Source organism: Meles meles, chromosome 1, assembly GCF_922984935.1.
Source record: "Meles meles chromosome 1, mMelMel3.1 paternal haplotype, whole genome shotgun sequence".
Taxonomy (NCBI): domain Eukaryota; kingdom Metazoa; phylum Chordata; class Mammalia; order Carnivora; family Mustelidae; genus Meles; species Meles meles.
Window position 1 is genome coordinate 189,634,322 of NC_060066.1, and position 243,147 is coordinate 189,877,468.

The 243,147-nt window shown below is 45.8% G+C and overlaps 6 protein-coding genes across 10 annotated transcripts; 4 read left to right on the plus strand and 2 right to left on the minus strand.

The window, feature by feature from the left end:
• The first annotated feature begins 13,256 nt into the window (after positions 1-13,256).
• Positions 13,257-18,722, plus strand: C1H1orf216 (chromosome 1 C1orf216 homolog). The gene is made up of 3 exons (XM_045990857.1): positions 13,257-13,444; positions 15,842-16,535; positions 17,117-18,722. The coding sequence occupies exon 2, from the start codon at positions 15,847-15,849 to the stop codon at positions 16,531-16,533; it is 687 nt and encodes a 228-aa protein (XP_045846813.1). The 5' UTR covers positions 13,257-13,444; positions 15,842-15,846; the 3' UTR covers positions 16,534-16,535; positions 17,117-18,722.
• A 59,672-nt stretch (positions 18,723-78,394) lies between these two features.
• Positions 78,395-112,903, plus strand: PSMB2 (proteasome 20S subunit beta 2). Its single transcript, XM_045978647.1, has 6 exons — positions 78,395-78,596; positions 85,843-85,965; positions 88,433-88,503; positions 108,708-108,870; positions 110,359-110,408; positions 112,671-112,903. The coding sequence occupies exons 1-6, from the start codon at positions 78,506-78,508 to the stop codon at positions 112,776-112,778; spliced, it is 606 nt and encodes a 201-aa protein (XP_045834603.1). The 5' UTR covers positions 78,395-78,505; the 3' UTR covers positions 112,779-112,903.
• LOC123925449 (28S ribosomal protein S7, mitochondrial-like) lies at positions 82,056-83,414 on the plus strand. Its single transcript, XM_045978637.1, has one exon. The coding sequence runs from the start codon at positions 82,236-82,238 to the stop codon at positions 82,890-82,892; it is 657 nt and encodes a 218-aa protein (XP_045834593.1). The 5' UTR covers positions 82,056-82,235; the 3' UTR covers positions 82,893-83,414.
• An 8,250-nt stretch (positions 112,904-121,153) lies between the features above and the next one.
• On the minus strand, positions 121,154-138,118 carry TFAP2E (transcription factor AP-2 epsilon). The gene is made up of 7 exons (XM_046027589.1): positions 138,050-138,118; positions 137,267-137,740; positions 136,655-136,706; positions 125,232-125,454; positions 123,776-123,894; positions 123,125-123,266; positions 121,154-121,436 (listed from the first exon to the last, which is right to left on the minus strand). The coding sequence occupies exons 1-7, from the start codon at positions 138,074-138,076 to the stop codon at positions 121,154-121,156; spliced, it is 1,320 nt and encodes a 439-aa protein (XP_045883545.1). The 5' UTR covers positions 138,077-138,118.
• Positions 138,119-144,497: 6,379 nt separating this feature from the next.
• Positions 144,498-153,181, minus strand: NCDN (neurochondrin). 3 transcript variants are annotated; one of them, XM_045997720.1, is made up of 7 exons: positions 153,098-153,181; positions 151,734-151,874; positions 149,691-150,659; positions 148,643-148,884; positions 147,839-148,063; positions 147,323-147,465; positions 144,498-146,030 (listed from the first exon to the last, which is right to left on the minus strand). In XM_045997720.1, exons 2-7 carry the CDS (start codon positions 151,854-151,856, stop codon positions 145,594-145,596), a joined length of 2,139 nt encoding a protein of 712 aa, XP_045853676.1. In that variant the 5' UTR covers positions 151,857-151,874; positions 153,098-153,181; the 3' UTR covers positions 144,498-145,593. The 3 variants fall into 3 exon arrangements, with proteins under 3 accessions (XP_045853676.1, XP_045853685.1, XP_045853668.1); XM_045997729.1 differs by having other exon boundaries at positions 151,734-151,904; positions 153,098-153,163; XM_045997712.1 differs by lacking the exon at positions 153,098-153,181 and adding an exon at positions 152,755-152,884.
• A 408-nt stretch (positions 153,182-153,589) lies between these two features.
• KIAA0319L (KIAA0319 like) lies at positions 153,590-242,738 on the plus strand. 3 transcript variants are annotated; one of them, XM_045997701.1, is made up of 21 exons: positions 153,590-153,678; positions 156,488-156,657; positions 184,287-184,816; positions 204,617-204,863; positions 207,168-207,269; positions 210,174-210,271; positions 213,491-213,578; positions 215,169-215,261; positions 217,216-217,348; positions 220,390-220,618; positions 222,162-222,285; positions 222,868-223,000; positions 224,744-224,892; positions 225,993-226,144; positions 226,638-226,776; positions 228,507-228,666; positions 232,822-232,964; positions 233,795-233,917; positions 234,471-234,561; positions 236,147-236,238; positions 241,497-242,738. In XM_045997701.1, the coding sequence occupies exons 2-21, from the start codon at positions 156,516-156,518 to the stop codon at positions 241,682-241,684; spliced, it is 3,156 nt and encodes a 1,051-aa protein (XP_045853657.1). In that variant the 5' UTR covers positions 153,590-153,678; positions 156,488-156,515; the 3' UTR covers positions 241,685-242,738. The 3 variants fall into 3 exon arrangements, with proteins under 3 accessions (XP_045853657.1, XP_045853647.1, XP_045853661.1); XM_045997691.1 differs by having other exon boundaries at positions 153,597-153,773; XM_045997705.1 differs by lacking the exon at positions 153,590-153,678 and adding an exon at positions 166,523-166,609 and having other exon boundaries at positions 156,521-156,657.
• The last annotated feature ends 409 nt before the right edge of the window (positions 242,739-243,147 follow it).

The following is a 243,147-nucleotide window of genomic DNA, read 5'->3' on the forward strand; positions in this document are numbered from 1 at the left end:
AGAGAGATCACAAGTAGGCAGAGAAGCAGGCAGAGAGAGAGAGGAAGCAGGCCTCTGGCTGAGCAGAGAGCCCAATGTGGGGCTTGATCCCAGGACCCTGGGATCATGACCTGAGCCGAAGGCAGAGGCTTAACCCAATGAGCCACCCAGGTGCCCCTGGCCCAGAGCTTTAAAAAAAAAACAAAAACATCTATATATGATCTTCCTTCTAAAAACCTGCTCTTCCTCAAGTGTTTCTCATTTCAATGAAAAGTATCTTATATACCCAGTCATTTAGGCTGGAAACCTGAAGGACATAATTTCTTTTTTTAAGTTATGAGGATCTTATTTCATTTTCTCATTCCTTCAAATCTGAGTCTAAAGGATTTTCTTTTTTTGTAATTGATATATATCGTTATATTAAGGTATACATTATAATGATTTGATATTTGCATATATTGTGAAATGATCACCTCGGTAAGTCTAGTTAATTAACATCTGTGACCTCACATGGTTACTTAGGCATCTTTTTCTCATGATGAGAACTTTTATGATCTACTGTCTTGGCGACTCTGTAGTATGCTATACCATATTATTAACTACAGTCACCATGCTGTAGAGTACATCTCCATGACTTAGTTAATTTATAAGGCCATTCTCTCTTTTTAAAATATTTTTCTTTTTTCTTTTTTTTTCAAAGTATTTCTTTTATATTTTAAGCCCAATGCGGGGCTTGAACTCACAGCCCTGAGATCAAGACCTGAGCTGAGATCATGAATAAGATGCTTAACCAGCTGAGCCACCAAGGTGCCCTAAAGATTTTATTTTATTTTTTTTTTAAGATTTTATTTATTTATTTGACAGAGAGAGAGATCACAAATAGGCAGAGAGGCAGGCAGAGAGAGAGGAGGAAGCAGGCTCCCCATGGAGCAGAGAGCCCGATGCGGGGCTCGATCCCAGGATCCTGAGATCATGACCCGAGCCGAAGGCAGCGGCTTAATCCACTGAGCCACCCAGGCGCCCCTAAAGATTTTATTTTTAAATAATCTCTACACCTAACAAGGGGCTTGAACTCACAACCCCAAGATCAAGAGTTGCCCACTATACCCACCGAGTCTCTAGGTGCTTCTGTAAGGGCATCAACCCCTCCTTCCTTACTTCCATAATCAAACACTCAAACCTGTCATTGTGACTTCTACATTGCATTCAGCTGTCTTGCCTTTCCATAGCCAGTGCCTTAATCCAAGTTTCCTTAATTTCCCGCCAGCGGTCTGTGGCAGCCTCCTGAGCTCTCCTTTCCTAAAATATTTTAGCTTGCCTTCCATCTAATCTATGTACAGCAGCCAGAAGGTGACCTTTGTATAAACATAACCTGGAGGATGCCACTCCCTCATATGAATCCTTTCAGTGTCTTGAGTGTCTGGGTGACTCAGTCGGTTAAGTGCCTGCCTTCAGCTCAGGTCATGATCTCAGGGTCCTGGGTGGGATCAAGTCCCAAGTAGGCTTGCTGCTCAGTAGGGAGCTGCTTCTCCCTCTCCCTTTGCTGCTCCCCGCCATTTGCTCTCTCTCTGTCAAATAAATAAAATCTTAAAAAAAAAAAAAAAAGATTCTCTCCTCCCTTTGCCCCTCCTCCCTCTAAAAAATAAAAAATAAAACCTTTCATTGTTTCCATTGCACTCAGAATGAAGTTCAAACTCCTCATGGCCTACAAGGCCCTCCATTATATAGCTCTGCCTCCCAACCTCCTGTCCACTCTCCTTCCACATTACATTTACCCTCAGAGCCTTCCAAAGTGTTCTTCCCTTTTCCTGGCATGCCTTTCTCTCCACCCTCCTTTTTTGTCTGGCTAGTGTATAATTCTCCAGATGTTAGCTTAAATTGAACTTCCTCCGAGAAGCCTTCCATTACCACCCCTTTCTTAATGTGCTTACCTCTGTTAGTTTCCTTTTCTTTTGCATCTTTTATCACAATTTAAAAAAAAAAACATTTTCTTTATTTACTTGAGAGAGAGAGAGAGAGAGCACAGAGGGAGAGGGAGAAGCAGACCCCCACTGAGCAGGAAGCCCAATGCAGGACTCGATCCCAGGACTCTGAGATCATGACCAGAGCTGAAGGCAGACGCTCAACTGACTGAGCCACCCAGGTGCTCTCTTTTGTCACGGTTTGGCACCTTAAGTGTTTGTGTAGGTCTGCCTACACAATTCTGTAAAAGCAGAGACCATATCTGTTTTGTTAAAAAAATATCAAGAAAGGGGCCCCTGGCTGGCTCAGTCCATAGAGTGTGTGATTCTTGATCTCAGGGTTGTGAGTTTGAGCCCAATGTTGGGTATAGAAATTGCTTAAAAAAATCTTTTAAAAAATGTAAAAAAAAAAAAAAGAAAGAAAGAAAGAAAAAGCATAGGTATCACCATACCCAGTACATAGAATCATTCAATCTTCCTGAGCGAAGACTGATTTAAAGCCTAGAAGAGCTAATGGGGAGAATTTTGGAGCTGAACTGCTTATAAAGTAGCTTCCTAGTGTGGGATAGAATATTGGCAGTGGCTGAAGCCTTAAATCCTTATTCTGCAACTTACAAGGGGCATGACCCTGAATAAGTCATTCTCTGAACTTCTTTCCTCATCTGGAAATGAGGCCTGTGTGAAATGACTGGGTTTAGCTCACAGGGTTGTGTTGGGATCAGAGGCACAAATTAATCTGAAAGGATAGACAGAAGAGGCCGCACTGATGGCTACTAGCATGCTGCTGAGGACAGGCTGGGGGTCAGGCTTCATAGGGTTCTGGCTGAGTGGGGAGGAGAAGCCAAGCCTAGCCACAGCCAGCAGCCCATGGCCTGTGAGCTGGCGGGGTGCTGGGACCTGTGGGAGGGGTTGGGATGAGCCCTGGCCGTGTACCCGGACTCTCACAGCAAGCTGAGGAGATCAGCACGACTTTGTGGATGGTTGGGGTCACCTCTGTACCTTTGGAGACCCCGTTACCAGACCTCTATCCCTAGTAGCTGTATCATCTGTCTGTACTATCCACGTGCTTCCCATCCCCTCTTTTTGTCCTCTCTTCTCTCACCTTAAAGGTTTTCATTTTCAGTGTATTGATTTAGTTCTTCCCTGTGGTGGGATACATAATGGGAAAAGGGGGTTTGAAGTAGCTCAGCCTCAGGGTGTTTGGAAGAAACTCTGGGGCTGAACACCTGGGTTCTTTCCCTTTATTTTAGAAAGCACCATGGTCTGGTATTCTTGATGGCTGGTGGGTGAGGCGTGTGGGGGTGAAGGGGAGGCCCCCAGCTCTCGACTTGGGGAATCACAGGGCCAAATTTAAGGGGTAGAAAATGCTAGGGAAGGGTTGGGAGTGAGTCATGGTGTACGTTTTTCAGCCCCTGTCTTTCTCTCAGAGGCTGATGGAAGGAAAAACCCGACTGCCCACCCCTCTCTTTGTTTGTCTTGTCTAATTTAACTTATGTTATTTATCAAAAAGACAGGTTATTTGGAAAGCCAGATGGACCCAGGCAAAAATCATCTGGGTTTTCCAAACGTGAAAAATTAGGTTCTGGGGGCCCAGGAGGAAAGGCGTGTGTGGTGTATGTGCATACATGTGAACGTACGTGTGTGTGTGTGGTTGGGAGGGGGGGGAGGAATATTGAGAGTACTTTCTGTCTCTCCGCAGTCAGACCCAGAAGTTGCTTAATATCCAAGCTTCCTCCCGACACACATACATGCCTCTTTTTCCTTCAAGTTCCTTATTATTAGAATCTAAATGAGAAAACTAAATCTTTTGTTTTTTTTAAGATTTTATTTATTTGACAGACAGAGATCACAAGCAGGCAGAGAGGCAAGCAGAGAGAGAGGCGGGGAAGCAGGCTCCCGCTGAGCAGATAGCCTGATGTGGGGCTCAATCCCAGAACCCTGGGATCATGACCTGAGCCGAAGGCAGGGGCTTTAACCCACTGAGCTACCCAGGCACCCCGAGAAAACTAAATCTTTATGTTGGTGGCAGGGAGAATTAACTGGCCAAAGATGAGAACGGGTCAGGGCTATAGTGGAACAGCAGTTGACAGGTTCCTCTATCTGTCCAGCCCTCACCTCCTACAGTCGGGTTATGAGAGCTACAGAGTACAGAGAGGTTTTTGGAGCAGAAACCTCCACCTAAGGGCACCTGGGTGGCTAAGTCGTTAAGCGTCTGGCTTCGGCTCAGGTCATGATGCCAGGGTTCTGGGATCGAGTCCTGCATGGGGCTCCCTGTTTGTTGGGAAGCCTACTTCTCCCTCTCCCATTGTGTCTCTCTCTGTCAAATAAGTAAGTAAAATCTTTTAAAAAAAATAAAAAGAAAAAAAAAGAAAGAAACCTCCACCTCTTGTCCCTTCAGGGCTCTCCCCAAATGATCATGCAGTTACGGAAGTTAGGTATCGGAGGTAGAACTCACCCTTTCATGGACTTTCTAATGACCAGATGACCAAAGAGCAGCAGGGATGAAGAGAGGTCTCCCTTTATCCAGAGAAGAAGCCAGTTCTGTAGCTACAACCAGGAATTTTTATTTATTTATTTTTTTTAATATATTTTTAAAATATTTTATTTATTTGACAGAGAGAAATCACAAGTAGGCAGAGAGGCAGGCAGAGAGAGAGGAGGAAGCAGGCCCCCCGCGGAGCAGAGAGCCGGATGTGGGGCTCTGGGATCATGACCTGAGCCAAAGGCAGAGGCTTTAACCCACTGAGCCACCCAGGCGCCCCTATTTATTTCTTTTTAAGATATCTATTTGTCAGAGAGAGAGAGAGAGAGCATTAGCAGGGGAACAGCAGGCAGAGGGAAAAGCAGACTCTGTTGAGCAGGGAGCCTGACACGGGACTCGATCCCAGGACCGTGGGATCATGACTTAAGCTGAAAGCGGACGCTTAACCGACTGAGCCACCCAGGTGCCCCACAATCAGGAATTTTTAAAGCTCAAGCTTCTGTAGAAAGGAATAAAAGCCAGAGGCCATGGAGGCACAACTCTTGGCAGTGATCTAGGAAATATTCTGGCTAAAAGCAGAGAGAAAAGCCACCTCTTTCCATACAGGCACGTGCACATACAGAACAGAGCCGACACCCCTTTGGGGCCGAAAGACCTTTGACAGCAGCAACAGCACTTGTCCCACTGTGTCATTTTTTAAAATGTCATTGCACGGTGAAAGCCACTTAGTAACTTCATCTCACGTGACTAATCTAAATTAATACCAGCCGCACAGTTGTGAGGATTAAGTAAGAAAAACATCGGTAAAGTGTCTCCCTCCAGACCTGGCACACAGTAAACCCCAAAGAGTGTTTGTTGAATGAATGGATCCACGAGTTCGAGCATTAAGACTCCCTTAACCATTTCCCAAGATCAGTTGCTTGAATAACAGATTTGGAGGCTGCCCCCATTGAGCCTGGAGCCCAAGGCGGGATGGAACCATGCCGCTCCTTTAACACACGTTTGATGACTATATGTGGGGTAAGGGGTAGACAGGAATGCGCTGTCCCATCCCACTTTGAGGAAGACCTTGTTGGCCCAGTTTTGGGGAGCACTTTCTGCAGACAGCTTTCAGTGGTCAGCCCCTTGAAGGACCGCCTTTCAGCAGAGAACCCCTTGCCTGAGGTCATGCCCCTTTCCAGCATGGCCTGCATCCAGTGACAGGAGTATGAAGAGCTGGCCATCTCTGCTCATTTGGGGACAAATTTGAAGGACCATCCAACCTTTAAAGTTCCCTGAGGTGTTGACTGAGGCCGTCGGGGGCCTGAATAGTGGTTGGGCTTCTGTCCCGTCTCTTCCACAGATGTTGATCCTAAGGGCACTTCTTCTTTTCCTTTTTAAAGATTTTATTTATTTATTTGACAGACAGAGATCACAAGTAGGCAGAGAAGCAGGCAGAGAGGGAGGAGGAACCAGGCTTCCTGCACAGCAGAGATACTGATGTGGGGCTCGATACCAGGACCCTGGGAACATGACCTGAGCCGAAGGCAGAGGCTTTAACCCACTGAGCCACCCAGGCGCCCCTCAAGGGCACTTCTTAATGAGTGTTCTATATGCTAAACTGCCTCAGCATCTGCTTCCTGGGGTTTGCTCGTCCTGGTGGCCAAGGCTTTAGAACAGAAAAGGAAACAGACTTTGCAGTTTCCAGCAAGTTTCCAGCGTTGGAGGTGTTGGGACTGTCTTTTTTGCCCACCAGAGGGCAGCAGCAGCATAGCAACCTGCCCTCCTGGGCTCAGAGAAGTGGGCTGGGGGACTTCTCCCTCTGACTTCCCACCACTAATGTTCAGTATTAGGCAGGATAACCTTCCTTCATGTGTCTACCCTCCTGTCTCAGGGAAGAAAACTTTTTTGGAACTTTCAAGGCCTTAATTTTTATCAGTCTCAAACCACCCCTTTCCTGTCCCAGCACCGAAAGCCAATCTGTTTTCCTACTGCAACTCCCTTCCCCCTCCTGAGCTGGGCAATTCCTTCCCCAGCATCTCCCATCTCTCTGCATTTAACACCCACATAGATTTGTTTTCTGTGTGACAGAGTAATTATGAGCTTGGGGCCAGGAGGCCCAGGGGCCAGTCTGAGGATGGTCACTTCAATCTGGTTCTCCCTGTTCTGCTAACATTATTGATTTTTAGTTTTATTTATTATTATGATTTTTTTTTTTTTAATCTGGCTCTGGTGACATGAGGTGTGGAGGCTAGGAAGCAAAAACAAATTTATTTTTGTCACAATTTAGCTTCTCGAAACCTCCTATCCAGCCAACATTTTAAAAAATATATATATTTTTAATTTTAAGTACAATCTGCCCCCAATGTGGGGTTCGAACTCGTGACCCCAAGATCAAGAGTTGCATGCTCTACTTTCAGTCAGGTGCCCCCTCAAAATATTTTTTATTTTTTAATTAAATAGATATTTTTTAAATCTACTGGTTTTAGCATCTCTACTTACCTATCATCCTTCTCTCCCTTAATTCCCAACATTCTCCCTAAGATTGTTCTGAGGAACCGGAGGCAGATGTGGCTGGAGGATGGGGGCTAGAAGTGTGGACAACAAATAGGATACCTTCTGTTAGCAAGACTTTACTGCATGCCCTTTATCTGCAGGCCATCTCCAGGCTGAACTCCCAAACGCTGCTTTTTTTGGCAGCCCTTCCCCTGGAGCAGTCCTGAGAAGGGTCAAGCTATGTGCCTTTTTTTTTTCCTGCCTCAGTTTCTCTGGCTGTGAAATGGGTTTGAGAAAAACCTGACCAGGAAGATTTTAGAGAGTGTGAGGTTGAGATTGGGTGGAGCGAGCTCAGAGAGTAAGCCCGTCTGACCTGCAGGCTACTCAAGGCATCCCTTACCTTGTCACGCACTCTACTCGGTGGCCGGGAAGAGGAAGGCTGCCTGGAGGCAACGCATTACAAGTGGGAGGCGGTGCTCTGAGCTGCTTCATTGCCTCCGGAATCAGCTGAGGTCAAGGGCGATTTGTGGGGCCACGTTCCCCCGCCCCCTCCCCCTGTTTTTTTCTGTGTGTGCCAGGAGAATGAATAAATCATTGTTCGGGGGTGGGATGCAGCTGCCGGGCTCCTCCCCTCGGCACATGCCCCGACTCCCTCTCCTCCATTGAGGGCTGCTGGAGCAGAGCGGTTTATACACCCAGCTCCCCAAATCCTATTGAGGCCTCCCCTTCTGCACGAGCCACCGGCCCCAAGCCCATTCAGCTAGGCCCTTTGTGCTGGGGGTTAAGTGGTTACATGTGGGGGGCACCCAGAAAGGACCTGTCAGACCCTGAAAGGCTGTGCTGATACGGTGCCCTCCTACTGATGAATGGGGTAGGTGGAGGAGAGGTGGGCGGCCAGAGGGTGCGGAGGGGGAGGGCGCATCGGGATTACGGAGCCCACGGAGGCAGCTGGTAGGAAGGGGGTGGGACAGGCAGGCACTGCCTTCTTCCAGTCCTCCTTCCCATCAGCTTCTCTAGCCGGCTCCCTCTGTTGTGGACTCCAGGATTTCCCACAGCCTGGGGACCTCGGATTTGCCTTTCTGGTCTCCTGGTGGGAGAGATGTTTGGAAGAGGCCATTTACCACTTGGGTACACTGAGGAGAAAGAGTCTGTGCTACCGTTCATTCCCCCTGCAGCTCCAAAACACCCCACAGTTTCTCCTTGCCCCTTTGCGGGGGGCAGGGTGGTGAATGGAGGGATGCGTCTCCTAGCGCATTTGTACCTGTGCGCCATCCGAGCTTTAAAAGCTTCCTGGGAGTCTCCTCAGGAGCCATTTAGGGCGGAGGGTTCCAGCAGAAGACGAGATCTTGGTCTGGCTATACTGCATAGATTTTGTTTGGGAGAAAAAAAAAAAAAAGATTCCAAGGCTTAGAAAAAAAAAAAAAAAAAAGCTTTAAAACTTCTGATTTGAGGGAGCCTGGGTGGCTCAGTGGGTTAAGCCTCTGCCTTCAGCTCAGGTCATGATCTCAGGCTCCTGGGATCCAGTCCTGCATTCGCCTCTCTGCTCAGCGGGGAGCCTGCTTCCCCCTTCTCTCTCTACCTACTTGTGATTTCTCTCTCTGTGTGTCACATAAATAAATAAAATCTTAAAACAACAACAACTTCTGATTTGAGGGGTGCCTGGGTGGCTCAGTGGGTTAAAGCCTCTGCCAGGGTCCTGGGATGGAGCCCTGCATCAGGCTCTCTGTTCAGCAGGAAGCCTGCTTCCCTTCCTCTCTCTGCCTGCCTCTCTGCCTACTTGTGATCTCTGTTGAATAAACAAAATCTTAAAAACAAACAAACAAACAAAAACCAACTTCTGATTTGATGGTGCTCCCCTCATTTTACAGCTGAGAAAACAGCCATATTGGGGGTGGGGAATGGACATGTCTTACCTAAAGTGATCGCACAGCCATTTCTTGAGAGAAGAGAGTGACGCTTTGTCTTTAAAGGGCAGCGGAGAAATGGATGAACAAAACAACTAGGTCACCAGCTCTGTAGGCCTTCTTTCCCAGGATGAACTAATTCTGGGGGATGATTTTCCTTCTCATTGGCCTTAAGGACTCTCTGGGACACCAGAGGTCCTCCAGGGCTGTGTCTAGTGCTGGGAGTCCAAGGAACCATGTTCACAATTACAATGTTACTTAACCATGTTCAAGGCACAGTACCATTATTTAAGCTGGAAAGTTTTAAATGCTTTGATTTGCCTAAGTTCCCAAAGCCATGTGCGGCAGCTGGCAGATGCCATGAGCCCGAGGAAAGAGAAGAAAGCGGGTATCGATAGAGTTGGCCCTCCAGGGGCACAACTGTGCTTTGTTCTGATGAGGAAGCTTTGGGGGCGTGCTCAGGTTTTCCCTGCTGCTGGAAGGATGAGGCTCAGACTCCTTGAAATGGTGGTCAAGGCCTTTCACAGCCAGGCCAACTTTACCCTCTAGCCTCATCTCCTACCTTCATGTCCACTCAAGTCCCGGTCACCTGGGCCACAGTCTGAGCATACACACTGCATATAATCTCCTTGGCCTTCCCCTGCTTTCTCTTGGGGAGCTTCTATTCATCCTTTAAAGCCTGGCTCAAATACCCTCTCTGGAACACCAGAGAGTTCCTTACCCTCTTTTGTACTCATTTGTCTTGTAGCTCTGTTGTAGGGCCTGCCACCTTGTACGGCCCACTTTTTTCTATTTCCCTTTCTAAACAGGGAGTCGCACGAGGCCCCCACCAGTCCCGATTCTGTCCTGAATCCCCAACACAGCCCATGACCCAAGGTGAGCCCTCTACTGGGTGTGAGGGAGTGAGGGAAGGGACAGGAAGGGGCAAAGTCTTTGAGGCTGAAACACCTTGATCCCACCCACCACCCCTTTCTTTCTGGGAGTACTGATGCTGAGAAGTTCTCCACCTGGAGAGGAATTCATGCCTGTCCTATTTCCTGGGATAGAAATGCCTCTCCTTTCCCTGTCTCCTCGCCTGACACTCTAGGCCCTTAGGACATGGGTCTGGCTACTCACTGCTAGCCTCTCTTGGGCCTGACATCTGTCTGTCAGGACATCTGTCTCCTGTCCTGAGCTGGCCTAGTCGGGCTGCTACTGGCCCTCTCTGGTGATTCCTATGTCCCTGCCGATTACATCCCTGAAATCTGTGTAGAGAGGTGGACGCTTTCCTGCTCTACCTAGAATGACTGGTTCTTTGGCATTCTAACTGGAATCTTCTGGTGAATGAACACAGACATCCGTATATCTGCTTTTCTGTGATCATGTGGGCATGGACGCCCCTGCCTTCCTGGGGTTTTTTGTTCTCAAGGCTCCAAGGTTTTTTGTTCTCAAGGCTTTTGAAAATTATGGCATGCCCAGGACCACTGTCTGAGCACTTGCTGCACTGATTAGCCAGGGCTGGAGGATCCCACATAACTTTGCCCTTGACTAAGAGAAGAGAGGCTACAATCTTGGAATTCCCGTGCCTTCCCCCAGATGATGCTATTTAGAAACAACTAGCTTAACAGGGCAATGGAGAGAGCGATTGATGTCACAGCTACCCCAGGTGGTGGGCTGCCTGGCAGCGCACCGTAGAGGCTCCAAGTCAACAGTCAGCATAGAATTGGGATCTGCAGCCAGAATACATAGTAAGAGGCAGAGGTAGGCATAGCACGTTACGTGATTGCACGTGACACTTTCTCCAAGACTTTGCTTCCTGTCTCTGCCATTCTAACCTCTACAGGTCAGGAGGTTTCAGCGTCTGGGGAGGAATGTCTCATTCCTCCTCAGAGAGAACACTATGATGATTCCACTGCATCTCAAAGGAGGTCACCATGTAAGCTGGGTTGATAATGGCTACCGTGGGGAAACAGAGTTGCTCCTCCTTAACAAGGGCTGAGAGGTATATGAGAGGGACCCTTGGGTCACCACCTTGTGCTCTTGTATTAATCAGGATTCTTTGATTGCGGGTGAAGGAAATTCCATTCAAGTTAGGCTTGGCAACATAGGGGCCTTATTGGAAGATAGAGAAAGGCCTCAGGAAGCAGGGACCGGAACGTCGCCAGGACTTCCGTCTTTTGTCTCTGCTTCCGTGCATGAGCATCATTTTCTCCTGCTATAAACTGACTCCCACTTGGCAGGGAATGTGATTGCTGCAGCCCTGTCCATCTATCTTCCCTGCTTTGTCTTCCTTTTATTTCAGAAAGTCCCAGAGAAGGATGCTAACTCCCCTGGAGTGGAGTTCTCATCTGGGGATGCATCAGGCTCCCATTTGGCCCACACGGTTAGATCTGGGAAAGATGGAGTCCATGGGAGCGGGGTGTAAGGGGAGGAGTGGCTCTGGGCCCACAGAACGACTAACTGTCTGACACAGCTGTAGGGCGCAGGAAGATCGGCAGAACTCGAGACCACACGGGCTCAGGGTGGCTTTAGGAGGATCTGGGTCACGTCATTTGATCACTTGGCTAAAGGCAAGAGGAACTTGCAGTGGGTAAGGGAAAAAGGGAGACTAGTTAGTACCTGATGTAGCAATGGGGCTGAGGTCTAAAAAAATAGCAAAAGATGGGAGAGGGAAGCAGAAAGAGATGAGGAAAAGACAAGAGTATTTTTAAATGTATTATGACCTGAAGATAAATTCATACCAGTTTTATTTTAAGATTTTATTTATTTATTTGACACAGAGAGAGACACGCAGCGAGAGCGGGAACAGAGGCAGTGGGAGTGGGAGAGGAAGAAGCAGACTCCCCACTGAGCAGGGAGCCCGATGAGGGGCTTGATCCCAGGGACCCTGGGATCATGACCTGAGCCGAAGGCACGGCCTAACAACTGAGCCACCCAGGCGCCCCAGTTTTATTTTGTTTTTTAATGGGGGAGGGGGGGAGAAGAACATGAAGAAGGTTGTAGCCAGTTGCTTGCTTTACTCGGGAAAGTGAGGGGTATGGAAGGGATCTCCTAGAATCTCATGTGTGTGCCCTGAAGGCTCAATTTGTCCCAGTCTCCTTTCTAGGGCTGCCTTAAGCTAGAAGTTAAATTTAAGAAGCCGGGGGCGCCTGGGTGGCTCAGTGGGTTAAAGCCTCTGCCTTTCGCTCAGGTCATGATCCCAGGGTCCTGGGATCGAGCCCTGCATCGGGCTCTCTGCTTGGCAGGGAGCCTGCTTCCTCCTCTCTCTCTCTCTCTCTGCCTGCCTCTCTGCCTACTTGTGATCTCTATCTGTCAAATAAATAAATAAAATCTTTAAAAAAAAAATTTAAGAAGCCGTAACTTCCCTAATACCAGCCAAGCTTTCTTATCATTAGAGTCAGCATCAGCTCCGACTCCCTTCTGATTGCAAATCGAGGCCCAACCCTTCACACTTCATCCTAGAAAGAAGGGAGTGAGGGGGTCAGGCTTTAGTAAGCAGGAACTGAGAAGAGCTCATGGCACAGACACCATGGAGAGGTTCTCTGCCCTACAGAGAAGGTGCCAGGGCCTTGGTGCAGGACAGGAGGCCCAATTCTATCCCAGAACAAATTTTCTTTCTTCTCTTAAACATAGCTTTCAGGGGCGCCTGGGTGGCTCAGTGGGTTAAAGCCTCTGCCTTCTGCTCAGGTCATGATCTCAGGGTCCTGGGATTGAGCCCCTCATCAGGCTCTCTGCTCTTTGGGGAGCCTGCTTCCCCCTTCTCTCTGCCTGCCTCTCTGCCTACTTGTGATCTGTCTCCAATAAATAAATCACATCTTTAAACAACAACAACAACAACAACAACAACAACAACAACAACAACAACAAATCCACATAGCTTTCATTAAGTGACTTTAATGAAATAAGCACAAAATGAATATATCATTTCAAATTGCGATAGATTCAATGAAGGAAAGGAACGAAGTGCTCTGGGATAACATAAAAGGGGAAACGAATCTGGTCTAGGAGGTCGGAGAAGGTTTATCCGAGAAGAGAGCTGAAACATGAGTAAGTCGAGAATGGGAACAGAGTTTTAGGTACAGGGAACAGTGTGTGCAGAAGTCGCGTGTTAGAAAGGGTCGTGAGGCCTAACTGCAGAGACGGAGGGCAGAGGATGAAGCTGGGTAGGTAGACAGGACCTTGTGGCTGCTGCCTTCTGGATTTACCCCGAAAAAGGGAAGCCATTTGAAAAGCTTCAAGCAGGAGGCAGGCGACATGATCAGATTTTCATTTTGAAAATGTCACTGTATTTGCAGTGACGCAAAGCGATCTGAGGGACCCAGTGGATGCAGTTAGAAGATAAACCTCGGTCGAGGCTGCAGGAGGCAGGGAGTCGGTTCGGGCGCTCGGGCTGCGGGAGCCGCCAGCTCGGCAGAACCCCCGAACCGGCCCACGTGGGCCCGGCCGCCCCGCCCCGCCCCGCCGCGCTGACGCCGCCCGACTCCGGAGTCCGGGCCTGGGGCTGGCCGCGCCGCGAGGGAACCCCGCACCCCACGCCCGGCCCGCGGGGGCCGCCCAGGCCAGGCGGAGGGACACCCCCTCACCCCACCCCGCCCCGAGGGACGAGATCCCGCCACCGGGTCCGCGGGAGCAGAGCCACCCGCTCGGGCGGGCGCGTCCAGGCCGTGAGTCGGGCGGGGAGGGGAGGGTGGCGGTCCAGGTCTGGGGGGCGGGGGAGGGTGTTGCAGCCTCCGCCCGGCTGACCCCTGTGGGGAGCTTAGGGAAGGATGGTCTCTATCCTCTGTCTCCTGGGGAGGTCCTGTCCCTCAGGGCTAGGCCGCCTCCCCGACCCTTACTGAGCCAAGCGCCGCCCCCTCCACCCCGTCCCGCGACCCCGGCCGACTTGCAGATTAGCTTGGGGGAGAAGCCTGATGCCGGGGTGTCTGGGTTCCCATTTCCCCATCTCAGAGAACCGCGTGAGCCTCAGTGCTCCAACCACCGCATCTCTGCTTGCCTTGTGGCCCCGCCCAGCTTAGGAAAAAGAGAAAACATTTGGGCCGGGTAGGATCTCCAAGACTGCTTAGAGGGATGGGAGCATGTAGGTCAGTAAGGGACCGTCCCCACAGCTCCGGGACTTTTGCCCACTACTGGATGTAGGGAGGGTCCCTGCCACCTACAAATACCTCTTCAGTGCCTGCTGTATTTCCACTCTCCCTTGCTCTCACCGATCCTCTATTTCTTTTTTAAATATTTTATTTATTTGACAGAGAGAAATCACAACTAGGCAGAGAGGCAGGCAGAGAGAGAGGAGGAAGCAAGCTGTCTGTGGAGCAGAGAGCCCGATGTTGGGCTTGATCCCAGGACCCTGGGATCATGACCTGAGCCGAAGGCAGAGGCTTTAACCCACTGAGCCACCCAGGCGCCCCGATCCTCTATTTTTCTAATCTTAGCAATATTCGGTCAGTAGAATCCTCTTGTCGATTCAAACCCTAATTTTGGTAGAAGTGGTTAGTGGGGAGGGAGGAATGCTGTGATAGGCCCTCCCTCTGGGGCCTCAGGATGGAGCAAGCTAGGGCCAGGACACAAGATAGTAGTTGCAGAGGAAAGGGGGCAAGGTCAGGAGAGAGGCTTGTCAGTGGGGTGTGGGCGCAGGGCGTGGAGGCGCTCCCTGGGGCAGAGGAGGGAACTGAAGCCTACTCTTCCAGCCCTGGGCAGCCAGCAGCAACCTCCTGCTACCACCGGCCGCCTCCTTCTGAGCACAGACAGCCCACTGCTGTCCCCCTCCCGCATTCACTCCCTCAGCATCTGTGTACTGTGACACCTGCTCAGTGCCAGGCTGAGTGCTGGCTCTGGGGATAGGACAGAGGAGATACAGAAGAACTCAGGATTAGTCACGTACAAGTCGCTAGCACAAGGCAGTCCAAAAACAAAACAAACCCCAGAACGACTACCTAGAAACACTTACTGACCATCAACTCCGTTCCAGGGACAAGGAACAAATACGGACAAAGCCGTGTGTACAGTGCAGTGGGGACCCAGGGAAGCCATGGTTAACTGTACTTATTAATGTTTGCTGGGGCAGGCAGAGGGAGGTTATCAGGAAGGCCTCAGCGAGGAGGAGAGTTGAGAGCTGGGAGGTGAGAGCTGGGTTTTGTTCAGAAAGAAATTTGCTGGGAGAACAGGGAAGCTTAGAGGTGAGGGGAAGGGGAGGGTGTGTGTGGGGGGAAGGGAATTGTGTGCAGTGAATGATGGCATATTCTGAGGTTTCTGAGCAGTTTGGGGGTGGTGAGAGGGCCAGAGTGGAAGAGGCCAGTCTGGAGGGGTGAGCAGGGGCCAGCTGAAGCACAACCTTGTGGGCCATGTGGAGGTTCAGCAGTTTAGAGAGGGCACCCGGGGCTGTGACAAGTCAAGTTTACCTTTTCAACTGGAGGCAGGGAGATCAGTGAGAAGACTGTGGCCATCGGTACTCCAGGTAAGAAATGGCCTGAACTGAGTGAAAGTGAAGGTTGATGGCTGTGCATACACGCACTTGGTTTCATGAGGAAGATTTGTCAGCATTTGGTGGCCGGTGAGATGGGGGAAGGAAGCTGAGCAAGGAGTCGGGGCTGCTTGCAGGTTTCTGGCTGGAGTGATTGAATGGAGAGTGGGCCATTTCGCTGAGCACACTGGGGAGGGAGAGCTGGTTTGGACGTGTAGAATTCGCGGAGCCTGTGGTCAGTTGCAGAGTTGGACGGCAGTCGGATCTGGGCTGGAGACACATCTGAGAGTCACCAACACCTGACAGTTCTTGAAGCTACAGCAGAGGATGAGGTCCTTTGGGGAGACAGGCGTAGAGTGACATAGACAGGCATAGAGAAGACAGGCTGTCTCAGAGGGTTCAGAAAACCCTACGCGGGAAGGACACTGAGTTAACAGAGAGGGAGGAGGAGAAACACAAAGGGAGGTGTTGCCAGAGGGAAAGGGACTGAGACCGCCTTGCCCCTGCCACTAGGTTGCCATGACTTGGGACACCCCCCCCCCCCCCGCACCGCCCCTGAAACCCCTGTCCTGCTCTAACTCATTCTTCTGCTTCCTGTTTACAGACCAAATGTTCACCATCCAGCCAGGGCTAGCTGAGGGGGGCCAGTTCCCAGGGGGCCCACCAGGAGTATGTCAACCAGAGTTCCAACCAGACAGCAACTCTAACTTCATGGAAGTTGCCAAAGACACCAATGAGAATTGGCATGGGATGCCTGGCCATGTGGAGCCCATACAGATGAGGAGCTCCTCTGAGTTGCCCTCTGACAACCAGGCCTTCCAGGCATCCGGACTCCCTAAGGGGGAGGTGCGCAGCCCCCCAGAAGGGGCAGAAATCCCCAGAGCTAAGCTTGAGAAGCTGGGCGGCGCCAGCATGGTCTGCTCCCCGCTGGAGGACAACGGCTATGCCAGCAGCTCTCCAAGCACCGATGGCTCCAGCAGCAGTCCTGAGCCAGCCTGTGGGACCCCCCGAGGCCCGGGCCCTGCAGATCCCCTTCTGCCCTCGGTGGCCCGGGCTGTGCAGCAGCTACAGGCCCAGGAGCGCTACAAAGAGCAGGAGAAGGAGAAGCACCATGCGCACCTGGTGATGTACCGCCGGCTGACCCTGCTGCAGTGGATACGGGGCCTGCAGCACCAGCTGGTAGACCAGCAGGCCCGCCTGCAGGAGAGCTTCGACACCATCCTGGACAACAGGAAGGAGCTGATCCGCTGTCTCCAACAGAGGGCAGCCCCCTCTGGGCCCCAGGAGCAGGGCTAAGGGTGTGTCTCCGCCGGGGTGCAGGGGTGTATGTCCAGATTTGCGCGCATGTGTGTGCTTGTGTTCAAGGAAGTACATGATTATTTGCTGGTATGAGTGCAGGTAAGCAAATGTGAGTGTGTGCGCCGACCTGCAGGCAGATGCGTCCGGGCACGGACCTGTGTGTACACGCTGCGCCGACCTGCAGGCAGATGCGTCCGGGCACGGACCTGTGTGTACACGCCAGCTAACTTGGGTGCAGGCCTTTGCGTGTGAACGTAGGGTGTGTGGAGCATGTAGAGGAGAGGGAGTAAGTTTGTGTATGTGTGCATGAACAGGTATCCGGCAATGTGCACATATGTGCGCGAGGGAGGATATATATACAGAAGGTGTGTGTGCATATCCGTGAGTTTGAGGTCGTGGGAGGTGTATATGAATGTGTCTTTGTGTGTGCAGGTGCAGGCATGGGAAGTGTGTATCAGGGGCATGTGTATTTGCAGGCAGACTCACAAGCAGTGTATGCAAATACCTACGCAGCTGTTTATGTGGGGGTATCCACACCCTGTGTTACCCGATGCCAACCCTAGCCTTCTTTCCTCTGCAGGGTCCCATTGCTCCGGAGAGAGGGCGAGCCTGCAGTATTTATCTGAGGGCTGTGGCTGATCCAGTCCCCTGAGATTTCCCAGGCCGGCTCTCCACCCTCTCCCCATCCCTCCTCCCAGACTTCACTCTGCTAAGGCCATTGTCCCTGATGGTGGATTTGCTCTGGGAAGTATGGTGGCCGCTCTGGCCTGCCGTGGTGGCTTTTTGGCCACAGTTTTGCCAGGGCACCTGGTAGAGAATTACTGTGAGGGAAGGGAGCTGGGGGTGGTGATCAACACTGTGGCAGGGGTGGGGGCAGGTGGGATCAGAGAAGAAGATAAAGGACTGTCTCACTTGAACTCCATGGGAGATGGGGATGGGGGAGAAGAGAGTGCAGGACCCTGTGAAGAAAGGGAGAAAGGGAATTCTAAAATATCACTTTGAAACAAACCACACTTCTCCACGGCAAAGGAGCGGTGGCAGACCATATTGATTTAAGCTTCTGATGAAAGTGAATGTGTGCTTATTCCCTTGCAAGGGATGGACAAGGTGTTCCAAGACTGCTGGGGGAAAAAAAAATCTCACTTTCTTCTCTGTGCCTCTACTTGCTGTGCCTCTCTGGCTTTAGTGACACTGGATGTTAAATTAGGTTGGTCTGTTTTCCTGAAATCGGGCTGTCTGGGCCCAGAGGAGCCATAGTCAGCTCTCCAGGGGAGCAGGGGCGATGTCAGCCTATAACCCTTTCTGTCACTGCATGGTCCTTTTGTTGGGGGTTGACAGGCTCCAGCAGAGGCTCCGTGACGTGGAGAGTGGGTGAATTCTGGGGAGAACCAAGGACTACAGGGGCCAGGCTCTCTGCTTTGCTTTTGGGAGCCATGAGGATACAAGGTCTTGGTGGGTGAGCAGTGGCATGACGCCAAGTCTCCCTATCTTCAAAATGGGGGTGCTCTTCCTTTCTCTAAAGCGTTCTATCCCTGACAGGTGGGTGGGTGAAGGGCATAGGAAGTAAGGTTGAAGCGATGGTCCTGGGGACTTTTGTGTCTAGCCCTTGCATGTTGAGTATGAACCAGGCCTCTGGGCCAAGCCCCGGAATAAACTGGGGCAGAGAAATGCATTTCTTGAGTTTGTATTTCTATTCTACCCATTGTCTGGTGGTCTCTTTTCCACAACGTGTGAGCTGCCCTTTTGAGCAGAGTTCTGGGCTGGGAGCTAGGGGACAGATGGGGAGAAAGTCACTGGGGAGGAGGAATTCAGCTTGCTGTGGCTCTTGGGGGTGACAAGAAGTTCTCCCTGGGGGCCTCTTGGTCTGAGAGCATAGACTTGGTCACAGCCCGAGAGCCTTGTATAGGATTGCCCTTGTCCTAAGGCACCTTTGGGCCTGAAGGTAGGGGGGTGGTAGGCATTGATGGTAAGGGATACATATGCTTCCTCCCTCCCTACCCCCACACTCCTACTCACTCCTGCCTTAGAGTCACCACTTCCCTGGAGGGTGCCCTGACTGCAAAAGACTGAGTTAAGGGGCACCTGGGTGGCTCAGTGGGTTAAGCCTCTGCCTTCAGCTCCAGTCATGATCTTAGAGTCCTGGGATCGAGCCCTGCATCGTGCTCTCTGCTTGGCAGGGAGCCTGCTTCCCCCTCCCTCTCTGCCTGCCTCTCTGCCTACTTGTGATCTCTGTCAAATAAATAAATAAAATCTTAAAAAAACAAAAGACTGAGTTAAGCTCCTCACATGGTTGTGGCAGATGTGGTTACAGTGCATGTCTATGACTTCAGATATTTACTGCCAGTATAGACGAGACCTTCTTTTTTACATGGGTTTGTATGATGATTTATTAATTCACTTCTCAAAAATTCACTTGTATAAAAAAAAAGGTATCTATTGCTGTATAACAAATTACCCTAAAACTTAGGGATTAAAATAATACACATTTGTTATCTCACGATTTCTGTAGGTCAGGAATCTCTCACAAGGCTGCAATGAAAATGTCGGTTCAGGGTCTGTGGTCTTATTTGTTGGGAGATTCAGTTCCTCAAGGGAGGTCATTTTCTGTTCCATGCCATGTGGTTCTTCCAACATGGCAACTCACTTCATCAAAGCATGCAAGCCAAGAAAGTGAGAGTCCTAGCAAGTCAGAGGTGATGGCTTTCTGTAACCTACTCATGGAAGGGCTAATACCTCAATGCTGCCGTATTCTACTGGTTAAAAACAAGTTACTCAAGGGGTGCCTGGGTGGCTTAGTTGGTTAAGTGTCCAACTTGTGATTTCAGCTCAGGTCATTATCTCATGGGTCATGGGACTGAGAGCCCCACATGGGGGTGGGGGGGGGTGGTCCATGCTCTGCAGGGAATCTGCTTGAGATTCTCTTCCTCTGCCCCTCTCCTCAGTCACACACCCACACGCATCTCTAAAAACCCTCTCTCTAAAAGAAATAAACGTAGAAAAAATTAAAATTAAAATTAAAAAAGCAAGTTACTCAAAGGGACGGTATTATATAAGACTATTATCAGGAGGTTGAGGCTGCCTACCATAGAAGGCATTTTCTGATTGATTAAGTAAAGGCATTTTTTGTATTGTTTTTTAATTACACAAACAAAAATTATGTTCTACTTTAATAAATTGAAACATTTCAGAGAAATCTAATGTCCCCTTGTACTTCTCTCCTCCAACAAGATTAATATATGTTAAACCTCACAAAGTGTACTTTTCACTGAAACAGTGATCCAAGGCATTTTTTGTTTGTTTGTTTTGTTAAAGATTTTATTGATTCATTTGAGAGAGAGTAAGAGAGAGGGAGAGGGGGAGAGAATCTGAAGTGGACCCTGTGCTGAGTGCAGAGCCCAACTTGGTGCTCCATCTCAGGACTCTGAAATGATGACCTGAGTCAAAACCAAGAGTCAGCCTCTCAACCAACTCAACCCCCCAGGAGCCCCAAGGTATTAATAATTCTTGTCACCTTGACATTTGCCATTTAAACAGAAACAATACTGCATCGGTTTTAATAAATTCCACTTATTAAGAGGTGTTGTTCTAGCCAAGAGCTATAGCTTAATGCACATAATTGAAAATTTATAAAAGGAAATCTCATTTAAAAAGCAGTAGGGAGAGCACCTGGGTGGCTCAGTCCATAAGCGTCTGCCTTTGGCTCAGGTCTTGATCCCGGGGTCCGGGGATTGACGCCCGCATTGGGCTCCCTGCTCGGTGGGAAGCCTGCTTCTTCTTCCCCCACTTCCCCTGCTTTTGTCCACTCTCTCACTGTGTCTCAGTGAAATAAATTAATAAAATCTTGAAAAAAGAAGAAAGAAAGAAATGCAGTAGGGAGGCCAGAAGGGGGAACTCTCACCCCCATCACTCCTAGTCAATTGCATAATCAATGGGACCGGACTACTTTGCATTCCCAACAGGAAGAAGCTGATTCTTTGCTGTCAGAGCAGGAGCAAGAAAGGTTTTCTCCTTGCAGGGCAACAGCCCAGCCAGTGAGAATCTGTCACAACTTAGCCGTGACCGCCACTACACTTCAAACTCTCGGGTTACTCTTACATGGACTTTTTGTTTATAGCAGCTCCTCCCAATTCTCCTCTTTTCTCTATAAAAGAGCATTCTTCTCCTTTGTTCTCTGGACTTGCTGTGGTTTGCTGAAACTTGTTTATTCTGAATTGCAATTCTTTGCTACCCTCAAATAAACCCATCTTTCCTGGTAAAATAACTGACAGTTTTATTTTTAAGGTTTTCAACTTTAACCATGGAGATGTCTAACAAGGAGACAACGTCAGTCTCTCAGAGCACAAGATAGTGAATTTTTAGAAGGGGCTTTTTCCTAAAGGTGTGAAAGCTCTTGTGAGCACAGCCAGTGGTTAAGATCACAGACTCTGAAGCCAGACCCCTGGATTTGGTTATTGGCACCATTGCTTTCTGTCTCTGTGACTTGGGCAAGTCAATTAACTTCTCTGTGCCTCAGTTTGCCTCATCTTAAAATGGAGACAATAGTAGTAATTACCTCATAGGGCTGTTGCAAGGATTAAATGAATATATAATATGCAAAATGCTTAGAACTCTACATGGCATTAGTAATACATAGTAAACTGCATTAATGAGAGTTATTTAAATAGTGCTTTTGTGATACACAATTACACTTTTCTTTAAAAAAAATTACAATTTTCCTTAAGGAACTTGAATCTAAAATTCGAAAGTCAGCTTTTTTTTTTTTTTAAAGATTTTATTTATTTGACAGAGAGAGCACAAATGAACAGAGCAGCAGGCAGAGGGAGAAGCAGGCCCTTTGCCAAGCAGGGAGCCTAATGCAGGACTCCATCCCAGGACTCAGGATCATGACCTGAGCCAAAGGCAGATGCCTAACCAACTGAGCTACCCAGGCACCCCTAAAAGGCATCTTTAAAAAAGAGCTTTTAAAAATAAAGATGTCTAGGGGCGCCTGGGTGGCTCAGTGGGTTAAAGCCTCTGCCTTCAGCTCAGGTCATGATCCCAGGGTCCTGGGATTGATCAGGCTCTCTGCTCAGCAGGGAGCCTGCTTCCTTGTCCCTCTCTCTCTGCCTGCCTCTCTGCCTGCTTGTGATCTCTGTCAAAAAAAAAAAAAAAGATGTCTAGTAGTCCTTTCCATAAAAGAGCTGTCTGAACCAAGGAAAAGATACAAGGAACCAGTGTGGTGAATTGTATGGACCCCTGCCAGTCACTGAGGGTCTAGGCGCAGGCCCAGCCCCTGGTGTGGTGGGGATCGAGAGAAGACTCCAGACTGCCTCGGTTTCTTCACCTGTGGCAATTGTACAGAGTGAATGAGGAAATGAACCTGGAGATGCTTTGTACGCATTAAAACCCGCAAGGCCCTGTGGAGCCTGCCTCTGTCCTTGAGCACGCCTGACCTGAGCAGGCAGAGGTGACTTGCATCTCAATCTCAGAAAGACTAATGCATAAACCACTCTGGGCCTAGGAGAGGGGAGCTGGGTTGATCCTTTGCGCAGGTCTCCGCTAGAGACTTCTTTACTCAGGAACTTGTTTTAAAGCTTTTGGGTGGGGATTAGTTAGTCCCTGGGACTGTGACAGGAGTAGGGAAGGTTCATGCTCTAGGGAAGGAATTAGCCAATTAGCCACTTCCCCTTCCAGCTGGAATGGGATCCCATGACCAGGAGCAAGGAAGTCTAACTTGATTTCTGGTACTACCTGAGGAGCCTTGCTTAGCAGGAGGAAGGAGGGATGAGATTCGCAGGATCAGAGCACACAGCAGAGGCCTGAGCAGGGCCCAGGGACAGGATGAGGCATGGAAGGGAATGGCGGGGAGGCAGTGCAGGGCTCATCCTCTGGGGAGAGAAGAACGGGCTAGTTCCACAAAAACTTTCTCTCCTAGGAGAGAAATAGGTCATTTCCATTAAGTGTCACAGAGCTGATGGGGTTAAAGCCTGAGATGCAGGCAGTGACCTGGGAACTGAGGAAGAGTGTAAAGAGTTTGGCTCATGAGGAGGCTTCAGAATGTGCTGGGTGAGCTCCCCAACCTGGTTCATCAGGGCTGTGTGTGGTGGCTATCTCTGAGGAGATTGAATGCCCCCTGGTGGCAGCCCTCGACATGTCTAACAGCCTCTGTTTCCTAAAAGCAGCTCCTAATCTCAGAACAGGTGACAGGAACAGAAAAGCGATGATATCTGTGAGCACCTGATCTAGAAAGGCTCCCTGGAGGAAGAAGTGCCTAGAGAATGAGTGAAAGTTGAAGCAACAGAGGATAGTGACTTCTAGTATAGACTGCACCTAGATGTCTTGGATCCTCCACTTACTAGCTGTGCCTCAGTTTTCTTCACTGTCAAATGGGGATAATTAGTACTTTCATAGAATTACGTGAGAGAGAAATGAGTTTACACATGTAAAGGGCTTACACCTGAGCCTGGCACAAAGAAGCGAACCTGAGCTGTTATTAACTGAAGGGGAGAAGATGGGAAGCCAGCACTGGTAGGAAATACAGCTGGGCCATTGTGCTGTCTATTAAAAGCGTTGCTAAGGGGACTTGAATCCCAGACCCATGAGTTTAATGAAATGGTGGTGGTTAGAAGAGGAGCATGAGATGGGGATGTTCTGGGGTCTGAGGCAGACCTCAAACCCACAGGGCCCCAGACATAAGGGTCCACACCAATGCATGAGTGCGTACACACATACACACACACACACACACATATTCACTCACACTCACAAACGCACACTCCTGGCTACATACCCTACATGCTTTCTCCCTCATTCCCTTTCAGAAATAAGACTGCACCGAGCCTGGGGAGGTGTCCACACTCCCGTCCACCCCCGAGACTCTCCCAGGGCCAGTACCGGACAGCCAGAAATGTGTCTGCTTTTCCTCTCCAGGCCTGGAGGCTTCTCTGGCTAAACCGCATCCAGGCCCCGCTCCTTTCCCCCAACAACCAACACCCCCACCCTCTCTCAGCCTCCCCCCCCCACCCCACCCCCGGGCTCAGAACAGGTCGATCCTATAATCGCTCCATTCTCATTTATCACCAGTAGATTTGAGAAAAGATTCATCTGGTTATGGGACTAGTGGGTGGAAAGGGGGAGGTGGCGCGCGAGAAACGGGGGTTCGTTCTACTAAGGTCAGGGCCCTTAGGGGATGGGTCCCCGGAGGCCTGTACCCACCCCCAGCTGGGAGGAGAGAGGGCTCGGGCCGTCGGGTGGGAGCAGTCCGAGAGCCTCGGGCGTTGCGGGGGGTGGGGGGGGACGTGACCTTTCCCCATAAAGGCGGGGGTGTCAAGGTGGAGATCCGTGCTCCGCCCTTGGGAAGAAGGAGAGGGCTAGAGGCCCGCGTTCAGCTGGTGTTCTGCTGGCCCGGGTGGGGCTCGTCCCCGAGAAAGGCGCAGACAAAAGGGAGGCCTCCCCGGAGCCCAGGCTCCGCACAAAGCGGGGCGGGCGGGGCCGATCCCGCCCCACGCGCCGGCGCGCCCGGGACTGCTGATCCGCACGACTGGGAGCGACGTTTCCTGCGCCTAATCCCAACAAGCATGAAAACGGCTCGGTCCGGCCCGCCAGCAGGCCCTTTGTCCCGGCCCCCTCGCGGGACAGCTGCAGCCGGGATCCCTCCTCCTCTTTGTGTCTCCTCCCCGCGCCCCACTCCGCCCTCCCCCACTCAGCTGCCTCGACGGCCGCGAGCCTCCCAGGGCTTTCGCCTCGGGCACTTGGGCGCACAAAGCTGGGCAGGGCCCCTAATCTGGGGGGGGGGAGGATTAACCCCAGGGTCTGCAGGGAGGGGCGGGGCTGTGGGGAAGGAGCAAAAAGGGGCTGCGGGGTGTGCCCCCGCTTGGAGTGCAAGGGTGTGCAAGTGAAAACACAGGTGTGGGACGGAACCTGTGGGTGGGAGGCTGGTACTGCCTGCTTCTTAGACTCCTCTAGACAGCCCCGAGCAGTCAGTATTCAGACAGCTCTCAGGGCAAGTAACTCCCTGGATGTGCCCCTGGGCTGTCCTGGGACCAGTTCTCTCCACACTCCTTCTGGGATCTCCTCCATTCCGTGACTTCAGTCCTCTCCTGTCCTTGTGACTCCCTCCCCAACCTCTGTCTGCAGCAGGGCCTCTGCCCCACCCACCTCCCATAGCTACCTACTGGACAGCGCCACCCAGATACCCCTGAGCACCCTAAATTTCCCAGTCCCAAACTGAGCCGACTTCTCCGCACCCACAAACTCGCTTGCTCCATTCAGTTGTCTGGGGCCCTCCTCCGTCACACTCACTGGAGGTCCCCAGGCACTTCTCCATCCCCCTCTGGCTCTGGCTCCTTCCCTTCCATTCAGGGCACTGACCCTGCTCCTCCAACTTCAGACCTTTCTGAGGCTCTCCAGGGACTGCACTCTCTTAGCCTGGCTTGCCAGGCCTTCTCTGATTCCTGCATGCCTGCTGGCCTGATCTTTCTCCAGGGTCTGGTGTTCTGCAAGTTACTGTCTAGTCCACAAACACCTTCCTCAAGAGGCTCCATGGAGATTGTTTCCCTCTCAGGCAAGGGAATGAAATCGCTGGCTTAGCCTCATTCCCCACAGAACCATCCCTCAGTGCATAGGTCCAAGGAACGAACAGGCAGTGACTGAGTCTGGGAAGCCGGGCTCTCCAAGGATGGTGCATGTGGGCCCAGCCTGACCCACCCTGTGCCTGCCACGGGCAGGACAGCCTGGCTCCTCCCAAGCTGATGAGGACCTGCCCTTCCTGGGGCTCTCTCAGGCCACTGCGGCCACAGAGACCACTTCAGGTGCTTGAATTCCCAGAGATGTTGGACACCCTCATCTCTGTCCCTGATCCCTCAGGATGAATCATATCCCTGGAAGGCCTGGAAACCAACAGTCTGCAAGCGTATCTGTGTCACCTTGCTCCTATCACTACTGTCACAAGACATTTCCTCCGAGGTGCTGCCAGGAACCTGCCTTCATGCCTCATCTTAGTCCCAGACAGGAAATTCCTGCATTGAACAAATATTTATTACTATGTTCCAGACTCTCTGCTAGGCACCGGGGACCCAGATGAATCAGAGACAGTTCCAGCCTGCAGGGATTTCACAGTCTCTCCAGGGAGCCAGACCCAGACACAAGTAATCAGAGTGCAGTGTGATAAGTGCTAATGGAAGTCTGTACACAGTGCTATGGAAGCACTTTCCAGATTAATAGGCAGGAAGTAAAAGATTTCCGAGACCAAAGGGTTTGGGTTTAACCATGCAAACTGGGGTTCTTCTTTTTTTAAGAAATATTTTGTTTATTTGAGAGAGAGAGAGAGTGAGCATGGGTATGAGCAGGAGAGGGGCAGAGGGAGAGGGAGAAGCAGAGGAGCCCCATGATGATGGGGTGCGATGATGCCATGCTCCAGGGCTCGATGGGATCATGATCTGAGCTGAAGGCAGACACTTAACTGACTGAACCACCCAGGTGCCCCTTTTTACTTTTACTGCAGGACTCCTCAGGACCTTTACTGTGCCAGTATGTGTGTGAGTTCCTGAGAGGAGAGCAGCATATGAAAAGGGCTTCTCAAACTTATTTGAGCATGGAACCCTTTTCTCATGGATCATCTTCTAGACTGAGTGTTCCGGAGATCATATTTGGGAAACACGTTGCTGTGGGAACCTAGAGAATGGAGAGATTGCTTCTGTGTCTACGGTGGAAAGAGGAATGAGGGAGGTAAGGGGCGATCAAGAAAGAGTGCATAGAGGAGGAGGGTGAGGAAAAGAGCATTGTAGGAAAAGGAAGCGGACTTGTCCTGGGGAGGCAGGAACCCAGGAACTCTGAGCAGGGCACTGCGCAAGAGACAGAGGCATCTTTCTGAGCCAGCAGCTGCAGTGTGGAAAGGGGCTTCATCTGTACACCTGTGGCGGATGTTCGCTCTCATCAGTTTGGCCTGGGACATCACATCACTTCCTGGGATGCTGGGCAGTATAAGGTCAGTAAAACACCCCGCTGGTCTGTGAGTCAGACTTCAGGTACACCCAGGACTGTCGCAGTTTGGGTACATATGGGGTAGTAGTGGGTGCGGACTGGGAACCCCAGAAGCCAGTCTTCTGTAAAGAGGGGTTCTACACCAAGGTCACTAGGTGACATCAAGGGAACCCACAAGATCCCCTTTGTGTCAGCTGAATCTGGTCCTGCAAGAGCCCAGCATATGCTCCATCTAGAACATGCAGGTGTACACAGATGAAAATGTGTGTCTAGACTCGTGTGAACGGACCCAGAGCATCTATTCTCTGGCTGCTCTGGCAGCTTTCCATGCCGTGTTCTCTCCATGTGGGGCTCGATCCCAGGACCCTGGGACTATGACCTGAGCTATAGGCAGACGCTTAATGACTGAGCTACCGAGGCGCCCCATGCTTTACGCACGTTAACTTACCTCATCCTCACAGTAACCACAGGAGAAAGATACTATTATCATCCACATTTTGTGAATGAAGAAATTGAGGCCCAGGGGTGTGAGCAGCTGGCCTAAATTCACATAGTTGGTAGGAGGCAGAGCCAGGATTCAAACCCAGATGGTGTGGCTGCAGGATCAGCGCTTTCACCCCCTCAAACTCCTCACTGCCCCACTTCCACCCCTACCTACCTCCGTACATTTCTTCATTTCTTCCTACTCATATTCCCACCCCACTCTCCATGCCCAGATGCCATTATCATCCTGTCCTGAGAGTATGACTCCCGCCCCACTTCCTCTGGGTCCGGTTTCATCCCATTCAGCACCAGCAGCCTCATTCGACCTTCCCATCTCTGTTCCCTTCCTCTTCCCCAGACCCCTTAGAAAATTGTAAACTTGGGGCGCCTGGGTAGCTCAGTGGGTTAAGCCTTTGCCTTCAGCTCAGGTCATGATCTCAGGGTTCTGGGATCGAGTTCCACATCGGGCTCTCTGCTAGGCAGGGAGCCTGCTTCTTCCATTCTCTCTCTCTCTCTCTCTGCCTGCCTCCCTGCCTACTTGTGATCTCTCTCTGTCAAATAAATAAAATCTTAAAAAAAAAAAAAAGAAAAGAAAACTATAAACTTTACAGCCTCTTCTCAAGCTCGTTAGCCCTGTGACCAAGAGAGGAATTCATTTAGTCTTTTGTAGCCTTAGTTCCCACATCTGTTAGAAAGAGGTAAGAAAGCAAGTATCATCTACTTTATTATTATTATTTTTAAAGATTTTATTTATTTATCTGAGAGAAAGAGAGAGCATGGGGTAGGCGGAGAGGGAGAAGCAGGCTCCTTGATGAGCAGGTAGCCTGATCTGGGGCTCGATCCCAGGACTCTGGGACCATGGCACCCCAAGTACCATCTACTTTACCGGATTATTGTATTTTAAAAAGTGCTCTTGTAATTGGTTTATAAATTGCAAGATTGTTACAGGCCAATGTGTTGTCCTTATTTGTTTTGATATTATTTTCCAACCTTCCTAGAAGCGAATGTCTTTATTTCAGCAGTTGACCATTTGTTTTCTAAACAGTGACATTTTTATGCCGTTCTGAAAATAATTGTATGAAGTTTACTGACGTGGTAATCTTTATTGTTTGTGATTAGTAATTTTTTTTTAAAGGGGCGCCTAGGGGCATCTAGGTGGCTGAGTGGGTTAAGCCTCTGCCCTTGGCTCAGGTCATGATCTCAGGGTTCTGGGATCAAGCCCCACATCGGGCTCTCTGCTCAGCGGGGAGCCTGCTTCCCCCTCTCTCTGCCTGCCTCTCTGCCTACTTGTGACCTCTTTCTCTCCGTCAAATACATAAATAAAATCTTTTTAAAAAATTAAATCCTTTAAAAAATTTAAAAAAAGATTTTATTTATTTGAGAGAGAGAGAGAGAGAGAGAGCATGAGAAGGGGGAGGGTCAGAGGGAGAAGCAGACTCCCTGCCGAACAGGGAGCCCGATGGGATGTGGGGCTCAATCCCAGCACCTTGAGATCATGACCTGAGCCAAAGGCAGTCGCTTAACCAACTGAGGCACCCAGGCGACCCTGTGATTAATAATTTTTTAAAAGAAAATAAAAGGTTGCTTTTATTCGCAAATTTGGGAATACTTTCCGTGGGAGGTTCTGCTTTTAGTATTCTTGAACATGGAATGGTTGTGAGTGAAAGTGCTGTGGAACAGGATGGGAAGGAGGTGAGATGGGGAATGGGGGATGGGGACGGAGCCGTGGATGGGAAGAAGGTAGAGATATAGAGCCTATGAGAGGTGTGGGCACCATGTTTCAGGCCTTCCTAGCTAGGTGCCGTTTCTCTGTTGTCCCATTTTACAGGTGAATACACGGAAGTTACTTTAGGTGGGTTCCATTTCTGGGAGGACCCAGAAATACTCTACATTCTCATATTCCCCCTCCAACCCTGGCCAGGAAGAAACAAGGTTATAGGCTCCTTGCCAGAGAAAGAGGCTCATCTGTACTCAGAAAGGGTCTGTAAGTTAGGGAACACCCCCACCAACCCACCTGGGGCTGAGTGAAACTGAGCAGGAAAGAGGGGGGAGCTTGCCATTGGAATGGAAGGGGGAGGGAGAAATGATATCTGGTGTCTGCCTCATGGTACAGTTTTATAGTGAATGCCCTAGATTTAAAATATTAATTATTAAGATTTTTTTTTACTTAATTTTTTTTTTGAGTAATCTGTACACCCAATGTGGAACTTGAGAACTAATGACCCCAAGATCCAGAGTCACTTGCTCTCCTGACTGTGCCAGCCAGGCCCCCCTAAGTTAATGTTCTAAAGGACGGTTTCCTCCTTCTTATGGGAAAATGGAGAGAAGGGAAGGTGTTACTTATTCTGCTTCCTGTGCTGAATGCCTAGAATCCTCATTCGGCCTCCCAGGACTCCCAAACCACCTTACCCCTGAATTCCTTCCTATCCCCAAACTGAGGCAGATAGGAACAGACTTTTCTATTGATTTCTCAGGTGCAGTCATCACCTTCATCTCCACAAAGAAACTTATTTTGTGTGAGATACTCAAACACTCCCCTAATTCCTTATAAGATCTTCTCGTTTGGGGCTCTGTGTGTGGGCGTGCACACACGCATATGCATTTTGGGGATAGCGAGTCAATGATTATGCATTCATCTAACAGATGAGGAGACTGAGGCAGGGAGAGAAGGCAGACTTTTCTGGCTCATTTGGAAATGACAAATGACCTTATCGAAACTTCTCATACCTTGCCTCTTCATAATATTTAAGATTTTCTCAAATCACTACCAGTTCTGTTATTTGGCTATAGAGAAGGTGCAATGAACCCCCATTTTTCAGTGGCGAGGCTACAGTCAAGGACAAGCAGTGTTAACTGACCTTGTGACCTAACAAGTCCCTCACTGGTGAGGAGGGAATGGTTAGGGTCGCCTTGGCCTTATAAACTGCCCAGAGAAGGATAACTACCTTCTGGAGTTCCTTACATCCTCTAATGTGTGATCAGAATTCCGTAGTTTATAGAACACTTTCCCTCTATTTTCCCATTGCTTTCTCACGACTATACTGAGGGGGAGGCATTGTTATGGCTTTTTTTTTTTTTTTTTTTAATAGAAGAGGAAGTAAGTGACTTATACAAGGGGAGCAAGGAACCGGCCCATTCAGCTAACTAACCACTCAAAGCACGCAGGTCCTGGTTGAATCCCACACAGACAACCTTGCAGGACTCACAGGAAAGGCTTGCGCATGCGTGCGGATAGAGAGTGCTTTGGCGTTTGGATAATTCTGCCTCTGAGGCCCAAGGAGGCTGTTCCTTTAATGAGGCTGGTTCCCAGGACTGGGTCGGGGTGGGGGTGGGGTGGGGGGAGGTGGTGCTGAGGGGTGGGATGGGGTGGTAGGAGGAGGGGAGGGAAAGGACCCCATTCCCGCCCCCTGCAGGCCTCACCTAATCGCCACACTCGGCATTATTACCCGCCTAACGCAGCGTGCTTTTAAATAAAATATGCAAAGATTTCCCTCTCAAATTATCTCCCCAGGCAAGCTAGCTCGACTCCAGCTTGTTAATGGAAAAAATGCAAATAGGGCCTCCCACCTCTCTCCTCCAGCCCCTAGGCTCTGGACAGCTAATGTGATTTCCTTCTTTTTGGGAATTTCTGTTTCCATTGAAACCAATTTTTAGGGGGAGTGAGGGAGGGGGGCTTTTCCCAGGTGCCATCTAAAGAGAGAGTCTTAGAAGGGAGGGAACAGCTCAGGTAGAAGTTGGGAGGAAATCACTTTGTTATGAAGCCAGGCCCTTTGTAAGCCTTATTTTCTTCATCTGAGGTCTCAATTAGTCCCTCCCAGGGCTGCTGTGAGGGAGAGTAGAGCAAAAGGCTGGGGACCCAGATAGGTGCACCTTTCCAGTTTAAACAAACCTGCTTTGCTTGGTGGATCCAGAGATGGAGAAAACAGACATGGTTTCCGCCCTCATGAAGCTCACAGTCTAGTATGAAAAAACAAACAGACAAAAAACCCCCAGATCATTTAAAAATTTAAAAGCAATTATAGGACACCTTAATCAAGCAATCAAAATCAGTATCATCCTAGTGAGACAAAGGGCCATCCATCTCCAGGTATGAAGCCCCGAGGACACACACTGCCATTGAGGCGGCAAGCCTGCCAATGATGCAGAACCAGGAGGGAAACCGTCAGACAAACCCCAATTTAAGGTCATGCTAGGAAGCAGGCAGGGGCTCTTTAAAAAATCATAGTCAGGAAAGAAGAATGAACTCTTCCAGATTAAAGGGGCGAAAAAGGCAAGGCAACTAAATGCAATGCATGATTCTGGATCAGATACTGGACTGGAAAAGAAAATTCTGTGAAGGACAGCATTGGGACATTTGGCAAAATGTGTTTATGGATTATATTATATATTTTTTATCATATCTATCTTAAATTTCTTGACTATGATCAGCATATTATCATTACATAGAAGAATCTCCTTGTTTGGTGGGAAATATGAGTGGAAATGTATAGGAATAAAAGATGATATTTGTAATTTAGTCTCAGATGGTTCAGAGAACAAATGTGGCAAGATGGTAACAAGTGGTGAATTGGGTGAGAAATTTAGGGTTGTTCATTGAATTACTCTTGCAATTTTTCTGTAGTCTGAAATTTTTCAAAATAAAAAGTTGAAAAAAGGAAATTATAATTGGCTTTTATTATTTAAAAAATTTTAAAATATTTTATTTATTTATCTGACAGAGAGAGAGAGAAAGAGAGCGACACTATAAGCAGGGGGAACAGCAGAGAAAGAGGGAAAAGCAGGCTCCCTGCTGAGCAGAGAGCCTGATGCGGGTTTGATCCCAGGATCCTGAGATCATGACCTGAGCCAAAGGCAGAGGCCCAACTTACTGAGCCACCCAGGGGCCCCTATAATTGACTTTTATTTATTTATTTATTTTTAAAGATTTTATTTATTTATTTGACAGGGAGAGAGAGAGATCACAGGTAGGCAGAGAGGCAGGCAGAGAGGGCGTGGGAAGCAGGCTTCCCACTGAGCAGAGAGCCTGATGGAGGGGGGGGCGTTGCTCGATGGGGAGCTGGATACAGGGCTGGATGCAGGGCTCTATCCCAGGACCCTGAGCCCTGAGATCATGACCCGAGCTGAAGGCAGAGGCTTAACCCACTGAGCCACCCAGGCGCCCCTATAATTAACTTTTAAAAGTATGATGATGATACTGTACCTAGGATTTTTTAAGTCCTTATCTTTTAGAGACACTTGCTAAATAAAATATTTTCAGATAAAATAAAATGCTCTGTATTACTTGCTTAAAAATAATACAGGAGGAGGGAAATAGTTGGGAGCTCAGGTGAAACCAGATTGACTGTGAATTGATAATTGAAGTTGTGGAGTGAGAATATCCTCTTTTGTTTTTATGTTTGAATTTTCTAGAATAAAAAAAGTATTGTTTTTAAGAAAAGCCATTACAACAAAGTTATGAGTGTCAGGAGAGAAGTACAGGACTAGCAGAGGGGACACAATCCAGTCAAGGGGTTTGGAGCAAACTTTCTAGAAGAGAGGAGTGCTTAAACAGACTTTGTAAGCAGGAGTGAGGCAGGAAAGAGCTCTCTGGGGGATTAGTCCAAAAGGTATGAGAGTGAGACCCAGTGTGGTGGAGTTTGTAGGACCTGCAGGTAAGGCAGAGAAGAGAGGCCATTGGAGAATGGAAAGAGTTGGAGCTAGAGAGAACCTTGCCTACTAGGTATGGGCTTGGGTATTTATCCTGAGGGCAGTAGAGAGCTTTGAGCAAGGAAGTGAAAAGATGTGATTTGCAATGAGAAAGACCACTCTAGAGCTTTGTGGGCTAATATAATAGAAAGGTGCAAGGCTGGAGACAGTTGGAAGCTCCTGCCCTGTGAGTTGGAGCTGAATCACTTCTGTCCCCCAAGGCTTCCTGACCTTCCCTTCCCAATTAAGAGATGAAGCTTGGGTACCAGCTTTCAAACATGAAACCAGCCGGTTCCCAAAGTTGGGACGGCTGTCTCCCATCACCAGTTCCTTTGGCCTCCATCATCACAGGGAAGCAGTATGGTTAATGGTTAAGAGTTCCGACTCTGGAACCAGGCTGCCTGGATTCAAATTCCACCTCTATCGTTTACTTGCTGATGACCTTGGGTGAATTTCTTTACTTCAACTGCCTCATGTATAAAATAGGAATGATAGTAATATTACTCAGTCATGGGAAAGTTGTAAGGATTAAATGCATCGATGTGGGTCAAGTGCTTAGAACAGTGTCTGTCTTGCAGTGAAGACTTAGTAAGTCCTCTGTACCAAGTACTATCCCAGGATGACGCCAATGGATGGTAAGGGAACACAGATCAAAAAGCAGTATCGGGGTGTCTGGGTGGCTCAGTGGGTTAAATCCTCTCCCTTCAGCTCGGGTCGTGATCCCAGGGTCCTGCTTGGCGGGGGCCAGGTCGGCGGGGAGCCCGCTTCCCTTTCTCTCTTTCTGCCTAACTCTCTGCCTACTTGTGACCTCTGTCAAATAAATAAAAATCTTAAAAAAAAAAAAAGTCAGTACCAAATCAGTATATTATTGGATTATTTACAATATTATATGCAGCTAGAAAGGACCAAGGTCCATCAGTCAGGGAATGGCTAAGGAAATTGTTATATCCAGTCATGGGAAAATTCCCATTTTATCGTATTAGGTAAAAATGCCATAAGCTGCAAAAAGAATGAATACTGTTACGCTGAAAAAATAAATAAATAAAAAAAAGAATTGCCATTAAAAAAAAAAAATGCCATAAGCAAAATTGCAAATGTCATGTGACTTCAGCCATATTTTAGAAAGAGTAGAGAGAAAAAAAATTCAAAGGAAACACTGAAATATTTACAGAGATTACCTCTAGATGGTGCTATTTGGGTGTGGTTGAATTTTTTAAAACTTTTCAAAATATCTCATAAAATGCATGAATTACTTTTATAATGGGAACATTGCAACTTTATTTTGTTAAAAAATTCCTTTCAGTTACAAATGAATAATGGGGAACATCATTAGCCATCAGGAAAATGCAAATCAAACCACAGTGAGATGTCACTTCACACCCACAAGGATGGCTATAACCAAAACAACAGATAATAACTAGTGTTGGTGAGGATGTGGAGAAATTGGAACGTTCGTGACCTGCTGGTGGGGATGTAATATGACGCAGCTGCTTGGAAAACAATCTGGCAGTTTCTCAAAAAGTTGAAATAGAGTTACCATAATTCCACAACCCACTAATTTCACTCCTAATACGTTTATGCCCAAGAGAATTGAAAACATACATTCACACAAAAAATGTATGTGAACGTTCAAAGCGACATTCTCCGTAACAGTCCAAAGTGGAAACAACCTGTTAAAAACAAAATCCAACTGAATAAATTTAAACATCTAATTGACTTTAATGATTCATGAAATGGGCAGCATCTCAGCAAATAGAAAGGAGCTCCAAGGAGCTGTACAAAATGGAACGTTTTATAGGCAGAAGGAGGTGGGGCAAGAAGTAATTCTAGCAGAGAGGGGACTGTTTCAGGCAAGGTTACCTTCCTTTGAGGAGATCCTGTAGATTACCTCACTAGTGCTGATGAGGTTCTTCTAGAACAACTGGTTAAAGGTTACATTCCTGGGAGAAGCTCAAACTGAGGTTACATTAGATATTAAGTCTTGGTTGCTGATGTGGGCTTAGCACCAGTGATTCCATTTAAAAAAACAAACAAACAGATTTTATTTATTTATTTATTTGAGAGCGAGCATATGTACACCCATAGTGGGGCAGGGGGGCGGGGAAGGAAAGGTGGAGGAAGAGGGAGAGAGAGAATCCAAAGCAGATTCTGCACTGAGCATAGAGCCTGATGCGGGACTGGATCCCAAGACCCTGAGATCATGACCTGAGTCGAAACCAAGAGTTCAATGCTTAACCGACTCAGCCACCCATGTGACCCAACAGTGATTCCATTTTGAGCTTGCAGTTCCTTTTTTTTTTTTTTTAATTTTTTGAGTTTTAATTTATTTCACAGAGAGAGAGAGATCACAAGTAGACAGAGAGACCAGCAGAGAGAGAGGGGGAAGCAGGCTCCCTGCTGAGCGGAGAGCCCGATGTGGGGCTCGATCCCAGGACCCCGACATCATGACCTGAGCTGAAGGCAGTCTTAACCCACTGAGCCACCCAGGTGCCCCTTGCAGTTCCTTTTTAACAAACCCAGAGTCCATCAGCTGATGAATGGGTAAATGAAATGTGGCCTATCCATACAATGGAATATTACCTAGCAATAAAAAGAACTAAAGCACCGATCCATTTTTTTCTTATAATTATATGCTGTTATATGTCATGTCATAAAGTCACCAACTACAAGTTTGAAAAGTAGGGTTGTGGGATTGGAGATAACTGGTGGTGACTCCGTAATCATTGCATAACGGGACTTTCAGACAACGATCTGATGGAAAGGAGTGGATCTTTGTTCCGATTTTAGTATATGTGCTGCCGATGCGAGCAGGGAGTGGATCTTGGCATTGCATTTTCATACCACTTTATATACTAAGAAAATAATGTCAACACCAAAGGATGAGGAGGAGATTATGGTGAAAGAAGAGGAGCTAACAATACCAGGAATGACTCTTCTAATAAAATGACTTTCAGTAGGCTGGTATATTTTCTTTCAGTGTTTCCCCAATCATATTTTCTACATCATCGCAACCGTAATGTGTGAGCATGATGAATCCCAATTTTGTTTACTCAACGTGACAGTAATCATTTTCCATGCTGTTACATCGACTGTTCGACCATTATTTTTAATAATTTTATAATGTTACATAGAAAAAAACCACAACATACTTAACTCATCCTCTAATGTTAGATAATTAAGATGCTTCCAATTTTTTCTCCTATAATGAGCAATGCTATACTTAACATCTTTGTTCATATTACCCCTCATATTTTGAGCTATTTGTTTGGGGTAGATTCTTAGAGTTAGAATTCCTGGATCAAGGGTCTTTATCGCTCTTGAGACATGAAAACATCTTTTCAAATTTAATAAATACAAAGTAAATAGTTATTAGATATAACAAAATATACTCTTTATTATTATATACATGACAATTAACAGTGTTATGAAAACTGTTATTTTCATTTTCTTTCTCTTTCCTTCCTTCCTGATTTCTAGTGAGGTTGAGTATCACTCTCTCTCTCTCTCTCTCTTTTTTATAAGATTTATTTATTTATTTGAGAGAGAAAGAGAGAGAGAGAGAGAGTGTGCACACATACGAGCATGCAAAAGTGGGAAGGGGCAGAGGGAAAGAATCTTAAGCAGACTCCCAGCTAAGTGTGGAGTGGAGGGATGGGAGTTCGATCCTACCACCCTGAGATCATGACCTGAACCAAAATCCAGAGATGGACGCCTTACTGACTAAGTCACCTGAGTGCCTCTCACTCTCTTTTTTAAACAGTATCCCAATAAATCTTCCGTGCAGCGCCTGTTCTGTGCTATGTGGCTCCTTCCACTGAATATGCTCAAAGGTAATTGAATTACAGTGCCATAACAAGGTTGTGAGTGCTTGAGCCAAGTCAGTGGTGGGAAAGGAGGGGATCAGGATGAATTTGAGACCCTTCAGGCCAATTCGAATACCCGAATCCAATACATCAGTTGGATGTAGGGTAAAGGAGAGGGGGGAATAATTCACTTAGACTTGACAACCCTAAGAATTGGGTCAGAACATGAGAAAACCTAGAAAAGGAGCAGGGTGGTTCAGTCTGGGGCATATCAAGTCTGAGATACCCAAGCACATCTGAGTGGTGTGGAATGCAGATGCTGTGGAATATCACTCAAATCCCTCTTTCAGGGCCAAAACCCTCATTCCTTCATCCCAGAAGTGTTGGTGGCTGAGGGCTCTCAGCTGAGACCCTCTCTGTATTCGCCCTCAGCTGTAGAGGCCCAAGGTCACACTGTCTTCCTAGGAAATCAATATCAATGACTGACCAAAGTGGAGATATAAAGGCCAGACCCCACGACAGGACAAATCCGAAGGCCATCCAGATTCCAGAGTTCTTTTTTTTTTTTTTTTTAAGATTTTTATTTATTTATTTGACAGATATCACAAGTAGGCAGAGAGGCAGGCAGAGAGAGAGAGAGAGAGAGAGAGAGAGAGAGAGGAGGAAGCAGGCTCCCTGCTGAGCAGAGAGCCCGACATGGGGCTCGATCCCAGGACCCTGGGATCATGATCTGAGCCGAAGGCAGAGGCTTTAACCCACTGAGCCACCCAGGCGCCCCAGATTCCAGAGTTCTTTATGAGATTGGTGGTGGCTTTTGTTTTGACCCTTCAGTTTCTTCAACTGCGCGTGTCTGCTTCCTCCCCACCCCCACTGACGCTGATCCCAAGAGCATTCCCCAATGAGCTTCCTGCCTATGGATCTCCATCTTGGAGACTGTTTTCAGGGAACCCACTCTAGACAGTTGGAAATACATATCTGGGCTGGGGAGGAAAGTTGATTTGAGAGAGAGAGATTTGGGAATGAGGATGGGAGAGTGGGGGAAGGTGATGGAAAATGAGGGGCCCGACAGGTCTTAGGAATAAAGGTCTGCATGGAGGGGCTGGGAAGGGGAAGAATCGGCAGAGAGGGGGCACGGAGGCATGACCATGTAAGACTGAGACTGGTGTTTTCAGGAGGGGCAGCCAGTCAGGGCCTCTCAGTGTCTGACAGAGTTCAGGCCACTATTTTTTAGTTGAGGGTCTGGGTAAATTAAAAAATGTCTAATACCAATATAGTGGGCTTAAAATGTAGTATAATTTAAATGCTTCCATTAATAAATTGATTATTTTTATTATACTATTTTTTCTATTACATTTATTTTTATATATTTATTTTATATTATATCATTTTCTATTACATTTATTTCTATATATCTATTTATTTTTATATTATATCATACTATATTATATTGTTATATTAAATATAATATGTTATATTATTTTATAATAATTTTATAAAATTATTATTTTAAAAAAGTTTTTTTTTTTTGAGGGAGAGAGAGAGCACGGTCAGGGAGGAGGGGCAGAGGGAGAGGGAGAAGCAGATTCCCCTCTGAGCAGGGAGCCCCACAGGGGCTTCATCTCAGGACCCTGAGATCATGACCTGAGCTGAAGGCAGATGCTTAGCTGACTGAACCATCCAGGTGCCCCTAAATTGATTATTTTAACAGCGATACAGAAACAGAACAAATCTATGTGCTATCTCATTGGAAATTTAAAATAAAATTTAAAATACAGAATTCAGGCTCCTCATGTATATGAAGCCTGGACCATGAGTCCTTTGTGGCCGCTGATTGTCCTGCCTTCCCCTGCAGTCAGCAGAAACTGAGCTGGTTGGAATTTGGAAAACAAAACCAGAAAATAACAAACATTGATGAGAACTTGGAGAAATGGTACTCTTTGTGCCCTCCCGGTTAGAGTCTAAAATGGGGTAGCTGAAAACAGTACAGCAATTCCTCCAAAAGTTAAGGTTAAAATACTATATGAGCTAGAAGTTTCACATCTGGGTAAATACCTAAAAGAATTGAAAGCAAGGACTGAAACATGTCCCTGGCAACATTATTCACAGTAGCCAAAGGTGGAAACAACTCAAGTCTCCATCAGTGGAGGAATGGGTAAGCAAAATGTGGTATAGACATACAATGGAATAGTCTTCAGCATTAAAAAGGAAGGAAATTCTGACACAGGCCATAGCGTGGATGAACCTTGAGGACAATAGCTAGGTGAAAAAAGCCAGTCAACAAATACTAAATGATTCCCCTTATGTAAAGTACCTAGGATAGTCAAATTCAGAGACAGAACACAGAACGCTGGCTGCTAGGAACTGGGTTGGGGGAGAAATGGGGAGTTAGTGTTTAATGAGTATAGAGTCACCAACTGCTGCCTGGGCTAATCAGAGTCAAGTGACTTCATGCAATCCATACTCAGCAGTGTCACAAGCAAGCGGCTACAACTTACAGCGGCCGTCAGAGCTTAGGAACAAAACCAACTCTGAAGGTGATACAGGGCTTTACAAGTCATGATTGAAAAATGGATTACTGGGGCACCTGGGGTGCTCAGTCCTTGAGCGTCTGCCTTCGGCTCCGGTCATGATCCCAGGGTCCCGGGATCCAGCCCCACATCAGGTTCCCTGCTCTGCTGGAAGCCTGCTTCTCCCTCTCCCGCTCCCCCTGCTTGTGTTCCCTCTCTCGCTGTGTCTCTCTCTGTCAAATAAAAACATAAAATCTTTAAAAAAAAAAAAAAAGAAAAAGAAAAATGAATTACTTGGGGCTGGTGACTAATAAAATAATTGTCTATACCCTCTGCCAGGAAAAAAAAAAGAATCTACAAGCAACAAGCACAGACTGCTTAAATCAGGACAGCTTAAATAACTCAAGTTCAGAATTTGGGAGGATTCGCAATTGGGGTGATTTGTGCGTTTTGGAAAAAAGACAAGAACCTGAACTCCTGTCAGTGCACTTGCCTGGAACTACAAAGACGGAGATAAGATCATTGTGGTCTACGTGTATGGTGTCCTAGACATGTAGAGTCTACAGCCTGTGCAGCCATTCTGAGCTCCTTGAGTGGCAGGCAGTGAGCTAAAGGAACAAGTAAACACCTCCCTGAATCCTCAGAAGAGGGGATGGGCTTCCGTGGTCACGTGGTCACCGCAAGATCAGTGCTGGGGTTATTGTTATGCACACAAAGGCACAGCCAGTTGCATCAGGGAATCTCCAATTTATGTGTGGGCAAGTGTATATGCCACTCCTCCAGCAGACGGGATCAGAAGGAAGAGCTCTCTCCCTACTGCCAGGAGCTGGTGGTCATGCCCTTGACTGTTGGAATGGTGTTTGTAGAACTCTCACAGATGTAACCACTCACTTCTCCAGATAGGTGTGAATTGTTATGGGCTATGGGGCTGGAATGGGGTCCTGAGGGCTGATCTTAGCAGCAGCCAGGCCTCTCCCTGGTCCAGTAATTCAGCCTGGCCCTGCTTCCATTGCCCCAATTCCAGGTTCAGGGAAGGAGGACCCAGTGCCTGAGTTAATGGCTCTGGGCTGAGTGAATGTCTTGCGTTCCTGTGACCCTAGTGTGCTGCGTTTGGGGGAGAGGGCACTCAATTTTCCCAGGCTACAGTTGGGCTTCATCTGAAGGGCTGAGTTGAGACTCCAGGGGCTTGGGGTTCTGGCCAAGTGCCTGCTCCAGTGTTGGGCACCCAGTCAGCCTCCCAGTCTGGTTCTTGGTTCTCCAGCCCTCCCTAACCCATTTGCCCCCTTTACCAGAGATGTGGCTGGCTGGGTCTCTCCAGACAGGTACATGGACAGGGACAAAGCCCAGGGGAAAAATCCACCCCATTCCATCTCAGGACCCTCTGTGTCCCTCTTTACAACCTCTTTCCTGGAAGTTTTTTGTGCAAATGGAGTGAGAGCCAGAACAGAGTAAGCCTCTGGCTCTTTATTAAAGATGTGTGTGTGTGTGTGTGTGTGTGTGTGTGTGGTTGTGTGTAAGGAGAGACAAGTGTGCTGAAAAATGAATGTGTCCCTTTTCCAATTTCCCCACAGCTCCCACCTCCCAGCCCTGCTCATCTGTGCAGGTGGACCCCAGGCTTGTCATTAAGTCTTTGTCTCTGACACCTCGCAGCTTCCATGCCTGGGGCACCTCTGCCTCCGCTCACCCCACCCCTCCCCCTCAGCTTCAGCTGCAAACTGCCACCCAGAGTCCCCAAAGCTGCTCCCTCCAACCCCAGTGCCCCAACCCGGTTCTAGCCTTCAGAAGGAGCCCTTTGCTAAGTAACTCTTCAGCCCCGCTCCAACCTTGGCACTGAGCCACTAGATCATAGGAGGAGGAGACAGAGGAAGGAAAAAGAGGAGGAATACAGAGACCATAACTGAGTCTAGAAGGACTGGGTTTAGGGAGGAGAATGAATCTGTCAGTCCACTTACTTTATACTCATCTACTCACCTAGACGTTTTCTCCCTGCCTGTCTCTCTCCCCAACTTCTCTCTCTCTCTCTTTCTGTGTTTTCCTTTGATCTATTACTTATCATTCATTCGTCCATCCATGCACTCATTCAATCTTCACCTACTGATAAATTCCCAGTCAAAGAGAACCAAAAAACAATTTACATATAAGAAAACATTTCCAAGCTCCACTTTTGGAAACATTTACTTTCACCCAATTCTCCCACTTTCTGCCCACCCGCTTCTCTTTCTCTCTCTCTTTGAACCATTACTCTATGTGCCGGCCCCACCTCTTCCTCAGCACCCAAATTCCCTTACCCTTGGCCTCCTGCAGCATCTGCCTCACTAATGTGCACTCCAGGCTGGCCTGCTGAGGGTTGTGGAGGGGTGGAGATCCCCTGGCCTTTCTACCCTTGAGGGCCACTCAGTGATGTTGTCTCTCCTATTCCCACTCATTTCACATACTCAGATTCCCCCCCAAGACCCTACCTCCTCTGCTCTTTTTCTCCTCAACCAGGGCCAAGCTACGGATTCCACTTGCCGGGGCTGTGAACCCCTCCACTTGCCCCCTCAACTCAAATGATCTCACTCTCCCATCTTTCTTTCACTCTCAATTCTGATTTCTCTTTCTGGGAAAGACCAACAACAATTTTGTTGTTGTTGTTATTATTATTATTATTATTATTAAGGTATAATTGACATATCACATTATATTAATATCAGGAGTACAGCATAAGAATTCAATATTTGCATGTACTACGAAATTATCACCATAGTAAGTCTAGTTACTGTCACTACTCATGGGAACAAATTTTTATTTGTGATGAGAAATTTTTTTAAAGATTTTATTTATTTATTTGAGAGACAGAGATCACAAGTGGTGGGGAGGGGTAGAGGGAGAGGGAGAAGCAGACTCCCACTGAGCAGGGAGCCTGATGTGGGGCTCGATCCCAGGACCTACAGATCATGACCTGAGCTCAAGCCAGACACTTAACTGACTGAGTCATAAGAACTTTAAAGATTTTCTCTCTTAATAACTTCAAATATTTGTCTTTCTCAGATTCATTTTACTTAGTATATTGTCCTCAAGGTCTTTTCCTGCTGTTGCAAATGGCAAGATCCATTGTTTTTTAAAGATTTTATCTATTTATTTGACACAGAGAGGGGGAGGGGAGGGAGAGTGAGAGAGACCACAAGTAGGGGGAGCAGCCGATGGAGAAGCAGCCTCTCCACTGAGCAAAGAACCCTTCAGATCATGACCTGAGTGGAAGGCAGATGCTTAAACAACTGAACCTCCCAGGCATTTGGATCCATTCTTTATATTGCGGAGAGGTATTTCCTTGTATATATATATACCACATCTTCTTCCATTCATCCATTGAATCCATTCATCCATCAAAGGATGCTTAGGTTATTTCCATGTCTTGGCTATTGTAAATAACGCTGCAAGGAACAAGCATATATCTTTTTGAATTAGTGTTTTCATTTTCTTTGGATAAAATACCTGGAAATGGAATAGCTGGATCATATGGCAATTCTTTTGTTTTTTGTTTTTTTTTTTTTAAAGATTTTTTCTTTGGGGCGCCTGGGTGGCTCAGTGGGTTAAAGCCTCTGCCTTCGGCTCAGGTCATGATCCCAGGGTCCTGGGATCAAGCCCCGCATCGGGCTTTCTGCTTGGCAGGGAGCCTGCTTCCGTTCCTCTTTCTCTGCCTGCCTCTCTGCCTACTTCTGATCTCTGTCTGTCAAGTAAATAAATAAAATCTTAAAAAAAAAAAGATTAAAGATTTTTTCTTTATTTATCTGACAGAGTGAGATCACAAGTAGGCAGAGAGGCAGGCAGAGAGAGAGAGGGGAAGCAGGCTCCCAGGACCCTGAGATCATGACCTGAGCTGAAGGCAGAGGCTTAACCCACTGAGCCACCCAGGCACCCCTGGAAATTCTATTTTTAATTGGTTGAGGGAAATCCATACTGTTTTCCATAGTGGCTGCACCAATTTACTTTTCTACCAATAGAGCACAAGTGTTCCCTTTTCTCCACATTCTCACCGACACAGATATATAAAAAGAAATGGCAATCAGACCAACAGTAGACTTCTCAATAGTAAGAGTCAATGCTAGAAGGCAATGGAATAATATCATCAACGTGTGAAGAATGACTGTCTACTTAGAGTTCTATACCTGACTGACCTATTTCAGAAAGTTGATGGCAAAATAAGGTGATTTTAGTCACATAAAGACAAAAATATTTTTTGCTAAAAGAACTATTAAAGGCTGTCTAGCAGCAAGAAATACATAAAATCTAGAGAAGGTGTGGGATGCAAGAGGCAGGAATGTTTAAAATGTTTCTAAATATTAAAACAATTCCATCTCCTGTTCAGGATTTTCCTTCTCTATTCATCCCCTAAATATTGCTGTTACTTTGAATTCCATTCTTTTTTTTTCCCTGACTCTACCTGGGCAATTATATCTACACAAATATTTTCAAATATCATCAGTAAACAGATGCTTCAGAACATTCTATCTCTGTTCTTGACTTTGAGCCCATATATGCAACTGTATGAAGGGCATCTCTATTTAAATGTCCCAAAGACTGCTTCAGTGCATCATGCTCAAACTAAATTCGTCACTGTCTTCAAACCTGTTCCTCCTCCAGTTTCCCTCTCACAATAAATGTCACTGGTACCTTCTCAGTCACCCAAGCTACATGTCTAAACATCATGGTCAACTCAGTGTCCCCAAATCCAATCATTTACTGACTTCTAAAATGTTTCTTGAATCCATTTTCAGGCCACCATCATCCCTAGCTTTGACTGTAAAGGCAAGGAAACTTTTACTTGTAATCCTTGGCTTAAACAAGGCAAAACAACTGTCATAGTGCCTATCAGACAGCGACTACATAATCAGTGACAGGTATTTATTTTTTTAAAGTTAGTTGATCACACTTTATGATATAGGTTCTACTCTTATTCTTATTTCAGAGTTCAGACAACTGATGTCGATGGAAACTAATGTCACTTACCCAAAGTCACATAGCTTTGTGATCGAAGACCTCAAGCTTTTAACCACTGTGTACTTAATATATAATATTTTAATCATGGATAGAGGTGTCTATTTCCTCCCCCCCAAATACCAGGAGCTGCCTCAGGGTCAGGGGCTGGATTCGATTTGTTTCTGTGTTATCCATAGATATTTGCTGAATTGAATCTGATTGAGAGCTTTGAGGATGAAGCTGACACTGATAATTGCCCGTAAGGACTAATGGCAGAGTTAGTGAAGAGACTACCAAGCTGGGGGTGTTTGTGGGCAAAAGGTAAATTTGGGACTAATGGAAAGAGGAACTTGATGTGTGGGGGACCCGAAGGACACTGTCTGGGAGTTTTAGCTTCTTGTCCTATAGCTGTTCCTTCTTGATGGTCCTTTAGGCTTTATTTGGGAGGAGTAAGGTAGGGTTGCATGGGGGCTATGCTGGTACTGAAGGGGTCACATTGTGAGCATCCACACTCTTCATTGAACCTATGGATGGATAAGACAGAAATTTATGGCTCCTTTCTCAGGGGGGGAAAAAAACTGATTCAAAGCTAAGTATACAATGGCAGTTTCTTAGTTTTGACAAATGTATCATGACAATATAACATGTTAACAATGCGGAAGTCGAGTAAGAGGTATACAGAAACTCTCTGTAGTATCTCTGTAGCTTTTCTGTAAACCTAAAATTATTTAAAAATAAAAAGTTTATTAAAAACAGAAAAGCAATGTGTAGCTAAATCCACGGCTAGAATCCTAGAAGAGCATAGCCTCTGGAAATAGAAAGGAAAGCCTCTTTTGTCCTTGGACAAGCTACCTTGCTTGCTTGTACAAACGTCTGTTTGTTCACCTGTGCAATGGAGAAATATCCTTTTGCAGTGTACCTGCTGGAAATACGTTGACAATGAAATGAGTGAAAGGACAGGGAGGAGGTCTGGATCCAACAGAACCATGAGATTCAGGACCAGGCATGATTGTAGCAGGGAAACCAGCCTAAGTCCTAGGCAGAAGCAATGGTGGCACTGGGTTCAGTTCATCCCAGTGCAGGGATGATAATTATCATTGATACCTCCCTTGATACCAAGGGAGGATAATTCAAGACCCTGTCCTGAGAGGTAAGGCAGTGGTCCACTTGATGGAGAAGGGGCAGGCAATGACTAACACTTCCTTAAAGATGATGTCCCAAGGCCCTAGGTCCTGGGTGGCTTATCTCTGGCTCATCCTGTCTTTGTGGATCCCTGGGAGAGATGAACCGTTCAGTGGAGGTTGAGAGGGCCAGAACCAAGTGAGAGTAGTAGCCCAGGTTCTGGCCCCAGAGGATAGGTCCTCCCTCTCCTTTCAATGGAGGTAGGAGGCAGGTAGCAGCTCATGCCTACAGGAACAAAACAGCAACATTGAGCTGGGGGCAATGATTGAAGCTGGGCTCTGGCAGGTAGAGGCTGAGTGTTTCTGCACACTTGGGCCCTCCTTTGAATTAATTACCCACTGACATGGTTTGTGCGCTGCTCTCCCTTTGTGCTATTTTAATTAACAGAGATCTCCTCCGAGCAAACCAGCTGCTGTGTAAGTTGTCAAACTGTCAGCACACATAGGATGGGTGCCATGGGGACATTAAGTGTGGAAACTACTGATGGGCTCTCCATCTCCTTGGTGTATTTGAACTTCCCTCTAAACCTACCCCTGTGGTAATAATGGGCAGAGGAATGCCAAGATCAGGAATTGGCTTTGGGTTCAGACAGACAGGTCCGACTTTGTGTTTGCCACAAATCTGCAGTGAGACTTTGGACAAATCACTTTACTCTTCTGGATCTTATTTTCCTCATCTGCAAAATGCGAATCATAATACTTACCTCGTCACAGGGATTGTGGCAGATGAAACAAATGACATGCCTCCTCTAGTGCCTGTAGTGTCCATTAAATATGATTTGTTATGAAATTGGTTTTCCTGGTCAGTATGGAATTCCCTATTGGGCCCTTGAAACTTTTAACTAAAACATACGTGGGAGAAATCTCATAGTTATCATTACTTTTCTATGCATTGTCATTCTATGCTCAGTAAACTCTCTTTCTCAGTAGTTTTGCCTCCCATCAAGTCATTAGGACCCTTTAGTCCTCTTTCTTCACTTTCTATTCCCCTAGCAGGTCCCCTGGTGGAATGGGCATTCTCTTTGAGGGTCTTTTTTTTTATATATATATTTTATTTATTTGACAGAGAGGCAGGCAGAGAGAGAGGAGGAAGCAGGCTCCCTGCGGAGCAGAGAGCCCGACAACACAGGGCTCGATCCCAGGACCCCGGGATCATGACCTGAGCCGAAGGCAGAGGCTTTAACCCACTGAGCCACCCAGGCGCCCCACTCTTTGAGGGTCTTAAAGTTTACATGCAGCTACTCTCACTGAATGAATGAACAAATGAATAAAAGGACGGGTGGGGTGGGGAGGGTTTTAAGGAACCAATGGTTGAGTTGGGCCCTTAAGGATAAGTTGTTTAGGTGAAGGTAGGGAGCAAGGGTAGGGAAGTGTTCTAGGCAGAGATAATAGGACATTCAAATGACTAAAGGAAAGAGATAGCATCCTGTATTTCAAACGTTGAAATGAGTATAGCTAAATTGAAAAGGTTTATAAAAGACAAGGGAGGTAGGTGTGAGAGGTGAAGTCATGAGAGGGTAGAATGTGAACACAGGCTTTGGTAAGCCACCTTTCAGAATTTGGATTTTATCATATAGGCAAAGAGACACCAAGGAGAGATTTTATGCAGCAGAAGGACAAAGTCATTTGTATTTTTTTTAATATTTTATTTATTTATTTGACAGAGATCACAGTAGGCAGAGAGGCAGGCAGACAGAGGAAGGGAAGCAGGCTCCCTACTGAGCAGAGCCCAATGTGGGGCTCGATCTGAGGATGCTGGGATCATGACCTGAGCTGAAGGCAGAGGCTTTAACACACTGAGCCACCCAGGCACCTCCAGATTTGTATTTTAAAAGGATAACTCAGATGAAGTAAGTTAGAAAAGGCAAGAGTGGATCCAGGGAATTTAGTTAGGGAGGTGCTGTTTGAATTAAGATTAAAGCTGATAGTCTCACTTGACAAAAAGAGAAGTAGACTTCTTTTCCTTTGCAGATCTTTAGGAGGCAGAAGCTACAGAATGAATATTGATTGGACATGGCAAGTCAAGGAATAGGACAGAAGAAGAAGAAGTGGCTAGAGAGGTGGGAGGAAGACAAGAGAGTCAAAATTTGCCAAGAGAGAAGACAACTAGGGGAGAGAGTCCAAGAAGGGACTGACTGGTCACTAATGTCCAACATTGCCAAGAGCTTCCAACAGTGAGGACTGGGAAGTAGACACTGGGTCAGCTCAAAAGACATGGCTGGTGCCCTTGGTGGGCAGCTGTGTGTGGGTGGGGTGGGGGTGGGTGGAGTACAGAAGACATTGTAGTGACTTGGGAAATGCAGGGTGGTAAGAGGAGGATAGAGTGAGCAGACACAACTCTTCCAAGAAAACTGGGAATGAATGGAAGGAGACGGACAGAATGGCAGGTAGAAAAAGTGTCGTATAGAAGAATAACTTATTTTTTAAGCTGGGAGGATATGATCCTATGAGCATATTTAAATGCAAGAAGGATCTTGTGGAGAGAAGGATAGTCGATGGAGAAAGGTTCTGGGAAAGGTAGATTGGGATGGGAAGCAGAGCATCAGTGAGCAATTAGTTGCGGATACCTCTGAGTTGGGAAGACATTAGGATGAAACCAAATTTGAGGAGATTCTATTGGGGGGTGTTCAGAAAGCTGAGAGGGTCTGCTTCTGTTGGTCCTTAAACCATGTATGTTCTCTGTAAAGAAAGAGGTGAGATTATACACTGAGAATGATGTCAGGAGTGGTGGAGATGTGGGTTTCAGAGGAGAGGTTGAAGCAGTTGTTGGAGGAAAGCCTGGGAACTGGTTGGGGGTTTGTGAAAAGGCCTCTGTGCCAGTTTGAGGCCCCAATGAGACAAACATGTGCTGCTCCCAGGATGAGTTCTTCCTTTCTCTCACTCAGAGTTTTTCATTACCCAAGTGGAGACCCCATCTGCACACGGCTCACCTGCTTGCTGGGGATGCAGCAGTGAAATCAGGAGAGGAGAGGCTGGGGGCAGCTAAATTTGTGCAGACATCCTATGAGATATATCTGATGACTGTGGCATTGGCCTGGGGGATGAGGGCTCTCCAAGGACAAGAACTGTGGCTCAGAGGATCTGCAACTTCTGCTCAGAGGTGTGAGAACAAGGACCCCTAAGCATCTAGAGGCAGGCAAAGAGAGCGAGGGAAGAGTTCAGTACTTCTCAACCTTCTCTCTCTCTCAGACTCTCTGCTTACCTGACTTGGCCCCAGACAGGTTGGGTCTCTGAGGATATGAATGTCTTGACATAAAGTTACAGGCTGGCAAAATCATTCGCTAACCAAGACATCTTCCTTGGCTCGTGGATGTCCAGTCAACTCAATCCTCTTTAGGCAGAAAGACTTTCAGTTTAGGAGCACTTGCATGGCTCAGCTGGTTAAGTGTCTGCCTTCAGCTGGGTGCTGGGATCAAAGCCCCATGTTGGGCTCTCTCTCAGCGTGGAGCCTGCTTTTCCTTCTCCTCCCTGCTCATGCTCTCTCTCGCTATCTCTGACTTTCTCTCTAGGATAAATAAATTATTTTTATTTTTTTAAAGATTTTATTTATTTATTTGACAGAGAGGGAGATCACAAGTAGGCAGAGAGGAAGGCAGAGGGAGAGGGGGAAGCTGGCTCCCCGCTGAGCAGAGAGCCCGATGTGGGGCTTGATCCCAGGACCCCGAGATCTTGACCCTAGCCGAAGGCAGAGGCTTAACCCACTGAGCCACCCAGGTGCCCCAAGAAATTATTTTTAAAAAAGCAAACCTCTGCATGTGTTTATGGGTTAATGTGTCTCTGTATCTGTGTGAGCCTATTTGCAAATAATAATGATAAAATACTAATATTTATATTATTCATATTTTACAAGGCATTCAGACATGCTTTTCACTTCATCATACTTCTCACAACCTTGTGAAGAAGAGTCTGGGAGTGGGAATAAGAATATGTGTGGTTAATCTCAGTGTTGGGACACCCACATCTGTCCTTGTGAAAGGGTGAAGGGGTCCCCTCTTGTCAGCACAGGTGGAGGCTGTGTCGGTCTGGGCTCTCTGAATGCACAGGAAGCCGTGGCAGGGGATGCTCGGAGCGAGCCTGGACATAACTAGCTCTTGGACAGTCCTTCACTCTTCTGCATCTTCAACCTGCATCTTCATTTTCTCCTGATCTACTGGCTCCTTCTTTCACCTATAAACTTGCTTACATATTTTTCATTCCAAAATGGGCTTACCTCAAACCATCATTCAAACCCCCTCCTTCCCTTCACCAGTGCAACTCTTGGAAAAATAGTTGTGATCAGTGGATACACTTCCTTCCCTTCCAATCTCTTTTTGAAACTCTGCAGTCTGGCTTTTCTGTCCCACCACTCTCGATAGAGCTACTAATAAATCTGAAAGCCAATCCCAGTGGCCTTTCTCACAACCTGTCTGAAACATTTGACACTTGTGAACCTTTGTCTTTCTCCTGAGACCCACTCCTCCCTTGGTTTTTTGACAGCACTCTACGTTCATCCTCTTTGTCCTTTGCGATACCTCTTTCTTGGTCCTGTGCTCCTCTTTCTTTACTCACCCTTTGTTAATTTTACTTTATTTATTTACTTATTTTTTTAAAGATTATTTATTTATTTATTTGACAGACAGAGATCACAAGTAGGCAGGCAGGCAGAGAGAGGGGGAATCAGGCTCCCTGCTGAGCAGAGAGCCTGATGTGGGGCTTGATCCCAGGACCCTGAGATCATGCCCTGAGCTGAAGCCAGAGACTTAACCCACTGAGCCACCCAGGTGCCCCTATTTACTTATTTTTAAGTAGGCTCCATGCCCAAAGTAGGGCTTGAACTCACAACTCAGAGACTGAGACCCACATGCTTTACCAACTGAGCCAGCCAGGTGCCCCTCCACCCACCCCTTAAATGCTGGGGTGGACTCCAATCTGCTCTTCTTACCTATAAATCTCATCTATGCCCAAGTCATGTTCTTCCAACTCCCTGGTCTCTTTCTCCAGCGCAGATGTCTCACTTGAAATCTGAACTCTTTTCCTGTTCCTATTCAGTGCCGACACCCAAACCTCCTCCCCTCTTCACACTCACCTTTGCTGTGGTAAGCTCATTCTCATTGTTGTGTGAGCACCACTACTGTTCAGCTCCAGAACTCTTCGCCATTCGAGCAGACCCTCTGTGTCCGTTACGTAATAGCTCCCTATTCCCCCCTCCTCTCAGGTTCTGGCAGCCACCATTCTACATTCTCTCTCCAAGGATTTGGCTACTCTAGGACTTGATACAAGTAGAATCATGCCGTATCCATCCTTTTGTGGCTGGTTTATTTCACTGACCGTCATGTTGTCAAGATTCATTCATGTGATAACATGTGTTTCCTTTTTGAAGCCTGAATAATATTCCATTGTGTGACTATACTACATGCAATTTACAGCTTATACCCTTACTTATTCTGCATAGTTCTATGCAACAGAGATCATTGTCCCCATTTTTCAGGTGAGGGAACACACTTAGAAGGAAGGTAGCTTGCGACTGTGCTGAAGGTGGAGCCAGGGCTAGAACCCAGGTCCCATCCTGTTTCTCTCCTCACTCCTCACTTCATTATAAGGCCCCCAGGCACAGGCCTCATGATCATCTGTGACTGAGATTCACCTGTGAGTGAGGTTATCAGACTGCTTATGATGGGAGATTGGCCCCTGTTCTCTCAGCATGCAAATCGTCATAAATTAGACTTAGTTATAGGAGACAGACTGAGATAGGGACCAGACCCCATGTAAACCTCCAAGGACAGAATGGGGAGAGCCCTTGGTTATGGGATGGGGAGTAGGCTTGTTAGGCAATCTCTGGCTCTGGCAGAAAGCAGTAAGACCTGGCTCTGACATTAAGGATGGGATCCTTGGAAGGAGGAGGGATGAGAGGTGGGGAGATTTCTCTCATGAAATAGCAGGGGAAAGGGTTTTGTAGAATTTGGGCAGAAGTTTCTCTATGCATTTGCCAGACAGGCTAGCAAGATACCCAATTGCATTCCCAGGATGCAAACTGTTCCAGATGGAGCTTTAAGGGTGGGTGGGAGCGGGAGGAGGGAAACACAGAGAGAGGAGCGCCTTTGCTGAAGCTTGCTGCTAGGGGCAGGCATGTGCGAGGGTCCACTCAGGTATGCACTGTGTGCCAGAAAGTATGATGCCATGTGCTGGGTCACACCGAAGTCCAGAGAGGGGGAGGGGAGTCCCACGCCATCTTGGCCACTGGACAAGGACTCTCTCTGTGTCCACTCCCACCCCCATCCTGGGCATAAAGAAGACAGATCACATCACATCAGAAGCTGGCATCCTTCAGTTTGTCTTACCCTAGTGGAGGCCATCACAGAAACCCCCCGGAGGTTGCCTGGTGCCTCATTAATGGCATTACTAAGCTCATTAAATTGATCTTTCTCTTCTCCTTAGTCTCTCAGCTCTGAGCTGTCACCTCAGACACTCCCAGCCTGGGGCTGAGTTAACCCTTGGTGGCTCCAGCATAGGGATCCTGCAGTTGGGGCGTTGGGTGGCACAGTTGGTTAAGAGTCCCACTCTTAGTTTCAGCCCAGGTTGTGATCTCAGAGTCATGAGATCAATCCCCAAGTCTGGCTCCACGTTCAGTGAGGTGTCTGCTTGAGACTCTTCTTCCCTCTCCTTCCGCCCCCACCTCTCTCTCACATACAGAAAATAAATAAATAAAAGAAAAAAAAAAGAAAAAGAAAAAAAAAGAAGATCCTGCAGAAGTTGCTATTGGTTTTAGGACACATATTCAGAAAGTCCTCCTTTGGCAGTAGATTCGTTTGCTAGGGCTGCCATAACAAAGAACGGCAGACTAAGTGGTTTCAATAACAGAATTTGTGGTCACGCAGTCCTAGAGGCTAGAATTATGAGATCAAGCTGTCCACAGGGTCGATTCCTACTGAGGGCTATGAGAGAAACTCTGTTTCAGGCCTTCCTCCCGGTTTCTGGTGGTTGCTGACCATCTTTGGCATTTCTTGACTTGTACAAGTATCACCCCCATCTCTGTCTTCATCTTCATGTGGAGATGCTGATGTGTGTGTCTGAGTTCGAATTTCCGCTTTTCTTTTTTTAAAATTTTTTGAAAAAGAGTTTATTTATCTGACAGACAGAGATCACAAATAGGCAGAGAGGCAGGCAGAGAGAAAGGAGGAAACAGGTGCCCCGACAAGCAGAGAGCCCGATGCAGGGCTCGATCCCAGAGGGATCGTGACCTGAGCTGAAGGCAGAGGCTCCAACCCAATGAGCCACCCAGGCGCCCCGAATTTCCCCTTTTCTTGAAGACACTAGTCCTATCAGATGAGGACCCACCCTAATGACCTTGTTCTAACTGGATTACTCCTGGAAAGACCCTATCTTCAGATAAGGTTGCATTATGAGGTGGGGGAGGGCTGGGACTCCAACATATCTTTCTTGGAGAATAGAATCCAATCAATCACAGGGACACAGTCTTTTGCCCCTCACAATCTCCCTCTGGACACCATGTGTCATTCGGAAACACCTAACGTTTGCACCAGGAACGGCGTGTACTGAAGCTCAGAAATAACTTCCTAATAGGACATGGTGATAAATGTGTCTATGGCCATGGGGAAGAGAAGAGAGAAGGACGGGAGGATAGGAGAGATGGGGAAGCAGAGACGATGAGGAGATGAAGGAGAAAAATTACCTCCAAACTTACTTTTAGGATGATGTTAATGAGAAAGAAAACCATGGCCAAGTCTCTCTAAAGACTTGGGTTGAATCTCTCAGGTGGACCCAAACCAAAGCCGTGGCCAGGGACTATGATTTATGTTAAAGAACTTTTCCTCTCACAGACAAAATGTTGAGTGAAAGAAATCACACATAAAAGAGGACATGCCACATGATTTCATTTATATGACAGTGAAGACGAGAGGAAACAAATCTATGGTGATGGAGGTCAGCAGGGGTTACCTTTGGGAGGTATTGATTGGAAGGGGGCGTAAAGGAGTCTCTAGGGTACATTGATCTGGATGGTGGTGTACACATATGCAACACCACAGAGCTTTATATTTTAGACAACCTCACTTGACTGTTGGTAAATTATGCCATAGACGAATAATCAAAGCTCATTCTTTATGTTGTTTCTCACCACTGATCACCCTAGGCCGCTCTGTTCAGTTTGCAAGCTGTTTCTGTGCTCTGTGTCTACGGACACTCACAAATGTGAAATAATATTGATAATATGTAGCATGATGCCCAGCATACAGCAGGTACTCACAAAATGCACATTCATATCATGCTCCTGTGCATATCATGTTCTGGAGACAAAGCTCTCGCCTCACCTCCAATCCATGGAGAATGATGCTGGGCCCTGGGAGTAGAAGGGAGTTCAGGTCTTGGTGGAAGACTAGTAAAAAATAATATCCCCTATTCCCAGGAACAGAACACAGCCCAGCAGAAACCCCAAATCATAATTAAAAGATGCCCTGCAACTCTCTTGGCAGCATAAATTTTGAAGATGAAAGTAAATGATTAAAATAATTAAACACTTCAAGCTGACAAGCTGGAACAGAATCTTGCCAGCGGACGTTTGTCAGTAATTAGCTAATTAATCCTGGCGCAGATTATAAGCCATAACAAACCAGTCAGGCTGAACAGAGCCTGCTGCTCAGAATTAGACTTTTAAAAAAGAGAAACACCAGTGGGGGGAGGAGAGGGTGGATAAGAAGGAAGGAGGTAAAAATAAGAGAAAGACATGGTGTTTGTGACCTCTCACTCTTTTACATTTAGCAGATGGTGTGGGTCCAGCCTGTCAGGGGCTTCCTGGAGAGTTCTGGGCCCATGTCTAGGCCAGAGACCCAGCATGTGTTTGGACTTCAAGCAGAATGGGGAGTGGGGAGGAGGAGAGGGCATGCTCTGGCCAGGAAAAAAAAAAACACCAAAACTCTGGACAGTGGGAAGGAGTCCAGGCAGGTGGTGATGTCCACGTCAGGCGGGTTTGGCATTAATCCATTTGTTACTCCATTCAGCAAGGGACTCCCATGGTGACAAGCATCCCATTTCTGTGGAAAGGAATGACAAGATCCAAGCAGTGGATCAGGGCCCAGCCAAGTGGTCTGGGATCAGGACAGGTTGCAGGCTAGTGCTTTCCAACACAAATACGATGCAAGCCACAGATGTCATTACATAAAGTAAAAAGAAACAGATGGAGTTCGTGATAGGAATATATTTTATTTAACCCAATAGTATATTTAAAAGGCTATCATGTCAGCATGTGATTCATATAAAAATATTTTTCCCCACGAGATATTTTACATTCTTAATTTTTTTCTCAGTCTTTAAATTCTGATATATATGCTACACTTACAGCTCACCTCAATTTAGATTAGCCACATTTCAGGTGCTCAACAGCCACGCATGGCTAGTGGCTCCCGTTTTGAATGACAAGCTCTAGACAGAAAAGAAGTGGGGGAATTGGGATCCTAAGCCCGGGGACAGTCTGTGGCAGGATGGAGGCCGGCCAGTGTTTGGACCTCCTTGCTGTCTTTTCTCTTCTTGGCCATTCTCCCACCTCGCTGCTCCTGCAGGCTATTTCTAGCCAAATCAATCCCTGTTTCAAGGGTCTCCAAGAGGAAGGGTCTGGAAAGGACTGGGGAGAATGAAGAGGGACTAGATTTCTCCCCCGGTGCACACACGTGGGGTAGGAAGTGCTGCTGCTGTACCCAGAGTTGTGGGTGGGAGACAGTCTGGGGATGGGAGTGCGAGCGTGTGTGCATGCATGTGTGTCTGTGTGTGCACCTGGACAGGAGTGCTGACCTTGGGACAGATCCCTGCGGCTGCAGTCCTCAGGCAAAACTCAGTTTCCTTCATTCTAATCAACACCAGTCAGGGGACCTGAGATGGCACATTTTACTGCAGTAGAATGTTCTGTAAAGACTCAGATGGACTCTGTCTCTTGGGAATTACTACTGCCCATCCCCATAACTTCTTCATCTTGCAAAGCTGAAACTCTGTTTCGATTAAACACTAACTCCTTATTCCCCTCTGTGCCCCACAGCTCCTGCCAACCACCATTCCACTTTCTGTCTCTGAAAGTGACTAATGTAGGTACTTCATGTAAGTGCAATGAGATAGTATCTGTCTTTCTGTGGCTGGCTTACTTCCCTTAACATCATGTCTTCAAGGTTCATCCAGGTGGTACCATGTCAGAATTTCCTTTCTTTTAAGGCTGAACACTATTTGGGTATACACCATATTTTACCGGTCACCTTTTAGTTATTGAGACCAGTGCTGCTAATCAGAATCTTTGTGAGATTGAGGTCAGCTCTTCTGGCTGAAGACCAGTCCCCTTTTCCACCACCGCCCTGGCCTACGCTCTCTGTGGATATGAACGGAAGCTCTCCAAATCAACATCAAAGGTCTGGTAAGAGGGAAGAAGTGATAGGACGCAGCCTCGGACCAATGGCACAGACTTGTTGGTGCAGCCACTCCCACTGCCCCTTCTGCCTGGAGGAGACTTCTGGAGAGAGGAGAGGATGCAAGAGGGAGAAGGTAGACCTCAGACTGCAAGGACACAGAAGCTACTTTAACTTCTAAACTCATTACCAAAGAAACGAAACTCTCCTTCCCTTGCCTCCAAACCTCATCCTCGTTTAGTCAGGCTTGTGTCTCTTGACTGTAGGAAGGAGGAAATCTCTTTTGTTATACACTGAGAGATCTACATTTTACTATGCATCTTGGCCAGTAGCTCTGTGCCCACCGTGGAATAAAGTAGCATGGCTTAGGGCCAAGGGAGGTGCACAGAGAATCTTGTAGTGGCTCAGGACCAGGGCTCAGGGCCATCCTGTTAGCTGGGTTGATGAGGGAAGGCCCCAAGGAGGAGATAAGCTTGAGCTGTACCTTGGAGATGAGGAGGAATCAGAGCAGAGAGAAGGAAGGAGGGAACTTGGGTAGGGGAATGTAACATAGACTCTCATTCAAAGGGCTCTTTGGCACTCACGAAGTATGTTCACACGTGTAACCTCATTTCATCCTCACTGGGCTGTGGGATCCCAGAAGCACTGTCTCATTTGAGAGGCAATATAGCATGGTAATTAAGAGTGCAGTCTTTGGATTTCTGGTTAAGTGTGGCAGATGGAATACATGCATTTATATCTGCGCCCTCAACAAGCCTCACTAAAATAAAAGTAAAGGAATATAAAAGAGGCAATGGTGGACCACGGATGTCAGCACATCTTCGGAAGATTAGCAAGTGGACGGAAACGTTGGCAGAGTGGGGATAGCTGCACCCAGGTGCCTCAACAAAAGATACCAAAGAGGAGTCATCCAGCCTGAGACCCAGACCCAAGAAAAGGTATTGGAGGCAACAGTTACAGCAGAAGGTGGGAGTAAGGCATAGGGCTAAGAACAAGGAATTGGGAACAAGGAAACATCAGAAACAGACCCCTTCCTTATTACACACAGATACCTGACTACACCTCCCCTAACCTGGCAGGGACTGGAGGTTTTATTGTGTTTCAAAAGCAAACCAGAAAGGGTCTAGTCTAGGAACACTCAGCACTGTGGTAATCAAAGAAGAATTGTCCCAGTGAAAAGAGGAACATTAACTGAGAGTCTGAAGAGTGAGACTCTAGGGCTCACGAGACATGGCTTCTAAAATGCTTGTGGTCAGGGGCATATCTGCTCAGGTGGAGACTGGTGGGTTCTTCGCTGGAGAAACTGAGCAGAGAAATGATCTTTAGATGTTGAAAGATGGAGAAAAGAGATTCACAGAAATAATAGAAGAAATTCCCCAGGGCTGAAAGACATGAATTTTCAGGGTGCCGGGTGGCTCAGTCCATCAAAGTGTCTGCCTTTGGCTCAAGTCATGATCCTAGGGTCCTGGGATCAAGTCCTGTGTTGGACTCCCTGCTCAGTAGGGTATCTGCTTATTCTTCTCCCTCTGCCCCTCCCCCCTGCTCATGTACTCTCTCTCTCTCAGATAAATAAATAAAATCTTCTAAAAATAAATAAAAGACATGAATTTCCAGAGTGAAAAGGCTTACCAAAGATGTGACAAGTAAAATAAATTACAATAGGCCCCTATCAAGTCTCATGAACTTTTAGATGGGTGAAGGCACAGATAAAATCTTGAAAGTTTCCATATGGAAAGGACAATATACACATAAAGGACCACAGTGGAAGCAGCCATGGCAATGGACTTCTCAATAGCCATGTTGGAAGAATGACTACAAAATTCTAAAGAATTCCTATACCAGCCAACTATAAATCACCTGTGAAAGTAGAATAAAGAATTTTCTGAAATTCAAGGTCTTGGAAATTTTACTTCTCAACTATTCTTTCTCAGGAAGCTACTAATGGATGTCCATCTACATGAAGGACTAACCAAGAAAGAAAAAGATGTGGGATCCGGGAAAGAATATTCAGCCCAGAAAAATTACAAAGGAGATTCCATGACCAACTGTGGCCCAGAGAGTCAGTACACACTGAGCAGGTAGCTGGGAGGTTCCAGCAGGGATACCCTAAGAAGAAAATAGAAGTAGAATTAATAGATTATCTGATGTGTTTCGCTATGTGGAAATTAGCATTTAGAAGGTTTTTACATTCTGTTGAAGAGTCTGGGAAGAATGAATGATAAGCAAGTACAAAACCAAGAAAATGGGAGAAAGGAAATAAAACAAGGCTGTTAACACAAGGGAAGATTAAGAAAAACTGTACAGGAAAGGTCATGAAATCTTATTGTTAGCAATGCATGACGTGTGCAAAATCAGTAAGGCAAATCCTGGATATTGATGTAACCAAACACTGTGATATAATTATATTAGAAGGATGCAAGAGGGAGAAGTGTAGGGGTAGGGTGCTATAAGATTAAATTATCTTTCCTAATAGATTAAAAACTAGCATAAAAGCATATTATTTAGATATTGAGAGTTAATTACTGGTAGAATCAACTCATATTATTTTAAGTGACTGCCTTGGAGAGTGAGACTGGGGAGTGGGGTATGAACTGTTGTTTTTGAGATATACTTGTATTACTAGCTGACTTTTTAAAACTATGTATACGGGGCACCTGGGTGGCTCAGTGGGTTAGGCCTCTGCCTTAGGCTTGGCTCATGATCTCAGGGTGCTGGGGTCGAGCCCCGCATAGGGCTTTCGGCTCGGCAGGGAGCCTGCTTTCCCCTCTCTCTCTTCCTGCCTTTCTGCCTACTTGCGATCTCTCTCTCTCCCTGCCAAATAAATAAATAAAATCTTAAAAAACAATAACAAAACCATGTACACATATTGATTTTTTTTTTAAAGTGGGGGTGCCTAGGCGGCTCAGTCAGTTAAGCATCTGACTCTTGGTTTTGGCTCAGGTCATGGTCTCAGGGTCATGAGGTTGAGCCCCATGTGGGATTCCACACTCAGTGCAGATCTGCTTGAGAGTCTCTCCCTCTGCCCCTGCCCCCATTTGCATGCATGCTCTCTCTTTCTCTCTCACTCTCATTCTGTCTAAAATAAGTAACAAACTCTTTAAGAAAAAAAGAAAGAAATATATGTGGTGCCTGAGTGACTCAGTTGCTTTTGTGTTTGACCCTTGGTTTCAGCTCAGGTCATGATTTCAGGGTTGTGAGATTGAGCCCAGAGTTGGGCTCTGTGCTGGGCATGGAGCCTGCTTGAAATTCTCTCTCTCCCTCTCCCTCTGTCCCACCCTGCCCCCCATACACACTCTCTCTGTCTCAAAATAATGTACATTGGAATATCATTCTGCCTTAATAAGGAAGAAAAGTCTGACATACGCTACAACATGGATGAAACTTGAGGACATTATGTTAAGTGAAATAAACCAGTTATGGACACCTGGGTGGCTTAGTCAGTTAAGTGTCTGACTCTTGATCTCAGTTCAGGTTTTGACCTCAGGGTCATGAGTTCAAACCCCACATTGGGCTCCACACTGGCATGGAGCCTATTTAAAAGAAATAAGCCAGTTACAAAAACTGTATGATTCCATTTATATGAAGTACCTAGATTACTCAAACTCAGAGATAGAAAACAAAATGGTGGTTGGCAGGGGCTGGGCGATAGGGGGAATGTTTAGTGGGTATGGAGTTATATTGTTGCAAGATGAAAAGAGTTCTAGAGATGGTTGGTGATCATGTGAATGTGAGTGTACTTAATACCATGAACTGTACCTTTATAAAGGTTAAAATGGTAAATTTTATGTTATGTACATTTTACCACAATTAAAAAATTTTAATTGAAAAAGAAAAGACTACAGCCTACAACTCAGATTTCCAGAAGATTAAATGTAGAATTAGAATATAAGGATTAAATGTAAACTCCAAGAGGGCAGGGAGTTTTGTGAGTCCTGGAGCTTAGTACAGTAAGCACTCAATAAACAAATACATTTGACTACCGAACAACACAGGTTTGGACTGTACAGGTCCACCTACGTGGATTTTTTTTAAAATATAATACAGTATTATAATTGTATTTTCTCTTCTTTATGCTTTTCTTGGTCATTTCTTTACCTTTTTGTAAGAATACAGTAGATAATGCATATAACATATAAAATAGGTGTGAATCACCTGTTCATGCTATCGGTAAGGCTTCTGGTCAGCAGCAGGCTATCCGCAGTTAAATTTTGGGGGAAGTCAAAATTTATGTGTGGGTTTTTGGTTGTTCAGGAGGTCAGCATCCCTAATGCTCTGTTGTTCAAGGGTTAACTGTACAGCGAGCAATCAATAAATGCTGCCTATCGTTTTTCTTCCTATTTGTCTTCAGGGCACATCCTTTCAGGAGGGCGTTGCTTCTCATGCAAGTACACACATGTACATACATGCACACAGGTATGCAGGTAGGTCTCAAGGCATATTCCTCCAACAAGCACTTGCTGTATGAATTAAGAATAACTCCACAAGGTAAGCATTATTACCCTATATTTCAGATGAAGAAAATGGGTCATATAACCCATAAATGGGATAATTCTAATTTCCAATCTTGGCCTTCAGACTCCAAATCTGGTATTTTTTTCCTTAGCAGCCAGAGCTGAAGAGTTGTAGAAGCACATTGCTGAGAAATTACCTAGATTTAGTGGGAAGGACAGACGTGCCCGTTTGGCTAGAAAAGAGGAGGATTCATGCAGGGGAGGAATGGGTGATGACTGGGGACGTAAATGTTTGTCAGATGGTGGTGGACAGCCTTGAGCATCAAGCGAAGGGGTCTGGAAATTATTCAAAAGCAACGTAGCTTCAGTGAGAGTCCCAGAGGAAAGAAACATTTGCAGGAGCATCATTTGGCAACAGTAAGCAGAGTGTACTGGAATGGAGGAGAAGGGCTTAAAACTCTCTTAGGAGGCCACCACAACAAAATGATAATGTCCCAAATTGCCATAGTGGAGGTAGTGGAAGGAATAATGAAAAGTCAGCAAGGGGCGCCTGAGTGGCTCAGTCGGTTAAGCGTCTGCCTTCAGCTCAGGTCATGTTCTAGGTTATGATCTCAGGGTCCTGTGGTGGGAGCCCCGAGTCAGTCTCCCTGCTCATCAGGGAGTCTGATTCTCTCTCTCCCTATGCCCCTCCCCCTTTCATGTTTACTCTCTCTCTCTCTCTCTCAAATAGATAAATAAAATCTTTTTTTTAAAAAGAAAAAAAGGAAAAATCAGTGAAATTTATAAACCTCGAGTCAGACTAACCAGGAAAAATGGAAATAAGATGTAAATTGCCAATATCAACATCAGGAGCCAGAAAGGGTTTATTACTATAGATCCTACAAAAATTAAAAGGTTCATAAGTAATAAGAGGATACTATGAACAACTTTACACCAATAAATTGGATAAAAATAAAATTTCCTTGAATTACTCAAGAAGAAATAGACAACTGGAACAGCCCTACGGCTGTTAGGGAAATCACATCATACGTTAAGGTTAAGGGGATGTGCCTATAATTTCCCACAGCTCATTGCAACAAGACTGGGCATTCAGTGTCACCATAGGCCTCACCCCACTCATCCAGTTCAACCAAAGACTAACTTAGGCTAGTTTAAAGTAGGTTTCTGATTCTTGACCTGTCCATGACTGCACTCAGTGCAAGAGCAGCCTGTGGCATCTGTCCATGGTGCTGACTCTGTGCTCCTAGTCACTGTATCGGCAGGGAGTCAGGGCTACTGAACTCATCCTCACATCACGCACCCCAAACCCTCTTGCTTCTATCCATGGTTCTGATCACAATCCTATCATTTGCCACTATAGAGTAAGTTTGATATGAGTTTATAACTAAGTCACATTCTCCAAATTTGGGGATTCAAGGAGATGCTCCCCTTTGGCTGTAGCCTCAGAAAACTTCAATGGTCCCACAGTGGCCAACTAAGGCAACGGGGAGGCCAAGCTCTTGTAAAAGAAGACTAGCCACCAGTATATAAGTCTATACCCCTGGGGCAAGTTCAAGGCAGGAAATCAAGGCTACTACCAGGTGGAGAGAACTCCAGCCTTAGAGAGACAGGGAAGAAAACTAATGAAGGAAGCTTGTCGTATAGACTAGGTACAATTGAGTATAATGGGAGAGGGCACAGCCTGACATACACAAGAATACTAAGGGCACCCCCTAGATACCATGTAACAAGCTTGGGCTAGAACCTCTAAATCCAGATGAATCCTGGGAGGGGGATCTGATGAATCTGAGCCTCCAGATGAATCCTGGGAGGGGGATCTGATGAATCTGAGCCTATCTGGTCCCTTTACTGGAATTTGACACTCCTCCAAAGGCAACCCAATACTACATGTTGAGCTTCCTTGGAGGACAAACTTCTCCAGGTCATAGCAAACACTGAGGTTCTTGCTGTCACTTGAACATGACACTCAAGTGATAAAAAGAGAGAGAAAACTAGGATTAACTACAGAAGGTTTCCCAGAGTGGGTGTCCCTTGAGGAGAATGGAGAATCAATTCCAACTAACTACTATGTGCCAGGGACTGCAAAGTACTTTTTTATATACTTCCTTATTTAATCCAAACAATCCAGTGAGAAAAGTTATTTTTAATCCCATACTGTATTATTCAGGGTTCTCCAGAGAAACAGAACCAATAGGATATACTTAGACATATATATATGGAGATTTATTATAGGAATTGGCTCACATGGCTATGGAGGCTGTGAAGTCCCACGATACACCATCTACAAGCTGGAGAACCAAAAAAGCATGTGGTATAATTCAGTCCAAGTCCGAAGGCCTGAGAACCAGGAGCTCTGATGTCTGCAGGCATGGAAGATGGATATCTCAGCTCAAGAAGAGAAAAAGACAACTGGCTCTTCCTCAGCCTTTTTATTGTATTTGGGTCCACCGACAGATTTGATGGTGCCTGCCTACATTGGTGAGGACAGATCTTCTTTACTCAGTTTACCAATTCAAATTCTAATCTCTTCCAGAAACACCTTTACAGACACACTAAGAAATAATGTTTTACCAGCTATCTGGGCATTTCTTAGCCCAGTTATGTGACATGTAAAATTAACCATCATGCATTCACATGGAGAACTGGGGTGCAGAGGAGCAAATGACTTGCCCATAATCACATTGTCAATATGTGGTACAACCCTTGTTTTTTCCATAGCTTGTTATAAACTACAAACTAAACCCTGGACCCACTTACTCACCGATCCCTCCAAGCAGGTAGTGCCTTTTGAAAAGGCCATCTGTCCTCCTGCCAGCTGTACCTAGCATGGCTGAATGAGATGGGTAGTAGCCATGCCCTCCTCTGAGCACCCATTAGGCCTGGGAATTGGAGAAGAATTGGAGACTTCAGGTAGCAGGGAGGGGGGAGGAAACTTCTGTGGAGGGAGGAAGCTGGTGGGGATGGAGGTGGGAGAGGACTGACCCCCTGCTGCTCCTGGAATGATTCTCACCTGCCAATCGATGGCTAGAAACTCACGCAAGTGCTAATCAGGTCCATTGACACACAGAAGCTGGGGCTACAATCCATTTTCACATGGGGTGGAAGATCGATTCCTCATTCTCCACAGTCCTCAACCAGCCTCATCAGGCCATTTGTACTTGAGGGGTTGAGAAGCTGGTTAACTCTGCACCTCTGATCTCCTGAAAGCTTTAGTCTTCTGTATATTTTCCCCATATTACTATCTTACTCCCCAAACCATTGCCAGGTAGAACAATAGAGTGGAATTCTGGGCTGGGAGTCCAGTAGGTCTAGGTTTCAGTCTCAGGCCAACTCTAACTGTGTGACCTTGGACAAGTCATATCAGCTCTTCTTAACACCATCGGTCCTGACTGTATGACTGTCTACTGGATGGTGCTAACAGCATCCTCATTGGTCTGCTGACCCCTAGTCTCTCTCCCTCTGACTCTTCCTCACAACTGCTACACCAGCTTTTCTAAAACATGTGCCTGGCTATGTTATACTCTTGCTTTAGAAGCAATGGCTCCCTTGGGGAAACCATTAGGGGAAACCAAGTAAAAGATATCCTGAAATTCTCAGCACTACTTTGCAACTTTTCTGTAAATTAAAATTTATTCCAAAACAAAAAGGTTATTGAAAAAAATCATGGCTTGGGGTGCCTGCATGGCTCAGTCAGGTAAGCATCTGACTCTTGATTTCAGCTCAGGTTCTGATCTCGGGGTTGTGAGATTGAGACCCACATTGGGCTTTGCACAGTGTGTGGACCCTGCTTGAAATTCTTTCTCTCTCTCCCTCTCTGCCCTTTCCTCCCCTCATTCCCTCTCTAAAAATAAATTAAACAAACAAACAAACAAACAAACAAACAAATAAATAAATCATGGCTCACCACAGCACTTATCCTGATATTCAAGATCCCCTAGCAAAGCCCTGCCCCCCATGGCTTTACCACCATTTCTTAAGGATGACATTCTGTTGGAAACCTCAATACCATTACATTATCTAGAATGTTCTTCTTCACACCCTTAAATTTCCACTCTGAGAGCCTGATGAATTCCTAGCCAGTTGTGTTTATTTACCAAACACTTGTGTAGTTTTATGGCTACTTACACTTATTCTAAGCATTTTACAAATATCAACCCATATAATGGTTACAACAACCCCATAAGGGAGGTACTATTATGAACCCATCTCATATGGGTAGTTGGGTGGCTCAGTTGGTTATCTGCCTTCAGCTCAGGTCATGATCCCAGGGTCCTGGTATCAAGCCCCGAATAAGGCTCCCTGCTCAGTGGGGATTCTCTCTCCCTTTACCCCTCTGCCAACTCATTCTCTCTCCCTCTCTCATGGATAAATAAAATATTTTAAAATTTTTATTTGCTTATTTGAGAGAGAGGGAGAGAGAGAGAGAGAAAGAGCTAGAGAGAGAGAGAGAGAGAGAACACAAGCAGGGGGAGCAGCAGAGGCAGAGTGAGAAGCACAGGTTCTCTGAGCAGGAGTGGGGCTTGATCCCAGGATCCTGGGAGCAGGACCTGAGCTGAAGGCAGATGCTTTAACCTACTGAGCCACCAAGGTACCCCAAATAAAATATTTTTAAGTGAGCCCATTTTATAGATGGGTAAATTGATACAAAAAGAAGTTATGTAACATGCCCCAAACCACATGGAATTGGTGTTCAAACCCAGGCATTCTGGATCCAGACTCCATGCTCTTAACCAGTACACTGTGCTGCCTTTTCAGCTCTCAGGGTTCAGCTCAAATGCCAATTATTCTGAATCCTTCCTTGACTTCCTTCCAGCAAAGTTACTTTTTTCCCTGTTCTTAGATCCTATAGTTCTTAAATGTTCATTCATTGCTCCATATTCTCATTCTTTCAATATTCACTGAAACATATTTATTGAGTATTTACTATGGTCTAATATTCTTCTGGGCACTGGAAATATATCCATATACAACAGTCTCTATAATCCTACATTGGAATTCTTTTTGGGCTCTCTTGCTCCCTATGGACTTCCTGAAGATGTTAATCTTTTTAACTCCTTTAACATCTTGCATGGTACCTGGCATGCAGTTCGTAGTTTATCTTCGGTAAGTGTGTTTTGTAGGAATAAATTAATAGTTATCAAGAATGGTGATGACAGTAATGATAATGTCAACCATTCAGATAAATCTGGTGTGCAACTGCCACAGTGTGGGCCAGGGGCCAGGTACATTGTCACAATTGAGCCCCAGGCCAGGAGGCTCCTGGGGAGATGACAAGTACCTTCTGCATGTATACCAAGCCGTTGTTTTCACCATGATTATTTCTGCCATTAGTGTTGGTGTTATGCTACAGTGTGGCAGGTGCCAGTAGCAAACTGGCCTGCCATACTTCCTCGTGGCAAGAGAAGCATCAGGGAAGCAAAGTCTCTTAGAGGAGAAGCAGCAAGGAAGACTGGGCTCAGGATAGGCTTTCAGCCCAGAGTCTCAGTAATGCAAACATCAGTTCTGGGTGGTTGGCATCAGGGCTCATTTGCATCTTTCTCCTGTCTCCATAGTCCTAAGCTCTAGATCTATTAGGATGTAGGGATATAGAGGACGGGTGCTATGGAGCAGAAACCACCAGATTAAAGGGCCCTGAGCAAGATGGCTTATCAACTTTCATTGCATCATGAGTGGGTAATTAAGGGTGGGCTGTCCATGGAGTTTGGTTTGGGGTGAGAATGGGAGCAAGGGACAGGTAAGGCAGGGCTTACCATGGTCCTAGTTCCTTTATAGTTCCAAGACCTGGCAAGAGGCTCACTGGGCTTCCTGGTTCTGTAAAATCTCCTCGGGGACCAGAAATTTGAGGGCACTAATGATGTTTGGGCAGAATCTTCAGAAATCCTCTATGACTTTTTTTGAAGTTTCCCAAAATCACTTCATTGATTATTTCAGACTTCTTGGGCCACTGGGATTCTCTAAACGCCATTAGACCCCCTTTCCCTGCCCCTGGGCAAGAGTTTGAAACAATTATAGGTGGTAAATAACAATTGTTTACCAATGATGTGCATGGTGCCATCAGATTCAGACAGTACAAGGGAGCAGCAGGTGTCTGATCACGGACCACTTAAATTCTATGGCAGCTACATCAGTTTCTGTGAGAACTACCAGAAGAGTTGTATTTGGGGCCATGAGCAGATATGACCATCCTGGTCCCTGGGACTGATGAGAGGGGCAGGAAGGTGTCATTTGTCTGACAGTCTCTTAGATTCTGGGGCCTGATGCTGAAAACATCAGCCAGCTTCGGTGTTTGTGGTTTAGGCACATCACACCCCAGGGATGATGGGGGGAAACTGGGCCATTTTCCAGGCAGAAGTTTTCTTTCCCAGGCAGAGAAACTAAGGCCTGGTGCGTGAGATCCAGTCACAAAGTTTGTTCCATCTCTAGGTCCCTGATTTTAAATTTAGCCTCCTCCCCAAGACTGGCTTCATTCCAAAGTCTTCTAACTGAAAGCCGAACTTCTTTGTTCCCAGGTCAGACGTGGGGAAGCAGGAGAGAAAACTTGAAATTGAGAAGGTTCTGATCTGTCCTGGCTCTTTTCTTCTAAGGCTCTGCTTCTATTAACTCAGGGCACCTTGGGTCTGGAAGGATATTGTCTTTCGGGGTATTTGTTCCAAATCTGAACAGTTCACCCATTTATATTTTAAGCTTTCACTGGTCACCCCGAACACATGCTCATCTGTCCCTGGTCTTCTCCTCTGCCCTGCCTCGCTAATTGAGGCTTTGATGGGCTGCCTTCCCCGCTTCCATTCTTCGGCTTGGTGCTTGTGTTCCATCTGGCCTCACTGTTCTCTAGCCCAACCTCTTCTGTAATGAACTTCTGGTGCAGCCTTTGTTCATCTACCTCCCACAGTGGTGAGGGCTCTGATGGACAGTTCTTACTAGGTATTGCTTGGCCCTTTGCATAAGTGCTGCATAACTCTGGGCTTCAATAGCTGCCTTTGAAGATGGTGAATAAATAATAATAATATCATTTATGACATGTATACCGTGTACTAGGCTCTGGGCTAAACACTTGGATTGATCTCCTTTCATCCTCACGACGACTTTATGAGGTAATTACTGGTATGTTCATTGCCTGTGTTATAGAAAATGAAACAGACTAAAAAAATTTGAGCATCTTGGTCAACGTCTCCTAGCTTGTGAGTAGTGGAGCCAAGATTCAAACTCAGGCTTGTTTTATTTCAAAATATAAGCTTTTCTTTTTTCTTTTCTTTCTTTTAAGTAGGCTCCACACCTAGTGTGAATCCCAGTGTAGGGCTTGAACTCATGACCCTGAGATCAAGACCTGAGCTGAGTTTAAGAGTCGGTCTCTTAACCACCCGAGCCACCCAAATGCCCCCAAAATACAAGCTGTTAAACACCATGTTGTGCTGCTTATCCAAGTTGGAGGACTTGCGTTTCCCAGAACATGACAAGCATCACTGGTTAGTATAGGGACTGTTTTATTTTTTATTTTTTTAAAAGATTTTATTTATTTGACACACAGAGAGAGATCGCAAGTAGGCAGAAAGGCAGGCAGAGAGAGAGGGGGAAGCAGGCTCCCAGCTAAGCAGAGAGCCCGATGCAGGGCTCGATCCCAGGACCTGGAGATCATGACCTGAGCTGAAGGCAGAGGCTTAACCCACTGAGCCACCCAGGTGGCTTAAGAAATGTATGTCTGGAAGAAATCTTCCTGACACAATGCAGCAAGTGCTAGATATAAGTGTGATAAGGAAAGATGAACATCCAGACTAAAGTAAAAATAGATACCACGAAGGTCAAAGATGTGATATAGAAAGGTCCCTTGTAGAAAAGGAGGAGGCTGGCAATACAAACAGAAAAATATCTATAAATAGGATTTAGAAATGCTGTTTATGACTTCGGGTGTCTATTCACCAACAAAATATGGAGGATAAAAAAAATGAACTTAAAGTATTTACCAAGTCAGGGGTAGACAGCCTCAGAGGTACCAACAAGGCTGAGTAGAATGGGACACCTGACTTGAATATAGAAGAGGATGTTTTATACAAAGAGGGTCTACGAAGACCAAAACCTCAGGAGTATCAGGCCTGTTCCAGACGGGCAACTAGCATATGTCAGATGCAATCAAGGAGGCAAAGGTAGTATTGAGAGATGAAGCCAAGGTCAACTGATGAATGTCAGTGGTTCCCATCATGACTAGTCTATGAGGCAAAGGTAGGACCAAAAGCAAAGCTGTCATCACTGAAGGTTCAGTCAGAATGTACCAAGTAAAAGGCTACAACTGGTAGACACAAATGAAACAGGGAACCCAGAAGCTTGAGTCAGGAAATGGTCATTCAGTTAACCATGGTCCTGCAGTGGGTGCCTTGTGAGCATGAGACTGCTTCCTCTCAAGTTGTGAACCGTTCTGAAAGTGTAATGCTAAGCAAAATAAGTCAGTCAGAGAAGGACAAATACCTTATGATTTCACTCACATGTGGAATTTAAGAAATGAAGCAAATGAGCAAAGGAAAAAAAAGTGAGAGAAAGAGACAAACCAAGAAACAGATTCTTAAGTATAAAGAACAAATCTATGGTTACAAGAGGAGAGGTGGTTGGGGTGATGGGGGAAATAGAAGATAGGGATTGTCATGGTGAGCACGGGGTGATGGATGGAATTGTTGAATCACTATATTGTGCATTTGAAACTAATATAACCCTATATGCTAACTATACTAGAATTTAACAAAAAGTGAGGTAAAGAATGCTTTTAAAAAGTGCTGACTTCCATCTGGCAATGGAAGAGACACCTTTGTCAAAATAAATCCACTTACTGGAAGCAGTGCGGTGTAAACCATATGACAACAAGATATTCACCCATAATGGGTGTGAATTTTACAACACTCACATGTAAGATGTGGTATATTTTGTACATTAGACAAATACTACTTAAGCCCTCACTCATTCTGGTTAACAAGAAATTCTATTTCAGAAATGTTTGGGGGAATTCTACTTCTTCGTAAGGTTACATAAAAATTCTGACCAACATACTCTGGCTTGGATTGGTTTGCCTAGAAGCAGTCTGAGACAGTGATTCTTGTTCAAGTGATTTATTGGGGGAGTCATTTCTGGAGGAAGCCTGAGAGAAGCAGAATGAGATAGGGAGTAAAAAGCTGGCAAGGATGTGGTCTCAGCTGATTCTGCAAGAAAGCTCTGGAACATAAATTGGACCTCAGAATCAGTTCCCTATTGAAGCAAAAGAGCCAGTCTTCCATATCCCCTTGTTAATTATTTATTACGTAGGTGGAATACAGCCTCCCACTTGAGGGAATTGACAGCTCTCCGTAAGAGAGGGTAGCTTTTATGGGCTGCATATTTGTGTCCCCCAAAATTCATATGTTGAAGCCCTAACCGCCCAAATATGATGCCATTTTGAGATGGGGTAATTAGGTTGGATTAGGTCGCAAGGGTTTGAACCTCTTGATGGGATGAGTGGCTTATATGAATAGGAAGAGATACAAAATAAAGTCCTGGGATATAATGTACAGCATGGCAGCTATGGTAAATAATGCCATATTGTATATTTAAAAGTTACTAAGAGAGTAGATCTTTTTTTTTAAGAGAGTAGATCTTAAAAGTTCTCATGACAAGAAAAAATTTGTAACTTACATGTGGTGATGGGTGTTGAAGAAACTTATCATAGAAATAATTTCACAGTATATACATATACCCAACCATTATGTTGTATACTTAAAGCTATGCAATGCTACATGTCAGTTATATCTCAGTTTTTTAAAAAAGGAAGAAAGGAAAAGCACTCTCTCTCCTGTTTCTCTCTCAGTGTGCATGCACTGAGGAAAGGCCATGTGAGGACATGGTGAGAAGTCAGCCATCTGGAAGACTGGCAGAAAGCTTTACCAGGAACTGAATCTTGCTGGTACCTTGATCTTGGACTTTCTAGCCCCCAGAACTGTGCGAAAATAAATTTCTGTTGTTTAAGCCACCCCGTCTGTGGTATTTTGCTGTGGTAGCCCAAGATGACTAATACAGCAGGTGTGAGTTGTTAACCGTCAGTGTAGTTGGGGTGTGGGCACACCAGTAGATTCTCAGCAGTCCCCTTCTTGTACCAGCTATCTCCAATTGCTTCTTACATTACATTCACTCCGTCTAGGTATGGCTGCTCCAGGATCCTGACTGGCCATGATTTTTGTGAAAACTAGCAAGAGAAGGGTTAATGGAATGAACTTTGGCCTCTGTTGTTGCATTTGGCTCATGAGTTGTAACTGATGCTCATCATCTCCTTCCATTACTACCCATTTTAGGTCTACTTCCCCTTTGGCTTCCCCTTTGGCTATGATGCATACTGTCATTTCTTTTCTCCCCAGCTTTGTTGAGATATAACTGACATATAACATCTTGCAAGTTTAAGGCGTACAATGTGATGATTTGACATATATATTTACACTCTTATTTCTTTTTAAACATATTTTATTTTATTACTTTTTGAGAGAGAGAGAGGGAGAGAGAGAGAGAATGCGTGTGCATATGTACACTACTGGGCGGGGGAGGGGCAGAGAGGAGAAAAAGCCCCTCAAGCAGACTCCACCCAACACAGAGCCCGACATGGGGCTCAATCTCAGGACCCTGAGATCATAACTTGAGCTGAGATCAGCATTTAGCTGCTTAATCAAGTGAGGCACCTAGATGCCCCACTCTTATTTCTAGGGAGTAAGGACTCCTGGTCACCACACTTTTCAGGCTATGGTGGCTATGATTGCACATTTATAATTCAACTGAGCATAAGTGGATCAAAAGATGCCCCCAGTGGATCACCTGAGTGCCAAAAACATTTCTCTATGCCTTTGTTAGGTAGTAGCGGTCCTAGGTCCTCATAATGATTAGGATTAATTACCTCTGACAGATTGTGCAGCTTACCTATATTCTCTGAACTTCCTCAGACTTGATCCTAAATGTACCACTCTATTTTACATATCTGAGAGGGAGAGAGAGAGAGAGAGCAAAGCAAGCACAAGCAGGGGGAGGAGCGGAGGGAGAAGGGGAGGGAGAAGCAGGCTCCCCTGCTGAGCAGGGAGCCCCATGCGGGGCTGGATCCTGGGACTTCAGGATCATGACCTGAGCTGAAAGCAGACGCTTAACCGACTGAGCCACCCAGGCACCCCAGTTTTGTACCACTTCTATTTTATGATATATTACTGCTGAGCCCACAAGACCTTATAAACTGATGGGTTTGACAGAACCTAGCTCATAATGGGAAGTTCAACCTACATGGTCATTTGATACTCTATGGTCAGACACTCGGTTTCTACCAAGATGGTAACCCCCTGTTCTGGATTTCTAGAGGTTTGCGTTTTGCAACTCTTCCATTGTGGATTACCAGAAGATCCATATGGCATATTCCTTAACCAAAGGCACCTCAGTAACGTGCAATCAGCTGGGTCAAATGGCCTAATGTAATCTGATGTTATTCCAGAGTCCAACACAGCAGAAACAATGAAAGCTATTACTTGGTTAAGTGTGCAGTGATCCATTGTCTTCTGTTGTAGCCCTTCCAATCTTTGCAAGTGACAGATTGGTGAATTAAATGGAGTTATGGGGGCGCCTGGTGACTCGGTCGTTAAGCGTTTGCCTTCGGCTCAGGTCATGATCCCAGGGTCCTGAGATCGATCTCCATCATCAGGCTCTTTGCTGGGCAGGAAGCCTGCTTCTCCCTCTCCCTCTGCGGCTCCCCTGCTTATGTTCTCTCCCTCGCCGTGTCTCTTTCTGTCAGATAAATAAACAAAGTCTTTTAAAAAATGGAGTTATGATGAGATGACCACCACAACATCATTGAAGTATTTGAGGGTCACACTTGGGGTGCCTGAGTGGCTCAGTTGGTTATAGCATCTGCCTGTGGTTGAGGCCGCGGTCTCAAGGTCCTGGGATTGAGCCGCGTGGAGGGCTCCCTGCTCAGCGCAGAGTCTGCTTCTCCCTCTCCCTTTGCCCCTCCCCCCAATTGTGTTCTCTCTCTCTCTCTCAAATAAATAAATAAATAAATGTAAAAAAAGAAGAGAAATATTTGAGGGTCACACCAATTTCTGCCACACATAATAATGTTTTAAAATAGCTTTCTCAAGATATAATGAACGTATATTAAAACACATACAGGGAGGTCTGGCTGGCTTGTTCGATGGAGTGTGTGACTCTTGATATTTGGGTTGTGGGTTTGAGCCCCATATTGGGTGTAGAGATTACTTAAAAATAAAATCTTTAAAAAAATAAAAAAATAAAGTAAAAGACACATACCATCTAATGAGTTTTGACACATGTACACACCTGTGAAACTATAGCTGTACCACATTTTATTGCACTTTGCTTGATTGTGCTTTGCAGATAATTTCAATTTTTTACAAACTAAAGGGTGGTTGGTAGCAGCCCTGTGTCAGGCAAGTCTATCAGCACCATTTTTTCCTTTAATATTTGATTTATTTATTTGATAAGGAGAGAGCACAAGTGATGGGAGGGATAGAGGGAGAGGGAGAAGCAGACCCCCGGCCGAGCAGGGATCCCGCCGCAGGGCTCCCTGTGGGGCTTGATCCCAGGACCCTAGGACTACGATCAGAGCTGAAGGCAGGTGCTTAACTGATTGAGCCACCCAAACGCCCCTGTCAGTGCCATTTTCTAACAGTATTTGCTCACTTCATGTCTCTCTGTCACATTCTGCTAATTCTTACAATATTTCAATCATTTCATTATTATTGTATTGGTTATGGTGATCTGTGATCAATGATTACAATTCACTTTAAAGCTTAGATGATAGCTTTTTTAAAGCAATGATGTATTTTTTTAAAAAAGATTTATGTATTTATTTTTGAAAGAGTGAGGGGGAGAAAGTGTGGGGGTGGGAGAGGCAGAGAGATAATCTCAAGCCGACTCCCTGCCGAATGCAGAGCCTGTTGCAGGTCTTGATCTCAGGACCTTGAGATCAGGACCTGAGCTAAGACCAAGAGTCCATGGCTTAATAGACTGTACCACCCAGGCACCCCTTAGCAATAAAGTATTTTTTTTAAAGATTTTATTTTTTATTTGACAGACAGAGATCACAAGTAGACAGAGAGGCAGGCAGAGAGAGAGGGGGAAGCAGGCTCCCTTCTGAGCAGAGAGCCTGATGCGGGGCTCGATCCCAGGACCCTGAGAGACCCTGAGATCATGACCTGAGCTGAAGGCAGAGGCTTAACCCACTGAGCCACCCAGGCGCCCCAGCAATAAAGTATTTTTAAAAAGATTTTGTTATTTTATTTGCTTGAGAGAAAGGGAGTGAGGAGTGGGGCGGGAGGGCAGTGAGGAGCAGAGGGAGAAGGACAAGGAGACTTCAACCTGAGCACTGAGCCAGGTGTTGGGCTCTCTTCCACAACCCCAGTATCATGACTTGAGCCAAAACCAAGAATCAGATGCTTAACCAACTGAGCCACTGAGGCGCTCCAGCAACAAAGTATTTTTAAATTAAAGCATGTACATTGGGATGCCTGGGTGTCTCAGTTGGTTAAGCATCTGCCTTCAGCTCAGGTCATGATCCTGGGTTCCTGGGATTGAGTCCCATGTGGGGCTCCTTGCTCAGCAGGGAGCCTGCTTCTCCCACTGCCTGCTGCTCCCCCTACCCCCTGCTGCTCCTCCTGCTTGTGCTCTCTCTGACAAATAAATAAATAAAATCTTTCAAGAGTGTGTACATCAATTTTAGACATAATGGTATTGCACCTTTAATAGACTATAGTATAGTGTAAACATAACTTTCATGTACACTGGGAAACCAAACAATTCATTTGACTTGCTTTATTGTGATTTTCGTTTACTACAGTGGTCTAGAACCGAACTCTCAATATCTCTGCTGTATGTCTACATAACCACAATCAAGATAATTAACATGTCCGTAACCCTCTAAAACCTCCTCATGCCCATTGCACACTTTCATCCCATCCCTCCTCACCCTCTCCATCTAAGGCAACCACATATAGCTTTTCTGTCACTATCAATTTGTTTGTGTTTCTAGAATTTTATATAAATGAAATCATACATGTATTCATTTTGTCTGTTTTTTTTCGACTCAGCATAATTCTTTTGAGGTTTTTCTACGTTGTTGTATGTAGCAACAGTTCTTTTCTTTTCTGAATAATATTCCATTGTACAGAAAGACAATGTGTTATTCATTCATCTGTCGATGAGCATGACTCCCTCCAACTTTTCCAGTTTGGGCCTATTACAAATAAAGCAGTTATGAACATTCATGCTCAAGTCTTTGTATTTAAATTTAAAATGGGTGGGGTGCCTGGCTAGCTCAGTTGGTAGAGTATGTGTCTCTTAGTCTCTGGGTTGTAAGTTTGAGCCCCATGATGGGTGTAGAGATTACTTGAAAATAAAATATTTTTTAAAGATTTATTTATTTATTTTGAAAGAGAGAGAGTGCATGTGACCACAAGCAGGTAGAGAGGGAGAGCAGGCTTCCCATGGAGCAGGGAGCCTGACTTGGGGCTTGATCCCAGAACTCTGGGATCATGACCTAAGCCAAAGGGAGATGGTTAATGGACAGAGCCATCCAGGTACCCCTTGAAAATAAAATCTTAGGGGTGTCTGGGTGGCTCAGATGATTAAGCATCTGCCTTTAGCTCAGGTCATGAACCCAGGGTCCTGGGATTGAGTCCCATACTGGGCTCCTTGCTCAGTGGGGAGCCTGCTTCTCCCTGGGCCTGCTGCTCCCCCTGCTTGTGCTCTCTCTATTTCTCTCTCCTCTGTCAAATAAACAAATTAAATTAAAAAACTTTTTTAAGATTTAAATTTTAAAAGATTTATGTATTTAATTTATTTTTACTTTTTTAAGATTTTTTTATTTAAAGATTTGTTTATTTATTTATTTGAGAGAGAGAGAGAGCACGCACACGCACAGCACAGAGGGGCAGAGAGAGGGAGAAATAATGTTAGGCAGACTCCCGGCTCAGGGCAGAGCTTGACACAACGCCCCATTTCACCACCTTGAGATCACGACCTGAGCTGAAATCAAGAGTCGTCGGATGCCTAACCAACTGAGCCACCCAGGCACCCCCACCACCAGTTATTTTTTAAAGATACTTAAATCATAAGAAATAAAGTCTTTTTTTTTTTAAAGATTTTATTTATTTACTTGACAGACAGAGATCACAAGTAGGCAGAGAGGCAGGCAGAGAGAGAGGAAGGGAAGCAGGCTCCCTGCTGAGCAGAGAGCCCGATGTGGGCCTCGATCCCAGGACCCTGGGATCATGACCTGAGCCGAAAGCAGAGGCTTTAACCCACTGAGCCACCCAGGCGCCCAAGAAATAAAGTCTTTTAATTTGTCCACAGAGTTACCATTTCTAGAGCTCTTCATTCCTTTGTGGAGATCCAGGTTTTTGTCCAGTGTAATCTCATTTCCACTTGAAGGACTTCCTTTAATATTTCTTGTAATGCAGGTCTTCTGGTGATGGATTTTTCAGTTTGTCTATGACTCAAAACACCTTTGACAAAGGTCCTTCCACTTCAACACAGGTGAAAGTCTTAGGAATTATAGTGTTACAGGTTTGGGACTGAATATTTCTTTTGCCACCAGCGTCGTGTCCTCACTGTCATCCACCTAGTGAGTGTTCTCATTCTGCAATCCCTTGGAGACTGCTCTCTAGGATCACTTTTGGCACCAGATATTTTAGTTTGAATTTCTAGATACAGAACCAGAATGAGCATGTTTATTCAAATCATGTATTGGGGAACTGCTCTCGGGAGAAAGGGAGTAACAGAAGCAAGATAGGGCCAGGGGCAGGGTGTGAGAAACCTAAGTGAGAATGTGGCCTTGCCTGGAGATTAGCTTTAGACTGATCTATGGGGAAACTCTGGAGGACAAACTCTATCCCACTTATAGTTAGGAGAATTGACTTTTGTCCTTGTGTCAATCAGTCATTGGCTAGGGCATGGGTATGGGTGCATAGCCTCCCAGGCAAGGATGCCTCCCATATGATTGAGGGAAATCTCTGGAAAAAGGGAGAGTTGTGAGTTGTATCAACAAACACGTATAGCCCCTGAGGGGTCGCAGCTACCACAGGTGGGTAAAAGGGCCATTGGCAGGCATCAACAGCATCAGATAAATTAACATTCCTGAATATTTAGGGATAGGCCTCTGATCTCCAGTCTACCATTGTCCCAACTCTATCGTCTAAGCTCACAGGGTCTTTTGAGTGTGAGCTTCCATGTCAAGCTCAGACTTGGGAATGTTGCAAAGCTGGTAGCCTCCCATATTACGGTCATGCTCTCTAGGTACACTGTAGTCATTCTTCTTTCAGAAACTTCCAGACTCCCCAGGGTTCATGAAGGGACCAGATATAGTTCCTTATACTCATGGAACCAATAAAACCTGCACCTTCTCCCCATCTCAAGAGAATTACAAAGCAAATCTCTCTTCTAATTGTCCCTTTATAAAAAAGGAAATCGAGGCTCAATACATTTTGCAGCAAGGTTGGAAGAAGTAGAGCTAGAGCCAAGTTAGGTGTTGATTTATGGGTCTCTCACTCCATCAGGATCTGCAAACTATGGCCCATGGGCCAATCCACCTCTCCCCCATCTTTTTTTGTTGCTGTTGTAAATAAAGTTTTATTGGATTATAACCATGTTTGCTCATTTAGGTATTGGCTATGGCTGCTTTCCACACACAGTGGCGATGTTGAATAGTTGTGACAATACAATTTCACCTAAAAATTCAAATATATTTATTGTCTGGCCCTTTACAGAAAGAGATGGCCACATTATGCTTTTTCTGGAACCTCCACAGACACTTATTCTAAGACTCAATTATTCAAACACTTTATTTTTTTTAAAGATTTTTATTTATTATTTATTTGAGACAGAGTGAATGAGCAAGAGAGAATATAAGCAGGGGGAGCTGCAGAGGGAGAGGGAGAAGCTGGCTCTTCACTGAGCAGGGCTCCCCAGTGAGCAGGGCACCTAACTTGGGGCTCCTTCCCATGACCCTGGGATCAGGACCTGAGCCTAAGGCAGACGCCTATCTGACTGAGCCACCCAGGCACCCCTACTCTAAGACTGTAAGTGGATAAAGGATTCTCCCTGATTTTTGGTAAGATAGTACAAGTTAGGTCTTGAAAATCTACTTTCTTTTATACCAATAGAGAATATCTAGTGTGACTTAACTCAAGGGGATTTCCTGGGAGGAAGAGGGAAGATACAGCTTTAAAGACCCTTGTGTCTATTTTAGGGGGAAGAGGGTTCATTTTCCAATTCAGAATGCTGTAGCTTTTGTGAATGAATGAATGAATGAATATTGGTATGTACAAAGGAAAAAAAAGTCTGGAAGGATACAGATATCTGGTGGGTAGTTACCTCTGGTGGAAGGAGGAGAGATATTTATATTTCTTCTGCATGATTTGTGTTTAGGTACAACTGTGTACTTTTTGCAATTAAAAAATGTACAAACACACACAAAGAGAAAGGGAGGTAGGAGAGAGACTCAAGAGACTTCCTCCACCGTGGAGTTGAAGAAAAGAATCTTTCTAGGATGATGGATGCATCTGTGTTCTTAGTGGTGTGGTTGACTTAATGACCTCATTTGCCCGTGGCATCCATCCTATGATAGATGGGTTGCCCCTAACTCTTCAGGCTGTATATTCCTTCACAGGCAGAGAGCTGTTAGAAACATTCTGAAGGGAGTGAGGACTACAGATTTCTGCAGGAGCAAATGAATTGCAGAGTTGTGTTGGAAATAGAATTGCAACTGTTTTGCCATTTCTCAGGAAGCTAGTAAGGCTGGCATGAAGACCAAATTGTGAATGTCAGGAACTAATCATGGAATATTTCAGATTTTCCCAGAATGGCTGCAAGATATAAAGAGATGGCCAAGCGTGTTCCTATTTATAAGAAATGAGTAATACATGAGCATTGTAGAACATTCAAACAATACAGATGTGTATAAAGTAAGTGAGAGTCCTCCCTTCAAGTCGCTGTTACCAGAAGTGACAATTGCATATAATTTGAAATTGGGACCTCTGTAAAGATCTTTTATAATGTCTTCATGCTTAGATCTTTAACGCAACCATATTTTATTTTTGTGAAGCATGTAACGAGGGCTCCCGTCAAGCTTATTTTTCTGTAATCTGGCTTTCAAGGGAGTTTCTGGATTTATTTTACCGAGCGAAGGGAAACAACCATTTAGGAATGTACGCACGCCTTTTTGGCACCCACACGTGCTCGGCACTTTATTTGCAGTGTGTGATTTTACTCCCACACGAGTTTTAAACTCAATTCATAAGTAAAGAAACTGGGCGTTACCTAAGAAAAGCAGCCTGTAGAGCGGATTTACGAGAAAACCGACCGGCCAAAAGGCGAGCGATAAGTATCCAGACGCCCAAAGCCTCTCCCCTTTTCCAACCTCTCGCGACAATTGTGCGTCATCCGAAAGCGCCGGTGGCCCGGGCGGTCGCGCGGCCTGTGTCGCAGGAAATCTTCGCTCGGCCGTGCTGTCTCACCGGTGAGGCCGAGAAGCCGGAGAGTCCCACACTGTCCTCTCGGCTTCCCGCCGCTATGGAGTACCTCATCGGCATCCAGGGCCCCGATTATGTCCTTGTCGCCTCCGACCAGGTGGCCGCTAGCAGTATTGTCCAGATGAAGGACGGTGAGAGGAAGCAGGGGAGGCCCGGCGGGGCCTGGGTGTAAGGGCAGTCGTAAGGAGCTCGGGGGGGGGGGGGGGGGGGCGGGGAGTTCGGTGAGCACCAGGGAGGTCTAGAAACCCCGCGTGTCTTGCTCTGCCCTTGCATGTTTTATAGAAGGAGGAGACGGGCAGACTAGCTTAGGGCCTTGGCATTCGCTCCTCCTAGGTCTCCGACGTAGTGCCCTGCTCCGGCCTTCGCTAAATGCTTGCTGGGCGCAAGGTGCTTGTGGGAACTCAGTTTTTTTAAGTGTTTAAGCGCCTGCCGGGCACCAAGCTCCATAGATACCCGAATCTTTAAGTTTTTTTGTTGTCGCTGCTAATGAGATAAGTTTGCTGGCGGTGTAAGATGGGATCCTGGGGAGACTGAAACTGTGGGACTAGAAACTTGGCATTTCCCTTCCGCTACCTGTATCTTACCCTTTCTCAGCTCTTATGCTCCTTTTCCAGTTTTCCGGGGCACTGGCTGCCTAGTTTTCCTTGTATTTAAGTAGTTAGTGGAGTTCGCAGATTGGAGTCTCATGACTTAAATTTCTTTGTGACTTTTTACAAGTTTTTCACGGTGGCCAGATTTGTTCATCTGTTAAGTCAGGTTATTAATACCAACCTCACAAGCGTGTTGTGAGTATGGAGTGAAACAGTTTGGTGCAAATGCTTAATGCAGTGACAAATAGTAGTAATAATACTAATAATACTAAGGACTTAAGTAGGTGCTATTTTAAGTGATTGACATTATTTCATTTAACCTTTTAAGATCACTATCATATTGCCATTTTACAGATGTTAGTTCTGAGGCCTAGGATTAAGAAAGTTGCCTAAGACCACAGGAGGCAGAACCCAGGTTCAGACCTATGCAATTTGACTCAGATCCTTTGCCCATAACTGCTATACTGTACTGTCTCCCCATAGTCAGTACTTAATAATTTTTTAAAGATTTTGCTTGTTGACCTATGGAATCTTGAGTGTGCTTTCGTGATTGATCACAGGCATGCTACTGTTGAAAAAGTATTATGCTTTGGCTCAGATGGCTTCATGTTTATTTGACAAATATACATGTGTTTTGACACCTTTGTTGCCCACTACCAGTGCTAGGTTCCGAAGGGATGCAAGAAGAATAAGATGTGGCCTGTATCTGAAAGGAAGTTACAGTTTAATAATGGACTCAAATACGTGTACAAATAATTATAGTACAAGCTTGAAAATTATGCTACATATGAAAAAAAAACTTCTTGGGTAATGTAGAGGAAGAAGAGATTCTTTCTGGTTGTAGAGATTAGGGAAGGCTTTGAAAAGGCAGGTATAGTTCATCTTTGGTTTAAGGAAAGGAAAACTGCTAAATCTGGAATTTTCTGAAGTATGTGTCCATTACTGCTTTTATAAGCAACAGGCATCTGATTGTCAGGCTGTCATCACTTGGGGAGATGGAAAGAATACTGAGGGACTCTGCTTGAGTTCTGTTCTTTCATTCTTCTTCTTTTTTTTTTTAATATTTTATTTATTTGACAGAGAAATCACAACTAGGCAGAGAGGCAGGCAGAGAGAGAGGAGGACGCAGGCTCCCCGCAGAGCAGAGAGCCCGATGTGGGGCTCGATCCCAGGACCCCGGGATCATGACCTGAGCTGAAGGCAGAAGCTTTAACCCACTGAGCCACCCAGGCGCCCCTCTTTTTTTTTTTTTTTTAAATTTTATTTTTTTATTTGAGATAGAGCAAGTGAGTGTAGGAGCAGGGGAGCAGAGGGAGAGGGAGAAGCATGCCCCCTGCTAAGCAGGGAGCCTGATATGGGGCTGGCTCCCAGGACCCTGGGATCATGACCTGAGCAGAAAGCAGACACAACTATCTGAGCCACCTAGGTGCCCCTAGAAGTTTTATTTGTAAATCATGCTTTCCAAAGGAGTCAGTTTGTTTTGAGGGCAAATCTCTCTATTATTTTGAATACTAAGGTATTTTGATATACTTTGATACTTTGATACTTTGATATACAGGTGAGTTTAGGATGAAGCAGTGTCTGGGTAGGACAATAACCAAGTCAATACCTTTACAGGTACTCTGTATAACCCGCACAGGGCTATAAGACATTAAGAAAACAAGGAAATCAGGGGCACCTGGGTGGCTCAGTGGGTTAAAGCCTCTGCCTTCGGCTCAGGTCATGATCCCAGGGTCCTGGGATCGAGCCCCACATCGGGCTCTCTGCTCTGCAGGGAGCCTGCTTCCTCCTCTCTCTCTCTGCCTGCCTCTCTGCCTACTTGTGATCTCTGTCAAATAAATAAATAAAATCTTAAAAAAAAAAAAAGAAAAGAAAACAAGGAAATCAGTACTACAAGATGATTTTGTATGATAAAAGAAGTATCACTAGTCAGTATTAGTTTTTAAATTAATGATTTCAGGCATAAAGCCTAAGGGTATTCAGAGAAAAGAAAGATCACTGTTGTATGGAAGAAAGATGAATTTGAGTTAGTTCTTGAAAAATGGGTTGGAAATAATTGCACTCAAATCTTATTTTCCCTGTAGTCTTTTCTGGTATAAAATGTTTTATGATAGGAGCTTTGAAATTCTACGAGGACTTTTCCTACCTTTCATTTCATGAGGGAACTTAGGTAGGGTAAGCAGAATGCTGAAAATGGATAACCTTTTGGGATTTATTTTCTCCAAGTATAAAATAAGAATGATAATTCCAATAATTTTTTTTTGGTTTGTCACTTTTTTAAGATATTTTGATATAGAGAAGGTATTTCCCAGGAATTCCTTGTTATGAAAGTGCCCCACATCTTCAGTTTAATTATATGCTACAATTCATGTCTCTTGTCTCTTGGTCTGTATAGAATTGCTTTTTCATTTCTCAGAGCAAGGCGCCTGGGTGGCTCAGTGAGTTAAGCATCTTCCTTCAGCTCAGGTGATTATCCTGGGATCCTGGGATTGAGTCCCACGTCAGGCTTCCTATTTAGCAGGGAGTCTGCTTCTCCCACCCTCTGCCCCTCCCCCTGCTTGTACTCTCTCTCTTGCTCTCAAATAAATAAAAATAAAGTCATTGAAAAATATAAATTACTCAGAGCACTTAAACCCACACAGAAATGCTTTTTTTTCCCTGAATTCATATAGCATGTGTAATCTGAGCTACACTGACTAATACTGAATATGTGATATTGTTCATGTGTAGTTTTCCCTGTGTACCAGGTAGGGTAAGTAATAGTATAACCATTTTATACACTTGGAAACTAGAGCCCAAGTTCAGAGTGCTGAGTCCAGATTATAATATAGGTCTATTGGGGCATCTGGATCAGTTATTAGAGCATGCAACTCTTGATCTTGGGGTTGTGAGTTCAAGCCTCACCTTCGTTGCAGAGCCTACTTTAAAAAAATAAAAATAACTAAAGTCTAATGGGTTCTAGTATAGTTGGCCTTTCACAGTATTGTATGCTGATGTTCAATTTGTTTTCCATAGTTTCATCTGTGTCGATTTTTTAAGTTCTTTGTCAAGGATCAGAAATTCCCTAGTGTTATGCAGGCTGTATCCTCAGAGAGCCATTAGCATTTATAACACCTCCCTTTTACTACTCACTGGACACACAATAAATGTTTAAAACACACTTTTGGGTGGCCAGCCAAGATGGCTGCCCCCGTGGGGAAGGTTGCGCGAGGGTGGTCGGTCCTGGCGCTGGGCCTGCGGAGTGCTGTCCCACGGCTTCCAGGGCTAACCCAGGTGAGGTGGAGCCGCTATAGTCCTGAATACAGGCATCCACAGACTGACAAGGAGTATTACCGCAAGCCCTTGGCGGAGCTGACTGAGGAGGAGAAGTGTGAACAGGAACTCAGGAAGACTCAGCTTATCAAAGCTGCCCCAGCAGCGAAAACGGGCTCTGTGTTTGAAGAACCCATGATCAGCAAATTCACCAACATGATGATGAAAGGAGGAAACAAAGTACTGGCCAGATCCCTCATGACACAGACTCTGGAAGCTGTGAAGAGGAAGCAGTTTGAGAAGTACCATGCTGCTTCTGCTGAGGAACAGGCAACCATCGAACGCAACCCCTACACCACCTTCGACCAAGCTCTGAAGAACTGTGAGCCTGTGATAGGGCTGGTGCCCATCCTCAGAGGCGGCCATTTCTACCAGGTCCCTGTGCCACTTCCCGACCGGCGTCGTCGCTTCTTGGCCATGAAGTGGATGATCACGGAGTGCAGGGAGAAGAAGCACCGGCGGACGCTGATGCCGGAGAAGTTGTCCATGAGCTGCTGGAGGCTTTTCACAACCAGGGCCCTGTGATCAAGAGGAAGCATGACATGCACAAGATGGCCGAGGCCAGCCGTGCCCTGGCTCACTACCGCTGGTGGTAGGGGGAGGCGTGGCGCTCTGCTGCACGAAGTGGGAGCCACTTCACAGTGGGAGCCACTGTCATGGCAAAAACCCCTTGTCGCCGAATTGGTTCCTCTTTAAGGGCATGCAGGCCTTGTAAGCGGGGAGCAACATATTCATGCTCATCAGTCCTTTCTTTGGGGGCTAGAACTTGCTTTCCTGTCCCAGCTCCTCATAAAGCAGGAACGTTTCAATTTGGATTTCCCCCAGGTACTTCGGGCCCATCCAGCTTCTCTTCCTCTATTCAGGGTAGAACTTTGGAAGATAAGAAAGGAAGCAGTTTTAATGTTAGAAAAGGTTTATTAGAAAATTCTCCCCCTGAACTGGTGTAGCGTGTGTGGTGGTACCTGCCGTTTACTAAAATCGACTGGAAATTTGTTTGTTTCCGAAGTGGTCCTTGTACAAGATGGATATAAAAAGCAGTTTCTGGTGTGAAAACAAACAAACAAACAAACAAAAAATACACTTTTGGCCTTGTATTGAATTCATTTCAAAATTGAACAGTTTACTGCCTAAAATTTTAGCATTTTTTCTTAATGGGACATTAATTCTATATAAACAAGTTTTTTCTTTCCAAAATAAAAACAACTTTTTTGGGGGGCACCTGGGTGGCTCAGTTGGTTAAGTGTCTGCCTTCGGCTCAGGTTGTGATCTCAGAGTCCTGGGATCAAGCCCTGAGTTGGGCTCTCTGCTGATTGGGGAGTTTTGCTTCTCCCTCTTCCTCTCCGTCTGTGCTTTTCCTCTCTCTCAAATAAATAAATAAAATCTTTAAAAAAAAAAACAGAAAAGGGGCGTCTGGGTGGCTCAGTGGGTTAAAGCCTCTGCCTTCGGCTTGGATCATGATTCCAAGGTCCTGGGATCGAGCCCCACGTCGGGCTCTCTGTTCAACAGGAGGCCTGCTTCCTCCTCTCTCTCTGCCTGACTCTCTGCCTGCTTGTGATCTCTGTCTGTCAAATAAATAAATAAATCTTTAAAAAAAAATTTAAAAAACCAGCTTTTTTTTTTCTCATTATGAAAATAATAGGGGCACCTGGGTGGCTCTGTCGATTAGACAGCGGCCTTCAGCTCAGGCCATGATCCCAGGGTCCTGGGATTGAGCCCCACGTTGGGTTCCCTGCTTAGCGGAGAGCCTGCTTCTCCCTCTCGCTCTGCTTGTTGCTCTGCCTACTTTGCTCTTGTCTCTGTCATATAAATAAATAAAATCCTTAAAAAAAAAAAAAGAAAGAATGCAAGCTTATTAAGTAATGTGTTCTTACAAAAATGATACAGGGCATTTTAGGAAATGCTAATAAAAAGAAAGAAATGAAAATTTGCCCATACTCTTGCCACTGGCAAGAACTTAGATGCCAGTGGCATCTAATACTTTTCTGGTCCTTTTTCTTATCCATAAGTGAATTTTTTAAAAAAGATTTTATTTTTTATGAGAGTTATTTTATAATCTTTTGGGATGTGGGGGCAGAAGGAGAAGCAGACTCCCTGCCGAGCGTGGAGCTGATGCAGGACTCTGTCCCAGGACCCTGGGATCATGACCTGAACCAAAGGCAGCTGCTTAACTGACTGTGCCACGCAGGTGCCCTGAATTTTTTTCTCTTATGACCATGTTTGCAAACTAACAGTCTTTATCTGTAGCCTACAACACATGGAAGTGTGTTTGTTCAGGAATTGCAAGGCAGTTTGATACTCTCTGCTGGTACAATTTGTGTGTTTTTTTCCCCCCAAGTCTAAGAAGCCACATTGTGGTTCTACAACTTTGAAACACTTGTAGAATATTTGACTGTAGCATTTTGTTCTTTAAATCCTATTAAGGGATTTTGATATTTCAGAAGCTTTCAGACAGGAAACATGTCTCCCAGGGAAGATTATTCAGCACTATTTGAAAAATGAAAAGTGAAAGTGAGAGTGAGATAGGGAGATTTAGGCTTTTTCGGAAGCTACAGGCTGAGTTTGGAGTTTTCTTCCTTAGGCACTAACTGCTATCTGAATATTTATCTGTGTAATCTGAATGAGTCTGGTTCAACTAGATAAGATTAGACTGTTGGGGGGCGCCTGGGTGGCTCAGTGGGTTGGGCCGCTGCCTTCGGCTCAGGTCATGATCTCAGGGTCCTGGGATCGAGCCCCGCATCGGGCTCTCTGCTCAGCAGGGAGCCTGCTACCCTCTCTCTCTCTCTCTCTCTGCCTGCCTCTCTGTTTACTTGTGATCTCTCTCTGTCAAATAAATAAATAAAATAAAAAAAAAAAAAAAAAAAAAAGATTAGACTGTTGGGATTTTTGAGGTATTTTTAAATAGCATAGTGTTAAAATATTCATTAGAATTTTTGCTCTAGCATTATAATTTTCTCTTTGCTTTGGAGCTGGTGTTGATTTACTTTTCAAGGTAATTTATATTCTCAGTTGATTTTTTTGTTCTTTCTCGAGATGACTCCTTAATTTTCAGTGTAGCACTGGTCCTTCATGTATGCTTTTGTGTGTTTATAAATAAAATAACATTTGTATATGTAGAGACATTTCAGGGCTTTGAAATCATGAACCTAAAGATAATGGCCATTGGCTTGATTCCTTCAGTCTTTGAAAGTTCGGTTTTTGCATTTCAGGGGCCTTCAAATGTATTTAACTGTATTTTCAGTTTTCAGCTTTCAAATATATTCTCCAACTGAGACTGACCTTAATAAAATAGGCCAGTGGGTTTAACATGGAAAGCGAAAGAGAATAATTAATACAGTTGCCCATTAAAGTCTTCTAAAAACAGTGATTAGTAAAATTTTTCAATATAGTGATTGATAAACTTGTTTGTGGTTGCCTGTGTAATAGTGGTAAATTTCTGATGACGTAATTTTTAACATTATTTTTTTTCTTTGAGCAGATCATGACAAGATGTTTAAGATGAGTGAAAAAATCTTACTCCTATGTGTTGGAGAGGCTGGAGACACTGTACAGTTTGCAGAATATATTCAGAAAAATGTGCAACTTTATAAGATGCGAAATGGTGGGTAATACTTGGAATGTAGCTGTGTTTTTGGAATGTTTTGACTTTAAATCTGAAATTAAAAGTTTACTCACTACTGGCAGTTCTACACATGAGCAGACCAGTGTGGTCATATTTTTACTTCAATCTTCCAATTTTTAAAACATTATCTAGACCCTCCTGATCCTAAAAATTTTCTTCAAAAATCCCAGAGCTGAGAAGAGAACCATTATAATACTGATACTTGAGGTCCACCTTGGAGATGAACATGGTAGTATCAGACTTTTTAAGTGTTAGATATTTCAGAGGATGTTATTTGACTAAATTACATCTGAACCTCAGAACTGAAAGACGTCAGTTAAACTTGGTTTTACAATTTTTTTATTAATGTGACAAGTCACTTAGCTTCTTTGAGTCTTTATTTTCCTTACATCTAAAATGGGATAATAATAATATTAATGAATAATATGTAAAGTGTTTGTAAACTTAATGCTCTGTGTAGTTGTGGAGGAGATTTAGTGTAATAGAAGAGTTCTGCCTTGCCTTTCTGGTAGATTCTTGTCTAGGAAGGTAATTAGGATTTTTGTGAGTTCCCTCTGGGGCTAATAAGCTGTCATCCTTATTAGAGGATTCCTCACTAGGATTTCCTCATTAGAGAAAGCCTCACTAACACATAATACTAGCCACTAGCTTTATGATCCAGGGAAGTTTATAGTGACACCTTAGCAGAAGGGACATTACTTCAGTTACTTACTTCAGTTTAATACACTTATGCACAGCCCTGATACAATGTGGAACTGTGAAAGAACTTAATTTGAATATAATTGTATAAAATGGCTAGATATGACCCATTTATATAGATTTTAGGCAGCAAATTTAGCATCATACATTTAGTTCCATGAATACTTTTGCAGGCCTCCTCTATCTTAAGCACTCTGGCTATTACCACAGGGAATTCAAAGATGAAAAAAGAACCTAAAGGACGTAGCACTCAGGTTTAAGCAAGTTGAGAATATTTCAAGAGTTATTTTTTAGTGGTTCTCTACCTCATGCCTACATGGCAGGTGAGGGATGCCAGTATTGTTTCTCAAGTATATTTCTCAAGTAGCTACAGCAGTGTTTCACGGTCCTGTCCTGGGAGAGGGAGGGAGAGTAAATGAGTTGAGAGGGGTGCTTATTGCGTAGGTGTTAGGGTTTAAAGTCAGTGCACAAAACAAAAATTATGTGTGGTTAAAATGGCCTTTAAAATCTTTTAAATTGGGGCGCCTGGGTGGCTCAGTCATTAAGCATCTGCCTTCAGCTCAGATCATGATCCCCAGGTCCTGGGATCAAGCCCTGCATCAGGCTCCCTGCTCAGCAGAAGGCGTGCTTCTCCCTGTCCCCCTCCCCTGCTTGTGTTCCCTCTCTCTTTGTGTCTCTGTCTGTCAAAGAAATAAATGAAATCTTTTTAAAAAAACATAAATAAAATCTTTTAAATTACCTGTCAAGTGTAGTTTTGTTTACATAACCCTACACAGTAATTCTTACGCATATTAAAGGTCAAGAACTGAGCTAAAATAAGGGAAAGGAGGAAAAAATCTATATGTAAATAGGCATCAGACTTTTCTGCCTTTAAGATGACTGTCAAATCCTTAGTGGTGTTTAGGGGATTAGGTGGAGAATTGAAAAGTATTCCTACTTGTTCACAGTTGCTTGCATTATAATTTAATATGGACTAATAGACTGGTTGTGAGGATGAAGTTTAATAAACTGTGAAAGCACCTGGCACAGACCCTGAAACATAGCTGCTGTTCAGTAAGTAATTGTTAGAATTTTAATCTAAATCTTACCTGCTGTGCTTGCTTCAGCAGCACATGTACCAAACCTTACCTACTGTAGCGCTGGTGTTTGATAATAACCACTTGCTGTCTGTCTTTCTAAAGTTGCAATTTACGCCTGGGTCTGCAGTCGAGGGTCTTTCTTGGCTTTTGGCTTTAGTCCCATTTTACTGGGGGCGGGGGTTAAGTCCCGGAGAGAGCGCATTATTAAACGCACACCTGATGGCATTCCTCTGGGCTGTAGTTTTGTTGTCATTACAACTTTTTTTTTTAGAAGTTTTTATGCTTGTGATACTCCCATTTTTAGAAATGTTGCAGATAGTGATGGAAACGTTTTTTTTTCCTGTTGCTTGTACTTTTGAAAATCATATTTAATAAACTTATTTATTTTTTTAAAGAAAACCTTATAAAGTATGACCACTCCTAACTTCTAGCCTCTCTTTTCCCAATATTCTTTTTAAAAATCAACTTTAAAAATCAGCATCTCGAAACCTCTTTCTTTTTTCTCCAATACCTATGTGTTTGTACCCCCTTCCTTCTATAGAGGAAACCAGTCTGACTCTGGGTGTACAGAGAATGGAAGGATGTGAAAACAGGAGTAGTGGAATGATTTGGGGTGCTGTTATTCCAGCAGCTTCACTTTAAGTATGACTGTTTGTCTCTTGTACCAGGTTATGAATTGTCTCCCACAGCAGCAGCTAATTTCACACGCCGAAACCTGGCAGATTGTCTTCGGAGTCGGGTGAGCAATATATCAAGCAGCCTTACATGAAAGCAGAAAAATCTTCTGTGCTTCTGTATCTTACTATACATGGGTAGCATTTTTGCCCTTTTTTGGACTTCCTAAGCCATTCTTCTTGGTACTTGTTCATTCTTCAGTCTCTATGGACTTTTCTTTTTCTGCATAGTTGCTAATTAAAGCCCGAAGGGCAAATACACTCCCAGAGAATTTGGATGGAGTACACCAATATGAAGGCCTATAAAAGCCTTTAAAATTTTTTTAAAGTTTTCATAGCAAATTATGTTCCTTAATTCTAGTGGCTGAAGGTTCTTATGTGGTAGCGGAGGTGAAACTTTGAAAATAACAATGCAGGGGAGCCTGGGTGGCTCAGTGGGTTAAGCCTCTTGCCTTCAGCTCAGGTCACGATCTCAGGGTCCTGGGATCGAGTCCCGCATCGGGCTCTCTTCTCAGTGGGGAGCTTGCTTCCCCCTCTCTCTTTGCCTGCCTCTGTGCCTACTTGTGATCGCTCTCTGTCAAATAAATAAAATAAAATCTTTAAAAAAAAAAAAGAAATAACAGTGCAAGTTTCATCTTTTTTTTCTTTTAAGATTTTATTTATTTGAGAGAGAGAGAGATCACAAGCAGGGGGCAGGTGGGTAGAGGGAGAAACAGACTCCCTGCTGAGCAGGGAGCCCGATTTGAGACTTGATCCCACAACCGCAGGACCATGACCTGTGCCAAAGGCAGAAGCTTAACTGACTGAGCCACCCAGGCGCCCACAAATTTCATTTTAAGATTATGTGTCTTTCTGTGATTATTCTTGCCAAAGCACACAAATTTATTCATCTTCACTTACTTAGGCCTTGTTGCTATCTTAGAGCTGTTTTTGTTCCCTGGACAGCATGTTAAAAAATGGCAACATTAAGTTAAGGATTGAATGTATTAAAGATTGTGGAGGATATGCCAAGAAAGCTCATATGATTGCTAAAGGTGTGTGTTATTCCCTTCCCACGGGAACTAAGTAAATGGAGCCATACCATGTGACCTTACCCCCTGTGCCTGTTTACTCATCTATGAAATCGAGATAACTTCCTAACCCCACAGGAGTGCTAGGAAAATGAATGCTTGTAAATCGTAATATTTAACATTCATATGACTTTTGCCCAAAGCATTTTGCTTAATAATTTAATCTACTCACTATTCCACTGAGATATATAGTAGTTAACTCTCTATCACTGATTCGGAATGAATGGCATAAAGTGGGAAAAGGACTAGCTCCAGGTCACACAGCAGGTCCGACAAAGTTACACTAATGGTGCCATCATTACTTGACTGTTCTGCCTTATGTCAGCTCCTTGATTTTTCAGTAGTGTTTCTAGAGCATCAGTGCTATTCATATTTTTACTGTGGTTTTAGTTTCATCTGCACTTGCTTAAGCTGAACTATGACAGAAATCTAAAGTAGAGGCATTGTTTGTTTGTTTGTTTTTTTAAGTTACATCAGAATGTCTTAATAAATAGAACCTCATTTTCTCAGTGCTACCTTTGACCCAGGGGCTTGTGCAATACAAGGATCATGACGTTTGAAGGGAAGCTGAAGATATTTTGGTGAGAAGGAGATAGATTTACCTATATTGTTTTGATCTGGGTAAAAGGTCAGTGGCCTTTTCTTGTTCAATGCTCTGTGAGAGAGGAAAATGGGTCAGATAAGGCCTTTCCTGCCTCTCAGAAATTCCTGTGGTGTTTGGTAAAGAGTGTGCTGTGGCTTGCTGTGTAAAATCTTCCTTTGACTTGTCAGGCAGAACTGGAATAAGAATTCCAGCTTTGGGCATAATAAAGATTTTGTCATAAATATAGCAGACATGAAGTAAGTTAAGCTCCTTTTAGAATTGAGATAAGAGTGGCAGGCAGTGTGCTTCATGTAAATGCAGTGGATCTGGTTAATCTCCTAGCAGAAATGTTTGATGTCTTAACAAATAAATACCCCTTGTAGACAGTGACATAGGGCTTTAATAAATACTGACTACATCTGCCTATGGTTCTCACCCTAACCTTTGCTCTCCCACCCTTCTATCAACTTACATTGTTAGCTCTAACATATGAGTTGATATTTTAGTCATTTTATTCTGGGGAGAAAGGTGATGATATTTTTTCAGTCTTTCTAATAAGTGTGAAGTCACTAGATTTGCTTCATTTATGCAGTCACACTAGGTGGCACATGAGACTTATTTCGGGTCATCCAGTTCCCATGTATAACTTTGTGTCTATAGCTCAAATTGTCTGATACCTAGTTTGGTGTGTGTGTATGTATGTGTGTGTGTTTGGGGGTGGTGTTTGGTTGGGAGGACATTTACTTATTGCAGAGTATATAATGAATTTATTGTAAATTCTTTAAGATGCAAGCTCGTTTAGCATTGTGGTTAAGCACTGTCTCTGGAATTAGACTGCCTGAGGTTTTTGTTTTTTTTTAAGATATTTGTTTATTTGAGAGAGAGAAAGCAGGGGGATGAGCAGAGGGGGAAGGAGAAGGACAGCAGAGTCCTTGGTGAGCATGGAGTGGATGTGGGGCTTAATCTCATGACCCTCAAGATCATGACTTGAGCCCAAGTGAGGAGTCAGATGCTTAACCAAGAATTGAATGCTTAACTGAGCCACCCACATGCCCCCTAGCCTGCCTGAGTTTAAATCTTTTTCTCACCAACCTACTGGCTATGTGTCTTTGGACAGATTCTAAGCTTAATTTCTCTATTTATAAGATAATAGCACCTACTTTACAAAATTATTATAAACTAAATGAAGCAGTCACACAAAGCTGTTAGCATAGTGTGTGGCACATATGACTAATCAGTCACTTGTTTCTGTGCTGCCATTGCTGCTTGGTTGAAGAAGCAATTTAATAGCTATTGGCTGGTTTTTTATGGACATTCTTTGTTGTGCAAGTTTAGTTGAACTTCTTTGCTGGTAAAGAGGATATAAAAAAGTATTGATATGAATAGGGAAGATGGAAGTAAAGCAACATTGATCATGTATTATGTGCAAGGCTTTGTTCTAGATCGACACAGTCCAGTATGGTAACCACTAGTCATAAGTGGCAATTAAAATTAAATAGAATTTAAAATTTGGTTCCTAGGTGAGAGTCTCTTGGACTTGGAATGAAAAATAAATTTTTGTTTCTATACGAACATTTGGTTCCTCAGTCACAGTAGCCACTTTCCAATTGCTCAGTAGCCCCATGTGGCTAATAGCTACCATACTGGACATTATAGAATATCTTCATCATTATAGGAGGTTCTCTTGGACAGTGCTGTTCTAGATAGTTATATATATGACGTAATTTAATCCTTACTATGACATCATAAGATGAATGTTATCCCCATTTTACTTATAAGCCTACTTTAGACTGGTTACTAATAAAGAGGTTAAGTATTTCTGTTTCGTATCTTGAGTATACCAAAGACACGTGTATAGCCTGTAAAAGTCTGAGGTAAAATTCAAAATTTCTTTTTTTTTTTTTTAAGATTTTTTATTTATTTATTTGACAGACAGAGATCACAAGTAGGCAGAGAGGCAGGCAGAGAGAGAGCAATGGAAGCGGGCTCCCTGCTGGGCAGAGAGCCCCATGTGGGGCTCGATCCTGGACCCTGGGATCACGACCCGAGCCGAAGGCAGAGGCTTAAACCCACTGAGCCACCCAGGCGCCCCAAAATTCTAAATCTTAATACCGTACTCTTTCATACTGTCTCCTTAATTAGTGACTGGACTAATATACAAATATGTTTGTGCATTTGGGGAAGTATAAAGTTTCCAGTGCTGTTCAAGTGTTTAGATCTCCAAATAAGAGGGCACCTGGGTGGCTCAGTCTGCTGAGTGTCTGCCTCTTGATTTTGGCTCAGGTTGTGATGTTGGGATCGTGAGGGCCAGGCCTACATCCAGCTCCATGCTCAGCATGGAGTCTACTTGGGGTTCTCTCTCTTCTCTCCCTTTGCCCCTCCCCCAGCTCCATGCATGCATGCACATGCGTTCTCTCTCTCTCAAGTAATAAAATCTTTTAAAAGATCTCCATGTAGGGAGATGGAGAGGAGAGGGAGTTGAGGGATACTGGAAGGGGAGATGAACCATGAGAGACTACGGACTCTGAAAAACAACCAGAGGGTTTTGAAGGGGCGGGGGCGGGGGGGGGGGGGGAGGTTGAGGAACCAGGTGGTGGGTAATAGGGAGGGCACGTACTGCATGGAGCACTGGGTGTGATGCCAAAACAATGAACACTGTTATGCTGTAAATAAACAAACAAACAAAAAAGATCTCCATGTAGGATTATATAGATAAGTTATAAATATGTGCCCATTGTAGGCGGTCAGTAAATATTTGCTGAATCGAGGCGCCTGCGTGGCTTAGTCGGTTAAGTGTCTGCCTTTGGCTCAGGTCCTGATCTCAGGATCCTGGAATCAAGCCCCGCATCGGGCTCCCTGCTCAGTGGGGATCCTGCTTCCCCCTCTTTCTCTGCAGCTTCCACTGCTTGTGCTCTCCCTCTCACTGTTTCTCTCAAATAAGTAAATACAATCTTAAAAATATATATGTATTTGCTGAATAAATGTCACCCAGTTGGTCCACAGATATTGCTGAAAATGTTATTGTACATTTATATATTGGAAGGGAATTTTATTAAAATATTTTTTTAAAGATTTTATTTATTTATTAGAGAGAGCACAAGTCTGGGGGAAGGGCAGAGGGAAAGGAAGATGCAGATTCCTCACTGAGCTGGGAGTATGGCAGGGCTCAGTCCCAGGACTCTGGGAATCATGACCTGAGCCAAAGTCAGATGCTTAACTGACTGAGCCACCCCGGCACCCCTTATTAAAATATTTTTAATGAATGGATGTTGCTTCACCATGTACTATGAAATTAAAGATGAAATCAGCTGGAAGAGATGGAAAAAAACACAAAATGGGAGAAAAAAATCAAAGGCTTCATTCTAGTTTTTACTTAAATGCATGTGTACATTTAAGTTGAGCTCCCCCTTATTATACCCCAGGAAGCAGGAAAAGGGCTTATTAGGCTTTTTGCTATGGGTTTGTCTCCCCCTTTTTTTGATTATTTATGAGGCTTCTTTGAGCATGGGTTTTGGAGTCATATATATCAGAGTTCTGATCTGTTCTCTCATATGTTCTTTTTCTGTGATCTTCACTACATCACTTATGTTTGCTAAGCCTCACTTTCTTCATCTGTTATGAAGGAAGGAGTGATCAAATGTGGCGAATTACAAGAACTGAGAATTAGCCATTGGCTTAATAAAATATATTTTGAATGAGTGAATGATACCTCCTTGAAAATAGCAAGTATTTAATAATGATTTCATCATTAAAAACATGCTATTTGGATTTTTAATAGGATTATTTTGGAAGATTTTGTAATGGCTTATAGGCATAGTTTGCATGATGCTTATTTCGAGTCTCCTTATAATATGATTAATGGGCTATAGAGGAGAGAGTGATAAGTAATGGGGCTGTTCCTTGCTTGAAATGAATTAGGTGGCATATTTGGCATAGTATTTGAATGTCCTAAAATTATCTGTTATTACCCACCCAGCTCTTCATTTCACGTATGCAGAGACCAAGGTATGAGCCAGCCAAATCTGATATCCTTAGGGACTGTGGCATGGCAAGGCTTAGAGTAGAATGCTGCCCTCCATGGTATGTAATCTTCAGGGCTTTACTGTTGCTACTCACTGGCCAAAGTGTTCTCATAGAACCTTTTCTGCCAAGTACTTGGTGAGCCTTTGGTAATTTATCTTTTTATAAGGCTATACTTGCTATTGCTTAGCACCTAAAAAATGGAAATAATGAGTTGGAAAAATTATCAGCCAGGCTGGTGTGGTGGTTTTCAAACTCTGTTCCATGAAGCTGCCTCAGGAAAGTCACCAAGGAAGACCACTGTGGTGAAACTTTAGCTCTGCTTCTATTCTATCTGTTGAGGTTCCCTGTAGGATTTTATTTAGAAAAAGCAGCTTCACGGACCCTTTCTGCCAGAGTTTGGAAACCAGTAGTGTAATTGAAAGGGCCATGCTTTAGGAAGTTTTAGCACCATCTCTCTTGTGAGGTAGTTGAAAAAACCCTGGGAGAAAGAATTTGTTTGGATAATTTTTATGGTTTCTTCTAGCCCTCAAATAGTATATAAGTTAAAGATCTGATGTTGGGGTGCAGGTCATGATCTCAGGGTCCTGGGATCGAGCCTCGCATCCGGCTCTCTGCTCAGTGGGGAGCCTGCTTCCCCTTCTCTCTACCTGCCTCTCTGCCTACTTGTGATCTCTCTCTGTCAAATAAAAAAATAAAATCTTAAAAAATAAAATAAAATAAAGATCTGATGTCAAGACCATGACCAGACTTGAATTTATTTTTTTCAGGGAAAGGTAAAGAATGCATTGGAAAGAATTTCAGGTATTAGTCATTTTTGGAAGTGACCGTGACTTATTCCAACACCCTGGCCTAACTCTGAGTGTATTTCGTCTGGCTTATAGTAGGTGTGGATATGTGGTCTTATCCTAGAAGAATCCTGGTTGCTTTGAGCCTCTTAATCTGACCAGTAGAGCTACTGTCCTCTTGGTTGGCACAAAGGTATCATCTGTTATTGTTATCAGTGAGGTCATGTGACATGGTGAGCAGATGGCCCTGGTGAAACCTTGACTTTGCAGGTCTTGTCCTCTAAATATGACCAACCATTTGTTACATATGATTAAAATATCACTAACAAGGGTAATTTCACATGCTTTTTGGCAAATGTGGTTAGCAGGATGTGACATGACACAGCACTACCTTCTTCCTCCATGTGCCATCTCCCTTGAGGCCTTGTCTCCCCTGCTCACTCCCATCTCACCCATGCCCAGGCTTGCCTTCCAGCTTACCTGCTCCAGATGGGCGGCACAGTGGGAGGACACTGGCAAAGGCAGATGTGTTTATTTTCCGGAGACAAAATGTTTTGCTGCCACAGATGGCAGTGCCTTCGAGCAAATGGCAGCCTTTGACACCACTGCCACACAGCCTGGGCATCTTGACAGATAGAGCTGGCTTACGTTTGGTGATGAGGAAATTGGGAAGAAAAAAAATCAAGATGTTCTTCATGAACCTCATGGAATTTCAGTGCCAGCAGCAGCTCTTTTAGACCTGGAGAACAGTTCTTTCCCGCCAGACCCAGTCAGCTAGTCAGCTAACTAGATGGGCCAAGAGTTGTGTATTCGATAATTACTTGGTTTCCTAGCCTGAGTAGGACATACAGTAAAAACTGAAAACATATGACTACATTTAGATGGATATTTAGTGGTACTGCAAAACACATGTGCATCTCAGGTCACATCTCACAGGAGTCTCTTAGGATTGGGGGTGGCTCGAGTCTGCCCCATTGGAGATACTGCTGTTCTATTTTTAGTGGTCATTTTGATTATCCAAGGGCCCAGCCACAGATATGCCTTCAAGTTGAGATGCCTTAATTAATATGATAACACTTGGTGCTTACAGTGTTTTCCTCCCAAGAAGAATAAGAATTCTGACAGTGGCCCTTTAACACAGTTTGCTTACACAGTCATTAGGGCTTGACTAAGTCCATTAAGAAGACAAAGACTTGAATGTTGAATCATTATACTTACTCATCTTCTAAGGAAAAAATGGCTTAAGAAGATCCTTCTTTGAAAGTTACTGTCTTTATCAGGAATCCTTTTTTTTTTTTTTTTTTAAATATGTGCTGTTTTTCCCAGCCTTAGTGCTGATAGAGTTAGGAGTTTGCAGGTGTAAAGTCCTCCTCCCTCCCCTTCCCCATCTCTCTCCAGGGGGTTGTATGTGAGAAGGTGTTGCTTTCTCACTCAGAGAGCATATATGTGCTACCCTGTTGGATGCCTGCTGTGAGCAGAGAGAACCCCTGTTCTGGTTGAATGGAATGAGCTTATTGGATAGCTGGGATTGTGCAACCCCATAATGCCAACTTTTCACTTAAAGCATCTTTCCTACCCACAATGGGGTTGAAGGTAATTGGTCTAAATTCATACTGTTTTGAAACTTGTGTCCTGAAAATTATGCTATTTCCTACTAAAAAAGCTTGGAGCAGCAGAGTACTGTGTCTGCTTAGTAAAAACATGCTTTTATTTTGAAAATGTTTACCATCAGAAGTACAGGTTTACCCTGCCTTTTAGGATTGCTTTAACCCTGGCTTGTGTGGGCATTCTCCAGACATACTCAGATGAAAATACACAAATACTCTGCCTCTTCCCATGCCCCCTAGCCACCTGCAGTTGCTAATGCCTTTATTTTTATTTCTTAAATTTTAATTCCAGTATAGTTAACATACAGTATTAAATTCGTTTCAGGTATACAATATGTGATTCAACTTGATGTCTCTCTCTCTCTCTCTTTTTTTTTTTTTTTTGGCCTAACCCAGGATCATGCAGGCATATGAATTCAGTGGCTGGTCCCAAAAATTCCATGGGGTTTTCCTGTACTCTCTCCCAAAAATAGTTATCTAAAGCAAAGGACAATGGAAAGTTTTTATTTGTTTGTTTTTTAAGATTTTATTTAGCTATTTGAGAGAGAGCACATGCAGGAGCAGGGATAGAGGCAGAGGGAGAAGCAGACTCCCTGCTGAGCAGGGAGCTCCACATGGGGCTCAGTCCTAGGACCCTGAGATCATGACCTCGGTCTTAAAGGCAGACACTTAACTGACTGAGCTATCCAGGCACCCAGGACAATGGAAGCTTTTGAAGAAGGAAGGAGTTCACTGTAGTATTACTTAACCTAGAAAGTAGTTAACATATATACTCATTTTATTCATTAACCCGTGTGTGTATATTTTATGCACCTTTATATGTATATGTTACTTCACAAAAAAAGTTTAGGCAAATAAAAAGGGTAAAAGGGCAAGAAAGCATAACACGTTTTTTGATAAGTTGAAGAAAATAAGTTCAGATTTACCATTGCTTTTGAGTGTAGACCATAGAGCAAATAGGATTAATTAGTTTGGAAAGAAAAAAGGCAGGAAGAGGAAATAATGATCTCTGAGTCTATAAATTAACCTGCCAAACTGCATTGCCTTTCTGATGCCTCCTAATGTGTGCAGTTTTTTATAGGTGAGAAGTTCCACAGGTCCTGATAGCATTCATTTAGTAAATCTACAGCTTGCATTGTCCTTGGGGCTGGAGAAACAAGTGTAGAGCTAGTGAGTGCCTTTAGATGGAGAAATTGCACTGCAGAGTGACAAGTGGCACATTGGCCATAGAGTGATAGATAGGTGCTCCAGGAACAGAACCTAACCTGAGCCTTAAAGGACCCGCTGTTCTTAAAGCAAAGGTGAAGCAAAAAGGAAAACCAGAAGCACAGACCAAAGAGGTGTGTGAGAGTGTGTTAAGTCAGGCACAGGGGTTTTCTAATGATGTTTGGAGTGGGGGCAGATAGTTCTCTGAGCCTCCTACTCCAAATTTTTTAGCTGTTTTAACCAGTTGGGTACTGTATATAAATTAGGGCTCTACTGATTGAAAAACAAATATAAAAACATATCTCTATATAGGATACATATATACTATGTATCCTACATATGTAAAATCCACAATCTAAATAGTTTGTTAAATATGGCTGAGATTTTTAGGGGAATGGAAGAGATTGAAACTAGAGAGGTAATCCATGTTATGAAGACTTTGATGAAAAAGCTTTATGCTAAAGCAGTGGAGCTCTCCGGAAGCTTGTTGACTAGGAGGGGGTTAGCATGATCAGATGAGATTTGGCTAGACCATTAGCTCCTTTTTGGTGAAGTGTTTGGGGAAAGAGAAGAGAAGCAGGGAGACCAATGAGAAGCTTCCATGTCAATTGAAGAGATAGGAGTAAATTGTTTTGAAACTAGGCTGTTAATGGGGAGCACTGTGTTCTAATAGAAGGGCTCCTGAACACTTTTGTGGTTGCTGTGGCCATCCAGAAACATACACAATCATACATGGTCCTAAATAGTCTTTCCCAGCAGACTTATTTATTAACTCAGGAAGGTGAATCAGCTCTGATGTTCAATATCCATAGATATTCATGGGCATGCTTAGTATGTACAACCTAATATTTGCCTTGTAGTGTACAAAGCATGGCTTCTGCACTTAAATTTTTGAGAACTGACTTAAAGGTATATAGAATCTTGAATTTTCCCTGAAAACTGCTAGCTCATGAAAAAAATTCAAGTGGCCTTATTGCAGACAATGGTGGTGTTGGTTTTACCATTGCAAGATCAGCAATTTTATTTTGATGTTATTTAGGAGAAAGCAGTATTTTTGATTAGCAAGTAAAATTGATGTAGAAAACAAATACTGTGTTAACTAGTTGGTATAATAAGGCATCTGTGCCATGCTGCATTTCAACTCATTAAATTTCTAAACTTCTAATTACGATAAGATTACAACTTTAATGGGAGAACTCTTCAAACTTGAGGTTAGTGATGGCTTTAGAGAAGTAAAATTTACAGAAATTTTGGAATTATTAAAGGAGAACCTTAAAACCTAATTTTACTAAAAATTGAAATATGCACAATATTCAGGGTTTTTTGCTCCTAAAATTTAGATTCAGTTGACATTTATTGGGCACCTACTACTTACTTACTAGACCTTCTTTCAGAAACTTGAACACAGAATAGCACTCTATTCCTCACAGCTGGCAGGCAGGCAATACCATCCCCATAGTCAGACGGGGCACTTGGCCCTCTAGGGCCAAATGACTATCTCAGGTAACAAATGTAAAATGACAAAGCTGCAGTTGATCTTGGGTCATCATTGCTTTTTTCACAAAAATACATCCCTATCCTCTGACTTACAGCATTTAAAATCATAGTTTATTCAAATAATAATTTAAAAGATATTTGCTTTTAATTTTTAAAATGGTGGTTAATTGCAGTAATTTAGAGATTGCTGAACTTAGAGAACTCAGCCATTGTAAGAATGTTGCCAGTGTGTTAAACAAAACATTTGACATGAGCTAATCATTATAAAGGAAAGTGAGGACAGTTCTTACATTATGATGATTTCACATCTGCCAGCATCAAACAGGTACACCGAATAGACTTTCAGAGAAGGACCTATGGGGGAGAAAAGAAAAAGAAAAATCTTGGTTAGAGAGTCTCATTTTCAGGGTAATGCTTTTATTTTGTCTTGGGCCTCTAAAAATCAAAGGTTTGCTTGTTTCTCTATTTCTCAAGTTAGTGTGAGAATCTATAAATAAGGGGCAGTTTGTTTTTTAGCACTACAAAGGTAAATGCATCCCAAACAGGAGAAAAGGCAAATCAGGCAGTCATTTTAATCTAACTTCCTTGTTGTGAAGCTCAGATTGGTTTAAACTCTTAGTTTTTTTCAGTTAGAGGATTAGGAGGAAACTCTTTCCAACTTCCAGCTTCATACTTCCTTTTTTTTACCCCGTAAGTGGAAACAGTGGGTAACAGAGCTGGTCCCAGCTTGTGATCATAAAGAAAGTCTAGTTTCTTCTCAGCTCCCCAGAACGTCTCTCTTAAACTTAGAAGTCAGTGCACAGTCTTCAGGATCATCCTCTGTTTCATCTGTCACCTTCCACTGCTGACCTGCTTCACCCTTGTCACCCTGGCTTTCTCCACTTCATGCCCAGTCACTCGCACTCCCCAGCCTGCTGTGTATTCTTTCTCGTCTCTGTTTTTGCTGACCAGGCCACTTTACTAGTCATTCATGCCTGAATGTACTCTTACGTCTCCAAATGGCTGACTTTTAATTGCCATTTAAGACTCAGTTCAGCATTTTCCGGGGAAACTTTCTCTATACTACTCCGCCCCCCAAACACACACACATGTCACCCTCAGTTTCTTCGTGGTCTCATGGCAACCGAGGGATAGCTCTGCCAGTGTCCTGTTGTAATTGTTCACTATCTTTCTTACACATGTGAACTGTTCACTATCTTCCACATGTACAAGAATGAGTGTTTGTAGAAATGAAACCTAACTGGCTGGCTCTTCATTCAGGCTCCTAATTTGGGTTGTAAACTCTTTTCTCTTTCCAGCTGCCTCTTGACAGCTCATGGGATCCAAATTGAGTTTTTTACATTTGTTCTACCATCTTTTCCCTTATTGAGAGCCTTATTAACTCCTCTTTCTTTCTCCTCTTCTATTCTACTAGTTACTAATTCCTGTCAATTCTACGGTCCAAATAAATCTCATATTCCATTTCTCCCCTGCCATCCCTACTGCTTCTGTAGTGTCCTATGATGTGGAAAAGGCTTGGCTCAGCAGGGGAATCGGAATGGTTTTCACTGGCTCCCCTGCGGTTTACATAGTAGAGTTCATATTCTTTAGGAAGCCAATGACAGTATCATCCCAGTTCCTCTGCTTCCTGACAAAATCACCTAATTCACTAGGTATACGTGTTCCCATATTCACCAGCACCCACAGTAAATGCTAAGTAACATCTGTTGAATTTAAAATAAAGGGGTGCCTGGCTGGCTTAGTGGCTTAGTTGGAAGTTGCTGAAGTCTCTGAGATTTTTTTAAGTGTTTGATATAGCGAACATTGCAATTCTGATATAGATACAAAGTCCTTTCATTAAAATGGTAAAATTGACATTGAAATTTTAAATTTATTTATTTATTAGAGAGCGAGAGCACAAGTGTGCTGGGGGGAATAGGGGGCAGAGAGAGAGAGAAGAAATCTCAAGCAGACTCCTCATTGAGCACGGAGCTTGACCTGGGGACTCTGAGATTATGACTGGAGCTGAAATCAAGTCAGACATTCAACCAACTGAGCCACCCAAGTGCCCCGACATTGAAATTTTAAAATTATGCCATCAGACCCATGCAAAGCAGGTATCTAGTATCTAGTGAATTCTATTGGTTATTGGAAACAAGCTCCTGATTCAGAGTTCAGAGCATCAATATAAGGAAATGATAACTAATCCATTTTGTTTATTAATGAATTTATAAAATTGGGCATTGGCAATGCAGTTACGGTATTGGTATCTGCTTATCATCATAGGTATTTATTAAGTACTTACTACATGTTTTATATAGTTTTAGACCCTTTGGGGGAGTCATGTAGTCAGACATTAAACCTGCCTTTTTAAAACTTAAAATATTATTGGTCATGTAAGATGTGATACATGAAATAGAGAACAATAGATACTGGTATGCAAAATAGTATATCCTGAAATATTTAAGTGTGAAACTGACATTTACATACGGAATCATATTTTCACACTGATTTCCATTTTGTGGAGGCAGCATGGTTTCCTAGAAAAGCACATAAGACTCGGAATCAGAAGCCTAAATTCTGGTCCTGACACTAATTAGCTGCGTGGCTTAGGGCACATCATTGTCCCTTCTTTGATTGAGTCCCCACATTTGTAAAAGGGATGTTGGACAAACTAGTTGAGCTTTCTTCTAATTCTGTGAACTGCATTTTTGTGAAATACTCTCGGCGCCAAAGGTGAGATTTTAGGAAGCTTTGACAGTCAGCTGGGGTGAAAGAAATAGCACACACTGCCCTTCCAAGCCCCTTGGTTGCCTTGACATATGTCTCTGTTTAGTGCATTTAGAAGTCTGTTAGTGTATTTAGAAGTCTGTTTATTAAAACACTGTATCGCTAGACAAACTCCTTTGTCCTATTGGTGGTTCTGCATCTCCTTCCATTATCCCGGGAATGGGAGTATGCTTCATGCACTGCTTAATGTTCCAAGGCACAGCACAGGCAAAAGCAACCGCACCTCCAGAGCACCTCACTCCTAGCGACGTCGTCCTATTCAATTAGAGGTGGCAAAGGCTGGCCTGGCTCCAAAGGAAGACTGTCAGTTCCTCTCTTTTTCTGTGTCCACGCTCGGCAGGATGCTTCCTCACGCCCACCTCTCTCCCCCTTGCTGTGACTTTGGCTTCCGCCAGATGTCACACCGCTGCTTGTCACCGCCCAGACTCTCGTCGCTGATTTTGTTGTTTCAGTGTATTTATCACAACTGTTCTCTTTAGCTGTAAAATTTATGGAATTTCACACTCTTCTTAATCACTACAGTGTTTCTTTTTCATGAGAGAGGGAATATACAAGGAGTTGTGTGTGTAAGAGTTGGAAGGGGGGAAATGCTCTACCTAACTTGAGGAAAGTTTGTATGTGTGTACCGTCTCACGCCCAAATACACAAAGTGGAACCAAGCTCAGTTCTTCAGGGCACAGGTATTAGGAAGTCCATTTCAATGCACAGGAGATGTGCTTGTTGGTTAATTTCCCTGACTTAAATTTTATCCCTTTTTGCAACCAAAAACAGGGGTGATTTTATTGGTTCTTAGTGGGACATCTCGATATTATTTACCTAGTCAGATCTGTTAATAATACAGTCAGATCCTAAAAGTACTAGTCGTAGTGGTGATTATGGTTATAATAACTAATCTGTATTTTTACTGTCTAACAGGCATTTGCATTGGACACTTTACATTTAGTGTTATTATCCCTGTTGTATAGATGAAGAAATCTCAAAATGACTTAAAGCTTTCCACTTTAAAATAACCTTATGTTATGTATTGGGGCAGAGGGAGCAGAAAAGGGAGAGTGACTCTTAAGTAGGCTCCTGAGATTATGACTTGTGCTGAAATCAAGAGTCAGACACTTAACCATCTGAGCCACCCAGGCTCCTCTCATAGATTTTTTTAAAATATTTTATTTATTTATTTATTTGAGAAAGAGAGAGAGTACAAGCAGGGGGAGGGGCGGAGAGAGAAGAACAAGTGGACTTTCCGCTGAGCAGGGAGCCCGACACTGGGCACACTGGGCTCGATACCAAGACCCTGGGATCATTACCTGAGCTGAAATCAAAAGTCAGATGCTTAGCTGACTGAGCCACCCAGGCACTCCATTATGTATTTTTTTAAAGGGAGGAAAAGATAGCACATTTGTCATTTGTCTAGCATTGCCCACTCCCCAGAGAAGCAAAATTTTGGTGGTACCTTGTTTTAGAAGCTAAAATTCATTTCGTGTTATCAGAATGGTTCATTAAAATTTTTTCTTTGTCTATCAATTAGATATAACTTTAAAACTAAGCATTTTGGTGTTTGCTAGGCTGTTGGGCAGAATGTGTCTCATCTAAATGTTTGGATTCATTTGTTGGTCATCTGGATGTTTAGGTTAGTTCAAAATTGTGTTTAATATTCAGTCCCAGCCTATATTGTGAAGGTTGCCTTGACATACAAGATACAGTTCCTTGCCTTGGGGACCTCATAACTTTGTTTCATTATCTAAACTTACTATCTAAATAATTAGAATAATGGTAACAGCCAAAGACTAGATTATATCATGACAGAACAAGGATTACTTTGTAAAGGATTCCATTTCGCTGGAATAATTGGCAGATTCTCACAGGGAATGCTGATCATGAGATAGAATGGAACTGATGAAAAAGCTGAAGGGGAACCTGGGTGGCTCACTCGGTTAAGCAGCTGCTTTCAGCTCAGGTCATGATCCCAGGGTCCTAGGATCAAGCCCTATGTCGGGCTCCCTGCTTAGCGGAGAGCCTGCTTCTTCCCCTCCCTCTGCCTGCCACTCTGTCTACTTGTGCTCTCTCTCAATCTCTCAAATAAATAAATATATATGTACCATATATATATTTACACATATGTGTGTGTGTATGTGTGTGTGTATTATCTTACCAAAAAAAAAAAGGGTAGCTAGAAAGTGAGGCCTGGCCCTCAGGTGGACATATCTATAGCGGTGGAAACAGCATGAAAGTACTTAATAAATAAAGTACTTTTATTTATTCTCCAAGTCTATGTGTAAGTCTTGTTTTTGTTTATATTCTTCAAGTCTACATGTAAGGTTTGTTCTTATTCTCCAAGTCTACGTGTAAGGTTTGTTTTTGTTTATATTTTTTCAGGCTTCCAGAAAATCTCTAGGTCTCCGGGTCTGTGATCAATCTCAAGATAGGTTAGGGTAGGTTCACTGTGAAGTGGGTATGCTCTAAGTTAAGATGCTTGTGAATGTCTTTGGCAGTGAATACAATCACCACGAGGCCCCTGAAAAGAGTCTGGTAAGGGGAGAGGAGGAAACCGTCATTTACTGCATTTCTCCCATGTGTCAGGCAGTGTGCTAGGCACTTGTTATTAATATACCTCCATGTCTGTTTATGAAGGCACATATGCTAGGAGTAGGTGGGCTTCTCCTGAGTTCTTGTTCTGTGTATTTCATGGGCACTGTGAACTGCATAGATTGTGTTTCTCTAGTGATAATTTTAGCATTTATCACGTCTTTACTATGTCTTAGGCACTATGCTTACCGTTTATATGCATTATGTCTTTGAATCTTCACCATAGCTCTTTTGTGTAGCTTTTAGCCCATGTTTTTAATGAGAAAACTAAAGTTCAGAGAAGTTAAGTGACAAGTTTTTCTAAGGCCACACATTGGTAAGAGAGCCAGATTTTGAACTCAAGTCTAACTGTATAGTGTAACCCAGCAATTTTTTCCTAAGATACTACTTATTTATGCTGTTATTTTCCCTTTGTTCAATTCTAAATGCCTGACCTGTATCCTTAGTTTTTCTTTACTTAGCAACCCATGTCTGAAGGGAGGTAGAAAGAGAAGGACTTAGGAATCTAGCAAAAAGCAACAGTGTGTGGACATTCAGAGAGATGGTGGCAGTCTGTTTAGACTTGAGTGAATTCTTGGAAGTAGGACCTATCACTTTCTGACATTTGTTTAGTGATTTTCCTCATCTTGGGATACTAGGCATTAGCCACATATAAATTAAAACATCTAATGCTAAAAAAAAAAAACAAAAAAAACCAAAAACCATCTAATGCTTTCTGGTATGATTATTACTCAGTCAGCAAATATTATATTGAGTGTGTACTATATGCTTATATATCATTGAACATACCATACATAATCCTGCCTTTGTGGAGCTTATAATTGGCATAAATATTTGAATATTTGTATTCAATACAAATTATATTGTATTTGTAGCTTACATATAAGTATTTCCCTAAACACACCACTAACAGTCACACATGTGTATGTGGTCAGAATAGCACAAAATTGAAGGGCTTGGAATTTGTCTCATTCTGGGAAAGTGGTAAGGATTCGAGAACATGAGGGGCTGTAACAGTCAAGAAACCCATAACTATGGCTTTGTCACTTTGAGCACCATGATTCTCAGAGGAGCAGGAGTGACAGTATACAAGAGTTTATTTGAAATTTTAAAAAACGAGTGTGAGCCAGAGATCTTCGATGGAGCATTGTCAGAAGAATTTCAGAAACTGCCAAGTTGTTACACAGATGTATTGATTTAATTAGTCTAGATAACACCATTTATTTATGCTTGAGCATCTCACACTTGCAAAAGTTGGTAATTCAAAGTCACACAATAATTTGTGAGTTATCTTCTTTACCACGTATTGTGGCTTCTGAATACCGACTTTGACGAGTGCATGTATCAGATGCTTCAGCATAAATAAATGATATTATATAGACCATTTAAGCAATACAGTTTGCTTTTGAAGTTCCGTTGATATAGTTTCATGTAAAAATCTTTTGGTGGTGGCTTTTAAAATCACGTGTTTTAAACACAGCGTAATCTCTCATAGTGTAGACAAGATCATCCCTGGAGACAGAACATAATCCGGGTTCTGTTGCTTAGACTTCTTGGGGTCGCAGAGTGGATCCTTAACTTACCATTACAACTTGATAAAATTGTTCTAGTGGACCAGATTGTGGGTATTTTGGCCTGTGAACAAAGGATAGTAGAGTTAACCTCTTAGCAAAAAGATGGGCTTTTTTTGTGATAGGTAAGAGAATTTATTATGAAATTTCTTGGGGAGGAAAACCAGCTAGAATCCCCATCTCTGTCTCTCTCCCCTTGCCCCTTGTTCTTCTCTCTGTTTCCTCTTTGCTATTCCACTTTTAACCATAACAACATGAAGGTATTCTTTGTCTGCCCGATTTTACAGTACTGTTTTCACACTTGGAAAAAAAATTCTATTAGATACATATTTTTATCTCTAGCCAATTTAAACAGTTTTGTCTTTGTTGTTTAAAGTGGTAAACTACTGAAAGGAGACCGGGGTATGGCTAATATACTAAGAAATTTAGGTAGCATCTTTTCTTCCAAAGTTTGGGGTGCTTACCTCTATTATTTTTTCTCACCATACTCCCTGGAAGATAGGGGAAGGATTAACTAACCCAGTTTTACGCATACGGAAACAGAAGCTCCTAGGGGTTAAGTGTCTTGCCTAAAGTCAGACTTACTAAGAACGTAGTTGCAGAATGTGGCAGAGAGTTCTGGAGCCTGGCAGAGTGTAGCACACTGCCCACCAGGAAATGTGACAGGCAGGTAATTATTTTCTCAGAAGAGTTGACTACTGCTGGTCAGTTCCTACTCCTCTCAGACCATCTACCATCTTATCCCTAAGGCAGAACCTTGTTTGCAGTTTAGAGCTACTCTGTAGTATTTGAGAAATGTTACTAGGACAGCTGGCTTGGAGTTCCAAGTAAGTATATAATATTTTCATGTGTTCTTCTAACATGAGGTTCTTCAAGTTTCCAAGTGCCCATGTTAACCATTGTTCAAAGAATGTGAGATGTCACTTTTAAGACCACTAGCTGTTATTACTTGGTGCTCTATAAAAGGGTGTGTAAATGTATTCAGTTTCATTTAACGTGCATTTAATTGAATATATAACTTTAAGGATGGGCACATAATCTTGAGCAAGGCTTGCTCACTACCCACAGAGGCAAATGTAAGATGAAAAACACATTTTGTAGTGAAAAAGGAAGTTATGTAAAATGGGAGTCTCACCACTGATGCCTAGGGGCATAGACAGGCTGAATGTAACATGGTAAATGGCCCAGCTGGTGTAAAAGAAAAAAGCATCCATTTGGAGATGAAGAGCAAGGCAGACTTAGTCAAGGTTCTTTGTAGAAACTTGCATGTTTGGGGCACCTGGGTGGCTCAGTCATTAAGCGTCTATCTTCAGCTTGGGTCATGATCCCAGGGTCCTGGGATTGAGCCCCATATCAGGCTCCCTGCTTGGCAGGAAGCCTGCTTTCCCTCTCTTTCTTCCCCAGCTCGTGTTCCTGTTCTCTCACTCTCTCTGTCAAATATATAAATAAAATCTTTAAAAAAAAGAAACAAAAGAGAAACTTGCATGTTTAGATTTGCTGGTAATACAAAGAAAAGACACCTATTAATTACTTTATATTTGTCTCATTGATATAAATTACTTTTCGGTTATCTTAGGAGAGCCTTGTTATATAGGGAAAATATCATTAACATTTCACTTAAATCTACAGTTCTTCTAGTATTTACTGTGTTTCCACAGTTCTAGCATATTTTTGGACTTCCATTATTACTGTCTGCACTAAAAGTTTAGTGATTTGAGGGGTGCCTGGCTGGCTCAGTTGGGGAGAACATGCAACTCTTGATGTAGGAGTTGTGAGTTTGAGCCCCACATCGGGCATGGAACCTACTTAAAATTAAGAATTAAAAAAAAAAAGTTTAGTGATTTGACTTAAATTTTTGAGACTTCTGTCCTTCTGCACCCCATGAGTTGTTTCTTTAATACTGGGGCATATGGTCTGCCGCTTGAGAGTTTGGTTCCAGTGCCCAAACTGAAACTTTATTTTGGAAGAAGTGGTTGGGGCTGCTGCTTGCTTTAGTCTGTGGCATGACACTCTCAGAACTGTGTTTGTTGGTTTTAGCGATTAGGAAAGACAGAAGAGCACTGATGCTTTCTCTGCCTTTGAAATGCTTCTGTAACAAGTTCTTGTCCATAGGCTTTAAGAAGAAAGCAGTTTTGTTTGTTTTTTTTAAATACCTTAAAGTGCTCCCAGTGCTCTTCTGTTCAGAGAAAAGAAGCCATCCTCCCTTTACCTCTTACCACACTCTGAGACCTTTAGATTTTTCTCAGTTTTTACTTTCATCATGATTTCCTTAGCTGGTGCTATTTTCTTATTCATCAAGAATTGGAATGTTTCAGGGCACCTGGGTGGCTCAGTGGGTTAAGCCTCTGCCTTCGGCTCGGGTCGTGATCTCAGGGTCCTGGGATGGAGCCCCGCTTCGGGCTCTGTGCTCGGCGGGGAGCCTGCTTCCCCGCCCCCCTCTCTGACTGCCTCTCTGCCTACTTGTGATCTCTGTCAAATAAATAAAAATGAAATCTTAAAAAAAAAAATTGGTTATGTTCCCATTTGTCATGGGAAGAGATGTTGGTGTTCCTGCTTTGACCGTGTCTTTCTTTTGCAGACCCCGTATCATGTCAACCTCCTCCTGGCTGGCTATGATGAGCATGAGGGTCCAGCACTCTACTACATGGACTACCTGGCAGCCTTGGCCAAGGCCCCTTTTGCAGCCCATGGCTATGGTGCCTTCCTGACTCTCAGTATCCTGGACCGATACTATACACCAAGTAAGTTCTAGCGCACTAGGTAGGGAGTAGTAGCAGAGCCCCATCCTGAGCTGCTTCCTCATTTTGTACACCACCCCTTGGGCTTGTGTGGTCAGGGCTTGCGTAGAGGATGGATGGAGCCTGGGAAGCACATCCAGGTACCTTGTGGAAGCTGCTCTCCCTGCAGGTCAGGGCTATTGAAGGGCTAATAAAAGTAGTCCCTTTCTGCCACACAAAAGGAGATACTGCCTATGTCCAGAGCTGGGTTTTGTTTTGTTTTGAAGGGTGTGGAAGTAGTAAATAAGAATTCAGTTTTTTAACTCACTTTGCTCTGCTTAGATCCTTATTAGCATCTCAGCTATAAAGAACGAGTAAATAAACCAAGTGGTTTGTGTGTGTTTGTTTTGAGCTTGTGAGGTTGAACAGGTCCCTAGCATGACAACTGAGGATGTTTTTTGCTTAAATGTTAAAGCTCTTGAAGACCACAAGTCTAGGCCCTTCCCTTGGTTCTTATCACCTGATGGCTGACCCTCCTATAAGAAAAAGCTGGCTCTCTCCTTGTCGATAAACTGTTAGCTTGGCCAAGCTGTCAGCACAGGAATGCTTTTGTGCTAAGTTCTATCTTCTGACTCCCATCCCAACCTTGACTTTCACCACCATGAGCAATAGGCACTTGGGATTTTTCACTTTTTACAGACTATAGATGCAGCACAGATAGCCACGTCTCTCCTTAAATTCCATTCTTCCTTGTCAGTACAGGAAAAATCTGGCTCCTCCACTCTTTTTTTGGTGCTGCCCTCTCACTCAACCTTAGCCATGCCAGAGCTCTAAGCCACATCCTGAAAAGAATTAGCCTGGCCTCCTAGTGACTATTTCTTGATTTGGCATCTGTCAGTAATACAGCTGACTTGCCCACCAAAATCACCACTAACCACCCCTGAAGCCGAACTGCATAATATGTCATCCCAGTTTGCCATGCTTCTGGACAGTTCCCTTTGGCTCTGATTTTATGAGAGTCTCAGCCCTATCCTATGAATTCTCTTTCCATTGTTAAAGGGAGACCCAGCTGGAAAAGTGAGGCTAAAACTCGGGCCCTGTCCTCCCTTTCCCTGACTTGCAGCTGGCTAGGGCAGATGGAACTGATTTAAGCCCTGGTCTAAAAGGGGGGGTTGGGGTGCGTGTAGGGGTGAGGGGGATGGGCTGTAAAAAAGAGGCAAGCCGCTGGACTTCTCTAGAGGCAGGCCCTGGCCATGGGAGGCAGAATTCCGTCATGCTTACCCTTCTCTGTAGCAAATCAATTTGCAATGGCTTGTGGCTGCCAGAGCACTGGGTCTGGGGCACCTTCCACTGCATATGGAATAAGTTTATTGCAAACTAGAAGGCTAGACATTTTTTTGCCATTTCCACTTGTGTGGCATACTGACCTGAAGAAGTTTGAAAGGTAAAAGTTGTGGCAGATAGACGTAATGGCATCACCTTGAGTGCATGGTCTCTTGTGTTCTCTTTCAGCCATCTCTCGTGAGAGGGCAGTGGAGCTTCTTAGGAAATGTCTAGAGGAGGTGAGTAGCTCCCACAGGATCCTGAAAGGAATGTTTATCTCTGTTTGCCAATATTGTTCCGTTCCTTGGTTGCATTTTTTCTGATCTTTGCCAGAAGGCGTAATACATACCCACTAACCAGATGTGAAGTTCCTACCATAGAGTTTGGTGGGTAACAAGCTTAGTTTTTATCTCTCGTGGGTTTCTCTCATCAATGTCAGTTTTACAGTTTAGTTACTTGTTAAGCGGGGGTGGACAGGTTCATCCAGCCTAGTGACTCTTAGATCTTGGTGTGTATAATCTAGGGACCTGTGGAGTTTTTTGTTTATTTTTCGTTTTGTTTTTAAGCAGATTCATGACTGTCCCACTCCCACTTCCACCCACTTCTGATTCATTTGTCCTGGTGTGGAGCCTGAGTAATTGGCAGTGCCAAGTGATTTTGTTACAGGTGGTAACTAGAACATACTTTAAGAACTACTACTGCCCTAGACTTTATAACTGCTCTATTCTTGTGCCACCTGGAGTTGCCATACTGTCTGCTCTCTCATAGTGCAATAGTCCTGGAGAGAAAGCCTTCCCTGAGAATTCAGGAGGCCACAGAAAGCAACTAGGAAGCTTAAAGCAGAAGAGAAGGGTTGCCTTTAGTTTACGAGGCCAGGCACATGGACCCCACCCCTTCCAGTACTACTCCTAAGAGTCTTTGGGGTACATATGGAGGATGAGGAGGAAGAGAAAGCAGCTCCCATAGGCATTTGAATTCTTTTGCTATTTCTGTGGCCTGAGGATGAACTTGAATTTGTGGTCTGGTGAGAGTAGGAGGATGGGAGCCAGGTGGGAGCATTGGGCATAGTGTCAATTTGCCTCTTACAAAGCCCTGTCATTTTCAGTCCACAGTGCCCCCTTCTTCTTCCTCTTGTTTGTGAATCCCCTTTCCAAAGCAGAAGCTGAGAATAAATTCATGTGCTTTCTTTAACCATTCAGCTAAGAGGCTGTATTAGTCCAGCAGTCCTAAGTGTTACAAGGGGCCACTAGGGAGAAGCCACTGGCATATCAAGTGCTTTGAGACTTTATTCACCATGGATTCTCAGGTTGATCATTTAGAAACCCACATTTCCTTATTGTCACTTTTTCTTAATTTTGCAGTTTGTTTCTGGACATAGGAGCCATCAGCTAGAGGGGTCTCAGGAAATGAAATGGGTTGTTGTCGATGGCTAGTCCTCAGCTGTAAGAGGAGATGGGAAATATGGGAGGGCGGGCTTAGACCGAGGGAGGTGGGCATCTCTGGGATATGCTCCTAAGGGAGCAAGTAGAGAGCTTTCTGCCTTCTCTCTCTCTCTCTCTTTTTTTTTTTTTTTTAATATTTTATTTATTTATGTGACAGACAGAGATCACAAGTAGGCAGAGAGAGAAAGGGAAGCAGGCTCTCAGCAGAGCAGAGAGCCTGATGTGGGGCTCGATCCCAGAACCCTGAGATCATCACCCGAGCTGAAAGCAGAGGCTTTAACCCACTGAGCCACCCAGGCGCCCCTCTGCCTTCTCTTGAAGACTAAGTGAGGTATCTGGGAAGGGTGGCTGCAGAAACATAGATTTCCTCCAGCTGTGTTCCTCAGCAGTCTCTAGCCAGGTTAGTGGGGGCTGTGTGCTTCCATGCACCTAGACCACAGCTCCTTTGAAACAGCCTCTCAAGCAGAGAATCTTAAGAGAGTGCGGAGATGTTACTTTAATCACAGGTCAGCTTGGATTGCAGGAGTCAAGCAGGGATTGTTCAAAGAGCAGTTCTGCCAACCTCCTCCCCCCCCCACTCCTCTAGCTGCACACACCTGGGCCTTATATAATGTTGCGGGGGGTGGGGGGGTGTTTGACTGGAGCAAATTCTTGAGACGTAGGAGTACATTGCTTTGGTCCAAAGCTTATTCCTAGGGCAGTCACTCCTTTGTTGGCTTACTACCTTGAGAATTTCAAAGAAGTCTATATTTACCAGACTGATTGGTAGCTGACTGTGGGGAATAGAGCCTTGTCTTGTCTTATTCTTTCATCAGCTGAGTGACCAGAGACAAGCTCCCAGTTGCCTCTCCCAGTTCTTGCTCACTGCCCCCCAGCTTCCAGCTGCAGTTTGGGTTTCTTCAGTGTCTTGAGTACCAACTGCCCCCAGTAGAAAATAAGCTCCACAAAAGCAGGAATTTTTATCTGCTGGTATGCCCAGTGCCTCAAAGACAGCCTGGCCTATAGTTAGTGCTCAGTAAAGATTATTGACTGACTGATTTTCTTCATGTCTCTCTGCAGCTCCAGAAACGCTTCATCCTGAATCTGCCAACCTTCAGTGTTCGAATCATTGACAAAAATGGCATCCATGACCTGGACAACATTTCCTTCCCTAAACAGGGCTCCTAACCTTATGCCGTCCCTCCACTTGCCAGGGGACTTTTTTTGATGGGCTCCTTCATCTTTTCTACTCTTTTGATGTGCATCCTTGACAGATGGTTAATTCAGAATAAAGCTAAATCTGGATAAATTGAGCTCCCTGGTTTGAGTCTCAGTTTACCTAATATCACCTCAAGACAGAAATGGAGAGAGGATTATCTGCATTGGACTTTTTGCCAGGACTGTTTCTCCCTCTGCCCCTTTCCCTTCGTTAATGCTCTAATTGCCCTTTAGTAGCGGACAGCCCCATGTTTCACTACCTGCCAGGCTCTTCATCTATCTTCCTCGCTAATGTCTCATTCCCCTAAAGCAGTGGTTCTTTTTGCCCCTAAGCTTAACGTTTTAAAAATTAATTAATTTGAATAGGTGATGCATACACTTAATTTAAAAATGCAAAGGATACAAAATAAAATGTTACATAGTAAGAAAATTACAAAGTAGGAGAAATTACAAAGTAATTACATAGTAAAAAATATTTCTCCTTTCCATATAATTTGCACCTGCTTCCCTTCCCAGAAGAAACTTCAGCTACTAATTTCTTATCTATCTTTAAGATCTGGGGCGCCTGGGTGGCTCAGTGGGTTAAGCCGCTGCCTTCAGCTCAGGTCATGATCTCAGGTCCTGGGATCGAGTCCCGCATCGGGCTCTCTGCTCAGCAGGGAGCCTGCTTCCCTCTCTCTCTCTCTCTCTGCCTGCCTCTCTATCTGTGATCTCTCTCTGTCAAATAAGTAAATAAAATCTTTAAAAAAAAAAAAAAAAGATCTAAGTTGTTCCTGTATAAAGCATGCACATGTATGCATGCACGCACACACATATCCCCTCTTAAAAATATTTTCAGATGTTCTGCATATTGTTTTAACACTATACTGGAGGTTATTCTATATCTGTGTGTGTGTGTATTCTTGTTGACAGTTTTGTAATATTCTATTAAATTGATGTACTGTAGGCAGCTAACCAGATCCTGTTTTACTTCCTAATCTAGCTTTTTGGGTGATTACATGAACAATGTAGATGTTTTTTGAGTAGTACCATTGAAACAGTGGTTCCTAACTGGACGTTTGTATCAGAATCATCTGGGGAGTTTTCTTTTTCTGGTTACATGATTAGGCTGTTTGCCCAGATTCTTCTTCTTCTTCTTCCTTTTTTTTTTTTTTAAATATTTTATTCCTTTATTTGAGAAAGAACACAAGTGGTAGGAGTGTGTGGGGAGGGAGAGGGAGAAGCAGACTTCCCCTGAGTAGGGAGCTTGCCGTGGGGCTCAATCCCAGGACCCCAGGATCATGACCTAAGCCGAAAGTAAATGCTTAACCGACTGAGCCACCCAGTCACCCCTCACTCCCAGATTCTAAGTAGATCTGGGTCTTAGACATAGGAATATTTTTTAAAGCTACCCAACTGATTTTTATTTTCAACCATGATAGAGGACCACTGGGTGGAAGTTTCTTTAGAGAGTAGTCCTCAAACTTGAGCCTGGAGGGCTTACTGACACACAACTTGCTGGGTCCTACCCCTATAACTTCTACATGTTTGGGGTGTGGCCCGAGATCTTGCATTCCTAACATTTCCAGTTGAAGCTGCCGCTGCTGGTCCAGCAACCAAACTTCAAATCCCATTTGATCTCAAACTAAGATAAGGCCTACTTTATCCGGTTCTGTGCTACTCTTAATATCAAATACAGATAGGCTTTTTGTTTATCTGAAGTAAAATACCATCTCTCGACAGATCAGAGCATTTGTAGTAACAGTATTGTATTAACATCAGCTTAGAATATCATACACTTTTTTTTTTACATTTTATTTTTTCAGCGTAACAGTATTCATTGTTTTTGCACAACACCCAGTGCTCCATGCAAAACGTGCCCTCCCCATTACCCACCACCTGTTCCCCCAACCTCCCACCCCTGACCCTTCAAAACCCTCAGGTTGTTTTTCAGAGTCCATAGTCTCTTATGGTTCGTCTCCCCTTCCAAATTTTTTTTTTTTTTTAATAAACATATAATGTATTTTTATCCCCAGGGGTACAGGTCTGTGAATCGCCAGGTTTACACACTTCACAGCACTCACGATAGCACATACCCTCCCCAAAATATCATACACTTTTTGATAAGCCACTGGTAAATGCTTTATACCTTAAGAAGGAAGTTAATCATTGAATAAGTGGGGGAAGAGTGATGATTCATATCACCACAGCTGGCTCAACCTCTAGTGCCGCTATGAATATGGGTTGACTGGATTCCTGGATTCTCTTTCTAGGGCATCTATTTTTAAAGCTCCACAGGTGATTCTGATGCTTGCCCCAGTAGAGGACCACTACTAAAATATAGGTGGTCCTGCTTCCTGTTTTTTTCTAACCGTGAAATGGTCAAAATTGTATCTATTCCATGGGGGCTGGTTAGGAGGATTCCATGAGGTAATTAATGTAAGGCATTTTGAACAGGGCCCGGCATGCGGTATGTGCTCAGTAGGGATGTAATTGTTGGTAAATTTGGTATTTTGTATCCATGCCTCACTAGGAATGAAATGGTTCTCTGCCTCTGAATGTTAAGTGTCCCCAGGACAATTTAGGTAAGCCCACCAGCCCACCCTGATTCCCAGTCTCTTTTCTCCAACCCAGATCTCTTTCCTGAGCTCCAGGTCAACTTGTTCCTAAGTAGCTTACCCTCCTGCCATAGGAACTATCATGTCTAAAGCTGAGCTTTACCATCTGCTCCATCCAGAAGTCCTCTGCAGCATTCATCTTAGATAATAATAGTCACCTAGCTCCCAAGTACCCAAACCAGAAACCTAGGCATCTTTTTTTTTTTTTTTTTTAAGTAATCTCTGTATACAATGTGGGGCTTGAACTCATAACCCTGAGATCAAGCATCAGATGCTGTATCAACTGAGCCAGACAGATGCCCTGGCATTATTTATGTTTAATAAATGTAATCTAATTCGTGCCTGGGTGGCTCAGTTGGTTAAGCATCTACCTTTGGCTCTGGTCATGATCCCAGGAGTCCTGGGATCATGTCCTGCATTGGACTCCCTGCTCCACAGGGAGCGTACTTCTCTCTCTCTCTCTCTCTCATGAATAAATAAATGTAATATAAAATAAAATAAACTTGGTTTTACAGAAAAGTTGCAAAGATAATACAGAGTTTCTCTATACTGCTCACATGGTTTTCCCTAAGTTAACATCTTACATAGTCACTGTGCATTTGTCAAAACTAAGAAACCATCATTGGTTGGTACATTAGTATTAACTAAACTCCAGGTTTTATTCAGATTTTACCAGTTTGCCCACTAATATCCTCTTTCTGTTCTGGAATATAGGCCAGGATACCACACTGTACTCAGCTAAGCACCATTTTTGGTGCCTTCTTTTTCTCCTACCCTCACATGGTCACCAAGTTCTATTACTTCCTGAATCTCTTTTAGTAAAAATCTGTATCCCAGTATTCTGATTTATTCCCCCATAATTCTTTACTGGACTATCTTTTTTTAAAGATTTTATTTATTCATTTGATAGAGACACAGCGAGAAAGGGAATACAAGCAGAGGGAGTGAGAGGGGGAGAAGTAGGCTCCCCACTGAGCAGGGAGCCCCCGATGCGGAGCTCAATCCCAGGACCCTGGGATCATGACCTAAGCCAAAGGCAGACGCTTAACAACTGAGCCAGCCAGGCGCCCTTTTCCTGGACTATTTTAATAGCTTCCTACGTTCTCTACTTTTCATCTCATTCCTCTCTAGTTCTTTCTCTGTACAAGTTTGATCATTTGTACCTCTTTTCACTTAAAACTTTCTGATGGGGGGCGCCTGGGTGGCTTAGTTGTTGGGCATCTGCCTTCTGCTCAGGTCATGGTCCCGGGGTCCTGGGTCCAAGTCCCGCACTGGTCTCCCTGCTCGGTGCGAAGCCTCTTCTCCCTCTCCCACTCCCCCTCCTTGTGTTCCCTCTCTGGCTGTCTCTGCCAAATAAATAAATAAAATCTTTAACAAAACAAAAAAACTTTCTGATGGTTTTCCACTACTTACAGAATAAAATCCAGTTCTCTAGTTTGATATGTTAGGCATTTCATTATCCTCTCCCATGCTAGCTCCCCAATTTCCTTTCCCTCATTTATACCCCATAAAGCCCTTGATTCAAGTGAATTTCTATGGACTCAGCATGCATTTATTCTCCAAACCTGTATGTACCTACTAGGAGAAGGGTAAACATTGCTTCATGAAGCTTTTCTTACAGATGATGTATGTGTATGTGATTGAGTCATAATGTGGTACACTCTGATGTTTTCTAATTGTATTCTACCAGGTTTTCTTAATCTGTTTGTTTATTTTAAAGATTTATCTATGAGAGAGAGCAGGGGAGGGCAGAAGGAGAGAATCTTTCAAACAGACTCCCCACTGAGTGCGGAGTCCAGTGATGCAGGGGCCTGATTTCACAACCCATGACATCACCACCTGAACTGAAACCAAGAGTCAGACACCCAATCGACTGAGCCACCCAGGCACCCCGAGATTTTGTCTTTTTTTAATGACAACTGTGTCCCTCTTAAATTGATTTCCTGAAGTTTGAAAAACACGGAACTCACTGCTTCTTTAACACTCCTGGCCAGGCTTCTCAGAACAGTCTTCTGATTGGTTCCCATCTGCTTTTAGGTGATTAATACACAGAAAACAGTCTATTCCTTTCCAGACCTGAGGTGAGAGGAGATAGGCTGGAGAAGAGAACAGCTGGTTTGCCTCAGGGTAGGGAAGCTCAGCCCCAACCGGTGAAGAGGTTGGGGAAGTGATGAGGAACAATGGAGGAGGACACTGAAATAGCTCGAGAAGTACTTGGCTTCCCAGCTCAGGAACAGTGGCTGAGCCTGCTCTGCCTGAATCCTGGCTAATGCCTGGAGCTCGGAGTCCTTTCATTGTCTCCTCAGCATGGCCCTTGGCCGGAAGCAGCAGCTGCGCAGAAGCAGAAGTGGGACTCTTCTTGGGATTTGAACCGTCTGCCGCTCCCTTAGCTCCGGTGTGTGGGTTAGGAATATGTGTTTGACGGGAGAAAGGCCTGCCACTCAGCCTCACTCACCGAACGTCATGAGGTTTGCAAGTGGACAGGTATTCAAAGGCTACTCTTACTCTTCCTGGAGCCCCATGAGCCTTTAAAATAGAACAGGAAAGTCTTATCTTTAAATGAATATAAACTCCAAAAACTGATGCTTACCCAGTCTAAACACTCTCCACTTAATTCACAGCTACTTGCTTTACAAAAAGAACCCACGTAATCCGTCTGTATATGCTTTTCCCTTAATCATCATCTACTGTTCTTTGGGGCTAGACCCAGTTTGTCAGAGGCTAACACAATTTTTGCCCCTGTGGAGTAACAAACAAACCTTACTGGGAAGAAGCAAATGCTGAGACCTCATTAGAGCTTCTTATGCCACTTATGTTCCCCACACTTCCTCCTGCCTCTACTGCTACCAACTTGACTGTAGACTGGAGGACCAGAGCCTTGGGGCCCAATGGGCTGCAGGACCTGCTTTCCCTCGCTGGACTCAGATCTGGGAGCCCTTCTGCAGAGGGCATGGGGAGCAGTGGGAACGGAGGGGTGGATCAGACAGACCTGCATGCGTTCCTCTTGGTCGCTCTGTGACCTTAGTCAAGTTACTCTGGACTAGAATTTTCTTATCTCTAAAATAGGACTTGGTTAAGACTACATGGTTAACGGGGAAAGTTGTCCAGCAGTGAGTCATTTGCAATAAACTAATTTCCTCCTTGCTCACCTTAGAGAGACCTACAGCCTTATATTGACTTGTTACTATGTGTTGGGCATTGTTTAAGTGCTGTGTGTGTTATCTCATTTAATCCCCTCAACTTCCCAAGGTCTCAACTTGAGTGGTTGAGTGTCTCTTGCCAGGCCCAGGACTTTGGTTAAAGCAGAGCATACATGCTTCCTGCCATCCCTCTATTCTGTCTTCCATATGGGTAGTATGAGGCAGTAAACCTTCTTGGGAAAAGAGGTCACATCTTTGGACCTTTACCCTGGAGATGATCGCTAGACCTTTTGATCCCTTCACTTCTGCAAAACACTCAACATCCTGGACAACACACCCGCAAGCAACTGGCCAAAGAGCATTCCTGGCAAAGAGCACAGTGAGTGCAGCCACCTGGAAGCATAAGACTAAGTGGTAAAAAAAAAAAAAAAAAAAAAGACTAAGTGGTAATTGCAGGTACAAGCAGGAAGCTAGTGTGATTGGCTCAAAGGGAATCAGAAAGGGAATAGTTTAAGATAAGGTTGGAGATGGGCAAAGCCCGGGTCATTGCAGGGCTTAGTATGAGGGTGTACGGTCAAAACCAAGAGCGGTTGGAAGGTTACTGCAGTAGTCCCGAGGGTCATGGCAGAGGAGACAGACAAAGATGGGTCTGCTGATGAACTGGGTACAGGGAAAGAAATATGACCCCCCAGTTTCTGGCTTGAGCAGCTGGGTGGAGGGTGGTGCCATGTTCTCAGAGGGAAAGTGTGGAGGAGGTCGAGATGTGAGAATCTGAGTCATATACTGCATTTTGGATGTACATTTGAGATGCCTGTTAGTCCATTGGAGACATCGGACAGACAGGCTGATGCACACAAAAGCCTGGAGATCAGGGAGGCGCCCCCAAGGAAGGGCAACACTTAGAGATCAAGTAGAGAAGGAGCCAGAGTTGGAACCAGAGAGGTCAGAGAAACGGATGTTAGGAGCCAGAGAAGAGTGTTTCAGAAAAGAAAGTTGTCAGTCTTGTCAGGGGCTGCTAACCCCATGAAAAAGGCCTTCGAATTGACATTGTGGCCATTGGTGACCTTGCTGGGTGAATTTCAATAGACTAGTGGGGATGGAAGCCAGAGTGAAGTGGGTTGCAAGAGTGAATGGGGGGGGAGGACGTGGAGGGAGAGGGGTATTGATCTTTCACAAACTTGAACTGAGGGAGATAAATGGGGGAAGGTTTATGTTTTGTAAGGTGACAGACCCTAGAACGGAGTGCTTTGGGGAGTGACGTAGTAGATGATTGTGTAGAGAAGGAGACACTGATGGATGCAGGAAAGGCTGCCTGAAGAATGAAATCCTCAAGAAGACAGCCAGACTAGCACTGGACACTCACAGTCACCAGCATCCATACTGACACATACAGACCCACCACCAACAGTCGTGGTAATACATCACACAGACCTACAGCCAGACAGACACTTTTACACACAGGCCCGCCGAGTCCAAGAGTACACATACACACCTGGGATCCACTTCTCTCAAACACACACACACACACACACACACACACACACACACAGAAATGACAGTCACACTGATGAAGCAGATAGATGCACTATATGCAGCCCCCCAACACACCCTGGTACCCACAGCCCCCTCCTATGATTTCTCCCTCAGAGGCCCCTCCCCACTTGAGAGACAAATCTAGGCCTGGGCTGAAGAAGGACAGGGAGGTTTTATACCCAGTGAAAAGGTTTTATTAAGAGAATGAAAAAGCAGTCGGAGAGCCAAAGAGGTACATCGATTATAGGGTCAAGAGAAACAAGGGCAAATACAAAATCTTCATGAAAACCTCATGATCTCTGGCATAATCTTTCTTCCCCGAGCCCCCTGGCCCTCCCCCAGCCCTGTGTGAGCAAACACACCCTCTCCATCTTGGTCCAGCTGGACATCTTGATGCGTAAAGCAGAAAACAATGAAACAAGAATCCTCAACTCGGGATAAGTAAGTTGCATTCAACATTTTTAGACTTTCAAATTTAATTACAACATACATAAATAAATAGGACAGACAGCAAGAGGACTGTGGCATGCAGCCTGGATTCAAGTTCTGCAATGTGTGCTTTATCTTTGCTCCTTGAGGGCTCACCCTGCCCACTTCTCCCCAAGTGGGATGGTTCCAGAACCCACGGGGGCCTCTCGCCAGCACCCCTTTTCTGGGGGTCGGAGTGAAGGATGCCAGCTCCTCAACACGTCTGGTTTGTTAACAATTCCCCCCGGCCATAAGTAAAAACATCAAGGCCTTGGCCTCTAGGAGAATCCACCGCTGCCCAGGCACCGTGATGCACGGGGCTCAGCCTCAAGACCAGGCTTCTCCATGCCATTCCTGTCCAAGCACTTACCAGCAATTAAGGGTCAGAAAACTGCACACACGTGGCAGAGCTCTGGGCCCTTCTCGACAAACAGCCACAGAGAAGCCACCTCCCCTTCTCCAACCTCTCACTCAGGGGTCTTGGGATGAATGTTCTCTTTCTGGCCTGACACAAGCTCTGCCTTTTAATCCTTTCGGGCCCACTCCCAGGAACTAAGGCCTCATTTCAGGCCTTGGGAACCTCTTTGGGATGAGGTAGCAGAGACAGTTACTTCCGGTGCTTGGCATCCTTCTCTGAAGCCTTGGTGTCACCGTGCCCACTGCCTGTACCGCTTAGAAACATCTTGTCCAGGCCCTTGAGTGACTCCAGCAAGTAGTTCTGGAAGGCAGTGAGGGCAGCACAGATGGCGGGCCCACCAAAGCCATGGGTGATGAGGCTAAAGTGTGTCAGGCAGCTCTGTACTCCAGGCTCCAGGATGAGTGCTGGGCGGCTGTTGCCCAACGGGGAGCGGTCCTGAGCCATCAAGTCTGCAAACTCCTTGCAGATCTGCCTGGTGGGGGAAGGAGGGTGGGGATTAGAGGACAAAAGTCTGAGCCTAGAGAAGGACCTATTGTGTGCATGACAATATTTATATATTTATGATTGCTCTCCCTGTCAATAGTCTGCAAATGATGAACATATCCATTCTACAGAAAAGGAAGCTGATTCAGAGACACTGACTGACTTGCCCAATATCACACAGCTAGTGAATGGGCTTTGCCAATACCCTAGAGTCTCTTCCTGTGGATGTCCTGACCACGTTCAAAGTCCAGCTCTACTACCTTATCCAGGGAACTTGCCTCGATCCCCTCAGCCACTCCCATCCCAAACACCCAATTCTTCACAGAGCTTTGTCTTTGGAGTCATTAGGGAACAATGACCAGCTGAACCAATGCTGGCAGTGACTGTGAAGTGAGGCCTAGAGGCTGTGCCAAGCACTGGCCACCTCATCTGAGTCCTCACAACAAATCTACACAGTCATCACTGTCATCACACACGAAAGTTGGTTTCAGATAGGTTGGCTGGCCTGTCCAGATGACGAAGCTGGGACCCGACTCTTGTTCCAGTTTGTGGCCGTTACCCATTTCTTCGCATCCTGCATGGGGCTCAGGCAGGAGGATGTACTCCTGTCTCGCCTTTGCATCGCCATGGAACCCAGTCAGCATTTTACACATGACTGAGCCGCAGGATGTCTGTATGAGTTAGAGGACTCATGGGTGAGGGAAGCCCTGCCCTGGATATGTTTCTCCAGCAATGATAAGAACAGCCTCAAAGGTCCCATGAGACAGGGCCGTCCCTTGAGTTTGTGATTCCACTTCTGCCTCAGGAGCCTGAGAATGTCCCAGAGGACGAGGGCGGAGGTGGGATCTGACTGTATTAGGACTGCCTTAGGTGGGGGACCCGATGGTGTTCTAAGCAGCACACGTGAGGGCAGGGGACAGTGAGAAGTTCAGTCGCAGTGGGTGGGGTTTGTGCCCGCCAGATTGTGGGGCCCTCCAAGGAGTCTAGACTTCCTCTTCTTCCCTCTCTCTGTCTTTTCTTGCAATGGGACCCTTCCAAAAACTAAATCTGAATGGAATACCAGTTCATTAAATGGGCCCTAAAGCATCCCCAAGCTAACCTAGCTTGAAAATCAATGTGGCAAGTGGGGAGTCATTGAAGACTCTTGGGCAGGGGAGAAGGACACGTGCAGGAAGGCTGAGGGGACAGGGGAGCACTGGGATGAAGTCCAGGAGTGAGATCAGCAGGCCAGAGCTGAGGCGGCAGCATGGGAGTGGCGGTGGGGGAGACCCCAACAGGACTTGAAGGGGGTCAGTTGTGAAGTAAGGACAAGGGAGGGTCAACTTGTGGCTGGGTGAGCACTGGTGCCCTGATGGAAGTCGCCGGAGCAGAAGGGCTGATGGGCAAGGCTCAGGCGGGGGCAAGACCACTGTGGTGGGAATGGGGGTGGTGACGCCATGGTGCAGTGACTCCGGTTTTGCTGATGCACAGAAACCAGGTATGTTCGCGTGTCCTCATGTGCCCCGTGGTGGGCGCCGCGTGGTGCCTCTCTCTGCCCACATGTGGTGCCACTCGTAAATCCCATGTGCTTGTGAGTGGCGTCCACAGTGCCCCTGCCCGGTGTGCGCATCCACATTGCCCCTCCGTGTGCCTGGTGCACAGTGCCCCAGAGCACCCCCATGGCGTGCCCTCACTCACTTGGCGGCCAGTAGCATGCTCTTGCGGCTGTGAAGCTCCCCGGGGTCCACGTGTTGGCGGCATAGGTACTCAGCGGCTGCCTTGGCTGGGAACTCAGTCTCGCAGACGTAGCCAAAGTCTCGGGCCAGGTGCACGGCCTCTCCTGGTGGGGAGGAGAGGCAGAGCCCGGAATACCTTTGAGTCTGGAGCCTGGCCTGGAACCTCCCTCCCCCTGGCTGGGAATCATTCTACCCCACCCCCTCCTATAGATACCTTCCTCTGGTTTCCCTCCCAGCGCAACCTCAGCCCCAAGCCCGCTGCCCTCCACTGGGACCACAGGGGATGAGCTCTAAGCTCATCGGTGGCCGCTGAGCCCACCGTGTATCCCAGAGCCTGGGCTCGACATGAGCGAGCCCAGAGTCCCCAGCCTCCTGGGAAGAGACTCTCACCTCCTCATCCCTTCACCCCACCCAAACACTGGCCACTCCTCTCCAACCCCCCACAAACCCACACACACACGTGTGCGCGTGCCCAGACACACAAAGACTATACACATGTATCACACACACCCCGTCCTCATACAGGACAGTGTTAGGGACAGTCACACAGCCCCACTGGGTGACACAGGTCCCGGCATACTCACACTCACACCCACCCTCGGGCCTCACTCACCCTCCACCAGCGACGTCAGAAGTGTCACATTGGCGGCCTTGCGACGGCCAGCTGGCAGGTTGAGCCCAATCTTCTCCAGCCGTTCCCGCAGACAGCGGCCCCCGTTCTTGGACTTGGCCCTTGACGTGCACAGAGAGAGACAGACACACACTATGAAGACAAGAAAGAAGCCTGTGGCTAAGTGGCCCCAACAGGCCCTTGCTGCCCCACCTGCCCCTGCTGAAGCTGGGGTCTGTCCCTGGGGATGCTCTGGGGCCTCTTTCAGCCTCGTCCCAATCTCTTTCGAACCTCACTGACTTCGTAGCCAAGGTGGGGTTGGGGGCCTAGCACCCAGCTCCCAGAGCCACTCAGTTCCCTCTAATCCTCTCAACAGCAGCAGGGACAGCCTGGGTACGGAAGGATAGGCCAGAATCTTGGGGTGCCTTAGCACTCCAGCTGAGCCATACACAGCTACCCAGGGACACACGGCCTGACATGCAGAGATACACAGGGACACACACAGTCACCCAGGGACACAGATAAACAGGCACACAGATGAACACACACTGAGGGCGATAAGGATACACATACACACACACCACAATCGTCAGACACACACAGAGACACGCAGACTCAGGCTCTGAGGGACACACGGGTGTAGAAGCACAGGTCACACCGAGCCAGGATCCCAAGGACAGATGTACAGACACTTGTGGACTCACACAAGCCCCTCTGGGGTGTTCAAAGAGACCGGGAATAGAGACACCCTCACCCCTGCACAAATTCAGCCTCGACACGGAGCTGCAGACGTGTAAACACACATATGTCTATCCCTAGAAGTACACGCAATCACAGAGGAGGACACACTCTAGCCAATGCAACACAAGAAACTCACATTCAAGGAGACATATACGCCTGACTGTTCCCTATACCACACACACACACACACACGTGCACGCATGCACTTGCACACACACATGCACACTCCCTCCTCAGACACATCAAGACTCCTAGCCCTGAAGCGCAAATACCCCCACCAGGGCATTAGGACGTGCACAGAGAGAGACACACACCCAGTATGAAGACAAACCACAGACCTCAAAACACACACACACCAGAGAGGCCTGTGTTCTGCAGGGAGTGGGCCTTGGGTTCTGGGTCTCTTTCTTGGGGCAAAGGATGAAGATGGCCCCCTCTCTTCACCAGCCCCAGCCTGGTCCGTCCTGCCCAACACAGGTCAGTCCTCCGTCCCTTCTCTGTGATTAGACTTCTTTGTCCACCCCCACCCCCAAGCCCACAGACCTGTGGGGGCTGCTGGAGACCAGGGCCTGCCCCCAGAACATGCACAATTCCCTAGGGAGACAGAGACGGAGAGGAGGCTGTGGCCTGGCGTGAGGCAGGCCCCTCTCTGCTCCCCGGAGAAGGTCTGAAATGACCACGGATTTGGGCAGGGAACTGTGTGGGCTGGCCATCCTACCTGCGAAGGACACCGCCTAGCAAGGAAGCATTGAGGCACTCGGGAGGTGAGAGTCGCCGCTGGACCTCCCCCACGGTCACCTTGTACTTGGACGTTGAGCTGAGCAGCGAGAGCCGGCCTGGCACGGAGCAGAAGACCTCACTGGGGTTCGTGATGCCACCAACCAGGCTGTCTTTGGCCAGTGAGAGGGCCGAGAGGCTGCTGGCTTTGGAGGGGATGGGGACTGCAGAATGGAAGCAAGAGCAAGGGGGAGAGAGACGACACTGAGCTGGGGACCGCAGGACGCGGACGCTGACCAGCTGTGGAGTGGGAGCATTGAGGAAGTGCTGACTGTGTCCTGGGCACCGGGCCACATGCTGGGCACGCAGCCATATTGAACCATCCCAGCGCCTCTCAGAGGGCAGTTCTACTGTCCCTGCTCTACAGAGGAAGAGACTGAGGCACACGGAGTTTATCGTGACTCACCCAAGTCCACTCAGCTAACGGGGTGGTGGAAACAACCCGGAGTCATCTGGCTCCTGCACCTGGGTTCCCTTTTCTGAGTCAGGCTGGTGCGCTGTTAACTCAAGCAGCCTCTGCTGAGTCCTGGAGTCTGGGCAAGGGCAATCCAAGAGAGAGCCACAAATGCGGAGGCAGGAGCTCTGGGTCACTGCCGCAGGGCCCAGCTCGGTCTGCACAAAGGCAAGGAGTCCTCAGCTCCCCCTGCCTGCTTATGACCCCCATGTGCCACCCCCCCAGATCAGTGAAGGCCTGGGGACTTTGGGATCCCCCATCCTGGGTGCAGGAAGTTTATGGCCCCATTAGGCCTCTGGCCCTGGACCCCTGGCTGCCAAGTCACTATGGGATGCTCAAGGAGACAGAAATAAAGAGATATACCCCCACCAGCCCCTGCCCCCAAATCTGTGTAGGACAGGGAAGGAACTCTGAGAAATTAATTTTCCTAAAACCCACTTGGACAGGCACCTGGGTGTCTCAGTCGGTAAAGTGTCCGACACTTGATCTCAGCTCAGATCTTGATCTCAGGGTTGTGAGTTCAAGCCCCGTGTTGGACTCCACACTGGCGTGGAGCCTACTTGAAAATAAACAAACAAACAAACAAAACAACCCCACTTGGATACTCTTGGCCCTAAAAGAAAGTTCTTTCTGTGGTCTAACCACCATCCTCTTGCCTGGCCTCAAAAGGAGAAGAGAATAATCAAGGAACTTGCTTCCACCTGGGCTTCTCTTCCTACAAGGAAGTGAGAGCCTTGGGAGAGCAGGAGAGAAGGCAGACCTTGTGTGTCTGTACCGGGAGGGACTAAGTGGGAAGCCGGAGACCAGCAGTTAACTGGGCACTCACTGTGCTGTGTACTTTACATGGATCATGTCGCTGAGTCCCCAGAACAACCCGGGAGGGAGCTATGTTTACTGTTCCCATTTAATAGATGGGGAGACTGAAGCCCAGGGAGGTGAAGTAGTGTGCCTGAGATCACACAGCTGCTAGACTGAGAACCTGTAACAAGCCCTGGACTGCGGTCTCAAAGGCAGGAGCCCTCCAGCCATTCAGCCATCACGCGCTGAGCCCTGTGTGCCGGGAATGCAGAGGTAAGCAAGGCCTGCGGGTTTCCAGCCAGGCAGAGCCCCTCTGCTTTTCCTGGATTTCTCTGGATGTGCGGAATCCCACCCTCCATCAGGACACCTCAGTGATGCCCTCCACGCTGCCCCCTCCCGCCACATCCCTTCTGTCCCTGTGTCCTGCGGCTCTCCTTCCTCCACCAGCCCCAAATGATGCAAACACTTCTGTACATGTGCACAGACACCCACTCCCCGTCTGAAATTCGGGGCAGCTCTGTGCTACTCTCCCTGCCCCCGCTCCAAAGGATCTTTCTGAAACACATCACTCTCCACACTGACACCCATCAGTGGCCAACACTGCCCCTCGAATCAGATCCCAGTGTCAGAGCTGGACAGGATGAGCTGGCCTATCCTTCAGCGAGTGCCAACTGTACACCAAGCGTTTCACACAAACAGCTCTGTGAGGCAGATGCTGTTCTCCATCCCCATTTCAAGTTGGAGAAACTAAAAGTTCAGAGAGGTTCAGATGGATAGCACAGCAAGTAGGAAGTGGAAATGGGTCTTGAACTCTGATCACAGACTCCGAAGTTCACATCCTTAGTCATCCCAGCGCCGTCCATGGAATGCTCTCCTTTGCCCACTTTGTGTTCTGGCTGCTGCCTACCCCTCTTGCCTGGTCCCCCATCTGTCCTTTAGGCTCTGACGAACAGAAATATACTATATTATATATATACTATGTACTATATATATAGTGTATACACACACATTATATATACACATAGAATATAAATTTAAATTTAAATTTTTCTGGTAGCCCCATTTTAAGAAAGTAAAAAGAAACATGAGGTCAATTTTAACATATTTTATTTACCCCAATGTGTCAAAAATACTATCGTGGAAACATGTCATCAGTATTTTAAAGATTATTAATGAGCTCTTTTACATTCTTCCCTTGTACTTAGCCTTCAAAATCCAATGCCTATTTTACATCTCCAGCCCATCTAAATTCGGACTTGCCACATTTCAGGTGCCCAACAGCCACACGTGCCTGGTGGCTCCCACCGTGGACAGCACAGCTCTAGACCTCAAAGAGGGGTAATGAGGAAGCCTGTGGGGGACAGGTGCCACCCTACAGGAAGCCGCTGCTTAGCTGGGGGTTACCATGCAGGACACACCAACATTGCCAGAACTCCCGCATTATTTGTTTGCTGATGAAACCAGGATGCTGGATTTCTCTGTGAACTCTGGATATTTAAACCTTGGCAACCGATTCAAAAAAATTTAAAAAGCCAGGGGCGCCTGGGTGGCTCCGTGGGTTAAGCCTCTGCCTTCAGCTCAGGTCATGATCCCAGGGTCCTGGGATCGAGCCCCGCTTCTGGCTCAGTGGGGAGCCTGCTTCCCCCTCTCTCTCTGCCTGCCTCTCTGCCTACTTGTGTCTACTACTCTGTCAAATAAATAAATAAAATCTTTAAAAAAAAAAATTTAAAAAGCCAGCACAGGCCACCTGGGACACGGTGAATGATGTGCCATGCCACCTGGGGTGGGGGATGCCAGCGCGCTAGCTCTTTGTGCCCCACAGAAGGGCTCACTATCCCCGTATTCCTGAGAAGGCCCCTCCTCCCCAAGCCTCAGTGTGGGCACCCAGCACCGGTGCAAAGCTTCCCAGCTGCTTTCCAGCCGGCTTCCCGGCCCCATGACCCCAGCCCCTCTCACCCTCCAGCCCTGACCTCATCGCACTGAACCTTTACGACTGATTCCACAGTCTTCCCCATTAATGAGGAGTGGGCCTTGAGGGCAGGGACTCGGCGCAAGTGGACCTCAGTGCATGTGGGATAAATGAGTGAGACCTGAAATGGGCAGAAGAGTGATAGCCCACAGCCCGGACTAGGGGAGAGGATGGGCATCGGGAGGACCTCGTCCCTGTCTTAGCAATGGGTAGTAAAACAGCCCTTCCTCCCTGGGTCCCCGTTCAGGCACCAGGGAGGGGCCAAGAGGCCACAGATGGGGCGAGTGGAAGAAGAGGGAAAGGGCAGAATGTGGAGGGAATGAACAGCACACATTCTACCCCAGGCAAGTCTCTGTCCCCAGAGCAGGACCAACGAGGTGGGGCAAGTGAGGCACTTGCCTTGGGGGCAAAAATCTAAGGAGGCACCAAAAACTCAGCAAGCAAGATAAACAGTATTTTAATGCAATATACATTTGAGGAGGGGAGGGGCAGAGAGGGAGAGAACCTTAAGCAGACTCCACGCTCAGCACAGAGCCCTGCGCTGGGCTCAATCTCACGACCTTGAGATCAGGACCTGAGCGGAAACCAAGAGTCAGACGCTTAACCGACTACACTACCAAGGTGCTCCTTTAATGCAATATCTTGAAAAATAAAAATTAATGTAAAAAAGACCTGGTGACAAAAATCAACGTTTTAGTTAGAAACAGTCTCTGATCCTGCTCTCGGCTCCATCCTGCCTCGCTGCCCGTTCCTTAGTCCCAGCCCCAGAGTGAGGAGCAGAGGCGTCCTAACTCAACAGACACACTGACATGAGACAGACAATGGGAGCCATGCCCACCTCCTGTTCTTGTCTCCCAGGCCTGTACGTGGTTCCCTCTTCAACTGTGTCCCTCTCTCTGGAGAGCACTTCTTCGGGGTGATGGAAATATTCTATATCGTAGTGGTTACATGACCGTATGTTTATATTTGTCAAAATGTAAATAAATGCAGATGTAACGTTACTTATACCTTAAGCTTGACTTAAAAAAAGAAACCCTACAAATTGATAAATTAAAACTAAAAAGAAGTCTTTAAAAAAGCAGGGGGTGCCTGGGTGTCTCAGTCAGTTAAGCGTCTGTCTCTGGCTTAGGTCATGATCCCAGGGTCCTGGGATCGAGCCCCACATCGGACTCCCTGCTCAGCAGGGGAGCCTGCTTCTCCCTCTCCCTCTGCCTGCCATTCCCACTGCTTATGCACTCTCTCTGTCAAATAAATAAATAAAATCTTTTTTAAAAAAATAAGTAAATAAAAAGAAGGGCAGAATGACTGTTCTCCTTCCCATGACCCCTAGCCAGAGAAAGCAGTCAGAAGGAACAGAAAATTCTCTCCTCCAGCAGCCTCCTCCATCCCAAACCAGATGCTCCCTGAGGTCAGGCTCTGTATGAGGGGAGGGAGACCAAGGCTGCATGGGGCTGTTTGTGCACACGCAGAGATCAATGTGAGCCATGAAACTGACCACACACACCGCGATGCCTGTCATGGACAGAGCACTGAGGGCCAGACTGTGCATGTGCTCACTTACTCACTGAACAAGGACTGAGGCCCACCTATATACCCAGACAGAGTTTCTGCCCTCCTGAGTTTTGCAGGGATGTGGCCACATGCATACGGGTACCTGCAAGAGCTCCTGCTCCTTTCCATATAGTTAAACATGGAGTGTTTGCCCGGGTATGCAAATACAGGTGCTGCTAAGTGTAGGTGTATGACAGGATATGTCTGGATATGGAGGGACAGACTTTGCTGCTCCCCTCCTCACTTCCCCCCCACCCCACTTGTCCTTCCCCTTTTCCTCAGAGCCTCTTCCCTCAATGGCAAGAGCAACGGGACCCAAAGTTAGGGAAGTGAATGGTGCAAGAAAGGGACAGTCATGGAGGCAGGAATTAAACTAGCACAGACTGCAAAGCAGGGACACTGGTGTTTGTCTCCCACACCACAGTGATTCCTGGGGCTGAAGTAGACCACTTCATGGTGTCCCCTCTGCCTCCCCCCCCCCCATTACACAAGCAGAAGCCAAGACACTACAGACGCAAGAGCTCCTAGTTGTCCAACCTGTCAGACAAACCCACACACTTGTCTACACACTCTGTCCACGGGTGGTAGATAAGGTCTGATCACAGAATCTGGGGAGAGTACAAAAGATTCTCCCAGAAAACTGACTACAATTTCAATTCTCTAGAAGAAAACATAGGAGAAAAATCTCTGTGCTCTTGGGCTGGGGAAGGAGTTCCTGGATTCAACCCTAAAAGCATGATCCACAAAAGAAAATGATAAAGTGGACTTTAGGAAAATTAAACATCCTTGCACCTCAAAGGTACTACCAAAAAAGCTGAAAGACAAACCATCAACTTGAAGAAAACATTTGAAAATCACATGTCAGATCAAGGATGCATGTCCAGAATATGTAAAGAACTCTTATAATTTTTTAATAAGATAAACAGCCCAACTGGAAAAAGGGCGAAATATGTGAATAGACAGCTTACTAAAAATGACAAATGGATGGGTAATAAGCACGTGAAAAAGTGCTCAACATCATTAGTTATTAGGGAAATGCGAATTAAAACATACTGAGGTACTACGACAAGGGCTATCCTAAAAAAGACAGACAATATTGGGGCACCTGGGTGGCATAGTCGGTTAAGCGTCCGACTGTTGGTTTTGGCTTGGGTCGTGATCTCATGGGTCCTGAGATGGAGCCCCAAGTGAGGCTCTGCACTCAGTGGGGCATCTGATTCTCTCTCTCTCTCCCTCTGCCCCTTTCACTTGTGCTGTTTGTTTCCCTCTCTCTAAAACAAATAAATAAATCTTTAAAAAAAAATAAAAAGATAAGACAATATCAAGTGTAGGTGAAGAGCCTCTCGCGCTGTTGCTAGTAGAAATGTAAAACAGAACAGCCCCGTTAGAAAACAGCATGCCAGTCTCTTAAGAAATTAAACACAAACTTACCATAACATCCAGCAATTTCATCCCCCGGAATTGACCTAAGAGCCATGAGGACCCACGTCCACGCAAAGACATGTATGTGAATGATTGGAGCAGCATTATTCACAGGAGCCAAAAAGTAGGTACAACCCAAGTGTCCGTCAGCTGATGAATGGACACACAAAATCTGTTTCAAGCGCACAGTGGAGGCCTACTCAGCAACGCGAAGAACGGGGGCTACTCACACCTGCTATGACACAGATGAACCTCAAAAACATTATGTTGAGGAAAAGGAGAGATGCACCTGTAGGCATCTTTATTTATTCCCTTGATATAACATGTCCGGATTATGCAAATACATAGAAAGAAAGCAGATGAATGGTTGCCTAAGGCTTGGGGGTGGGAATGGGAATTAACTACAAATAGGAATAGAGGAATTTTAGGGGATGATGGAAATGTCTTAAGACTGATTGTGGTAGGGGCACCTGAGCGTCTGCCTTCAGCTCAGGTCATGATCCCAAGGTCCTGGGATCAAACCCCATGTCAGGCTGTCTGCTCAGCTGGGAGCCTGCTTCTCAGTCTCCCACTCCCCCTGCTTGTGTGCTCTCTCTCTGTCAAATAAATACATGAAATTAAAAAAAAAAAAAAAAAAGACTGATTGTGGTAATGACTACACAACTCTATAAATTACTAAAAATCATTGAATCATACTCTTAAATGGGTGATTTTTTTAGGTCTATACATTTTAATTCAATAAATTTGTTAAGAAATGCAAGTTCCAGGGCCATAGTTCCAGGGACTCTCATTCAGTAGATGTGGAGTGGTGCCCACGAAATCTGGCATTTTCTAAATAAGCACCCCCAAGGGATTCTGATGCCTGTGGTGTTTTTAACCCACACTTGGGGTACACTGGCCCAGAGCGGGAGAGGGGAGTGGCTGGAGGAAGGCAGACCTTCCCAGCCCACTTGAGCCTCTCTGTCAACCTTTGTGGGGCCTGCTGGTGAAGTTTCTTTCGCACTAACTAACCTTCACTCTCCTGTCCTATGTGGCCCTCAGCTATCATCCAAACCCTATCTGCTTGGGCACTGGGTTTTCAGTCTCTGGGAGGCAAGTAAGGCAGGAATGTAGAAGTGCTGGGTCAGATCCTCTCATTATGTAAAACCTTGATTTTTGTTTCTTGTGGATTTTTGGCAGTACTTCTTATATTAAAGTATTGCATTAAGATACATTATTTACGGGGCACCTGCGTGGCTCAGTGGGTTAAAGCCTCTGCCTTTGGCTCAGGTCATGATCCCAGGGTCCTGGGATAGAGCCCTACATTGGGCTCTCTGCTCAGCAGGGAGCCTGCTTCCCCCTCTCTCTGCCTGCCTCTCTGCCCACTTGTGATCTCTGTCAAATAAATAAATAAAATCTTTAAAAAAAAAAAGATACATTATTTACCTGGGGTGCCTGGGTGGCTCAGTTGGTTAAGTGTCTGACTCTTGATTTCAGCTCAGGTCATGATTTCAGAGACCTGGGATTGCGCCCTTCCTGGGTGCTGTGCTCAGCCAGGAGTCTGCTTGAGGATCCTCTCCCTTTCCCCTGCCCCTCCCCCCTGCAATAAGAACGTGCTCGCTGGCTCTCCTCCTCCCTCTCTAAAGTAAATAAATAAATCTTAAAAATATATACATATTATTTATCTAATCTTTGTCTCAGAGGTGAGTACTTCACTCACTCACCCGAGGCCTGGCCCTGCCGAGATTCACTGGGAAGCCCAGACCCTCCGAATCTCCCTTTCTTTCCCTAGAGCCAAGCTGAGCGACCGAGAGGGTGGCTATTTACCTCAGTCCTCACCCTGGAGACCCTGAGATTGGACCACAGGGCCCCGCAAAGGGGATGTTCCCGCCCTCAACTAGGCAACCACCCACTCTCCCGGAGAGGAGGAGTAATGGATCTCAGTTCTCATCCCTGAACCCCTTCCCTCCAGCTGTGGCTGCAGAACTTGAAACCCGAGCAGATTTTAACCTTTGTAACGTAGCTGGCTTTTCCACAGTGGAGGGCGTTTGCACACGCTGTGCCTAGGGCGGTGAAAATAGCTCCGCCCTTTCTACAACCTCTGTCCCGATGCGCTCAGACCTCAAAAACCATCACTCACTTATTCAACCAGCACCCATGGAGCACCTGCGGAGACTGTCCTAACCTCTCCTGTAGGAAGCCCCCAACCTCAGGCACTCAGCGCTCCTCCTCTGAGCTCTCACACCACATTTCTCGGCTAGAAAATATTCCCATCCAGGTGTGTGTCTCCACCAGCCCCGCTTGCTTTCTGTGCCCCTAGGGCAGGTTATGAAACTGGAGGTAACAAACGTGGGCAGAAAATGGAGGGTTCCCGGCCTCTCTTTGGGTCCGCCTCGGCTGCATCTGCCGCCTCCGGCCCCACACCATGGCTGCAAGGGGCAGCCGACAGGGAAGTGTATGGCGGGGCAGAGGCTTCGCTTCCCCTCTCCCCAGGACAAGTAAGTGCCTGGAGTATGGAAAGTTTTACAAGCAAGGTCTGGAGAGCTCCCAGGCTTCCCTCTCCGGCGATACATCTGCGAGAGAAAGACGGCTTCAGGGGTAGGGCCGGGGTGGCTGCGGTTTTGCACCCAGGGCCTCGACTGCCCGGCCTCAACCTCAGCTGTCCCTCCCGCCAGGGCCTGGAGCTGCTGGAGGAATCGGATGCTTCGGCGAGCCCAAAATGACTTCCTATCATTCCAGGGTTCACGGGGGCCTCTGGGTCCCCCACCACCTCCGGCGGGCGCCAGAGGGCTTCAGGCTGTTACAGGGGCTCTCGATGTCATCGGAAGGGCCTGAGGCCGAAGAAGGACGCTAATCCACAACCCCGAGTCCCGCAGTGACGGCGGAAGTCCCAGGCGAAAACGCCCGCTGCGCGCGGGGTTCCGGCCGGCCCACCTGCTTAGCCGCAGCGGCTCGGCGCCGTCGCTCGTCCATGCGGCCCCTTAGGCGAGGACCTTCGGGAACCAGCTCTGCCTCGGCGTTTGCAAAGCTCGAAAGCGCCGGCACTGACCCTCTCTCCTCCCGAAGGCGCGGCGCGCGGGTGGAAGGCCGAGCTCGCGGCTAGCGAACCAGGCGCTTCCCTCCGCAGGAAGCCTCGGGCTTGCACCCCTGGCCCTTTGCGGCCGCACTCCAGGTTGTGACTCGTTGTTCGGGGTGGAGCGCCCAGGTCGCCGCGCTCCATTTCGCGGCGCTCGGCCACCGACAGGCTGGCACCGCGGTACGGCCGGTGTGCGCGCTCGCGCCCGGGACGCCCAGCGCAACGCCAGCGCCCACATCAGCCCCGCCGGGCCCCGCGGGCCGCACTCGCGACACCCCCGACTGCCCTCACTCTGGTCCTGGGACCGCTGTTGGGGATTCCGGCGCACACCTAGGACCCAGAATTTATGACAGCTGATGTCCTTTGAGAGAAGCCAACTCAGGGCAATTCCAGCGCTTCCTCGCAGCCTGTTCCCAGTCCTGGCTCTGGCCTGGGGGTTGGAATTTAAGGTGCTCAGAGCCCCAGCTGATCCTTCTACTCTTCCCCAGGGCAGAGGTTCCCAAGCTCCTACTCCGAATGCGGGAGTCTGGCCTCCTCCGGGGAGTCAGTGAGCCTAGCCGATCCCCACAACCCGCCCCAGCCCCACCAGCCTGGGTAGGAGTCGGGAACTGGGGGTGGGGACCATGATCGTATCTCCTGGTGGACGCAGCCCAGGGGCAGGCTCTTGCCAACCGCAGACAGAGCTCTGCTTTCCCACGGGGTCCAAAAAGTCCACTAAGCCAAGGCAGCAGTGACTACTCCAGGAAGCCGGTTCTGGGCTTCCTCTGCACATCCATGTCCCCGGGTGACACAGCCCAACACCTGGAGGTTCTCCTCCCCTAAATTCCGGGAATCTCATCCCTTCATCTTACTCCCCACACATTCTAGGCTGTCCAACTCTCGGGCCCTGGTAACCCAGCCCCACTCCTAGAAGTCCAGCCCCTAGCCGCCCCCCCACCCCAGCCTCAGCCCCAGTCTCCTGTGAGAACGCGTGGAGTCCAAACAGGGCCTGGGCTTGAGTTCACTCTTGAAAAATGACTGGAGCCAAATTCTGCAGGAGCTGTGCCTGCCTCAGGCACCACAAGCTTGTGTGTGTCACCAAGTTCCTCCTGGGGCACCGGCCCCAAATCCAAGGAGCCCTCCCAAAGCCTGGACCCCTCTGCCTCTGCGTCTTGATCTCTCTCTTTCTCACCTTTCCCTGGCATGTCCAGAATTTGGTCCTCCAGCTGGAAAATCCAGTGGAGGCAGGTCTCAAACCCCTGGCCCTTACTAGTGCAGAGACACAAACACCCTCCCAAAACACACAGGAACTGATCCTTGCATACTCAGAGATCCTCAGAACCAGAGAACAGATTCCAGGACACGACAAAGACCCTGACACACACACACTCACACAGACTCCCAAACACTCAGAAATATACACCAACATAGTGGACATGCATTGCACACTCAGCAACAGAAACACACTTACACCCCAAGAAATACCAGGAAGACACCTAGGAAAGGAACATAACCAGACATGTACGAACCCTGAACTCACACAGGACATCCAGGATCAGACAGGTCCTGGCCTTCCTATACTCAGACTAACACACAATATCCACACCCCAACTCTCACAACCCTAAATTTGGAAAGAGGCTCCTGCAAGGATAGAAAATTCCCTGGGGGAACCTTGACCCCCCCCCCCCATTAATTGACCCCAAGGTCCTGCCCGGAAGGAAAGCTTGCCTGGTTAAGATATGGTAAGGCACTGTAATATGGAAATCATTTAGGAAACCCATGGGAACTGCATCCCCTTTCCCACCTCTTAGGAAACAGGAAAGTAGTTTAACTCATTCTGCAAATTAATTCCAGATCTACAAGAACACCATCCCCTTGGTAGGGAAAGGCCAAGTCACACAGAGGGTCTGCTGCAGAATGAGTCCAATGGGCTCAGCCCACGCCAGACGGCAGGCCCTAGGGCTAACCCACCGGCCCGCCCCTCTGCCCAAGCTCTGGCCAGGACCCCAGCCTCTGCTGCCCCTCTAATGGCTAGAAGACAGAGACACAGAGGAGGCAAGCTCCACAGGTCTGTGCGAGGGGAGCCTGCACCATCTCCCCCAGTTCTGCCCTGGCTGATGTATGCTGCTTCTTACCTTTCTTGATCACTGACTGGTCCAGGAGACTCATTCCCGTCTCATCCATGGCCTGAAAATAGGAGAGGCAGTGATAAGGGGGCTTGTGGACCTAGTTCCCTGTCACTTCCCAAGTCCCTGCTGTCCCTGGTCCTGGTCCTGTCTGCTCTGCCCCATGCTCTCCACCTACCCTTGGGGCAGCCACAGGCCGGTCCAGGATTGCCTGGTGGCTGGAGCCCTGGATACCTCACCCTGCCCTGCGAAATAGCAATTTTGAACCTTAGAAAACTCCTCCGCCTCTCTCCGCTTCAGACTCAGGCTGCCCCAGCGGACTGGGTCTGGACCATGGATGCCCCACGTGGCCTAGCCGAGAGCTAAGGACGTGTTTGAGCCTCTGTCCATTGACTCCACCAGGGGTTGCCGCCCTCCAGGCACCGCGCGCTGACTCAGTGCCAGGCCGCCTGGATGGACAGGCAGCGTGTAACCCAGATCTGGGGCTCCTCCTCGGAGTCATGAGTGAGAGGTGGCGGGGTGAGAGACGAGTGCGACGCCCGCCTTCGTCACCGTGCCTCCAGCCAGAGTCCTAAATCCCCGCGGCCGGTCCTGGCCCATCCCGGACCGTTCGAGCCTCACCTGCAGGTCGTCTAGGCCCGGCGGCGCCGCCAGTCCAGGGAGGCCAAGGGGCGGGTCCGCCAGGCCGTGCGCGCCGTCTGCCAGGCCGTGCAGGAGCCGGGGCACTGCGGCGGCGTAGTCGCGGCGCGGGTCGAGGCCCAGGGCGCGGGCGGGCGGCGCCAGCAGGCCGGGTGGCTCGTCGTGGGCGCGGGCGGCGGCGCGGGGCGCGGCCCAGGCGGCCTGTGGAGGCTGCGGCTGTGCCAGGGACGCCAGGCCGCCGTACGGGTCCCCGGCTAGGTGGGGGAAGGCGGCAGCGGCGTCGGGCGCCTGGCCGTAGGGCAGTGGCGGCTGCGGGTAGGGCGGCGGGAAGTAGGGCGGCTGGAAGTCGGCGGCGGCCGGCGTGTGGCAGAGCGGTGGCGCCGGCCCGTAGGCTGCCTGGGGCAGAGACGACAGGCGGGCCGCGCCAGCCGCTGCGCCCAGCCCGTCGGGGCGCTCCTGGGGAAGGAGAGGGGCTCGTTAGGCGACCCGCTGGCAGCTGAACGACCCCGGCCCGAGAGGACCGTCCTCAGCTCGCGGGGATCCGGCTGCCGTCCTGCCCGGGCGTCGCGGGGCCTGAGGTCTAGCTCGGAGGGGCCCGCGGGCACGGGAGCCTCGAGCTAGGACAGCGGTGTCCCGCGCGCACCGGCACGGTTCGCAGCTGGAGGAGTCCCTGCGGCCCCCTCCTGCTGAGATTTCGTTGGAGGTGGAGGTTCGGCAGGTCAGGGCGCTCGGGGTTCCCCCACCCCGCGCCCCGAGACTACTCACCATGGCGGAGTAAGTGTGCACCAGCATGGGGCGGGTGGCGCGGGGCGCGAAGCGTGGCGGCGGCGGAGCCCTCGCCCGACGGCGAGCGCCGCGGGAAGAGGCGCGGGGAGCCTGTACAGCACGCGGGTGCCCTTTGGGGCGGCGGGGTGCAGCCGGGCCCGCAGCCCGGCGGGCGTCGGGTCTTCAGCTGTAGGCGCCCCGGGGCAGGTCCATGGGGGCGGGACGTGGGCCGGACGGGCGCAGATCGCACTTGGAAAAGTCGGTCAACGGGTGCCCAGCTCCCGCCCTTCTTCCTCTGAGCGCAGCCCGCTCCATGCACTCCAGTTATAGTGGCGGGGGCGCGCTGGGCCTCCGGGGCGCGCATTAAAGAGACACGCTGTGGCCGCTTTCTCCCTTCTCCCCAGCGACAGTTCAAGGGGAGGCGTGGCATTGGCGCGACCCCATGGGGTGGGTAGCGGGGGGGGGGGGGGGGGGCGGGGGGCGGGGCGTGAATCCAACCCCCGTCGGTCTGAGCCGCCTTCTGGGCTCAAAGCTCCAGCTGCGGTGAAACAGAGAAGGATTGGAGGCTAGGATGTAGGGATGGTGGTTTTCAATCTCAGCTCTACCGCCTTTATTTGCCTTTGAGCAAGGCACGACACGTTCTCATCCTCAGTTTCCTAGTCTGTAAAATGGGTATCAGTCCTTTCACTGACCCCCTCACCAGGCTGTGGATGGGGTCATTGTCAATGTGGAGGAAGTCTGAGAGCTGCAGATGCAAGCCCACTGGCTCACGTGCACACGTGTGTCAGCGTGTGATGTGTGTACGTGCCATACACACATAGAGAACCATCACAGTCTTTCTGAATGTTTCTGGATCAAAGACCCTCTAAAGGTGCCCACTTCGCTCAGCCTTCTCCCAGGGGCTGATAACTCCCAGTGCCAAGCCAGGGTCTGAGGAAGCTGGACACACCAACAGAGAGGGTTGTCCAGCTGGGGTTTGGGCAAGGGTTCCACCAGAAAAGGGCTCCAGATGTTTCTGAAGCCAGGAGAGCCTGGGCTGACTGAGTGGAGGCCTCTCTCTCTCTCTCTCTCTCTCACACACACACACGAGAGACTGTTGGGTGAAGATATGTGTAAGTGCCCCATGTGGATGGTGTGCATTCGGCACCCTGACATGTGCAGGCTGTGTATTTGTGGGTTACCATGGCAGGCTTGGCTGTCTCCCAAGGACATTCCCGTCCCTTCAGTCACTCCACCTTTCTCCCAAAACCCAACCCTCTCCTCTTCTGCCCCCCACCCAGAAGCAGGATCAAGGATTAAAGAAAGGGAATGAGAGGAATACTAAGAAGAATAGGAATTTAAACAGCAGGAGGAAGATGTTTAAAAAAAAAAAGGCGAGAAGATGCTCAGACAAAAAAACATAGAATTCTGAAATAATCACAGCAAGTACTTATTATACAGTGTGTGGTGTTCTATGCTAAGTACCTGATGAGTACTGGGTTGTTTCACTGTCATGCTCTCTGGTGAGGAAGATGTGGCACGGGGAGGTAGGTGAATGGATTTGGCCAACGTCATCGTGGAGCAGCCAGCAGCCAGAGAAGTGGCAGAGCCAGGGTGGTCTGCCTCCAGCCTCTCTCTGTGCTGCACTGCCTACCCCTCAGGTGCCTACAGATGTAGTTCTCACTCTGAACAACCTGTGCCCCTGGGCAAGTCCCTCTTCGCCTCTGACCTCAGGTCCTGCAACTTCAACAACAGTGGCAACAAAGCAAGGTGGCTCAGAGAGGACTGGATGTTTTCTGAGGCCCCTTTCTGGTGAAGCAGATGATGAGAAAAGAAAGGTGGAGATGCAGAGGTAGGTTAAGAAGAGAGGGGGATTGACCTGTGGAATGTATGTGGAGGGGACTTGAGTGGGGTATCCCAGAGGCACGTGGCAGGGGCAGAACTCAGGCCTGAGTCATCTCGGTCTGGGGGACCATGGGGAAGGGAGGAGGCTGGAAGCAGCAACATCACTAAGAACTTTCTGGAGGGTGGGGAAAGAAGCAGAGCTGGGCAGAGCTGCCACCTCCGTGCCCAGGACAGACCAGAGGTCCGGAGTGTGTTTGTGTGTGTCTGGATATGCGGATGTGTGAGTGACGAGACCCTTTCTCCTCCATCCTCAAATTCAGAAGTGAGGCTCTAGGACAGTGTATATGGGTTAGTATATGGCACGCAGGTTGGTGGACCCTTTGGGGGAAGTCCAGGAGTGGCAAGCCAGCGCTGCCCGTGCCCAGCTCTGGGGATTCCTTTCTCCAGCAGGATTCTGGCTGGTGAAGGCCAGAATGACAGGACAGGCTGCCTGTCCAGTGGCGTGGCTTTTGTGGATTTTCTCACTCTACCCTGCTGCAGCTTGAGACACTCCCTTCTTGCCTGGTTCTCCTCCTTTCTACCCTGACACTCCTCAGCCTACTTTTCTAGCTCGTCGTTCAGCCACATCCTTCATGTTGGTTATTCTTCCTCAGGGTTGAAGCTTCAGCCTTTTCTTCCTGTCTGCACTATTCATGAGTGAGCGAGTTCATTCCTTAAGACTTTAGTGACTGCTAGTCAGCTGTTATCTCTCAACTTTGTTCTATCCAGTCTGCTTCCCTCCCTAAATATTCAGACCCACAGATGTAATTGCCGGGGGGGGGGGGGAGGTATTTCCTTCAGGCATCTTGTTGCAGCCATCGGAAACTTTCCAAGTCCACAAGTGAACTTGACATCCCTCCACCCCCGCCACCCACCCCAACCTGCTTCTTCTCTGAGCTCCGTACATGCTACCCCCGTCCCTCAAATGGGAAACAGAGTCATCCCAGACTTTGGCTTTCCCTTCACCTTCATAAACCAGTCCTCATGGAGTGTTGTCATTTCTAACCCTTACACATCTCTCCCCACCCCCTGTCAGCCCTTTAGGGTCCCATAGTCTTTCTCATAGACCAGTGGTTCTCGAAGTGTGCTTCCTGGGCCAGTATCACCTACAGACTCCACAACCTTGTTACAAGTGCCACTCCTTGGACCTCACCCTGGAGGACGCTGAATGTGGGGACTGGAAGTCTGTTTTAATACTCATCAGATGACTCAGAAGCTCAGTAAGGTTTGAGAACTACTGTCGAGACCATGACAACAACCCCCTAGCTGGTCTCCTGCCTTCATTCAGTACCCTGATGACGCACTTCCCATTCTACTTAGCGGTAAGAGGGAGGGAACCTTGTAACCTTCCTGCTGAAAACTCTCCTGAGGCTCCTCATGGCCCATCTTCAGGGAAAAAAAGTGTCAGCACCCTAAACAGCATTCCAGCTGCAACTGGTTTTTCCTTTCTGCCTCACGAAGTATTCCATAAGAAGATGCAAGGAGAGACAGAGAATGTGTCCTGCACTGGCTTGGGAGCATGGCAGGTGCTCAGTGGAAACTTATTAAAAAAATAATGAAAGCATGAGTTTGTAAATTCCTCAGCTGACTGAGGGGTCTTTTTGGGAAGCTTCCATGTGAACATGACCCCGGGTAGGTAGACAGAGAAGCCACATATACTCTGAGGAGATCATCTGATAAATGCTTTCCCTTACGGCTACTGGGGAGATGGGTGTTCGTGATCTGCGACTGCTTTGGGGGCTTCTAAAAACTACAGGGTCTTATGGCCGCAGACTCTGTTGCTCTTCTCTTTCAGGGCCAAGGGACTCCTCACTTTCTGAGGCATGGAGGTGGGCATTGCTGCTTGCCCTCTCTCTGGGACAGGTGTGCACCTGTGGAGGCCTGGGATGTGCACAGACAGGCATAGGCATAGGTATGCCTACGACATACCTAGAGACACTCTTGGGAAACATACATACACATGGGAACACAGGACATGTATTGACCCATAGGTCCTCATGTTCAGACATCCTAGATTTCCATTTGGCATTCTTTGCATATCCCTCTTCTCCCGGTCTCAAATCTTTCCCTCTCTTTTCAAAAAGTAAGCTTGCATTTGTATTCGATGTTAAGAAAAAACTCAGGCCTGCCTCCTTTATTGACACAGCCACCCTCCTCCCTGCCTTTGGCAATCTGCTCTGGGCCTGGCGGGGTGTTTGCAGAGTGGGGGAGCATCTGGCACAAGGAGATGCTGAGGCGCCACCTGGTGGTTCCATCTCACAACTGCAGCTCAGGTCCCCCCTTCTTGCACCTGAATTACCAAAAGCAAGCTTGGTCTTGTTATAAAGTTAGCCTAGCCCCTCTTCCCATTCAGGAGCCCAGAACTCTCTGAATATCCCTCACTAAAGTACAGAGCTCAGTCTGCCTTCTGTTATAAGCTTTTCTGCAGGGTTTGGCTCCTCCATCTCGGGAGGGAGACTATTTCGAGAGCTGGGACCATAGGTGGCCACTTGCTCTGGGCCCTTCCCTTCTCTTACTACACTTCCCTAGATGATCTCGGTCACTCCCATGACTTTAAGACTCTCTACACTGCCAACTCCCAAATCTGTCGCTCGCCCAGACCGCTCTGAGCTCTAGACTGCAGAAAGCAACTGATGCCTGGGTGTTCCACACGCAGCACAAACTCACCATTTACCATATTGAGTTTATATTTTGCATTAACCTGTTTCCCAGTGTTCCCGGTGACAGTGAATGGCCCCATTATCCACTTAGTGGCCCAGATCAGGTATCCAGGAGGGCTCTTTATCCCTCCTCACTTCCAGTTAATCACCAAGCCCTATTCACTAACTCCTACCTATATTTTCTCCATCTTCCCCGCCGTGGGCTTTTAGTTCAGACTTAGTACTTCCTCTCTGAGTTCCCTGCCTCAGTATACCCCCTTGCAGCCTGTCATCTTTAAAAATGCAAATTGGATCATGGTCTGTTAAAAAAAATCTCAGCATGATCACACATTTAAGCTTCTGAGCATGCCATGCTAGGACTTGGAAGATCTGGTCCATGCCCACTGGTCCAACCGCATCCTATTCCACACTATTGCAGCAACAATGAGCTACTTGCGGTTCCAAAGCTTGCATGCCTTTATACCTGCTGTTCCTCTGCTTGTCTGCCTGGCAAGTCTCTCCTCACCCCTAGGTCTCAGCAACTGCTTCCTGAGCTTTCTCAGACTTACTCAGGCAGGCTGAGGGACTCCTCATGCTCCAGCCATACTTCGCTCAGACCCTCAGAGAAGCAACTGATTATACCTGTAGTGTCTGATGCTTCGTCTGTTTCCTCTCTAGATTTTAAGCTGCTTGACGGCAGGGTCTGTCTTTTCATATTTTCTTTTTTTTTTTTTTTTAAGATTTTATTTATTTATTTGACAGACAGAGATCACAAGCAGGCAGAGAGGCAGGCAGAGAGAGAGGAAGGGAAGCAGGCCTCCGGCTGAGCAGAGAGCCCAAGAGGGAGAGGGAGAAGCAGGCTGCGGGGCTCGATCCCAGGACCTTGGGATCATGATGACCTGAGCCAAAGGCAGAGGCTTTAACCCACTGAGCCACCCAGGCACCCTGTCTTTTCATATTTTCCCCAGGGAATCCATGCCAAGAACATGACTTTCTGTACATCTAATAAATAATGTTCCTCTATGCATAGCCCACCACAAAGAGATACGTGAGACATGCTTAGTGAATGTTTGTTGGCTTGAGGGCCTAGGTAGAGATGTCTGCCTAGTGTGGTCTGGGTGCTGGTCTGGCTCCAGTCTGACAGCTTTGGCTCAGGCCTGGTGAAGCAGTAGGTGCTTGGCTCCTGCCTCCTGCTGAAGCTCTCGGTCCCCTTCCCCCTCTTCTCATGTGGCATAGCACAGAGCTGAACAGGGTAACCTGGGTGGCTTGGTCGGTTAAGTGTCTGCTTTCAGCCGAGGTCATGATCCTAGGGTCCTGGGATTGAGCCCCACAGCCTGCTTCTCCCTCTCCCTCTGCCACTTCCCCTGTTTGTGCTGTCAAATAAATAATCTGAAAAAAAGAAAAAAAAGAGGTGAACAGCTGGTTGCCTAAAAGCCATTTTGGCCTGGAGGTATTGTTGGGGCAGCAGTGATTTTGTTAAAATAATTATCAAGATTCCAAAATCAGAGTTTGCATTAAAATGAGGGTTTCTGACTTGTCTTTAAAAACTGGAAGTTGTGGCACTACTACTTGGTGGCCCTTCATGTCAGCACTTCATTTGTACACAAGAGCCCCAAAGTCCCACTAGACTGGGCCCCCTCGGCACCAGTTTGCCATCCTGCTCTACAGGGGCCAGGTGTGGGCTAAGGAGTCAGTGGCCGGCCCAGTCTTGGCTCTGACACTTACTGGGCGCACCACCTTGAGCCAACCATCTACCCATGCCAAAAGGTCTTCACCTGTAAAATCAGGATAATGCCTGTGTCACAGGATTCTGGGGCAGGCTCAATGAGAGAACACCTGTGGAAGTGTGTGTGGCAGGGCCTGGGCTCAGCAAATGGTAATTGTGAGCTGCTGGAGTCTAGAAGGAAGAGAGAAGGTGCAGGACAGACCACACAAGGACCAGCCGGTCACCAATGAACATTTATTGAGTGTCCCGCATGTGCACAGCTTTGAACTTGGAGATCACAGAATGCACTGGGGAGGGAAGGGGAGAGGGAAGCAAGGGATAAGGTTTGGGGGAGGGTCCCCCGGGGTTCATAAGAAAGGTAGTCCCTGCCGGAGCCGCAAGTCGCGTCTCTCTGCAGAGAGGAATCATAAGCAGGGGTGGGAATTAAAGCCAGGCACCACGATGGCGATGAGGGGCAACCACAAAGGAAACATGCGGATTCTGGGTAAGTGTCCCTCCTGTTCCTGGCTCCAGCCAAGCCAAATGGCACGAGGGGGACAGGGATTAGATGCTCAGGTGTCCGAGCAGGGATAAGGACAGGCAAAATAAATAAACCCTCAACCCCCATTGTCACTCTGCTGCAACATGACACAAAAGCTTAGAGGCCAGGGCCTAAGGACTCCTGGGTCCCCTAAAGGAAGCTCAGGTGGAAGGAGGTTTCCATACGCCCATGCCAGGCCTGTCTGCCCCAGGATTCCCTGGAAAGATGGGGCAGTTCAGACCCTGGGTCATTGAATTTGATAGGAAGAACTGCGAGGTCAGTGGCCTGAGTCTGCTCTCTGCCCAAGGGGCTGAGGGCAAGAGCCAAATGGCCAATTTGAAGGACGTGGACCTGGGAGGCTAGAGGGGACACCACAGCCTAGGGGAGCCCACGCCCTGGCCGGCAGGGTACATGGGCTGAGGCAGCCAGCTCCTGCCAGCCCTATACCACACTGGGGCCTCCCTCCTGTGGAGGAGCCTGACAGAGGGCACAATGACAACCAGTGCCCCCCCCCTTCCCTGGGGGCTGCTCCAACCTTCCCTGGCCTGGCAGGGACAGCCATATTGATTTCCATGCCAATCCCTGCCCCCATGGGGACCCGGGGGAGGGGGGCGGGATGCAGTTCCCTATACTTGAGGGGTGGGCACCGTACCCTTGCCCTCAGGAAAGCCAGAAAGCTGGGATGTTTGGGGGGGGAGTTTGGGGAAGGGGGTCCAGTCTGGGAGCTTCCGGGAAGATGCCGCCTCCCTCCTTCCCTCGCTGCCCACCCCCGGGTCTGTCCCTAGCGGACACCTGCTCAGGGCTCCGACAGGCACTGCTCCAGGGCGGCCATGCGGTAGTGGCTGGCCGTCTCCTCACCCGCCTGCAGCCGCATGGCCTCCCGGCACAGCCGGTTGGCCCGTGCCAGCTCCACCAGGACACCCTGATAGGCGGCGACCATCTCGGGCTTGACAGAGTTGGGGCTGACGCTGGCGAGCAGCTGGAGCAGCTCCTGTGGCCAGCGGGAGCGCAGGGCGGCGGGGGCCAGCCAGGGCAGCAGGGGCACGCAGCCCGTGAAGGCCTGCATGCCCAGGAACCAGAGTTCCTGCAGGTCGGCCCAGATGCCCTCGTAGTCAGGGGACAGGACCAGCACTGCCTGGTCCGAGCCTGGCGTGGCCCGCGCCACATGGGACTGTGACAGGAAGAGGATGGCGGCTGCGAAGAAACCTCGGGAGGCCGGTGTTCCCTGGAGAGCTGGAAGGCAAGGGGGTGGAGGGCGCATGAGGCCGGTGGGCCGGCTGCTTGCCCAGACCCTTACTTTCCCTCTTGTGGCAGACACACTCCGGGAGCCCAAGTGTGGCCTGCCATTAGCCTGCCTGGGCTCAAGCCCTACCCTCGACTCCACTGTGTGACCTTGGGTAATCCACTTTCCTGGCTCTCATTTCCTTACTTGTGAAACGGGGCCAACAGTGCTAATCTTAGCAATCCGTTGTGAGAATTAAATGTAATAATCTTGGTACACTCAAGCTCAGGGTCAGGCCTTCCTGAGGCCGGGGTAGTGATGGGAGAACCTCTGGGCCTAGAGAGCTCCGGGCGACGGCGCACATGCCAATTGATTTTTGGGCCAGAAGAGGGCGCCAGAGGGGGGCCCCCAGGGCTTGGCTTACCTGCCTACCTGCCACGCAGGGGGGCTCACCCCCCCACCCCCGGGTACTGCAGACCCTCTCAGGGAGGCTGTCAGTCCAACCTGGTGGCACTTGTGGGTGAACAGCACTGGGGCTCTACTCAGGGGCTGAGATGAGGCAGCCTGGGACTGAGGGAGCACGGGGCTAGAGCACAGGGGTGGCTCGGGGTCCACTAGGACTGTTCCCTTCCCACTGCTGGGATCCCCACACAGGGAACAGAGAGGCAGCTGAGGGTACAGGCTCGTTACGCCCTGTTCCCAGGCATCTGCTCAGCTCCTCCAACCTGACAGATGGGGCACAGGGAACAGGCAGGGACAGAGGGACCCAAGCAGACACCCACGGCCAAAGTGGGAGACACGGAGGGCTGGCAGGGGCGGGAGGGGATGTCCCTCCCCCTGCACATAGCCAGGGGGAGGCAGGGTTGCGGAGGTCTGTGCAGAGGAGCACCAAAGTGCTGAAGCCTGTCATGAGGGAGGTGAGGTGTTGAGCAGAGAAAAACCTCAATGGGAGGAATAAGCTTTCTGACTCAAGGCCTGGGTGGGGGAGGCTCCACCTTGAAAACACTGGATTCAGATTCCTTGGGCTGCTGGGAATTCCAGGTGCTTATGCCTGTGCCTTCGAGCAGGCCTGTTCTTACACCCACCAGACCTTGCCTTAAAAGTCTTCAGAAGGAAGAGAATGTTATCATTTGGGGAAGAAGGGTGGGGTAGGGTGGGGGATGGAGACACACTTCAGAGACTGCCTCTCGACTGGAAAATTCTGTTCAAACTGTTTCTTGCAAATGGGGACTTATGCCCAGAAGACAACAGGTCCACCCAGGTCCTTTGCCCCTACCTTTAGGACTGGGTCCCCAGGGCTTACCTGGAGAGGTGCTGAGGAGCCGGGCCATGAGAAGGCCCAGGGTGGCCACATTGGCAGCCAGAAGCAGTCTCCCGTGCTGCTGCACCAGTGAGGGCAGCGACGTCATCAGGGTGTTCATGAGAGATGTGAAGCAGGCATCTCGCCTGGGGAGAAAGGGAGGGAAAGATGGGGGAGGAGTGGTTGGTGGAACTAGACCAAGGCCCGGGAAAACCTGGGATTCTGGGCTCCCAGTTTCACCAGGCAGGGTTTGGCAAGAAATGAGGCAGCAAAAGTTAACTTTGGACCCATTAGTGACCTCTGGGGAACAGAGACGGGTCACGCCTGGAGCAGAAAGACAGGCCCAGCGGGCTTCTGGACATGCCAAATCCTCACGTGGGGTGTCTCTGTCTATTCTGAGAGCCTTTCATTCTAACCGTAACAGGAACCCATGGGCACAGGGAAGCAAAGTCGAGATGGAGATCCGAGGTGAGTCTGAGCAGCCCCCCTTGCTTCCTCCCACCTCCTCCCCGGCCTCACTTGATCAGCCCCGGTGCGGTGACCACGAGGTTGAGGAAGATGTGACAGCAGGTCTGCAGGCCGATCTCCACACTGTCAGGCAGCACTGAGGTATCGTGGCCTGGGGACGTGAGCTCCCACTGCTGCAAGAAATACTTGCAGAGAAGTGAGGGGGCTCCCTCCTTGATCAGGATCTCCCGGGGCCCATCTTCAACAGTCAGGTGGCACCAGCCGGGCAGAAGGAGCCTAGGGGTGTGGAAGGAACAGATGTGTAAGGGGTGGGGACAGATGAAGGCACAAGAAGTCCCTCTTTTGGGGCATCCCGCCTGAGAGAAATGAAAGCAGGGGAGGAGGACCCAGCTTTGTAGGTCCCGCAGAGAACATACACACGCTGTGGTCCTTCACAGGCCTGGGCTCAAACTTGGGCTCTGCCTTGTGGTGCGCGTGTGGGCCAGTTACTTTAACCCTGAGTCTCGGTTTGCTCATTCTGAACACGCGGATGAGACTTGTCATAGATCTGCTGTGTGGACCCAATGAGATTGTTTTGGTAAAGGGTAGAGCAAAATGCCTGGCGTGTAGTAACTGCTCGATAAGCACGAGTTCTCTTTATAGACAAATCTGGGCCGGGCAAGTAAGACTTGGCTGAGCAGGAGTCCTGCGTGAACAAGCCCCCCCAAAACCCAGAAATAATCCTAAAGGAAATCTCATGCCCCAATCAGGAAGCCTGGAACAGAGCAGTTCGGGGGAGTGGGGGGGAGGAGGTGTCCCCCTGTTACACTTTTCTTTAGAACAGTCTGGCTGGACAGACTCTAACTACAAACTCACCGGAGAGCATCCCCCGGCCAGGTGGGCCCTGGGGCGGTGGGGGAGATGGCCAGGGTGGCCACCTGCTGGGAGAGGTCATTCGCCTCCTCGGCCTCCTCGTAGAGGGTCTTGGCATAGCGCACAAGGAAGGGCAGCAGCTGGCAGACCTCCTTGCGCAGGGATGAGGTCTCCTCGGCCAGCCAGGCCCCCAGGATCCGCACCGAAGCAAACACAAAGGGCTCCTTCTGCTTCTCTGGCCCCACCTGTTGCCATGGGACCCCCGTGAGATGGAGCAGGACCAGAGACCCTCCCCGGCCGGGACAGCATGCCAGCCAGCCTAGGAATAACACAACTAGAAGGGAATTCTGGCCAGGGAGCCCCTCAGAGGGAAGCCCAGTGTACCCAGCACCTGGCACACGGTAAAGACGCACCCAGCAGGGGCCTGGCACAGAGCAGGCCCTCAGGGCATGTCTGCTGGGGGAACTGGACTTAGGACAACATGTCCCCACACTCACTGGGGCTCAACCCCCCGCCCCCCACCTCTGAAGTACCTCAAGGCTCCAACACAACTCACAGGTCCAAAGCTAACTAGACCCTCCCTCTATAGCAGCTCTGACCTGGGAGGAGTTAGCTGAACCTCTCCAGAGGCCAGGAACCAGCAGCCCCGCTCCTTTGCCCAGCTCTGGCACAGGTCTGTACGTGCAGGTGCATGAAACAATGCGAGACGTTGAGCCGAACAGACTGCTTCGATTTGGTGTGCATGTGTACTGGGGGGAGGGTTGTGAGTGGGAAGTCACCGTGTTGTGTGTGCGTGTGTGTGTATTGTGATGTGAGTGCACATATGGTGTGTGGTATGGTGCTTGTGTGGTATGGTGCTTGTGTGGAGGCTCAGGGGGGAGGGAGAGGGAGGCTCGGCCACACTACTCCCGGGAGTGCTGCAGGATCAGCCCTCAGAGTGGCATCTTGCCCTCTCCCCATTACTCCAGCCATACCTTCAGGTCCCTCTTTGCCTTGCCTTCCAGCCCCCCTGCCACACTAGGCTCCCTGTGCGGGGCTGCTGTGCCCTCACCTGCAGCAGGTAGTGGATGACAGCCCCGATGGCCTCCTTCATGATGCTCACGAGCTGCACCTTCTGTGGCTCCTTGAGCAGCGACTGCTCACAGCGGGTGCACTCCTGGATCCCCAACTCCATGAGGGCGTAGCAGGCGGTCACCACATCCTCTTTCACTTCTGTGCCGGTCTCCTCCAGCGCCAGCCGTACCTCCACACATGCCAGATTCACCAACAAGGCCAGGAACTTGCTCCCGGAGTTGCCCACTGGGATCCAGTCGGAGCCGCAGGCGTGCGCCAGGCGGGCAGCCAGCTTTAGGGCAGGGTTGCGCTGCCAGGAGCTCAGCTTGCTGCCCAGGATGCGTGCCAGCCCGGCCTGCAGATCCCGGAGGCACTCAGAGGGCACGGTTGTCGGGGGCAGAAAGAGGGGCAGCAGCTGGCAGAGCTCAAACTTGCTGGCATCCTCGGCTTTCTGGAAATCTTCACTGAGGCCCCGTAAAACGGCCAGGAGGTCAGGCTCCGCCTCCTTCCAGCACTGGGTCTCGGCAGCTGCCAGCAGCCCCACTAGAAGTGCCAGGGCCTGGTCAAAGCCATAGCCGTGGCCCAGGTATGCTTGACACAGGGCGGACACGGTGCCCCCAGCAATGAGGTGCCGGGGCCCACGGGGTGTGCCTGCCACAGCTGTCAGGCACTGGTAGGTGTCATCGATCATGGAACGGCGAGCAGCATCATCCGGGTCCCCCCGGGCAGTGAGGAAGGTGCTAAGGATGGGGATCTTGTTCAGGACCTGGGGATGGGCGGCCAGTTCAGGGTCACTACAGAAGCAGGCCAACAGGGCCACACCCAGGGCTCGGAGAACATGGTCGGGGCAGCCATCTGGTGCCTCCTTGGTGGTCAGGAGACGATTGGGGAAGGTGAAGCCTACAGCATCGAAGATCCGCCGCCGAGTTTTGGCATCGATGTCACCTGCTTTGACTGCCTTGGTCACCTAAGGGGGGTATGTGCTATCAGCGGGATGAAAGGAAGACTGCCCCCTGCCCCCTGGGGGCGCTGACCGTTAGCAAGGTTACGTCACGGAAGGGGACTCATGCGAAGGTCCAGAGGTCATTTCATCCAGCTCCTTCCCTCCCTTGGGTTGTGACCTCTGGGATCCCTCATCTGTGATTACCTCCACAAAAGGGAGGTCCAAGCCTCCTCAACTACTCATGCTGTCCTTTCATTGCCTGGTCATTTGGGAAGTTCTTCCTGATATTTAATCTAGATGCCAACAACCTGAGTTGGGCTTCAATCTCAGTTTAAAATCTCCCATGGGTTTAGGGTCTCTCCCTAATTGCTCCCCCCCAGAGAAGCCTGATCCATTCCCGCCACCTTCTCAGGGGAAATGGCTCCTGTGTCTCGCCACTCTGCCTGTCAAAACATTTCCCCTTACATTTCACCTCAACACCTCCTCTGCTGCAGTGTGAGCCCTTGACTCTGGAGCCTTCTCCCTGTTGCCATGGCAAACAAGCAGCGACTGTACTCCCTCCTCCCTTCACCCCCCACACACCAACCCCCCTCCTTCCCAGCACTGCAGCTCCTGCTCTGCTGGCCCCAGCGTGGTTTCTCCAACAGGGCTAAGTCCCAAACCAGCATCCTCACCCTCAACCTACCAACTGCCTCCCGGCCATCCCCTGAGACCCCTTCCCAGTTACTTCTAGCTCTGCTGTTCTCTCCACCCCCAGAGCAATCATCGCCAGCCCTCAAGTACTCTGCACTAGTTACTACCTGCTGCTGTCACCCTATGAGTCAGCTCCCATCTGCTCTGGGACGCCCCAGAGAGCAGACCCAGGCAGCCTCCTCCGAGGCTCCTAGGGACCCAAGTCTTATTCACCCCCATTCTCCCCTTTGGCCCCATACTCAGGGGAGCAAAGAAGAGTCCAAAGGTAGGCTTCTGGGGCCTTCTTTGGTGCCTCCAGGAATGCCAGCAATCACCTATGTATCCTTGGGGACTTTTTGTCCCCAATTCAAAGGGGTCCCAACCACCCAGCCCTTCCCACCTCCCAATTTTCAGTCAGTGCCTTACTAGCAGCAGGGCTGCAAACTGCTCGCTGTCATTCTTGGCCTCACGGAGGGCTCCCAAGTAGCGCTCCAGGGTGGGGTTCCGGCTCTCTGCCTGGTTCAGAGCTGGCTCGCAATCCGAGGCCATGATGCCCGCCTTGCCCAACTGTGAACACAAGAGGGACTGAGCATCCCTCTGCAGAGGAGGGGTGGGGGTGGGAGTGGAGGATGGAGGGAGGGATTAGCACAGAGGGAGGGATCAGGAGGGATGGGTTGCACAAGACTGACCTCCCTTGTGGCAGCCCCTTAAAGGCACTGGACCCTCAAGTCCTTAGGGATGAAGAAGGGACCCTGGTCCAAGGTCACCTCCAGAAAGCGGGAAGGAAGGGCCATGCATCCTGCTGCTCAGCTGGACAGCTCTCCTTACCAATTTCCCAGGAATGGGAGGGGGCTGGCCCCACTGCTCAGCTGCCCCCTGGCACCAGAGGCCTGGTTTAATCTCCCTCCACCCAGGCATATACCAGGAGGGAGAGGTGAGGACAGACAGGAAGGAATGGAGACATACATGGGTGAAGTTCGATTATCCGGACTCAGACTGACATGAGGGAAAAGGGCATCCTAGGTTTCCCTTCCCCTCCCTTCTCCAGAACAGGCAGGAGACAAGCTTCAGCAGAAGTGAGGATGCAGGGTGCTGACGAGGGAAGGCTTGGAGACCCCTCTGGGGACCCCACCCCTCCAGCCAGGGCTCTCAATCGCCCCCGCAGGCTCCTTGCCTCCTCTCCTTTCCCTCCCTCAGGCAGAAGCTGCAGCAGCAGCAGCGGCAGCGGCAGCAGCAGAAGCAGCAGCGGTAGAATTAACCCTTAGCGTTCCCTCTTCTCGCCCTCCCCGCCCCGCTACCAGTCTGTGGATGCCGACAGGGGCTGGAGAAGCAAGAAGGGGTCCCGGGTAGCTCCCAGGACAACGGAGAATCCAAAAGCCGGATAATCGAAGCAGGGCTGCTGAGATGGGGAGATGAGAAGGGGAAGAGGGTTCCTGGCTGTCACCACCTGTCCCGCCGCAGCCAGGTCACAACACGACATTGATGAAGTCACGACAGGGCGGCGATGAGATCACACTTCACGATGGCGCGGTGATGTCACGAAGAGATCACGGCAAAAATCACGACATGGACAGCCCCCAAAGATGACAGGGCAAATTAAAAAAAAATATATATAGGTATATATTGAAAAGGGCTGTGACAAAATGGAGTCTCGACAGAGCACGATGATGTCGCGATATGGCGCGATGGAGTCGCGATAGGGTCCCCGGGGTGTGTCGGCATCGATCAGCGCCGGCTCGGCGAGGCCCCGGCTGGGATGTAGGGGAGGGCCTGAAGGGGGCTGAGCTCACCAGGCTGCGGCCCGGAGCGGCGAAATCTTCTCCGAGCCCGATGCTCCGGGAGCCTGGGGCCGCTGCTCACGCCGCTTTGCCCACTCCCGGCTCCAGGCGGCTGCAGCTCCACCCCCACCCCCGCAGCTCTCTCGACCAATCCGCGGCGGCTTCACTCCGGGCTCTGGCCAATGGCACGCCTGGGCGCTAAGCCGTAGGGGGTGCTGCCGTTGCCGCCATCTTGCTTGTGGGTATTGCCCGAGTCCGGGGCCTGGGGCTCGTGGAGGGCAGGCGAAGGAGCAGACTTCCTGTGGAGAGCGGGAGGAGACAGCCTGGTGATCCAGGTTCCTTCGCTCTTGCGTAGTTCTGTCCCTCAGCACTGCCCCTCCTCCCCCTCGGGCTCGCGGCTGGACTTGAGCTTCCGGGGAGGGGGTGGTGCTCGGGAGGGATGGTTAGCATGAAGAGTGTGTTTCCGGGTTGAGCCCGGGAGGTGGGAGGAGGCGGCGTTTCCGGCCGCGGTCGCTGTCCTGGGAGGCTGAGGCGAGAGGGAGCTGTCCGGGTGGGGAGCCCGCACTACCTTCTTCCTTTTCCTCCTCCTCCGGGTGAGGGGAGCGAAGGTTGGGGCCCCGACCCCATGGACCGGGAGGAGGCGGAGGCCGCCGAGAGCCGGGGCCCCGCTGTGTGGCCCTGAGCCCCGGTAGGTGGCCGGGGGCGGCTGGCTGCCAGGCCAAGGACCACGAGCTCAGGGGAGGGGCAAGCGGGACGGGCTCTTTCTGAGGGTGAGCTGGCCGGGTGTTGGGACCCGGAGGTTGCGCTCCTGGCCCGGCTGGGCAGCCAGCTGCTTCTGGCTTTTTGCAGGTGCGGAGCTCGAGTCCCAGGCCAAACCCCGTTTCTCTCGGGCCCGGGCTTGGTCACGCAGCATCCTCCATCCCTTGACAGACTGACCGGTCTCGGGGCGCCGCTGTCCTTCCTCCCTCGACTTTGGCAGCCTCGCCCTTAGCTGCTGTCTCTTGTGTTTGGTCTCCCCACCAAGATAGAAAGTTGATGCGGAATAAGGGGGGCGGGGCTGAGCACGGCGGGTAAATTACCCTGCGAAACCTGCCTTATTCCGGACTTAGAAAATTATTCCCCACGGAGGGGTTCTGTGGTGTCTGCAATGAGCACAAAGGTGAAACGCAGGAAGTCAAAAGAGACAACCTCAGGCGATTCTAGGAAAGCTTTTCCTTTTCTCGCCTCCTGGTGCTTGTGCTCAACCGACCATAGATGCAGTTAGTGAAGAGCATTAGCTGACTGTCCTTGTGCTTTCTTCTGTGATTAACAGACTGGGAGCTGGGAACAAACTGGAAAGACGGCCTCCCAGAACAATCTGTTCATTTTTCCAGCTATTTGGAAAACAATGTCTGCAAATATAAGCAGAGTTATTCATGGCAGTCTGTTCTGTAACTTTCCCAAATATCTTGAGACTTTTTTTTTTTTTAAAGAGCTTTATTCTTGATTACTCATACCAGCTGAATAGGCTGTTTCAGACTTGCTCTGTCGTTCAAACATATCTTATCGCTGTGTACATAAATGGAGTTCCACGTATGTAGCTGACAGACTGAACTATGATACATCCCCCATCAACCTGAAGTATTAAGTAAACATTACCCCCTGCTCTGTCTGAACAGCTGCTGCAACAGAGAGTGCTTTTATTTCGGGTGTACTTGTAACGCCCTAAATGCCAAAACTATTGCAAGCTTTTCTAGATTTTCGTTTGTCAAGTATTGTGGGGGTGTGTGTTCTCTCCCTGGGTTTTTACCCTTTGATTCTATAACAAACAGTTTGGATCTTGGTGATGTGTTGTTCTTGCCTCTGGTCAGCAAGGCTTTGAGGACTCTAGCAGTGATTTGTGCCCTTAGGCAATTGTAGATTTATTTCAGAGGCATGGCTGGTTGGGAGTTCACATGAAAAGAGCTCTGCCTCTCTCTTATGCATGGCTTGTAAGACATTGCACTTCTAATCGGCTTGCTAATTCAATGGTGTTTATTACTCCCATTTTCAAAACCTATTCATTTCTTTTATGCTTCTGTCGCCCACCTGTCACGCTATTGATGACAGGTGTTGAGTCACTTTGAGTTTAAAATCCTTTTGTGGTAGGCAGAAATGTGTTGGGTAAGATCCGTACACACACACACACACACACACACACACACACACACACATTCTCTCTCTCTCTCTCCCTCTCCCTGTTCCATCTTGGAAGGCTAGAGAAGTTGCTGGATAGACTTTCTAACTTAGGCTCCATTTCATAATCTCTTGAACATGTCACTGGCCCACACATCTTTCAGCTCCCTGCTCCCTAACATACAACTTCAAAACTACTAGAAATCAGAATGGATGGAAGTGAATGAGAAAGTAGTCCTTCAGATGCTTGAGGCTAGGTGAAGACCTTTTCTTGGGTGGGCTGTACATCAGTTTTGCAGCTGTGTGTGCATGTCTGTGTGTGCATGTGTCTATTTCATGGTCTTAGTCAGTATGGATACCCAGCCTATGTGATGTCAGTATCCTTGTATGCTGGCTGCGGTTGGGGGTTGGAGTCATTTGCCACATGTGGGTGACAGGTGCACATTTAGGACAGAAGAATTTGAATTGCTTCTTCAGAACTCAAGCAATCTTCATGATATTGCCAAGATTTATATAATAATTTATACAGTATAGGGAAGTGGTATAAGACAGATGAAACAGATGAAAATTCTTTTTTCTCTGGAAGGGACCTAAATTATCCAGCTCCTAGATTCTGGAATAGCCAGCATAATGTCTAGCGCATATCAAGGGCTGTGCAAATATTTTCGAGTGTACCTATGAATTCAAGTCAGGAATTGCAAATGATTCTAGAGATCAGGGAGGTGACATCGAAGTATAACGTGGGTAGATTTTTAAGATCATAGTGGTGGGGCAGTAGTAAATGGGAGAGTGCATGTGTTTCCTAAAGTCACATGAAAATTTTTTTTAAAGCACAGCTAGACAAAACTCTCAGGTGCTCAACTCTGGTAGTCCAAACTCTTCATAGGTAAGAAGGTATGTTTGGTCGAAGTCAGAAAGCTCTTAGTGGCAGAACAGGAACTGAAACTCTTTAGGCTGGTGTTTTCCATTCTTCCTCACAGGTGATTTACTGTTAGCTTAGAAAATAATAGAATTTAAATGTTTCAGTTTTACAGTGGATTCATTTCATATCCCTTGCTATGTTTTTATCCTGATAATTATAGGCTTTGTCAAGGCTCAGGTTTAAAATTTACAGGCAGGTATGAACAGTGAAAGACAAACTTAAAATTTCTCTTCCCCCTAATCTGTCACATTCTCTAGCACTCTTCATTTCCAGGAATCAATTATTAATTACTTGGCATATAATTTCTTCTCTTTCTGTCTTTATAGTGAATTGGTTCCGCCTGTCTGGAAGGCCATGGAGAAGAGGCTGGGAGTCAAGCCAAGCCCTGCTTCCTGGATTTTATTGGGATTTTGTTGGCAGATATCCGTGAAATGGTTGAGAAGCCTGTACCCGTTTTATACTTGCTTCTGCTTCAGTGCTCTGTGGTTGTCAACAGGTACCATTTTCTTTATATAGATTTAAGATAAAAGGGCACTTTGTGTGAGTCTTTCAGTTTATATTAAAGACAAGTTGGAGACAGAAAAGTAACCTGCTAATTGACAGAAATGGTCATCCTTTGTGTTTTAAGATTTTATTTATTTATGTGTCAGAGAGAGTGAGCACAAGCAGGGGAAGCAGAAGGCAGAGGAAGAAGCAGGCTCCCCACTGAGCAAGGATCCCAATGGGGGACTTGATGTGGGGCTCAATCCCAGGACCCTGGGATCAGGACCTGAGCCTAAGGCAGATGCTTAACGGACTGAGCCACCCAGGAGTCTGAATGGTCATCCTTTTGATGGACACTTAGTTTGTTGGGTTTATTTGTTTTGGAAACATAATTAAAATTGGGTTCTTTTTTGTAAAGGGGGATTGACGTGATCATTTTAAGATTTGGTGAAGATGTAAATGAAGAGAAAAACATTTGAAATTTGGAAAGACCTGAGTCCTGGAGCTGGATGTTTCTACTTAGTAACTATGAAAACTTGAGCAAGTTACCTATTATCTATAAAGAAGGATAAGATTTACGTTATAGGTCGATATGAGAGACACTGTAATTAAAGTGTGTTGTAGAGCCCTGTGAAAATAGGTGCTCAGTAAATGGTTCTTTGCTTCCTTTCCTCTCCTAAAGTAATCTTCACTTGTAAGAAGAATGCTTTCTTCCCAGAGATTATTTTGCCAGGCTAGAACCTCTTGCCAGGAAAGAGTGTGAAGAAGTCCTCTTTCTTTCTGTCATTTTTTCCTTTCACTTCTTCTTTTGACATTGTTCTTTGCAGAGTATGGAATGTGAGAGAAGAGCAGTTTCAGAAAGACTTCACAGTATGCTGCCATTCTGGGCAGTGATAAAGCTTTGTGTTGTAGAGTCCTCTGTCTGGGATAGCTAATCAGCCTTTGGCACCGATAATTCCAAAGATTTCTGTTGCTTTCCCAAAGGAGTTGGTGGTCGTGATCTAGAGAATCAAGTAATTACTGTATTTAGCAATTTCAGTAACATCAGCTTTGGGGTTTTTGTTGTCTTGCAGTGGTGGTTGATGATTGCATAATTATAGCAGTGGAAATTGCAGTTGACAGAAAGCTGACCTAAATGTTTTTTTACCCAGATGATGCTTTGCTGGGACAGCTAACTATTTCAGGCCAACATTTTATGTAAGATCATTTGAGTTAAATAAGTAACTGATTTAGCACTATCAGAGTAGGAAAATCGCATTTTTTGAAGAGTACCTACCAAATACCACACCCTTGGTTATAAACATTACATGGCTTATTTCACTTAATCCTCACGATAATCCTAAAACATAGTTTTAGTCTCATTTTATACATAAAGAAATTGAGGCCCAGAGAGGCAAAATGAGTTGACCAGGATCACACAGCAAGAACACTGTAGAGCCAGGAGTCTAAATCTAAGTCTGTTCACTCAGTAGCCTGTGCTCTTTTTCTTTAGCTACTATGCCTTCCAACCACAGGTAATCTTTTGGAGGACCGAAGACAGTTTTTTACACTGAACCATGATGAGCAGCTTGTTATTTGAGGAATCCCACCTAGAGGGGAGGGAGAAGCATTTCTGAGTGTTTCTGTATTTGTAGTCAGTAGCACTTGGTTAAATAGAATACTGTGGGCTTACTGGGCCAGGCTTTAGTATCCCCTTGGCTTGGTGCTTAAAAACATCAACGGTGAGCAGACTGAGTATAGAAGTGCAAAAGTGGTATTGTACGGCTTTCATTTTAGAGATGTTTGGAGCTTCTGCCATGGAAGAACCAAGAACCATGTGTGTTCAAACTGAGGGAACATGCAGGTAACACAAGACAGACAGCTTTGTTATGTATTTTAATTTATCAGAACTTTTTTAAAATTTTAATTTATCAGAACTTTAATTTATCAGAACTTTTTCACATCAGTGTGAAAAATCTTAACAAACATAGTATCTTAATAGAAAAAATGAATAAATGACATACAAAGAGAGAAAAAAGATACATACAGGTAGTGTCATAAATAAGAAATTAAAATGATGTATAAGCATTTATAAATGTACATTCTCATTACTAACCAAAGAACTGCAGATTAATTTTTTTTTTAATTGAGTAATCACGGTGCCCAATGTGGGGGTCAAACTCACAATCCCAAAATCAAGAATCCCATGTTCCACCAACTGAGCCAGCCAGCCAGGTGCCCCCAAAGAACCACAGATTAAAATGAGAGATCTTTTTTTAGCTTATCATATTGATGAGGATCAAAGTAAATATATTTAATGCTGCCTAGCAGTGATGCGGTTACCCTCATACTGTGCTGGGAAGTTTGAACAGAGAACTTTTAATATAAATAGCGAGATCCTTAAAAAGTTAGTATCCTTTGACCTGGTAATTGCCCTTTTAGGAATTTATCTCAAGGATATATTTAGATGGTTGTGAATGAGAACAGTCATTTACTCTACACTGGAAAACATTGCCACAACCTGCCAGGAGCGTGGTGAGATTGTGGCATGTCCACATGTGAAATATTATCCAACTTCAAAATTCACAGTTTAGAAGAATAAGTACATGGGAGATGCTCTTTTGTTTTTGTTTTTGTTTTTTTTGAAAGATTTTATTTATTTATTTGACAGAGATCACAAGTAGGCAGAGAGGCAGGCAGGGAGAGAGAAGGGGAAGCAGGCTCCCTGCTGAGCAGAGAGCCCGATGCGGGGCTCCGATCCCAGGACCTGGAGATCATGACCTGAGCCAAAGGCAGAGGCTTTAATCCACTGAGTCACCCAGGCACCCCATGCTCTTAATGTTCAGTGATAAAAGCAGGATATACAACTGCACATTCATGATGGTGCCCATTTTGTGAAAAGAGAAAATATACTTTTATATAATAGAAAGTCTGAAACAGGATACATAATTAAATAAATGTTTATATATTTTTTGAGTGGTGGAATTTTTACCGTTATTATCTCTATACAGTTTCTGTGTTTTCCAGATCTTTTTTCTGTGTACATGTATAACTTTTTTTTAATAAGGGGGGGAAAGCCTATCTGAAACTTGAAAAAGCAACAGCAAAATAATAGCAGCAAAAACCTGTTGTTGGCAGCCTGAGTCAGTTTTATATCCCTGTGAGTTTGTTCAGTTTTTAATGGAGCTCTTGAATTTTCTCTAATAAAATACGTTCCTCATTGTTTGCTGTTGTCATTTAGTTTATGGATTATATGGATTATTCCTGAAAAACTAATCAAAATAAGGCAGCTCTCTTTTTATTCCTGTTTACCGCTTGGCAGTTTATGCCATCTCTAGCAGAACCCCAGGCACCCACTGACTTACATATAGTGGGTTTCTTTTTTTTTAATCTTTTTATTTATTTATTTATTTTTAAAAGATTTTATTTATTCATTTGACAGAGAGAGGTCACAAGTAGACAGAGAGGCAGGCAGAGAGAGAGAGAGGGAAGCAGGCTCGCTGCTGAGCAGAGAGCCCGATGTGGGACTCGATCCCAGACCCCGAGATCATGACCTGAGCCGAAGGTAGCGGCTTAACCCACTGAGCCACCCAGGCGCCCCTTATTTATTTATTTGACAGAGAGAGAGATCACAAGTAGGTGGAGAGGCAGGTGGGGGGGTGGTTAGCAGGCTCCCTGCTGAGCAGGGAGCCCAGTGTGGGTCTCGATCCTAGGACCCTGAGATCATGACCTGAGCCGGAGGCAGAGGCTTAACCCACTGAGCCACCCAGGTGCCCCATAGTGGGCTTCTTTTTAATTTCAACTTCTGGGTTCGGTACTGAAACCCTCTGCTAAAAAGCAGTGATTATAATTTGACAAAAGTTGCTCTATGTTTTCCTTAGGGGCCATTGAATCACTGTTTTTCTATTTAATGTTATTGTTAAATGGCTTAAAAGTAGCATTTTGGACTTGGGGATTATCTGCAGCTGAAAGTGAGGTGACACCAAGAATTTGGAAATTCCTGCAATAGAGATCAGCTTTTTTTTTTTTTTTTTAATATTTTATTTATTTGACAGAGAGAAATCACAACTAGGCAGAGAGGCAGGCAGAGAGAGAGGAGGAAGCAGGCTCCCTGCGGAGCAGAGAGCCCAATGCAGGGCTCAATCCCAGGACCCTGGGATCATGACCTGAGCCGAAGGCAGAGGCTTTAACCCCCTGAGCCTCCCAGGCGCCCCTAGAGATCAGCTTCTTAAGGGCAGATGTTTTGCCTGTTTTACGTACACTAGGTATTCCCAGCAGGTACCAAGTGCTTGGCAGATAGTAGGTACACCATAAAAATATTTGTTGACTGAATAAATTAATAAGTTAGAAATAAGGGAATTGTCCTTTGAGAATTAAATTTTAACATAATCTGTCATTTGAGAGGTAAAGCTTAAAATTAACACACTCAGAACAGAGGTACCTGAAGGTACCTTAAGGAGATACAGTGCCTTTGAGAGAAACAAGATCTGATTTAAGTATTCACAAATATGTTAACGTATCTAAAGAAAGAATATGTACATCTCCAGAGTTCTGTCTGCATGTGTGTAGGAGGTGAGAGGGCCTGAACCAGCATTGGAAACCTAAGCCATGGAGAGTTAACAGAGGCTCCTGTAAGCTGAAAGCTAACAACTGGCTCTGAACACTTTCACTGCCATTCCCCTGCTGCTGGGAGGTAGACTACACAGTTAGTTAATAAGTAAGTTCAGAGAAGTATTCAGTTCAGAACAAGTTTTTGAGAACTCACTAGCAGTCTGGTCCTAGGGTGGGAATGCGGGTAATAAAGATCAGAACAACACAGTACAGCACTCCCTGCCCTGGAAGAACTCCCAGTTCCCTGAAGGAGATGAACGTTTAAGACCTGTGCCATGGTAGGTGAAAAGGCAGAGGGATACAGTGCTGTTCTCTGTCCCCTTCCAGACGATGCACTGCACTTCCTAATTATTTTTCCCTCATTCCCTTGTCAGCTTGTTCCTTCAATGTTTTGTTCTTCAGGGTTCTGTTTCTTTCTACTCTTTCTTGTCTCACTCTTGTGTGCTTCCCTCGGGCAACCTCATTTTTCCCCATAACTGTAATCCCTGTGCTCTCGACTCCCAAATTCATAGCTATTCGTTTACTCCTTTCCAGAGCACACAGCCACCTGTATGTCACATTTTTCCAACTGGATGTCTCACGGTTACCTCTAACTTAATGTATCAAGACCAAACCTGTGGTCCTTTACCCCTCTTCCTGCTGTATTCCCTACAGCAGTGAAGAGACCACCTCCACTTGTGTTCCGATGTAGACATCCCTGAGTCATTACACATTCCTTTCTCTCCTCCATGTTAGAATCACTGTTCATAGAGTCCCGTCTCATGCCTCCATGCAGAGCGCTCTGTTGCTCTGCATATGCCATTACTGTTCTCACTGAGGGATTCTGATTCAGGTAAGCATAAGCTCCTTTCTGACATGTTACCTGAGGTCCTTGGTTTGAACTTACTCTTTAATGTTCCTGTAGAGTCTGTACATCTTTCTTACACTACGCTATACTGTGGGGTTTTAGGCTGTGTTGAGGAGAGGTTCAGAGGAGGTCTTGCTCTAAAGTGTGGTCCTTAGTCCTAAGGTGAGGCCTTTCTGGTGTCTGCTAGTCTGAGGTATGATTTCTTCACTCTGACAGAGTCAAATTCCAGATGCTCTTATTTCTGCCCCCAGCACTGCTTGACCTCTGGTGATTCTGTTTCCCTCTCAGCGCTGTAGCATCTGCTATCTAATAAACCTCAGGTCTTGCCTGGTGCTTTTACATTCCAGCCCTCAGCCTGGCAGGGGACCTTTCCAAAGGACTTCTGGGGCTCCCTTTTCTCACAGCTCCTTCCTCTCCAGTGTCCCACCTCTCCACTTCTAGCCAAATTTAGAACTTGGCTTCCTGGGCTCTGTGACGCCCCTGTGTTCTCTTTGGGTTCCAGCTTTCAGTGCCATGGTTGGGAAGTTGTCCCTTAACAGAGAACTGGGCAATTGTAGGCCTCAGGTCCAGTTTCCCCTCTCTCGGGGATTGCAACCTTGCACTGCCTGTCATCTCCTGACTAAAAGCACTTGTATATTCTGTCTAGTTCTGTACTTATTTATGGTAGGTATTGGGTCTGGTGCCAGGTATGCCAAGGAGTAACCTCTGTTCTAAGTCAGTATCTTAAGTAATCCTAGCAGATGTGGCTGGAAGCAGATGGCTACTATGATTGATCACTTACGTGTCTCCTTCATTAAACTGTCTTAATCATAGTTACATAGCTAGCATTTAGCATATAGTAGGTGGCAGTAAAGCTTTGTTGGGTTAACTAAAGATAATGCTGGAAATAGCACCATGTTGGAATATACACGTTGAGGAGAACTGTTCTTTCCTACTCTGTTTTTCTATTGTGGCTCATTAAATGGACACTTCACTTCCCAGGAGGGAATAGAAGCTGGAAGGTCATTTTTGCTCTTTTTTCTACCTTTTCTTTGGTTCTCTCCCTCAAAGGAAGAGTGATTTTTTCTGATTGGTGAGGTTGGAAAAGAATCCTGTTGTATGGAATGGCCAGCCTTCAGGATTGGCATGTGTTCTCTCCCTGCCTTGCTCTAACTGGTCTGCCCATGCCCGAACAGCCTGCATGTGTCCATTTGGCTAAGCTTAATTAAGTACTGGAAAGCCCATTTGTGACTGTACATCTAAGCTATGTTCTCCAGTCACCTTACCACTTATAAAGATTATATATATATAATATATATATGATATATATATATATATATTTTATCTTAGAGAGCACACATGTGAGCAAGAGTGTATGTGGGGGTAGGGGGCAGAGGGGGAAGAGAATCTTAAGCACAGCCTGTGCTGAGTGTAGAACCCAATGCTGGGCTTAATCTCACAACCCTGCGATCATGACCCGAGTTGAAATGAGTCAGATGCTTAACCGACTGTGCAACCCCGGCGCCCCTGTAAAGATATTTTGATCTCCATTTATCTCAGCCATATTTTTTTTCAAATTTTTTATTTTCTAACTAATCTCTACACCCAACGTGGGGCTTGAACTCACAATCCCGAGATCAAGAGTTGCATGCTATACTGACTGAGGCAGCCAGGCACCCCTGCTATATTTTATTTTTAACTTAGTCCCAAACTCAGGGTAGGATGGGACAAAGACAGCTCCTAGCTTAGCAAAAAGTCGTTTCTCCACTAGTTGCCATTCTCTTTCTGTTCTCATAACTGCCACCATTTGCCCCTCACAGAGAGAAGACACCTGAACTCACTTTCCTCCTTTGCCTCTACTCTTTGGTTGTACTTTGACGGCTATAATACCTGACAGACCAAGTGGTATCTTTTTCTTTTAAGAGAGTAATATATTTTGACCATGCATTGGTCTGATATTTAGGAGAATAGCATTTTCAGGAGACTTTTTAGGGGGCATTATATCTCTGCTCTTCTTGCTGGGTACCTAATTTAAGGTGGATGACTAATGGAATAGATCTCATAGTGATGAGCCTTCAGCAGGAACTTTCTCCTGCCAAACTGTCCTATATTCTTAACTATATTGCAGTACAGGAGGTGATAAATTATTAATCCTAAATCTGTCTCCTCAGATTGTAGGCTAATGACTTGAGTACATGGCAGCTGGGGAAAGGTAGAGTTTTCTGGTTGTTAACACAAACCGTGCAGGCTTTTTGATTCTAAAATTCAGCTAGCATTAAGCAAGTCTTTGGGGTCTTGTTATATCACAATTTAATTGACCTAAGACCAGTGAAAATCCTCTAAAATTAACCTTTCTCCCAATGAAATGAAGTAATTGTGTCTTGCTTCGACTCTCTTCAGTAAAAGATAATCATCTTAAGTCTTGCTCTGTATCTTGGAGTATAATTTTGGTGAGTACTTTTTGCCCTTCAGAAACATAATGCAAACAGAAGTGTATTTTCTAACTTGTGTGAAGTGAAGAGGGATAAGAAAATGGCATAATTGGGCAGTAAATCCAATGTGATTTAAAAACTGAAGTGGACTTGCCTCAGGAATTCCTTAAGGGAGGGAATAATAAAAGTGGAGGAATTTATAAAAACAAAATAACAATTGCAGGGCCAAAGCAAGCCTTTTGGCTTATTTTGCAGATTGCATAAAAATCTTACTAATTGGAATGGCTTCCAATTCACGGTATCGTGTGAAATTGGTAGGAACGTGATCGAGAACTGTGTGTATGGTTCGTGTTTAGATATCTCAGATGAGTAGTATTGAAAGTTTGGGTCAAAATGCATAGCTCTTGCTTTGAGGGGCTGCCTTTTCAGCTTTCTTTCTGATCCTTCATCCAGGAGCTTTGTTAAGAAAAGTCAGCCTACGTGGTTAAGATCCTTGAGCCACTTTTGACTTCAGACTATAATCATTTATAATGGATAAATTTTAGAAAGAAGTTGCAAGAATGGGGCTTGACTACCTATCTAGTCATCAGCCGAGTCCTGGTTCTCTTATATATGGGGTGGTGTTACTGAAACCCACCTTTCATCAGGTTTCTCATCTGCAAAATGAGAATGACAGTACCTCTCAGAGGATTGTTGTGAGGATTAAATAAAATGTACACACAAGTACTTTACCTACACCCAGGTGCATAAATAATTCAGCAAATGTTAACAGTAGTTATTATAAAATGATAATGTAAAATCTTGTTTGGTTCAACTCTTGTCTAACCCCAGGATGACTCAGTGAGCAGCAGGTTTGAGTTCTCTGCTAGCTTTTTGAACCTCCACCCAGTGGATCTCAGTTCCTACATTTTTAGAAGTAGAGTGCAGATAGGCAGCTGGCCTTTCTGCACTGTTCGGAAAAGGAAACCATCATTCATATCGCTTTATAGACCTGCAGTTGGTTGACAGGATGAGCTCTATTGTCTGTTTTCCATACTTAAAACATGCCACTGAGGAGCATGACATTTATTTCCTCCTTTAGCCAAGGATACTTTTTCTCTAGAACAGAATTCTGTTCTGCTTTCATGACACTACCTGGCCCTCAGCCCCGATTCACTGTCCACCAAACTGATGATGTGCTGTGCTTGGCAAGGCCTTGTGCAGGCCTGGTTATTGCTTTGACTGAGGCTGATCCAATAGCACTTTTGGATTTTGTGTCAGAAGTAGCTTGCCAGAGTTAGTCCCTTCCTTTGAAACCCATTTATTGTGTACCTATAATCCTAGACATTAGAAATGCAGTGGTGGGTAAGGCAGACATGGTTTCTGTGCTCCTGGAGCTTACAGTGTGTTGATTTCTTTGCCATTCCTAGGGGACAGAAAATCTCTTTGGAAGGGATGATGTTATTACTGGGATCAAGAGCCCCTTGGAAGAGACTGATGTCTCCCTGGGGTCCCAGGGTAATTCAGTGACAGTGGAGACCCAGTCTTCTTTGCAAAATCCTAGAAATGTAGGAGACTAGGTAATTTGATGTCTGGCTTCAATAGAGTAACCTTCGGCTAAGAATTGTGTAGGTGAAGCCTCTGTCTACAATACAGTATATTTCCAGCTTTCCTTTCAATTTAGCTACTCTCTCACCAGTGTCCCCAGATAAGCAGTGAGGGTGGTTATCTGGAGATTTGGGAAGGGGTGACAGCTGCAGCCTTTGTCCCTAACTTGGAAGTGTTTGTCCTCTGTTGACTTCATAATAAGTATTAGATATACCCAGCCAGGCAGCTCTAGAAACTCTTTTCTGTGTCAGTGTGCTCCTGTCTTTTTGGCATCAGGGTGGTTACTCAGGCCGTCTGGTGAATGGTTCCAATGCCTAGCATCAGACAAGCACCGAATCCTACAAATTCTGAACTTCTATGGTTAATCACAAAAAGAAACTGTAAAATACCCTAAGATAAGCGAGAGTTAAGAATGTCCCTGAATGGTGCATTACCCTTCACAGACACTGTTCTGGGAGGAACAAAAGCATAGAGGATTGCTGGCCAAGCCCTGTTGGAAACCCCACCGACTGCAGACAGCTGCTGCCGTGGTGAGTGCCCAGTGTCACTCATCCTGTTCCCCTTCTCAAACCCTCCCAGTGAATGACAGGATTTTTAGGAATGCTGTCTTTCTTCCAACTGGCTTAACATTATGCTTTGATTCTAATCCAGCAGCACATTTGCGTTTGAAGTAAATATGTGCTCATGGATTCTCTCACTTTTAGGTAATAAGGGGAATGACTGCTATAATCAGACCTGGGAGATGGCCTGTTTATATTGATCTGGTTTTCCTTCTCTACTCTAATTTCAGGTTCAGGCTTAAATTTTTGAAAGGACTAGCTTTTAAAAGAAATGGCTCTTCTGTTTGCGTGTGTGTGTGTGTGTGTGTGTGTGTGAGAGAGAGAGAGAGAGAGAGAGAGAGATACAGCTCCATGTTTATTGTCTTTAACTGGGAGCAGCCTGCATCAGCTGGAGGCTTACAGAAGTGGGCCAGGTAAGCTGGGTGAGTCTTCATCAGAATAAATAGAGAAGTTGAAGAGCCTGATTCCATTTCAGAAAGTTGAGTAATCTGCGTCCTGCTGGGTCAGTCTGTGGCTTTTCGCAGGAAAGAAAACAGCCCCAAGTGCAGAAGCAGTGCCACGCTGTCCCTACCTGTGCGTTCTATTCCCTCAGTCTCTGACTGCTTCTTTTCAAGACCGCTCTCAGCTGCGCTCTCCAGAGTATGCCTATCAGCCGCACCCTGACATTTCTCACAATGCACTTTTCAACTAACAGGGTGAATTTTCCCATTACCTCGTCTGTGAAAGATTAAAGGGAGGGCTTGGCTTCTAAGCTCAGGTAAGCGGACCTTGAGCAGGGTCATTTGCCCGGGATGGTTGAGGCAGAAGCAAAAGTTGTCTGGCCTTTCCATGGAGACTTTTGCTGACAAGCACACCCTCCTTTCCTTTCCACGCTGTTTTGATGGAGCTGTTTCGCCTCCACTCTTTCATATTTCACGTGGGGGTTGCTGCCTTGGCAGCATGGCTGCCTCAGTGGGGAGGAAGAGGTGAAGAGCGAAGGCCCTGTGTATGATGTGTTTTCAAGGGTTTTCCTATGTGTCTGTGGGGAGAGAGAGAGAGGGAGTGTGTGTGTGTGTGTGTGTGTGTGTGTGTGTGTGTGTGTGTCTGCTAGTCACACGTATTTGGATATCCTTACTGTCCTGTCCAGAACTAATGTCACTTTTGAAGCAGTAGAGTAATATTGCTGGTTTACAGATGATGCTAAGGAAAGGCCATTGTCTCTGTGGCTACAGGGAGTCCATACTGTGTCATTTGGTAGTGAGAAGTGTCGACCATCTTGCCCCAATTTTTACTTCTGTCAGTGGAATGGATATTATAATGAATTTGAAAATGGAGGTTTAAGAGAAGGATATGTGTAAGTACATGTCTTCAATATGAAGTCAGTTAGGAGCCCCATGACTGCCGTAAATAAACCAAATGGTACAAATTATCTGAATGTTGGTGCTGCATTATGTTGATGGCTTTAACTAGATTACACTCTCCTAATATTTGTGATCCCTAGTTCTTTGTGTGTGTTGTCTTATATTCAGTGCCTTAAAATATGCTTATTGCATTTTTTCCTTTTTTAAAAAAGATTTTATTTATTTATTTGACAGGCAGAGATCACAAGTAGGCAGAGAGGCAGGCAGAGAGAGAGAGAGGAAGCAGGCTCCCTGCTGAGCAGAGAGCCTGATGCAGGGCTCGATCCCAGGACCCTGGGATCATGACCTGAGCTGAAGGCAGAGGCTTTAACCCACTGAGCCACCCAGGCGCCCCTACTTACTGCATTTTTTTGTTTTTAATTTTATTTATTTGACAGAGAGAGAGAGAGAGATCACAAGTAGGCAGAGAGGTAGGCAGAGAGAGAGGAGGAAGCAGTCTCCCTGCGGAGCAGAGAGCCCGACGCGGGGCTTGATCCCAGGACCCTGAGATCATGACCTGAGACAAAGGCAGCAGCTTAATCCACCGAGCCACCCAGGTGCCCCCTTACTGCATTTTTAATACCTTCTCTAGATTGCTTAATTCAAATCATCTAATGATAGTTTATATCTAGGTGTTATGTACAAAAGATACATACAATTCAGGTCAAAAGACACTGTCCCAAGCTAAATAAAACCTAGTTCCTGGCATCAGAGAGTTCACACTATGGAGGCAGAGATAGATATAGAAACATATAGAAGCATGATAAATTCCAAGATGTGCCATGGGAGCACAAAGAATCTGGCAGGGAAGAGCTGAACCCTGTTCTATAACAGGCTGCTGAGACAAGTGATACTCTAATCCCTTTGAACTTCCTTCTCCCAGAGTCATTTGAAGTGGTTTTTAACCCGCAGAGCTCTTTTCTGTTCTTTATCTCAGGGAGAGAGGTAGAGACGGAGTATGTACAGCTCTGTAAAGTCTAGAGAATAAGAGCCCTGAGAAAATTATTTCTGTACAGATACAGATTGGCTTAGATTTAATTTAAATAAACTGGCTCTCAAAAATTCTAAGAATACTAACTACTCACACAGTTTTGCTTTCATTTACACACAGATGAGAAAGCATCTGTAGCTCTGCATTTTATTTGCTATAAGCAAAAAGTGGTTTAAGATATTTAAGTATTTGAAGCTTGGTTGTATTGAGTCCTCACATGTCCCAGTTCAGCCCACTGCAGGGTGTTTTTTGTTTTTTGGTTTTTTTTTTAATGACAATTACATAATTCTTCAAAAAGAGAGATTTTTTTTTCCTTTTTCTCATTTATTTATTTATTTTTTCAGCGTAACAGTATTCATTGTTTTTGCACAACACCCAGTGCTCCATGCAATACGTGCCCTCCTTATTACCCACCACCTGGTTTCCCCAACCTCCCACCCCCGCCCCTTCAAAACCCTCAGGTTGTTTTTCAGAGTCCATAGTCAAAAAGAGAGATTTTTAATGGATAAATTGACATAAACTTTTCCTCTGTTGGCCTATCTGCTGAAATAGCACTTCATGGTTTGTTCCATTATTTTCTTATTTCCTCTCAAACTTACTGTTTGAGTTATTTTTTTTAATTTACATATCTCTGCCACAGTCCTCTAAATGACCTTCTCTTTAGAAAGTCTAATCAGCCAGCAAAAAAATTTTAAAAACCTTCCCAAAAAAACAAAGCAGTGCTCTGATTCAAGGTTCACTGTGTGGGTTTCCAGAGAAGGTTGGTATGATTGTGATGAATGCAAATAATTTATCAGCCCTGCAGTCAGAGACGGCAGTCAACTGCAGGTTTTTAGCAATAACATCTGCAAGTGGCCCATAGAGAGAATTGCTAGGTTCATAACATCATACCTGGGGGCTTTCTCTATAGAAAAACAGTTTCTTTTTAGAACCGCTTTTACGGACTGGCTAGGGTTTATCTGTTATCATTTGATACCTGTGCTTTTTGAGGTACAAAGCCAGTGTTACTTAGAGAGGTGTGGGTTCCTTCATGCTGTGGCTTGGAGGCGTGCTCTTCTTGCTGACAGCATTCTTCAGTCTTTTAGTCATGAAGTGGTGGGAGAAAAAGCGAAGCAGGAGAGTCTGAGCATATTATATGCAGCCATATAACCCCCTAGTTACAGGTTTTTTGGTGTTTTTTTTTTTTAATCATTTGCCTCCAATCTGCCTTAAAATATTACGAAGTTTAATCATTTGCCTCCAATCTGCCTTAAAATATTACGAAGTTTAATCATTTAATAGTTTAATCATTTGCCTCCAATCTGCCTTTAAATATTATAAGTTTAATCGTTTAATGGTTTAATCATTTGGCTCCAATCTGCCTTTAAATATTGTAAGGGCCTTGATGACTGGATCATTTTTGGTGACTTTATGGCAGGAGAGCTACTTTCAGCTATACCAGTGTTTTGATTAATACTCTTACTTGCTGCTTGGTTGTGAAAATGGCTTTGGTCTAAACCTTAACAGATTGGTCTTTGAAACTTAATAGCAACTGTATCCAGTTAATGCAAACTTTTGATTTTTTTTTAAAAGTATCAGGTGGACGCTAGAGGTATTAGAATTGTGATGGACTGGTTTCCATCTTTTCTGCCTAAGTGAGCGAAACTTTGAGGAGTTTTTTCTTTTCCTTCTCATCACTGCTCAGAAGAAGGAAAATTGAATGGATCTAGATGTCATCTGTGATGAATGGCCATTTGTCTAGGTGAACTGGAAACCATTCTCCACTGTCACTTTGTTCAGAAAGTTCTGTGGTGAAAGCCTGTTTTTCCTTTGAGTGAGGTGGAGTGACCTGAAATAGCTAGGGTAACGGAAATTTGGTTTGTCCTTTCATGAGTAAAGATTGCTTTGTGATTTGAAAGGATTTTTCAGTTTAGGCAGGAAAGGCTCTTTTCTAGCTGGTTATGTTCAATTCAACAATCTCTTCTTAATCCATTTGGCTTTTCTTCTGTGTCTCTTTTGCACATCTCATACCTCCCATTCAGTGCTCTCTTCAGTCTAATTCAGAAAGCTGTTTTCTCGTTTCTCAGTGAACTGGGAACTTTGCTTTTCTTTCCTCTCCCTACCGCATTTTGGCCAAGGAAATTAATTAATATTAAGGAGCTGATTCAAATGGCAAGAACTCAAGTAAATCTGTAGTGGAGCTAACATCTTTTGCTAGATTTTGTCAGTTTAAAAAATTGCATAAATTTATTTAAATTTTGGGCAAGTGTTTAAACAATTCTTTGAATGCCTTCTATATGCCAAGTATTTTACTGGGCCTACAAATACAGAGATATGAGAAACAACCCAGCACTTAAACGGGGAAGAGTATATGAGGTAGACAAATATGATCCAGTGAAAGAAAATGTGATAGAAGATGTGCAGAGAGGGACCCTGGGGTAACGGTTTCCTCAAGGAAGGCTTTCTGGAAGAAGTGGTGCCTGTGCTAAAATTGAAGTGTAGTAACAACAAAAGTAATGGCAGCTAATGTATACTGAGCTTTAACTACATGTCAGGCATTGTGTTAAGTACTTTGCATAGGTTAACCTTTTTTTATGTCTATAACAACCCTGTGAGTTTAGGTACTGTTATCATTCTTATTTCTACTCATGAAGAAACCAAGAAAAATGAGCTGAGATGACATGGCTAGTTAAGTTGGCTGCACAGATTCAGACCCAGGCGGTCCTATTTCAGGGGCCACAACTTCAACCTGTGTGGTAGGGGACAGAAGATGGGTGAGATAGAATAAGGGTATTGATCTTGATATGGGATTTTCTTTTGGAAACAATGTTTTTTTGTTTGTTTGTTTGCTGCTGGTTTTTTGTTTGTTTGTTTGTTTTGTTTTGTTTTGTTTTTTAACTCCGATTTCCGGAAGGTCCTATATGATCCTCACCTTGGATACTGGATGTATTTTTTTTTCATTAAACCAAGATTAAATGAGGGTGGTTTTCATAGTTCCTTTAACCTGTTAAGTATCAGTATTCTGCCTTAGGTAGGTAGATTAAAAGAACATTTCCTCCTCTTTTACCCATAAATATTGCCATCTTCTACAGAGATGTTATGGTTTTTCTCTTTAGCAATTTGCCATAATCCGGCACCTTAAGGCTTCTTTAGTGACGGTGTTTACAGGGAGGACTTACTCTTTGGAGTGCTTTTTTTTTTTTTTTTTTTTTTTTTAAGATTTTATTTATTTATTTGTCAGAGAGAGCACAAGCAGAGAGAGTGGGAGGCAGAAGGAGAAGCAGGCTCCCCATTGTGCAAGGATCCCAGTGTGGGACTCAATCCCAGGACTCTGGGATCATGACCTTAGCCAAAGGCAGACACATAATGTGCCCCTCTTCAACCTTGTCTCATCATCAGAGAAGTGCTACAGGGCTCAGGTTTTGTGATCATGTGGCTGGAAGCTTGTTTTCCATCTAGCAGACCATCAAGAGTTAACATGAATAGTGGCTGTGAGGTATCTTTTGGGCAGCTGGTCCCATGGGGAGTTTGTCTTTCATCAAAATGGTCTTTGGGAAAAATGGAAATGTTACATACAGTCAAGGGAAAGGAGTCAGAATATGGACACAAAGCCTATTGATTGTTATTTAGCAGTTAGTTTAGTTTCAGCAAATCACCTATACCACAACATTTAACAAACTGTGCTCTTAACAAAGCTAGGCACACAGCAAAGGCAATGAATGAATGGTAATTATTTTCTTTTCAAAGGGCTGCTTTGTGTGGCTGCTGCCACCTTTCAATCTAACCTGTGCGCAGTTGAGGAAAAAGTGTTGGCCCTTTTGAAGGGAGAAAGGGCACCGGTTGTTACCAAACTTCATAATACCTGACTGTGCCCTTCAGAGGATTTAGTTACCTCCCCTGCTTTGCTTTCTGAATGTGCTAAACCCCGCGGGAGAGAACTGGTGTGGGGAGTCACTGGAACCATTTTTGTATTTGTTTGTTAGTGGGTGTACAGGTGACAGACATGCTGACAGTCAAAAGGAAGGTGGAGGGTGCCCCCTGGGGTGCTTTGTATTTGAACAGTTGCTGTAAGTTGTTTCGGGATTGATAATATGCCTGCTTGTCTCATTTTCATATGGCAGCCATCTTGGCCGAAACCCATTGCTTCTGAGAGAATGCATGCTTTCGGTTATAGCTGCAGGAAGACGGTGTGGACAGTTACTGACTTCACCAAATTTAAGGTTGCTGCTTCACTGATTGATAATAGTTCCTTACAGGTATCATCATCAAAGGAAAGTTTCGAATGGATTCTTAATGGATTATTTTATCATACTGAGATTTCTAGAAAGGAATTTTAGTTTCAATGGATGTTAAAAGTAAGTGCAAATTTTGCCTATATAATATCATTATTGTCCACAGAAACTTGGCTCCCCTTTCACCCCAGCAGAAGAATGTACCAGCTGGTTTTGTTTGTTTGTTTGTTTTTGTTTTTTGAAGTCATACTGGCAGGGCATTCCCTCTACTCTCTTTCCCACCATGTCAGCCCTTCCACTGGGATAAGATTTGACGAATTTGGCTTAAGTATGAATTCCCAATGGCCTTAACAGTATGGTTCCTATGGTTGTGGGCATTCTGTCTCTGCTTCCTTCTTGGTTGGCAGCCAGAGCAGTTTCCAAATTACCTGGAAAAGTCAGGCTTGTTACCTGAGATTTACAGATGCCAGAGGCAACAGCACTACCTCTCAGTGTTTCAGGAGTTGTTCGCGGCTTCCTAAAGCATTTGTTGACTTTCCTCTGGCAATAATTTCTATATTCTGTAGACTTTTCCACTCTGCTACTTGGAATTATGAAACTGGGTCTAGATTTTGTGCTAGATTTATTAGAATTCTGTATTTTGAGAGGTAGTAATGATAAGTAAGCATTGCTAGCTCCAGAGTTCCCAGTTTTGGGGATCTTCCAGGTAGTACATGTGGGAGCTCTGTATTCTCTGCTTTGTCGTGACTTTAGAAGGATTGGCTCTGCCCTCCTGTACTCTACCTGGGTAAGCTTTCTACCTGCTCCTACCAGCAGTGCGAGCCAGACTTTCCCAAAGAGTTTTCAGTCTAAGGTTCTATGTAAGCCCTCTTTTGTAAAGATTTAATATTGCTTTTGCTTAGACCCTGGGAGCAGAGCCAGGCTATGGCGGCGTGGGCAGGAGAGGAACTGATCTAAAATTGGAGCTTATTTTCATCTTACCTTTTATCCAAGTTACTTCTAGAATCCAATATTGACTCTACCAATGCTCCCCTGCTTCCTCCTCTGATGAACTCTTTTTCTCAAGAGTAACAACAATGAAAATTGTGAATCTTAGAGAGGTTAAGTGACTTTTCAAAGGTTAAATTATAGTAAATGATGGACCTAGAGCTGAATCTGGAACCTGTGTCTTTTAGCCATCTGGGAGGAGGAATTATGATCCACTGAATGGATGGGAAAGAACTGTTTTGCCCCCATGTGTTTATTATTGAACACATAATGGAGCAACATTTTTTTAAAATAACAGTTAGTAATAATAAAAAAAAAATAACTCAGTCAAATCCCGCTTAGTAAATATGTGAAATGAGAGATCAGAGTACCTCTTCTCCTTATTGGAAACTTTGGGATTAATTTTCTTAGCAATGCCATAGCCAGTTAACCTGCCCCATACTTCACATTTTCTTTTACTCTGGTCACTGTCAAAGACATACGTGCTTTTGACCATTTGTCCTCTCCCAGGCTCTATTTCCTTGAGCTAAGATAAAGGATCAGATTGTCAGGTAAGTCAGAGATCTTACCCGTCACTAAGCTTTAATAATAATTTTAAGAATACAGCAATCAAGAAGTCCAGGTGAAGTTGGGAGAGTCTGAAACATCCTGTGTGACTGCCCAGGTTGTTCCTTCTGTCGTTGGACATGCTCTCTCTTGCCCAAAGTAATGGATAAGATCTCTAACTGAGGCTTCCAGGTTACCTTACAAAGCAGGGGGAGTGTTTGGGTTCTAAATGTTTCTCTTGGGGCACTGGGGGGCTCAGTCATTAAACATCTGCCTTCAGCTCAGGTCATGATTCCAGGGTCCCAGGATCGAACCCTTCTTTGGACTCCCTGATCAGTGGGAAGCCTGTTTCTCCCTCTCCTATTCCCCCTGCTTGTGTTCCCTTTCTCACTATGTCTATCTCTGTCAAATAAATAAATAAATAATTTAAAAAAGTGTTTCTCTTTTATACTCCCAGATAGTTACGTAGCTTATGTGACATTCTTCAGGGAGACATGGGAGTAAAAGACCCTTGCAGGGCAAACCAGTCTTATAGCTAACCCCCATCCACTCCCACTTTTATCTCCTCTTCTTTCAAAGATCTGAATTTGACAAGAGCTGCTAGCAACAACCAGGAAATTAGGATTTTTTGCTCCTTTCCTTTCAACCTTGTAATTCCCATAAATTTCCTTGACCATTTCCCCTGAGTCTAAATCTGTTCCCCCAAATTCCACAGAAATTCTCTGTGATTTGCCTCAAAGCTTTCACCATTTATACTGAGGCTGGATAGGCAGCAACCCTGTCATCAGTTCATCATCATAACTTTCCATCCTCTCCTTTTTTCTTGCTAGGAAGTGCCTTAACCGTTGTGATTTGCGTGAGTCTGACTTGACATTCCTGTATGACTTAGTGCTTTTCAACTCACATTTACCACCCCTCCCTTCTCAACTTTTTAACTGTGACAAGAATCCATAGAGTTATTAAATCCTCTCTGGACTCAAACTTATCAGTTAAGACATTAGATAGGGAGAATGTTCTGAGACCTTGGTTTCTCTTGGAGAAAGACTTCGTTTTCCCTCTAGCCTGCAGGCGATGGTTGCTCATCCTTCTATCTCCCATGTATCCCTGAGTTTGGAGGTGGAACTGATGTCCTCATCATTTCTCACTGTCACTTCTGGAACAGTACTCCTCCAGTGTCATGTAAAAGTTCTGCTGGTTGAGGGTTATACCACTTCCTGCCTCTAGTCATTACTCATCTACCAACCATCATTCACTCACCCTCCCCCCCATTTATTATGGCATATGGGCCTCATCTCTGTTTGAAGTCTTGCCATCGGCCTGGATGTCTTTAGTATGACCCACCTGATACCAGGCCCTCTGGTTTCCTCCATATGCATACATGCCTTTATCTGTGCATTCATTCAGAAAGATATTTTGGGGTACCTACAGTGTAATGTGTTAAGTGCCATGCGAGAATTGGGGGTACAGTAGTGAGAGAGAAAAAAACAAAACAGACATGGCCCTGTCATCCTCGAGCTTACAGTGTGGTGGTGGGGAAAACACTGAGCAGATGATCACAGGAAATGTAATTTTATAAGTGCAATAATTGCTTTAAAGGAAAGGGGTGACTGGGCCTAAAGAGTGTATAAATGGAGAGACCTGACTTGGCATGGAGGCGTCTCTGAGGCAATAATGGTTGAACTGAGATCTCATAAGTGGAGCTAACTGGGCAAAGAAGGGAGGTAAGAGAGTTCCCAGCAGAGCGGGCAGCATGCGCAGAGCCCAGCTAGGAGAAGGAGCATAGTCCATTTGAGGATTGCAAGAAAGCTGGTGGGTTAGAACATAATGACTGAGGGAGAGACTGCTACAAGATGGGGCCAGAAAGGTAGATATGGTCTAGATCATACAGGATCTTCTTAGGTTATGTTAAGGATTTTGGTTATCACCCTAAGAGCCCTTGGAAGCCATTGACATTTCTGTTTATTTACATTTTTAAATTTTATCTTTCAAAAAATAATATGTGTGCATTGTACAAATTCAAAAGGTAAAAAAGGGTATTTGAACAAACAAGTCTCTCACTTCAGTCTCTTGAGCTACCTCCTTTCCCCTGCTAAAGGCAACCATGCCAACTTCTTGACTATTCTTCCAAAAATAGTCTATGCATATATGCATAAACATTATATTCTTTCCCCCCACACACACAAATTGTAGCATACTAGACACACTGCTCTGAACTTTTCTTTTTCTACATAGTGTATTCTGGATATCATTGCATACTAGTACTATATAGAGTAGCCTTATTCATCTCCATAACTGCATGGATCTTCTTTAATTTATTTAATTGGTCTCTATTGAGAAGTTTAAAAGTTAGTTCCAGTATTTTTTCATTTCAAGCAACATATAGTGAATATCTTTTTTTTTTTTAAAGATTTTATTTATTGCCTGGGTGGCTCAGTTGGTTAAGCAACTGCCTTCGGCTCAGGTCATGATCCTGGAGTCCTGGGATCAAGTCCAGCATCGAGCTCCCAGCTCCATGCGGAGTCTGCTTCTCCCTCTGACCTTCTCCCCCTCATGCTCTCTCTCACTCTCTTTCTCAAATAAATAAAGAAAATCTTAAAAAAAAAAAAAAAGCTTTTATTTATTTACTGTTTGAGAAAGAGAGCTAGAGAGCAAGTGAGTGTGGGTCGGGGGAGGGGCAGAGGAAGAGGAGAGAAAATCTCAAGCATACTCCATTCTGAGTATGGAGCCCTACACGGGGCTTGATCTCACAACCCTGAGATCATGACCTGAGCCAAAAATCAAGAGTTGGACGCCTAACTGACTGAGCCACCCAGGCCCCTCCAGTGAATATCTTTGCTAGCATGTCACATATGTGATAATGTATCTGTTCAGTAAATTCCAAATTTAGCTACCTTTATTCTGTAAAGACTGAATCTCTCTCTCTTTTTTTTTTTTTAAAGATTTTTTTTATTTGACAGAGAGCGAGAGAAGGAATACAAGCAGGGATCATGACCTGAGCCAAAGGCATATGCTTAACAACTGAGCCAGTCGGGTGCCCCAAGACTGAATTTCTTTCTTTTAGAGCACTTATATTAGTTTGCAATCCTACATTCATTATTGTGTCTGTTTAATCTCTGTCTCCCCATCCAAATTCTAAGCTCCATCAAAGCAATGCCTGGTGTGAAACAAATGCACTGTAATATTTGTTGAATGGATGAATGAATAAAGAAATAAAGATAATAGCTAGGTGGGAAGATAAGGCGCCTAATTAATTGAACTTTTGAGGTTATCTTTTACTAGACAGAAATAATTTGCATCTCTGTAAAAATCAAAATCATTTGTAACCCATCAGTCTTCTATAAGTTAACATCCAAATTTAGGCTGTACTCATTAATTAATAGTAAGTCAAACAAAAGTACATTCTCTTAGACCAGGGGCTGGCAAACTTTCTTAAAGTGCCAGATAGTAAATATTTTAGGCTTTGTGAGTCTTTTTTTTTTTTTTTAAAGATTTCATTTATTTTTTGACAGAGATCACAAGTAGGCAGAGAGAGCCGGGGTGAGGGGGGTGGAGGGAAGCGGGCTCCCCACTGAGTAGAGAGCCCGATGCGGGGCTCGATCCCAGGACCCTGGGATCATAACCTGAGCTGAAGGCAGAGGCTTTAACCCACTGGGCCACCCAGGCACCCCTAGGCTTTGTGAGTCTTAAGATAAAAGTCTGTTGCAGCTCCTTAACTCTGCCATTGTGGGGGTGCCTGCGTGGCTCATTTAATTGGGTGTCTGCCATTAGAATGGGTTGTGACCCAGGGTCCTGGGATTGAGCCCTATATCGGGCTCCCTGCTCTGCAGGGGAGCCTGCTTCTCCCTCTTCCCCTGCTTGTGTGATCTCTCTCTCTCGTTCACTCTGTCTCTCAAATGAATAAATAAAATCTTAAAAAAAAAACGTAGCCATTGTGGAGCAAAAAGAGCTGTAGACAAAATAAATAAATGAGTCTGACTATATTCCAATAAAACTTTATTTACAATAATAGTAGCTGGAGTTGGCCTGTAAGCCATAGTTTGCTGCTCGTGGTTTATTAATTCAGTAGTGATGCGATATCTCTTCTTCCATTCCTGATATTGTTAATTTGTGACTGTTGTCTTTTTTTCTGTCATCAGTCTGACTAGAGCTTTATTGGTTTTGTTGATCTTTTTAAACAACCAGATTTTGGTCTCATTGATTTTCTCTACTCTTTGTTTTCTGTTTCACTGATTACTCTTATCTTTATCTTTATCTTTTCCTTTCTCAACTTATTTTGGGTATAATTTACTCTTTTCCAGCTTTTATGATGAAAGTGCAGATCATTGTTGGAAAAAGATTGTTTTTGGCTGTTAATGTTTGGCCTTCATTTTTCCAGATCCTTTGGAATGTTTATAATATATATGTAGAAACAAAGAAAGGTTTGTTTTAAAAAATATAAATAAGAGCATCATATATATATTTTTTGTGAACTTGCTTTTTAAAATTAAAAATTTTTCAAAGATTTTATTTGAGAGAGAGAGAGCAAGCGAGCGTGAGCAGGGGATGGGGCAGAAGGAGAGGGACAAGCAGAATCCCCACTGAGAGAGGAGCCTGAAGCTCGATCCCAGGATCTAGAGATCATGACCTAAGCTGAAGTCAGACACTTAACCAATTGAGCCACCCAGGTACCCCCTGCAACTTGGTTTTTTAATTTAAGATATCATGGGAATAGTTCTTTTCTTTTTTAAAGATTTATTTAATTTGAGAAAGAGAGAGCACACACACACGTGAGCTGGGGGAGGGGCAAAGGGAGAGGAAAGAGAGAAAGAATATTCAAGCAGACTCCCTAATGAGTGTGGGGCCCCATATGGGGCTTGATCCCAGGACCCTGAGATCAGGACCTGAGCTGAAACCAAAAGCCAGCCGCTTGACTGACTGAGCCACCCCAGCACCCCTCATGGGGCTATTTCTCTTGTTGTATATACAATTCTACTTCATTGTTTTTAGTTGTTGCACAGTATTCTATACTATTTTCATACTGATAGACTTGAAGTTTTTCAAATATTTCACCAGTACAAACCATACTATAATGAAATCTTTACAAGTGAGAAGTTCTTTGGCATGGAAGTGCACAGAATATTTTTGTTAAATGTATAATTTATTGAATGTCTCTTCTTTGATACTCGAAAGAATAAACCCTTTCTTTGTGATTTACCACACTAACTACATTTGGTGGCTATTTGTTATGAATTTTCTTATGTTGTTTAAGGATTGAGCTTTGGGAAAAGTCTTCCCATATTTATTACATGTCTGAGGTTTTCCTCTATATGGATTCTCTGATGTTCAGCAAGGCCGGGCCTGTGCCTGAAGACTTTCATGTATTTCTTGCAGTGATAGGATTTTTGTCCAGTATGAATTCTCTCATATCCAATAAACTCTTCACAAAGGCTTTCCCACAGTCATTTGCACCAATAGGGTTTATTTTCACTGTGAGTTTTCTGATGTCTAGCAAATGATATATACCTGAAAGATTTTTTTAAAAGATTTTATTCATTTATTTGACAGAGAGAGAACATGACAGCGAGAGAGGGGAGCACAAGCCAGACGCTTAAGAACTGAGCCACCCAGGCGCCCCTACCTGAAAGATTTTCCACATTTATTTCAGTGATATGGTTTCTCTCCTATATGTATTTTTTTTTTTTTTTTTTTTTTTTTTTTGCTAGAGGCAGGGGTGGGGCAGAGGAAGAGAGAGAATTTTAAGCAAGCTCCACTGTGGAGCCTGATATGGGGCTCCATCTCACAGCCCTGAGATCTGAGTTGAAAATAAGAGTCGGTCGCTTAACTGACTGAGCCATGTAGGTGTCCTTCCTGTATGTATTCTTTGATGACTAATAAGGGTTGAGCTCTTCCTAAAGGCTTTTTCACGTTTGCTACACCAATATGTTTTCTTACCAGTATGGATTTTTTGATGTTCCACTAGGAATTATCCCTGAAAGCTTTCCCATATTCATTACATTTGAAAGACTCTTCTCCACTGTATATTCTCATGACGAGTAAGGGCTGCGTTCTGAGCAAAGGTTTTTCCTAGTCTTTACATACATAGGTTTCTGACTGGTATGAATTCTCTGATGGCTTAGAAGGATAGAGTTTGGTGCCTGGGTGGCTCAGTCGTTAAGCGTCTGCCTTTGGCTCAGGTCATGATCTCAGGGTCCTGGGATTGAGTCCTGCATCGGGCTCCCTGCTCAGCGGGGAGTCTGCTTCTCCCTCCCCCACTCCCCCTGCTTGTGTTCCCTCTCTCTTCTCTGTCAAATGAACAAATAGAATCTTAAAAAAAATAAAAAAGGATAGAGTTCTTTTTGAAAGCTTTTCCACATACATTGCATTGATGGGGTTTCTCTCTACAATGAGTTCTCTGGTAATTAATAATTGTTGAGTCCTTCTTGAGAAATTTCCACATTGAGTACATCTGTAAGGTTGTTTGCTTATGTGAATTTTATGGTGGTTTAAAGGAAATGAGCTGTTCATAAAGGCTATCCCACGTTCTGTACATAAATGAGTTATCTCACCTATAAGATTTTTCTGATGGCTGATATAGGAGGAATTATATTTAAAGACTTTGTCACATTACAGTGCTGCTTCTCTGGGGAACTTCTTTCCTCCCATTCCAGGCCTGTATCAGTGATGACACCTTATGTTCACTCTTCTGGAGCTGATCCTTCAGAAATATTTTGCTTTAGGACTGATGCTTTTGTTTCAAACCAGTACTCCTAGACTATACAGAAACCTGGCAGAACTTTTCACACCTCCATCCAGGGCTTTACCCCTTGCTCCAGTTGGGCAATTAATTTTGATTTAAAAAAGAAAAACCCCCATGGTTTTCCAACATCACATCTCTGTGCATGTCCACTGAATGAATGCAGGTGTCTCCCTTCAGTCTGGGTAAAGATCACAGCCATATACCTAAATGTCAGTGATCCCTGGATGTGTTACTCTTGGTACTCTTGGAGTCCTCTGTCTCCTTAACTGTTCTCTTAGGTAAGGGCAGAAAATCCTGATAAGCCAATGGTTTTGGAGTCTAGAAGTCCAAAATAAAGGGTTGGTACCTTCTGAGACTCTAGGTAGATCCCTTCCTTGACTTCCTTAGCGTCTGGTGGTCACTGTCAATCGTTGACATTCCTTGGCTTATAGCAGTCTCTGCCTCTGTCATCACATGGTCTTCTCCCTGTGTATCTATGTAGATCATCAATTTTAGACTTTTCTTATTTTCTGAAATAAGCATTTACAACTGCAACTGTCCCTCTAAACACTGCTTTAACTGCATCTCATGAATTTTTATACATTATGTTTTCATTTTCATTCAGTTAAAAATATTTTCTAATTTCCCTCATGTCGTCTCAACCCATAATTGGGGTAAATTAGTATTCAGTCAGAGATTGAAAGAGACCATTACTCAGATATCGGGAGGTTTTTCTCCATGTTGTTTCCTCCTTTCTGGTTGTTTGTTCCAAAATTCCAGCCATCACAGTCACCTGAAACTCTGTTTCCTCAACACAGCAAGTCTGCCCTAGTCTGCTTAGGCTCTCTTTCCCTGTGCTGCTGTCTGGAGCACACTTCCATACAGAAAGCCAGGGCTTACCTGTTTGTTTCCTTCCTCTTTGGGATCACAGTCCTGGACCACCTGTTGCTCATTGTCTAGAAACAGTTGTTTCATATAGTCTAGTTTTCTGGTTGTTCATGATGTGAGGGCAAGCCCTATGGCAGTTTGATCCACAGGGGCAAAAGTGGGTATCATGGTACATTTTAAAAATTAAATGAAATAGTGGCTTACAGAAAAGTGCAGGTTATTTTAATCTGTGTGGACCTCCTCACTATGTTAAATGTGAGAGAATTATTCTGAGAAGAATGATGGAAAATTGGTATAAAGGTGACTGACAGTAGTTACTGAGGTAACCATTTATTGATTTCAACACAGTCTGTATACTCAGATAGCTGTTCCCAAGATTCATAGCATTGGCTACTGTGTGGGAAGGTAGATAAGGATATGAGGGGTATTTCTGTAGCTCTTGGTAGCTTCATTTTTTTTTTTTGTAGTTGCTATTTCTTCATTTTTCTTAAGGAAGTTCTATTTTTTCTAGGTTTCTAAATTGCCTTGTCTGGTGTTAGGTCTGTGCCAGTCTCTCTCTTTTCTTTTAATGAACAATGGCAGATTGGCTTCCACAGCGCCTGCTCAGTAATCCAGAAGCCTGCCTTTTTTTTCCCTTTTCTCTCTCATTTGACTGGTGTCCACATTTAGTCTGCTGGACATTTTGTAAGTATTTCCTGGGAGTCAGGTTGGCTTTGGCTGATTATCACATTGTTGCTTTGGTTAGTCAGAGCCCCCTTTCAGTTCTGTGTACGTGCAGACAGGATTATCCGGTTGTTCGGTGTTTTGATTCTGCTAAATATTTTCTGTATGTAATTTTAAAATATCTTTTACATTCTAACCCCAGGGCCAGGGCAGGGGTGACAAAGGAGACACCTAGGGCGCAGAATTTAAGGAGGCACTCACTCTCAACATCACGTAAGCCAGCTCCCTGCTTACATGAGTCTGAGAATGCTCACCTTCTTAAATTTTGTGCCTGAGGCACCTATCTTGGCCTCACCCTGGTTCTGGCTCCGTATAACCTTGACCGTATTTGGGCGCAGATACCTATATAACTAAGACCTTAAAATGAACTCTATAACAGTTTTCGTTTAGAACATGCTTTGACTTTTCTGCATCTGAGAAAACAGAAGTGAGGTAATACTTCAGGAAAATTAATGCCACACCTGCAGTAATTCAGTAGCCTAGAGTTTATGCAGAAGCAACACTAGCTGGAATTTTGGACCAAGTTATTTAGGTTAACGACAGTAGGTCACTGTTGTACTTCTGTTCCTTTATTTCTTACCATGACATGATTGTCAGTAGGAAGTTCATTCTAGCAGAATCCGGCTCATGATTAAACTTCTTGGTAATCTGACTACTGCTCTGGCTGATACCGTGATGTGCAAAACTGCCTTTCTCTGGCAAACGGGTGGTTAGAAAATGGATGAACCTATAACCTGTAAGATGTTAAGAGTACTCAGTTTGTGTTGCTGCCGGTTCGGGGGGAGGAGTAGTTATTCCATCCAGTCTTGCTACCTGGTCCTGTAGTGGTCACACTGTCCCTGAGAAGTGGCAGGATGTGAGTGGAAGGTTAGGTGGTGGGACTCCCCCTACCCCTCCATATACTTCTACCAGAATAGCTGTTTTGTTTTTTTCTGTTTCATGAACTGGAGTTCTATAGGGAAGTTCTATGTGGAACAGACTCATTGAGAAGGGAAACCAGTGATGAATGTGCAGTACTTCTATAAGCTAAAGTATCTTGAGCCAAAAACACTCTATTTTGCTTCTTCTGTTCCACTTGCTAGACAGCTTTCCCACTCTCTTAAAAACCAGTCTTCAAAATAGCCTTAAATGTTGGTGTTCAGGGCTCTTTACAGAGCAGTCGTCTGTTTTTATTACATCTTAAAATGTTTTCATTCCTTGTTTTTAGATGCCAGTGAGAGCAGGTGCCAGCAGGCGAAGACAGAATTTGGAGTTGGCCTGAGATCTGGGGGAGAAAATCACCTCCAGCTTCTTGAAGGAACCTCCTCTCTGCAATTGTGTTGGGCTGCCTGCTGCCAGGACCCTGCCTGCCATGCCTTTTGGTGGTTAGAAGGGATGTGCATTCAGGCAGACTGCAGCAGGCCCCAGAGCTGCCGCACTTTCAGGACTGACTCTTCCAGTTCCATGCTGGTGTTTTTTAAAAAATTCCAAACTGCAGATGATTTGGGCTTTCCCCCTGAAAATGATGTACCACATATTCTGGGGCTCGGTTGGAGCAGGACATCTTGGAGGAGACAGAGTGCATCCAGAGCTCCACTCAGACCCACTGTATCTTCCAGTGGCCATCATAGCTTACCCAGGAAGCTTTGGAAGAGAGATAGTCCCAGTGAAGAAGTAACTACACATGCAGTGACACAGCATTCTGAGATGAACGACTCCAAGGAAGTAGGTCATCTGAACACCAGCGGTTCTGCAGAGGTAAGCACATTATGAAGAAGGAGCAGAGAAACTGTTAAATCTGCTCGTGCATTTGGCACACGTGAGCAGTGAAGCTGGCGCTTGTGGGCATCACTCTGTGCCGAGGAGTATGTGTATGAAGCTGCCTGGTGTTGTGTTTGCGGGTGCTGCCCAGATGTACAAGCATAATTGGACCTCGGAGATGCTCACTGCATGCAGGTCTGACCATTGTCTCGGTAAAAGCAGAAATCTGCTCATTATCTAGTCAAAGGTGGTTCTTGGCTACAGGTAGGTGCAGTTGTGTGGGGTCTGTCTTCACCAACGATTCTCTAGTATTTTCTGCCAGATTGCAGAACACTTGATAGATGTGGTTGCATTCAGGCTGTCCTCCCTCTTCCCCATTTCCCACATGCACACACATTCCTCATGGGGTAGTGTCTGTTCCAGTCGAGGTAGCCATTCCTGGTGCCACAGACTAAGACCTGGCCTGCTGGGCTAGGGAGCCAGATGTGGCTCCAAGATGAGCCAAGAGGTCTGTGGGGAAGTTCTTACCCAGCTTTATATGCCAAGGGGGCTAACACCAGTAAAGTTTATTCTGCTTATTATGTTTTTTCATTGTTGATCTTCCTAGGCAAATGATTAAAAGGAGTGACTCACTCTGTGCTCAGCCTGCCTTGATTGCTGTGACTTATTTTTGTATTTGTTTTGTCCTAGTTGTCTCTATCAAGTTGAAGCCAGAGTGGGGAGGTGACTACATGCCAGGCACTGTGTGTGCTAATTGTTGTACAGTGTCATTTTGTTTAATTTCCATAGCAGTATTTCTAAGTTGGTATTATTAGCCCCATTTCCATAATGAGGAAACCGAGGTCCAAAGAGGTTAAACAGTTTGATCATGCAGCTAATGAATAACAAACCTACAATTGGAACCCAGATTTAATATTAGGATAAAACCTTTCAGTACGATATTAGAGATATAATCTTAGGTTTAACGTACCCATCAACATTTAGATGTCTGTTGTCGTCATGAGGTCCCTTTCTAAGCATTAGAGATACAAAGGTGAACGAGATGTGGTCCATACCCTCAGGGAGTTGACAGTCTAGTGGAGACTCAGACACAAAGATAGGTATTTACAATAGTGTGTAATTATCGTATTAGTAGAGTTACGTACACAATTTAGTAGGAACAGAAAGGAAGAAGTGATTCACTTGATCAGGCAGGTGGTACGGATGTGCAGGGAAGACTTCACAGAAACGTTTAATTTCTTTCTTTTTTCTTTTTAAGTATTTGTTACTTATACTAGATTGTAATCTTCTTTTTTAAAATTTTAAGTCCAGTGTAATAACATACAGTGTTAGTTTAGTTTCAGGTGTACAATATAGTGATTCAGGAGTTCCATATATTACTCAGTGCTCATCAAGATAAGGGTACTCTTGGGGCACCTGGGTGGCTCAGTGGGTTAAGCCTCTGCCTTTGGCTCAGGTCATGATCTCAGGGTCCTGGGATCCAGCCCCACATCGGGCTCTCTGCTCACCAGGGAGCCTGCTTCCCCCCTCTCTCTGCCTGCCTCTCTGCCTACTTGGGATCTCTCTCTGTCAAATAAATAAATAAAATCTTAAAAAAAAAAAAAAAGATAAGGGTACTCTTAGTCCCCTTCACCCATTCCCCCATTCCTCCCACCAGCCACCTCCCCTCTGGCAACCATCTTTAATTTATTTCTTGAAGGATATGGCGGATTTCACTGGGAGATTAAATATAGTAAAAAACGTTCTGGACAGTGTATGCAGAGGCTTAGTCAGTAGGTAGACATTTATTGCACATTTACTCTGTGCAAGGTATATACTAGGAATATTATAGTAAACAAGATAGACATGATTTCTGTGCCAGGAGAGCTTATGTTCTGGCAAGGACAACGACAACACAATTATTATAATTAAATAATTGTAAGTTGGATGTGGATTTGAGAGGGTAAGTGCAGAGTTCTATCAGAGCATCTAACAGGGACCTGAGACTAAGGGGTAAGGTTAGGTACACTTTTTTAAGAAGGTGTGCGTTGAGACTTGACATAGAAAGAGTTTGGAAAAGAGTCAGGCAGAGTATTTTAGGCAGAGAAAGAACAGTTTCAAAGTTTGTTGGAACAGTTTCAAAGTTTGTTGGGTGCCCTAGAGCATGGCAAGACCAGGAAGTTGAGAGAGGCTTTTCTTACACGACAAAGTGACCCAGAGGTGTATGAGGAGGCTTGCTAGCTGTGGAGAACATTGAGGCCTTCTTAAGATATTGGTCTTTCTCTTCAGATCAGTAAAAAGTCATTAGAATTTTATTTTAAGATTTTATTTATTTATTTGACAGAGATCACAAGTAGGCAGAGAGGCAGGCAGGTGGGGGGCAGGGGAAGCAGAGAGCTCGATGTGGGGCTCAATCCCAGGACCTGAGATCGTGACCTGAGCCGAAGGCAGAGGCTTAACCCACTGAGCCACCCAGGTGCCCCAAAGAATTTTGAGTAGGGGATAACTTGATCAGATACGTTGCTGTGTGCTGAGTAGATTGGAGAGGGGCAAGAATGTATGGGGAGGAATCGGATAGGAGGCTCTTCAAGCAAGGGAACCATTGTCTTAAAGAAAGAGGTTGAAGATACAGGAAAAGGGATAAACAACAAATAATTCCTTAGAGCAGAGGCTCTCAAACTTTATCATCCATCAGAATCACCTGGAGGCCTTATTACAAACAGATTGCTGGGCCCCAATTCCGGAGTTTGTCTAGAGAGGGGCCTGAGAATTTGCATTTGCAGCAAGTTCCTGCAGAGTGCTGGTGCTGCTAGTCTGAGAAGCACACATCGAGAACCACTGCCTTCCAGGACAAGTGGGTTAGAATCCAGTGCACAGAGGACCAAGATTAGCCATAAGCGGGAGGAGAGACATCTTCATCATGATAAGAAAAAAGAAATTGGTGAATATAGGTGTGGCTAAGGTGGGATTATAGGTTTAGTAGGAGGAAGTTGTTCTAGTCAAATGTGTGTTCTTCTGAAGTAAGGTAGATCATTTCCTAAGAATAGAAACAGCGATAGGTGGAGTGGACACATGTAGGTAATGAGCAGGAATATTAGAGGTTTGGAAACAGCCATTGCGAAGGGAAGGAGACAGCCAGGCAAGTAAGGAAATAGATGGGTGGTAGCACTGATGAGGGAGATTACGAATTTATCACAGTGGTACCTATCTCTGCAGTCATGTGAGTCTCCGCAGTAGCTTTCAGCAACCCTATCAAGAGAAGGCTGATAGTTTGATTTACCCAAGGATTGGAACTTTGCCCTTCTTGTGCAGGAAGAAATTGGGGTGTGGAAATTAAGGTTATTGTCAAGAGAGTGGATTAAGGAGAGACTGTAAGAACAGGCAGATGTAGGAGGGGCTGACAGAGATATGATAGAGGAGTTTGGCATTCAGAGGTTTCCATCATGGGAGACAGATACAGGGGGCATGTGTGTTCTGGAAGACCGGAAGTAGTCATCAGGGTGGGATATTAAGATTTTGGAAGTGAAGAAGTTCTGATTATAGAATCTAGGTGTAGCTAAGGAAGGGGGTTGCTGAGGCAGAGTAGGAACTGATTGGAGACAAGGAGTTCAAACAACTCAGGAAGCTCAAAATATGTATTACATGAGTTATCAATGTAGACACAGAGGTAGACTTTAGACTTGATGGTGATGATAGCAATAGCTAATGTTTACTGAGTGAGCACTCACTATGTGGCAGGTACCATTCTGAATCCTTGACATATTCTAACTATTGATCTATACAAGAAATCCAGTGAAGTACTGTTAGTCATCTCTATTTTAGAAATGAGGAAACTTAGGAAAAGAGAGGTTAAGGAGCATGGCCAAGGCAACAGTAGCTAGTATATGGTAGTACCGGGACTGGAACCCAGGCAGTCTGATTCTATCTGAAGTCTGTCCTCTTGACCCTATTACTCTTTAGGCTGGGGCTTGGGTAAAGAGAAGTTTTGAGAGCCCGATATCAAAGCCCTCAGCAAAGTAGGAGGAGGAGTAAGGCAGTTGGGAGAGGACAGCTGTGATGCGAGTTGAAATGCAGTAAGATGACAAAGGGGAGAGGTTTTATGGGAAAGCTAGAAGAGGAATGATATGCAAAGGCACTGGGGTCGGGAGCAAATAAAATACGAACCTGCCTTCAATCCTGAAGTATGGGAGAATAAGGAGCCCTCATACTGCAGAGCTACGTAGGAAATAGTATCCTCAGGGAAGGGCACACTCACAGTTAAGGATAGGTAGTCAGGGACCACTATATGGGCATGGGACCTGTACAGTTGTCCAAGTCCGGGCACTTGGGCCCTGTTCTCAATTTAATGCTCTGCTGTTATTGTCTTGAAAATTTTTTGTAAGATTTTTAAAATTTATTTTTATTAGAGAGCGAGCATGAGTCGGGTAAGGGGCATAGGGAGAAGCAGGCTCTCCTCTGAGCAGGAAGCTCGATGTGGGGCTCGATCCCAGGACCCCAGGATCGTGACCTGAGCCAAAGGCAGGTGTTTAACTGGCTGAGCCACCCAGGCACCCCATTGTCTTGAAATTCTTAATACTTTCTTTTTTAAAGCTTTTATTTTTTTATTTATTTTGACAGAGAAAGAAATAGTACAAGCAGGCAGAGCAGTAGGCAGAGGCAGAGGGAGAAGCGGACACCCTGTTGAGCAGGGAGCCCAATGTGAGGCTCCATTCCAGGACCCTGGGATCATGACATGAGTCGAAGGCAGACTTTTAACTGACTGAGCCACCCAGGTGCTCCCTTAATACTACTTTTTGAACAAGGAACCCCACATTTTCATTTTGTACTGTATCTTGCAGATTCTGTAACCTGTCCTGCAGGAGGTCTAGGGAACAAAACATGAAATGACTGCGCATCTAGGTGATTTTGATCATGGAAGAGAAATTCTAGGTGATTCAATGGAATTTTGGGTGAAAAGAAAAGGAAATTAGGTCTCACAGGAGAGGAAGTGTAAATCATTCAGGGAAAACATTGTGGTGTAGTAAATGTTTAACAATTGGGTATTCCCCCCTCCCCAAACAAAAACAAAAACAGAAGCCCTGAGTTGTAGACTTTGCCAATTTCCACGATGTAAATAAAACCACCAGTGACCAGTTTGGAACTGCCACCATGAATCACTGAATAGAGAGTTGGGAGATACAGGCACAGCCAGCTCAGGTGAGCCAGCTCCAGCACACTTTCCAGATAACCATGATCAGTAGAATGAGAAACAGACCAGCAAAATGAGAAATATGGTTTATGTAGGCCTGACAGTGTGCTGGAAGATGGAGAATTTGGGCCTTCGTGACTTCAGGTGTACACTGGAAGGAGGATCCTGGGGTTGTGTTGCCTGGGGAGTTCTCTTTCTTCTTGTTCACCTGCAGTGGACAGTGGCAATAAATTGCTGCTAGTGAACAGGATCTGGAGTTTTATATCTAACACAGAGAGTGGGCAGACATGGAGGGAGGAACACTGAACTTGAATTATGAACCCCAAGACTGGGAGGAGGCCTTTGTGCAGTGTTGCACAGAGGCATTATGTAGATTGGCATCACTTGCTGAGAACTGCAAGCACTCTTAAAAAATAGGGCAGAGGGGCGCCTGGGTGGCTCAGTGGTTTGAGCCGCTGCCTTCGGCTCGGGTCATGATCTCGGGGTCCTGGGATCGAGTCCCGCATCGGGCTCTCTGCTGGGCAGGAAGCCTGCTTCCCTCTCACTCTCTCTGCCTGCCTTTCTGCCTACTTGTGATCTCTCTCTGCCAAATAAATAAATAAAATCTTTAAAAAAAAAAAAAAAAAAAATAGGGCAGAGTGAAGTCTTCAGTTCCAGACAGAGTATGTTTGACCTTATATGCCACTCTTAGTAGCTTGCTTCTTATCCTGAAGGCCACGGATAGCTCTGTAAAGGTCCTAGCACTGCCTTGTGCATTCAGAACGATGAACTGGTAGGCATTTCTTTTAGGAGAGGACTTGTAGTTCAAACTTCTGCTTATTAAAGCACTAGGGAAAGGGGAAGAAGTGTATACATTGCAGATCTTCTCTTTCTAATTAGGCATGGCTGGCTAGCAGTACTAGTTTCTAGTTTGTACTGTTTGCCCTAAGGTAGGTCAAGCTACTCTGCATCCAAAAATTGTATCCTGAATTGCTCTTGTCTTGTCTGAGATGCCTGCAATCCTGCAAAGGCATTGGGTCCTCAATAACATTCTTCATTCCTTTGGAAACATGCATATATTGTATCTAAGAGCAGGTATTCCAGACCTTTATTCCAAAAGTGAAAGGAATGTCACCAATTTATCCCCCTTTATCAGCTGAAAGGAGAGGCTTGTACTGCTTGGTTTCAGTACCGTATCCTTTCTGTGCTGCGAACCTCTGAGTTATTGGCAGGAGGAGCATGAAGCCTTGTTGCAGTCCAGCCACTGGCAATTAAGGCTGCCAGCCCAGCTTTGTGAAAGGAGGAGGACTCTTCCCTGAGCTCAGGACATGAAGGTGCAGTTAGGTGTCCCCACATGTAAGGTTTGGCTTTAGGATGACTGAGGTGCTCCTTTCTCTGCCACCACAATCTCCCTGTTTGCAGACAACCACAGCATTCCCACCCCTGTAAGCCAGTGCCTTTCTGTGGGAGGGATGACTGAGAGGATAAAGGAGTTGAGCCTCTGGGCACCTCTCTGCTGCCTTTTTTACTGAGGAAAATTCTTGTGCTGACTCTGCCTAAAACTGGAGCTTACATCTTACCAGCAGATAGAGGTGTGGGGTGTAGGCAGTAATAGAGAAGAGCCTTGCATAACCTGGGACAGAAACCCATTTTCTGTTTCCCATCATCCAAGTTTCTGATTTGGTTTTCAGGGTTTTTTGCTTGATCACTTTGTTTTTGTTTTTAAAAAAATCTGTCCTGTAATCTTTTAGGTTTGTGAAATTTTTGCCAAGGGTTTATTTATTCTTCTATTATTTCATGACATATTTGGAATTCCTCTGGGCCTAGTTCTCCCCAGATCCTCATTCTCAGTTATCTGAGCAGCAGACGGGCTAATAACTTTCACCAAAAATTGTCCAACCCCAGGCCTCCTTCCAGCCCTCTGGCCTGGATAATTTGTGTGGCTTTCCTCCCTCTCGGTGACCAACAGCCTTCCAGTATCGTCTGTGCACATGTATACACTAAGCGCCCCCACTACGCCAACGCTCCACTCCCCCATTCTAACCTTACATGACTGGCTCATTGCATCGAGAGAAAAATTGGGCAGGCTGTGTCCTTGTGTGTGGGCGTGCAGAAATCCTTGCAATTGTATCGTTCTTTTCTCACAGTTATTAGTGCCTGAACCATTATACCTTTTCCTTACTTTCCCCCCCATAACTACTCACTTTCTGCTCTAATCTCCTAAGTATTCTGATTCTTCTATCTGCTTATTTGGTTTTTACTGTGTGAAATGAATTTGAAAATGTGTTTGTTGGCTACTTTGTTAACTTAGGAAGCCAGAGTTGATGCAGGTTTTGGTGTGGATTGGCGAACAGAGCCAGTTGGCACAGCTTGAGCCATGGGAAGAAAGTCTCAAAACCAGCTACTTCTTAGCTAACACTCCTGTCATCCCTCCCCCTTCCTCACTTCATGGCAGTCTTGTTTCTCCAAGGAGACTATGAAGAGACATGACTTTGTAACTAACTCCTGCAAAGATAAACCTGCCCTGTTCTCCAGCCTCAGCTTTAGTTGCTGAGAACTGATTGGGATAGGTCTTTAAACGCCACTGGCTTTGCTGTTGCAGGAAGATACTGGCTTTACTGTAGTAGGATTTTTGTTAATGACAATGATAGTTTTTGTTTATTTTAATACAGTTGTGTCTAAAATCAAAATGTGTCAAAAGGCCAATTTTTGTGAGCCAATCTTTAGTATTAAGTAGTCACTTGGGTAGCATGTGTATTACCAAGGAGGGGCCCCTAGGTGGACTGTGATGGTGTGACCCTGACCGGTGTGAACATCCTGCATGGGCCCTGCAGGCTTCTGATACTCAGAACAGTAGCTCGTGATGGAGGTTTTTCAGGTCATCTTGAATTATGGTATTAATCACTGGGTTGGCTTGCTTGATTAGGAAAGGGCAGCCCCAAGTGGGTCTGGGAGGAAGGGAGAAGGAAGAAGCAGGAAAAGGAGGGAGGAATGGCAAGATGGAGAAAGAGTGTGTATAGAAGCCTTGCTTCTTTGAAGATGAAACAGGTGTGGACACCTGGGGCATGATTGTATGACTTACGGTGATTTCAGAATTAGGTTGGTTTTTATGATTTCTGTCAAGTGTCAGAAAAAATGGCCCAAGGAAATTTTACCCAGGTGTCAGCCCTTTATCATCCTCTACAAATTTTCATTGTTACTTTGTAGTTTCTGAAGTAAAATCATTTGCTTCATATCTCTTCTTCCTGCTTCTTTAAAAATTAATAATAATAAATAATAAACAAATTCTTTCTTTAAAAATAAAAATCTGCCTGCCTTGCTTAAGAATATTTATACTCTTCTTCTATTTCTGGGAATCTATTCTAAAGCACTGATTCTAAATAAAGAAAGAGCTTCAAACACAATGATGAGGTGCTATTTATTTAATTAAAAAATGATAGCAGTTTGTCTAATAAGGGGAAACTAGAGATTGTGCAGCCATTAAAAATATATTTTTGGTTGGGGCACCTGTGTGGCTCAGTGGGTTAAGCCTCTGCCTTCCGCTCAGGTCATGATCTCAGGGTCCTGGGATCAAGCCCCACATCGGGCTCTCTGCTCAGCAGGGAGCCTGCTTCTCCCTCTCTCTGCCTGCCTCTCTGCCTACTTCTGATCTCTATCTGTCAAATAAATAAATAAATTCTTAAAAAAAAAAAATATATATATATATATTTTTTTTTTGGTTATATGAACGGCTCTTTTGTTACTCCCTCTGCCTTCCACTCCAGCCACACTGAATGCTTGCTCTTCTATGGAGACCATACTCTTAAAAAATGGCTTTATTGAAGTGTAATTGACATATCATAAACTATATGTACATGTTTAAAGTGTATAGTTTGATGTGTTTTAACATATATGTACCCATAAAACCATCACGACAAAAAAAGCTAATGAGCATATCCATTACCCCCAAAGTTTCCTCCTGTCCCTTTATAATCTGTCCCTCCTAGTCTCTCCCTTATCCCTAGGCAACCATTAATCTGCTTTAGCTTATTATAGATTTTCTAGAATTTCTAAATAAATGGAATCATACATTACATACTCTTCTTTTTAACAACTCTATTGAGGTATGATTTCTATACCATAAAACTCACTCTTTTGGGAGCACCTAGGTGGCTCAGTCTTTAACCATCTGCCTTCGGCTCAGGTCATATTCTCAGGGTCCTGGGATTGAGCCCTGCATTGGGCTCCCTGCTCAGTGGGAAGTCTGCTTCTCCCTCTCCCACTCCCCCTGCTTGTGTTCCCTCTCTCACTGTCAAATAAATAAAATCTTTAAAAAAAAAAAAAAGCTTTAAACCCCCCCCACTCTTTTTAAGCATACAGTTCAGTGGTTTTAGTAAGTATCGAGTTTTATATTATCACCACAATCCAGTTTGTTAAATTTCTGTCTCCCCAAAAACTTCCCTTATGCCATCCCTACTCCCACTCCCAGCCCTAGGCATCCACTAATCTGCTCTCTCTATAAATTTGCCTTGTGGACTTTTCATATAAATGGAACCATGTAATATATAGTCTTTTTTTTTTTTTTAAGATTTTTATTTATTTATTTGACAGACAGAGATCACAAGTAGGCAGAGAGGCAGGCAGAGAGAGAGAGGAGGAAGCAGGCTCCCCGCCAAGCAGAGAGCCCGATGCGGGGCTCGATCCTAGGACCCTGGGATCATGACCTGAGCCCCAAGCAGAGGCTTTAACCCACTGAGCCACCCAGGTGCCCCAATACATAGTCTTTTGAGTCTGGCTTCTTTCACTTAATGTTTTCACGTTCATCCATGTTATACTATGTGTCACATACTACATATATGTAGTTGGTTCCCTTTAATTGCTGAATAGTATTCCGCTGTATGGATGTATCATTTATCTAGTCACCTGTTGATGGATATTTGGAATGTTTCTAGATTTTTGGCTACATATAAAGCTGTTAGGAATGTTTATGTAAAAGTCTTTGTATGGGGATATGCTTTCCTTTCTCTTGGATACCTGGGAGTAGAATGGCTGGGCCATATTGTAGGTATATATTTAATATTATAAGAAGCCACCAAACTGTTTTTTCCAAACAGTTGTACCATTTTACATTCCCATTAGTAATGTATAAAAGTTCTAGGTGTTCCACATTCTCACCAAAACTTTGTATGGTGAGTCTAGTTTGGGCCATTGTAATAGATGTGTAATAGTAGCTCATGGTGGTTTTTCTTTGCATTTTCTTCATGACTAATGATGTGGAACATCTTTTCATTTGCTTACTTGCCTTTCATACATTTTTTGGTAAAGTGTCTGTTTATATTTTCCCCCATTTTAAAAAAGTGGATTATTCTCAATATATATTCTGCATATAAGTCATTTATCAACTATTTTATTTGTAAATATTCTCTCAATCTGTGGCTTGTCTTTTCATTTTCTTGGCAGTGTCTTTTGAAGAGCCGATATTAATTTTGATGGTGTCTAGACAGTTTATCCATTTTTTTCTTTAGGGATCATGCTTTTGGTATTATATTTTAGAAAGATTTTTCTCCTAACCTTTCTTCTAAAAGTTTTCTTCTATAGAAATCTATAGAAAGATTTTTCTCCTAACCTTTCTTCTAAAACCTTTCTTCTATAGTTTTAGGTTTTTAAATTTAGGTCTAGAATGTTTTTGTACATGGTGGGAGCTGTGGATGGAAGGGTTTGGTTTTGTTTTTTGCCATATGAATATCCAGTTGTGCTAGCACCATATTTTTTCAATCCTTTCTCCACTGAATTGCTTTTCATCTTTATTGAAAATCAGTTACCCATGTGTATGAATCTATTTCTGGACTCTTTTGGTTCCATCATTTTGTTTATATTCATATATTGTTTATAACAACACTATACTTCTTTTCTTTTTTTTTTTTTTTTAAGCAAACTCTGTGACCCATAGATCAAGAGTCATATAATCTACCAACTGAGCCAGCCAGGCACCCTAACACTACACTGTCTTGATAATGATAAGCTTTGTTTTTTTGTTTTTGTTTTTGGTAAAGATTTTATTTATTTATTTGAGAAAGAGAGCAGACACAAGCAGGGGAAGAGGCAGAGGGAGAGGAAGAAATAGGCTCCCCCCTGAGCAGGGAGCCCAATATGGGGCTTGATCCCAGGGCCCCAGGATCATGACCTGAGCTGAAGGCAGCCACTTTACCAACTGAGTTACCTAGGTGTCCCAATAATTATAGCTTTGTTTTTTCTTTTCTTTTTTTTTTTTTTTAAAATAAAGGTTTTATTTTTTATTTGACAGAGAGAAAGATCACAAGTAGGCAGAGCCGCAGGCAGAGAGAGGGGGGAAACAGGCTCCCTATTGAGCAGAGAGCCCGATGTGGGGCTCTATCCCAGGACCCTGAGATCATGACCTGAGCCGAAGGCAGAGGCTCAACCCACTGAGCCACCCAGGAGCCCCCAGATAATTACAGCTTTGTAATAAATCTTTTATTCAGATGATGTAATCTTACAATTTTGTTCTCTGTTATCAGATATTTTTTGGCTATCTAGGTTCTTTATATATCCGTATAAATTTTAGAATCATCTTGTCATTTTATTTATTTATTTTAAGTTTTGTTTTGTTTTGCTTTTTTTTTTTGATAGCGATCCCAAGTAGGCAGAGGAGCAGGCAGAAAGAGAGGAGGAAGCAGGCTCCCCGCTGAGCAGGGAGCCTGATTCGGGGCTCAATTTCAGGACCCTGGGATCATGACCTGAGCCAAAGGCAGAGGCTTTAACCTACTGAGCCACCCAGGTGCCCTGTCATTTTATTTTTAAAAAGTCTTTTTTAAAAAGTCTTCTGGGATTTTGATTGGGATTATGTTGGGGCTATAGCTCAATTTGGGAAGAATTGATAGCCTAATAATAATAGTGAGTCTGCTGATCCATGAATACAATGTATCTTTCCTTTTGTTTACATCATCCTTAATTTTTTCTCAGCAATGTGTTGTCCTTTCCAGGGTACGGATCTTGCATGTATTTTGTCACATATATCGCTCAGTATTTCATATTTTTGGTGCTATTATAATTGGCATTTTAAAAACTGAATTTTTAAAGAAGTGGTTTTAAAAAATTCAGTTTCAGGGCACCTCTGCCTTCGGCTCAGTTCGTGATCTCAGGGTCCTGGGATCGAGTCCCGCATGGGGCTCTCTGCTTGGTGGGGAGCCTGCTTCCTCCTGTCTCTCTCTGCCTGCCTCTCTGCCTACTTGTGCTCTCTCTCCGTATAATAAATAAATAAATAAATCTTAAAAAAAAAATTCAGTTTCTGTTTGTTGCTAGTATATAGAAATAGTTAATTTTTGTGTATTGATCCTGTATCCTGAAACGTTGCTAAACTCACTTATTCGTTGCAGTAGCTTTTTTGTAGATTCCGTTAGGTTTTCTCTATTTATAATCATGTTGTGTGTGAATAAAGACCATTTTACTTTTTCTTTTCCAATGTGGATGCCTATTATTTCTTTTTCTTGCTTATTGTACTGGCTAGAACGTCTATTACAATGTTGAATAAAAGTGGTGAAAGTATACTTTTCTATTCCTAGTTGTGAATTTGTGTCAGGAATAAATGCTGGGTTTCGTCAAATGCTTTTTTTTTTTTTTTTTTTTTTTTTACATCTACTGACATGGTCATACAGGTTTTTATTTTCAGTATGTTAACATGGTGAACAACTTGATTGATTTTGAGTGTTAAATTATCTTGTATTCCTGAAATAAACCCCACTGAGTTGTGGTATATTATCCTTTCTGGATATTGTTACATTTGTTCTACTAAGATTTTGTTACGAATTTTGAATCCGTGTTCATGGGGGATATTAGCCTGTTATTTTAACATCAAAGTAATGCTGCCCTTTTAAAATGAGCTGAGAAGTTTTTATTCTTCTTTCATTTTCTAGAAAAGTTTGTGTAGAATTGGTACTATTTATTCCTTAAATATTCAGTATAATTCCCCAGTGAAGCTATCAGGACATGGAGTTCCTTGCAGGAAATCTTTATTTTATATAGAGAGAGCACGAGGGAGGGGCAGAGAGAGAGCCTTAAGTAGGCTCCACGCCCAGTATAGAGCCAGTCACAGAGCCCTGTCTCACGACCCTGGGATCATGACCTGAGCCTAAATCAAGAGTTGGGTGCTTAACCAACTGAGTCACCCAGGCGCCTCTGCAGGAAAATTTTAAACTATAAATTCAAGCTATAGAATAGATACATAACAATTTAGATTATCTACAATAGCTCTGCTTGGGTGAGCTTTGACAGATTGTGTCTTGGAGAGAATTTGTGTAGTCAAATATATTGGCATAAAGTTGCTCACTGTATTCCCTTATTGCCCTTGTAATACCAGTAGAACTGAGTAATGTTACCTCTTTCATTCATGGTATTGGTAATTTATGTTCTCTTTCCCTCCCCACCTCCCTCCTCCCATCAGACTGGATAGATTTTCTTACTGAAACTTTGGTTTCATTCGTTTTCTCTGTTGCATTTCTATGTTATTGATTTCTGCTTTAATATTTCATTTCTTCTTCATAATTTAGATTCCATTTGCTCTTTTAAGTTTTTTTTTTTTTAATTTATTTATTTGACAGACAGAGATCACAAGTAGGCAGAGAGGCAGGCAGAGAGAGAGGAGGAAGCAGGCCCTCCACGGAGCAGAGAGCCCGATGTGGGGCTCGATATCAGGACCCTGAGATCATGACCTGAGCTGAAGGCAGAGGCTTAACTCACTGAGCCACCCAGGCACCCCTTTTTTTAAGTTTCTTAAGGTTTAATCTCAATTGTTAATTTGAGACTTCTTTTTTTTTTAATTAATTAATTAATTTATTTATTTAACAGACAGAGATCACAAGTAGGTAGAGAGGCAGGCAGAGAGAGAGGAGGAAGCAGGCTCCCCGCCAAGCGAGAGCCTGATGCGGGGCTCGATCCCAGGGCCCTGGGACCATGACCTGAGTGAAGGCAGAGGCTTTAACCCACTGAGCCACCCAGGTGCCCCAAGACTTCTTTTCTAACAGACAGTTTTAGTGCTATAAATTTCCTTCTAAGTATTGCTTTAGCTGCATCCTACAAATTTTGATATTTTGTGTTTACAGTTTCATTCGATTCAGAATACTCCTAAATTTCCTTTTTGACTACTTCCTTGGATTATTTAGATGTATGTTATGTTGTTTCCAAATATTTGGGGGGGTCCCAGATATTGTGGTATCATTGATCAATAATTTAGTGCATTGTAGCCAGTGACCATTATGTGACTTGAATCCTTTTTTTTAAAAAAACATTTTTTATATTAGTTTCAGAGGTAGAATTTAGTGATTCATCTGTTGCATATAACACCCAGTGCTCATTACATCAAGTGCCTTCCTTAATGCCCATCACCCAATTACCCTTTCCTGCCATCCACCTTTCCTCCAGCGACCCCTCTCTTTGTTTCCTAGAGTTCAGTGTCTCTTATGGTGTGCCTTCCTTGAATCCTTTTAAATGCACCGAGATCAGTTTTATGGCTCAGAAAATGGTCTGTCCTGGGGAATATTCCTTGTGCATTTGAAAAGAATACGTATCCTGCTATTGTTGTTGGGTGAGTGTTCTATGATGTCAACTAGGTCAGATCAGTTACTTTTGTTTAGATCTTCTATATCCTTATTTTCTCTTAGTTTCTATCAGTTGAGAGGATGGAATATCACACTGTATTTGTGGATATATCTGTTTCTCCTGTTAGATCTGTTTCTGCTTAATGTACTTTGAAAGTTTTATTAACTGTGTGAATGTTCAGCATTGTTCTGTCTTCTTGGTGAGTTGACCCTTTTATCATAAAATTATCTTCTTTATCTCTGTTAATATTCTTTCCTCTGAAATCTGTTTTGTCTGATGTTAATATAGCCCATCATGCTTTCTTTTGGTTCATATTAGTGTAATGTAGCTTTTTCCATGCTTTTACCTTTAACCTATTTGTGTTTTTGTATTTAAAGTGGATTTCTTGTAAGCTGCATATAGTCGGATGTTGTTTTTTATCTAATCTGACAATGTCTGCTGATTAATTGGGGTGTATAGACTATTTAATGTGACGACTGATGTGATTGGATTCAGATCTACTTTATCAAACAGAAATATTTATTTGTTTGTCCCATGCATTCTTCTTTCATTTTATCCCTATTTTTATGTTCTTCCTTGAATTTAACTGCGTATTTTTTATTCCATTTTATCTCCTTTTGTTGATTTATTCATGATGATAGGCAGAATAATGGTCCCCCTAAGGAGGTCAATGTCCTACTCTCAGGAACCTGTGAATATGTTATGTTACATAGCAAAGAGGAATTAGGGTTGCAGTTGGAATTAAGGTTGTTAAACAGCTGACTTTAAAATAGGGAGATGATCCTGCATTTTCTGGTGGGCCCAATTTAAACACAGGTCCTTAAAAGTGGAAGAGGACAATATAATTGTGAAGAAAGACAGATAGATGTAACATTACTTGCTTTGAAGATGAAGGAAGGGGACTATGAACTAAAGAAAGTGGGTAAAAATGGGAAAAGCAAGAAAAGAGGATTCTGTCATAGAGTATGCTGCTTTGTTAATTTCTTTTCATTCTTTTTTCTCTGTGTGTTTGATTTTGAATCATTTCTGTTGATACGTCTTCAAGTTTGCTGATCTTTTCTTCTGCATTGTCTACGCTGCTATTAAATCTTTACAGTGTATTTTTATTTGTGTGTCTATACATAAGCAGGGTAAACGTACCTTCATCGCAGCAGTGGTTCAAAACAATTTTTTTCTACCGTGTATTTTTCATCTTAGACATTATAATATTCATCTCTAGAAGCTTGATTTGAGTCTTTTTTTAAAAAGATTTTATTATTTATTTATTTTAGAGAGAGTGTGAGGTGGGGAAAGAGCAGTGAGGGAGGGAGAAGAAAGGGTAAAGAATCTCAAATAGACTCCTTACTGAGCACAGAACCCAACATGGGGCTTGAACTCAAGACCTGAAGATCATGACCTGAGCCAAAACCAGGAGTTGCACATTTAACTGAGCCAGCCAGGTACCTCTGATTTGGGTCTTTTAAAAAATATATCATCTGTGTCTCTCCTTAATATAAGTAGTCTTGCAGTCTTTCCTATAGCTTTTTGAATATATGGAATACAATCATAGTAATTATTTTAACACCTTTGTCTACTAGTTCCGTTACCTCTGTTTTTTCTGGGTCAGTTTTTTTTTTTTTTTTTAAAGATTTTATTTATTTATTTGACAGAGAGAGATCACAAGTAGGCAGAGAGGCAGGCAGAGAGAGTGAGAGGGAAGCAGGCTCCCTGCCGAGCGGAGAGCTGGAGGATGTGGGACTCGATCCCAGGACCCTGAGATCATGACCTGAGCCGAAGGCAGCGGCTTAAACCACTGAGCCACCCAGGCGCCCCTTCTGGGTCAGTTTTAATTAATAGATATTTTTCCTCATTACAGGAACATTGTTATTCCGAAGTACTCTTGGGAATTCTTGTTTTTAAGGCCCATTTCCTTGCCTTACTTGCTCATCTTGGGCAAGCTTGTTTATTCCCATGGCTTCAGCTGCTATCTTTGGGAACTTGATTCCAACCCTGGGTCTCTATTTGAATTTCTCAGCTGTACTTCAGGTTCAGTATGTCTGAAACAAAACTTGCCTGTTATTTTCTTAAAGTTGCTCCTTTGTAGTCTATCTTAGTTTTTGACACCACAATAGTTAGTCCCTCAATTCAAGCTAGAAACATGGGAGTCATCGTGCATTCTTTTCCCCAAGCCCCAGATGTATTTCAGCTTCACAAATATTAGATCCTTAATATTTTAAAATCCATCCCACTAGAGGAATTTCCAGTAATGGTGGCAGAGTAAAGTGGTCTCCTGAATCTTCCCACAGATAATAATTATAAAATATGTAAAAAAAAAAATGTATTTAAGGAAACTGGAAAGGATCCAAAAGCAGACAGAAGGTACAGGAGAGCTTACTCTTGAAAAACAGCAACTAGAAGTGATAATAATTGTGAGTTTGCAGCTTTTTAAAATTTTTGCCTGAGGGCATTCACTAACTCCCACAGCAGAGAAAAATGGCAGTGGAAAACCTCAGTCTTATTTTCTTATGGTGGCAAAGAACAGAGTTCAGTATAGAAAAATTACCTGAACGGGGAGTCATGGGGGGTAGGGAGGGAAAAAGTGACACAAGACGTGATAGGGAGGGAGACAAACCATAAGAGACTCTTAATCTCACAAAACAAACTGAGGGCTGCTAGGGGATAAGGGGGAAGGAATAGAGGGTGGCTGGGTTATGGACATTGGGGAGGGTATGTGCTATGGTGAGCGCTGTGAATTGTGTAAGACTGATTATTCACAGACCTGTACCCTGAAGCAAAAAATACATTATATGTTAATTTTTTAAAAAAGAAAAAAAACAACAACATAGAATGTGGTGAAGCCCATAACCTCACTAGAAACTCTACTAAAATCCCTGGCTGAACCTCTAAACTACACCCAAATAGGAAGATTCCAGAAGGCATGATAAAAAAGGAGGCAGAGATCAGAGAGGCAGAGTTCTGTCTTTGAAAGACAAAACCTAATGCCAGGTGAGCACTGTGAATTCATCAACTATGTGTAGCACAGGTGGCAGAAATCTGAAGTCTTACCGACTTGAGGAGTCAGAGTGCAGAGTTGAAGGCTGAAAAATTAGGGAGTAATCTTATGAAGTAAAGAGTACAGAGAGAGCAGGCCCAATTCTGAGTACAACCTATTGCAAAATTCTTGGCTAGTCATCAGATTAAACAAGAACACCTGCAGGTATCACCATGCGGTATCATTAGAATGACAAAAGAATAAAAAATACCAAGATACGGAGTATTAGTGAAGCGTGGAGCAGCTGGAATTCTCCTGCACTGCCGCTGGAAATGCAAAATGGTAGAGCCACTTCAGATAACAGCTCACAGTTCCTTATAAAGTTCAACATACACTTACATGTAACCAGCAATAAGTACTCTTGAGTATTTACCCAAAATAAATTAAAACACATGTTTACAAAAACTTTGGATTTCAAACATTTATAGCAGATTATTTATAAGAGCTGAGAACTGAAAACAAAAATCAGTAGATGAGTGGATAAATACATTTTGGTATATCTCTAGAATAATATACTACTCGGTAATAAAAAGGAATGAACTACTGTTATAACAATACCATGGATGCATCTTTGAAACATTATGTTGCGTGAAAGCAGCCAGAAACGAAAATAGTATGTATATGATTAGTTTTATATGAAATACAAGAAAGCCCAAAGTAACTAGTGGGGACAGAAAACATATCAGTGGTTGCATATGAGCCTGAGGATGGAGGTAGGGGGAATGAGTTGATTTCTGGGGCTGATCGAAATGGTTTCTGTCTTGATTGTGGTTACGTGGGTATAGATCCTTGTCAAAATGCATAGACCTATACATTTTAAATGTGTGCAGTTTATTTGGTGTAAATTACCCTTCAGTTACATTGACTTAAAAAAAAAATCCATACCACCAGCTTTGTTTAGCCACTCATCATTTCTCAGTTGGATGAGTGCAGTACACTCCAAAGTGGTGTTCCTGCTGTTGTCTTAGTTCTTCAAACCCTTACATGATGCAGCAACCTGAATGATCCACCTAAAACAGAAATCCGACTTTTTCTCTTCCCCATATACAACCCAATAATTGCTCACCATTACCCGGCACCTTAGAGTAGCATATGTCTTCTTTCCCCTGGCCCTTGACTGTCTATCCAGCTCATCCTCTATTACTTCCTGCCTCTCACTTTGCTTATGGACTCTCAGTTCCCAGCACAAGCCATGCTGATCTCATTTCCTGTGCCTGTACTCATCTCTCCCCTCAGCCTTTTGTCTAGTAAACAATGGTTCACCTTTTAAAACTCAGCTTAGGGGGCACCTGGGTGGCTCAGTCGTTAAGCGTTTGCCTTCAGCTCAGGTCATGATCCCAGAGTGCTGGGATCGAACCCCATATCTGGCTCCCTGCTCAGTGGGAAGCCTGCTTCTCCCTTTCTCTCTGCAGCTCCCCCTGCTTGTGTTCCCTCTCTTGCTTTGTCTCTCTCTGTCAAATAAATAAAAATCTTTTAAAAAAAAAAAAAAAACTCAGCTTAGGACTCTCCTCTAGAGAATGCCTTTATCTATTTATTTAAACCATCCTTCTTCACACACTCCAAGAGAGGAACTAAGTACTCTTCAGACTATAGATTTTCGGTTCATTGTTAACTTTTATAGGTGTGTTTATCCCTTTGATTTCTTACATTTTTATTCTCTCTCACTAGATTGTGCACATGTTGAGCACACTTTCATTTATGTTTTGGGTCCACAAGGCCCATGCCATAATAAGTGCTTAATAAGTATTTGTAGAAAGATTGAATATAAATGTTGAGAAAAGAAAAGTATACGTAGAATGATTATTACTGTTTTGTTTTAAGCAAACCTCTGTGCATAGAGAAAAAGACTGGGAAGGTTTATAACAACATTTTAACACCAGTTTGGGTGGTGAGATTTGTTCCTTTAATATTTTTGATGGTTTTTGCACTCTTTATAAAAAATTTAGTGTGCAATTATTTTATGAGACATAACCTAAAAATCTGGAGTTACAATTTTTGCCTATTCAAATGAATTTTTGCATTTCTTTAGGTCCACAAGGCAGTTATAATTTCCAGTCCCTTAACCCCCGTCCTGGCTGCGGAGATTCCTGGTTGGTCAAAGAATGTGTCAGTCCAACCTGAGACATCAGAGGATCCTGGTACTACACCTAGCATTCAGCAAGTAAAAAGCCTTGGGAAAATCCAGATTTCTACCCCTCTGCCAGTGGCTCCTTCCTACAATTATGCTACCCCTAACCCCCAGGCCTCTTTCCAGAGCACCTCAGCACCATACCCAGGTGAGGCCCTCTACTTCTGCCCTTGGAGATAGGATGGAAAAGTGGAGCATTTGATCAGTGTTCTCTTTAGTGCAAGGAAAAGAGAGAGGCATGACTTTTGAGTACTGTAGATTAGAGAAAAAATAATCCTGTCTTTGTTCCTGTAATCATAGGACTTGGGGCTCTCCATCCTTTTCTCAACAGGCCCCAGCCTATGGAAATTAATGAGGCTCATTTTCCCAGAGCCAGATTCCACTGTGCCTGGAATTTAAAGGCACAAGATTCAATGAAGTAATATTCGAGGAACCAAACAAGTAGAAGCCACTGCGAAGAGAGTTGGATCTTTGTACCTATTTGCCTTCTGAATGGCTGATTGTAGGTCAGATATTTGTCTTTCTGATTTTGGCAGTATCTTTATTTTTAAAGCAACCCATCCATAGGGAGGAGATTTATAAGGAGTGTTGCCTTAACAAGTCTGGGCTTCATGAGTGCTGTCCTAAGGTATTAGGAGGAAGTGGTTAATCAAGGAAACTAACTTGATCTTTATCCCCTGAAAAAGGCAACAGGGTGAAGCAAAGCCAGTAAAAATGAAGTTTTGCTGATTTTTTATTTCAATTCATAGGCTCTTCTTTCATATTCATACTTCTTTCATATTCATACTTCTTTTCATAGTATAACATGAAATTTGGGGGGTTTCAATCCTAAGGGACTAAAATAATTTTTGTTTTCAGGCATAATGCCTGTAATTTTTGATGTGATTGTGAAGGGTTTGAGTAACACTGTTTTTGTCCATTATAGTCTTTCTGAGTATAGTGATTTCTCTTTCCTTTTTTTTTTCTTTTCTTTCTTTCTTTTTTGTTTTTTTGAAATTCACTTCAGAGTGTCCTAAGCAGACAGATACATCTCAAATTTCATGATTGTCTAGGAGGTCCTTCTTACCCCTCAGTCTTGAAATATGAGCGGACCAGCCATTTGTTTGTTTTAAGCTCTCTAGTTCCTAGGTCTCATACCAAATAACAATTATTGTCAGAGAAGTAAGATTTACATAGTAGTGGGTCTCAACAACCTGCAAACATTTTGGGCATGCTACTGACACCTAGTGGGTGGAGGCCTGGGATCCTGCCAGCTGTCATGCAGTGCACAGGACAATTTCCCCCACCCCCACAACAAAGAATTATCTGGTCCAAAACATCAGTAGTGCCAAGGTTGAGAACCCAGAGATGTATGAAATAGCTATTGAAATAGTATGAAGACTATACTGAAAATATACTGTATTTAGCTATTAGCTGACATGGGTATTCCAAAAATGCTGAGGTACTTCATTCAGAAAGTAGATAAGTTTGAACCGAAGTGGTCTGAGATTTCTTGGAGAGAAGACTGGCATTATGCTAGAAACAAAGTACTGATTGAGAATAAAGAAAGCATACATCCCAGTTGAAGGAAATAGTGTTGGTAAAGTCCTCAAGTGTAGACCTTGTCTTCCATGGAGCACAGGAAGGAAAATGAATATAATTGGAGGCAGAATTGGGTAGGAGGTGTGAGGTAGTGTGATCAGATGATAATGGTTTTCTAATGCCAGGTTGGCAGTTAGCCTTGAATGTGGTATGGGAGTGGGGATTTAAGTAGGAAAGTAACATGGTGGGGGGAGTATTTTAGAAAAACTAATGATGGTGGGTATTTTAGGGAGACAGAATGGATTAGAGCGGGGAGTTCTGGCAGAGGGAAGACCAGTTAAGATTCTTGGAATAACCTAAGTCTGTGGTTGTAGCAATTGGAATAGAATGAAATTAAGGCCGTCTTTGTGATCAACATTTGGCTTTTCTTTTTGGAACTTTATAGATGTATTTATTAGAAAGTTGTTTATCAGCATAAAGATGATCCTTGAAATACTGTTGAACGCTGATTATTGAACTCCATAGAAATTACTATATAAAGAGGGCTTATGGATAGACTATAGTTAAAATACAGTGGAGGAAAACTCAGAGACAAAGGAATAAAAGTAGAATAATATGGTGTCCTGATAATCTGAGTGTTTCAATATCGAGGCAGTCAGCAGTATTGGATGCCACTGAAGTAAAGGATGCGGGTTGAGAAACAGTTACTGGATTTGCAAGGAGCTGTTTGTGGATGACCTCAAAAGATCTTTCTCAGTGGGAAAATGGGGCAGAATAAGATTTCAGGGGATTAGAGAGTAGGTAAATAATGAGGAAATAACGGCAGTAGTTGAATATTGTTTATAAAAGAAATCTGTCCCCAAAAGGATAGAGAGGAATAAGGTAGTCTGGCTCTAATTTCTTATCTCTTGTTTCTTTTCTTTGGTTCCAGTTGTGAAGGAACTGGTGGTATCTGCTGGAAAGAGTGTTCAGATTACCCTGCCCAAGAATGAAGTTCAGTTAAATGCATATGTTCTCCAAGAACCACTTGAAGGTAAAACATCCCCTTAATTACGTTTGGATAATATTTTAATTTATGATATTTACATACCTTAACTCATTTACTCATTGCAGCAGTCCTGTGAGAACAGGCACAAATGTTTATCTGTTGTGAGAGGCAATATAATATAATGTTTGAAATCATGGGCTTCGATGTCAGCCTGGGTTCAAATCCCAGCTCAGCTAGATATTAGCTGAATGATTTGAAACAAATTATTTTTATGCTTCCATTTCTATCTCAGTAAAATGAGGATAATAATTTCTACTTCATAAGGTTACTTTAAGGGCAAATGAAACAGTATATAAGGGACCTACCTCAGTGCCTAGCATATAGGTGATGCTCATTAAGTGGCGGTTGGATTATACCCCTTTAAAAGAGGAAGAACCTGAGACTGAGGTTAACCTATTTATTTTGTCCAAACAACTAGTAAATAGCAGAGGTAGAACTTGTAGAGCAGTATTTAAGACTATGGCTAATAGAGATTTGACATTTAAAAAAAGAGGAAGACAGGGCTCCTGGGTGACTTGGTTGGTTAAGCATCTGACTCTTGATTTCAGCCCAGATCGTGATCTTAGGGTGGTGAGATTGAGCCCCACTTGTCCCTCTCCCTCCCTCCACTTGTGCTCTTGTGCTCTCTCTCTCTCAAATAAATAAATAAAGTAATTAATTAATAAAATCTTAAAAAAAAGACAAGCCCAATGTGATGCATAAAATTGGGATCTATGAAATACATAAATTAGGGGGTGCTGCATTCATTATTTAAGAAAACTTTTATAATATGAGCCTCCCTTTCACCTTTGAAATATATATTAATATATTAATACTAACATTTGGCATAGAAACACACAAGTATACTTTGATGGAAAATGATTGCATTGGGTTTATGCTTCTCTTATTACAGGGTTAGTCAAATCAAATGCCATACTTTAGGATTCAGGATTAGGTACACACCTTTCCTAACAATAGTCCTGCTTTCTAACAGGCCTATTACCAACTAGTGTATTTATGCAAAAGTACTTTTCCAGAACCTAAATGCTCTCCTCTTTCTATATTTCTGCCCTCACATTGAGGTTTCCTTATCTGTTCATTCCATCTTCCTCCAGAGAAGCTTTATCCGGACTCCCTCTGGTGGTAAGTTCAGGTGACTGAACCTGGTGGCCTTTGAAGATGGCAGTGAGAACTGCCTTGAGCTGCAGTTGCCTCCACTGTTTTGTGAAAAGCACTGGGCTCTGCTTTATTTTCTTGTCTAACCCCTGTTTGCATATACATGTCTGTGAGTTGCTGTCACCTTGTAGATCAGGACATGGGTTCTATTTAAAGAGGGCTTAGGGACTGTAGTTAAAATGGAGACTTTGATGAAGTCTAAAACACATGGGTTGAGAAAGAGATTCCTTTCAACTGTCCTCTCCACGGGTTGTTCAGCCTTTATCAGACACGTGAGATGAATGGTTTCAAACTTTCCCGATTGGGGACAAGTGAACAGGAGTAGCTCTGCCTACTCATCCTCCCCCTCATCTCCTGCGGCAGCCCTCGAAGCACCCCTCAGGATTGCTCTCAGGTTAGGAGGCATGGTTTGAAAACCACTGCCCTAAATCATTTAAACCAGCATTCTGTCTAGCAGACCTATCATCAGTTGTTCTTACCCTTGGGTAAATTTTTGGCTGTGAGGCATAATTCATCCCCCAAACTTTTCTGTCCTAGGAATATTGCCCTTTCTTGAAATTGCATTGCCAGCCTGAAATATTGTAGAACTGTCAGTTCCCAAACTAGTGTGAGTCCGATTTCTGTGTGGAAGAAAAATTTCCAACTCTAGTTGGAAGGTCATCTCTTAGCACCAGTTCTGCAGCTGCCGCTGCTTTCCTCCTTCTCATCTGACTTGACTTCCACAGAATATATGTGTGAGAGCTGCCCAGGCATGATGACTGTCCAACACAAAGCTAGTATTTTGGGGAGGAAGGAAGAGTGATAGATCTTGCACCTCAAGCTTATAAAATAAAATCTGGTCTTCAGATGAAGGCTATCTTGGAATTTGATTCTATGTGCTAACTTACAAACTCATGAACTAAGAAAGAGATGACCATTCCCTGTTACGCTTTTGAGGTTTCTTCTCTTTTCCTTCTGGGTAGTAACATAAACTAAGCCTTCGTACCCAGCCCCATCTGTCCCTCATCAGATGTGAATTTCGTTTCCCCCCAAATTTAAGACCACTTTCATGGGGGTGGGATTCCATTTAGATAATGGGATCCTGTCCTTGTCCTACCCAGTCATACAGTCTGAGCTACAAATGAAGACCATTTAATGCTTCATTTGATCTTTATTAATTTCAGTGGGGCCTGTTTTAAATGGGCCATCCCCTACCATCTTCTGCAGTGTGTTATTTAGCTCAGCAGGAATGAAGTAGCTCTTTTAACTCACCAGGGTGTGATGACCTCAGTGAGACAAGCATTGTTAGCACTCTGTAAAAAAGCTATTTTTGAACCATGTTATTTAGAAGTCATTGCTATTCTTTGTTGCAAAAGAAGTTTCGCAAGAAAATGGCCTTTGTTCCCATTAAGTTCATCTATAGTGGTTGATAGGGCTTGTATTTTCACTGTGATGCCACACCATGAACAACCTGGTATTTGGAAGGAGGATTGGCCTCTTTCAAAGGGAGACTGGCTGTGGGGCAGGAGAGAGCACTGTTGGGAGAGGGTGGAGGAAGCCCTGACTGTAGCTGAGTCAGCAGAATCCTCCCTTTCTTTCAACAAGACATTTGGTTTCCTATAGGCTCTGGGGTGGAATCTTAAAAACTGAGGCCTTGTCAAGATTTAGAAGAGATTTGTTATTGGCAGGCTGTGCGGCTGCCCTCTTTGTGTGTGGGTGTGTGTTTTCATGATTTCTGTAACTGCCCTTCTATAGGAGAAACCTACACCTACGACTGGCAGCTGATTACTCATCCTAAAAACTACAGTGGAGAGATGGAAGGGAAACATTCTCAGATCCTCAAACTGTCCAAGGTGAATTTGCTTCCTCTCACTTGCAGGGGTGGGGTAGAGGTGCTGACCATTTTCTAAAATGTCACATGTAGAATCTTCTGTTCACACTTAAATCAGGAACATTCTTTCAGAAGTGAATCCTCCAAAAGTCTGGCTGACATCCAGTATTTGTTAGTGTATGATTCTCAAATGTTCATTTATGGTGAGGAGACTATAAGCATGGTGGTGATAGCTGAAAATATACACTAAACAGTTTTTAAGGGTAACATAAGGATTTTAGAATTTGGGAGATAAGCTAAGTTTTTTGTGGCCACAAGACTGTGTAAATTGGCTCAGTCTTTTTTTGGGATTCAGTGTAGTTATTAGGAAGCATAAAAATGTTCATATCCTTTAGCCAGGCAGTCTCATTCATTCGTTCATTCTTTTTTTCTTTAACAACTGTTCATCGCACACTAGTTATGTGTCAGGCGGTGGGGATTTACCAGTGGATTGATCAAAATCTTCACATTCAAGGACAGTAGAGTCTCACCAGTGATACCGGCCAGAAGCAGACAATTAAATTATAACAGGGGATGCACTAGGTCAGTGCACGGAGTATTGAAGCCCTGGGGAGTTAGTGGGGTCATTCCAGTGACTCACTTTCTTGGTAAAGGGTGGAGTGCTGATGCAGGGGAAGCAATGTCCACTGGGCCAAACATAAAATGTGGCAGAAAGGGAATTCTGTGTGGTTCAGCACGACTAGACCCTCTGGCATGAGAAGAGCAGTGGCACAAAGTTGGAGAGATGCACGGGTCGCAGAGTGAAGACTGTGAATCTTATACACAGGGAATATGGACCCTTTGAAAGGTTTTAGACAGCAGAAAGACTAGTTCAGGTTTTCGGTTTAGAAAACTTATCCTGACTACAGATTGGAGGAAGTAAGACTCAAACTGGGGAAGCCAATTGAGAATCTGTTGAAAGATGTGGGTATGAGTTGGTGATAACCTGAGTTGAAAAACAAATAAAACTGAAAGACCACGATTGAGCTCATAATATGTGCCAGACACAGTGCTAATTGTTGTATGCACTAACCAACCCCAAGATGTAGATACTAATACCTGTTTTATATGACAAAACTAAAAATTGGAAAAATAAAGTAATTTAGCCAAAGTTCACAAAGCTATTAAATGGTAGATTTGAACTAGAACTTTCTATCCCTGAAGCTCTTGCTTTTAATAACTTTGCTCTGATGGTTGAAATCTAAGGTGATGGCATTGTGAATGGACAGAAGTGAGTGGATGTCAGGAGTATAATGGAGGTTGACTCGATAAGGCCTGGTGATGGAAGTGAGTGGCAAATTGGGGAAGAGAAGTCTAGGATCATTCTAGCCTTTTGGCTCAGGCACCTGGGTAGGCACAACAGTGGTGATATTCACTAAAATGAAGAACACAGAAAGAGGAGCAAGTTTGGATGAGGTTTACAGATGATTAAATCATTTTTGGACAGAGTGAGTTTGAGGTGCCTGTGAAGTAGCTGGGACTCAGGGACTAGAGATCAGGACACAAGTCTGCGCTAGAGAGAGAAATTTGCACACCAACCTCAAACAGATGACATTTGAAGTCATGGTAATGTATGAGATGATCCCGACAGAGTGTGTAGAGTGCAGTTGGAATCCTGGGGAGCACAGTGATTAAAGGTGTGCAAGGAAGAAGAAACTGAAGGAAATGAGAAAAGTGAAAGCCAAGGAATGAGAGCTTTCCAAGAAGAAAAACATCAAAAACACTAGTCAATTAGCATTTGCTCAAAGATCATTTGGAAGAAAGGAGGAACCTCGTTCATCTGAAAGATGTTTATCACAGTATTGGTTATAATAGTAAAAGCCTGGAAACAACCTGGATACCAACAATGTGGAACGCTTATGTGATATGACACGTGTACTCTGCAGTATTCTGCAGCGTTGGAAGTGACCATTAAAAAGACTGTTACAATGGGGGAAGGTGCTTATGGTAAATGAACAGAAGAAAGAATAATAAAAAGCTTGATGCGGGCTTTTCTTTCTGATCTGCCATCTGCAGTGGGACTGCTGCCAAGATGCAGATTTTTGTGAAAACCTTTACAGGGAAGATCATCACTCTTGAGGTTGAATCCTCAGAGTAGAAAACATAAAGGCCAAGATCCAGGAATTCCTCCTGATCAGCAGAGACTGATCTTTGCTGGCAAGCAACTGGAAGGTGGCTAGACTTTGTGTGACTACAGCATTCAAAAGGAGGCCCCTCTTCATCTTGTGCTGAAACTTTGTGGTGGGGCTAAAAAGAAGGAAGGAGTCTTGCAGCACTCCCAAGAAGAATAAGCATGAGAGAAAGAAGGTTAAGCCGGCTGTCCGGAAATACCAGAAGGTGGATGAGAATGGCAAAACCAGTCACCTTCATCGGGAGTGCCCTTCAGATGAATGCGATGCTGGAGTTTTTACGGCTGGCCATCTGACAGGCATTCTTGTGGTAGATGTTGTCTGACTTACTGCTTCAACAAACCAGAAGACCAGGGTACTTGTGTACAGGTTAATAAAAGACAAGAACTGACACCAACAACAAAAAGCTTGATGCACACCTTGATTCTAACTGGAGCTTGAAAGTCCAGTTCCTGGAGGTAGAGGTCTCATCTTACTCCTCTCCAAACTACAAGCCTAGGATAATGTCCAGCGTCTAATTGGCTCTCAACAAATGTTTCCTGAACGAATGAACTATTGAAAAGTCATTCTTTGTATGTGGTCAAGGACTGGAAGAAAGTAAGAGAAATAGGATTAACTGGTGTGTTAGGACAGTGGGATTGTGGGTGATTTTCTTTCTTTCATATTATGTTTATATAGTTAGTGGAAATCAGAAGGGGAAAATATTCAGATATTTGGGAGCTATTTGGTATTTTTACAAAATGATTTTCTTTGCAGAGATGATTATTTTAATTTCATAACGCTATGAAATAGGATGGTTGGGCCCTTAATGTTCTTCTGAAAAGAAAATGGGAGTACAGAGATATTGAATTCCCTTTTGTTGTTCTAGAGTCAGCTAGTAATAAGATTCACATTAAAAGCTATGGTTTTCTAGTTTATAATTCATTGTTTCATCTCCTCAGCTGGTTTACTCTCTCCATTTTGGAAACTATGCAAGAGTGCAGTATCAGCATGGGAAGTTCAGATACATGTGTTATTTTACATAGAATTGCTGCCCTTTTGGTTGTCTAAAAGGTCTTCTCTCACTTCTGCAGCTTACTCCAGGCTTATATGAATTCAAAGTGATTGTAGACGGTCAAAATGCCCATGGGGAAGGCTATGTGAACGTGACAGTAAAACCAGGTATGAATTTCCCAGCCCTGGCTGAGTCTCCATTGCTTCCTCTGCAGGATTCCCAAAGAGAGGGAGATTTGACTTGAAGGGTTTTTAGTTCCCATTGTTGTTGTTCTTTTTTTTACTGTATTCATTGGGCAATTCCTAGTTCAGTGTGGTAAAAGGTTAGGGTGGCAGGGTATATACTTCGGTTCTAGTTGGAACATTGGGCTGGGCAGAGGAGTATTAGTCATATGGCCCCCAGTGCAGTATGGCCCGAGCAGTAGCCTGTCTGTCTGAGAACTGCTTCTCCAAGTAGGTCATGCTGACAGAGGACCATGTGTTGTGACTAAGAGACACCAGAAAGCCAGGAGACTGGGAGAAGCATGTAGAAGGAGAACCAGCCAAATGGCTGGCTCTTTCTGATCTCTTTCCAGATACGGGTTTTGTACACAGAATTCCTCATTTAAACCCCGCCAGTCTTTTTTCACCTTGGGAAGCAAATCCTGTCATCCTTTTTAAGTGATCCACCATTGGTATGTTACAGTGCAATAACAAAGTATCTTATTCTACACTTTTAGGGAGGTTTGGGGCAAGTGACATATACAGAGAGTGACATATACATTGGCACAAATTCTTAATACTGTTTTCTGTCTTTGTTGGTAATAGATTTTCTATTTGCTCCTTGAACTCTGTAGTCAAGGTAATCCTTTCACCTTCCTAAAAATGTGTTTAACATAAAGACTGTTGGATTTTTCTCTCAAAGAAAAGGGCATTGGGTTTGTAGCTCGTAATCATTTGGGTGGACCCAAATGAGTGGTTTGTGACCCTGCCATCACTCAGGCCTAGACACAATCAGCTTAGGGATGGCTGGGAAATCATCCGTTCTCTTTTCAGCATAGTCTGTGCCAAGGGATAGTTGTTGTGCAAAGCTTGTTTGTTGTCCTCCTCTACTCAGCTTGTGCCACTGTAGTCCTTGTCATGAACAAGATAGCACGTGAGCACTGGAAGCATGCACTAGGCATGGTCTTAGGAGTAGTCAAGTTTGGAAGAGCTCTGATGCTTCCATGTGTCCTATGCTGGAATAGTAACCTTGTGTTGTAACTTTCCATTCGGTGATGCGGCACCCGTCAGTTATGTAATGGAAACTAATTTATAATTCACCAACATAGGCCTGCTCCTCCTATAATTTATAAAACCCCTCTTCCATGATCCCAGGGTGCTGGGATTGAGCCCTATGTCGGGCTCTCTGCTCAGTGGGAACCTGCTTCTCCCTCTGCTTGTGCTCTCTTTCTCTCTTTCTCACAGATAAATAAATAAAATCTTTACCAAAAAAACTGAAAACAAAACCCAGCTCCCAGGACACCTGGGGGCTCAGTTGGTTAAACATCTGCCTTCAGCTCAGGTCACAATCCCAGGGTCCTGGGACTGAGCCCCACATTGGGCTCCCTGTGGAGAGCCTGGTTCTCCCTCTCCTGCTCCCCCTGCTTGTGCGTGCTCTCTCTCTCTCTGTCAAATGAATAAATAAGGTCTTTAAAAAAATTGAATAAATAAGAACAGCTAAATTTTTTTTTTAAAAAAAGCTCCTCTTCCAGTGTTTTCTGCATTGTTTTCTTGCAGAGCCCCGGAAGAATCAGCCTCCTGTTGCCATCGTGTCGCCACAGTTCCAGGAGATCTCTCTGCCAACCACTTCTACAGTCATTGATGGCAGCCGTGAGTACTTATCTAGGCATGATGTCTTAGAGGAGCATTCACTGTGAACTGTGATAGAAACACTGTGGAAGATTTGGGGCCAGAGGTACCTGGGTGGCTCAGTTGGTTAAGTGTCCAACTCTTGATCTCAGCTCAGGTCTTGATCTCAGGGTTGTGAGTTCAGGCCCTGTGCTGGGCTCCCTGCTGGGTGTGGAGCCCACTTTAAAAAAAAAAAAAAGATTTGGTGCCACCTACGTCAAGTTAGGCCCATCTTCTTGACCATGTTATGGGAAGACTACCCATCTCAAGCAACTGATTAGGAAGTAAAAACTGGACAGACCCTATTAAAAAACCCCATGTGACTTGTTTGAAGTAATATTTCTGCTCTTTTGAGATGGTAAGAAAGTAGGATTTTGCAGATGTTTAATATTATTTTGTATGAAACTTGCTTGTTTTCAAATTTGCTTAGATAGAGTCACCATTCTCAGTTATGGAAACAAAGCTCCTTCCTCTTGTGCAAGATCAGTAACGGAGGGTCTCGGCTGGGAGCCCGCCCCCAGCGTGCAAGGCCTGACTGGATTCTTGTCAGCCTCCTCCCGGAGAGACTCCCAGAACATGCTCCATGCCCAGACCGGGCTCGTGAACATTTCACCCTTCGGAATAGTGTCCCCTGATGGGTGACATGAGAAGACTTGTGGGTCTTTGCCACTGAGGCTGGCTATGCCTACAGGGGGTTTCAGGCCTGTCATCTCAGCAGTATTTACTTGGTCCCCTTGGGGACCTTGGCCTAGTAAGGCCCTGCTACCGTGATTGTCTTGCCAACAGTCGTCCTAATGGCCAAGGCAGTACTGTTCTAGCAGAGGACTCTCCAGCAAGGTTTAACATTTTACGTAGAGGGAACTGGCAAGAAGAGGAGGGTGGAAGAATAGCAGGACAAGAGAGAAGAGAGAACAGGAAGAAGCACTTGTGAGAGCGGCAGAAAGGGTCACGTAGCCCCATTTTACTGTGTATTGGTGAATAGGTCAAAGCTAAATAATGTGTAAGAGTGTACAGCGGAGAGAATCACCACGACTGCCATCTCCCAGCTAGCCAGTTGTCCTCCAGTCAATGGTATTATTTTATATTTCTTTCTAGAGACAGTCTCTGCATATGTAAGAAAATACGTATGTAGTCTTTATGATAACACAGAGTACACACTGTTGTGTACAATGCTTGTTTCTCTACGTCGAAGAATTTTTCTGAATCAGTACGTGAAATAGTTTTGTTTTCTTTCTCTGATGGATTGCACAGCCTTCCTTTGAATGGTTGTGTATGTCCCCGTGTGGCTGTATCCTTGGCTTCAGTCAGTCTCTATTGATGACCGGTTAGATTATTTTTGGTCCTTTGCTGCTACAGAGAATGTTGCCATGAATAATCTTGTAAGCGTGACATTTAACACATGTGCGGATGAATCTGTAGGATAAATTCCTCAAAGAGGAGTTGCAGGGGCAAAGACCAGTTTTGCTAGGTTGCTGTTTATGGAGAGGGTATGAGCTTGGGCTTCCACTGTGACTCAGGAGAGGGTTTGCTCCACACTTGTACCCCCAGAGTGTGTTCTGAAACTTTGGCCTCACCAAGCAGGTAGGTTACAAAAAACAGTATCTGAAGTGTAATTTAAATTTGCGTTTCTTTTATTTTAAGTGAGGTTTTATCTTTCCATGTGTTTAAGAATTTTTTATTTTCCTTTTTTCATACAGTAGCATTTTAACCAGAGGTTGCCTGTGTTGGGGTCCTTGGAAAACTACACAGTGGAATATTCATAGCGAGGCAGAATGACCCAATATTCCTAGGGGAGAAACACTCTGGAGAGATAGTCTGTCCTTTCATGAAGTTTTCCTAGCCTCACATCTCTGGGTAGTTGCCCTGGTTTGTAAAGCTGGGTAAGTGCTGAGACCCACCGCTCTCGTGTTGTAACTGATGTTTCTTTATGGTCAAGAAAGCACTGATGATGATAAAATCGTCCAATACCATTGGGAGGAGCTTAAGGGACCTCTGAGAGAAGAGAAGATTTCTGAAGACACGGCCATATTAAAACTAAGTAAGCTCGTCCCTGGGAACTACACTTTCAGGTAAATTAGGACCCTTCAAGTTTCCCTTAGGCTATGTTTTTCCCTTGTGGGTTTTATATTCTCCTAGGAGTAACTCTGACAGATATCAAAGTCATTATAGACTTGGTTGATGATAGAGCCTTTGGTTCCACACTTGATCTTAGCCAGAAGGCTGAGAAGCGATAGAACCTTTGGTTCCATTAGTTCTCTGAGTCCTACTGGTGGCTGTGGTCACCGTTTTCTAGGGCAACGGGCCTTGCATAGTAGATCAGGACCCACCACAGTTAACCATTCCCAAAGCTGTGCCTGGCAGATCCCCATTTTGGGGGGGATTTCTGTCATTAAGTGAAAGGGCCTATCTTCCTGTGCCTTTTCTCAGGAAAAATCTAGAAGGAACCCATTCCCATCTTGTCTCTTCCCTTTGGTAAATGCTTCCTCAACTTACAAGGTCTCAAAATCTTTACTTTGGACTAGTGGTTTATTTCAGTATGATTTGTGGGATCTTTTTCTGTTGGGGTATTTTAGAGAATTTGGTTCAAAGATAGTCCTGGGAACTCATGTCGACATTCTAGGATGTGATTAGTAAGAGTGTGAGCTGACTCAAGAGTAGTCCTCTTTAGGTTTGCAAAACTCCTTGTCTGTTACAGAGCACTTGTATGTGAGTATCATAAAACACCGTATGTACATGATACTAAATTCATTTTACATCTGAGAAAAATGAGGCTCAGTGTATTTACTAACTTCTCTGAGGTCACACATTTCAGCTAGAACCGAAGTACAGAATCTGTAACCAAGTCCGGACTCGCTCTGTTCCTCTCCTTGACCTGACCTTACATATTTTGTTCATGCTTCCTTGAATGCTCTTCTCAGTCCATCAGAGTTCTGCCCATCCTTAAGGACCTACTCAGTTTTCTGTGAGGCAGAGTGGACCCTCCTGAGGTTCCTCTGAGAGGAGGGAACATGTCTCTCCCGGAACTGTCGCACCTGAACTATCTCTGTGGTGCAACAGTTTATTCGTGGGCGTCTCTCTGCCCCGCTGGGTCTGCAGTTTACCAGGTTTTGACACTACCAGAGACACAGTGACAGGTCCTAGAACAGCACCTGCCCTGTAAATATATATGACTTTGCAGCCCTCTTACTGACTTAAGACTTCAGATGAATGAAAGGCAGTTGCCAGTCCACAAGGTTAGAGCCTTCTCATTGGCTTAAAATGGGAAAGTGAGTTGGTTTTTACCTTCGATTTCTAATGTAGGAGTTCTAACACTTAAGAAATTTAGCTTGGGCCAGGTTGATCCTTTTTAAAAAAGTAATAATATTAGTGTCTGCTTCTGGAACACTTACTGGGTGTTTAGTACTGTTGTGAACTCTGTGCAGGCAGTGGCTCATTTAATCCTATAGCAGGTATTATAATTACTATTATTTTGTAGATTAGGAAATTTAGGCACAGAGAGGTTAAGTAACTTGCCCAAGGTCACACAGGCAGCATGACTCGAGTCTGCACTTTTAATCACAGTGTTTGGGCGGATGCGGTATTGGGAGCGATTCTTCTTTTCTGTCAATTTCAATTTATGAAATGATGGGACTGGATTTGATTAGCATTAAGATCCAGCCTGTTTGGTTCCAATCACCTTTCCTTCTCTCCTCCTTTGACATGGCAGTGGCTCCTTTCCCCAGCCCTGTGGTCGGCGGCTCATCGGGTCCAGGATTCTTGCAGGCAAGCCTGGGACTGAGGTGAAAGAGTAAACGGGCAGCTGCCATCTTGCCATTTGTCTATAACTTGCTTTTGCTCTGAAATAGGAGACAAATAGGATATGTTAAAAAAAAAAACAACAAACAAAAACAAACTGTGAAAACAACATGGAAAATGGAAAAAGAGGAAAATTTCTGTGGATTTTTCTTCTTCAGATATTTGCTGACTTGCACATGTCTGTGTGTCTGATGTTTTTGTGCTCTTTCTCTAAAGGCTAAAATCCCCCAAATCCCTTTCAGGCCCTAGGTAAAAGGTGAGACTGTGGGATGCAGCCCCACAGATGTCTGGCTCTGTCTGTGGCTGGTGGTGAGATTTAAACAAACGACATGTCTTTTCTATGCTTTTCCTCTTTCTGTCAGCAAAATGGAAGGAACCCAAACCTCCTTGCTTGCTTATGCTCACATTTTGAGGTGGCAAGAGAAGCTTTAGGCTGTTCAGCTGGAAGGCATCATTTAGGTAAAAAGCCTGCTCTTATAAATGAACATTTTTTTTTCCTCTTGCAAATCCTATTTCACACTGGCACAAGCTGTGGGGCTGTTGCGTAGGAGAATTCATTTGCATCTCAGGCTCTTGTCTTACCGGAGCCGGCCCTCCTGGTCCATCCCAGGGGCTGTCTGCCCAGCGCATCCCTTCTTGCGATGTATGCATGGCTGAGGCAGGATGGCAGGAGGAGAGCGGGCCGCAGTCAGAGCTTGCTCTATTCGGGGGCGCCTTTGAACCCCACAGCTTTAGGGGCCAGGGATTGTCTATGCTTAAAACTTGGTTTCTGGCTTTGGAGTCAGAGAACTGGGCTTGCATCTTGGCTCACTGTGTAGCCCTGGGCAGGTGACGTAGCCTCTGTCAGCATCCTGTCCAGGGAGATGGAGGACGCCTACTTCATACGATTGCTGGGAGGGCCAGGGCAGACAGTGCCTGTGAAGGTCCCAGTGCACGGACACGTGCAGGTGGCAGAGCAGAACGGTGCTGGCGATGTAGTACCTGGATTCGCATTCTGACTCCACTCAAGCTTGGGCAAGTTACCTCTCTGTGCCTTAGTCTCCTCGTATATGTAAGGAATAAAATGAGGGTCGTGCTTTATGGAGCCGTTGTGAGGATTTAAGGAGATAGAAAGCACTTGGAACAGTGCCTGGCGCTCGGTCAGGGTGAGCATTTAGTCGTAGTCTGCCTGTCCGAGAAGAATGGATAAAGAATTGGTAACCCTTTGGTACCCCTGCTGCCTTGGTATTTCTTAGCCTCGATTTTTCAGTCCTCTCAGATTGCTTCCTCTTCCTTCAGCCCATCCCTGATTGTACTCCTTTCTCTGACCTGCTAGCTTGACGGTGGTGGACTCTGACGGAGCAAGCAGCTCTGCCACTGCAAGTCTGACGGTGAACAAAGCGGTGGATTACCCCCCTGTGGCCAGTGCAGGCCCCAACCAAGTGATCACCCTGCCTCAAAACTCCATCACCCTCTTTGGGAACCAGAGCACTGATGACCATGGCATCACCAGCTATGAGTGGTCACTCAGCCCAAGCAGCAAGGGGAAAGTGGTGGAGATGCAGGTAGGAGGGGATGGCTTCCGTCTGTTCTTGTCCAGGACAATTACAGCTGCTGGACTGGGTTGCCCTTACAAGGCTTATTTTTGCTCCCATTTTAATGACCAAAGCCAGATCGATATAGAACACTGAACACTAGAATTTAAAAACAAAACAAAACAAAACAAAACAAAACAAAAAAACCCTAGAAAACTTAAGGAGCCTTTAAGGAACACCTTACTAAAACCTTTGTCTTTAATGTTTAGTATTAAAGGATGTGTTCTAGGATGATGTCAGAGAGCCAGACTACTCCAAAGGCACAAGGGTACAGATTTTTTTTTTTTTTTTAAGAGAGAGCACATTCAGGGGCGCCTGGGTGGCTCAGCGGGTTAAAGAGAGAGCACATTCATGTGTTCGGGTACGGGGAGAGCAGGGAGGAGTGTGAGTGCTTCACACTCAGCATGGAGCCTGACATGGGGCTCGATCCCCTGACCCTGAGATCATGGTACAGGGTTGCAAATCTTAATGAGCTCTACTGCAACTTGGAGTAGCCCAGCCGGCTAGCTGGTGAGCATCTTCTCTCTGGACATACTTAGGAGACTAGACCTGCCACCAGGCAGGTGACGTAAGTAAATAAAACTGAGTAAGGCCTGTGGCAAACCAGACAACATAACCAGCTGCGCCTCAGTGAGTTGTTGCCACATGGAAATATGGTCCCAGTATTCCTAGAGAGGCCCAGCTTTCCAAGAAAAAACAAATCTAGACCTGTATGTGAAAATTTCCAACTTTTGGGGCACCTGGCTGGCTCAGAGGAGCATGTGACCCTTTTGAGTTTGAGTGAGTTTGAGCCCCATGTTGGGTATAACAATTACTTAAAATAAAATATTCATAAAAAGAGAAAAAGAAAATTTCCAGCTTTTAAGACACTGCAGACCAAACAAAATATCTGCACGCTGGATTCTGCCCAGAGGCTGCCAAATTTTGTCCACTGTTCTAGGGGAAGTTCCTGCCTTGGAAGTTTGCCCTAAATTGTGTATAATGTTCCTTCTGACACTCTGTGTTTCCAAATCGGAGGCCTGACTTAAAGCTCACATTTCACCTGGCTTTTGTTAGATATCCTGTTCGGTTTCTCTGCTGCTGCAGAATCTGCACAACCCGGCCGGCGATGGTGTGGCGTCTGCCGTTGCTGCCACGTGCTACTCAGGCAGCTGGGTTAAGAGCACGGAGTGGCCTCAGCAGGAAGAACATGGTTTTTAAAAGTGTGTTATTTTATTCTACACTCCTGGCCTCCTTTCTGGCTTGGGTCATAAAGACCGAACTTGGTTATCTCTGCACATTTTCCTGTCCTCCTCTCCCTTGTGAGAACTCGGATTTTATTTGAAACTGCTGCTGTCAGGGGAGGTTGTCCCCTTGAAAGGGGAGCCCTTTACTTTTAACAGGATGTCCAACAGTGTCTGATGCCACACGCACTAGCTTTAGAAAACTAGATGCATCATTTAGGCTGGAGTAGGACTTGTATGACATGATGCTGGGAGTCTGCTTTCCCACTTGTCTGTATTTATACATGCAGGGGGTTAGAACCCCAACCTTGCAGCTCTCTGCCATGCAAGAAGGAGACTACACTTACCAGCTCACAGTGACGGACACCATTGGACAGCAGGCTACCGCCCAGGTGACTGTCATCGTGCAGCCTGGTAAGTTCTAGCCTTATTGTGCAGGCCCTTCTGCAGGCCGACCCCTTGCACTGTGCGGGACAAGAGGGTCTGGGTTGTGAGCTCTACGATGCTGGAGTGGGAGGTGGCAGTCCATGGGTCACTGGCAACTGTGGTTTGTCCATTTTGAGTGCTTGCTTCAGAGATAGAGAGAGACAGGACTTCACAACCTCAGCTGTGGCCTTGCCCATGGCTGGTTATTGTGCTTTCAAGGGGACATAGCAGATAGTTTCTGTTATCCCAAACCCTCCCACGGCCTTTAAGGGACAGCTTAAAGCCCACTTCCTCCAGAAAGCCCTACCTTATCACTCAGACCCTCTTTTCTGAACACCCAGAGTATCGAGTCTCAAATTTAGCATGGCATTACAACTTCATTGCATTCCACTGTGTTCTTATAAAAACGGTTCAGTCTTAACATTCTTCATTGTGCACTCCCTGACCCACAGTCTCTGATAGTTTTCTGGGCAGAGAGGCAGAGTTCTCACGTCTTCCAGAACATATGTCCCTGTTAGTTCCTCTCTTTTCCCAGCTGAACCGCCTGCTTTTGACCTCTCTGTCTTCTAGAAAACAACAAGCCTCCACAGGCAGATGCAGGCCCAGATAAAGAGCTGACCCTTCCAGTGGACAGCACAACCCTGGACGGCAGCAAGAGCTCTGACGATCAGAAAATTATCTCCTATCTCTGGGAGAAAACACGGTGGGTACTGACGCCAAACCTCTACTGCTGCAACGTCTCCAGGCCTTTGAAAGCAAGGACTTACTTGCATAGAAGAGTTCACTTGCTCTTGTTGGCTTATCCAAGGGGGATGACTGAGAAACGTTAGCAGTCCTAAACTTCAACTCTAAGAAAATGACAGAAAATAATTGTTGTGAGAAAAAAAAACAATTCTTGCCGTCAGCTAGTCTCCAGCTAGTACTTTGTGGTCCTGGTGCTTTTACAGGTACAATCCATCTGCCGAAATGCACAGTTTAATTACACTTGAGAGGCAGGATGGAAGGGGTAATGGAGCAGAAAAATACCGTTGCTCAAAATTAACTGGGTAAGGCTGGCAGTGGGGATGGGGCAGAAAAGCTATTACAGAGAATTGAAAATTCATCTGCACAATGAAAACATTGCTCTGGTATCATTTCCTTAAAGACACCATTTACCAAGTATGTTAGTGAGAGGCCAAAGGCACTAACCAAAATAATACTAATTAAATTGGAATTACCGAATCGAACCGTTTCTGGTTCTCACAGTTTCTTTCAGCTCCTTTAAGCCATAACAAATGGAACTCAGATTGTATGCAGGATCCCACGGGAAGCAAAAGAATTCTAAGGAAGAGTTAAAAGCATTCTTAGTTTCCAAAGGTAGCAACCACAGGACAGACTGAGCTCTTCGTTTTATTTTCGTTTTTGATGAGGGCATTAGAAATGGGTGGGAAGGGGGTTATAATTTGACTGTAGAAGTGACTTGACTTAATGATTGCTGAGTTGGATTTTAGAAATTCTTTTCCTGGGCTCTTGTCTCTTGTGGAAAACCAAGTCTTCCTCAGCCCAGTGTGTTTGAATTAAAACTGTTGAAGACATAGCTGATAACCCTTCAGCTGAGTTTCACTAGTGCCTACAGCAGAACTAATGCTGAGTGTAGCTTCTTGGAGGAGAATCTGCTTCGGAGGGATGACTAGGGCCAGAGATTATAGATTTAGACAGCAAAACAAAGCAAAACCTGGGAGACTGCAGATTTCTCTTGTCATCCTATAATTTTAAGGAAAACTCTGGGGCATTCTGCTCCTTGCAAGGTGTAGAGCTGTGCCTGGATGTTGGCACAGAGCTCACTCCCTGGCTGCAGGCTGCTGTATGAGGCCACAGGGGAGGAGGAAGGCTGCAGGGTGTCCGGGGTCTTCTGTGACCGCTGTCCAGGAGCTGCAGGGAGCTTGGCTTTAGAGCTGCTGAGACGAGGATGGTTTTGCTGAGAGTTCCTCTGCAGCCTTGGCCCATTTCCTTTCCTTGACTTTTCAGTAGGAGGGAGTTTGGCATGTGATTAAGAAACGCATCTTGCTCCTTTGCTGGCAAGAGCTGAACCAACTACTGGGCCAGAAATCTTTTCAGAAACATCACTCTGAAATCATTCTTTTGATCAGAGACCTGCTCAGAGCACTTTCTTCCCTTTACAAACTGGAAGAGCAAAGAGTTTGAATGTTCTAGAAACTCATAGAAAGGATAAAGCCAGACATGTTTGAAAGCTGGTAAATGGAATTTTCTGATCAGCAGGGGAGCCTGTATTTTGGGGCCAAATGACACTCTGTCCAAATGGAATATTTTTAAACATGCCCTCTCAAGGGCTGGGAAACAATAGTTCGTGTCTCAGCGGAGGCAATAATTGTCTGCTTCTGCTGAGTCAGGGACAGGAGAATAGCCAACAGGTACAACTCCACCCTCTGGTTCTGTCTTTGTCCAGGGGGCCTGATGGCGTGCAGCTCGAGAGTGCTAACAGCAGCGTCGCCACTGTGACAGGGCTCCAAGTAGGAACCTACGTGTTCACCTTGACTGTCAAAGATGAGAGGAACCTGCAAAGCCAAAGTTCTGTGAATGTCATTGTCAAAGAAGGTACCTCGCTGCCTTGGATTGGTGCAGCCTCTGGGTCAGATACCTGAGGAATTGGGCATCTCCTTTTTTGGCAGCAGAAATTGACCCGAGATAAGAGGTGGCGGGGTAAACTGGGGAGAAGGGCAGCTATTATGTGCTTTTCTAAAACAACCTTTAATTGGGAGTGAATGCAAGGTGAATTTCAACTTCTTGTCCCCCACCTTCCTTCTCAGTTGAATTGGGAAAGATTTTGGTTTTTTTCCTTTGCATTTTTATTTTGCCTCTACTACTAAGCCCTGGGGTTTCTGTGGTTCTCCTGCTGGCTGCAGTGACACCTGCTGTCAGACCTTAGAATGACTGTCATGCTCTGTAGTTTCCTATGCTCCTCTGTGAGCCTGCGGACTGGATGCCAGCTTGAGGCAGGGTCTGTGGGCTTGCTGCGGTTTGAAGGCCCAGACCGGCGATGGCCCTGGGGGAGGGCTGTAGGCAGACGGGAGGCACTCGGGTCACTCCTGCTAGGCTGTTCACACTCAGCAGCAGAGACTGCACACCTGAGTAAACAAGGCTGCAGGTGGGGCCCAGGAGAAGAGAGGTCCTTTTTTTTCCCTCTCTCTCTGTTAAAGTATTAAGGAATAAAAGAAGATGTTGAAAAAATAACATTTTTAGGTAATATTTTGAAGAGAATGTGTGGTATCAGCTACATGAAATCTGAAGTCCAAGGCTTTTTAGCCCAGTTGGGGTCTCTGTCTCTAGACACCACCTGCTTCCAAAGGAGACATGTGGAACCCTTTCAGGGAAGCTGCTAGGAGGACCCAGGAGAAGACTCAGCCCTTTCTGCTGGACGATGTCAGAATATTTCGCTGGGCTGGGTTTTATTTAGCATGGAGAGAGGGGAACCGAAGCCTGGTCTTCACTGGGTCCTAACCCCCAACTAAAATGAAAGTTAGTTCATTGTTAAAAAAACAAACAAACCCCGCTCTGTTGTTAGGTGCTGGCACGGATAGGTGCTTATAATAGTTTTCTCCATTTCAGATACTTTTGATGTTAATTCCCCTCTAAGCATCATGAAGAAGCATTCTTTCTTTTCCAGAATGTTATTTCACTGATATCTCTTTGGTTAGAAATGAACAAACCACCTGTAGCCAAGATAACTGGGAATGTAGTGATTACCTTGCCCACGGACACAGCAGAGCTAGATGGCTCCAAGTCCTCAGATGACAAGGGAATAGTCAGCTACCTCTGGACCCGAGATGAAGGGAGCCCAGCGGCAGGGGTAAGTGTCAGGAACCGGAGAGCTACACAGGGTCAAGGTGATGAGATGGGGAGAGGAGGCTGAGCCAAACATTCCAGGATCTGTTTCAGCGGGGGTTTCTTATGTCAAACCTGGATTGCCCTCTGAAATTCAGGGAACCCAAATGATTTGCCTAGCATTGCTCTGCAAGCTAAGATGCCCTAATCTTTTTTTTAAAGATTATTTATTTATTTATTTATTTGACAGAGAGATCACAAGTAGGCAGAGAGGCAGGCAGAGAGGGGGAAGCAAGCTCCCCGCTGAGCAGAGAGCCTGATGCGGGGCTCGATCCCAGGAACCTAGGATCAGGACCTGAGCCCCATAGGATGCCCTAATCTTGCATCTGTGGGCTGCAAAGCTTTTACAAAGCAGGAGCTGCCCAGAGGGAGCTTAGTTATAACAGAAACAGCACCCAACCCCACAAAAGGAGTCTGGTTTTGCCCTTTGATGTAGCCAGTGTTGTTCAACCCCACAGGAGGTGCTAAATCACTCTGACCACCACCCAATCCTCTTTCTTTCGAACCTGGTTGAGGGCACCTACACATTTCACCTGCACGTGACTGATGCGAAGGGGGAGAGTGACATGGATCGGACTACCGTGGAGGTGAAGCCTGGTGAGTTCATTTAGCACTGGGACTGGCTGGGAGTGCTGGCCTAGCCCAGCAGGAACTCGGACCTGAGCCCCTTTCCCCCGGTGAGGACAGAGACAGGTGGCAAAGCCAGCTTCTAAATACGCGAGAAACCCCGAGCTGAAAAATGCTTGGACACTGTTTCAACAGTACCCCTCCTCCCCACGCAGGACTATGGACCCCTGCCCCACCCACCCCATCTCCGATGGAGAAACTGAGACTCCCAGAGGGCAGGGCTTGCTCAGTGTCACACAACAGTTGTGTCAGAGCCAGGCCCTCATGCCCCTGGTCCAGCACTCCCTCCTGTCCCTGTGATGGATGAGAGAGGGCTCTGGGTGCTTCGGGAATCTGAGCACAGGAATAACTTGAGTCATGATGTCTCATCACCACCCAGCTGCAGAAAACAATTTATTTTTATAAGTCGAGCCTCAGGCTTTATCTGACAACCCAGGGAAGGTAAAGTAACTGGTATCCTTTACATTTTTCAGATTTGCAGAAATAAAATTTCTTTCTTAAATAGAACTGTGTTTTTATTTTGCTTTGAGGCTGATTTGGTATAAGGGAAGGAGTGAGTTTGGGGTGGGGTAGAGCTTTATAAATTCCTGAGCATCTGATGAGAAGGTATTAACTTTAAATCTACTCTTTGTTATATAGGCCAAGCTCATGTACAGATGTCTTAGATGGGAAGGGATCTTGGCAGATCTTCTAGTCCTTGTCCTACCTCTATGAAGGACAACAGCCAAGACACTTTAAAGTCTCTTCTGTGTTTAAAATCAGATCACAGATAGTCTACTAATTATGTAAATGATACATCAGGACAGGCAAATGGTGCATCCAATTATCGGAATAAGGCATTCGGAATAATCGCTTTTAACTTCCAAGTGCAGAGCAGTCTCTAGGACACAATCAGAAATGAAGGATAGTGGTTTCCCAGTTCTAGAGTTACAAGAACATCATGCTCTGATAATGCCCTAGGGAAGTCCTTGTTTCTTGACCACCCGGATTTTTTGTGTGTTTATTGTCTTCAAACCTGTAGGGCTGATACATTTTCATTATCAATAAGATTGTTGAGATGAACATTTTCCCTCCCATTGTTGTAGACAAAGCACAGCAAGTCATTGAAAATCAGATTGTGGAGAGATTGTAGATATCCCCCATTCAGCCAGGAGAGCTCAGCAAAGTCAATTGGGAAAAAGCTATTATTATTATTATTATTATTATTATTATTATTAAAGATTTTATTTATTTGAGAGAGAGAGAGCTGGGGGAGGGGTAGAGGGCGAGAAACCTTTGTGCAGATTTCCCAGTGAGTGGGGAGCCTGATGCCTTCGTGACCTTGAGAGCATGACCTGAGCCAAACCAAGAGTCAGACGCTTAACCAACTGAGGCACCCCGGGCGCCCCAGGGCAGAAGCTTTTAGATCAGACCTCGAAGTGTTCTCTTCCCCACTCCCTTCACCAAACCTCTGATCACCCTGCTACGGCCCGATGCCCAGCTCACGTGTGGTAATTGTCAGGACGGCATAGATCTCTCCCCGCCAGCCCCCGATTGCATTACTGGCAGTTCAGTCCAGTCCCTTTCCACTTGCAGGAGGTCAGTTCCATTCCTGAATGCTCTCACTGCTTTCACTCCTATATGCCAGAACAGATGCACAGTGGCAGGTCTGTGTTCACTCTCCTCCTTTCAAAGCCATGACTGATCCACGTGCTTTCCAGATCCCAGGAAAAACCACCTGGTGGAGATCATCTTGGATGTCAACGTCAGTCAGCTAACTGAGAGGCTGAAGGGGATGTTCATCCGCCAGATTGGGGTCCTCCTGGGGGTGCTGGATTCCGACATCATTGTGCAAAAGATTCAGCCATACACGGAGCAGAGGTAGCTGGGCAATGAACGGGGAGTGAAAAGGCAAGACCAGGGGCCCCCTGGGCTTCCCCGTTGAGCTGAGTAGTAGTGTGGGTAGATTGAGAAAGGTGGGCTGTTTAGCCAAGAACTGCTCGTGGTTTCTGTTCCTTGAGTGAACTTGTCTCTTCTAGCACAGGTCACATACTCAGTATTAGATATTGTAGCAGGGTGTCAGGTACCAGGTCATAGTCTAGTAGGGAAGACAACAAGAATAAGCATATAACATTAATACAGGGTGAATTTGACAGACTGTGGTATCATGGGGACACGGGCAAGGCCAGTTAAGTCTTCCAGAGGAGTAGGGTCAGGATGTAGTCCAAAGATTTTCCACTGAGCAAGCATAGAAAGGCTCGGAGGAAATTCGTAATAGGGGAATAACATGAGCCATGGTCCTGTGGTATGAAAGTGCAGAGTTTGCTCTGGAAGAAGTCCTTTGGTTCAGAGCACTTCCTAGGCCTCAGGACAAGGGGGGAGATGAGACCAGCTATACAGATGGGCAACAGTCACAAGCAAGCCAAGGAGTTTAGTTTTTAATAAAAGTTTGGAAAGGGGAGGACTCAAGTTTTGTATGTGTGAAGTTTTTGTTTTGTTTTTGAAGCAAGGAAATTTGGTTTTTGTTTTGTTTTAGGAATACCACTGCTGTGGAGGCTAAACCAAAATAGGGAGAGACGCAGGGTTGGGGAGCCTAGAACTAGTCTAGTAAAAAGGTAACAAAACCTAAGTTAAGGTAGTGGCAATGGAATAACAGAAGAGGAGAAGAAATGAAAAGAAGACAGAGGTAAATCAGAAGGACTTGGGGATCCGTTGGGAATGAAGGTGAATGAAGCATCAAACCGAAGGCTTTAGGTTTGCATGCCTGGATAGATGGTGGACCCATTTACTGAAGTTAGGGATTCAGAAGGAATCCGTTTCCAAGAAAAGATAATGAGTTCAATTTTGACTGTTGAATTTTGGGTGTCTCATGGGTGACATGTAGAGATATTTCATCAGATAGTGGCAAGTATAGGTTGGAACTTGGGGTGGGGAAAAAAGCCAGAGATAGGGAGTCACGGCACACAGGCAAGAATCAAAGCCATGAGGACAGATGAGTCACACGGGGGGAGTGTCCGGTACGCCGGAGAACCCCAGTATTTAAGGAGGAGGCAAAGAAAGAAGAGCCAGCAAAGGAAACTGGGAACCAGTAGTAGAGGGGGGAGGAAAAGCAGATGGGAGCAGTCTGCTGGCAGGTGGGGACTGCCAAAGGATTCAGGTACCACAGAGGAAGAGTATGGTGAGGACATGAAACAGGCTTTTGGCTTTTTGATTGGGAGATCATTAGAAGTACAGTGAGGATTTTACTTCGATGTTGGGAACAGAAGGCAAATTCATGTCATGGTTGGAGGATACAGAGATGGTAAATATAACAAGAGACTGGAGCTGAAGAGAAGATGGGAGGTTGAAAGAACACCTTTCAAGGACAGGAAGTACTTGAGCACTTTTATAGACTGAGGGACGGTGCAGAGGAAAAGTAGAAGATAGAGGCCGGGGAGGTGGCTTCCAAATGGGGGCAGGTCTGGGGGCCCAGCTGTGGGCGGAGCAGCAGCAGCACTTTCTCTGGAGGGGGGAGGCAGGGCAGGCAGATGTGCTATAATGGATGGATTCTGAAGCACACAGGATGGCATCTGACAGTGTTGGTACCAGTGTGCTGGGTTTTGTCTCTGAAACTGGAGGCAAGGCCATCTGCTTTGAGGAGGTGAGAAGGAGGTGGGTAGCCTGAGGAAAATGGTAAAGGTTGGGAACAGGAGTTCCAGAAAAGGGTTTTGGCTTTGAGCAGTATTGAGGTCTCAGGCAAAGTTAGAGACAGGAGATTAGAGTGGTGGTTCCCAACTCCAGCTATATGACAGAACACCTGGAGGCTTTTTGTTTTTAATTTTTATTTTTTAAATTTCTTTGAAGTGTTAAATTCAGTGTTCCAGAATTCATTGTTTATGCACCACACCCAGTGCTCCATGCAATCTGTGCCCTCCACAATACCCACCACCAGGCTCACCCAACCTCCCTCCCCTCGCCCCTCCAGAACTCTCAGATTGTTTTTCAGAGTCCACAGCCTTGCATGGTTCGTCTCCCCACACCTGGAGTTTTTACTGAATATGCCGTTAGCTGCGCCTCACCCCCCCCCCCCCCAAGACTAGGATTCAGTTGGTCCGGAGTGAGGTCTGGGCACCTGAAACCTCAGAGCTCTCTACATGCACACAGTCGGGGCTCACTGGGTCAGAGCGTGATGACCAGGGCTTTCTCTTTAAGCTCTGCTGGCTGCCTGGGAGTAGGAACAGGGCGGGTGGCTGCTTGGATTGACCCAAGCTGGTGGGGATCCGGACAGACACAATACTAATTCGTGAGCAGGAGTGCTGCTCGAAGTGTCCCGGAAGGGTTTGCAGGCACACTTACCCTCACTGAATCTGGAAGAGGATGCAGGATCACAGCGGTTCTGGGTTTCTGGCTTGGACTGATTGGCCTAGTTGAGGAATTCAGGAGGAGGATGGGCGTGCAGGGAACATGCGACAGTGGGAAAGAGCACAGGGCTGACACCAGACAAACCTGTCAGTGTCAGCTCTGGGATGATGAACAAGGCACTTCCCCTCTCTGAACCTGGTGTGCACTTGTAAAAATGCTAGTCCCCTTTTATAGGATTGCTACTGAGAATTAAGTAAGAGGACGTTTATATAGTCCCTACCACACAGAGAGTGCTCGGTTGGTGCTTAATTTAAGTTTGAGACCTTTGGATTGGAAGTGCCTGAGAGAGATGGGGTGGGTATTCTAGCAAGCTTTTGTAGATGTAGTTGTGGTCATTCAGGAGAGACAAGGAGATAAGAGGTGAAGGTTTGAGGGTTACTGGTATAGAGAGAGAAATTGAAATTGTCAGCATGGATTAGGTAACTGGGAGAAAATAATGAGAAGTGAACCACAGATCCTTTATGGCAAAGGTTTGTTTCTAGATTCTGGAATTTATAATATCCCACTGTTCGTCTCGCCACGCAGCAAACTTACAGAAAGTCTTTTATGACAGCGCTTCCCAACCATTTATGTCGTAGCAACACAGGAAGCAATGCCGTGTGTGGGGCACTTTGGGGTAAATCGATGAGGCTGCTTTACCGGAAGGCACTGATCCAGGGCCTCCGGGTCCCAGCAGCCACCCCGTGTGCCAAGGGGATTGCTATCTTGGATGCACTTACAATCCAGTGTGACCCACTGATTGCAAAGGTTTGGCTGTGAGAGTAATGTGGAGTCATGGGCTCCCTGAAATGAAGACTGAGGCATAGAGAACAGACTTTGTGCCCACATAAATGTGAGGTCAAACATGGTCTGCCTTGGACAAAAACTGACAGAAAAGCAAACAGATTCTGGACATGGGGTAGCATAGTCTGGCACCAACCACACCACTGTGTAGGGACTTTCTTGTTGCTGTTGTAGTAATGATCATTTGGCTGTTCTGATCCATGGATTATGTGCTTTTAAAAAAGATTTTATTTATTTGTTTGAGAGAGCACGATCAGGGAGCCTGATACAGGGCTCGATCCCAGGACCCTGGGATCATGACCTGAGCTGAAGGCAGACGCTTAACCGACTGAGCCACACGGGTGCTCCCATGGATAACGCTTTGATGCTGTCCGACAGCAGACATTTTTCAGAGCACTGTGGTCTGTCTTACAGGTAACCTAGACACAAACGCAACAGCCCCACCCTACAGTCTCAGCTGTTTAAAGGCTGGCAGCAGACATGTAGTAACCAAACAAATCCCCGTTTTCCTGACCTCCAGTGACTGGTTTGGCATAGGTCCTCTTGTGAGCTGGGACAGCTTAGGGCATTTCTGAAAGCATAGGTTTTGGAATCAGACATCTCAGTGTTGGGATTTGGCTCTGCCATGATTAACTCGGTGACCCTTGGCAAGTTACTTAACCCTTCCAAGCCTGTACTGTCCTCTGTGAAATGGAGAGGACACAGAGAGCAGCTTTCTTGCTGGCTTGCGGGGGGAGAAGGAATCTAGGACTTAGCCCAGTGTCCAGCACAGCGCACGGTGCTCTGTAGTGAACGTAGCTGCCGCTGCTGGCCACGGCTTCCACTCATTCACACTGTCACGTGTCTCTGCAGCACCAAGATGGTATTTTTTGTTCAAAACGAGCCTCCCCACCAGATCTTCAAAGGCCATGAGGTGGCAGCGATGCTCAAGAGTGAGCTGCGGAAGCAAAAAGCAGACTTTCTGATATTCAGAGCTCTGGAAATCAATACTGTCAGTGAGTAATCCTGGGCAGCTGGGAAGAAAAGCCTACCCAGTGCCCACAGCTCCCTGCAGCCCCGCTGTCCTCAGGCTTCGTCTCCTGTTTTCGAGGAGCACGGAGACAATCACTCTGCTCCACCAGCAGTGTCCTGGAAGCGTCCCGACTTGGTGCAGGAGTTCTTCACCTGGGTTCCGTGGGCCCGTGAGACAGTGGTCAGAGGGACTAGGAGCTTGAATGCGAAAAAAATGTCTTTATTTTCACCCACCTCTAACTGAAATCCATTACTTCCCGCTATTATGAAGGTAGGCAAAAACCCCAGTAGTATTAACTGAACCTGTGACTTTTAAGGCAGTAGAAATCACAGGTAATTTCATTGCACATTACGTGACGAAATGTCATTTTTACTCATCATTACTTCAAAATTATGGCAGTTCTTAGACCCGCTGCTAGATCTGGTTACTTAATGTTTTCATAAAGACACACATATATTATTAGCTACATTCTTAAATATTTCAAAAACGTGCAATATCATTGCTTTCCTTCATAATACCGTGTATTTTATTTTGGCATTAATGTGATGCACAGAAGGGGTCTGTGGGCGCTGAGAGATTAAAAACTTCCCACAGGGAGCCGCAGCAAAGCAGGACAGCTGGACTGTGCCAGTGGTCTTGCTCCCTACTGCTGGCTGATCTGCCTATGGCTGGGCGGCGTGCATGCCACCAGAGGCCCCCCAGGCAGGGGCACCGCAGACCACAGGGCAGGGATGCCTTCCGTCCTCATGTGCACTGGCAGCCATTGGGCCAGTCCTGACTCCTGTCCCCCGTCTCCTTTCCTGCTGCTTTCAGCGTGCCAGTTGAACTGTTCTGACCATGGCCACTGTGATTCATTCACCAAACGCTGTATCTGCGACCCTTTCTGGATGGAGAACTTCATCAAGGTGCAGCTGAAGGATGGAGACAGCAACTGTGGTGAGTCTTCTGCTCGGCACTGTGCCAGCGGCTTTGGCGCTGAACGTAGTTCTGAGTTGAGCAGGTGGGTGGTGGTGTTTCCGAGGCAGATGAGCAAGCGAGGAGAACTCTGTGTATGTTCTGTTTGCGGAGGACTTTTACTTCCTTCCTCCACGCCGCTCCAGGTTAGAGCAGAATTCTGCAGCGGGCTTGTATGAAGAACCAGGCTTAAGTCCGACCGAGTGCAAACTGCAGCCTAGGTCGGATCAGCTGCATGGCCTCCTTTTTGGAGTGCCACTGTGAGGCAGCCTAGTGGTAGCCCTCAGGTTTCTGGGTGCCCTGGCCCCCTGAGAGAAAGCTCCTTACAGCCTGCCCCTCTACCCCATGGGCTCAGCAGGGACAGTGCAGGAGGTCGAAAGCTTCAGCTGCCTATAACTGCAAGGTCTCCCCTGCGCTGGGCTGCTGTGGAGCTGCCTTGTCCGCAGAGCCAAGCCACCTGCCGAGGCCGGGGCACCCCAGGCCGCCCTCCTGGCCTCTGTCTTCACAGCGCTCTCCGTTTTGTTTCTCTTGGCAGAGTGGAGCGTGTTGTATGTTATCATTGCTTCCTTTGTCATTGTTGTTGCCCTGGGAATCCTGTCCTGGACGGTGATCTGTTGTTGTAAGAGGTAAGATGGAGTCTCTTCGGAAATTCATTAAAGCTTCTAGTTGTGTATTTATTAGGGAGGTATCTGGCATCTTCCACATGGAAGACACTGAGTCTTGGCGTCCCTTGATTCCTGTCATGGCCTGAGGCAGGTGCAAAAAGGTTTTCGTCACCCTCTCCCACTCCTGAGGACCGGGGCACACTCCCTCAGCCAAGTGGCTGTCACTGCACCGATGTACAGCCTGGGAAGTGCGGCCATGACCAGGGTGGGAGCAGGAGGGCCTGTCTGTGCGCCTGGCTCACCTCTTTAGGGCTGTGTTTCTACTCCACACCTGCCTCAACACATGAGTTCTCAATTCTTTTGCCCTTCTTTCTAGTTGGGATTCATGTGTCTACATGTTTCCACATATTTGTGGACTTCGGTTAGTCCTGATTAAACGTTCGGGCTGTTTTTGGTTGGTCTTATCTAGTCTTATGGTATTTAGGGAATGTTTATTACATGTTTTCTCATTATTAATGTTAAGTATGATTTCTGCATTACTTTGTGCCAAGTACCAGGATGATATTTTGTAGATGGTTTTTTTTTTTGTTGTTTTGTTTTTAATGCATATAACCCTCTTTTCTCATCTCACAGCTAAGGAAATGTAGGCTCAGGAAAATGGCTTCACCTGTCCATGGACACACAGTTAATTAGTAGCAGAGCTGAGATTTAACTTGCAATTTAACTGCACATAAAACACAAAGTGAAAACAATTTTAAAAATTTACACCATTCATAGCTTGGTTTAATGCTTTCCTCCACGCTCTACCCCTCAAGCGTCAGTTTCTTGTTCTCTTGATTAATAGGGAGAAACGGAGCGTGTCTGACTTCATGTTGCTTCCCTTCCCTTGCTTCTGTGACCTACAGCTTAGACACCTGTGCTGAGCCCTGCACATGGGCATGCCAATCACTGACATTTATAAAACTGCTTTTTTACCTGAAACCTACCTACCTACCTCGAGAAGATAAGTACATATAGAAATGCCTGTGCTGTGTTTAAGATTCACAGGCAGATTCCTACAGAGATCAACTGACCAAGGACAAAGTTCCACAGCCTTCTTGGACGTCTGCAGATAACAGCCACTTTTGGACTCCAGCCTCCTCTCACTACCCCCTTTACATAAAAGCAGCTCAGATCTCACACTGGGGAAAGTGGTTCTATGGGATAGGAGTCCACCATCTCCTTGTTTTATTGGCTTTCTGAGTCAAGTTGCTTTTCTTGCCCCCAGCGTCTTTCCCCTTGGCTGTCGTGTGGGGAGCATGACGAGCTTGTATTCCGTTACGGCTGTGTTTTTAACCAGTCTCTGCTTCCTTGCACTGTGCAGTGGTGAGTCCTTGGTCAGACAGTCAATAGTTCCCTTCCCGGAATTGGTGAGGAGTATGTGAAGAACCAGTCACAGCTGCCACCTTCCCTCGGCTGGGAAGCACAGGGGAAAAAACGGTCTTCCTGTTAGGCAGCTCGCAGGGGACAGGGCGCTCTCTGTAGTCTGGCTGTCACCCTGTGTTGAGCTAACTGAGTCTCACACAGAACCCCCTTCCTGAGCAGTGGTGGGGATTGTGTTTTTCAGGCAGAAAGGAAAACCCAAGAGGAAAAGCAAGTACAAGATCCTGGATGCCACAGATCAGGAGAGTCTGGAACTGAAGCCAACCTCCCGAGCAGGTAGTGGCCCTTGGGGTTGGGGGTGGGGCCTCTAGATTCGTGCACTCTCCCTATGAAGAGCCGCCGTCATTAGTTCCCTCCTAAATCTGTCGCTAACAGCTGTTCGTTCTGGAAAAGCATTTTGTCTATTGCTTGATGACCTGGCGCCACCTTGGCAGAAGCCGTGTGCTGGATGAGCTCTGAGCTGGGGCCGTGTCTCAGGATTGTTTCACTTTGCCGAGGGACTCAGCCTCTTGCTCTCGTTGGCCTGCTCATTTGCCTCAGGGTTCCTTCCTGGCTTTCAGCTTCTCGGCTGCCTCCGGTAGTCAGGCCTAGGGACCTGGGTCTCTTAGGCCTTAACCAGTTTGTCCTTTCTGGGCACAATAAGGTGAGGCAGCTCTCTAGATGTCCTCCGTGGGCCTTCGTCTCCCATCTTCCTCTACCAGTATTTGGCAGACCCACAGGCTCTGCTGCTGTCCTGCAGCAGGCGGGAGGGCAGCTTGCCTGCTGGCTCCGGTGCGCGGGGGCCCATCTGTCCTGTGCCTCCCACCCAAGAATCACCAACTGCGCCAGCTTTGAGGTGGCTTCAGTGAGGGTGTGGGCAGGGGCGCCCTTCCTTGGCCTGGTGTCGTCGGCAAGGTTTCCGTGCACCGAGGCCCTGGCAGGCATCGAGTATCTGTGGGCCTCTAGGTAGAGCTATTCCTAAACACTTGGCAAGCAGAACTGTTCTTAGACAAAGTATGAAACAGCACTCATAGTTAAAGCTTTGTATTAGGAGAGGCGGAAGGGGAGTACAAAGCGTTCCAAGACACAAGCTCTGTCCTCGGCATTCCAGAGGGAGCAAAGGCACATCAGAAGAAAACAAATGCTCTGAGGCGGTCTGGGCCTGCACCCGGGCAGCTGGATTCAAGAAGTCTGCGGGGTGGCACCTGGAGGAGGTGTGGGGCTCCTCAGGCAGGACAGGGGTCTGGGGGTAAAAAACACGCAAAGTCCACCCTCCACATAGCAGCCAAGGTTGTTTTCACATGACTCCCAAAGGTTTCCCACCCCTTGAAATCCTTCAGTGGCTGACTTTGGGTCTGGCCGATGTGGCCTTGGGTGACCTTTCATCTGTTTGCTTCTCTGAGGTCTTCCTCCTTGTTGACCTCTCTCTTCCTCAGTGAATTCTGCTGGTTCATATTTCTGTCCAGAAAGCTCCATCTCATCCCTCCCTTAACCTGCTCACGTTGTGCTCATCTCTCTGCCACGTGTCTGTTTTGGCATTTCTCTCCCTGTATTATACTAGTTACGTGCGTGTTCCCTTACCAGTCAGTGAAATCGTTGAGGGCAGGGACTATGACTTACTCCTCAGTGCACATGGATTGAGACCACCATGTGCCAGGCCCTCTGCCGGACACTGGTGACTTTCCGGCGAGCCCACCAACAGACTGCTCCTGTGCAGCTTCTCCCAGACAGACACCAAACACATGGACTCACAACTACACAGAATGTGGTAATAAAAGGTCTTCACAGGAACATAAAGAACGCTTGAACTGAGACTCAAGGGAGGAGTAGGCGTTAGCCACAGAAGAGGCCTCAGAAGGACTCTGAGAAAGAGCAGTCCAGGCAAAGGAGCAGAGTCGGTGAAGGCCCAGCTGGTGGAAGGAGCGGAGGGCATCTGAGGAAGTAGAAGGTGACCTACTGGACATGGCGAGCACAGAGTCAGTGCTGTGCAGGTGGGCAGGGACCTGGCTATGCACTCCCTCTGAGAGCAGTAGGGAGCCACGGCAACTTTTTAAGGAGGTAAATGATCTGTTTGACTTACATCTTTAAAAACCCTGACTGCTATGTGAGGGATCTGGAGAGGCAAGAATGGGTGAAAGGATTCGATGGAATGGCATAATGGTGGAGAGATGATGACATAAGGAGAGGCCCAGAGATTCCAGGTGCCTTTGCAGAGAAGACGTGATGCATTTCAGAGCGTGCTGGCCAAGGGGTGTGGAAGAAAAGCAGACGTGCAGTGAGCTGCTGCTCTGAGAATGTGTGCACCGGGTGGTACCGGAGAGGAAGTGCTGGAGAAGAGTATTGTTTAGTTACGACCCTTGTGAATGGGGCTGAGGAAATGAGGCTGGAAGACTGACAAGGACCAAAGTGTAAAAGCGCTGAAAATCAGCCAGAGGAGTTAAGAATTCTGATGGTGCCGAGAAATGTCATCTTCAAAGTGCTGGCTTAGCAAAATCAGTCTAGTGCATGCCAGCAGGGAGATTTTTCAGTGGCCTAAGAGGGAGGTGACGATGGCTCAACCAGCATGGGGTCAAGAGGATGGAGGGACAGGAAAGGTCAGGGCTGACTTCTGACCTGAGGGACAGAGAATAATTCCATAGGCAGAATTAAGGCATTGGAGCAGTGATAACTTGGGTAAGAAAAAATGAATTTAGTTGAATTCAGTAGAATGGTTGAACTGCCAAGCATCAATGTAGGAATCTTCTAGATACTGATGAGGGTCAACACAAAAGTGGGTCTTATCCCTTCTGGGGAGGATACTGAGGGACAAAAGAAGAGTCCAGAGCTGAAGAGCCCAAGAAGGACCATCAGTGCGGGAGGGGGGCATTATTAGGGAATGGTCAGGAGTGTCTGCTGCTGCAGAAGACAGAGAGAATGTTTCCACAATCACTAGAGAAGTTTCTGGTCATCTAAAGAGCTGGAGTAGGATGGGGACTGGCAGCAGAAGGGGAATGTAGATTGTTTAGGCAGTGAGTACGCGGTGAGGAAATGGACCGTAACTATTGAGAAGCCCTTTACAAGTGGAGCAGAGTGTTGTGGAGAAGCAGAGCGGGGCTGGAGGGCAAGGCTTCAGGCAGAAATGAAGATAGAGTTGAAGCCCCAGAGGAGGAGAGAGGGAGTGGGGGGAAAGGAGAGGGTGGGGGATACAGGGAGTTACTTCAGCAAGGCAGCGAGGAGGGAAAGGCTGGGGGAGGGCGTGAGAAAGTGCTGGATTGAAGAGGCAACATGCAAAGGAGGCAGATGTCCAGTGAAAGGGGGTTGTGGCAAGGGAAAGCCCCATGGTGGCCAGTTGCATCTGGGTCACCAGGGTGAGACCAGAGGACAGCCAGGAGGGCCCTTCTGTGCAGGAAGTGTGTAGCTGAGGGAGCAGTGAGAGTCCCTGGGCCTTTGGGCATATGCAGCTGACCAGGCTGAAGCCCCGCTCTTGTCCTAGACTTGGCCCATGAGTGGGTGCAACCCAGAGGAGAGCCACTAGCAGGACAGGGAGAATGGGATTCGAGCCTGTCAGCATAAGGCTTAGAATGGGAGTTCAGCCCGAAGCGTGGATTTAGCAGGCCATGTTGGTGTGTGGAGGTGAGTGGGCATCAACCCTGTCTACTGGGAGTCAGGCTGAGCTTGGATGAGGTGTCTCTGAGGAGCTGGAGTGCCCAAGGCTACCAGGCAGGGCCTGAGGGATGATCACCCTTAGGAGACCTGGTTTACATTCAGCAACTGTGGTTCTGGGGTTTGTTTCGCTATTTTATTGACTTTTCAAAGCTTCCTATTGAAGCATATTAGATTGAACCATATAAAATTAAGGGTATTTGACTCTCTGACCTTTAAAAATGGTGGGGTTTTTTTGTGGTTCTAACCCCCTAACGTGTACAGAAGATCATAAGGACAGCTTGAGGGGTTTTCGATAAGTGAACATACCTGTATAATCCACCCCCTTTCTTTCCAGTCACTGTGTTCCCCCTGCTAACTTCCTTCTCCCATCTTGGAGTGGTTTATATAAATGGAGTCGCTGCATTTGGCCCCTTCCACTCACCATTACATTTACGACGTTCACACGTGCCGTTAGGTAGAGCATGAGTCTGCTCTTTCCCTGCTGTGTCGTTTCCACTGTGTGAATGTCTTTGGCGGGTATATGGTCATCAGGCAATTGAATTCTTTCCGTTTTTGGCTGTTATGAGGAGTGCTGCTGCAAATGCTCTGGTCCGTGCCCAGCTTGTACTGTTTAGTGGGGGAAATCGCTCAGTTCTCCAGGCAGAGCAGGAGTTCGAGTGGGCAGGTTTGTGTGAGTGCCGTCTACTGTGGAGCCAGGCACAGGTTCCTGTCGTCGGCAGCCGTGAGGGAAGGGGGGCTTGGGACCAGCTTTGAGAAAGGGAAGCTTCATGTGGGCCCTTGGAGGGGCCTGCCCCCACAGGACAGAAGGAGGAGGATATTTCAGCTGCAGGGGCAGAGCTGGGGTTTGGGGGACCTTGACTCTGTTTGCTGTCCTCCACCACACTGGAGCAGCTCAGGGTGCTGGTGTCAGCCTTATGTCATTCTGCCAAGAATGACGTGAAAATATTCTGAGAATCCTGAGAAACACTTCTTCAGAGTTTTGGGGGATCTGGGTGGGCTCAGGGGGAAGGGAGAGTGATTGTTGGATATGGGGGTTCAAACACACCTAACCTGTCTGGTCACCTTTTTAAGAAAGGAGGCAGTTTAGCTCCAAGGTGGGTGGTGTGGGTCCAGAAGCACTGCCACGCTGGGTCCTTGTCCTGGGCACATCCTGCTCCTTGTGCTGCTGGCTTTGTCTACCTTTGGCTTTTTCTGGCACATCTTCTGCCGCCTTAGGGATGACACAGAATGAAGGTGACTCCAATGGCTTGCAGAATCTCAAGCATCTTTTCGGACCTCGGGTGTTCCTTATGGGTCCTTGTTTGTGTGTTCTTGGGACTGTGTCTGGGAGTCCTGGTACTCCAGTCAGGCGCTCTCAGTAGGAGTGACCTCTCGGAGGCATGGGCCTGCTCTCCACCTCCCATATGCACGCCATGGAGCCGGAGCAAACCCCTCTGGGGCATGAGGCTGTATCTTCCCTCAGTGTGGGGAACTCAGGCAGGCCCTTTGCCATCCATGCTGAGCCAGGACATGGTGAAAAGTTCCTCCTCTAGAGCTGACCTCTTGTTGTGCTTTCCTGCCTCCTGTGGGAATTCCATCCTGTTCATGAGGTGAGATGATAAAACATTCCACATTTCAATAAGGAGAACATTGTTGGGTGGCACTAAGTGGAGCTAACAGATACTGGAGGTCAGGAATCCACACTGCGCCCCAGGTCTGTTGGTCCCATCTACTCACTGTATGACTTTCCTGAAGGAACTGTTCCAGCTAACCAGGACTGGGACAAGGACTCAGGGAGCCCCTCGCAGCCTGGAGAGGTGGCGGGGACGTTCCCTGTCCCTCTGCTTCTCTTCAGGCTGGGAGAAGGGTGCAGGGCCTGGCTAAAGCCAAGGAAGGTGTGTGCTTCTGACCCTGGATTCGGTTTCTTGCAGGCAGCAAACAGAAAGGTCCAATGCTGAGCAGCAGCCTGATGCGCTCCGAGTCAGAGCTGGACAGCGATGATGCCATCTTCACGTGGCCAGACCGAGAGAAGGGCAAACTCCTGCATGGTCAGAATGGCTCCGTGCCCAATGGGCAGACCCCACTCAAGGCCAGGAGCCCACGGGAGGAAATCTTGTAGCCACCTGGTCTGCTTCGTCAGGGTAGGGGTGGGCAGTGCCAGGGTCCAGAGCATTGCTGGGCTGGTCCTCAGACCTCCCATGTGTGGGCAGCTGTTCTTCCAGCGTCTGCAGGTCACTCTACCCTAATCCCCTCCACCAGAGCTGCTGGTACTTGAATCCAGAGACATTCTCCAGGAACCCTGAATGAAGCTGTGAACGAAGAGGTTTCCTCTTTAAACCCTTTTGGTAGCCCCACCCCCACCCCAACGTCCTCACCTCAGGGCCTCCTTTCTCGCAAACCCCTCCCCTACTCCAAGGGCCATCCAGGCAGCTCCCAGCCTCCTCTCCAGCTCCCTGCCCGGAGTGTTGCTACTCCCAGGGTGCCTGCACAGCGAGGCTGAGCTGTGCCAGCACCTGGCTGTAGAACCACGCATTCCCAGCCTCCAGCTCCCAGGCCTGCCTGTGGGCATGTTCTTTGTTCCCTTCTTTGGGACAGAATGCACCCCTTCGCTAGGTCCGGAGGAAGTGGCACCTCCATCCTCACCACTGATGTGGGTGTCTGGCCGAGATTCCGGGAGGACTGGCTGTTTCAGGAATGGGGAGGGATCCCTCTGGCTGCACTGTTGTGTCAGACAGGGGGCGGGCCACAGACGTGTCCCTCCTCCTGACCCGCGCTTCAGGGCTCAGCCCCCCCCCACCCCGAGTCAGCAGGAGACAGTCACATGCTGACTGGAAAGTGACGGCATGAGCGCATGTGTGTGACTGACCCACCGCGGGTCCTCTGTGTCCACCTACGTCTTCTCCGTGTGTCCTTTGCATGTGTGTGTCAGAATGTGCGTGCATCAGCTCCTCATAGGGCTCTCGGCTACTTGCAAGGCAACCTTGACCTGGACAGACTTTTAGCTCCTTGGAACAGAGACATCCTGAACCCCTCTGGCCCTCTCACCGGTTCCTCAGCCATGTTCTGAGTGTTGAGGAACGGGAGCTTCAGGGGAGTGACTTTTTGGAAAGAAACTTAGTTTCCACTACTGCACTACTGTCTGTTGTGATGATTAAACATGCTATTTAATTGTATGTGGGCCTGCCAAGTGTGCTGCGTCGCTGACCTGTACCACGGGTCCAGTCATCTGCACATCCCGGTGATGCGGTGGCTTCCAGGAGGCAGGTTGCAGGCCTGGCATGGTCAGTGCCTATGGCTGATGGTGCTGGAATTCTGCCTCAGCTGCTGCTGGCTGGGCGGAGGAGTGCATGCTCCTGGCCCCCTGCCAGCTAGCTGCTCCTCTCTAGCTCTCAGGGAGGCAGGTTTTCTGTCCTCTTCTCCGTACCTTCTGTTAACACAAAAATTATTCATTCCCCCACCCCCTTGGCCAAGCAGGGGATTCAAAGTGTCCTGATGCCCAGGGTGTAGACTTCAGACTGCTGGGCCCCTGCACTTCCCTTTAGGATTTCCAAAGCAGTAAGGGCAGCCTCGTGCCCCTGGAAC

What these genes read in the sequence shown, in the direction of transcription:
- KIAA0319L (XM_045997701.1), top strand. Translation starts at nt 156,516, where the DNA reads ATGGAGAAGAGGCTGGGAGTCAAGCCAAGCCCTGCTTCCTGGATTTTA. An exon ending in TCTGGAAATCAATACTGTCA is followed by an intron (nt 232,965 to 233,794) that starts GTGAGTAATCCT and finishes TGCTGCTTTCAG; the next exon opens with CGTGCCAGTTGAACTGTTCT. An exon ending in GTGATCTGTTGTTGTAAGAG is followed by an intron (nt 234,562 to 236,146) that starts GTAAGATGGAGT and finishes TGTGTTTTTCAG; the next exon opens with GCAGAAAGGAAAACCCAAGA.
- LOC123925449 (XM_045978637.1), top strand. Translation starts at nt 82,236, where the DNA reads ATGGCTGCCCCCGTGGGGAAGGTTGCGCGAGGGTGGTCGGTCCTGGCG.
- TFAP2E (XM_046027589.1), bottom strand. Translation starts at nt 138,076, where the DNA reads ATGCTGGTGCACACTTACTCCGCCATG. An exon ending in CGGGCCTAGACGACCTGCAG is followed by an intron (nt 136,707 to 137,266) that starts GTGAGGCTCGAA and finishes TCCTATTTTCAG; the next exon opens with GCCATGGATGAGACGGGAAT. An exon ending in CTAGGCGGTGTCCTTCGCAG is followed by an intron (nt 123,895 to 125,231) that starts GTAGGATGGCCA and finishes GTGCACGTCAAG; the next exon opens with GGCCAAGTCCAAGAACGGGG.
- PSMB2 (XM_045978647.1), top strand. Translation starts at nt 78,506, where the DNA reads ATGGAGTACCTCATCGGCATCCAGGGCCCCGATTATGTCCTTGTCGCC. An exon ending in TATTGTCCAGATGAAGGACG is followed by an intron (nt 78,597 to 85,842) that starts GTGAGAGGAAGC and finishes TTCTTTGAGCAG; the next exon opens with ATCATGACAAGATGTTTAAG. An exon ending in ACTTTATAAGATGCGAAATG is followed by an intron (nt 85,966 to 88,432) that starts GTGGGTAATACT and finishes CTCTTGTACCAG; the next exon opens with GTTATGAATTGTCTCCCACA.
- C1H1orf216 (XM_045990857.1), top strand. Translation starts at nt 15,847, where the DNA reads ATGTTCACCATCCAGCCAGGGCTAGCTGAGGGGGGCCAGTTCCCAGGG.
- NCDN (XM_045997712.1), bottom strand. Translation starts at nt 152,787, where the DNA reads ATGTCGTGTTGTGACCTGGCTGCGGCGGGACAG. An exon ending in TCATCCACTACCTGCTGCAG is followed by an intron (nt 148,885 to 149,690) that starts GTGAGGGCACAG and finishes CCATGGCAACAG; the next exon opens with GTGGGGCCAGAGAAGCAGAA. An exon ending in GCTCCTCAGCACCTCTCCAG is followed by an intron (nt 146,031 to 147,322) that starts GTAAGCCCTGGG and finishes CTTGCCTTCCAG; the next exon opens with CTCTCCAGGGAACACCGGCC.